The sequence below is a fragment of the Schistocerca gregaria genome, chromosome 1 (genome assembly GCF_023897955.1).
Source record: "Schistocerca gregaria isolate iqSchGreg1 chromosome 1, iqSchGreg1.2, whole genome shotgun sequence".
Classification (NCBI taxonomy): domain Eukaryota; kingdom Metazoa; phylum Arthropoda; class Insecta; order Orthoptera; family Acrididae; genus Schistocerca; species Schistocerca gregaria.
The window spans coordinates 870,230,203-870,518,560 of NC_064920.1; the positions used below are offsets into that span (position 1 = coordinate 870,230,203).

Consider the following 288,358-nt stretch of genomic DNA (forward strand, 5'->3'; position numbering starts at 1 on the left):
CTCATCAAGGTAACCACCATCTGCACCATCAGAATGGAACCCCATCTAAAGTGCTCATTTAGATATGCCTTTTTGCTTCTCCAACCACAATAAGCTGCACCCCTACCTGAATTTATCCAGATCGCTCTCTACTTTTTCTGCTTGCAGCTTTTCATTCCAATATCAATACATTATTCCAGTGCAACCATCTTCAGTCTATCTGCCAGTAGGTAACATGACTGTCATGAGTTCCAGCCACACCTAAACAACCTTCCATGGTTTATTTACTCAACAGGTACATTGAAATTGTATGTTCTAATTCAGATTTGGTGCCAAAATCATGTTGTTCAGCATTTCTTATGCTTTTGATACTTAGAATTATTATTACCATGTTTTACTTATGAAAGGGGTAAGTCGTTTTTTGGAGACTTAGAAAAGCAGAAAAGAAAGTTGTGGTGGACTAAAATGGACAATGAATATTGAATGAGTATGGTCACTGATTCAGGAGTAGCTCTGACATAAAGACTAAATTTATCTTTGAACTGGACAATGTGACTTGCTTTTGTATATTCTTTGGTAATTACTATGGTGTTAAGATTTCTGTTTCACGTGCTGGATGAGTATTCTATGTGTAGTGAGTAAATACAATAAAGTGTTTACTACTATCACAGTCATGTGTATTACAAGTGGATGCAGAGTACCTCAAAGTAGTGACCTCATACAGTTCAATACGGAACATTCTCTTCAACTGGATGTGTAACACAGTGGATCCCAACACAATGGCTGTGAAGACAAGAGTGCCCACCATATGCCAGCAACACTATGCCACAAACAAATGCTCCAAGTATCAGCACAGGCTCAAGCAATGGCAATTAGAAATACAACATAAAAGTTGCACTTTTCTGACCTATCAGGGTGAAACTTTGATTAACACAAGTGAAGATCATTTTTCAATTAGATGGATTTGTATCTGATATGGAACAGTTTACACTGATTATCTCACAGTTGGAACTAAACTTGATTGAACAGTCAGATGATGTTTTACATCAACAGTCTTATGCTGTGTTTAAAAAATCTGTACTCCAGCGTTTTGTGCCACCACCACAACAAAGTTACAAGGAAGTATTGAGAGTAACGCATGTGCCATTGATTCCCAATCCCAAGTGCTTCACTCATTACATGCAGTGGTGGTTAATGAGCTGCTATCAAAACATTTTTGAAAAATTTTTGGGCTTCATAAATTGCCACAAAATGTGAGGGTCATTCTTTGTGCTTTTACACGTCTCTCCCTTGATGAACTGGCACACAAAATAGATGTGGCTGCAATTGATGCATGGATAATTCAGTCTGTCCCTCTGTGAATGGTGTTATGGCAGGAGGCCCCAGGCCATGCATTGTGACCATAACTATAAAAGGGAGTCCCAGTGCATGCATTGCAACTACACAGATGCAAGGTCCACAGGCAAAGCCATCTATGGGGCAGCTGATACAAACTAACCAAACTAAACACTCAGATAGAGAGGCATACCAAGCTCATTGGGGTTCAAAGTGAGATCAACCAGTGACGTGAAAACTGATGTCAGAACCACAGGTGTTTTGCTGATGCAATGAGTGCAGAAGCTCCTGCACACACCCAAACAGGAGCAATGGCTGTCAGTAGATACATACACTCATCAGATTTTTTCACTGTGCCTAAAAGGCAGAAAGAATGCAGTGGTTTCAGCTGTTACAGACTCCATTCAATCGTTTATCAAAAACTGAAAGTGTAGTGCACTTTTCCTAGTTGATACTGGTTCAGAAATCACTGTTTATCCAAAAATGCCAAATGATTCTAGTAGCAAAAATGAAGAGATTCCTTTTCTCAAAGCTAGCAACAATTATACAGTCGGAACATACACAAAGAAAACACTAACTCTAGAACTAGATAACATCTTCTTCCCTACACATTGAGCCAGTTTTAGGAGCTGATTGTCTTCAACATTTTCCAGTTGTGCCAGATTTAGTGCGTTGAAGGTTGGTGCAAATATCTCTCTGTCTCAAAATTACTACTGCATCAGAACATCCACTGAGTGACTCCGCCGCTTTCAGTTGCATGAAGATTTCCATGCTACCTGCATTGGTTGTACAGCAGTCAGGATCACCATTGTATCAATGCAGACCCCAAATGTGTGCATTATGTGGGAAGACACCAGACACTTATTCACACAAAACAACTGAGCATTCAGGGTTAAGAGAGACCTATAAGGTATTTGAAGCACAAACTTCTGAAGCACAAGGACTGTGTTCTGCAAAAAGATCGACTGCTTCTGAATTACAAGACAAAAATGCTAAACTGTGAAGGAATATTCCTGTACCGCAAAAAGAGTTGGATAGTGCACGTGAACGACCATGGCTCCTGCTCTGTGCTGCTATGATGCCAGAGGGTGGCCAAGCTTCTTCTCTCTCTTCCTTCTCCAAGGCCGCTCTGCATAGGGTTTTGGCCAACAGCTGCTGCATGAGATTCCTGCACAAATGGAGCCTGTGTTGGCCAGGAGAAACAGAAGTCCTTCCACTCAATATTTTATTAGGACAACACCAGGTCAACCAGTAGCTTTCAGATCTTGATGCTTACCCCCCCCCCCCCCCCTAATACATTTGTTGTTGTTGTTGCAGTCTTCCGTCCTGAGACTGCTTTGATGCAGCTCTCCATGCTACTCTATACTGTGCAAGCTTCTTCATCTCACACTACCTACTACAACTAACATCCTTCTGAATCTGCTTAGTGTATTCAACTACTCGTCTCCCTCTACAATTTTTACCCTCCACATTGCCCTCCAGTACTAAATTGGTGATCCATTGATGCCTCAGAACATGTCCTACCAACTGATCCCTTCTTCTAGTCATGTTGTACCACAAACTCCTCTTCTCCCCAATTCTATTCAATACCTTTGTTAATGTGGTCTCCCCATCTAATCTTCAGCATTCTTCTGTAGCACCACATTTCAAAAGCTTCTATTCTCTTCTTGTTCAAACTATTTATCATCCATGTTCCACTTCCGTACATGGCTACACTCCATACACATACTTTCAGAAATGACACTTAAATCTGTTCTCAATGTTAACAAATTTCTCTTCTTCAGAAACGCTTTCCTTGCCATTGCCAGTCTACATTTTATATCTTCTCTACTTCGACCATCGTCAGTTATTTTGCTCCTCAAATAGTAAAACTTCTTTACTAATTTAAGTGTCTCCTTTCCTAATCTAATTCCCTCAGCATCACCTGATTTAATTAAACTACATTTCATTATCCTAGTTTAGCTTTTGTTGATGTTCATCTTATATCCTCCTTTCAAGACACTGTCCATTCCGTTCAACTGATCTTCCAGTTCCTTTGCTGTGTTGGACATAATTACAATGTCATAGGTGAACCTCAAAATTTTTAATTTCTTCTCCATGGGGTTTAATTCCTACTCCGAATTTTTCTTTTGTTTCCTTTACTGCTTGCTCGATATACAGATTGAATAACGATCGGAGAGAGGCTACAAACCTGTCTCACTCCCTTCCCAACCACTGCTTCCCTTTCATGCCCCTCGACTCTTATAACTGCCAGCTGGTTTCTGTACAAATTGTAAATAGCCCTTCGCTCCCTGAATTTTATCCCTGCCACCTTCAGAATTTGAAAGACAGTATTCCATTATCCACAGCAAAACAGGAATTTGATAATATGATTGCTGCTAGATATGTATCAAGATCAAATGGTGTGTGGGTAGCCCCATTGCAAATAGTAAAGAAGAAAAATGGATCACAGAGAATCTGGGTAAAATAAAAGTATTTAAATAGCTGCACTATTCCAGACCAGTACACATGGATACTTTAACGATGACCTAGAAGGTGCTTGCTATTTCAGTGTTGTTAACTGTGCTAAGCAATTCTCATGCATATCTATGGTTCCAAAAGAAAAAAAAATAGACTGCTCTGATTATACCCTTTGGTCTTTTTGGCCTCCAAAATGCAGCACAAACCTGGCCGTGTTTCATGCATGAGGTCCAGCATGGCCTTCCATTTGTGTTCTGCTACTTGGAGAAATGTTTGTGTTCTCAAAAACCAAAGAGGGGCACATTAAGCATCTGTATACTTTGTTCAAAATATTATATTGCTACAGTGTTATGATTAATAAGGACAAATGTAACTTTTTCTAAAGAAGTTGCAAAGTTTCTCACTACACTATATCATGTCAATGTATCTAACCATTTCCTGAAAAAGTGACAGATATTGTAAACATGCCAACTCCTTCTACATTTAAAGGCCTTCAACATTTCTTGGATGTGTTAAATTGTTGCAGAAGACTCTTGCCACATTGACAGAGTTGCAGGAGCCACTTAACAAACTGCTCACCGATAAAAGCACATACAGCAGCAGGATGGTTCCATGGACTCCTGAAGCTACATTTGCACATAGTGATGACCTATAAACAGCACTGGTGAATGCTATGTGGCAGACTAAAGTGGATGATCAACATGGAACAAGTGGAATCATTGATTGATGAACAGTTGTGATATAAAAACTAAATTTATCTTTGCATTTGTACAATATGAGGTCTGTTTTAATGTTCTTTGGTAATTACTAAGATGTTGAGATTTCTATTGTGTGCACTGGATGAGTATTCTACATATAGTAAGTAAATATAATAATGTATTTCCTACTATCACAGTCATGTGTATTGTAAGTGTATTCACAGTACCCCTAAAACTTCACCAAATGAAATCAACCGAAAAGAATATCATGTGAAGAACCATCATGAAAAAAAGTATCATTAAAGAATTCTCAGTCCTTCAGCAATGATTCTACAGATGAAAATGATAAAACAAATGAGATATCAATTGTGTGTATTCTAATGATGTATTTTCAAACTCAGAAGATGGAGAAGGTTGGATTCAATGCATAAATTCAGATATGACTGTAAAGAATATGGAAAGGATAAACTGCTACTCACCACATAGTTGAGTTGCAGACAGGCTCAAAGAAAAAGACTACTGAACATATAGCCATTTGGACAAAAAAAGTCCTTCTTCTGAAGTAGAAAACACACACACATTCCCACAAGCATAACACACACACACACACACACAAACACACACACACACACACACACACACACACACACACACACACACACACACACACATCTAACACAGGAGCTTGTGTGTAACTCAGTGACTGTTCTATGTGGTGAGTAGTAATCTATCCTTTTCATATAGCTGTTATCCAATTGTTAGATGAGTGACAATAAAAAGACACATTTGTGATGAGTACTGAAGTTGGTGCACTATTGATTTTCAGTGCTTCCACAGACAATGAATATATTAACATATAAGTTGTTTAGGGACTAACTCATGGATTACAGCCAGACATGAGTAATTTGAAATGCAGATCCTTCAAGAAATAATAATAAAAACTTTTAAAAACTCAAGCATTCTTGATAACTTCACTAACAGGAATAGTGTCTTATTTGTACCAAATACTGAGACATTAACACCACAAGTAATTTGCAAGGAGATTAAAAATATCCAAAATATTAAAGACATACAATGTGTGAACTGGATAATCAAAATAAATAAACAGTAACAATAAGCAGTGAAATACAACCACATTTGTGTTTCAGGGTAATATTCATAAAAATTATAATAAACATGTAAGTTTGTTTGAAAAAAGAATCTTCATAATATTCTACATAGAGGGAAAAACATTTTCCTCACATTTCTATTGTGTGTCAGTATTATAACCATATACTGTTTAATATTTGCAAAAATAGACCTTCTGATGTGAACAGGAGTTTTTCAGTTTCATGAAGTAGCCTGGATAACACATTCTACATTTAGTGCTCTTCTTTGCAAACAAGATAATTCATCTGTAGCTGCTAGGTGGAGATACTCAATTTACAATATCTGAGGACAGTTGATGATTACCACTGAACATTCACATCAATTTATCTATTAGAGTTCATCTATTTTGTGTTCTTTTTTGATCAGCATTTGTGGTTCCAAAATTCCTAAGGAATCCCAGAACTCTCGGTTCCCAAGATCATAACTTGTTGCTGCTGCAATGTCACTGTATCCAGAAATTTGCAGATAGTCAATATCCTTAGCATTTCCTCTCACAGTTGGCCAAGTGATGTTTCTCTTTTTTGATGCTGGATCCCTATAACATATACAATGAAAGAGATTTATTAATATTGTAACTTTTTTATGAAATGTTAACTAACTCTGGATCTTTCAATATCTAATAAAATATAGAGCTTAATAGATGGTGGTGGTAGTGGTAAGTTCCTGTGGGACCAAATTGCTGAGGTCATCAGTGCCCAGGCTTGCACACTACTTAATCTAGTTTAAATTAACTTATGTTAAGGATAAAATACCCACTCATGCCCGAGAGAGGACTCGAACCTCCGACAGGGGAAGCCGTGTGAACTGTGGCAAGGTGCCCAAAACCATGTGGTTACCCTGCATGGCCAGCTTAATAGTATTTTGGAAAGTATAGAGTAGTTATTCAGTTAATTAGAAATTACAGTTCCATTTCTTATTGAAACTAAATTCCATTCCACTAACTTGTACCTGTTCATTCACAGCTGAAGTGTAGGTACATCTCTATGTGATCCATATTTGCCTAATTTTATCTCTATAGGCTCCATGGGGTAGATGTCTTTGGGGCTAAAGAATATCTATTGCTTCAGCCCAGAAAGATGGTTCTTGGAGGTTTTGAAGCAGGTTCTTATGACATCTAGAGTGTCTTTCTTCAAGTGTCTGTCAGTTAAGATTTTTCAACTATTCTGTTACACCCTCAATAATTTGTAGCCTACATTTGCTTCACCTGTAACTGAACCAATGTTCTTGTTATACTTTATGTCTCTACAAAGTTTTCTGGCCAAACAATTATATGACATGACTGACTCTAGTGTCACTCAGTACTTTGTAGTCAAAGGATACCACACCTCTAACTTATGTCCCACAAAGAGTAAATTATTTGCATTTCTCTATATTAAAAGCTAGTAGCCAGTCTGTTATAGGCTGACATTTTGTAATGAGCTACAGCAATTTTTTTGTGATTAGAATTTCTTCAAAGATATGACATAAGTTGCAAAACTCCTGAGATTGTAAGTAAAAGTAAGTTGTATACAACATGAAGAGCAATTTATTTATTGTGTAACCGAAGTTTAACGAGTTCCTTTTAGCACTCATGTGGATGACCTCACACTTTTCATTATTTAGGGTCAACTGCCACTTCTTGCACCATTCAGATATTTTTTCTAAATCATTTTGCAGTTTGTTTTGATCTTCTGATGACTTTATTAGTCCATAAATGACAGCGTCATCTGCAAACAACCAAAGACGTCTGTTCAGATTGTCTCCCAAATCATTTATATAGGAAACAAACAGCAAAGGACCTCTAACACTATCTTGGGGAACGCCAGAAGTCACTTCTGTTTTACTCAGTGATTTTCCAGCAATTACTACAAACTGTGACCTCTCTGACAGGAAATCACAAATCCACTCACAAAACTGAGATGATATTCCATAAGCACACAATTTCACTATGCGCCACTTGTGTGGTACCATGTCAAAAGCCTTCTGGAAATCAGAAATATTGAATCGATCTGAAATCCCTTGTCAATAGCACTCAACACTTCATGTGAATAAAGAGCTAGTTGTGTTTCCCTTATTATCCGTTTAATTTTCTTCCAATGCTGGAATTTGTCAGTGAGACATTATGCTTTCTGTTGTAAAGGTGACACATAATCCACTCAATATTATAGCTCGCTCTTCTAAAAAGTCTTGGTAAACTCACAGAAAATAACAGAAAAGTCATTTGTGTTGGCTCAGTCTGAGTTTTGCTTGTACATCTATTTATTGCAAGAGAAAGAGAACATAACAGAAGAGACAAGAAGAGAATTGGTTCACTGTAAATAATGGTATATGGATGGTAAACTAAGAGATATTTAACAAGTTCTGATCATAAAAGTAATTTTGTGTTCTACTGCAGCCTGCTCTCTCAAGAAAATTTCAAACTATTAGACATCATGAGTAATGGTTGTAGGTTGGTGAGTTGCTCTTAAAGCTACATATCCCACAAGAATTTTCTTGTTTTATTGTCTCGTGTTCTTTTTCCCTTGTATGAATATTTTTGCCACACAGCATCACCTAAATGAAGCCAAAATATTTTATTTTGTATCATTAACTTTGTTTTGCACCAATGTTTTCCTCACAATATATAAAACTGTAACACACAAGACAAGCTATCATAACATAAATTAGTCATTAGCATAACATGCAGCAGAAAATATTAGCAACTGCTGCTCTTGACAAATATATTTGTCTACTCATTTCACAGCATGATTATTGAATCTCATTCTGTGACATATAGAATATAGAATGTCAACAAGGAGTAGAATGAATGAGAGTTTTGAGGCAGTAAAATGTTTCATCATGTGTCCTAAACACCAGTATTCTAACATCTTATCGATGAACCATTCAGGAAAACATATATAGAAGGGTCTTGTAAAACAGATTTTAAAATAAATAATGTAAGGAGCTCAGATGTTTAGTTGGAAAAAGGCACACAAAAAAGACTAAGAATGTTGCTAACTTTTGGACAGAACTGTATTCAGAGCTATAGAGTATACATATACACACATAAATATAGGCATATACACATGTAAGGCTACACTATTCCAGCTGACTACACTGTGCCAGCATTGAAAAATATTGGTTAAGAGAGTTAAAATGTCATTAACATTACCTTAGTGTCAGTTGATGAGTGATACTTACCCACTATTAACAAAATGGAGTGTTATGTCAACCATTAGCTCCACTACTTTTCTGTCTTCCTCTGCTTCAAGAACTTTCAAGCCATGTTTTTCATCCATCCTCATAATATAGCCCATGTCATCAACATGACTGACACCTGTTTGGAAATCATAATCAAGATTATTCTATCTTGTGTATCACTGTTAATGTAACAATGTTTAACAATTTCTACTTAATATAATACATAACATTGTTAAGACTTATTTGTGCAATTTCCATTTGCATACAGCCAAACATGCATTCCTTACAAACATTATATATTCTTTGAAGTCACATACTGCCAAATACTCCAGGTTCTATTACAGTTAGTTCTCATTCTAAAAGAATTTGACCATGAGTGGGAAGTTTCTGAGCTCTCATAGGGTAGTCATTATGATAATTTGTTGTCAGTCTTGTAGAAAATACATTCAATGGCTGATATCAAATGGGACAAACACTGAGAAAGATAAAGAGACTCTTTCTTGGAATTAGATAGTATAAAGCAGGAGCTTTTTGATGGAGAGACAGGAAGCAAAGATGAAACTGATTAATGAAATGAAATGTCATGTGGCTAGGGCCTCCTGACGGGATCAAGGGAGACAATGAGTACTCGAGCAGTTGGGAACTGTCAGGAGAAGAGCCTCTCATAGGACTCAGAGCAGGCAATGCACAGCACAATTAAACTGCAATCAGGAAGCTTAGGAGTGAACAAGAGTTAGTAAGACGAACAAGCAGCTGTTAAGTAGTAATAAGAGGTGAGATGTTGGACCTCAGTTACAGGAAAGTTTAGGGACAGTATATCAGGCTGCCAGCATATTTAAATAAAGTACTTGCCTCAGTCAGTACAGGAAATTTAATGTATACATGTAAAAATTATCAAAAGTGATAGCTGGTGGGACATTAAGAGGTTTGTACAGAGACAGCCACATAACATCAAAGGTGACCTGAACAACTTCACCTCTTTGACTCATGGCATCCAAGTGTACTGCATCCAGATGTTACAGTTTTATGATCAGCCATGCCTTGATGTTGCTGTAGGACAGATGAATGTGGAAGGATGAAATGGCTCTGGTTCCCAATGACTTTGGACATGCTATGCCGCTACCATTTTGGACTATGGGTTTCACAAGCATAGCCTGCATGCAAATGGTGTGAGAAAGGAATGACTGATACTGTAAATTAGTGAAAGCACAAGGGGTTGGTCTTGAGCCATATATGGTCAAATATAAATTGCTACTCACCATATAGAGGAGATGTTGACTCGCAAATGAGTCACAAGAAAAAGACTATTATATGTCTGAGCATTCTATTATGAAAAGGATAGGTTGCTACTCAAACAAGTAAGCTTTCAGCCAAAAAGGCATTCATCACAACTAAACAACATATACACACACTCACACAAATGCAACTCACAAAAACATGACCACATTCCTTTCTGCCAAGACCAGACTGCCAGCATCAGCTCATGATGGAGAAGCATTCTGGGTGATGGGGGGTAAGGAAGAATGTTGGGAGGGTAGAGGGGGGGTGGGGGTATCAGGGTAAGTGTGGGGTGTGGTAAAGTGCTGGCTTGTGGGGGGATACTGGGATGAGGTGGATAGAGAATGGAGCAGCTAGGAGCAGTCAGCAGTCAGGAGGGTAGACAAAGGGGGAGGGGAGGGACAGAAAAGGAGAGAAGTAAAAAGAAAAAGACTGTGGGTGGATTTGTGGAATAGAGGGTTCTGTAGCACTGGAGTGGGAACAGGGCAGGGGATAGGTGGGTATAGTACAATGACTAATGAAGGTTCAGGCCAGGAGGGTTACGGGAACATAGGATATACCGCGCACAGAGTTCCCACCTGTGTAGTTCATAAAAGCTGGTGTTGACATGAAGGATCCAGATGCCAAAGGCTGTGAAGCAGTCATTAAAATGAAGAACATTGTGTTGGGCAGCATGATCAGCAACTGGGTGGTACAGCTGTTTCTTGGTCACAGTCTGTCAGTGGCTGTTCATACAGACAGACAGCTTATTGGTAGTCATGCCCACATAGAATGCAACACAGTGCTTGCAGCTTAGCTTGTAGATAACATGGCTTGTTTCATGGGTAGCAGATTATGCTTGTGACAGGACTGGAGTAGATGGTGGTGGGACTAAGTATGGAATAGGTATTGCATCTAGGTCTACTACAGGGATACAAGTCATGAAGTGAAGCGATTGAAAGCAGGGGTTGTGTGTGGATGCATGAGAATATTGTGTAGATTTGGCAGGCAGCAGATACCACTGTGGGAGGTCAAAGGATAATACATAGGACATTCCTCATTTCAGGGCACAACAAGAGGTAGTCGAAACCCTGAAACCCTGGATCATAATGTGATTCAGTCACTCCAATCCTGGGTGGTAATGAGTCATGAGGGGAATGCTCCTGTGGCTGGATGGTGGAACTTTGGGTGGTGGGGGGGGGGGGGGGTGACTGGAGAGAAAGGCGAGGAAATCTGTTTCTGCACAAGGTTTGGAGGGTAATTATGGCCTGTGAAGGCTTCAGTGACACCCTTGGTATATTTCAAAAGGGACTGCTCATCACTACAGATGTGATGACCATGGGTGGCTAGGCTGTACGGAAGGGAATTTTTGGTATGGAATGAGGGTGCTAGCTGTTGAAATGGAAGTGTTGCTGGTGGTTGGTAGCTTTGGCATGGATGGTTCCACCACTGTTGTTTTGAACTAAAAGGCTTACCTGGTAGAAGGATTCTACAAGCTATCAGATTTATACACCTACAAACCCAGCCACAGTGAACCCATTCCAGAAATCCAGCAAGATGTCCAGTCTCTAATTAAATCCTTAGGCTCATCCCACAACCTCTCCCCAGACTGAGTCTCACTCCTCACCCCTACCACTCTATGTACTCCTACCTTCCATGGGCTTCCTAAGTCCATAAACTCAACTATCCATGATGACCCATTGTGGCCATTTACTGTGGCTCCATGGATAGAATCTCTGTTCTCGTAGACCAACACTTTCAACATATTCTTGCAACCTACCATCCTTTATAAACGATACAAATCATTTCCTCCACTGACTCTCCACAATTCTTGTTTATTTACCTCATGGTGCCCTGCTCATCACTGCTGATGCCCCTCCCTTTACACTAACATCCCTAATGCCCACAGCCTTTCTGGTACTGAAAACTACCTTTCTCAGCACCCATTGGTTTCCAAACCTAAAACCTCCTCCCTAGTGACCATGGCCAAGTATATCATCACCTACAATTACTTCTCCTTTGAAGGCATCACCTACAAATCTGGCGTATGGCAATGGCCACCTGCATGGCACTATCCTATGCTATAATATTCACAGATCATCTAAAGGAATCCTTCATAACCACCCAGAATCCCAAAAGCCTCACCTGGTTCAATTCACTGATGACATTTTAATGATCTGGACTGAGGTTGAGGATGTCCTATCCACATTCCCCCAGAACCTCAACAACTTCTCCTCCATTCACAACTGGTCCTCCTCAACCCAACAAGTCACTTTCTTCAATGTTGACCTCCACTTCAAACATGGCTACATCAGTACCCCCATCCATATAAAACCTACCAAGCATCAGCAATACCTCCACCTCAATAGCTGCCACCCATTCCATGCCAAGAAGTCGCTTCCAAACAGCCTAGCTGCCCAGGACTGTCACAGTTGTAGTGACAAGCTGTCCCTCTCGAAATATACCAAGGGTCTCATTGAGACCTTCACAGATTGTAATTACCCTCACAACCATGTGCAGAAACAGATCTCCTGTATGTTATCCCTCCAGTCCCTCCCTCCCCCCCCCCCTTCCCAAAGTCCTATCATCTGGCCACAGAGGAGCATTTCCTCATGACTACCTGGTCTGGGGAAACTGAATCACATTCTCTGCCAGGGTTTGGGGGGGGGGGGGGGGGGGAGGGCGGAGGGGGGGAGAAGGATTTGAAGGCATATTTAGAGGTAGTTGGAACTTTAATAGGGACTGTGATTTGGTTGCTCCAGTCCTGGGTGGGAATGAGTCATGAGGGGAGTGCTGTCCCTTTTTTCGCCAGACAGTGGGAATGTGGAAGTTAGTAGATGAATGGCAGGACAAGGCACAAGAGATGTGCTCCTGCTTAAGGCTGGTAGCATAATTATGGCATGTGAAGGCCTCAGTAAGACTTATGGTATATTTAGAAAGGCGATGCTTGTCACTACAAATACAACAGCCTCTGGTGGCTGTGTTGTGTGAAAGGGAATTCTTTGTATGTAATAGGTGGCAACTGTGCTTGATAAGTTTGATATGGACAGAGGAACTGATGCAGCGCTGTCTTTCATGTAGAGATCAACATTTAGGAAGCTGACTTGTTAGGTTGAGGAAGAACAGGTGAAACAAAAAGAGGAACATATGTTGAGATTTTGAAGGAACATGGGTAGGGTGTCCTCTCTCTCAGTCCATATCATGAATATGTCATCAATGAATCTGAACCAGGCAAGGGATCTGGGTTTCTGTGTGGCTAGGATGGTCATGGGTGCCCATAGCTGTACCATGTATTTCTTTGCAGGCGATTCCTTATAAAGTAATGTAATTGTAGGTGAGGGTATAGTTGGTGGAGGAAACTATTAGTATCTTTTATATAGGAAGGTAGGTACATATAATAGGTTGGTCCATGATAACACATATTCCCTAAATGGGGGTGCAGTAACTGGCCACAATGAGGCATCCCAGGTGGTTGGATTTGTGGGCTTTAGAAACTCTTTAGATGATAGAAATATGGGGCATAATAGGGATAAGGGGAAGAGAGGTTCAGGGGAGAGCTTCTGGGATGGGCCCAAGGATCTGAGGAGGGACTGGAGATCCTGTTGGATTTATGGAATAGTGTCACTGTGGTCACTATGCTATCCCTCCTCCTACCTGCCCCCCCAGGCTCCTTGTTATCTCCACCAACCACAGCCTACTTCTCCTATCAAACACAGTTGCTCACTGTCCCACTTCAGTGGCCAGAGATAGTTGTCATGTGTGTGTAAGTTGTGCTTGTGTACACGTTTCCTACTTTAGAAGAAGGTATTATGGCTGAAAGCTCCAATGTATAACTGTTCTTATTGCACCTGTCTGTGACACCATATTTCCTCTACACAGCAAGTAGCAATCTATCCTTTTGATAATATTGTCATTATTCCATCCTGGACTTTCCATTTTTTGATACTGGCAAATAAGTGTTTTCATAGAAAGGTCTAAATGTCTCTTAAAGAAAAAATCTGGACAAATGGTTCCTTATACAAAGAATGTCTCAATCACTTTAAAAACCTCTTTAACAAGCACTCATTGGATAGATTCTGACGTAGTAAGAAGCTCATTAGCTGTCATGAACAAAAGTATATCCTTGGTATAAGTAGCACTGGAAATTTAAGAGACTTCATATGCCATCTTCAAAACATGCAATCAATAAAAAATAAATTACAGCAAATGAAGTTGCTCTCCAGTCTACAAACTGCACAGTAGTCTGTATCACAGAAAATTGGTTTGGGGACACTGAAATTTAACCTGCAGAACTGTCATTGTATGATGGGGTAAACTCCTTCTGTAGTGGATCAGGGTGGAGGATAATTTTCTTATGTCAGAAAAGGAACACAATTTAAATTTAGATATGACCTCAATACAATTAGGAAGATGAATATTTTAATACATCAGTTATGGAACTAGGAGGGAATGTTTTGACATTAAAAAAAACTAAGTACAAGAAATACATTTTATTATATACATCTGAAAGAGTGCCTGACACTACTTTTCCACATAGTCATCAAACACATTGAGGCACTTATCATAGTGGTGTACAAGCTTTGAGAGACATTCGTCATAAAATTTTGCCGCCTGAGACTTCAACCAGTGTGTCACACTCGCCAGGACTCCCACATCAGCATCAAAACGCTGCATTGCAAGCCAGTTCTTCATCTTGGGAAACAAGTGGAAGTCGCATGGTGCCAGATTGTGGCTGTAGGGGGTACGAGGGAAAATTTCCCATTTGAATGAATTAAAGAGTTCTTTACTGTGGTTTGTCGAGTGAGGTCGGGCATAGTCATGCAAAAACAGAATTTTGAACATCAGCTTTGCTTGGCATATGTTTTGAACTGCTCTTCTAAGGCTGTGCAAAGTTTGACAGTAGGCAGAATTTATGTTTGCTCCACATTTGAGAAAATCAATAACAAGCACACCTTGCCTATCCCAAAACACTGTTGCCATAAACTTTCTTGCTGACAAGGTTTGCAAACATTTTCTTGGTTTTGGGGGGAAACTTGTGCACCCCCATTCCATAGACTATAATTTTGTCTCGCATTTGATGTGTTTCACCCAAGTCTCATCACTGGTTACGATTCAATTCAATAATTAATCACCGTTTTTAACGCATGTGATTCCCAGCAAATAATAAAAGTGAAATCATGTAGGGAAAGAGCCCTTAATTGCAGGCTTACGAAATACTTTTATCAAAAGATGGAGTGAAAATTTTTGAAGAGAATTAGCAAACCAAAGTTGGAACAGACAAAATATGAAATTTTGTAAAAGACATCTTTAAAAGTGGTACCTACTTCAGCAGCAATGTCCTACAAAAAGAAATGGATAACACAGATAGTAGAAAGTCATTCCAGACTTTAAGTACCTCAGTTTCATGAAAAAAATGTCTTACTGAGCTCAAATTTTTAATTTTTTTTCTACTGGCATATAAAGTACCACAAGAGCACAGGGAAAAGTGTTGTACTTAGTACATTTTTCTGATTTTAGTCTTCAGCCAGCCCTGTAACCGAACTTTAATATATTATCTTAGTCCATTTTTAAATGTTGGCATTCATGTTTTATGTGTTGCAGTATGTTCAAATGTAAAAACATTCTTGAAAGAACAACATGCTCATGTACCAAGGAACAAATATCTGTCTGAAATTTAAAAGCATTACAATCAAGAAGATCTTCTCAATAATGTGTTTAACAGTCTAATTTCTACTTTATTACTGTATCCCATAACAGTAATCAGTAAGTGAAACCAAATTAAGTAGAAGTATTATTAAAAATAATAACAACTTAAATAAATTCTGAAATAGAAACTATTGGAAACTAATACAAATTTCCCTTTTCAAGGCAGGTAAAATTGTTAAGACAAAGAAACTCAGTTCATTTGCAAGTATCACATTTTCCATGGTAAAAGACCTACTGTTTCAAGATAAAAGGCATTCCACAAACAAAAATTATGGCTTAATTGTCCATAATAGTTCTAAAATATATAGCATTTTACTCATCATAAAATTCTGTACCTGAAGAATTAACAATACATTCAAAATTTCTTAATATATTGTACAGCACTTAAACATGTAGAATGTGAAATATTGACAAATGTTCTGCAAACTCAACTTCATGACTAACAACACAAAATTCTGTAGAAAATTTTGGAAACTGCTCATGGCAGTGTCTAGTGTGCATTACTTCATGTTATTCTGAAACCAGTCACCAGGTTGAGCTACTGATAGAAAAATACTGTGTGTTCCTGAGTACACTATTCCCTAGGAACAACACTCTCCTTTAATGAATACTGCAAAGTATCATCTACTGACAAAATAATATATAAAACAGAAAATGAAAGCGAAACAGTATGTGATGTTATGAAACAGATAATAGGGATAGACAAACAGAAGCATGATGATGCAGGCTACAGATATTAGACAGTGACAATAAGTGATCCACACCATCTAGCAAAAATTTGTGAATGAGCATATTTCAAATGTTTCAAAAGCAGATATTGCACACATTGCCAATGGGACACTTGATTTGAACCTTTCCTTTCTTCTGTTCTTCCAACTATAACAATGGAATTTCATCTTATATTAGATGCATCAAGCTAAGGTTCAGGGGTAGAATTTGAGCATTAATATAAATAGTGACAGGAGTGAACAGAAACACCAGTGATCCTGCAGGTACATAAGAACTAAAGAGAGATATGAATTTCCAGTACTTAGAAAATCAAATTAATTTTATTCCTCAGCAGTGCAAAATTTGCACAGAAGGCAAAATAAATCATTCATCAGATAAGAGGTAGGCATATCTCTGCTACATAGTTTATGTGAACCATATGTAGTAACAAAAAATACATGATAAAGGAAAAGAGATGAAATGTATTGGGTGTAAGTATATTTGATATGTTTCTCCCTTAACAGTACATAATTTGTATATCAAACAAGAGAAATGATTCATCAGATAGGCAGTAGGCATATCTCTGATATACTGATTATGTGAACCATAAGTAATAAGGAAAAGTACTCACATGATAAGGGAAAAGAGAAGAAATGTGTTGGGTATATTTTATTTAGTGGACTCATCTTCTTACTGAAGATTGTTTGTCCTTAGAGAGTACGTAATTTCAGTTATTAAGGACACCCATGTATGAGGAAATACTGTTATTTCAAAGGGATGATACAGAAATTATTAAAATTTTGTGAGCATTGAACTGAGTATCAGGATCAAATGGAAAACCTAAGAAACGTGGAATCAGTGCCATGCAATAACAGTTGACAAAATATGAGATATCTACCAAACATTTGTACAGATGCCTATCAGAAAAATCTGAAGTGATAAAATACCTGCTCATTTCACTTTATGTTTGTCTAAATTACTGAAAATCTTTCAGGTAGTTAAAGCCTTCATCAAAACTCTGGTACAAGGACTGAAAAATAAATATTTTTGCAAAGTTCAGAAATCATTTAGACTACTGTTTAACAAAGGTCTCTAATTTGCTACTCTCATTTTTAAGGAATTTTTGAAGAAAGTGTGTGTCATACAAGATTTGATTTCAAGATTTCACAATCAGAGAGTTTTGAGGAGCTGGGTAGATTATTTCAGACATGACACAATGCAAAAAACAATCAGTTAATGTACTGGACAAAAGGTAATAGATGTAGAGTGAAGTGGCAAATGAAAATTTTTACTAAGACTGGGATTCAAACACATGTTACCTGCTCACTAGGCACATGTGCTAACCACTATGCCACTCTGGCACAGTGGCTTTGCACAACTGCAGAGACTACCTAGCATCCATACCCCAATTCAAATTCACATTTGCACTTTGGTCCACTTGGTGCTCCCCCCCCCCCCCCCCCCCCCTCCAAATAGAAACTCTAACAGCATTGCTAGAGCTGTCCAACTGTATTAGGACAGCACTTCACCATCAAACAAAACAGAGGATACTTCCTGAAGTCCAGACATATGTGATTTATTGAAATGAAACTTTATGTTTCAAGAGACTTTCTCAATTCTCAAACATCTTTGATATATAATTTGTGGGCTGAGGCATGAATGGGAATTTGGATTGAGGACGGAGGTGTACTAGGGTAGCCCACGAAGTTGTGTAAAGCCATTATGCTAGGGTGGCATAATGGTTAGTGCATCTGCCTAGTGAACAGGAGACCCAGGTTCAAATTCTGGACATGGTAAAATTTTCATTCATTGCTTCAGTCCACATTTACAAATCATAGATGGTTGAGACTTGAAAAGGTCTTAGTGTGATCCCTCTAATTAGTGGTAAAAGTAATTACAGTGACATGTGCTTAACAAAGAATATTTATCACAAGGACTGTACTGTTAAGACTGCAGATTAATGAATCCTGAAGTGAGGTAATAACAACATAATTATAGCTGTGAGTTAAGGAGTTGCCATAGAGGTTTATCAGAAGGTTCCTAACAAGGTGTAGTATGCCAACAAAGGGGGACATTTCCAAAAGTTTTGTCCAACAAATCCATTACTGTGGGTTGATTACTGAACAGGATTAATGAAAAACATGGCCAAGATTGAAAGAAGAGCTGTCTGTTCCATTACATCTATATTTTGTATCACAGAAATGTTCAATATATACCAATGGGGCATGCTACAAGAAACATCATGTGCACTTTTTGGAACATTACTTTCAAAATTTGTAGTACCAATGTTCTAAGTCAAATCAAGAACCATTTTACTATATCCAACTTGAATGTTATATAATGATCACAGGACAAAAATTAGAGGAATTTATGAATATATTTAGCAGTAATGACAGTTAGTTTACTTGCACACCACCTGAAAATAAATTAGTAAGGGATAAACAATTGTTTTACATGATGAATGCCCACAAACTGTACAGTTGCTTGCAGAACATGTACACAGATACTATGTAGATGTTGTATTACCAAAATATGAATAAGTGAAGACCAACAGTATATATTAAATGTACAAAATGTTACTATTTATATACTAATATGTACAAATATTTTAGAAATAACATAATCTAAAAATATGCCTAAGTAAAGAGTGCTCCTTCACAAATTTTTATAAAGACTATTTTTTTTAATACATACCCAGGTCAACATCATTTCCTGACATTACTTCAGAAAAACTGTGTTTTCCTCTGTAGCTAAAAACATAAAAGTATACTGGAGCAGTGCTGACAGCAGCTTGCATCCGTGCTGCACGCTCAACATCTACCACAAACATCCGGTCACTAAACAGCTGCAATGGTACAGAGTCAAGAATAAGTCAAGCAAATAAAATATGCAGGCCATAGTAGATATGTTTATTACAATTTGAATATACCAATGTTGTTCTTATAATTCAGTGTGACTGACAAATATTGATAATAACATATCAGCACACAGCTTGTAGAGATTATCTTAATCATAACCTCTTGTTCATTTCCAAAACAAAACCTTCATTCTGCAATTTGCATAGTTTGTACATCCAGTGTCATCTGGTCTATCAGCTGAATCATGGCTGTCAAGGGAGTTCCACATTGGCCACCACAGTCCCTAAGTTTTTGTGTGTAATTGTGAATTGTGCCTGTCACAGAGTTTTGCATTTGGCTGCCAAGGGTGCTGGTTTTTTTTCATGTCTGCTTGTGCCTCCTCCAAGCTTGATGTCTATTCCTCTGTTTTTATGTCCCATGTTTTCTATGTTTTGTACTATCAGTCTGAGTTAGTTCAATTAGTCTCCTGCTCTCAGTGAATAAAAAGTCTTCTGTTAACCGTAATCCTCTGGTGTTGGATCAGTCAGTATTATTAAGTTGATCAGTTTCAATTACACTGATCCTAACATGATCCTTAAGTTGAAGGAATTGAACCATAGCAGTTTTCTCTATTGAGCTCAGGAGATATCTGAAGAACACATCATATCGATACTAGCAGTCCATTTGCCGCTGTTTTGGCCCAACAACCCCATCTTATGGCTTGCATAGGTGGAAGTAAGTGTCTGTTGTGCTGGAATTATGACCAATACCATAAAGTTCACACTTGTAAGTCAGTTGGTCAACTGTTTTGCAGTTCAGGTGCACACCATCATTGCACTCCCTAGCAGAGGACGCCTATGAGAAACTCAAGTTGGAACTAATATGCAGCTTTGCTGCTTTGCAGGAAGATTGTATTTGTCAATTTCTTACCCAATAAGTCTGGTGATCATAAACTATCACAATATCTGAGGTATCTGTGCAGTAAAGTGTATGCCATCACAGTGCCAGACACTGTGGAGAAGTAGATTACTGCTACAAATTAGGGCAATAGTAGCATTACAAACCAACAAACCACTGCATTCCATGGCAGTGTTGGCAGACCACATACAGGAAACCAGCAGACCTGCCCATATTAGTGTGGTTGTGGCACAAAGCAGCAGTGCAACAGCCTCAGCTATGATTGCAGGTGCTAGTTATGACTCACTCACAGCAAAGTAGACATGTTACATGTGAAGGTTATAGCATTATTGTCAAAAGGTGGCACTGGAAACAACACAGGGCATTAGTGTAGACGTTCAGGATCTAGTCTTCAAGCAATACTATGTCTTCTTAAGGTGAGCAACCTCTGTGTTGATAACATGGCAGATTTGGTGAGAGCTTGTGAAGATTTATGTTACCGGGCTTCCACCAAAATGCTGGTGGAGGTTGATCACAGGTGCAACTGCCAGTCACCATCCAGACACCTATCCATGAGTGACAAGAGGTGTGTCCTTGTGGACACTGATTTGGATCTCAGTATCCTGCCACAACATTTGTTGCATTGGTGTAGGCTACCAACTGCCTTCTGTCTAATGGCTGCCAATAATTTGTCTATGGTGACCTATGAAACTCAGTGAATGGAGCTGAATACATGCCTATGTAATCCATTCTCATGAAATATCACTGTTGCAGGTGCCATAGAACTGATCATCAGTGGCAAAGAGGACATTCTAAAGACTGCAATTACAACACCGTTTGGCATGTTTGAGAGTGTGTGTATGACTTTCAGGACTACAAAATGCAGTGCAAACATGGCAAAGACTCATTGACTCTGTCCTTCAAGGCCTCCTGTTCTATTTTTCCTACCTGAATGGCATGCTCATGTTCTTGGAGACTGAGGAACGACACTGGAAACATCTACAGGAAGTGTTCTGACGTGTGGAACATTACAGAGTCATGCTGACAGTCATCAAGTGCATTTTTAGACAATCTGAAGTGACCTTCTTGGTGCATAGAATTTCTCCTGCAGGTTCCCTACCTTTGACAGAGAAGGTTTACATGATTTTACAGTAACCCAGGCCAGCTAAAATCAAGGAATTGCACTGATTCCTTAGTATGCTGAATTTTTATTGACACCACCTGCTTCATGCACTAGAATTGCAGAAACCACTGACTGCAATGGTTACTGGTTCTAAGATGAAAGGCAGCTCCCTAGTGCCTTCCCATTCGAGAACATGAAACAGAGAAAGACTAATGCAGTCTTCTAGCTCATCTCAAGCTCAACATACCTCTTGCATTATATTTGGATGCAAGCCAGGCAGTTATTGGTGCAGCATTACAGCAGTGGTCAGAAGGTTCATGGTAACCATTGGCATACTTTTACGAAAATTGTCACCATCTCAGAGAAAATGGACTACCTATGACTGCAAGCTACTGGCAGTATATATAAAGCAGTGAAATTCTTCTTTCATGTGTCAGCAGCAGGACAAATCCTACTGACTTTTCTGTACTTAACTGAACACAACAAGAACACAAGGGTGCCCAGATGTTCGTCGATGATGACGCGTCAGGATTACAATTGCAACTCGTTGACATTATGGGAGAAGGTGTAAAGGTCTACTGTGATATCTCTCGCAGACAACCTTGTCCATTTCTTTCACCAGCATTCAGAAGACGAGCTTATGGCTGCAGTCATAAATTATGCCACCCAGGAGTACATCCAACATTTCCACTCCTATCCCAATATTTTGTGTGGGTTGGGAAAGGTCTGTCAAGAATGGACAGGGACATTTTTGCAATATGAAAGGTGTAAAGTGTCTCACCATGTAGATGCCCCAATTGGTGACTTTCCAGATGCAACTGTACATTTTGTGTATGTACATGTGCATGTTGTGGGTCTGTTTCCTCCATGAAACAGTCAGCACTACCTTTTCATGATGACTGAATATGCCCACAGGCAGTGTCAATTGATAATATTACTGCCAAAATGTTAGCCTCCACCTTTGCGTCAATGTAGTTGGCAACATTCGTGTGCCTGCACTACATCACCACCTACTGTGGATGGCAGTTTGAGTCAGATCTGTTCATGCAGCTTGCCAAGTTTTGCGGATATGACCATCAGGTATGATTCTGCTGGCAATAACATGGTTGAATGCTGACATCTTTCCTTGAAGAAGGTGCTTATGTGCCAGGAACTCAAATGGACATCAGCTCTTCCTATGGTTCTACTTGGCCTACAAACAACTTATAAATCCAACATTGATTCTTTGGCCACAGGGTTGGTCTGTGGAGAGACAGTGCATCTTCCTGGCAAACTTGTTGGTGCTGATACACTGAAAACTTTCTTGCAGGACCAGCCAGGTTGTTTACATTGCCTTTGGAACCATGTCACCCAGGTCTGTCCTCCGAAGGTATCTGGTCATGACACATACTTTTGTTATTGGCATCAAGGACCTGGATCACTGCTCACATGTCATACTCTGCACCAAAGGTATACATGCACTGGCCCATACTGCGTGTTACAGAGAGAAGTATGCAGACCATGGACATATTGGTGAACACCAAATCAACAGCCACTTCCCTGAACATTTTCAAGAGGCATCACAGCCCGCCGCCAAACAGAGACCTCAGAACCTGCCTGAACAAGATGTGGGTGTCAGGGGCGCTGGTGTTTTTTTGCAGGCATTTGTGCTTTCTCAGCGCACAGTGTTTATTTCTGTGTTTATTTATGTTCAATATTTTTTTATGCTTTGTACTGTCACTCTGGGTTGGTACAATTAGTCTCCTGCAGTCATTGAATAAAGAGTTTCCTGCCAGGCATAATTCTTTGGTGTTGGGTCAATGAATATTTCAGTTGGAATTACACTGATCTAGAGAGTATATTTTGACTGTATGATGGGCTATAGGATATGCTGCTTTAGGAAGGGAGTTGCTTGTTGTAAGGTACAAGGAATTAGGAAAATTCCAGATTATGATGCATAAAACACCAGACATTAAATTCTTCAACTGATATACTTATGTTTTAACAGTTCATGATTCATTTGGCCACAAATATCATTTAAAACTGACACTGACTGGCATAATCATTTCTTTTGGTATTGTTCTGTGCATTGCATGGGTATTTTTGTTCCAGAAAAGCTTCATAATCTCATTATATTTTAATTTTGAATAGAGAAGGATAATGAGGATACAATCTTGAAGACAACTGTTTGTTTAAGCCAAATAATTTCCTATTATTCGATGTATTTGCGAACATAATGAATGACACACAAACTTATAAAATTATAAATCTTTCACTTGAGTTGATTCAATTGAAATTTATTAATCAGTAGCTGTTCATTTTTCTCTCTGGTTTTAAAACATAGTTTTGTAAAAAAAAAAATATTTAAAGAAAAATTGCGGAAATCACTATGTAAACAAATGAGTCTAAGTCTGGAGTTTCAGAAGTTTTAGTAATAAATTTGAAATTAATAGAAAGAATAATTGCCATCATTTTGCTGCACTAAAATTGTAAATTTCAAAAAATTATAATTTTGTGTATATCAAGGTTTCAGTTAGAAAAAGAATGTAATAAAAAAACTACAATTTTCCAGAACCCCTGTATGCCAAACAATAAACTATCAAAGACACACTGCATGCCACCTAGTGTGTCAGCTCTTGCTCATCACACTTATCAGTTCTATATTCTGTGATGTCTTTTTAGAAATAATTATTGGAAGAAAAGCAAATGTTGACAGAACCAATGAAAAATTGTGTTTTTGTTATCACAGCCAAAGACATAAGACCATGAAGCCAAACACTTTTAGCAAACAAGATGTCAAGAAAACATTGCATTAACGAAAAAGCTATGGAAGTATAAAATAAACGTTATTTGTAATTTCTACTTCCCACAGGGAAACACTAAGTGCTCAAATGTTTCTTATTTCTGCTAAAGATGCTCTTAACTCCTGAGTGGGCGCATGGTAAATTTTGTGTGCATTTAAAAAATAGCTGTCTTTCATGTTATTAAGGTAAACATGCATGAGTAAAATCACAGTTTAATCTTAGTTTGATTAAACAACAGTAAAATTAACTTAGTTCATATGAGATAAATCAATATTTAATTAAAAAATAAGAAAATACACTTTCATTGCATCACTTGATGCCTTGCACAAATCTTACCCCACAGTAATGACACATTTGAAGTCTTAAACAGCCAACCACTTACTATATTGTTAATTATCTCGTATACAACTGCCTCATTGTGGTATTGTGCTGCTAATCCAGAATCTGGGCCATTTTCTTGCACGGGTTGTACATTTTTTCTCACTAGCATGCATTTTATTTTATATTAGTGCTGCTCACTTGGACACAGACAATATAACTTAGCACTGGATTAGCTGAAGCAATAATGAAGGAATATGTGTGGGCTTGTGGTTATAAAGCAACAATGGAAAACCTATAAGACAATGTTATTTGTGGTTGCCGCATGTTATGCAAAGGCGCTCCCAGTCAAAGATTAAAACTGCTTTCATTCATAAAGTTTAACTGCATGAGTACTTTTTAAAGTTATGCAGAAGTAAACATTATAATGTATGTATCTAATATGGGAAGTAATGTTATGCTGTGAAAGGCAAAGATCCAAAATTGACTTTTGGGAAAGCATATAGTTATTCTCTGTCAGAAAGAATCCAGAACATTAAAAATGAAGACAGTCCAACAAACTTCAGAACCCTTTCTGTAAAATTAGTAGCATTTTTTCACCACTTACTAGCTCATCTACTCACTGATGGTATTTGTGACTAAGCATGAGAAACAAATTTAACATGAACTTCTAATAATAAAAAAAAAAGATTAAAATGATTTCCCTGTAGAGCTACATTCTATAAGCTGTCAAAAGATCACAAACAATCTGTCTGCCTCTTGGCATAGGTTATGGAATTGGAAATCCATGCACACTAAAAACAAAAGTAAAATTATATTTTATTAGCCACTTATACAAATTGTCTCACTATCCACTTACTTTAGATTGAACATTCCTCAAATTTACAATTGAGTCAATATGGCCTCAACCAGAAACCTGATTTTGATATCACAGTGGCCTCTTAAATTTTGTTGTATTGGAAGTGGTATGGCCTTGAATGTAGACAGAAATTTACCAAAGAGGGGTAAGACTATAAAACTGTCATCTTCACACAACTGACTTGTTGAGTTTGAAGAAGTGTCATGCCACAATAACTAAGTCTGACAAAAGTTACATAAAACTTGCTGTATTTCAAAAGACTGGTAGAGATCCCCTCAATATATTTTTCAAGGTGAATTACTTTGATAGTTAAAAGCACAACATATTTCATTATTAATGCAAAATAAATATTTTATATTACCCAATGTGATTACAAAAGCCACTTTATTGAGTTCATGGCCTGAAATTACACTCTCATACTATAAAATCCATAGTGTCAAGTTCAACAGTAAACCATGTTAGAAAATATTCACAAAAATGTTTTTCACAAATGATATCTGTAGACTGTGCTGAATATTAAAAGTATAAAGAAAAGAAAGGTATGTCTGAAAAAATGCTATTGTATATTAACAAAACTTACCAGCAAAGCATTCCATCTATTCAAAGTTGATGAAACAGTACATATACATACACATATCAATTAGACCATTGCACCTAACGATAGTAGCCACATTTATGTGAGTTGTGTGAATGTTTGTATATGTTTCTCCATCTGCTTCATCTGATGAAGGACTTTGTTTGACAGCTAAAATAATTCAGCAGTGCACTTTTAAATGGGCCTGTCTGCTGTTCAGGCCTCCTCTATGCAATTAAAATGTGTTTATGTACATCCAGGATCTCCTTTAGCCCTTGGATCACTTTCAACCAAATTTGGCATTTCATGATTATCAGTACTGTGGGATTCAAAGCTGCGTAGCCCCAATATGAGTGGAGATATGGAAAAAAAAATGTATTTTACAGTCTCTGCCATTTAGGCTTTCCTCCTTGACAGGTGTATTATATGGGAAGAGTATAGTCCTGCCTTATTGACTTGCTTTGCAGGGTAGCGTCCATGTCAGGAGCAATAAATGGTTTCCCAGCCTGACAAGCTTGGTGTGGGACTAAAAGCAGCCGCTTTATTCACATCTGTCTCAGTGGCTATACATTTGGCTGGACATAGCTGAAGGAAAGTTAAGATGGATAAAGAGAGGAGGCAGTAGGGAATGGGTTGGGAGAGAGTGTCAGGAGGAGATGGATAGGGGAGAGGGAGAGAAGAGGGAGTGGACACGGAGAGAGGCAGGAGGAAATGGAGAGGGGGGGGGGATAATTTTGACAGAGCAGGCAAGAGGAAATGGATAGAGAGAGTGTGGAGGAGGAGAGGGGCAGAGAGAGTGTGGAGAAGGATTAGATAGACAGACTGAGGTGGCAGAGGAATTGAACAGAGAGAGGGGCAAGGAGGGGATGGATGGAGAGAGGGGGAAGAGTTGATGTACAGAGATAGAGAGGAGGAGGAATGGATAGAGAGAGGAGGGAGGTGGGAGGAATGCAGGAGATGAGTGGAAGTTGTAGAGGGCTGGTGGATAAGTGGAAAAGGAAGAGGAGGAGGAGAAGGAGAGTGGAGAGTGATAGCGAAGGGGAATGGAGAATATGAACAGACGGAGGAAGCAGAAGAGATATATATAAAGCAGGGTGCATGTACATATGTTTATATGTATATATCTCTGGGACCTCCTCTCAAACCCCTGGATCGATCTCAACTAAGTTTGGCACACAAACAGCTGACTTCAAGCCTATCAGCACTGGAACACATACAAGGGCAAAACTGAGGATTAAAATAATGGAAAGTCTGGAATGGAATAACAACAATGGGGGAAGGAAGGACCATTTCAAGGAGGCATTGAATCACAGACAAGCACAATGAAGAAGAATGTTAAAGATATCTAAGCTTGCAAACAAAACCTTTCCTCCAAAGTAGAAAACACACAAATATTCATACAAGCACTATGGCCTGACTACAACATGAGCAGCTATCTAGCAGAGGTGTGTTGTTGGGATAGAGAAGAGGCATGAGGAGAAGAGGGGAAGGGATAGCAAGCTATGGATAGGGGAAGATATTAGTGTTGCTTTGGTAGTTTTCAAGGAGGTGACAGGGACAAGGTAGGTCTGCTAGGTGCAACATTGGGAGGGTATGGTGGGCAGAGGCCAGAGGAATGTGGAACGGAGAGATGACAGTGTGAAAGCAGAGAAGGTTAAGGGCTATATAAGTGTGTTGGTAGGATAAAAGGCATGTGTAGTCCTAGAGTTGGAGCAGAAGAGGAGAAAGGCAAGTAGAGGACAGTGACTAGCCAAGGTTGAGGGTAGGGGAGGTATGGAAATGAAGGACATATTGTAGGGAGCATTCCCACCTGTGGATTTCGGAAAAGCATGTGTTGATAGGGAGAATCCAGATTGTGTGGAATATAAAGTAGCCTTTAAAGTGAAGCACATCATGTAGAATGATATTTTCAGCAGTTGAGTGGTCTAGCAGCCTCTTTTGTGTGGTGAGTAGCAATTTGACCTTATATAGAGTTTCGTTTCTGCAATGTATAGCTGTAGTCACCCCAAACAAATACTGCTCATCACATCTTTCATGCAATTCCCAGTGCTGATGGAAAGCATTGGTTTGTTCCCTTTTACAACAAAGTGATTTTTAATAACCAGTACTCCAGTAGTAATGGCACCACCCTGGCCTGCGCAGTCTGCTACTGCCCCGCAATAGTGGTGTTCAGTCACTGCCAGAGTACTGGTTATTTCTCATGTTTTTCCATCCCTGTTAATAAATATCAATAAACCCAATATCCACTATACTAATTTGGGACCACTCTATCAAATGGGCATGTAAAGATCCTGCTTCAAAAATAATTTCATTTGTAATGGGTAACAAACTGATGCTTTCTGTAAACACTGGCCATTGCATGAAAAATGTTATGAGCAGTATTTGTTTGGGCTGACACCAGCTATGCATAACAAAAACTAAATCACAAAAATCTGCTGAAACACCAGAGAAGATGCGCCTGCTGACTCTCAGATATTACTACTATTCAACTTTGATGTCTGTAATATGTATGGAAAAAAGGTAAACTATGGCTGTAACAAAGTTGTACACTGGAGGGAAGGGATGTCCTTGTGGAAATTAAGGGTGAATGTTGGCCAGGTGTACTACAGTTATGATTATGTTATAATGGTGAGGGAGTTGGTGAGTGTACACGAAACATACAACTCAAGAATTAAGAATATTTGTTCACCATAAATCATTTCACAATGATATGGGTTTTGTCAATTTGTTCCTGCATACCAGAATGTTGGACCTATCATTTTCCTGCATATGGAGAAGGGCAGATTTGAGGAAGTTATGGAGAAAAGATGTTTCACACAAGTTCACAGTGTAGAAACCACAAGCATGTACACACATATGTACATTAATCCTGGTTCCATAGATCATGAGTATGACATTTCGTAATGACGTGGCATGCATCACTTTAAAATAAGTATCCTTTACACAAAATAATTAATTTTTTTAACAATTCTGAAGGTGGCAGGGGTAAAATACAGGGAGCGAAAGGCTATTTCCAATTTGTACAGAAACCAGATGGCAGTTATAAGAGTCTAGGGACATGAAAGGGAAGCAGTGGTTGGAAAGGGAGTGAGACAGGGTTATAGCCTCTCTCCAATGCTGTTCAATCTGTATATTGAGCAAGCAGTAAAGGAAACAAAAGAAAAGTTTGGAGTAGGCATTAAAATCCCTGGAGAAGAAATAAAAAAAGCTTTGAGGTTTGCCGATGACATTGTAATTCTGTCAGAGACAGCAAAGAACTTGCAAGAGCAGTTGAACAGAATGGACAATGTCTTGAAAGGAGGGTATAAGATGAACATCAACAAAAGCAAAACGAGGATAATGGAATGCAGTTTAATTAAGTTGGGTGATGCTGAGGGAATTACATTAGAAAATGAGACACTTAAAGTAGTAAAGGAGTGAGCAAAATAACTGATGATGGTCGAAGTAGAGACAATATAAAATGTAGATTGGCAATGACAAGGAATGCTTTTCTGAAGAAAAGAAATTTGTTAACATCAAGTATTGTTTTAAGTGTCAGGAAGTTGTTTCTGAAAGTATTTGTATGGAGTGTAACCATGTATGGAAGTGAAACATGGACGATTAATAGTTTAGACAAGAAGAGAATAGAAGCTTGCGAAATGTGCTGCTCCAGAAGAATGCTGAAGATTAGATGGGTAGACCACATAACTAATGAGGAGGTATTGAATAGAATTGGGGAGGAGAGGAGTTTGTCGTACAACTTGACTAGAAGAAGGGATTGGTTTGTAGGACATGTTCTGAGGCATCAAGGGATCACCAATTTAGTACTGGAGGGCAGTGTGGAGGGTAAAAATTGTAGAGGGAGACCAAGAGATGAATACACTAAGCAGATTCAGAAGGATGTAGGCTGCAGTTGGTACTAGGAGATGAAGAAGCTTGCATAGTACAGAGTAGCATGGAGAGCTGCATCAAACCAGTCTCAGGACTGAAGACCACAACAACAACAACAACAACAATTACTACTTCATATCTAAAAATTCATTTGTTGAGTAGAAGGAGTTGTCACTCAGAAATTCTTGTAATTTGCTTTTAAATGTTAGTTGGCTTGCTTCAGATTTTTAATGCTATTTAGCAAATGACCACAGATTTTTGTGGCAGTATAATTCTGTGCAAAAGTGGATTTAATCCAGAATAGTGAAGATCATCTTTTCTTCTAGTGTTGTGGCTATGCATTATTCTGCTATTTTTAATTGGTATGGGATATTGATAATAAATTATGTAAGTCAGTATAAGTATTGCAAAGGTAGTGTGAATATCCTGAATTCCTTAAATAAACGTCTGCAAGGTGATTGTGGGTGGGCTCCAGCTATTATCCTGACTACACACTTTTGTGCAATGAGTACTTTTTCACTTAATGATGAATTGTCCCAAAATATGATGCCACAGGAAAGCAGTAAATGAAAATAGGCATACTAGATTCATCTACTAATATGTTTATCACCAAAATTTGCAATAACCCTAATAGTGTAAGTAGCTGAAACTAACCATTTCAGCAGATCATAGATGTGTTTCTCCCAGTTCAATTTCTCATCAGTGCACACACCCAGAAATTTTGAATATTCTGCCTTAGCAACAGACTTCTGTTTATAGTCTATATTTATCAATGGTGTTACATTATATATGTACAGAATTGTATAAACTCTGTTTTCTTCAAATTTAGTAAGAGTCCATTTACAGAGAACCACTTAATAATTTTCTGAAAGATATTATTTTCAATTTCCTCAGATGATTGTTGCTTGTTGGTTGTGATTACTGGTCTTGTATCATCAGCAAAAAGAGCTAGCTCAGCGTCTTCATGAAAAGTAAGAACAAAAAGGGACCCAAGACTGAACCCTGTAGGACACCATTCTTGATACCTACCCAGTTTGAGGACTTTCCTGTTTTTTGCAGACTATCTGTACCTTTAATTTTAACCTTCTACATTCTTCCAGTTAAATACGAATTAAACTATTTGTGCACTGTCCCACTCATATCACAATACTTAAGCCTACCTAAAAGAATTTCATGATGCGCACAATCAAAAGCCTTTGAGAGACCACAAAATGCCCCAATGGATGATGTTTGGTTATTCAATGCATTTAATATTTGATCAGCGAAAGAATAGTGCATTTCAGTCTATCTAAAAAAAAAAGCCCTCTTTCAGTGAGATACTACATATGTGGCTGAGAATCCTACTTATTTGTTGGGCACAAGCCTTTAGTATTCTGTTGAAAATGCCGTCAATTCCATGTGAGCCTTTACTTTTGAGTGAATTTATTATTTTCCTCATTTCAGTAGGAGAGGTGGGTTGAATTTTAGTTTTATCACATTGCATAGGTATTATCTCTTCCATATACAGCCTTATAATTTCCAATGAATAGCTGGATCCCTTTTTTCTCTACAGCACTTAAAAATGATTATTAAAAATGTTTTATACTTCTGACTTCTTGTTAACAAACTTTTCATTGGCAGTGTGGTTTTACCTGCCTGAGATGCAGTCATGTGTGGGAGTTGCGTATGCGCTCGCGCGCGCACGTGTGTGTGTGTGTGTGTGTGTGTGTGTGTGTGTGTGTGTGTGTGTGTGTGTGTGTGTGTGTCTGTCATCTATTGTTGACAGAGGCCTTGATGTCAGAAAGCTTTAGTTGTGAGAGTCTCTTTGTTGTGCATATCTGTGACTCAGCATCTCTGGTGAGTAGCAGCTTTCCTTTTCATGATTCTGAAACTTTTCACTGAGTTTGATAGAAATTCAGTCTTCCTGTGTTCTTGATTCCCCTGATTCCCTTCTAACAATATTCCAAATTGTTTTAATTTCATTACCAGAAGTGCTAATCTCAGACACAATGCACATTCTTCGGAACTTTTTAAAACCTTTTCTTAATACAGTGCATTTGCTTTTATAATAATTCACTGTTTTGCAATCATTACTCCTCCTAGCTATAAGATACAGTTCCATTTTCTGTTTACAAGATATTTTTATCCTTTTAGTTAGCCATGGCATTTTATATGGTTTCTTACAATTACATTTCACTGTTTTCATAGGGAAACTGTTTTCAAATATATTCACAAAGGTATCATGAAATAGGTTAAATTTTAAATTAGCATTAGGTTCCCTGTACACCTTATCCCAGTCTACCTGTTGCAAACTTTCCCTAAAATTTTCAGTTGTTCAATGATTAATAGAACACATAGTTTTGGAGGACTGTTTTGCATTACTGAACAGAGCTATGTCATATACTGTAACTAGCTGTGCATCATGATCAGAGAGACCATTCTTAACAGGAAAAGTCTTCATTTGATTAAATTTATCTTGGGTCTATGAAAAGCTTTCTATAGGACTCTTTCATAAATGTACATTTAAATCCCCAGAAGCAATAATTTGCTTCCCTCTGTCTGACAGATAGCACAGCAAAGAATCCTAATTTTTCAAAAATAGTTGAAAATTTCCCAATTGGGACCTATACACAGCTACAATTATAAAAGTGCCATTATTCAGTTTAAGCTCACATGCACATGCTTCTGTATGTTGCTCTACACAAAATTTTTTAGTTTCCATAATTTTCACACTATGACAGATTTTAACACATATGGCAACTCCTTTTCTCTCCGCAGAGCCGCTACTTACATGTGCTGAAAGCTGATATCCACCTACGTTTACCATTTCCATACCTGTGATTATATGATGTTCAGACAGGCATAGTACATCTGTTCCACCCTCAGTTTCTAAAACTCCTAAACAAACAAAAAGCTCCTAATCCCCTGATCCAATATAATAACATTATTTTCCACTGTACTGTTATGAGAATCTTGTGATGTTTTAACATCTCTAGCACTGCCTCTCTGAGCTTCTCATTAATCTTAATTTCAATTACTGTTGGATGACTGGGCACTGATCTTAGCCTAAACTCCTAACTCCCATGAGTTTCAGTGCCCCCCCCCCCCCCCCCCCCCGAAGATTTTGCTATCAACCCAGTCAGTTTACCCTTTACTTTCCTATTGAGATGCAGGCCATGTCTTGTGAAGTCCCACCTACTAATACAATACAGGAATCAAACATACACGTGACAAAGTAGCAGCCTGAAGCAGGTGATCTAGCTCCATATTGACCCTCCTGACAGAGCTGTTCAATTGGGGCCAATCATACCACATGAAGGCAGGAACCAAGCCAACATTTGTGTGGTTCATTGAAGATGCTATTTTTACCATGTCACACTCAATGTTGTAGCCCTCATCCCTATCAATACTGTTTCCCACACCACCCCCTACTGCTACATGTAAAACCCTTGCACAATGATCCTACATTCTTTATCACTTGGCTAACACATGCACTGGGCTTGAAAATACTGGTACCTGTCACTTAATTTTTCCTGCAAGGTCTGGCCCACACTTCTTCCATAGCTAATACCTAACAGCAGAACATTCCTCCTACTTCCTACTTTTTTGAAACAGTTGGATTCCTCGTGAAAGTCTGTTGAGTGCTGACTTTGCTTAAATCTACTTGAGACTCTTCCTTAGTTGATTGAGGTAGCAAGGCAAATTTACTGTCTGTTTCGATGATGAAACTGTCAGATACTGTTCTTTTTCTGTGGGCCCTGTTCCTTGCTGCCATTTCCCACTTGTCTTCACACTTCTCCCCCCTTAACCTCATCAGTTCCTCCCTAGCACTATCCACTTCAGCCTTAAGGGCTCTAATCTTCCCTTCCTGTTTCACTATGTTAAGGAAGTAGCTTAATTTCCCATGAATGACTGTATGGTCATGGATAAAGCCACAGTATTTCCAAACAATTTATTTGTAGGAAGGTGTCAGAATTCTGCAGTGAATAAAACGTGTTCACCCAACAAGAATACAGAAGGAAACCGGTGGGTGTCTTGCCCCCCCCCCTCCTTTCCCTCTTTGCTGATGCTTATTGGTACACAACAGCGTTCCTCTGACCTACATTGCAACGTACTCATCCAATTATAGAAGACATGTAACTTAACATAGATCCAAACAACACCACAACTTTGAACTTTTGCCTGCACAAAGATTTGTCAGAAGTGAAAAAAGCAATTAAAAAGGTGGGGCAACTGGGCACTAAACCCCTAACCATTGGTTGTTAGTTTTGTAATTTAACATTAATCCCCGCAGCAAATAGAGGATGATATATTCAATGTAAATAGGCTTCCATTTTTACTGCATCCTGAACAATCTAACCCTATGACATTATATGTGTAAATTGGTAAATATTAAGCAAGCAGATGCAGACAATATGCAGCTGTTAGTGCACAGGAATCACTCTGTACCTTGAGCAACTTTCTTGTGTATTACAAAAAACTGAAGCCAAACAGCTGTGAATGAGGAAAGTTTTTAGGAAGTTTATTTATAATTAAATAATAGAAAGCATTTCTTTATCCAGAAAAGAATTGCAGTAATTGTGAAACTAAAAAGACAACAAGTCAGCTGGGTTCCCACAACATCATCATGCATCCAGACAATATATTTGCAAACTACTGAAAATCATTTACTGGAAACAACTGAATCAAAATAATTTTTATGTAGAGATTTTAAAACCACCAAACTTAGATTTGTATTAAGAAATGTGAATATATGTGTTGTGAAAGGTGCCTTAATTTTCAGGTGTTGGAGACTTCTCATCTATTACACACATGATGATTCAGTAAAAATTACGAGAATACGAAAAAAGTTATTACTTAAAGGAATGGAAGTATTTATTTTTACTGTTAAAGAAACATAAACACCACTCATAGATTAAACTTTAGCAATGCTCCCACTGGCCAAATGATGCCTACAAGGCAATAAATGCAGCAGTCTACTATTGACGGACTGACAAAAGAGGAAGAAAATTTGCTAGCTTTCAGAATAAAGTCTTTGTTGAATAAGAGTACAAATGCACACACACCAGTGCCCATTCATTGTGCCAGCTGGACACACAAGCGGCTGACACAATGCAGAGGCACAGTGGTGCATGTGTGTGTGTGTGTGTGTGTGTGTGTGTGTGTTTGTGCTATAGCTCAACAAAGGATTTATTCAGAAAGCTAATGAGCTTTTTTTTTCTTTTTTTGTGTGTGCCAGAACAACTTTGAATAAGAACACCTTCAGTCCCAGTATCTTTCTGTATTTTTTTTTTTAAATTGCACAATGTATTTCAGACATTGTGGGCCCATCTTCAGTTGAAAATCATCTAACAAATATTGTGTATGCATCATGTAATTTAATAAAACATTAAAGAAAATGTGACAGATGGCACTTTTACTCAAACTTCCTTTAAGTAAGTACACTGAATAAGTAGAGTAAACTATGGCACAAGCAGAAAAAGGAGCTTTTAATGAAGCTTTCTTGTTCAGGTACAGACTTAAATAGGTCATTAGATACTGAATTTGAGCAAGTTTATGAATAAACTAAATCCTGCAGGGCAGTACTGTACAGCCTAAATCACTCATACAACACCTAGTATCATTATAAAAATTAAGTAACTGCTTGCCTGACTACCTCTGAACTGGTATATCAGTAAGTACCTGTATGCCATTAGGTACACTGACAAGTGGTAGTGGTGGTGGTTAGTGTTTAACGTCCCGTCGACAACGAGGTCATTAGAGACGGAGCGCAAGCTCGGGTTAGGGAAGGATTGGGAAGGAAATCGGCTGTGCCCTTTTCAAAGGAACCATCCCGGCATTGGCCTGAAAAAATTTAGGGAAATCACAGAAAAACTAAATCAGGATGGCCAGAGACAGGATTGAACCATCATCCTCCCGAATGCGAGTCCAGTGTGCTAACCACTGCGCCACCTCGCTCGGTACACTGACAAGTAACTAACCGTCAATGATTATTGGGAACTTTACCGTGGGAGTCAAATCACAGCATGGTAATAACAATTATCAGTGTCCTCAATCAGAACTATCTAACAGAAAATCAAGATTGAAATATTCACAAATGATGACTCTTAAGTGAATTCTACACAGTTGTACACCAACTGCCTCATGAACTCAACAGCTCTCACTGAACATAATTTACCTGAGAATTAAGTTAGAAGCAACTTCAAACAGAAGAGACATGTTTGACAGGAGCCTGTAAACAATCACATACACAAAGAGCAAAATATAGAACATTAGTGAATCTTTCAAAATCTTAATGAGATGTTTCTGTAGGTTTTTTAAATAAATTGTCTATGTGACCTGTACTATCTCATCAGCAGTATTTGTTGATAAGGGCTGTTCACCAACATAGAACTGTAGCACTTCTCTTCCAATTTTTTGGTGTAACATCTGTGGTGCTGTATAATTGTAGTCCAGAAGAAAAGGTGAAAGCTCCACAAAATGCTTGTTGAGCTCTTCCATAAGATCTTCATTAGTTACAAAATCTGTAAATAGAAAATATATCTTTTAATTCATGTGAAATTATTGAAACAGTTCAGTAACTTTATAGTTGTCTTATTAAAATACAGATTATAAAAAATGTATAATTATTATGATAGACAAACCATATTTTTGAATTTCTACACAGCAATCTCAGCCAGAAGTGACTGAATGACATGAAGAGTGTGACAAATTTCCTCCTTCATATCCCCCATTGTAAAGCATTAATTAAACAAAAAGTTGTAAAGCAAAAAGTTTCAATGCCTAGACAGCAATTTTCCTGTTCCAATTCAGCTGAATAAGAATATTGTTGTTTGGCATTAAAATGTTTTTGTTTTAAAAAGTTTGTTTAATAAACTATATTAAGATCATCATCTCCTTCCTGACAATGTCAGGTTTTACTAATGTAAATCATTTATTTTTTAACTAATATACAGAGGTGGAGATCTCTATCGATGTATCAGTTTATGGATCTCTAATTTCAAGCATAGTTTCTGAAAAAAATTATTGGTTATCATGGTCATTATATGAAGCTTCTTGAGTGATGTGTTTACAAACACAAAAATTTATATCCTGGTGCTGAATACTTTCTATCAACATATCAGTTAGATGCTAGGTTGTAACCACATTCTAAACCTGGGATATACCGAAAATGTTCTACAGATGGTTAAGCAGTTGTAATGAGTGAAATTAAAACTTTCCTGGCATGCAGATAGTTCCATGAAATTTTCTGCCAGGTGTCCATAACTTACAGACACAATATTTTGTGCAGAGTCTTTTTCAGTTGTATACTGGCAGAACATGCTGAGCTATCCATTTAAAGCCTCACTGGCACATGCACGTCTTCCTCAGCTGTCACTGCACATGTGCTGCTAGATCTTGTGTGTGTCAGCTACTTGTCAGCACATTGCTATGAGGGCAAACACAGTTTTAAATAGGAGAATTCAGCATACTTTTGCCACTGTACACCTAAAGATGGCCAGAAGAATGTGCACTAAAATATCATGGCAGTGAATTATTGAAATCTGGCATTTCACCCAAAATTTCAAGGAATATTTGGAACTCTGACAACCGATAAATATGGTGCATTGTTAACACATGGATTACTTTCAACTGGTTAAAATTTCTCATTATTTATAAGAAGTGTGATGGAATGTTCCTAATTAACTGTCATGCAGTTTCCTCAATGTCATATTTTCCCAAGATGTTTGAGAAAGTTACGTACGTCAGATTTGGTTTGTTTATATAAAAACAAGTTGTAGTTCAACATTTCTACCAAAAATCTTGAAAAGTTCTTTAACAATTTACTTCAAATTTTTACTAAAGGAAAGGTTTAGTTAGCAAACATCTTAGAAAGTTCTAGTCCAATTTACTTCAAGTCCATACATGATAATGTAATAAATGTTCAGGCACACATAGACTATATATTTTTAAATACATACAGTATATAAAAATATACACAAAATCTATACATCTATATGAAGACAAGTTGTAGTTGAATGACATTACCAAAAACATTGAAAAGTTTGTGACAATTTACTTCAAACTTTTATATGATATAAATGTTTGAGTGATTATTGCTGTAGGCTTCTTTTAAATTTTTTTATTGTTGTAGGTTTGTTAAACAGGTGGCTCTCCCTTTGATAGCACATGCTTTTTTTCCAATTACAGTGCTGGTATAGGTGGTGGTAGGAGGTTGTATAGGATAAGTCTCTATCCCTGCTTTAAGACATGCCCTATGCATCCTCCTATCACCACCTATTCCAACCCTGTAAATAGCAAAACATATCCTATCAAATGGAGAGCCACCTGTGAAACAATGCATGTCTTATATTAGCTGTTATGTGAACATTGTTCAGCCTTTTACATCAGCATGTACAATGTTATCAGTTAGGATGTATGGGCGTAGGCAGAAGGGGTATATGCACAACACAAAGTATCCTGTTGCAGAGCATGCTCTACAACATGACAGTCATGACCTCAGTGCCTGTTTCACCATGTGTGCAATATGGGTTCTTCTCGTGGACACCAGTTTCATGTCTGTGGTTGTTTCCACCCCCCCCCCCCCCCCAGCCTTAATTTGTTTAATTTATTCAGTCTCAGCATTACTTCACAGCAACTATTCATTTATTCACTCCCTTTTATCTATCGTGTGTCTATTTTTCACCCCCCCCCCCCCCCCACTCTACCCCTTTTCCTAAACCTAATCATTCCCTTTCCTTCACCCATATTTCTTCTGCTTCAACCCTTCTGCCAGAAGAAGGAGCCACTGCCTCCAAAAGCTTACAAACTTTAATACCTTTTATATGTGTGTTCTTCTGCCACCTAGTGCCACTCAGTGAGCAGATTTTTTATCTGTCCAGTTACATTATATAGGATGAAGAAGAATTTGTACAGTTGGACTTTACAGCACAATTCCACACATACTACCTATACAAAAATGTCTGTCACAAAATTTCATCCTGCGAACATTTTTGGCAGTAAACGAATATTAAAGATTGCCAGTCTGGCAACATTGTTATCACATGTATGTCAACTACCTCTGTCAGCATATAGGAGAAGCACTGTGCAGTTGGTGCAGCGGATAGTGTTATGGGTTAGCCTGCAGGAGGTCAAGGGTTCAATTCTTGGTCGAGGCGTATTTGTTTTCATTTACAACATGTAATATGCATGGTATGATATCTAGTGTTTTAATTGCCGTACAGTATTTACAGTGTGTTTTCTACAAACATTTGTGATTATGTACTACAAACACAGAAATGGAAGTACAATCTATTTATGAAGGTAGTATCTGATTGGTCATCTTTCAAAACAGTCTTTTGCCTGTTGTGGATGTGAACAATTTTACTCCCCTACATCTACTAGATTCCAAACCTGTTTTCTATGTATCCTTCCCCCCATTGGCCACATTGATTAGTCCAACTGTTATTCTTACCTTACCTTACCTTACCTTACATTTCATTGTAGCCTAATGTCATCATTAGGGCTAGCAATTTACTTTGCAAATAATGTCAAAACTCGGTTACCATTTGTATGGATTATCACCATGGAACCACTAACTATGCCTTTCAACAGCGAGTCTGATAAGTGCATGCTCTTCAGTAATTATCTCCATGTACGCTATTGGCCTTTAAAACTGCTACTCCAATAGGAAATGCAGATGATAAATGGTATTCATTGGACAAGTATATTATACTAGAAATGACATGTGATTACATTTTCATGCAATTTGGGTGCATAGATCCTGAGAAATCAGTACCCAGAACAAGCACCTCAGTCCATAATAATGGCCTTGATACGCCTGGGTATTGAGTCAAACAGAGCTCGGATGGCGTGTACAGGTACAGCTGCCCATGCAGCTTCAACACGATAGCACAGTTCATCAAGAGTAGTGACTGGCATATTGTGAGAAGCTAGTTGCTTGGCCACCATTGACCAGACGTTTCCAATTAGTGAGAGATCTGGAGAATATGCTGGCCAGGGCAGCAGTCAAACATTTTCTGTATCTAGAAAGGCCAGTACAGGACCTGCAACATGTGGTCATGCATTATCCTGCTGAAATGTAGGGTTTCACAGGGATTGAATGAAGGGTAGAGCCACAGGTCATAACACATCTGAAATGTAAAATCCACTGTTCAAAGTGCCATCAATGTGAACAAGAGGTGACCGAGACGTGTAACCTATGGCACCACATACTATCACGCTGGGTGATACACCAGTATGGAGATGATGAATACACACTTCTAATGTGTGTTCACTGCGATGTCGTCAAACACGAATGCGACCATCATGATGCTGCAAACAGAACCTCGATGCATCCGAAAAAATGAGGTTTTGTCATTCGTGCTCCCAGGTTCGTCATTGAGTACACCATCTCAGGCACCCCTGTCTGTGATGCAGCATCAAGGGTAACTGCAGCCATGGCCTCTGAGCTGATAGTCCATGCTACTGCATACTTTGTTGAACTGTTCGTGCAGATTTTTGTTGTCTTGCAAAAGTCCCCATCTGTTGACTCATGGATTGAGATGTGTCTGCACAATCCATTACATCAATGCAGATAAGATGCCTGTCATCTTGACTGCTAGTGATATGAGGCCTTTGGGATCCAGCAGGGTATTCTGTATTACCCTCTTGGACCCACCGATCCATATTCTGTTAACAGTCACATGAGCAGCAATGTCACGATACAATAAACCGCGATTGCGATAGGCTACAATCTGACCTTTATCAAAGTCGGAAATGTGATGGTACACATTTCTTCTCCTTACATGAGGCATCACAACAATGTTTCACTAGGCAACGCCGGTCAACTGCTGTTTGTGTATGAGAAATTGGTTGGAAACTTTCCTCATGTCAGCACGTTGTAGGTGTCGCCACTGGCGCCAACCTTGTGTGAATGCTCTGAAAAGTTAATCATTTGCATATCACAGCATCTTCTTTCTGTCAGTTAAATTTAGCATCTGTCACATGTCTTCTTCATGGTATAGCAATTTTAATGGCCAGTACTGTATTCCAAATGCTGTTATATTATTATTGTTATAAATGATGGAGATGTGGAAACATTGTGTCCATTGTCATTAGGGAAGCAGTGTGCTTCAAAAACAAACATTTCAGAATTAGCAGTGTTGGGATAAATCATGCAGAACAAAAGCTATAAGAGAGGTGATGCACACTGGGTGGAACAGACCACTGCCATACAGGGACTAGCTGCTACCAGAGTAAACTGTCTATGACAGACTCCATGTACATTCATACACACATAGTATTTTCTTCTTGCGTTAGTCAAACCCACATGGCAGAGATAATGCCATAAACAAACAATACATGGATATGCTTCTAATCCTTGGTGCAGCTGATAACCAGGCTGATGTTGTCACTCATGAGAGTGCTGTTAGGTATCTTGATCAACATAATCCTGATAAAAATATGTTTTGTCATCTGGAGTTTCACCTTCAGGAACAACTTCTCTCCCACCATTGTGTGATAGAGGTCATCCATGACCTTGCCACACTCCAGCTACTGAGAAGCTATTCTGGAGATCATAAACCAAGGACCCAGTGAAGTACATGTAGAGTAGCAAGGCAACTGTTTGTCTCACAATGCACAGTCGCTGATGTGCTGCAAGAGCATGGGCTGCACCCCTATCATTACTCTTTAACACAACACCTGTGAACAATTCCAACAACAACAGGAAACCAATGACAACTTCATAAACACTGTGATATGGTCAGATAAAGCAGTATTCACTCATGAGGGTTCCTTCAAAATACACAATGTCCACCATTGGTCTGATGTTAATCTATACATCACCCAAGCCTGTTGATATGAAGTTCTTTTTGGCATCAGTGTCTGGGCCAGAATACTGGGAGACAGGAGTTTGGGTTCCTACCTGTTGCCTGACCCGTTGACTACATGAACGTATCATGCATTCCTGTCAAATTATTTGCCTGAAACACTGGAAAATGTTCCACTTCATGCTTAGCAGAGGTTACAGTTCCAACATGATGGTGCACCTCCTCATTTCAGAATTAATGTGCGATGCTATTTAGACAGAAAATTTCGACGGAGATGGCTCAGTTTGGGAGGTCCAGTTATGTGGCCTCTGTGTACATCTGACCTAAATAACCTGGATTTATTCCTGTGGAGACACTTGAAGGAGAATGTGTATTCTACTCCACTGACACATGTGAAAGAACTGACAGCGTGTGTTCATGCTGCTCTTGTATCTGTAGATGCAACCATGTTGTGAAGAGTCTGGAGCTGTGTGATCCAGAGGGTCACAAAATGTTTGGACATGCAGGGGTCACTTTTGAGCACCTGCTCTGAGGTCAATGTATTCTTTTATAAATGTCAGTGGGCATTGATATGGAAATTATTATTGTCACTGGTTGCTAGTGTGTACATTTGAACCGACATACTGAGTGTAGTATAAATGTCTAGTGGATGTTAAGTTATTTAAACATGCAATCCTCTTCAACATCCAAAAATTGATATTGTTTTTTTAGATAATCTGTTCTAAGACAGATTTGTTTCAACTGTACATGTTGGATACGAGAGGCTTCAGAAATGACGTATACTACAGTATTATATGACAGAATGAAACTGGCAAATAAAAACAAATAAGTGTAACTGAGACTCAAACTCTTAGCCTCCTGCATGCTAACCCAAAATGCTGTCCACTGCACCAACTGCACAGCAGTATTCTTATGTGCTGACAGAAGTAGTGAGTATACTTGTGATAACAATGTTGCCAGATTGCCAGCCTTTAATGTCTATTTACTGCTGGAAATATGGGCAGGATGAAATTTTGTGAGGGACATTTTTTTACTGCTAGTATGTGAGGAATCATACTGCGAAGTCTGCGAATGCAAATTTTTCTTCAAAAACTAATTATTCTAGTAACATTCAGATGGACAGGGACTCTCTGTCTCTCTCTCTCTCTCTCTCTCTCTCTCTCTCTCTCCCCCTCCCTATATATATATATATATATATATATATATATATATATATATATATATATAATGTACAGATTTTATCTTAACACTGAGAGAAAATGCTGTGCTGTGGAAATGTGCAGTTTTGTTTTCTTCCTCATAGTCAGTTATAACTTAAGATATCATGACATTTAAACCATTAGACAAATTGTTTCTTCCACATATTTTCTTTTTCCTTGCATCTAATTTTAAAGAGAAATTGTAAGCACAGCAGTGTGCTGTTTTGTTTCCTTCCTTGAACTCAGTTTTAAGAGGAAAGAGGAAAATTGTGTTAATGGCTTACTGACTTACGATTAGACTGCTACTATGGGATCTGAATCATCTGAAACTTCCCTACCCTGGCCATCCATTAAAACTAAGAGAAATAATGTAACTGAAGCTACTATCATCACAGATCCAGTAGCTGCAGAGGTTTCTCCTGTATAACTAATTTATCCATTTGTTTTAAGTGACTTCATTTCCCAATCTTGGTTTTGTTTGCAATAACAATAAACAATGCTCAAGGTCAGAGAGAGAGAGAGAGAGAGAGAGAGAGAGAGAGAGAGAGAGAGAGAGAGAGAGAGAGAGAGAGAGACAGAGAGAGAGAGAGAGGGGGGGGAGCTGGACAGACGAAATTGAGAGAGAGAGGAGGTGAAGGATGAGATGGACAGAGAGATGAGAGGGAATTGTAGAGAGATTTTTTTTTTGGTTGGGGGGGGGGGGGGGGGGGAGATGGATAAAGAGAAGAGGAGGAGGAGGAGGAGGAGATGGTTGACAGACAGAGAGGGGAGAATGAGGTTAGGATGTAAATACAATTCTCCTTCGAATTTACCAATTGCAAAGCATTGCCGCATTTGCTAGCATTCTAATAAAAACAATGAAATATTGACTTAACTAATCAAATACTGATACATTATCATTTACATTACATTATCTGTGATGTATTTAAATCTACTGATGCTCACCATCAAGCAATAATGTTAAACAAAATTATTAAATACCACTTATATTTATATGATGGTATCATCTAAGAGTCTCAGTAATAACTTGTTTGCTGGCCATATTATAGGTTCTGTAAGGTAAACTGTGTGGTTGGCTGCCATCTCTAGATACTGTGACCTATCTGATCCTCTCTTAGGGTTGTCTCCCTAAGAAGGTTGCCTTTGCTATAGCTATGAATCCATGTCTCCAGGAGTTGTCATGCATCCTTCCCCACTTTTCATCACAGTTATCTTCACTAGGACTGTTGATAGAACACACTCTGGACAGTTCCTCATATTTTATCCACATCAGCTAAGTTATTTACTCTATCAGTATCTTCAAAGGAAACAATATTTGTGGCTTTCATGGGCTAGAAGCCAGTTCCCACTGATCAGGAAATAAAAAGTGTGGTGTCACCACCAGACACCACACTTGCTAGGTGGTAGCCTTTAAATCTGCCATGGTCCGGTAGTATACGTCGGACCCGTGTGTCGCCACTATCAGTGATTGCAAACCGAGCGCCGCCACACGGCAGGTCTAGAGAGACTTCCTAGCAGTCGCCCCAGTTGTACAGCCGACTTTGCTAGCGATGGTTCACTGACAAAATATGCTCTCATTTGCCGAGACGAAAGTTAGCATAGCCTTCAACTACGTTATTTGCTACGACCTAGCAAGGCGCCATTATCAGTACTATTGATATTGTGAAATATGTAACGTCAAGAGCGACATTCATCATTAATGGATTAAAATTAAGTATTCCACCAGCTATGTCCTTTTTTCTCAATTCTAATTCCCTTGTCATGTTCCAGACCTCACGCCAGCCTGCGTGAGCTAAAAAGCGTGCACTTCGGCCACCTTTGGTAACATGGTGTTTGCTCTCCTGCCAACCACAACAAAAAGAGTAAACTCATTCAGCTTCTTAGGAGCTACCCATCTCTTTGATGACAGAAATGGACATACAAAAGTAAGTACAAACATTTAATTGCATCAACAGAACGATCTATAGAGCCATCAGAACTATAGTAAGGAAAAACAAACTCTATTCAAGTTCTACAAAACAATGTCAGTGCCAAGCATGAGATATGTAAATGAGTTACTAACTGTAACAAAAGAAATGAACAAAGAGTACAAGAATCAAAATGTGACTGCTAAGGAGAGCAGCTGGGTACATGCTATCCAATAGGAGGAAGATTCCTGACATCAGGAGAAATAAGAATGAAAAACATAAATGAGCAGATTAAGGAATACAGAAGCAGCTGGAAGGACCATATCACAGGAATGCAGGATGACAGAAAACCAAAATTACCATATATACTCAAATAATCCACACCCTCAAATAATCCGCACAGCCCAATTTTGAGGGGGCAAAAAAAAAAAAAAAAAAAAAAAAAAAAAAAAAAAAAAAAAAAAACCACAGAGAGAGAAAAATTGCTTTGATTTGTTTTATTTACAAAAAGGAAAAAAATTGATCCAATGTTATGATATGGTCAAAAGTATGTATAATAACTACTGGTTTGAAGCAACACTGCTGTACACGTTGATACATCGTTAAAATGCAACCGATTCAGCGGTGTGCAGCTGGCCAGCAGTATGCAGCTGTCCGGCTGGCCCATTAGATGGGCGGGTGGCTGGGGAACATTGTCACCACCAGCCAGGACTCTACATATACCTACAGTAGCAAAAAAGGAACTGTGAATTATCTTGTTAAAGAATTCATTAATACGGTATGTGCAATAAAATATTTTGGTCAATACCGGTACATTTCTTCTCTTACCACTCTATTTATCACTTTCATCATCATCACTAGCGGGAGAATCATTATCGTCTTCACCATCTTCCCATAGAGCATCGTCCTCTGTTCCATCCAGTGGATTTGTGATTCCACATTTTTTGAAGGATTTTTCCACCAGTGATTGCGGAATGGAGTCCCATGCACTTTTCACCCATTCACAAATCTGGGACAAATCCGGCTGTTTGATTTTTCCACTGGGTGTGAACTTACGGTTTTCATCAGCCATCCATTGCATATATTGCTGTTTAAGTGCAGCTTTGAATGGCCGATTTATACACACATCTAGTGGTTGTAGGATGGATGTTAGGTCTCCAGGGATAATGACCAAGTCAATTTTCCCTTTTTCTAATTTGTCTCGCATTTCCTTAGTTGTATGTCTGCAGAAGCTGTCCAGGACCAACATGTTGCATAAATTCAGTAACGCACCAGGACGACGTTAGTTTTCCTTTTAAATATCATGTAAGGTGGTAGCTTTCGTCCATCACCAGTTCCACACAACATCACTGTACATCTTTGTTTCTCACTGCTGCCAGTTCATTTCATGATGCTGGATTCTCCTTTCATGTTCACTGTGTTTTCGAGCGGCATCTCAAAATAGACTGGCATTTGATCCGCATTACCAATTTGCGATAAAATATAGGACTGTTTACGGCACAGATTTATAACATAATGATGAAAATTCACTATTTTTTCCTCGTAATCACCTGGAAACCGCTGAGCAATAGTAATTTTCCTCCAGAATCCTAAACCATTTTGGTTGAAAAATCTTGATAGGCAGCCCTGGCTAGCTTTGAAACTGGTAATGCCTAGCTCTTTGGCTAACCACAATGCTTTAAGTTGGCACATTTCACTCATCACCGCGCATCCTTATTGTCGCTTCTCATCTACATAGTTGCAGAGCCTTTTCTTGAGGTACGGATGCTTTCCTTTTTGGCCACGAAATACCCGGTGCTCACTATTAGTTTCTTGAAGCTGCATTTTATTTTTTCACCAGTCGCGAATACAACTCTCACTCACGTCTTACTTTCTCCAATATTCTCAGCTTCTTCAATAATTTTCACTTTTTCTTTAGCAGTGTATGAGTGATAACGAGAACTTTTATCCATAATTAACAAGTTTGAAGACATTAGTACTTCACTCCTAATGTGCTACTGATGCATCGCAGACTGAGGCCACAACAATACAATAGCATAATGGGATGTATTGTTGCAGGTGGAGCAGTACCAACAATGTTTCGAATAATCCGTGCACACCAGTTTTTCGTACTAAAATTTGCGAAAAAACATGCGCAGATTTTTTGAGTAATACGGTAATTATGAGTTATTAGCCAATGGGTAGAAAAACTTAAGAACTTGTGGTAAGTTCCTATGGGACCAAACTGCTGAGGTCATCAATCCCTAGGCTTATACATTACTTTATCTAACTTAAACTAATATACACTAAGGACAACACACACATATGCACCTGACTGAGGACTTGAATCTTGGATGGGGGAGGCCACGTGAACTGTGGCAAGGTGCCTTAGAGTGTGTGGCTACCCCACACAGCAAAAACTTTAGGAAGACTGAGGAAAAGGAAGAAAGGTCTGTAATTTCAACCAAGATTGCTTAACAGGCAAATGCCTCATACATGCAGCAAGAAAAAGAAGAAGACTCACCATCTGGTAAATCTCACCTGGCATGAGCTTCTGGCCAACTTTTCCAAACCTCACCAATCTTCCTAAACATCACCAGTCTTTTTCCTTCAACTGTTTTCCTTCGCCTTCAAACCATCTACCAAAAGAAGGAGCCACTGTCTCTGGAAGCTTGCAAATTTCAGTACCTTTACATAAGTTTCCTCCCACTGCCACTTAGTGAGTAGATTTTTTATCTGTACAGTTACATTATATTTTCAAAATTTAATCACATTAGACAGACAGCAGCAGAAGAAAATGTTACTTATGTTTTTCAAAAAATTTATCAGACTTTTTCTCAAAAATCTAGTCCTATTTGATTACATTATGACAAAGTAAATGTTGTTGTTGTGGTCTTCAGTCCTGAGATTGGTTTGATGCAGCTCTCCATGCTACTCTATCTTGTGCAAGTTTCTTCATCTCCCAGTACCTACTGCAACCTACATCCTTCTGAATCTGCTTGGTGTATTCATCTCTTGGTCCCCCTCTACGATTTTTACCCTCCACGCTGCCCTCTAATACTAAATTGGTGATCCCTTGATGCCTCAGAACATGTCCTACCAACCGATTCCTTCTTGTGGTCAAGTTGTGCCACAAACTTCTCTTCTCCCCAATCCTATTCAACACCTCCTCATTAGTTATGTGATGTACCCATCTAATCTTCAGCATTCTTCTGTAGCACCACATTTCGAAACCTTCTAATATCTTCTTGTCTAAATTTTTATTGTCCATGTTTCACTTCCATACATGGCTACACTCCGTACAAATACTTTTAGAAACGACTTCCTAACACTTAAATCAATACTCGATGTTAACAAATTTCTCTTCTTCAGAAACAGTTTCCTTCCCATTGCCAGTCTACATTTTATATCCTCTCTACTTCAACCATCATCAGTTGCTCCCCCAACAGCAAAACTCCTTTACTACTTTAAGTGTCTCATTTCCTAATCTAATATCCTCGATGTCACCCGACTTAATTCAACTACATTCCATTATCCTCGTTTTGCTTTTGTTGATGTTCATCTTATGTCCTCCCTTCAAGACACTATCCATTCTGTTCAACTGCTCTTGTAAGTCCTATGCTGTCTCTGACAGAATTACAATGTCATCGGCAAACCTCAAAGTTTTTATTTCTTCTCCATGGACTTTAATACCTACTCCGAATTTTTCTTTTGTTTCCTTCACTGCTTGCTCAATATACAGATTGAATAACATCAGGGAGAGGCTACAACCCTGTCTCACTACCTTCCCAACCACTGCTTCCCTTTCATGCCTCTCAACTCTTATAACTGCCATTTGGATTCTATACAAATTGTAAATAGCCTTTCGCTCCCTATATTTTACCCCTGCCACCTTCAGAGTTTGAAAGAGAGTATTCCAGTCAACATTGTCAAAAGCTTTCTCTAAGTCTACAAATGCTAGAGATGTAGGTTTTCCTTTCCTTAATCTAGCTTCTAAGATAAGGCGTAGGGTCAGTATTGCCTCACATGTTCCAATATTTCTATGGAATCCAAACTGATGTTCCCCAAGGTCAGCTTCTACTAGCTTTTCCATTTGTCTGTAAAGAATTCGCGTTAGTATTTTGCAGCCATGACTTATTAAACTGATAGTTCAGTAATTTTCACATTTGTCGACACCTGCTTTCTTTGAGATTGGGACTATTATATTCTTCTTGAAGTCTGAGGGTATTTCACCTGTCTCATACATCTTGCTCACCAGATGGTACAGTTTTGTCAGGACTGGCTCTCCCAAGGCCATCAGTAGTTCCAATGGAATGTTGTCTACTCCCGGGGCCTTGTTTCAACTAAGGTCTTTCAGTGCTCTATCGAACTCTTCACGCAGTATCATATCTCCCATTTCATCTCCATCTACATCCTCTTCCATTTCCATAATATTGTCCTCAAGTACATTGCCCTTGTATAGACCCTCTGTATACTCCTTCCACCTTTCTGCTTTCCCTTATTTGCTTAGAACTGGGTTTCCATCAAAGCTCTTGACATTCATACAAGTGGTTCTCTTTTCTCCAAAGGTCTCTTTAATTTTCCTGTAAGCAGTATCTATCTTACCCCTACTGAGATAAGCCTCTACATACTTGCATTTATCCTCTAGCCATCCCTGCCTAGCCAATTTGCACTTCCTGTCGATCTCATTTTTGAGACGTTTGTATTCTTTTTTGCCTGCTTCATTTACTGCATTTTTTAGCTTAGGGTAGAGTGTGCCAGGTCAGTCAACCATAGGGATGGCCCTTTGCTGGTCTTCACTTATAGGGGCCAGTCTGGCAGCAATGTTATAAGCATTCTGCATAAACTTGTATGCTGTTTCTACATACTTGTTCGAGCTATATTCCGTCTCCAGGGACACAACATTGAGGCGGGATAGAACAGCAGCATGGAACTAGTAGATCGCATGGCAAGCACCACCAGTGGCAAGTTGTGGCACAGCATCGAGGAGGGCACGGGTTTGAGATCGGTCCTGTTCTGGGAGCAGCAGCACCCAAGGATCATGGGTTACCAGTACACCCACCTTCGTTCCATGGTCGGACAGAACAAGCCAAACGGGGCGGAGGGTGGTGAGGACCAGGGACTGTAGCAGTTTCCAGAATCAAAGGCAGCAGTGCGCTGCAAGTTGCAACGCATTGGTGGGCGGCGACTGAGAGAAAAATTTATTTTACCTGTAATACTTGAGGGCACTTAATTTTATAAATGAGGAACAGTAGTGGCCCCAACACTGATCCCTGGGGCACCTCCAACATGACAGTACCCCACTCAGATCCCACATCACAGCCGTTTTCAATAATGTGAATAATGACCTATTGCTGCCTGTTGCTAAAGTAAGAGGTGAACCAATTGTGAGCTACTCCCCGTATTCCGTAATGGTCCAACTTCTGGTGCAATACCTTGTGATCAACACAATAAAATGCCTTAGTTAATTTCAAAAACAAGCCAAATCTTCGAAACTTTTTGTTTAGCCAATCCAGTAACTCACAGAGAAAAGAGAATATAGCACTTCCAGTTGTTAAACGACTTCTAAAGCATAACTGTACATTTGACAGCAAATTGTATGATTTAATATGATCAATTATCCTTACATACACAGCCTTTTCAATAACTTTTGCAAACACTGATGGCATAGAAATAGGTCTAAAATTATCTACATTATCCCTTTCTCCCTTTTTATAACGCGGCTTTACTACTGAGTACTTAAATCACTGAGGAAACTGACCATTTCTAAAGGAAAAATTACAAATATGGCTAAATACTGGGCTAACATGTGAGCACAATAATTTAATATTCTGCCAGACACTCCATCATAACCATGAGAGTCCTTAGTTTTCAGTGATTTAATTATTGACTCAATCTTTTCTGTATCAAAGAGGAGTATTTTAGACATCAGTCTCAGAAAGGCATTTGCCAAGGAATTTGTATGATTTCCTGTAGAAACTAATTTTTTTTTAACTCCCCAGCAATGTTCAGAAAGTGATTGTTAAATACTGTACATATATCAGATTTATCAGTAACATAAATAATTTTACTGTGAACTGACTTTATATCATTGACCTTGTGCTGCTGACCAAATGGTTTTTATTTTATCCTGTGAATTAGCTATTCTATTTGCATACGACATACTCTTTGCCTTCCTAATAACATTTTGAGCACCTTACAATACTGTCTGTAATGGGCTACTGTAGCTTGATTGTGACTACTTCCAACATTTTAATATTAGCTATTCTATTTGCATACGACATACTCTTTGCCTTCCTAATAACATTTTGAGCACTTTACAATACTGTCTGTAATGGGCTACTGTAGCTTGATTGTGACTACTTTCAACATTTTAATATAATTCCCACTTACTTCTACATGATATCTTTATCCCACTAGTCAGCCACTTGGGCTGCTCATTACTGCTAGTACCCCATTTAGAATGTTCTAATGGAAAGAAACTCTCAAAGAGTATGAGAAATGTGTTAAGGAAGGCATTGTATTTATCATCTATGAATGTGGGAAAGTAAAGTGTTGCTTGTAGAAGCATACAGAGACGAGAGAAAGAGGGGGCAGAGCAGCTAGGGGCAATAGGAAGGGTACGGTAATGAAGGGGAGGGGGGGGGGGGGGGGCATGTAGCAGAAAAGAAGAGAAGTAAAAAGTGTGTGTTGGTGGGTTGTCTATTTCTGATGTGTTGTGTCTATCTGCAACTCAGCATCTCTGCTATGTAGTGAGTAGCAACTATCCTTTTCGTAATAAGTGGTTAACATCGCAAGATCACAGGTTAGTGTAAGTGCAAGATAAGGCACTTTAAATGTGAAATACTGCTACATTAATAACTTATGTAACTACCAGAATGATAATGTAAGCATGCAAATGTGTATGATTTGTGTTGTTCAGGTGCCTAATGTCAGTTTGTGGGATGGAGTTCCATGCTTGTTGCAGTTGTTTGGTCAATACAGGGAATGTTAATTCTATTTCTGGATGACATTGGAGTTGTTGTCCGATGATATCCCTATGTTCTCAATTGGAAACAGATCTGGTGATTGTGCAGGTGAGAGCAACATGTTGACCCACTGTAGAATATGTTGGTTTACCTCAGTGGTATGTGGACGAGTGTTATCCTGCCAGAAAACAAACCCTGGACAGCTGTTTGTGAATGTTAGCATGACAGGTTAAATTATCAGACTGACATACAAATTTGCAGTCCGAGTGCATGGGGTAATAGAGAGAGCTCCTGCTGTTGTACAAATTTGCACCCCAGTCCATAATTCCAGGTGTAGGTCCAGTGTCTCCACAGACAGGCTGGTGCCAGGTTCTTGACTGGCCCCCTCCTAACCAACACACAGCCACACTAGCATTGAGGCAGACCCAGCTTTCATCAGAAAACACAACAGATTTCCACTTTCTACATCTACATCTACATCCATACTCCGCAAGCCACCTGACGGTGTGTGGCTGAGGGTACCCTGAGTACCTCTATCGGTTCTCCCTTCTATTCCAGTCTCGGATTGTTCGTGGAAAGAAGGGTTGTTTGTATGCTTCTGTGTGGGCTTTAATCTCTCTGATTTTATCCTCATGGTCTCTTCGTGAGATATATGTAGGAGGGAGAATATACTGCTTGACTCTTCGGCGAAGGTATGTTCTCAAAACTTTAACAAAAGCTCGTACTGAGCTACTGAGCATCTCGCCTGCAGAGTCATCCACTGGAGTTTATCTATCATCTCTGTAACGCTTTCCCTATTACTAAATGATCCTGTAACAAAACTAGCTGCTCTCCGTTGGATCTTCTCTATCTCTTCTATCAACCCTATCTGGTGTGGATCCCACACAGCTGAGCAGTATTCAAGCAGTGGGTGAACAAGCGTACTGTATCCTACTTCCTTTGTTTTCGGATTGCATTTCCTTAGGATTCTTCCAATGAACCTCAGTCTCGCATCTGCTTTACCGACGAACAACTTTATATGATCATTCCATTTTAAATCACTTCTATTGCGTACACCCAGATAATTTATGGAATTAACTGCTTACCCTTCAATGAGATCTCACTTCATACCACTGAAGTCACTGAGTTCTCAATCTGACTCATCAGCAGAAGCAGCATTATCCAGAAGATGGCCCTAGTTGTATCACCAAAATATCAAATCGAGTTGATTTTAGGATCTGGCAGCAAACCTAAAGAGACTTTCAAGACTATTTGGGTTGCTGACCATCACACTTCCATGTTGCTGCTGGTCTAGGCCTTAACCTCCATTCCAGCCTGCACTCGTGCCATGCAGCTACCACAATCACAACAACCAACTGTGAACAAGGCAGTGGATAGCTACTGGCTAACCTATAACCTAATGGTTAGTGTGCTTGATTAGTAATTTATAACTTAATTTCTGCACAATTCCTAAGCATGTTTTCTACATATAACACTTTAATCATGACAATAATCTGATATTACTGAAGTCTGGAAGAAGTAGTCTTGAGTAACCAGCCTAGTAACAAGATGGCAGAATTAAAGGATAAACCACTCTCATTTCCTAGAAGCAGGAGACTGTCTTGAAAGGTAGAAGAACAAGCACCAGCGTGGGGCTGTGAAACACAATGCTGAAACTGCTGCATTAAAGACATGGGAAAGTGTTTCCACTGGAAAAACGGCCTTTAATTCAAAAAGTGTTCTGTTGGTATATGCATTTCTGAAAGATTCAAGATTAGCTCCCAATGAGAAAAAGATTGAAAACTATCAAAAGGGTAACAATCTACTACTCAGAGCATGGAATGTTGGAGGTCTGAATCTGGCAAGGAAGTTAAAAGGTCTAAAAAAGGCACTGCAAATGGTGAAACTACACTATGTGATCAAAAGTATCTGGACACCCCCAAAAACATAGTTTTTTCAAATTAGGTGCATTGTGCTTCCACATACAGCCAGGTACTCCACATCAGCAACTTCATTAGTCAGACATCATGAGAGAGCAGTATGGGGTGCTCCACAGAATTCATGGATTTGAACGTGGTCATGTGATTGGGTGTCACTTGAGTCATTCATATGTACGTGAGATTTCCACACTCCTAAACATCCCTAGGTCCATTGTTTCTGATGTGATAGTGAAGTAGAAACATGAAGGGACACATACAGCACAAAATCGTATAGGTAGACCTCGTCTGTTGACCGACAGAGACTGCCGACAGTTGAAGTGGGTCGTAAAGTGTAATAGGCAGACATTTATCCAGACTCTCACAAATGAATTCTAAACTGCATTAGGATCCACTGTAAGAACTATAACAGTTAGGCAGGAGGTGAGAAAACTTGGATTTCATGGTCAAGCGGTTACTCATAAGCCACACATCACACCTGTAAATGACAAACAATGCTTCACTTGGTGTAAGGAGCATAAACATTGGACAATTGAACAGTGGAAAAAATTTGTGTGAAGTGATGAATCATGGTACACAATGTGGTGATCCAATGGCAAGGTGTGGGTATGGTGAATGCCCAGTGAATGTCATCTGCCAGCATGTGTAGTGCCAACAGTAAAATTCGGAGGTGGTGGTGTTATGGTGTGGTCATGTTTTTCATGGAGGAAGCTTGCACCCCTTGCTGTTTTGCTTGGCACTATCACAGCACAGACCTACATTGATGTTTTAAGCACCTTCTTGCTTCCCACTGTTGAAGAGCAATTCAGGAATGGTGATTGCATCTCAACACGATTTAGCACCTGTTCATAATGCGTAGCTTGCAGTGGAGTGGTTACATGACAATAACATCCCTGTAATGGAATGGCCTGCACAGAGTTCTGATCTGAATCCTATAGAACACCTTTGGAATGTTTTAGAATGCCGACTTCGTACCGGGTCTCACTGACCAATGTTGATACCTCTCCTCAGTGCAGCACTCCATCAAGAATGGTCTGCCATTCCCCAAGAAACTTTCCAGTACCTGACTGAATGTATGTCTGTGAGTGGAAGCTGTCAGCAAGGCTAAGGGTGGACCAACATCATATAGAATTACAGCACTATCATTGGAGGGTGCCACGAACCAGTAAGTCATTTTCAGCTTGGTGTCCAGATACTTTTGATCACATACTGTATGTGTAATGGGGGCCAGTGAAGTGAAATGCCATCATAAATCGTAACAGGAGGAATATTTTGTCATGAACAGAATTATAGGAAACACAATAAGTTACTGTGAACGATTCAGCAATATCTATATTCTCGTTGAAACACCACTAACAGCTGTATTTCAAGTGAACATGCAGAAGACTCTAAATGGAAGCTTTCATGAGCATTTATTATCTTTGAGACTCAATGCAGTGAGTTAGTCAAGAATGCCTTTAAGGCACCAAAGAAACCATTATTAACATGTCACAGAGTCTGAATGAGGTCATGTAGTAGGGCCACGAGAAGCCAGATGTTCCTTCTGTGATATTGCAGAAAGACTTTGCAGGAATGGGGCTACTGTACATGATTGCTACCGGTAGTGGTCAAAAGAATGCAGAGCTGCAAAAAATAGTCTCTGGATGGCCACATGGCAGCAACAAGAGGGAAAACCATCATTTTCAGTGTATGGCTCTGGTGTATGGTCTGCATCTGCAGCAGCAATTTTGGTAGCAGTTGGCACCACATGACACAACAAACAGTCACAAATCAGTTACTTCAAGGACAGCTCTGAAGCAGATGCCCTGTAGCATTCATTCCATTGACCCAAATCACTGATATCTGCAACTTGAGTGGAGGGCAGGATGGAGATTTATTGTGTTTTCGGATGAAAGCTGCCTCAGTGCCAGTGATGGCTGTATGTTGGTTAGAAGGAGGTCAGTTGAGAGCCTGAAATCAACCTATCTGTGTGCCACACACACTGGGCCTACACCTGGTGTAAAGGTTATCAGTATGATTTTGTACGGCAGCAGGAGACTCTGGCAATTACCCCACACACCCTCATTGCAAATGTGTATGTCAGTCTTGTGATTCATGCTGTTGTGCTGTCATTCACAATTAGCATTCCAGGGGGGTTTTCCAACAGGATAACACTAGCCCACTACTGTGTACAATATGCTCTATAGGGTGTCGACATGTTGCCCTAGTGTGCTTGATCACCAGATTTGTCTCTAATCACTAATCAAACACATGTAGGACACCACCAGATGACAACTTGTGTCGTCCAGAAATAGCAGTAACCATCCCTGTATTGACTGACCAAGTGCAACAGATGTGGAACTTCATTCCAAAAACTGTACAACACAATGCATACAGATCTGCATGCTTGCATTCCACATTTTGGTGGTTACACTGGTTACTAATGTACCAAAATTTAATATTTGTAGTGGCATATCTAACACTTTCATTGAGGTGTGATCGTGCAGTGTTAATCACTTACATATGTTACCAAGACAAATGTATTCAAGAAAATTCATTATCCTATATTCATTATTTTTTGTGTTGTGATTTTTTTTCCTGAGGGTGTATGAGGTAATCTTATGGGTAATTTAACACCTAAAGGGTGATGAATGTCTATTAATCAAGACAGACTGAAATACTGCAGTTGGGGAAAAATAATAGCAGTGTGTACTGAACAAAAGGAATATGAGAGGAGAAAGACTCCTTCGGCTGTGTAATAAATTTTGGCTGGTAATAGCAAACATACTGTTAAAAAATCACAAGAGGTTCAAGTATCCTGAAAAGGGCAACAGCATGACATGACATCTGCTACACAATGCCATAGTGAATAGAAATTCCAATATCAGGTACTGTATTGTAAGGCATACCCAGGAGTAAATATAGACTTAGAGCATATCTTAGCAATATTGAAGAATCAGCTTAAGTATAAGAGCATTGAAAAGAAGAATCACCTAGAAGAAAGTAAAAAACTGAAGTTCTGGTGAATAGTTTTATCCACTTAAACTTCACTGAAGCTGTCAATGCTGCAGTAGTGAATGCTATAGTATCTAGATCAGTTCCAGAGGAACTGACATCTAAAAAGTTGGTTATACAAGTTACAGATACAAATATGGGTATAATATGAGTAACAGTACAGAATTTGTATTTAATAGAAGAAGTGACACAATTAATTTACGATAGAAGGGAATATAATGATGGTAAAGAACAAGACTGAAGATAGTGATACAAGCCATTTAGAAATAAAATATCTAGTACATGCAAGAAAGCTAAAGTAAAATGTGTAGTGATTTAAGAATTTCGGTGTAAATTCTACAACCACTCAGCATTCTATCATCTTGTACACACGATTTTCTACATACAAGAGTGAGATGGTAAAATCTTATCTATTGCGCGTCACATATTTGTGTGTGCAGGTTTAAAGTCAGTTGCGAGAAGAAAGTAGATGCAGCAGTCAAACAGCACTGAGAAGTAATTGTTGGGCAGTCCATAGATGTTTTAGAGGAAGAACCATGGAGCTTTTGTGCAGCTGTGTGCCTATTGTGTCATTGACTATTGTTATGTGAAAGAAGAACAGTTGAAAAAGTAATCTTGAAAACTCTTAATCCAGCCTTATTAGAGCCAAAACCTATTTTATGATTCGTTTGAAGTAGAGTCATGGTTATTAAGCCAACTCTTTTATAAATGTAATTAAATTTGTTTGTGACGTTTGACAGAGTGAGTGACTTACTGGAAGTCATATGTGTATGTGAAAAGTAAGAATTTTACTCTGTATGGAGTTCAAATAGACCATTTGGTTAGCAAAAAGTAGAGTTTGCATATCTACTTATTTCACAAGCAAAGAGAGAGGCTTAAATATTCCAGTACCTAGCATCATTCAACAGAGACAAAGTCGAGAGAGTTTTCCAGCAGCCAGCGAGCCAGCAAAGAAGATTGGCTGAGAATCTCAAGTGAGTCACCTTGTGTAAAAAAAAGTGGGAAGTTTGTACATCTACTTCTCACTTTAAATCACTGTCGAAAAGTTAGAAATGGCTGCTAGAAAATGTAAAGAAATCAGAAAAGAAACCACTATTGCAAGGACAGTTGCAGCACACAGAGAAATCAAAGTAACCTTTAGGGAATTTAAAAGAAATGTGCAACATTAAGAGTGAAAAGGAATTTCATTGTTGAATGCAGAACAGGGAGAGAAGATTTATGGCAAGAGTTCATTAATTTCCTGTATTTTGTTCACCTCAGCACCTTGTTAGGAAGGTTAGCATATTCGAAAGTCAACTTTTCTTCTAACAGAGTTGATCCATTATATGTAATTGTGGAATATCTCCTCCCCGTTGAGTGAACTGATGCAATATCTCAGATTTTCTCAGCATGATTAATTAGTGGTGCACTTTTGGGTGTACAGTTAAGTTGCAGATTACTGAGATGAACAAGCTGGAAGAGTACAGCAGAGAGAGGCCGAGGTCAAACCTGGGGATAGTAAATAGCAGTGTGATACCATCTATACTTCACTGTCTGGCTAGGATCCAGACAGTGAATACACATAATAGCACTGTTCACAGGACCTGAATAAGATGACTGACTGAGTAAACAAAATATTGTGCATAGAACAGGATCAAAAGATGGACTGTACAACACCCCCTGCCCCCCATGAAAAAAAAAAACAACTTTAATGGAAAGGTTCTCACTAATTCAATTATGAACATAACAGAAGAACTACTTACTAGAAGAAGAGATAGGCTGATAGGAAGCATTTTAAGACATCTTATGACAACTTCCATGGTACTTGAGGTCATTACATAAAGTAAAAATTGTAAGGGAAGACAGAGTGAGGTCAACAGATGGTGAGGAATTCACGGCAAGCTGCATCAGACCAGTCAGTAAATTGAAGGAAGGTGGGGTCATCAATAAAGGTGTAACTTGTACTACCTTCCAATCCATACTAAGAGTCCAAAAGCAAGTCCTAGTGAGGCATCAGTTATTACTTTTAAACAAAGCCAGTGTCACTGCCTCAGAGCCATCTCCCATTATGTCAGAGCCCTTGGTGGGGATGCCATTATCTCTGACATCCCTACACTGCTAGTGTAAGCTTTACTCAGGGCATTATTACCGCTCCTTCTAGATAAAAGGGGGGAGGGATTCTGTAGCCTAACTTATCAGCAACACAGAGACAGAGGTAACTGAATCCTCAATGGATTGTGACATAGTTAATATTATCTATAGGTAATATTAACAATTCAAAAGCATTGGCCATTATGTCTTACACTAGTCCTGGTTAACCTGTCTGCTCTTTTTACAAACTGTATGTGTGAAACAATTTCTATTATTTTCATGGAGGACTTTATTCTGTATTTTCTACTGTTTGATTTGAGCTCCTTAGCTCATCATGTGTATTTACAATTTTGATGTCGTGTAATTTATGTAACTTCCTTCTGGAGAAGATATCCTTAGTAGTACTGAAACCTGGTCAAGATATATACATTAAACTTATGCAACTTGTTGGCTGTATATTTTATATGCTGAAGTTTTAGCTTCAGTTTTTATTTGATGTGGTATATGTGCTATGTTGTAAGTACTGGTAATTGTCTCAATCCTGCCTATGAACTGACCATGATATTTTTAGTATCAAACAAGTATCAAAAGATTATGAATCAAATTTTATTTTAAAATAGAGGTTGGTATTTTCCCTGACTTAATTTGCACACAACATAAGTTTGTATTGAGAATATAGTCAATAGATACAGAATAAACATCACAAAGAGAAAGTTATAGAAGATTTAACATCAACAGGATCCTTTGCTTCACAAGAATTGGGAATGATTCTATGATAGTAAACAGATACAATATTCACAATTTATGATAGCACTGTGTTGATCCAAAATTTCCATGTTGCTCTTTGGTCACAGTTGGCTTGAAATGTTCATCACAAAAAGTTCCTACAATCAATTGTGTTACATTGTAATTATTCACAACTGTATGTTACTAACCCAGAAGTCATTTTCTGAGTTGTTCAATCTATTGACTTTTGCTGGAATTGATTTTAAATTATCACTTTACCACTGTTTGTTAGTTAGTTTCTTATGTTTACATCAATAATATTTTCTGTAAATTGAGATTTATTTTTTCACACACAAACAATGTTGTTTTCTAACACACGGAAATTCTACAAAAAATCATATAAAATAACTGATAAAATTGTAGATGGAAGCAATCAGTTATACTGCAAAATTACAGACAAGAATTACCCGTAAATAAAACTTTTGAGAAAAAGTAAATTAACTGCGGTGATAACAAACATTCAGTGTCTCCTCTAAGAGCCACCAGGTACACTGTCATTGAAGATTTTGCTTTTATGGCAATTTAAGTAGAATCAGCCCATGTGCTAAAAAGTGCTCAATAGAGCACTGCATCTGTATGGAAAAACCATGCGAGTAGTGTTTGCTGCCCATCAGTTGCTTGCATGTGTTGCAGAAGTACACAGCCTGCAGTTTCTGCTTTCAGTATCATGTGGTTGCATTCAACATCACATGACACTCTCTCACTGGGTGCAGGGCAACAGGTAGGCTTGTGGTTCAGCCATGCAACCAAGGGAACATGGTTTCTACACAAATTCATCACAATACAGTGGCACTAATGAACCTGACAAGCATTGGGATGCATTTAGAATTATAATTTTTCTTTGGCATCTAATTTTTATTTCTTCCTACTGAGATCATGTGTGCTGTGGAGCCTGTATCTGAGTTTCACCAAATATTACCATTGCAGCTGAATATGTTGATGTATGATGAGATGTAAAGTGCTAGTCAAATATTCAGTGATATTGAAGGTCACTGATTTAACCATGAAATGTTTAATTTGTGTAAATGAAAGCAGACGAAATAATGTTCACATTTAGTCTGCACCTAAAAATCATAATGATACTGAGATATATTTTTTACAGAACAAATGAAAAAGATTTATATTGATGAGGATGACAGCTGATTATAATTGTCTCCTTTTCTGATAATTAACAAAGTAACTTCAATCCAGTTACACTGCAGGCTCTCATGACTAACTTCTGCAAATGAGCTAATACGAGTCCTTACAGGTGATAATACTAGCTACAATTAATGGAAGAAGAAAGAAGTGCAAGGTTTCATGAAAAACAGAAATGAGCATTATTTGAATAAATTTCTAAATGAATGTAATAGAGGGAAACATTCCACGTGGGTGTATGTTTGTGTTTGTTTGTGTGTCTATCGACCTGCCAGCACTTTTGTTTAGTAAGTCACATCATCTTTGTTTTTAGATATATTTCTAAATGAATAGTTATATCTAAAAACAAAGATGATGTGAGTTACCAAACGAAAGTGCTGGCATGTCGCTAGACACACGAACAAACATAAACATACACACAAAAATCAAGCTTTCGCAACCAACGGTTGCTTCATCAGGAAAGAAGGAAGGAGAGGGAAAGACAGAAGCATGTGGGTTTTAAGTGAGAGGGTATGGAGTCATTCCAATCCAGGTAGTGGAAAGACTTACCTTAGGGGAAAAAAATGACAGGTATACACTCTCAGACACACACATATCCATCCAAACATACACAGACACAAGCAGACATTTCAAACCCCAAGGAAAGTTAAAAAATGTTATTTAAAATCCGCTTAACCTATGTTATTCAGATATGAAGATAATTCAACCAAATTTATTTGTGAATGAATTATTTGTCACTTAAATAACAAATAAAGTAGAATGAAACTATCTTTTCTTAGTTTCCTACTTCTTCAGAAATCTATAAGTAGTCCATTTTTCCTCCGTTCAGTGCAGTTTCCATTTGAAAAATAACTCATTAATGGTTTGAGCAGAAATGTGGCTCAGTCGATTAAGTTCCAGGTTACAAAACTGAAGGTTTGGGTTTGATCCCCTATTGGTCCTACAATTTTCCTTGTCACTTATCACTTTTTACACCACTAACAATGTGAAAAATGCCAAGTGAAATTGCACTGTATTTTGAAGTACATGCTGAAATGTAGGTCTTCCTCTAACTGCCTTTAAAGTTGGTACAGAGACACACCACCATCCCTAGTTAATTTCTACAATATTCAAACCAACCTTTGGGCTGAGCACAGCTTTACTTGCACCACAGCATTACAAATGCAACGTAAGAAACTTAAAGGCAGATGGCCTTCACAGTTAAACTACCAATACTACCAACTGTCTCTGTATCTGTCATTGTAACCTCCCCCCCCCCCCCCCCCAATCACTCCTACTGCTAACGTGTGCAAGCATTCTATGTTCATGGCCAAAGATCAGAGTGTAGTAGCCAATAGGAATTTTCAATCTGCAACACCTTTATTATACTGCTAACACTATCGAAGATGGGTGCCCTTGATATGCAAGGTTTGCCCAGAAAATAATGCACCACATATTTTTTCTTCAACAATTTTTTATTGAACGTAATGTGAGTTACACACACAAAACAATGGTGTTTTAGCTACATGCCCTATTTTTCCATGTAATCCCCATCCCATTCTATGGCCTTCCTCCAGCGCAAAACAAGGGCATGTATGTCCTGTCAGAACCAATCCTTGTCCTGGTGGTGGAGTCAGTGCTTCACTGTGTGAATTCCCTTTGCTGACTGACAGATGCCAGGCCAGCTGCCGAGTTGTAATGTGTCTGCCCTTGCAAATGACAACATCAGCTCACTGCAGTGTGTGAGGTGTGACAGCTGTGGATGGTCTCACCAATCACTGAAAATCATGGAGCAGTGCCGAACCGTCTTATGATGATCTCGCCCTCAGTGCCCAGCCAGTAACTGTACTTCTGTTGACAGCAGATGCTCCATAGACTTTGCACAAGCATTTGTGAATATTCCCTACAGTCTCTTTCTCTGCAGTGAGAGATTCAATGACAGCACATTGATTGTGACATACATCTCCTACAGATGCCATTTTGAAACTGTCCTGGAGCTATGCTATCTGTCAGATGTGATGGAAACTTGGCATGTACATTCAGCAGACTTCAAATAACGTAACCTTTGCACAAATTTCAGTACTCCACAATGCCCAGCAAGCTCTATGCTAGTATGACGCATCTTATTGTCATGGGAAGATGAAAGTTAAAAAACAACATGGAAGAAAAATTCATACTCATCTTTATTCAATGTTCTCTGCAGAAATAGTCCATCATCATCCAGAGATCATGGATCTTATAATTATGTGAAAGAAAATTTTTGTTATTCCATAACTGATAATTAATTATGTAAAAGAAAATATTTTGCTGTTCCCTAACTTATAATTATTTTTCTTCACATCTTGATCAACATTTGTCACAAATAAACACAAAATGAGTTTTCATTATAAAATCACATGTTGCAAAATAACTGGTGATCAAATTTATGCGAACTTCAAACTTTTTAAACAAACAATACTAATGGTTCTCTTCATAGTATTAAAGCTTTCCTAATTGACTTGAAACAACCTAGCCAGATAAAAGAAGTTGAACTACTATGAGCTCCCTAGAACTAACTAAAGATCTGACTTCTGTGCAAATAGCTAAGTAACATCATTCTGGTGCATTTTTGATAAGTACATATATAATTTATATTTATAGAGCATGACCTTAGAGAAACACCCAGTGTCATTTCAATTATTTTAGTTACATTTAGCGTTTTAGTAAGTACAAATTTAAATAAAAAGAAATTTAACATTATGATTTTGCATTGGACTGTCCCAGAATGTCTAAATCTTAAAAGTTGATTATTATTGTACAAATACATTTTTTAACAAAATAAAATATATACTGACAAGAGAATGATGAGAATCTTATAAACTGGTTGATGACAATCTATTCCTACAACTTTTTGTTTTTGACCAAACTTTCATATGCTTCATTTTCCTTGTGATATAACAGAGTTCCTCATTTTTCTTTTATAGCTCCAACTTCATTTCCATAGTAAAAATGTAAGTATTTAATTAATGAATAACAAATCATGGTACTGCACAACATAAATAAAATTTCATGATATTGAATGTTTACATGATATAATGGGAAACAGTGTTCTCAACATGCATTTCATGTGTTTGTTTTCAAGATCAGGTCCTCACTTATTATTTTATATTTCAAAGTAAAACTAGTAGGATGACAAGCTTTGAACATTATTTTTAGATGTTGAGACTGACAGGAATAAATACCTTAGTGATAAAATTATTCTTCTTGTATAAGCTCTGATGTATCACATGCTTCATCAGAAGCCATTTATTGTAAGTTACAAGATGGAAATGGTATCAGATACTTCAAAACCAAAAGTGGTCTTGATCTTCAATTTAGTAAAGTAGCCTAATTCTTGTTACATTCCAAGAAGATATTGAGCATATACCAAGAAGGATAGTGTAAATGGTCACAGGTTTGTTTGGTCATCAAAGAAATGAAAAATTTTAACTCACAGAGCCTTGAAGATAGACACATTATCCCACAAAAGCCTCTTTACAAATTTTCAAGAACTGCTCTTAAGTGAAGATTCTAGATATGTTTTTCAACCCCTTATATATCACTCTCTTAGGGTTCATGAAGACAAGGGCAGATTAATTTCGCTCTCACAGAACTATTTAACACCCATTCTTCCTTTCTCCATATGTAATTGGAATGGAAAGAAACCATGCCATGTTGTACCCTATGCTATGCACTTTATAATGGTTTGAATTGTATATATGTATATTCAGATGTAGATACTTTGAAGAATACACATCACTGCACATGCCTTCTTCACTCACTTTTGCAAATATCAATTACTCTTTATGTTTTCCTTTCTCTGTGAATATTCTTGAAATCAATATTTCACAATATTAGTATCATGTTATTCCATTATTTGGCACATAAAATTACACCTTGAGCAACTTTCTGTGTTTAATGAGAACAAAAATGCCCCTTTATTGTTGACATTGGGCACCTTACTTTTGAGAACTGATACAGGGAATAGGACTTCCCGAATTCACCAGAAACTGACATAGATTCAAGCAGAGTGATGGGAATAAATTTTGCATACAGCAGAATCTTGAGGCATATATGACAAAAGAAAAATTTCATGAAGAATACATTATAATAGTAATTGAACATCAAGCAGGTGAAGAAAATTGTAACCTTTCATAAATCATTTCAAAGCACTGGATGACGGCAGTTGGGCTCCATCTCCCAGACAGAGTAGCCAAGTGTGTGCGAATTGTGCTTGGTTGAATGTGTCTATGTTTTCTATTTCAAAAGAAGGAATATTTTTGCAGTCTTTTTCATTGTGCTTATGTGCAACCAAATGCTCCCTCTGTGAGTGAAAAGTAATCTACACTATCCTTATTGTTGTTTTCCATCGAAGACTTTCCATTCTTATATACTGCTGGAAACTGTTTTGATCTTTTCTGTCTAAAAAGATGACAAAATCTGGATTATAAAATTAAAGGTGTGTTCACAATGAAACAGTATCTTCATAATGTGGAATAATCACTGCACGTGTACCACAGGTATCAATGTTGGGTCCACTCCTTCTCTTGGAATATATCGTCCATGATCTATTCAAGAATAAGATAAACTTATCTTTGGTAATGATGCATGTCATGCAGTCAAGACTAATGGAGTGATTTCAACACTTTAAAATGTACATTATATTTTCTTTGAAATTAATAACTGGTTGCCGGCAAATGACCTATCACTGTGATTTACATAAAATACAGTATATGCTGTTCAGTACTACACAAGGCCTGAACACATCATTAGAAATAATTAATCAGGGTAAATCAATAAATGAGCACAATGTTCAAAATTCTTAGGTGTTTATACTGATAAGATCCTGAAATGGAGGAGTCATACACTACCGAAATTCTTAAATGTCTAAGTGCCTACCCACTACTGCAAACAGTTCAGCTTGAATTTAGTATTCCCACACAATTTTCAGTGGAATTTCCTGATCACAGACACTGCTGAGCCCATACTGAGAGCAGATTTTCTCCATTGTCAAGACATAACTTTGTTCATACGGGAGGCTGCACTTCACATGAACAATGAAATTGTACATGGACATAGGACCTTTCTAAAAAACACTTCTGGTTCAGTGGCAACCTCAACATCACACAAGAGGACTTGAGCATGTTCAGCAGAATGCCAGCCAGTACAAAACTTTCAAGTAAAATTTAAATCATAACACCATATTCCCAATATGCCTGGGCTGCCAGTTGCTTACAAGGTCAGTCGGTTGGTTCCTGGAATATATGCTGCTGTAAAAAAAAGAGTCTGGAGAATTTTTGGCTATAGCGGTCATCAGACAAACACCTCTTTTGTGTCACCCCTCTATCTTGTTTGAAAAAAATATGGTTCATGGCGTCTGTGTGGGGACTATTGCTCCCTGAATGTGCATACCATGCCAGATCACTATCCTATTCCTCACTTACATGACTTTACAGCCTCTCTGGCAGGCTCACAGATATTTACGACTATCATCAGATTGTGATAGCACCAGAGGATGTATAAAAGACAGTAGTTGTCATTTCTTTTGGTCTGTGTGAATATGTTCAGCCTTAAGAATGCTGCACAAACATTGCAATATTTTGTCAATGAGCTTTTCTGTGGTCAGAATTTCTGCTTTGCATACCTCAACAATGTGTTAACTTTTTGTGCATTTGTTTCTGAGCATGAAACTCATGTGAAGACTATGTTTGAGAGGCTTTCCAATTATTTACTGAAGATAAATGGTGTCAGGAGCATGGTTCGCAAACAGGCAGGAGACTTTTTGGGACATCAGGTGATTCCTGCAGATATTAAGCCATTACATTCCAAGGTGGACTTTTTTCAGGCTGTTCCCCAACCCAAAATATATCAGCAATTATGCCATTTCTTAGGCATGATTAATTTCTAAAAGTGCCAGCTACCATGAGTAGTGGTGGCGCAGGCACTGTTCACAGAAGCCTTTCCGACAACACTTCACAAGGAAAATGCCTCATCATGCAGACACCTGAAATGTTGTCTGCTTTCCACAAAGTTAAATCATCCTTGCAAGAGGTAGTACTTCTTGCTCATCTATTCCCTTCAGCATCACTGGCTGTTGTCATAGATGTTTTCCAGGAGGCAAAAGCCACAATGCTGAAACAGGAGGTAAAAGGACCATGGCAGCCCCTCGATTTTTTTTTTCTTGCAAGTTGTCTGACACAATTACTACATGGAATGGTTACAACCATGAAATGTTAGCGGTCTTTGAAGCATTTAGACATTTATGACCAAAAATTGATGCATGCCACTTTACTGTCTTTACAAACCATAAACCTTTTTCTTTAGTGTTTAACAATCCTCACAATTCCTACTCTCCTCAGCAGTTTCAGCAGTTAGAATTCATCATGCAATTCAGTACATAATTTTTTCACCTGTGATGAGCTGACGATATATTTGGCAACTACTTTTCAGTAATCAGTGTGCTCACTGCAAGACTGGGTCCAACCCAGCTCGCTATGGCACAAGTAATGGATGAGGAGTTATTTGAGTTGCTTTTGAAGCAAATGACAAGAAACAATTATCCATGGACAACTTCATACTCTGGTGTGATGTTTTGCATAGCCAACCGTGACCTTTAATTGTAGGAAGATGGTAACAGAAATATATGCTTGGCTGGGAGTATGATGTGATTGTCATTTGTAGGTTAAGATTTGTTTGCTTTGTCAGTCAGCCAAAGTTGAGATGCCGTGTCCAAAAGCTTCTTGATTCCTTATTTATCCACATAGACCTCATAGAACCACTATCCCCAGCACAAAGACTCAAATATATTCTTATGGCCAGTGATTGATGTACTTGCTGGGTTGAAGCCACACCTGTTATGCACATTTCTGCAGAGACAGTTCCACAAGGTCTTTTGAACATGGATTTTGAGGTTTTGGTGTCTGAAAGATGTGACAACAGATCAAGATTGATTGACAATTTGAGTCTTCTTTGTTCAATCAACTAGCTGCTTTACGTGGATTCACTCGCCATAATTCTACCAGCTACCATCTGACAAGCAACAGCATGATGGAATTCTGGCACAGAGCACTCAAGTTGGCATTAAAGTGTCACAAATCTTGTCAGTTGACAGAACTGCCAGTAGTACCACTTGATCTGTGGACTGTTTTCAAAACCAACCTCACTACTTCAGAAGCGGAAATGGTGTATAGTGAAACCCTGAGACTTCTGTCAGATTTTTTCCACAGAACAAGGACATAATCTTGCATATCCTTACCCATTGGTGCTACAAATTCAGAACAGCATTGTAAATATCTGGCCGTCAATGGCATCTTGCCATATAAAACCACCCATTTTTTTGCATATGGACTTGAATCAATGTACCCCTGTCATGCTCCATTCAGATGCACCAGCCTTGCAACCAGCTTATACTGGCCCCTTTCCAATTTTAGAAAGAGATGCTCACACAATGACACACTTAATTAATGCCAAGCCAAACAGGGTTTCCACTGAACAGGGAAAATCAGTATATCTCCTTCTGTGAGATGACACTGCGTAGTGACAGCCTCTCCATAGGCTGACAGCTACTCCTAGACATTTCCTGCTGACAGAGTCCCCACTTCAACAGCTCCAACTGTCACCCTGCCATCATCATCAATGGAGTCAGCCACTGCAGGCACTCGCACATCAACAAGCACTTTTCCTCTCAATGAGTTCACGCACTCACTTTGTTTGACAGCGGGTGGGAAATTCTTCACATGTATCATTTTGTTCCAGGAGCTCCCCTCTGCAGGAGAGGGGCTGCATGGTGACATAAGTAGCAGAAAGTGTGGATTTTCTTTGTGTCTATGTGATGGATGAATTAACAGTATATTTGTTTATGTGTTCTCCTTGATTTTGTGAGATATCTCTGTTTTCACTCCTGAGTATTTTTTTCCTTGTTTTACATTGCTCATTAAAGCAATAACATTGTAATATTTATGAAGCCAGTATTCAGTTGTGGATTGTAGTCCCCACAGTGCCATGCTTAGTAAAGCACCATAATGTTCAAATTAACTTTTGGGCTGGTTGCAAATTTACTTTTATGATACATATCTGCAAAGTCAATGAAAGAGTGTTTGTCTGAGACCAATAACATTTTAAATTATTTATGTAAGTATCCATATGCCAATGGAAAGTTTTCTGACTGAATAAAGAGTATACATGTTAAGTGCATATGACATTATTGTGATGTGGTGTTATGATAGGAACTGTCCTACCTGAGCTGATCAGTGAATGCACTGCCATTATTTCATAAGCTTTCACTTTGGCCTTGTGCTTAGCTGTCTGAAATGCTAAATGAAGCAATAGTTTTTTCAAACTACCTTACAAGGCTGCTCCTCACTCACCTAGTCTGGCTAAAACCCACACATCACCTGCTGCAATCCAAGGAATGGGCTGGAGCATATGTGGTGATTGCACCCTGTCTTCTAGTATTAATTCCTGGGCTATGCCATACCGAATGCTTGTGCCATACATGAAATACACTGCACATAATTTTAGTTTTAATTCTAGGTCTAGTCCTATTTTCTAACTTAGCCTATTAAGTTCCTACATGTGTTGTTGAACCTCAACTGCGTTGGATGCAAGCAGTATAATGTTACCAGCAGCAAAATGAAAGTGGATGAGGTATGTCCCATTAACGTGAATTAATTCTTCATTTTGCCTATTTTTGATGTGAAAACTCCCTCTTGGTCTGCTAAGAACACTTTTGAAGCTATGCAGTCTCCTTGCCTGAAGAACCTTTCAGTTCTGAATTTCTCACTGTGAAAGCTGTAGCACTCGCTCATTATTAGCTGTTTTTGTACATTTTGTTTAAACTGATTCAGAAACATTCTCAACATATATGATACACAAATGAAATGGAAAATCATTCTCATTTTCTAATTCTATTTATCTATTCATGGGTTGCAAGCAATTCATTTTTACATATGCACCTTTTCAGTCAGCTTATTTCTGTGTTTCATTAAAATTCAATGCTTTTTAAAGTAGCTGATGATGATACTTTTAGCGAATATCTTTTATTATATGGGGAAGTGGCTGATATGTCTGACAACAGGTAGGCACTTGTACAAGAATCTGAAGTTTTCTTTTGAAGCATTTATTATCCAGGAGGTTTATTAGAAACAAAGATAATGACATCTGGAAATAATGATACATTAAGTGTATATAGTCACCTGGAGCTGATTGTGTGTCTGCGGAAACCTTTAGCTGTAGGCAAAGCAGTTTTTTAGAATTTATGCAAAGAATGACAAAACACCACATATCTTCAAACATGCTGTAACTGTTCTACTTCACAAAAAGTGATACGTGAAGACACAAAAAATTGTAAACATACCTGCCTTCTCTCTATATCCTGCTTGCATTTGAATAATTCTGTTATGCGCACTGCAGTGGGAAAACAGTCTAATGGTAAATAAAATCTAGTACTACAGATTTTCCATGGAAGCACTAGTCTCACCTCCTGCTGGATAAACACCTTCTTCTGTTGTAACACTGGTGACCCAAGGCAAATCTTGAATAGAACCTTCAGCCATAAGTTCCGCTGGCTGTTTAGCCAAGAATGGGGTGCTTCCTGCTGTTTCAACAGTTGGTCCAAATGGGGTAAAGGGATTGTATCGCCACATCTAAGAAAAAAGTAAAGTAGACTGTTGTACAACACTTAAAAATTAAGAATATTTATTACCAGTTAGTCCAAGTCTCACTTTCATCAAGTATAAGTACACACACACATGACTTTAAACTCCCCACCTTCAGCAGTACACATCAGCCTAGAAATTAACTTAATACTTTGATGTGAAACTGTGCATATTTACTCATTTGTGATGATTTTTGATTGCTTGCATAGAAAAATAACTTTCAATTTTTTATTGACTGCATGTTCTTCACGACAATTTCACTTAGAATCTGTGGAGGGAACATAAGCATAGCAGGTTCTTTGTAAACATAAATTATGAATTTATCTTTTCCTGTCATATTTCACTGCTTTGAGGATTGCCTCACTATAGGTTTACAGTAGTGTCTGTCCTCCCCAAAACTGAAAACTGTGATTACAGAATGGATAATAACTTTATTTAGTTCTTACAAAAGCTCAAGAAAGGTTGAGTACTCTCAAGAATTCTAAAATAACTGTAGAGAGTAAATACAACTTTTAAAAATAATGAATAAAAAGGATTGTGACTTTATGCGTCATAGACAAGGACAGAAAGTAGATATGAGGTATACTTTAGGGAATGAAGAGCAGCCAGTGGGATTGGTGTAAGTTAGAGAGAAACAAGACAGACATTGTTAAGAATGGTGGAATGAAATAAAGTCCTAGCTTATGTAACAGAGGCACTGAGTAGCTTGTGAGTCTTGATTGTCGGTTGCTTGATGGTAAGTGACTGAAATTAAATGGGTGTAAACTGGCCAAAATACAAATGGAAGTGCAAATACCTGCTTAGCATATAGTGTGTACAGCACCTGGCAAGGTCTGTGTCTGCAGAAATTGAAGCGTCACAATTCACTAAGTGTAAGGATACTAATAACAGATCATGATATCATGGCAGCTGAGAAAGAGTGTCACAGAAATGATGATATTTGCTATAATCTGTGTTAGCCAGTGTTGGATTAATGAAAGTAAAACTCTTATGAACAATCATTTAATTGAATGTCTCTTCCTACAATACATTTTTTAGATGCTTCTCTGTTCTGCAAAGCATAATAGGTAGCCATTTTGAATGCAGAAGACACTATGAATTGAAAAGGTAAAAGTAATTTGGACAATGTTTTGGATGGGACTCTGCAGCTATAAACTTGACACAGACTATTGTAAAGCCACTTACATGATGATTTGTGGTTGCCAACTGCAACAACAAAGATAGGTTACTTGGTTGAGTTAAGCATATTTTTTGCTGCAACTTAACAATTACAGCTGAATTCATGATGGGATGTACAGAACATGACAAATGGATAAATGAGGGAATAAAACATGCATATGTTAGTGATGACAGTATTATGCTGTGGGTGACATTTCACTGCAGTCCACTGAGATATAACAGAGGGTATGGTGATGCTTAGAGACTAGTCCAACATTTTTATAATGAGTTGCATCACCTCATGCCAAACGCTTTCAGTACGAGAAATTATATTTGTTAACTGAACAACTTCAAATACCATAAGACCATAAGTACATGAATATAAGTATAATTCACAGTTGATGTTAGGATCCAAAAAACAATAGCTATCAACCATCTCAAAAACTTAATAATACTACACAATGACACTATGCAAAGGGAAGGTCCTTTCCTCATAAAAACATACAATAATGTTCATATACAGTGAAGATAAAAATTTGCCACTCCAAAGTGTAATTAATGTAGAGTATGAAATTTCAGAATACATTTCTCTAGGTAACATACGAGGGTAATCCCAAAAATAAGGTCTCCTATTTTTTTTATAAGAACATAGATCTGTTTATTTCTACAATGGTTAACATCAGTTTACAGCCAAAAGCAAGGTCTCCTATTTTTTTATAAGTACATAGATCTGTTTATTTCTAAAATGGTTTACATCAGTTTACAGCTTGAACATTTAGCTATTTTTCAACGTAATCACCATTTCTGAAAATGCATTTTTGTAGATGCTGTGGCAGTTTTTGTATCTCCATGTCATACCAGCTCACCTCCATGCTGTTCAGAAAGTTATGAACCTCTTCTTTCACCTCGCACCTCGACGTCGGAACTGAATCGCTTTCCAGCCAAATGTTCTTTTAACCTAGGGAGCACGTGATAGTCACTGGGTACCAAGACAGGACTATAGGGTGGGTGGGTGATGATGCTCCACTGAAACTGTTGCAGGAGAGCAATGGTTTGCTGAGTGATGTGTGGGCAAGCGTTGTCATGGATAATGTGCATGCCCTTGCTCAACATTCGCCATCTCCGGTTCTGAATTGCCCGTTTGAGTTTTTCAGTCTCACAGTACCTGTCAGTGTTAATTGTGGTCCTAGTGATTCAGCTATAACGATGAGGTGAAACAAAAGGTTCATAACTTTCTGAACAGCATGGCGGTGAGCTGGTATGACATGGGCATACAAAAACTGCCACAGCGTCTACAAAAATGCATTGACAGAAATTGTGATTATGTTGAAAAATAGCTAAATGTTCAAGCTGTAAACTGATGTATATCATTGTAGAAATAAAGAGGTCTATGTACTTATAAAAAAAATAGGAGGCCTTACTTTTGGGATTACCCTTGTATTTAAGTGATTAACATTGCAAGTTCACAGTTTAATGTAAGTGTGATATAAACCATTGCAACTATGAAATGCTCATACATTAACAACCAGTAAAATCACCAGAATTTTGAATGCAAGCATGCAAACATTCATGCATTGTGTTGTAAAGGTGACAGATGCCAGTTTGTAGCATGGAGTTCCATGCCTGTTGCACTTTTTTGGTCAATACAGGGACAGTTAATGCTGTTTCTGGATGACACTGGAGTTGTCATCCAATGGTGTTCTGTCTGTGCTAGATTGGAGACAGGTATAGTGATTGAGCAGGCCAAGGCATCATGTTCACTCTCACTAGAGCATAATGGGTTACAACAGTTGTATGTGGGCGAGCGTTATCCTAATGAAAGAAAAGATCTCCTGGATACTGTCAATGAATGGCAGCACAACAGCTCGAATCACCACATTGACACTCAAATTTGCAATCATAATGCATAGGATAATCATGAGAGTGCGCCTCCTGTCATAAAAAGGTGCACCCAAGACCATAACTCCAGATGGAGGTCCAGTGCATCCAACAAGCAGGCAGGTTGGTTCAGGCCCTCAACTGGCCTCCTAGCCAGCACTCAGCCATCACTGGCGCTGAGGTACTACTGGATTTTATCATAAAACGCAAAAGAGCTCCACTCTGGCCTCCAATGGGCTCGTGCTTGACATCACTGAAGTCACAAATGGCGGTGGTTTGGGTTCAGTAGAATGCTCACTGCACGGCTTCTGGCTTGGAGCTGTCCTTGAAGTGAATGAACTCTTACAGTTTGTTGTGTCACCCTGTCACCAAATGCTGCTCACATTACTGCTGCAGATGCAGTAGAGGTTAGCACACTGGACTCGCATTCGGGAGGACGACTGTTCAATCCCGTCTCCAGCAATCCTGATTTAGGTTTTCCGTAATTTCCCTAAACTGTTTCAGGCAAATGCCGGGATGGTTCCTTTAAAAGGACACGGCCGACTTCCTTCCCAATCCTTCCCTACCCCAAGCTTGCGCTCCGTCTCTAATGACCTCGTTGTCGACGAGATGTTAAAACACTAACCACCACCACCACCACTGCAGATGCAGTACAATCTGCCAGAGCCATACACTAAACACAGTAGCATTCCCTCTTAGTAGTGCCATGTGGCCATCCAGAGCCCAGTCTTCTTGCAACCGTAAATTCTAGTGATTACCTGCAACCATACGTTCTTGTGAGCACTGCTGCAAGCAGTCATGTACAATGGCTATATACCTGCTTTCCTGCCAAGACTTTCTGCAGTATTGCAGAAAGAAAATCTAGCTTCTTAAAGCCCTTGTATGTGACATCATTCAAACTGTGTGAATTGTTAATACTGGTGTCTTGTTGCCTTAAAGGCATTCTTGACTAACATCAACTGACCAAGTCCATTCTCAAGAAATAACTAAAGCTCACAATCATTACAGCATGTATTTAAAGCAAACCTGACTTATACCCTCTCATAGTCGTGCTACTAGTGGCACTCTTATTCAAATGGTGCAAAATCTGAATAGACATCATCTATGAGATGTAGAAAAATCTGTACCGACTTTTGTTATGTTGGACAACTACTTCTTGGTGTTGTGATTTTTTTGTCAGTGTATATTGCCAACTTCAAAACTAATTTCACAACAGGCAGAAGATGTTTCTATAGCAATTGATAGCTCAGCATGATATTAGCAAATGTTAAAAAAACACTGACTAATTAATGTAAAAACACTAATACGACTCTGGTTACCACTAGTTTCACAAATAATTTTTAATTCAAGGATGTATTTATGCTTGCTTAGATGGATCATACCTCTGGGTGTAGCACAGTAACTACAATTTCAGGAAGTGTCATTTTTATCAGAAGTACTTGTCCCACAAATGACTTGTCTTGGCTAGACCTACTTTTAAGCAATCAGGCTCTGTCTGTCACATATCGGGATGTGATAGGGAGCTAGATTTATAAATAATGAGGTCTGTCTTGTCTGGCTGATAGTACCTCATATGGGCTGCTTTCCTGGCTTACTGGTGGTTTTGTATGAGGAAGAGGGCTTCATGGTACAATGACCGATAATGTGGGGGAATCGTCTTCAACAAGATAGCAGAACTGCTAAAAGTAGTGAACAAAAGTATTATAGATATAAAAGATGACATCATTGAGGATGCATGGAGAACTGGCAAGACACCATCAGAATGACATTCAGCATGGATCCATCTCCTAGACAAAAAAGGAGGTAAATAAACTTTCAACAAGTGTAGGGGTATACCCCTATGGCCTGATCCATACAGATCCTTGCAAGAATCCTTCAAAAATAAACTAAGATCATCTTGATAAGCAGAGTGGTAAAAACCAGGTTGTTTTGTAAAAATGATGGTATTGTGAAGAACATATTTTCAGTCTGAAGACTGTAAAATGATGCAGGAGGGTACAATTAAGACATTTATATTTGTTCAGTTTTTGAAAATATTGACTCAATAGCATTCTAACCTATAATAAAATTTAATTTTTAGTTTTATGGGCATGATTCAGTGTATCTTTTGTATTTCTCCCCAATTAGTTCATTAATTAGTTTCATGTTTGATGGATCATTTGCACAATGAACCATACTAGTGCAGAATGAGTAATTTTATATTCACAATACAATTTATCTTGTTAATGTGGCTACTGATTTTTTACAAGTTATTTTTGTGAGTTAGTAATTCCTAGCAAAAACCTATTACACAATACAGCTATAGAAATTCTTCTATGGAACATAAGAAGTTTTCAAGAAGAAACTTTTTCAATTTGTTTTCAAATTTTACTTTGCTGTCTGCCAGACATTTAATATCATTGGGTAAGTGATTAATAATTTTGGTTGCAGCAATGAGAAACTTTTTTTTTGCTAAAGACAACCTTAATGTGACATAGTGAAAGTCATTTTATCTTCTAGTATTATAATTATATACATCGTTGTTCCTTTTGAACTGTTGTGGATTATTTACAACTAACTTCATGAAGGAATAAATATACTGTGGAGCAGTAGTCAAAATACCTAGCTCCTAATGCAGGTGTCTACATGGTGATCATGGGTGAACACCACTAATCATTCTTACATCATATTTCTGAGAACTGAAGGCTTTCTTCCTTAAATATGAGTTATGCCAGAACATTATTCAATATGGTCTGCCCCCGTTAGCTGAGTGGCCAATGCGGCGGAATGCCATGCCAAGGGGCTTGGGTTTGATTCCTGGCTGGAGCAGGAGATTTTCTCTGCTCAGGGACTGGGTGTTGTGTTGTCATCATCATCATTTCATCACCATCTCCAACACGCAAGTCACCCAATGTGGCGTTGAATGTAAATAAGTACTTGCCCTTGGCGGCCAAACTTCCCCGAATGGGGGACTCCCGGCCCACAATGCCGTTCGCTCATTTCCATTATTCAATATGCTATTACTGACTGAAAGGATGCAACAAAATTTCTCTGCCACTAGGAAGTCTTCTCATCAGTTTGGACTTCCATTATTTTTTTTTTCTTAAGGTGTAATCAATTTATAGAAGCATCACACAAACAAAAAAGATGGGAGTTCTGTCAAAAGTGTTATTGGTGCATGTTCAAATCATTGTAACATTTTGCAGCTTTCTGTCACTATTGCTAATGACCAGAAAGTTTGAATATTTATCATTGTGACATAGTCACACATCTAGAGTGTTTGTTATCTTTGTTATGAAATACTATTTCCAGTAACAAAATTGCTTGAAAAATGGAGGTGTTAAGAAACATGACATGTTAATCTAGTTTGTTATCTTTGTTATGAAATACTATTTTCAGCAACAAAATTGCTCTGAAAGTGGAGGTGTTAAGAAACATGACATGTTAATCTATCAGTCTTGAGCTTTAGATAAAAATGTATGTTCTGCAGTACCTGAAAATGTTGCGTCATCTCAACTAATTGCCTTGCTGGTCTAGTTCTTAAACACTCCAGTATTTCTTTAGAGGACTGTGTTTTACAGCCCACAAGACTAGCAAGTTTGTCAGCTTTTTCTCGCTGACCTTCTGCAATTGCCCATGGAACAAGGGCTGATCCACTAAATGACATACCCCTCTGAAACAAACCTTTTCAAAATATTTATAAGTAAATTTCATTATTCTATACAGAAATAAAAATTATTTTCTTTAAAAATTACTAAAAGATGGAAGAACCTTCTGAATATGAACACAAAACTAATAAATGGTGTAGGCATTAACTTTATTTTTGACAGAGGATTTGCTGGCTGAAAGCTAACTTTCCGATAGTCTTTTTGTTATGTCTTTCTGCAACTCCGCATCTCTACTGTATGGTGAGCAGCAACTATCCTTTTCATAATATGCTTACAATAATTGGTTAAGATAGGTTTCAAATAAAAATCCTTTCATTTTAGATCTCTCATATCTCATTCATATTATGATTTTAATTAGCTCACAAATAATAAAAATAAACACCATGAACATTAATCATCAATATTGGTATTTGCTTTCTTGGAGTGTAGTGTGATCCTTTACAATTTGTATCAGTGATGAGTATGATCTTCGTACTGATTTTCATTTATTGTTATTTTCTTATAGGGTAAGTGTTGTGCCAATGAATGGTCAACCTTTGGAATCAGTGAATCTTATAATCTGTTATTACAATGTCATTCAAATATCTTGAATTGATGATAACATATAATAACAAACAACATGCTAAGAAACTTAGGTTAACATGGATATTCAATGGCCATATAACATTAAATTGCATTTATGAAATAAGTACCAAATTAGCAAATGACTGATACTGACGTAATATTAATTTTCATTCACTACAAGTAATAACAGTTTAATAATATTTGATAGAAAGTTGTTATAATATGATCTGTGAATTAGCAGTGGGAAAATAAAAGAACACATAAGAATTTTTCTCATAATATACTTTAGCTTATGAGGAAGAGTTCATATATGAGCAATAGGAGGAAATAGACTAAAGTTTACAAAGTGATGCCTCCAAACTATAGCTGTGAGAGACTGGTAATAAGTTCTCTTTTTGAGACACAGCACTACCTTCTCTGAATTCGTTTTCATACTATGAGAAAAGATATTTAACATTGCCTCTTTGAAAAGCACTGATTATCTACCCACTTCATAATATACTCATGCTCCCACACTAACTTTTTCATAACAGGGAATTATCAGTAATCAAATAACATTTTTGCTCTTGAATTATCATTTTTTCTGTAAGTATTCAGAGGTACAAACATCTATGCTATAGTCCCTCTAAACCACTACTGGTATATAGGGATCCTAAAAGTCATTCACACAATAATGGTCACTGATAATCTGCAACCAGCAAGCCAAGCATTTCCCTTATTGAGAACTATCTGTCACATCAATTCTTTCCTTTAATACAACACTTCCACTGAAAGCCATCACTTAAATTATCTTTAGAAATGATCCTTATAATCCACTTTCTTTCCTTGGAAATAAAGCCACTGCTCATATATCAGTCAACCACTTGTCACCATCATTTAAAAAACATATAAAAACTCCAAAATTAGTTGTCTGCTAACAACTAGAACTAATAAAGAACAGCCACACTCAAATTTTTAAAAAATGTTCATGTTCAAATAGTTGTACAAAATGAATAACCACAAGAAAGTTACTTGTCAAATAATCAATGATATCTGCCTAACAGTAACAATGAAACTGCATGTATTATGAGTGGCACATGGAGAAAGAATGTAAACACAACATGTTTGTAATTGGTACAAATATTTCTCTGTATTACAGGTTTGCAAATCAGACCTTACATGACGCATCCTGGATTTTTAGCACAAAGAGGACAATATTACTAAATTTCCTGTTTTATCCCAAGGAACATAAGTTTTGCAATTGCAGAAGTGTCAGGACCAATGATAAATGTGTAATTTCCTTTTCTGCTTTCCTACCCTTTTTAAAAATAGGTTGTATAATATGTTTAGCAAAAGATGATCAACTAAAAAGTCAGATTGTAGATCAATACCAAAGTTCCTTTTTGAGTTAAAGTGATAGAATCTGTAACGAAAAATGAGTTTTTTATCTACCTTGAAGATAGCAGCATATTTCACAACACACAACGTGGGTTTTCAAAAGCACAGTCTGCCACTTCTGCAATATTTGTACTGGTAAGAAAAATAATGTATAACATTAAAAGTTTGTGAAGTTAAGTCATTTGCTGGAACATTACTCCTAGCTGAAGTGGTAGGGTACTAGTGTTATCCTGATACAAACATACCGCCGTTTGAGTACTGTACAGATTCCCATATGGAGGACATAGTCATAGACATCCATGGGGTTGTGAAGCAGCTGAATGGGTTGAAAATAAATAAATCGCCAGGTCCTGATGAGATTCCAATTTGGTTTTACAGAGGGTACTCTACTGCATTGGCTCCTTACTTAGCTTGCATTTATCATGAATCTCTTGCCCAACGTAAAGTCCCGAGTGACTGGAAAAAAGTGCAAGTGACACCTGTATATAAGAAGGGTAAAAGGACGGTTCCTCAAAATTACATACCAATATCCTTAACATCGGTTTGTTGCAGGATTCTTGAACATATTATCAGTTCAAATATAATGAATTTCCTTGAGACAGAAGTTGCTGTCCATGCATCAGCATGGCTTTAGAAAGCATCCCTCCTGTGAAACGCAGCTCGCCCTTTTTTCACATGATGTCTTGTGAACCATGGATGAAGGGTATCAGACGGATGCCATATTCCTTGACTTCCGGAAAGCGTTTGACTTGGTGCCCCACTGCAGACTCCTGACTAAGGTACGAGCATATGGGATTGATTCCCAAGTATGTAAGTGGCTCGAAGACTTCTTAAGTAATAGAACCCAGTTCATTGTCCTCAATGGTGGGTGTTCATTGGAGGTAAGGGTATCATCTAGAATGCACAAGGGAAGTGTGGTAGGTCTGCTGTTGTTTTCTGTCTACATAAATGATCTTTTGGATCGGGTAGATAGCAATGTGCAGCTGTTTGCTGATGATGCTGTGGTGTATGGGAAGGTGTCATCGTTCAGTGACTGTAGGAGGATACAAGATGACTTGGACAGGATTTGTGATTGGTGTAAAGAATGGCAGCTAACTCTAAATATAGATAAATGTAAATTAATGCAGATGAATAGGAAAAAGAATCCCATAACGTTTGAATACTCCATTAGTAGTGTAGCACTTGACACAGTCACATTGATTAAATATTTGGGCATAACATTGCAGAGCAATATGAAGTGGTAGAATTTGGGGAAGATGTGGTTCATCTGTAAAAGAGACCGCTTATAAGACACTAATACAACCTATTCTTGAGTACTGCTTGAGTGTTTGGGATCCCTATCAGATTGGATTGAGGGAGAACATAGAAGCAATTCAGAGGCGGGCTGCTAGATTTGTTACTGGTAGGTTTGATCATCACGCGAGTGTTACGGAAATGCTTCAGGAACTCAGGTGGGAGTCTCTAGAAGAAAGGAGGCGTTCTTTTCATGAATCGCTACTGAGGAAATTTAGAGAACCAGCATTTGAGGCTGACTGCAGTACAATTTTACTGCCGCCAACTTACATTTTGCGGAGAGACCAGAAAGATAAGATAAGAGAAATTAGTGCTTGTACAGAGGCATATAGGCAGTCATTTTTTTCCTCATTCTGTTTGGGAGTTGAACAGGGAGAGAAGAATGCTAGTTGCGGTACAAGGTAACCTCCACCACACACCGTATGGTGGAGTGCAGAGTATGTATGTAGATGTAGATGTAGATGAAGATCTTAGATATAAAACTAGAGACAGGTTGTATCTGCCCAAAAAAATGTCATGGGAATTCAATCTGGAATATTGTGTGCCCAGGGATATGTACTTAGGCTTCTCTTATTTCTAATATTTGTCATTGAACACATGTGTCATGCTCTCAGACCATTGTACCTTGTGTGTGCTGGTGGACTTTCTACTTGTCAGTGCATCTGTCAGAGGAGCTTGAAAAGTTGCAGCGTGAGGGATATGAGGATAGAAAAAGTTCACCATGCTAAGTAACTGTCTGGGATCATAGTAAGTTTTTGGCAGAGGCAGTTCATTAATGAAAGCCATGCTGTCTGATGTTGGATGGACTCAACTACAGGTGAAATTATGGCTAAGGAATGTGATACTACAGTACTGAAGTTGTGATTCATTGTGGTTGAGCTCTACACTGTTTCCTGAAAGAACTTTGGGAATTTGGGATAAGTGTCACTCATGCTCCATCTTAGTAAGCACAGCAAAATGGTAATGAAAACAGTATAGAGTCCATAAACCATTTTCAGGTGTTTGAGCCACATGCTTCAGGCCATCAGGATTAAAGAATTGCTCAAACAGGTCGAATGGTGTGATAATGGCAGTCTTCGGAATATCGTCTTAGCACATTAGACTATGAAGAATTGTGTGCTGTGGAGCTGTTGCACAAAGTATTGAATGTGATTTATTGAATATTTGTCAATAACAGTACATGTGTTGAGACTGCAATAATCTCCACATAACTGAAAGGTATCATTTTTATTAGGAACCAGGTGAACTGGGGATGACCAATTGCTATCAGACGGGTACAGCAGACTTTGCATGACATACTTTCTTAACAGTAAGACTCTAGCTCTGTAACAGATGACAGGATCTCCCACAGTATTTAAGCTGTGGAAGGGTACTATTAGTTATCATGCCAATGTCTGGTTCAGAGATGCTGGATGGGTTAGCACTGTGTCCTACGAGACAGAAGAGAAATGTCACATAAAACACAAGGGAAATTAAAGTCACTGACCTTGTGTGTTGTCAGCAAGGCTGGCAAAGTAGAAGGGCAGGTGAGTTGTCAGGACCCTTGATGGAAGTCGGGCGCAAAGCAGTGATGGCATTGACTGTGCTGAGAGCGACATGCCAAGTTGGCCAGTGTGTTGGTCAGTTGATGGAGGATGCTATTATTAGCACATAATGCATCTACTTCTTGGTACTGAGTCAAGAGATTGGTGAGGGACGTAACAAGAGAAGCAGTCAGGTGGGAACACTTGGAGGAAGCACAGATGAGAAAGACACAGTGAACCACAGGTGAAGCAGGCATGGAGGGGAAGGAATTGGGAATGTGCATGCTCAAAGTGTGGTGAAGTCAGTCAGCTGCATGAAGATCTGGTGGGAGACCGAAATGACTAAGGAAATCAATCACAAGGACTGGGCCATCTGTGCTGACAATGTGGGAACATCCAAGAGAATTGAAGCTCAGGCTGAAGCTGAAACTGAAACTGAAGATCAGTGGCCCCACAGACTGTGATATCGGAGCTCTTAGCTGCTCATAGAAACATCAGGATTGGTAGACGACTAAAGGGGCAATGCAGAGAGGGATGACACTTGAATTGATACCTGTGTCAACAAAGAACAGCATATGAGTAGCTAGATCAGGCATGTAAGGTCTGCCAGAGGTGAAGACACAAGGACTTATGAATGATCTCGGAGGTGACACTCTGTTGCAGTGATGTAGGATGATGCACCTATAATGACCTGCACGGCGACTTTGGGTTGCATGTGCAAGGAGATTAACAATTTCTTGCAGTGCCGTCAAATGTCACATGGAATCAGAATATCATGTCAACAGGGTGTGGTGTGCAAAGGGAATGGCTCATGCCACCTGCCGCACTATGCGTCACTACTAGTGATGGAACAGTCACTAGTAGAGGGGCCAGGAAGGTGGTCCTGAGCTGCTATAGCTAACAACTGCCTCCCTGGTGGCAGCTTGGTGCTGTCTAGTGTTACACACAATCTTGCACACCCGTAGGCATGTGGGGGATGGGGAGGGGTGACTGAAACACTTGCTAACTATGCCTGATGCAGGGCGACTCACTGGGGACAGGAACTGGCAGCGACATATCATGTGCTATGCTTGATCAGCAAGGTAAAGCTGTGCATCTGAAGGCTTACTGACATGGAAAAGAAGTTGTAGTTGAGCTGCCGAGTAACTTCGCTGCCCACAATGTCCATACAGTCCATAGTGCCACTTTTTGAAGCACTTCAATGTCAATGAGGGCATGCAATCTGTGCCAGAGCTATGGTGGTGATTTGTTGCCCAGCTGTTCTTCGTGTACGATATGACAAAATGTGTCCTCTGGTGAAAGAGACAGGTGCTCAATAATAATGTCCCATGTGCTAACATATTTAGATGAGCCAGGTGGTGAGAGTATTAGGTGAAGTGCAGTGTACAGAGTGTAGGAGCAGAGTCCCAGGCATGGCATTGCCAGAGGTCTTAGTGACAGTGCAGGAGGTGGTTTGTCTGCATGACACATACAGTGTGGTTGGCGTAGAAGTTGGGATGACTTGCATGGATGTAATGGCTGTAGCTGGCTGAAAACACAAATGTGAAGGATCTGTGCACTCGACAGAATGACATGGTTCTTGTGTGAAATACAGATCACACACCTGCTGGAATTTGGGAGTGAGAAAGATTCATGTTTGATGTGTGTAAGTCCATATGGTGAAGTGAATGTAAATCTGTAGTTGCCAGAGAAAGTGGCATCTGGAGTCGGCAGCATGGCGTGACATTCCCACATGGTAGTATTATTTCGCAAGGGTTAAGTTCATATGGTGGTGTGTTCGGCAGTAAGACAAGACGATTTTGTAGCTGCAGTTGCACAGAGGAATACGATTGTGTCACACTCATTTCATCGGGCATGGAGAGCATTGACTGAACATTGGTATTAAACCAGCCCATTGTTCATAACTGTTTACGCCAATGGCTCATGAAAGGAAATGGCACTACACTCAATGGAGAATAAAATGATTCCACACTTCTGATTGAAGTACACTTTTACTACACATAACTTAGAACAGAATTAAGTAAGCAACATGGGCACCAACTAAGTTAGAGGCAAAGAAGCTAGCTCGAAGAATGGACACCTATCGACGGGGTGGCTGTCAATAGTCACCACAGGTACTCAGCAACAATTCATAACACTCTTAAGTCTGCAACCTCTACTTTCAGTTAATGATTTTTTTTGACAGTAATGTAGCAAAGTGGATGTGTCAAACAGCTAGAAAATATACATACATTGATGTGTTACATTGTAGGTAATTTCATCATTTTTATTTTAAGCAGCTATTACTTGTAACTAAGTAAACCAGTTAATGCCATGTTGTTAAGCTTCCTTATACTCTTATATGGTTTATCAATGTATTTGTATGGTTTGTGTATGTTTTCATAATTGTATAAACCACTATACAATAAAATTAATACATTACATCCTCTCATGGCTAATGAATGCTTACAATTTATTAATGAAGTTAATAAACCCTAATATAGCTCAGATAAATTACCAAAGTGAGTGGATAACTATTGCTGTAAATGGCATTTTACCTCAACCAATAGGTCTCATCCTAACTACCACCCTAAGATATACGAAATATTCATGTGAAATAGTTAGATATGTTTGTGCAAATTAATTAATTTGTGGCAGTACAAAATCTTTAAGTTATAATTTATTCTGCTAGATGAAAAACAAAAGTTTTTTGCTTCATAAATTCTTGATTGATAGCTCCTTTTTCCATCCAATTAAGGTAACACCATTCCCAGTCTTCAATTAGCTCTGATGGCAATTTGGCAGCTGCATTTTAAAGTGTCATCAATATGTTTATGCTATTATGACTGCAACAACAAATGATTTAACAGTTAGAAAGATCAGGAAACTCAGTTTGAAGCAGTCTTTTTTATCCCATTATATGTAGAATAGATTATACTTTCAGAATTTCTTCTATAAATTCATCTTCTCTATGTGTATTAGAAAATTTTAAAAATAGAAATGTGGTAATTTGTTGCAATTAGGTAATCATGTAATTTGTTTTTGCTGGGGTCTAGTATGTACAAATGTGAGCACCCTACATTGAATAAAAACTGCAACAAATGACACACAAAAATAATAGTGTGTGCAATAACAGAAGCATATTTACAACCTTGCTGACAATCAAAAATATTGCCATTATTCTTAAGAGACAGAGTAACAAATTCATATGCTGATTTTTTATGATTTTATACCATTTTATAAACAAGGGTATCAGAGTAATTAGTAACAGAAGGCCATTTGTGGTTTCCTCATGGTTCAGTTTATTTCTAAGCTGTAGAAAATTAGAGGTCTGCAGTTAACGCAAAACCTATCATTCTCTAATACCAGTTTCTTCACATAGTAGTAATGAAAGTATTATAAGAAAGTACCCAGTATCTGAGCTGAGGTTGGGGGGGGGGGGGGTGGAGGTAATACTAATATTGATGTTGTGAAAGTAAGAGATGTGAAATAAATTCACAGTGCCATGTTTGTGTTGCAGTGGTTCTACCAATATAACAGGTGGGTATGACATTGGTTGTTCACAATAATGCATCAAATTAGCTAAGTGAGTGATTACAGAGTGGTCTATGACCTGTTTTTCCATGTAAACTATGTATGTCAAATGGGTAATTGGTATGGCACTTCACAGTGTGGTGAAAATTTTGTTTTCACTTTTTTGATCACAGGGTTTCACAAAAAGACCCTGTTACCCTGTCAGTTGGGCAGTAACACTGTACGTTTGTGACTTCTCTCAACCAGTCTCAGTATTACTTTTAAATTTCTTCCATATCAACTTCAGTTGTATTGTTAAACTCTTCACTTCACCCAAATAAACACCTAGTAGCAACTTACTTAACTTAAAGGGAGAATTCATTGTGTGTCTGTACACTGCCATATATGGTGTGGGTGTACCACTCACTCATAAATCCTACTTTTAAAAGCAGACAAAATGTGTGGCTGATAGTGATCCCAATCACTATGTGCCTTGTTCACATAGTAAGATAACCTTTTAACAATCATTTTCTGAACCCATTCTAAATGACCATTGGCTTTAAGGTGGAAGGAAGATGTTCTCCACTTTTTAATGATCAAAATTCAACAGACTTTCACAAATAAAGCAGACATGAATTTTGTTCCTTGGTCTATCAGAATCAAAAAGGCAATACAAAGTGACTGAAAAAGGCCTTCACTACTGTCTTCACTGTCATATTGTCAGTTGGTACCAGAACCAGGTATCCAAAAAATAGATGACTAAGGAGTGCAGGCACACTACACTAACATGGATGTAGCATGGATGTTGTATAGATTCGGTGGCCACAGGTTGGCAGCAATGGCACTGAGGAAGAGATGTCTCAGCATCGAAGCCTGACTCTCAAGTGGAGCAGAGAAGTGCACGCACAATGGTCATGTGAATTGAAAGATACCTTCTGCTGTACTCATTGTGAAAATGTAACTGTTCACTGATCATACAGTATGTCAGATCCCACTCCTGACACAGGTTGTACAGGGACTGAGGGTAGGGTAATGAGTGGGCATCCAGTTAGGGGGTTTTCAAGTATTAACAGTAGAATCTTGTAGGTAGAAATCAGAAATCATGATGTACTTTGTGACAAGGGTCACATGAGATGTGTCTAGGGAAGGTGGAGAGGCTGCCAACAGGTGGGAGGAACCATCACGACTCAATTAAGGCAGAGTGACTAGAGCAAAGGAGGACTGCATATTGTATTGTCAGGATGGAGGCTGAAGGGAGACACAGTGAGAAGTCTGGGATCCATTCTCTTCCTGCAACCACCAGAATCACACGTGATATCCTCCCATGCTTTCTACTGCCTGAGTGCTACAGGTGAGGTTTGCAAAGTCCACCTCATCAGCAGTCACCAGCCATCTGAACAATGCTTGGCCTGCAATATGGGCCATTTATGAAGCACTAGTCATGGGAACAGTCCCTCAAATGGACACAACTTGAAATGTGAGAGAAGGATCTGTGCTCATTGAAGATTAAGCTAATTATTTTTAGTAAAAGTTTTCTAAATAAATGTTGGTGACTGCCCATATTTAGGGAAGAGCAATTGTAAACTTATTATTGTTTAACTGCATGTCAGTAGTAACTCAAAAGGTGGAGGACATGTGCAAAGCTAGGTCTGAAGTAAATGCTTTAGTGGGACAGTCAGCATAAAGCAATGCAGAGTTAAATGGCAAGCTAGATGCCACTAAATCTGACTTAAAGCTTGGATTAAATGTGAAAATAGATGCTCAAGGTGTTAAATTTGAATGATCTATTGCTGAGACACATGCTCAGACCACTACTGAGCAAATTGCAAAGAGAGATTTAAGTAATACTAAAATAAAATAAACAGGTTCAGAAATTACATTGTTGATTCACATCAACAAATGTTAAAAATTAGGAATAAAATATCAGCATTATAATCTCCTATTTTAAATTTAAAATGGCTATGACATTCTGAGATAGTTATGTAGTGTGATTTAATGAAAAATGAGATAACAAACAATTCAGAGATAGGAATAATGATATAAAACAGATTGAAGAATTTACTGAATTTACTTATTCAAGTCATGCTTAGTCTCACAAAACAGCAAGGTCAAACTTAACATGGCACTGGTAAAACCGGTTCTGAGAGACATGGATGACTTCACAAACACTTGAAGAGAGCATTTGTGCACTTGAAAGGAAAGTGCTCAGAAAGATCTATGGGCCTACATTCAACAGAGAAAATAGAAGATGGGAAACGAGGCAAAAAGGGGACTTCTACCAACGTTTTGGGAAGGCTGACATTGGTAGGACCATCAGAGTATGATGAATTCCAGTGGTTGGGACATGTCTTAAGAGCTGGAGAATCTATCCCAAACTGAGTGTTCAATATCCAGCTGATTTGAAGATGCCCAAGAGGTCGCCAAAGGAGTAGTTGGAAATATAGGGTGATGAGGACATTGCAGAAAGTAGAACCAAGAGCATCCCTGGAAGATGCAATGGACATAAGAAAGTGGAACATCTGCCAGAAATACCTGCAACTGTGATCACGACAATGCTCCTTTCTGTGTCACTGATTGTGTTATTGATCTTTGTATAGTATGTTATTCTGGATTGTAATATTTCTTTTGCTTTCTGTCATGGGCCTTTAAGGTCTGTTTAAGCTCAAACATTGTTTTCTAGCATATACTGCAGACTCAGAAGCCCAATCTTTTTAGTATTCACACTGTATCAAGAAAGTGATGGATGACATTTCTAGCAGTTATTACTTTAGAAAAATCTAAACTGTGAGATTACTCATCAATAATATTTCAGGTCTCATTTATTTACATTTGAATATTTTCTACATTCACATTTCTGTATTTGAATGTGCAATGCTACTGGAAGCTTTTACAGATTAGTTTCACCTGGTATTTTTGGCTACAAGGTCGGCAGTGTTGATTGATAAAATAGATTTGAGATTTCACAATAAATGGTTCTAACTGCACTAGCTACTGGTCTGTGTACAGTTTGCGATCATAAAATTTTTTGAAGGGGCCAAGGGGTGTTTGGTGCTAACTTTTCTCCCTTGACTCTCACTGCATATGCCCTTGACAGGATAATCTAACCTTAAAGGCACTTCAGAGTCCAAAAATTGGAGTCACAGGAGAACTTTCTGTTTGTTAGTGGCATAATAATGTCAAATTGATGTAATATCCTTTAATTGGGATATGAAAGTCCAAACATCAGCTGTATGTATTACTGAGTCCTTAAGGACAAAATTAATTAATGAAATTCTATCTTTATTAACTTGCAGAAAGCATAACAGCTTATAACTGGGTACAGGATAATGAAGGATATTCATATGTTGTGTTTGAAAATGCTCCACATTTCCACCAAACATTTGAGTTTTCCATTCCTCTTGTTTAGCTCTTGACGCAGCATTAATGTAACTTTCTGCAAGAAGACGTTTATGTATGCCCATATGATATTTTTTAATTAAAATTAAATTGTAAACTGTGCCCCTAAAATTTTGTTATCAGCATGTGGAAATGGCAGTATGTGATGACACTGTAGTTTGAACCATCATTGCACATGCTGTGATGCCATTGTAAGATGCAAGTGAGAAAGACAAACAAACCTATGCATTCACATTTATTGGTATTAGCAGCACACAAATAAATCATCGCCTCTCAATTTAACCCAGCCATCAGACAAGACTAAGGATGTATCTATCACAAGAACTAAGTATTTGCATTCATATTAGTTGACATCCCAATCTCTTAACCTTATGCCATCTTCTAACATGGCCTACACCTTTGGCTACAATACAGGTCAATCGATCATTTCACTGATATAATCAATATTTCATGTTCATATTTGCTGTCATCACTACCTCATAAACACACTATCAAAATGCAAGATAACCTATATCTCAGACTGCACTACAATCTGGTATGTCTCCACAAACAAGTTTATTCATTATTGCTAAGTGGCTTCTGCAACTCACAACAAAAATATCACTACTGATGCTAACCTAGACTTCGGGTTATGCTGTTACTCAGTTGGTCACCAGGACTAAGACTTTGCATTTGCCTTTGTTATCTCAATCACATCAGAACCGAATGTTAATCTATGAACCTAACCTAGATCTTGGGCTATGCTACAGATTAATCTGTCACTAGAACTAACTTCTCGTGTCAACATATGTTCGTCTCAGAAACTCGTAAGTGAACTGCTTCTATCGAACCTAATTTACACTGCTGGCCATTAAAGTTGCACCACCAAGAACGTTATAAAATAATGAAATTTCATATATTGTGCATATGCAGTACAGTATGACAGTTAGAGATACCAGTTTGATTCTTGATGTACTTGACAATAGTCACACACCCCAACTTTGGTTCTGATTTATAATACATATTATAGAATTTGGAAAATCAGTGCTTTAATATGACGTAAAACTGTCCAAAGGATATTGTCACTTAGACTTAAGTACAGAGATGATAAACTATAAGGAATGCTGGATATATATGGTAATGTGTAAATCACCACTAAACTAACCACTCACTATTCTTTAGGTAAATCTAACCTTCAAGTACAGTGGTGGAACAATGTAAATTAACCTAAAAGTGTTTGTGTCACAATCAATAACAAAGACCAAGTTTTTAGCTATAATGGAGATGCAAAAATTTGCCTCTTTACTGAAACTGATCATGAGTTTCAGGTATGTTGATGTGTATTAAACTTAGTATGGAAGCTAGTTCATAAATGTAAATCACACTAACATGTAGCAAGTGAATGACAAGTGGCATACATCTGAAACATCTAATAATAATGTTTGCATGCCAGTTTTTAGGGACTCAGCTTGATGTACAAAATATAAATCATCCTTCCTTTGTTAGCAGTATTATATGTGAACATAAAGGAGGTGAAGACATCTTTTGCTCCTTATAATCCTATCAAACATGGTGGAGTTTGATCCCTTTGCAGTACACTATACTAACTGGAGAACATATTAAATGAGTATGTGGATGTATGGATCATTTTCACAAGTGCCCTAACCAGTGTATAATGCTAAATTGAGGGCAACTAAGAAACTATTTGTATTAATGTTGGTGAAGTATCAAATGTATGCCTGGGCATTTCCCCAACACATTATAATATATATTTGGGCAAATGTAAAAATACCTGCTGTCTGGATTCTGAGGCTATATTGAAATCTGAAGTGAATGACTGCCTAACTTTAACTTATAAATGAAAGAGATTTTTCAAGAACAAGCTGGAAACGTGGTGGAAGAATATTTATTGCTATGAAGAACTCTTTCATAACCTAAAAAATTAGTATGAATTTGCTCGTGAAATAACTTGCATGAAGATAAAAGTTCAAATATGGGTTAAATATTGTTTGGCCTGTTGCTTTTATAGGCCACCTGCCCCATATATTACAGTGACTGAATGAATCAGCAAAAAAGAGAGATGTCTACATTCTGAGGGGTGGGAAAGACCCATCATAGTTCAATAGCTGTGTAAGGAAGTTTCAACAAATATATACTGAGCTTAATCACAGATTTAAGCAAAGTTGAAACACTTGGCTTGGCATTCTGCCATGCTGACCACTCAGCTAATGGGGGCGGACCATGGTCATGGAATTTGAAAACTACTTAAATGGTTCAATAGAAAAAAGTCATTGGATCTGATATAATACAAGTTCAGTTCCATGCAGATTATGTGACAGAATTTGCTCAAGTTTTAACAGAATTTAAACTAGATATCTCATATAAAATTAAATTTTATGTAGAGGAAAGGCAGGTAAGGAAAGGTAGTTCATCCATTGATAATGTAGCTTACAAAATTTTCATTTGATTTGTCTTGAGAATTTCTCACCAATTTGGGCTCTTGGAAGTTATGATTAATAGGGAAAACAGATGACATACAGTGAAAGGATTTGCATTTCGTCACAGGTTGATTTACTCAGTGCCCATGACCTTGCCACAGCGGTAACACCAGTTCCCATCAGATGATGACATTAAGTGCAGTCGAGCTTGGGTAGCATGTGGATGGTTCACTGTCCAGATCTGCTGAGTGCTGTTGGCAAGCAGGGTGCACTCAGCCCTTGTGAGGCCAATTGAGGAGATACTTTAGTGAGAAGTAGCACGACTGGTTATAAAAATTGGCAGTGGATAGGAGACTGGTGTGTGACCACACGCCCCTTCATATCCATATCCAGTGATGTCTAAGGGCTGAGGATGATACAGCAGCCGATCAGTACCGTTGAGCCTTCAAGGCCTCTTCAAATGGTGTTTGTTTTTATTTTTCATTTACTCAGCACACAAGTTTCATTGAAATGCTCATCCAGCTCAAATGTCAGACACATAAGAAAAGCATGCCCATCATAGAGAAGCTATTGCCAAAATTCTGAAGATACACATTCTTAGGACAAAGCAACATATCTCACAAAATGTCCATGATGGTAGGATCATAGAATTTTAGCCCCTACTGAGATGCAAGCCTACTGACAATCATTCTCCTTATGTTCAATCCACAAATAAAACATAGAGGTAGGATTAGGGGTGGGGAGATTCTAGTGGTGCAAGCACACTGAGATAACAGAAGTCATGGGACAGCAAAACGTACATTCTCATATTGTGGTAGTATCATGTACACAAGGTATACAAAGTCAGTGAACTGGTGGAACTGTTATTTCCACTCAGGTGATTCATGTGAAAAGGTTTCTGATGTGATTATGGCAGCACGATGGGAATTAACAGACTCTGAATGCAGAAGGGTAGTTGGAGATAGAGGTATGGCAAATCCATTTCAGAAATCGTTAGGGGATTCAATATTTCAAAATCCACTGAATCAAGAGTGTGCAGAGAATAGCAAATATCAGGCGTTACCTGTCACCACAGGCAATGGAGTGACTGATGGCCTTTAGTTAGCGAACGAGCGCAGCGGCTTTTGCATAGAGTTGTTGATGCTAACAGGCAACCAACACTGAGTGAAATAAGCAAGAAATCAATGTGGGTTGTATGAAAAATGTAACCATTAGAATAGTGAAGCAAAATTTGGCACTAGTATGCTGTGGCAGCAGATGATCAACATGAGTGCCTTTGTTAACAGCACAATATTGCCTGCAGTATCTCTCTTGGGCTACCGACCATATCAGTTCCAACCTAGCTGACTAGAAAACCATGGCCTGGTCAGATGAATCCTGGTTTCAGTTGGTAAGAGCTAAGGGTAGGGTTGAAGTGTGGTCCAGATCACATGAAGCCGTGGACCCATGTTGTCAACTGTGCACTGTGCAAGTAGGTGGTAGCTCCATAATGTTGTGTGATGTGTTTACATGGAACGGACTGTGTCCTTTGCTTTGTCTGAACTGATCATTGACTGGAAATGGTTATGTTTGGCGAGTTGGAGACCATCTGCAACCACTCATGGAATTCATGTTCCCAAAACAATAGCATTTTTTTGGATGACAATGCACTATGTCACAGGGCCACAGTTGTTTGAAATTGATTTGAAGAATATTTTCGGCATTTAAAGTGAATGATTTGTCCATCCAGATCACCTGACAAGAATCCCATAAAATATTTATAAGACATAATCAAAATGACAGTTGATGCAGAAAGCCCTGCACTCGCTACTCTTTCACAATTATGGATGGCTGTAGAGGCAGAATGGCTCCATATTTCTGCAGGGGACTTCCAATGACTTGTTGAGTCCATGCCATGTTGAGCTGATGCACTACACTGGACAAAAAGAGGTCTGACACAATATTAGGAGGCATCACATGACTTTTTTTCCTCCTGCACACACAAGAAAGTTGCTCACAGAATAAAAGTGATGAACATGTATATAGATACAATTCATACCTCTAGACCAGGAAGAAAGATAATGAAAATGCACACTAGCTGCTCCAGCTGAAGAACCTGCTATTGTAACACTAGCTGGATTTCCTCCAAAGGATGCAATATTTGCTTGTATCCAGCGAAAGGCCATGGACTGATCTTTTAGTCCATTGTTTCCTGGTAGTAGTTCATCTTCTGTACTCAGGAAACCTGAAACAATTTATAATTTTAAGAAGGTGGTGCTGCACGGATTTTAAATATTTTAAGATGGTTGTGATTTACTGCCAAGAGCTGTTGATAAATTTTTTACTCTATTACTTTTCTCAGTAATTAGCAGTATGTAGAATGCCTCCATACAATACGGTTAATGCTGAGTGTTAATACTACAAGAATGAGTGCACAGTTTTTTTACTATTTGAGGAAAATGGCGAATTCCTGGCTTTATTATTTGAGTGCACTGATCTTATTGCCTAGAATGATGTTTGCAAAAGTTTTTATAACCTGACAAAGGTCTGTGGATCAAAACTGATTGTACAGAAAAGAAATTTTATCAGCAGCTAATTTACATATATTTTTAGAACTGTTTATAATACACTTGGACAGTTAAGCCATAGTTTGTCAGTCATGCAACATCTTGAGCCTTGAAACAAAGGTCTTTTACCATGGAACATGTGATACTTGCAAATGAACTGAGTTTCTTTAATGTCTCAAGAATTTTATCTGCCTGAAGAATGGAAATATTTTTAGTTTCCAATAGATTCTATTTCAAAATGTATTTAACTTGTGCCTGGTTTTTGATAATACTTTTGATAAATTCAATGACAGGTACTGATTATTCATTTATAGTAGAGTAATAACATAACAAACAGATTTATAGTAGAGTAATAATGTAACACATACATAATTAAATACATTACTGACAGGATTTTCTTGATTTCAGTGCCCCATAGGCTATTACTGACCAGGTTAAGGGGGGAGAAGGGTAAACAGGGGTGGGAAGTGGCAACAGGCATGAGGAACAGGCCAAGAAATTCTTCTGACCGCTTTGTTATTAATGTACAAAATAGGTTTGACCTGTTGCCTCAGTCAGAAACTGATGAGCCTCTCACAGAAGTAGATGTACACAGGGCTCAACAAGCTTTCAGCAGCAAATTGATTAAGAATGTAGGGAAGTCTGCAAAGAGAAAGAAAGTCTTGTTGCTAGGTAGTTCGCATGCTAGGGGTGTGGGCCAACTTCTGCAGGATGAATTAGGGTTGGATTTCCAGGTCACAAGTTTTTTCAAACCTAGTGCTGAACTTGGGCAGGTTACAGAGGATTTAGGTTCACTATGTAAAGGTTTTACTAAGGAAGACACCGTGGTTATTGTGGGTGGGCCGGGCAACAGTATTGACAGAGATCCGGGGTACAGCATAGAGTGTGACCTGGCAAAGATTGCATCGGCATCGAATCATACCAGTGTTGGGTTTGTGTCGGTTCTGGAGCGCCACGATCGACCTCATTTGACCTCTTCTGTCAGGAGAGTTAATTTGGAGTTGGAACGGCTACTTGGATCTGGTGCGGGGTCACACATTGGTGTGGTTCGTGTTGATTCACTCTGTAGGTGGGACTATACTAGACATGGCCTACACCTCAACAGGAAAGGGAAGGGTAAACTGGCTGGGCTGATAGCAGGAAATTTAAAGGGGGGAGGAACTACATCTCATGGTGGAAACTCTTTTTTAGTGTAAGATCAGTGTCCAGTGGGAAACTCAGCCATGCAAGTACTAAAGATGTCAAAAAAGTTCAAGATAGTTGCAAAAGTAAAATGAAAAATGTTAGTATATTTCATCAAAATATTGGGGGATTGAACAATAAAATTGATGAGCTTCTGCTTTGTTTAGAAGATATAGAAACTGAGAATGTAATAGATGTACTATGCCTGTCTGAGCATCACATTGTCACTGATATGCAAAAGGTTAGCATCAATGGGTACAAATTAGCTGCACATGTAAGTAGAGATAATATGATGAGAGGAGGAGTTGCCATATATGTCAAAAGCTTCCACAGTGCAAAAAATTTAGAAACTAAAAAATTTTGTGTAGAGCAACATATGGAAGCATGTGCCACTGAACTTAAACTAAAGGATGGCACTTTCATAATTGTAACAGTGTATAGGTCCCCCTCAGGGAATTTCCAGCTATTTCTGGAAAACTTGGATGCTTTAATGTGCTATCTGTCAGACAGGGGGAAGCAAATTATCATTTGTGGGGATTTCAATGTTGATTCCCTGAAAGAGTGTAATAGGAAGAATGACCTTTTAGTATTACTCAGTTCTTTCAATTTGAGCTCCGTCATTGATTTTCCTACTCGGATAACAAAGAACAGCAGTACATTGATAGATAACTTTTTTATAGACCAAGATAAGTTTAAGGACATAAATGCTTATCCTGTTGAGAATGGTCTTTCAGATCATAGTGCACAGCTTGTTACAGTACATGACATAGCTCCATGCAGTATAATAAATCAGACTTTCAAAGCAGTGCGTTCAATTAACAATATAAATATTGCAAACTTTAGGGAAAGCCTACAGCAGCTAGACTGGGATGAAGTGTATAAGGAACCCGATGCAAACTTGAAATATAACTTATTTCACAATACATTTTTAAGGGTATTTGAAAATTGTTTTCCCAAGAAAATAGTTAAACATAATTCCAAGAAAACATATAAAAAACCTTGGCTAACTAAAGGAATAAGAATATCTTGCAACCGCAAAAGAGAACTGTATCTAACAGCAAGATGGAGTACTGACCCCGAAATTGTTCAATATTATAAAAACTATTGTGCGGTACTAAGAAAAGTTATTAAAAAGTCCAGAAGCATGTGTATCATGTCTGAGATCAGTAACTCTGATAATAAAATTAAAGCAATTTGGAATATTATTGAAAGGGAAACAGGGCAACCAAGAGCACAGGAAGACTTTAGTGCAATAAAATTGAATGACAAGTGCACTAACAAACAATCAGAAATTGAAAATATTTTGAATAATCATTTTTTAAATGTTGTGGAGAAAATAGGATCTAGATCTTCACTAGAAGAGGCAAGGCTATTAATAGAAGAGGCCATACCTGCACAGTTTGAAACAGCTGTAATTCCACCAACCTCTCCCTCTGAAATCAGTAAAATAATAAACTCACTGAAAAGTAAAAGCTCTTACGGAATTGATGGCATTTCCAGCAAAGTACTTAAAGCTTGTTCCCCACAGATAAGTAGAATTCTCAGCCACGTATGTAATAGCTCTTTGGAGCAGGGTGTTTTCCCTGATAGACTGAAATATGCCATTGTAAAACCATTGCATAAAAAGGGGGATATGTCGGATGTCAACAACTACCGCCCAATCTCTCTTCTGACAGCTCTATCAAAAATTTTTGAGAAAGTAATGTATTCAAGAGTAGCCTCCCATATTTGTAAAAATAAAGTACTAACAAAATGTCAGTTTGGTTTTCAGAAAGGCTTTTCAACAGAAAATGCTATATATGCTTTCACTGATCAAATATTAAATGCTCTGAATAACCGGACATCACCCATTGGTATTTTTTGTGATCTCTCAAAGGCCTTTGATTGTGTAAATCATGGAATTCTTTTAGATAAGCTAAATCATTATGGTTTGAGTGGGGCAGTGCACAAATGGTTTAATTCATACTTAACTGGAAGAATGCAGAAAGTTGAAATAAGTGGTTCGTGTAATGTTAAAACAGCTGATTCCTCAAACTGGGGTGCTATCAAGCACGGGGTCCCACAGGGTTCGGTCTTAGGTCCTTTACTGTTCTTGATATACATTAATGACTTACCATTCCACATTGATGAAGATGCAAAGTTAGTTCTTTTTGCTGATGATACAAGTATAGTAATAACATCCAAAAACCAAGAACTAAGTGATGTAATTGTAAATGATGTTTTTCACAAAATTATTAAGTGGTTCTCAGCAAACGGACTCTCTTTAAATTTTGATAAAACACAGTATATACAGTTCCGTACAGTAAATGGCAAAACTCCAGTAATAAATATAGAATTTGAACAGAAGTCTGTAGCTAAGGTAGAATTTTCAAAATTTTTAGGTGTGTCCATTGATGAGAGGTTAAACTGGAAGCAACACATTGATGGTCTGCTGAAACGTCTGAGTTCAGCTACGTATGCTATTAGGGTTATTGCAAATTTTGGTGATAAGAATCTCAGTAAATTAGCTTACTATGCCTACTTTCATTCACTGCTTTCGTATGGCATCATATTCTGGGGTAATTCATCGTTGAGTAGAAAAGTATTCATTGCACAAAAACGTGTAATCAGAATAATTGCTGGAGCCCACCCACGGTCATCCTGCAGACATCTATTTAAGGATCTAGGGATCCTCACAGTAACCTCACAGTATATATATTCCCTTATGAAATTTGTTGATAATAATCCAACCCAATTCAAAAGTAATAGCAGTGTGCATACCTATAACACCAGGAGAAAGGATGATCTTCACTATGCAGGGTTAAATCTGACTTTGGCACAGAAAGGGGTAAATTATGCTGCCACAAAAGTCTTTGGGCACCTACCAAACAGCATCAAAAGCCTGACAGATAGCCAACTAACATTTAAAAATAAATTAAAAGAATTTCTAGATGACAACTCCTTCTACTCATTGGCTGAATTTTTAGATATAAAGTAAGTAAAAAAAAAAAAAAAAAAAAAAAAAAAAAACTTAATCATTAGTGTCATGCAATATTTTGTGTAATGTAATTTCTTGTACAGACATCTTTTATTAACCTGACACGTTCCACATCATTACGAAGTGTCGTATTCATGATCTATGGAACAAGTATTAATCTAATCTAATCTAATCCAGCGATGGCCATGCAGAGTGATGTGTCTGTGCTGAAAACAGTTCAGACCAAGTGACTGTGACTATAAACGGGTTTGTGTATTGTGCTGCGTAAAATAATTTATATGTATTGAGATTCTATATCCTTGTACATCATTGGGTCATTCTTTGTCTAAGCTACAGAGGAAACAATCCATACTGGTGGCCACATCTACAAAAACACCCTCATTACAGTGACATTTAGTGTTGAAGTATTTTTTGAGTGTCTAAAATGCAACCCACAGGCACAACTTCATGCCCACCAGCCATTCCATGAGAGTTGGCAACCCTGACTATGTCAGGTATTAATGCTGCTCAGTATCCACAGCACTTGCAATGACAAACAGCATGCAAATTAGAACATGATGGGAGTGCAGAACACAGTGATTGTGATGCAACAGTGGTCACCTTTAATGGTGAACTCATGCTCCAAACTTAATACAGGAAATTTTGGCGGTCCTGTATGACCTACATGTGTACAGACTAATTTTACATCTTCTGCATCTACTGCACCTACCACATTTCATACATAGATCGTTGGTATGGCAACCAAAACCATTGCGCAACACCAAGGCCATATGCAGAAAAACTACAAATTTAATGTTCACGAGGACAAATAACATTTCAACTGTGGATCCTACACCTACTGCAATATACACACATACTGCATATACCATGCAATGATTACCAACATTTGACATGATCTTTCTGCAGCAACAACCCTGGGACAATAGTACTGCCATGTTTGGTCAGACAACTATGCCTAGTCTGCCAACAGATGCCATGGTAGTGCCTTACTATCTGATCTCTACAGGGCAGAAATTAGTGGATTACACCGTGCAATGACAAGAAGCAATGCAATCAAAAATCATTCCATTCATGCCTGAGCAGGTTTGCAATAACAGTACAAATTTTTACAACATTAGGAATTGTGCATGACAACTCAGAATTTGTCATGCTAATATCACATATCACTGAGCACACAGAATTAATTAGTGACCTAACACTCATGTCACTTGCCAGCATCAAAAGCAACACAGCAATACTCTTGCAACATGTTTCCCATTCACTGGAGCAACAGCTGTGGCGAGTGAAACAAGAGGAATGTTTATCATACAGCTGATTCCCTCAATTACGGTCATTAATAGATCTGATGCTGTCCAAAGCTGGTCCCGGTGGAGGTTCGAGTCCTCCCTCAGGCATGGGTGTGTGTGTTTGTCCTTAGGATAATTTAGGTTAAGTAGTGTGTAAGCTTAGGGACTGATGACCTTAGCAGTCAAGTCCCATAAGATTTCACACACATTTGAACATTTTGAGGTGTCCAAAGATGTGTGAAGCTGACATCACAACACCTGGCCCAAGCGCTGGAGCATGATGCAACACCAGCAGCTGGTGATACTGGTACAGTTGATTCTGCCACCTCTTCGCTTCTGGTACTATGCACATTTCAGTGATGCTGATCTCAACCATCAATAGCCCTGCCTGCACCCAAACTTCATGCATGAGCCAATATAGGTGCACTGGCCCACCTAGCATTGACGAGTCACCTCTCCTCCACAGTGACATTACAAACTGGAGACCACATGCACATATGAGACACATCCACCAATATATATTTCCTGATCAGCACAGACTCAGAAGTAAGGTGTGTACAGTACCAAGACACATACTCAAAATTAACTATGAGGTTCCAAGTTTAAAGCTCCATGTGGCAAATGGAACCAACATCCACATGCATGGCAAAGCTGAATATACCATACAGATGAGTTATGTTGTCCTTGAACGTTCTACCTCACTGACATAGCAGAACCAGTCCTGCAGATTGATTTTCTTAGAAAGTTCTGTCTCCTCCTTGACCTCAACCAGGGTACTCCATTCCATCACATGGCATAATAGTTCATCCAATGGCACTTCACCTCAAATCTGCCACAGGCTGCAAGACAACATTTGTGGCTGCTCACTATTGCCAGTACAAAACTCTAAAATATATTGCTTGAATGTACCGAGGCAACACGTGCTGTCCCCACCATCCAGGCATGTCTCTTCCTGACCTATGATGACTCATGTCCCCTAGATTATGATAACAACAGATGATGTTAGTAAATACATGAGAAGTTGCTCACTCTCACACATGTGCGAGAGCAGCTACAACAACCAACACTCATCACAAAGGCTGCAAATGATGCAGCCACATCCTCAACTGGCAATAACGCCCATCCACAACACACTGAGGATGTGGTGCGGTCTGATCTCCAGTGACTACAAAAAACATGTTGTGGCAGCTATGAATGATGCAGTGATGCCTCTGATGGCCAAACACATTCCTCCACAACTGACCAAGGAGGCCACACAGCCTGACCTGCTACAATGACAACAAGCACATACCCCAGCAGTCATGAATGATGCAGCTATGCCTCTAACAGATGTTCATGCTCTTCTGCTACATGCAGAGATAGCTGTTCCATCTGTACTACTATATCGACCATTCTCTCTGGTCAGTGAAGCACATATTGTGTCACCTTTTATGTTTTCCCAAACCCTCTCTGATCCCATCAATTATGGACTCTCAGTTCTACTTTATCAGTGCACAGTTAAAAATGATATGATGCACTACATAAATATGAAAATAGGACCCTAAGAAAGATGATTCTATTTGACTATGTGGACACTATAGTACACTTAACTCACACATGATTTTCAACAGTTACCCCACAATATACATAAGAGACTTTACCAATGTGCTCAAAGAGGCAAAGGTTTTTCTCAGTAGCTGACTGTGAAAAAGCACACTACCAGATCAATATGCATCCAAATGATGTTCCTAAAGTGGCCGTTACCACACCACTTAGCTTATTCAAGTTTCTGGTGATGCCAAATGGCCTAAAAAAGTGGTATGGACCTGGTAATCATTCACTGACAGGGTATTGTTTAACCTGTACTGCTGCTATGCTTATTTAGATGAGATTCTTGTTTTTTCTCATGATCATCAGAGCCACAAAGTTGACCTTGAAGGCATTCTCATTGCACTCCATGATGCCGGTATGATCATAAGTGAAAATTATGTAAAAACAATGGCACATGTCTCAGACATCTTCAAGCACCATATATGAATGTTCTTCCTAGCCCTCAAACACAATGCAGACATAAACTATTGTAGACATTGGAAATGCTGGCAGCATTTTCCCAGACTGCCTGTTAGATGCTACTGGTGTATTACATGTGGTACTGGACACACAGCTTACAATTATGATGGATGCAAGTGACAAAGCCATAGGTGCCATTCTCCAGCATATGTAGCAGATGATAAACAACCTCTACGATTTCGCCCCAGGAAAGCTTACAGCTCACAAACAAAATGGACAACTTTTAACAGCAAACTATTCACCCATTTTTATGAGGATATTGAGGGCCGTCATGTGATTAATAATACAGATCACGAAACTCTGGCAGATGCCATTCAACAACTTTTCATCTATGGTCAAACTGAGAAAATATCAACCTTTTGGTCTGATTGCACAGTATTCTATGGATGCCCACCATCTTCGTGGGAAAGATAATGTTGTTGTTGATTCTATACAGGGAGACACTGACATTGTTAGCAGAGTCAGTGCTGCCTACTCCTACACCCATCTCATCTGACCTACTGGATGTGGCAGAGAGTGTCAAAAGACATATAGAAATCATGCATACCTTCTCTGTTGACACATATGTTACAGACACTGTCCTTTCATAATGGATGCACTGACTATAAATATGTAGTGATTCAAGATGATAACTGTATGGCCAGCACTGTAGCCACCTTATAACAAACCATTTTAGGTGCTCCAACAGCATAGCCATATGCTTGATGTAGACTTAATTGGCAAGATAACGATAGTGTCTATCAACAAGTAAAGTCCACACAGACCCTTCACTCCTTGAATGACAAATATCATTCCAACAAGATAATACCTCAGGTGAGGCGCTTACCATTAGCTCTCTGCTGGAATGACCAGCCGATATCACCATCAATGTTACAGCTTTTCAGTCCAAAGAAGAAGCAGTAAAACAGATTGGTGTTCACTCCTCTATAGAAGCCATGCACAAGGCACTGGATTCTACAACTACACATGTCAGTAAAAAATGTTATCCACATTTTTTGCTTGTGAAACACAGTGGATTTCATGGCAGAGTCATGATTTCTCTCACAGACAGACCAGTTAATAATCTTCCTCCCAACTACTGGCATGACTGGCAACACAAATGTGACCCTGACAATGAGGTAGCTTTTTCACACATGTCAAAGTCTCTGGCAGCGAAGGAAGTGCCATTAGCCCTCACTACATTGCACTATGGCCGACCGTTGTGTCTTCCACTACGGTTAGCTCCGTATCACATTCAAGCTGTCTCCAATCAACAACTACCAACATGTCAATCAGCATTCTGAAGCACTCCAAGCCACGTGAAACAATCTGACCACAAAAGTGCCATGACATGTTGCAGGCCATGACACGAGCAGTCATTCAATCTTGCACAGCAGCCTGTCAAGAAACAAACTGGTCATGTCTCACAACAGTACTAGGCAGGGCACCGCCAGTCATGTGAACTTGCATGGCACCTACAACTACAAGCACCACACATTGATTGTTGACAACCCTCCTCCCTTGTTCAGCACTCTACACTTGAGGCATGGGCCCATTGGTTGTATAGAATCAGCTCAGTAAGATGAGGCAAGATGCTATCGTGTTTAGATGTGCACATGAATACACCGTAAAAACATGATGTTACACAATATGAGATGGGGGAGATGGTGGAGCAGAGAGGGCTCTTTGGAGACAGTGCCCCAAAGACTTATCACTGATTAGCAATGACAGTGCAGAGTGAAGTATTTGCACTCAAACACTGAGTTTGGATTGAGTGAGTGCATTTGTAAGATATTTGTGTATCAACATTAACAAAACACATTACAAAAAACATTAATTTTTTGGAGTAATTTTTGCAGTTTCAGAAAAGGTGAAGGGCTCCATTTAGAAATGGAATAAGAAAATACATTAAACTTCTGCTACAGAGCTGGATAGAGGTGAAAGTCTGAGAAGTCACCAAAGCACAATACTTTTGGCTGTGTATACTTTCATAAAGTAATTCCCATAATTAACAGTGTGCATAGATTAGCACTAGTCATCATGTATGGTTAGTATACTTTACACAAATAGATTGCTTTTGCATTTTAGTGAATAATATTCCCATTGGCTATACTTGATGGTGGATTTAAATAATACAAAGTGGAAAAGAAGAATGAATGAGACCACTGATCTTGTCTAGGAAACATATTTCATCTAGGGAAGCAAAGTGTCATCACAAATTACAGAACACTGAAAATGAATGATTGCCATTCTGTACAGATAAATGACAACTCACCAAGAATACCTAACCGGTAGTTTATGGTTACTACAATAACTTCATGATCCAGTAAATAATCAGGTCCAAAGTATCTTCCAGAACCACTCATAAAGCCTCCTCCATGAATAAACACAAAAACATCTAATAAGGGAGATACTCCATGTGGTGTAGGCAACTGGAACAGAAAGACATAATTCATACATGAATATACAGTGGGCATAATGGTATCAGTCTTGTCTGGTAATTTATGAGACTAGCTAGTTTCATTAATACAATGCATTCTTGGGACAGTAATTATCTGTCTTTCTTTCCTTTCAAAAGTATGATGCCTATTGTTTGTGCCTCATAGTGTCACATACAATATTAGTTTTATTTTTGAAGTATGAATCAGTTTCCATACTTCATTAAGATGTGAAACTGAAGTAACGCACAAATGAGTTATTGATGACTAAATTAATGAAACATTTTGAATTACTGCTTTAAAAAACATATAACATTAGCCTTTATTCTCATTTTATTACTGATTTTTTTTCCTTAGCATAATAATCTCTATGGAGAAAATGTCAGCCACCCATCTTGAAAGAGCATGCTGCTCACATTAGAATCCTGTAGGTGATGTAGAACTGGTGCTAGATGTCATGTGATTCTCCAGTAGTGATGTTAAGTCATGACAGTGAAAGGGTGTGTATGTGCCCATTGGTTGTATAGAATCAGCTCAGTAAGATGAGGCAAGATGCTATCGTGTTTAGATGTGCACATGAATACACCATAAAAAAATGATGTTACACAATATTTGTGTGCATTAGTGTGGACCATTGAACATGCCCACAAGGAATGGTGTACCACTCACAGCTGTGTAGGATGTAAGGAACCAGAGGAAAATGTCACACCTTGTCAATGATAACTGGTTTCCAACACGGCAAGAGTTGCTACTGCTAGACAATGAACCCATCCCAACCAGTTCTTATGTGTGAAGGTATTGTGTGCAAGGACATTTGGAGTCAGGTATCTCAAAATGGCCATTGTTCACAGTGAAGCATAAAGTTGCACATCTTCAGTTGACCATGCAACACAGCAATTAGACAGTAGCTGACTGGCAGCATGAAGTAAGAGACTTTACCAGTGTGCTCAAAGGGGCAAAGGTTTTTCTCAGTGGCTGACTGTGAAAAGGCACACTACCAGATCAATATGCATCCAAATGATGTTCCTAAAATGGCCATTACCACACCACTTAGCTTATTCAAGTTTCTGGTGATGCCACATGGCTTCAAAAAAGTTGACCTTGAAGGCATTCTCACTGCCCTCCATGATGCAGGTATGATCATAAGTGAAAATTACGTAAAAACAATGGCACATGTCTCAGACATGTTCAAGCACCATATATGAATGCTCTTCCTAGCCCTCGAACACAAGGCAAACATAAAGGTATTGCGTGCAAGGACATGTGGAGTCAGGTATCTCAAAATGGCCATTGTTCACAATGATGCATAAAGTTGCACATCTTCAGTCGACCATACAACACAGCAATTAGACAGTAGCTGACTGGCAGCATGTAGTGCAGCCTGAAGAGTCATATTTTGGGTCTTTCAGAATGAGAAAAAATGTTGAGTTTACCAATGATTCAATGTGTCACTTTAAAGGGAGGGTATAACTCAGGCCAGAGGTACTTCATTCTTCTAAGTCTTCAAGCTTGGCCAACTAAATCACCTGATCTTAATCTCTTAGAAATTGTGTGTGGCTACTGGGAGTATGGTTAAGGTGTAGCTGCAAAAATCCCTACAGTTTGGTAGGTCTACAGGAAATGAACATGAATGAGTGGCTTCAGCTGATTATGGCATACCTAAAAATATTTTTGGAGTTGCTTTCTCACCGGTTTGAGGCCGTTATCAGAGTTTGATGTTCAACTACAGAGCATACCATTTTACATTGCTTTAGATTATGTCTCTTTGGGGTGACTAGTATTTGATCCAGTGTCCTTATTTCAGTGTCAGTGCACCGGTAGTTTGGTTTTTAGGAAAGAAAGTTCTTCATATAAGGCTATTAAAAGAAAAAACTGAAAGCTGATGTTTATTAATTGTTCCAAATGTTGTTGGATATTTTTTATGATAAAAAATGAAATTATCATGTGGCATTGTTGGCAAGGAGGTCCCATCTGAAGAAACTCAGCCACCATGTGGAAGTCTTATTTTAGATGACGCCACACTGGGCAACTTGCACATCGGTGATGAGATGATGAGGATGATAACACAACACCCAGTCCACAATCAGAGAAAATCTCCAACCTAACCAGGAATCGAACCCAGGCCCACAGCATGGTACAACTAAACTGGAAAGCTCTTGAAAATAGAGGTAAACGATCCTGAGAAAGACTATTAACGAAATTTCAAGAGCTGGCTTTAAATGATGACTCTAGGAATATCTTACAATCTCCTATGTATTGCTCACATAGGGATCATGAGGATAAGATTAGAATAATAGCTGCAAGCGCAGAGGCATTCAAACCATCATTCTTCCTGCACTCAAAATGTGAATGGAACAGGAAGAAACCCTTGTAATTGGCACAATGGGACACAGCCTCTGTCATGCACCTCATGCTGGTATGTAGAGTACAGATGTAGATGTGGATGTAGAAGATGCAGCCTGGCTTTAGGGGATGATATAAAAGTGGTGTGAAGAGGTAGTGACTGTTCTCCAAGTTTGGGCAACTACTAAGAGTGCCTGACATCCATGTTAGAGGCATCTGAATATTATTTCACTGACTTGTCTGTCAAGCACAGTGTTTTAAATGACAGTTCTTCTACCATAAATTCCAATGAATTTTCAAATGAATCTGCCACAGCTGAGTAGAGAGAAATAGTCAGAATCGGACACTGATGATTCATCAGTCTGCCTAGTTGATTCTGAAGGAGACAAAAGAAACAAGATTAACCATATACTAAATAAGAAATATGAAACAACTGAAGACATTGAGAGACTAGATCATGAACAGCAAGAGGTTAAATGTGAGATCTTGGTTATCTGTGAGACACAATGACAAGGAGAAATGGCTGAGACCATTCCATCAGGTCATGTCACCTTACAAAATAATGAGGATGTTTCTATGGTTTGTGATTCTCCTACAGTGAGATACATTGCCCTAAAATTGAACAGCAAATTTTCCATACATGTCTTGCAGATTTATGCTCCAGGTAGCAATTCTAATGAAGAGGAGGTAGGACAACTATATAACGATAACACTAAAGCAAAAGATTCTGAGAGGCCACAACTGGATGCCATCACAGAAGATTTCATTGTGAAAGTCAGACCAAAGAAAGATGGTGACCAATAAAGTGTTGCTAATTATGGGTTAGGCTGTAGAAATCAAGGAAATGAACAAATGCTAGAATATCTTATAGCTGAAAATCTCTATTGCACTAATGGACAAACCAAAGTGAAGTAGACTTCATTTATGTTTACAAAAAAACAGTACCACAAAAATGTGTCTGTATACATTAGACTCAATGTGGAAGCAAACATACATTAATTTGCACTACCTTCACATTTGGCCTCAATCTTGAACAATTAAAGGGTGATAGGAAAAACTTGGAAGCTATCATCCAGTTAGTTTGTTATCGCAGCCTTACAAACTCCTGACTATATCTGTAACAAAGTGTGTCAAGTCAAAGATCTTTTATCTCCACCTTCAAGTGGGTGCATCTTGTTTGGAACACATTTCCTCCCCTACGTCCACATCCAACAATGTCTGTGGTTCATGAGGCAGCATATGTCCAAATGTCCTTTTCTACTCCTTATCCTATCACATATTCTTTTCTGAAGTTTGTCCACATTCAACAAAATCTTTTCATGTAGTGAAAAATTTTCCTTTGGATTAAGAAATACGTTATATTGAAATTTTTCTAATCTCTAACTTAGTTAATTCTTTCAAATAGAATTTGAAACAATTGGCTTCAAATCATTGCTTTCAGTGGCTAAAGTTGTCAGATTATACAATTCTTCTTCATAAAGCATTGACCCAAGATATGCTTTTATCAAATAGGTCCACAACACACTGCAGATTTACGAAAACTCTTAGGAGTAAAGTGATTGACAGTCAAGCCCAGGAGCAGAAGATGGTGTTGGCTTTTGTTTTTCTGTGCACACAACACAGCTGTTGTAGCAACAGCTGTTCTTACCATTTTTGACACATTCTCAGAATGCCTGTTACCACACCATACAGAGTTTCCTTAGAGTGGTGGTAGTAGCTTTATCAGTTTTCTGAACAGTTTTCTAATTGGTTTACAAACATCTTGTGGCATAAAATAAATACTCTACAGAGAAAAACACTTTAAACAATGAAAAAAAAAACACAAGTGTTACATTACTGGCCATTAGTGTCATCTGCAACTGACTGCGGCAACTGAGGTAGCAGTTTAATATGGCAATGGCGACAAGAATAAAAGTCTTGGCCTTGCTCTTTCTTTGATGCTGATTGGTTGTTGCTACAGTAATGTCCAGTAAACCAGACCACTGTACAACAAAATATCTGAATTCTCGTAGGTTTCTTACAATACCAGTGACACTGCTTTCTTCAGTGTAACATCTAAGACGATCCAATGCACCTATTCAGCTTTCCCAATAGATGCTGCTCAGAAATTTGTTTTATTCACTTGAGTACAGATGGATCTAACATGGAAATTATCAACACAACTACTCAGAGGTTTTACACTCAGATTGGATATGTGCTCCTTCAAAATATCCCACTGACAGTTAGATGTAAAAGGACTTTGTAATTCACTACACAGAAATGTGCAGTATACTTTCAAATGTGACTGTCATATGGGGAACACCATCTAAGGTACTGGTGTGAGGCAGCAAGCACTGATCTATAATGCATCATGTCTATCATTATACCTGGATAATCAGGCCCATGAACCTTTAGAACATCACAGTTAAATTAATACTTTTTATTTCGCAGAAGACTTATTTCTGATCACAAATGATTTGTACACACAAATTCTTTTCTATTTCTCATATACTTTACACTCTGGCTAATTTTCTAATTCAGACAAGCACATTCTTCCACTCAGCACAATAACCTCAACTCAACTCCGAACATGATGTCAAGAACTCAAACATACAGACACCTTATTACGGTAATCTTCCATTCAAAAAATAAAAAAAAAAAAAAAAAATCTTCTTGCAAATTAAGGAAAAATTTTGGAAAGAAAGAGAAATGAACAAGAAAAGCCCTTCAGGTCAGAAAAATATAAATTCCACAAATTATCACAGTGTTAATGACTTTTCCTACAAACATGTGCCACTATCAGCAATATTATTTTGGCATTAATCCATCACCCACCTAGCCAATTTATCATATAATACCATAAGAACATTATAAATTTACAAATGTGTGAAACAGGTCAACAAAAGTACTTACTAACCAAAGACAAGAATGGTATGAATATTACTTTGATTGTAAGTCAGTTCAATGTGAGAACATCTAACTCATAGTACTGAGGTACTAAGCTGCTGTCTCTTCTGAAATGCATCATACTAAATCCAAATGATCATTAAATTTTCATTTTCACAACTTTTTATCAATCCTGTTGGTTTTTATTTTTCTATTTTTCAGCATGGACTGTTGGCGCCATTTGTGAACAGTCACAGATGTGGGAAGCATGAAGTTTCATCCTGTACCTGGTCACCACTCAGCTCTTTGCTTGGAGGAAGTAGCACTTCTGCTCTGTGCCTTTTGTTTGTCCTTACATTTGCTGTTTTCCAGCATCATTTTCATCATACATGTTCAGATAATCAGTTGAGAGGAAGGTCCAGCAGTTTGAGTTAGTACACAGTGTTCATTTCATGCAGTCTTTGTATTGTGAGAGCTTCTGTCAAGAAATGAATATTATCTGACTGTCTAGTATTTGTTTACACTTACAACTCAAGTATTTATTTCCTGCATTAGCTTCTCTAGCGAAAAGTAACTGCTCATACATGTGTATCCAGTAGTTATTTCTGTCTTCAGATTGAAATGAGCTTCAGTTACATGCCATATTCCTTGATTGGGTTCTTCTGTTTCATCTTTCGTGTTCAGAAGATACACTTTTAAGAAATAGGTGTGAATAATTTGAAAATGTGTCTTTGCTCTGAATCACGCTGTGTTGAATATCTCTCTTACTTGCTTTTTCATGATACATGTTTCACAAAAAGGAATGTCCTCTACCAGCATAATTTTGTACACATCATCACACAGTTACTGTGTTTTCTTAGGGTAACTGAAATTCAGATGTCCTAGTTTTTTGTGGCAATGAATGGTTTTCTTCTCTTTTGTCATTAGTTCTTTCTTTTTACAGTCGCTTCTGATGTCAATGATGTACAGTCCCTCTTCTTACTTATTGCCCTCCAAAACAACATCTCCATCTTTCACAATCTTCACTTTCCTTTTGGCAAATATTATCACTCCTCCTTTTTCAGTAATAGAATTTATGACAATAAGTTCCTTGACAATTCAGGGTGATGGAATACATTTGCCAACAACACCTGTTGTGATTCAACTTCACCAACAAGATTAGAACACACGAAATCTCCATTTCAAATCTTAATTTTAGTATTTTTGTGGCTCTTTGCATTTGACATAATTTCCCTTTCAAGTGACATGTGCTCATTACTTTCAATGTCTACAACAAACTTGGTATATATTTTGTTAGTCTTCTTTTTTTGCTTTTTTGTCACAAATATTTTTGAGAGAAAAACTGTTTTTGGTGCTTTCTTCACCTTCTCATGTTCCACTATGTAATAACATTTTTCTGCTGGATGATTTCTGCTTTTGTGGTACTTACAAGGAGGCAGTTCCTTTATTACCCAACACTCTACCAGATGATATTTACCACATGTATAGCACTGTGTTTCATTCTTGTTACCAATAAATTTCCATTTACACTTGTTTACATAGTGACCTGAACCTTCAGTCCAAAGCAGTTCACTGATTTCTCATTTTTTTCTTTATTTTTTTTATTCTGATCTTTCTTTTTGCAGTCTGTGCCTTTGAATGCAACATGCATTTCTTCTTTATTTCTGTTCATCTTACCTTCTTCTGACTGAAATCTTGGTTTCAGGTTTTCCAATGTTTTTCTCCTCTTTACAGGTCAAGTCCCAAGCATTTCCAAAATTCATCAGGCAGTTTTCTTTTATCCTTGTGATTAGTGCTGTTTCATCAATATTCTATCACAGGAGGTTCAATCTGAATGAAAGGGTTTGCACTTTAGTAATATTTGACATCATATCCAGATTTCTGCCATGTTCAGAGTTGTAGAACTTTCCAAGTAATTGAGTCTTCAGTTGGTCTGTAGCCCTGTGACAGTTTGCCTTCTTTTTTTTCTATCTCAAGATGGCGGCTAGTGACAAGAGTAAATCGTGTCTTAAGTGCAATAAATTAATAAAACCACGGAAATATTCGTGATCTGCGGATTACGGTGTAGAAAACAGTTTCACAGTGATTGTGTTGGTCTGAGCAACAATGAAATACGTCTCGTGAGAAATTCTAAAGAGCGAACTAAGTTTTGTTGTGAAGCATGCGAGTCTGCCTTACATGTTAAGCTGACGAAAGAGGTAGGAACTACAACGGATTGGAAAGCTGTACAATATTAAGGGAATAGTGCAGAAATGAGTAATATTAACGAGACAAAAAGCTACAGCCACGTTGTAAAAAACAGTGTTTCTAATAACGGTAAAGGAGAAATCGAAAAGTTAAATGAACGATTAAAAAGTCTTCAGATGATTGCTGATATACTGAGACGAGATATCACTAAACTTGAGAATAAACCCGTGAGTTAAAAACACTGATTGCGAGCATTAAACGCCAAAAGAGCATAAACAACTTAAACACGCATTCCAGTGAAAGTAATGGTCAAAATTGCGTAAATAGGCCGAACTCAAATGCCAGTGAAAGTAACGGTCAAAACCGCGTAAATAGGCCTAACTGAAATGCACTTCAAAGTGAAAACAGTGGCCTAAAGTGTGTAAACAATTCAAAAACTATTTCTCGTGCAATGCCAAACAAAGTGACAAAAAAGTGCCTTTCTCACAATGAAATACATGGAATAAACCTAATCTCGTGTGCACAAACAAGTTCAGTGTGTTATCAGAAAGCAGCAGCAACTCCATAAACACTGAAAGTGAACAAGCCACCAAACGTGAAGATAAAAACATTGTAAGGAGCTGACAAAACATCACCAACAGACAGAAACAGCCAACAAAGAAACACAATGTGCTTTTTCCAGCGGACAGCCACGGAAGAAAGCTAGTATTGTACAGAATCTGAATACGGATCTTCGTGCAACTGGCATCGTAAAACCTGGTGCGAGGACAGAAAATATTGTTGAAGGCATCTCAGAACACAAGAATACAACAAGGGACAGTGACTCTGTTGTTTGTGTGACTGTTGCAAATGATGTAGCACATAATGAAGCCAAAAAGTGTATAACAGGTTTGAAATTTTTTTTAGATGTAAGTAAGGTGGAAAACACTGTTGTTGTGACGATACCGCATAGACATGACTTGATCTATAATTCATGTGTTAACAAAGAGATTCGTAAAACAAATATTAAAATCAAACAACTATGTTCCATTTATGCTAAACGCAATATAGTGGATATTTGCAGACTTGAAAGAAATTTGCACACTGAACATGGTGAGCATCTACATTACCATGGGAAAACATTTTTGTGTCAGGAGATAAACAAAGTTGTAAATGAAATACGAACATGCAGCAGCCTTGTCATAAAAGACAGTCCCACAGAGCATGACTGTACACCTCCTTTTTTTTCTGTGAAAGTAGGATACCTTTATGCAGCAGTGACAGTTTCCTCCTCCTTCATATAAATGTACAATCTCTTATGTGTAAAATCAATTAATTACAACACTGGCTCGATAAAATCAACTGCAGTGTTCTATGCATCAATGAACACTGGATGAAAGACACTGAAATAGACTTGTGTGTTCCTCTTGAATATTCGTTAGTTACACGCTACTGCAGAAAAAGTATTACACATAGTGGGCTTACAATATATGTCAAAAGTAACATTGAATTGCCTTACTCAGTTATAGACCTTAGTAGAATATGCCTTGAAGCTACAATAGAAGTAGCCAGTGTGGTAATGCACGAACAGAAAACTGTAATTATCTCAATCTATCGAATCTCGGGCTCTGATGAGATAGTATTTATAGAAAAAATTAATACTTTAATATTGTTGTTGTCAAAATATAAACAGCATAGAATTGTAATTATAGGTGATATTAACATAGATTTAAGGGAAAAGAGAAAAAATGTAATTCATATGATTAACACTCTGAGGTCATTAAACTATTACTGTCTCAATGAAAAACTCACTAGACTGAACACATGCCTTGATAACATAATTAGCAATGTACAAAGAGACTCTATGCTATGTGATGTAATAGAATTAGGTATATAAGATCATGCACGGCTATGGCTTCAAATAGAAAAGTCAGCCTTCAGTTCTACAGAGAGAGAAGTGATATATAGAATTCTAGGTGAATCCAGTGTAAACAAAATGATAAACCAGTTAAAAGAAATGGATTGGACTCATGTAATGGAAAACAAGAAAACGATTAATAAATGTTTTTCCATTTTCCTGACAGAGATCAAGCACACAGTAGAAATGACATGCCCCTTGGTAACCAAAAGGTACCAGAGTAATATTACTCACAAGCAACAAAATACTAACAAGTGGTACACCCCACAACTTAACAAACTCAGAATACTACTGATGTTTACAAAAGAGAAATCTCATAATAGGGACAAGGAAAATTACACTAAAATGAGAAACCTTTGCAGATTAGAAATAAAAAACGCTAAGTGCTGTGCAAATGATGAATATATTTTAAATTCTAAAAATAAATGTAAAGCTGCCTGGACTGTCATTAGAAGGGAAATTAATAATACCAATAAATAAAGGAGTATCCCTATTGACTGCAATATTCTCAATGAATATTTTGTAAATAGCATCACCACCACACCCATCAATTCTGCCTCTGATGCAGAAGCATTGCTCACTTGTGCAAAACAGACAAGAAGTGAGAAGTTCACTTGGACCGGAATCACATTGAATGATATTCATAATTCAATAAAGAAAGTAAGTAATTCCAAAACAGAAGATTATTATGGACTCAGTAATCTCATCATTAAATGTATAGCAAAAGAAATTGAAATGCCACTTCTCTCATTGTCAAACAGAGTACTTGATGAAGGAATATTCCCCAACTGTTACTGTGTATAAAAAAAGGTGAAAGAAACCTCCCAAATAACTACAGACCCATTTCAATAGCACCAATCATATCCAAGTTAGTAGAAAATTGTGTGCATAAGCAGATATACAGGTATTTTGAAACCAACAAAATTTTAAATGAACAAAAGTTTGGCTTCAGGTCACACCTGTTAACTGTGAAAGCAGTAGAAGCTTTGCTAAGCAATGTTTATGAAGGGTATGAAAAAAGGGTGTCAATGTCTGGAACACTTATTGACATATGTAAAGCTTTTGACTTTGCGTCACATGACATACTCATCAAAAAGTTAAAATACTTTGGCATTGAAGATGACACACTCTGACTATTCAGATATTATCCAAGCAATAGGTTACAACTTGTATATGCAAATACAGAGGTCAGAAATACTCCCTATAGAAAGAGGAATACCCCAAGGCTGTGTTCTTGGACCTTTTCTGATCATTGTCTATGTTAATGACTTCTCGATTTACATACCGTGTAAGAACATACTATATGCTGACAATATGACATTAACAAGTACAGGAGAGAACTTACAGAGTGTACTGGACAAAAATAGAGAAATGATGCAAATGGCTAATTACTGGTGTCAGGCTAACCAACTGTGCATAAATCAAACAAAAACAGAAGAAATAATATTTAATCTCAAAGTAACTAAAAATGAAAACAAAACAGTGAAATTACTTGGACTAATCATAGACCAAAAGCTCTCATTGGTAAGACATACCAGTTATCTATGTAGTAAACTAGCATGAGTACTTTTCTTATTGCATAAATTAAGAAACAGTGTGAGCAAGCAATTGCTACTCTACTCATGCTATGCTTTTTTCATTCGCAACTACAATATGGACTATTGCTTTGGGGTAACTCACAAGGGCTGAATGTATTTTCAGATGGCAGAAGAAAGCAATCAGATGCATAATAACTATAAGTACTTAAGCATAAAATTTTTCAATAAGTTATCATGTTGAGCTCGCACAGTACCACTAAATAATCACAAGAATACATTGCAAACCTGGCTAAAAGACAATGAATTCTATACAACTGAAGAATTCTTAGAAACTAATCAACAAAATATATGTTTTATCTAAGTTATGAAGAAAATGTTTTGATATTATATAAGCTAGTTATTTACTGTGCTTCTTTTCTTATGTGTGTATTTAATTACTGTATAAAACATTGTTTCACATAATGCTGAAGAAAAGGTCTTTACTTCCTTTTCTCCCCTTTCTGTAACTATCTGAATATCGTACTGAAACTAAAACCCTCTGTAAACTTTGACAAAGCTAATTGTATGAAAAATACTGAAAGGCTAATAAAAATATTCTATTCTATTATTTCTTCATTTGTTGTCCTCGGTGTCGATGTACTGCATTATGATACTGGCTGAAAAATGGGGTGTGGAAGTACAACACTGACTACTTTAAATAATGAAGCCAACAGGTGCACAGTTGCGTTTCACAGTAGTTCGCTTTCACTGTTCACAGTCCCCCAGTAATACACAGTTATATATGCCCAGAGCACTATTTTTTTAACTTTCCATAAGCCTCATTAATAATTTGCAGGCACACCTCCAGATACTGATACAATAGTTTACTATTGAACATCTACGAGCAATAAAAACCTAACCATAAAGATCACAGTTCTTGAAGAACAGAAAGGTATGTATGGAACAGACACTGTCATTGTTTTACCAGACGACTTAATTGTGTTACACTTATTTCACGGATGCATTGTTCTTGATCTAATCAATACAGGTTCCTTGTCTGAAACACAGTTGTGGACTGCCTGTCTCAGGATAAAAAATCGGGCTCTTATATATCCTCACAATAATAGGAGCTGAAACTACACATTGTATGAAGTTGAATTTACAGAAATTACAATTAAATCGTAACTCATAAATTACCTGAATACATCGAAAAACTGGTTCTTTTTAGCAATTTCTTCTACTACAAGGGTTGAGCCAAATTATTTGTTTAAATCATAGAATTAACAGATATTGTTACACAAACAATACTTTTGACAAAACTGTTAATTTCTTTTAAATTAATTAATGGCTGGTTTCGCTAACATGTTTTCGAAGAGAGCCAAGTAGATACTTTTTCGAAGTTACTAATATTTCGTCTTCCAAATGTTTAAAATTAGTACAGAATTTATATTTGTTTATAAGTCCATAACAGAATTTAAGTTACAAAACAACTACTGATTTCACCCTATAATGAAAGATACTTACTAGGAACAGACAAAATAAATTAGAAAATTAATTACATGCATAAAACTAAGCACAAAATTAAATCTGGTGTTACATTCTTTAAGACAAAGGGCCAACCTTTCTCTTTTATGAAAATGCAGATTATACTCATGAATGTCAATGGTAATTAATTCAAAAATGAAAAAAAGTGAATTGTAAGGAGGCACATGGTAAAACAGGAGGGGAAGTAAAAATATCCCAGCTTGCTTCTTCACAACATATTCTTTTGATATATTTTGGTAAGTGTATCATACATTTTCTTAGATGTTTCACAGGTATGGGCGCGGGTTTTTACATTGAAACTAAGGCTCCCAAAATATTGTATTTTGCAAGTGTGTATCTTTGTTCCCATTTGGACTTTCTTTGCATTTTCAAGTTTCTTGATGTTGCTGGTTGTGGTGTCACCGCCAGACACCACACTTGCTAGGTGGTAGCCTTTAAATCGGCCGTAGTCCGTTATATACGTCGGATCCGCGTGTCGCCACTATTTCAGACCGAGCGCCGCCACACGGCAGGTCTAGTCTAGACTCCCTAGCACTCGCCCCAGTTGTACACCTGACTTTGCTAGTGATGGTTCACTGACTACAGATCCTGTCATTTGCAGAGACGACCGTTTAGCATAGCCTTCAGCTACGTCATTTGCTATGACCTAGCAAGGCGCCATATTCAGTTACTATTCTGAACAGATAATATTGTGAATCATGTACCGTCAAGAGCGACGTTCATCATTAACTGATTAAAGTTAAGTATCAAACTAATTATGTCTGTTTTCTGGATTCTCATTCCTTGTCATGTTCCAGACCTTATGTCAGTATAGTTCTTCCCTCCTCACGCCAGTCTGTGTGAGCTAAAACACATGCATTTCGGCCTCCTCTAGTGACACGGTGTTGGTTCTTCAGCCAACACAACACTGGTAACATATCCACCAAGGTTTTTTCCCATGAACATAACATTTATTTTCAAATCCCATAACAGAAAACTTGCAGTGCCTTTTAATTTTGACACTCTGCTTAATGCTGCACATGAAACCATTCTTCGGCATACAATACACAAATCTTCCTTCACCAAAAATACATCCTTTTTACACTCGCTAATTACCATTTTTCAGTTCCCCATATTTCAGCGCTACTAATCCCAAAACCTGTCAAGAAAACTCTGAATTTTTTTTATTTGTATTTTAAAAGCGTACACAAAATCACGAGACTATAAAATAATGACAGTCGTCATCCATTATCATAAATAGAAACCAATAAAGACAATACTTCAATGCCCACTGATTGTTTGGTTACTATGATCTTTATAAATTTCAGCACAATCGTTATTCAATGTGATGACCATCTGTATCCACTACAGCCTGGAACTGCACTAGCAACCCCATTTCACAATTGTCTCTGCAAGCACTTTTTGAATGATGGACCATGGAATGTTCAGCTATTGCAACACATCTCATGTTCTGTTGGACGATTTCTCAGTGCCTTCAGTATTCTCAGCCATGCCAACAGTAACTTGTTCAATAATTTGTGGTGCAACTAACCACTGGACTCTCCCAGGAGCAATTCCCAGATTGTCAGCTAATTTGAAGCTCCCAATCATGTTCTTCAACCCTGGTGTGGAAAGGGGGCCTCTCTGTATTCCTTTAATGAACTGATGCTCATTAGTGCAGGACCACAATTGCTGTTGTTTTGATAAAACAGCTTCACGACTAAAACTCTGCTCACCTTGTCCAGACCTGGGTGTGACATCTGCAGTTGCTGTGTTGCCATCCACGGCAGAGGTAATGACTGCCACAAAGATCCCCCCCTTGGGGAGCGGATTTCGGTAGGCACTAGAAGTGAACATGTTCCATGAGATACCACTCTCTTCCTTCAGGGTCACTCACACGCTGAGCAGTAAGAGTGGGGGGTGCTCCATCCAGGCAGTGTCATGGCACATCAGGGATGCCTTCAGCACCTGTTGGAGTCACTGAACCATGCCATTAGATGTTGGATGGTAGCTTGCCATGCAGTGTAGTCATGCGCCACACAGTCATGTGACATATCTGAACAGCACACAATCGAACTGGCAGACACAGTCTAGACTTAGGTGGCTGGGTCACACGAAACATGCCACCCAGGTGTCAACAGAGGCTATAGTGACCAACTGCTATTGGCATCGCCTCCAGTGGTCCACAATTGTAAGGAGGCAGCACTTGCCTTTGGATGGAGAAAGTGGGCCTACACTATCCAAGTGGAAATGCGTGAAATGGCATGTCACATTATGGAAGGTACTGATGAGCACATGGGTGTGCCTTGATACTTTGGCACGCAGGCAGGCCATGCAGGTATGTCCTCACTGACAGCAGTGTTTTCAAAGTCTGGGTCTGACAAAATATGTGGCCACAAGCAACACTGTGGTGTTTGTGCTGGGGTGTGATAAACCATGGACACAGTCAAAAGGCACTGCTCCAGAATTTCTTCAGGAGGAAGAGGTGATGTGTTCTGTTGTAACATCATACCATGAAGAGCATAGAGCATAAATTGTACAATTGATATTGGACAGGTCAAAGAATAGTTACAATAATACACAGTACTAGGAAAATAGTAGGCAAATTAAAAATAGGTACATATTACAATTAATTTTGTTACATATTCAGAAATTCTCTGACAGAACAGAAACAGTGCTTTATTAGAAATGCCTTTAGTTCAGCTTTAAACATTGGATGAGTATCATTTTTTATTTCTTCTGGTATCTTCTTGCATAGTATCACACCAATATTAATTATGCTCCCCTGATAGGTGGTTGTTCTGTGATATTTTTTATGTATATTTGATTTCCCTCTGGTACTATAGTTGTGTACATTTTTGTTCTGTAGCAGTTTGCCTGTTTTCAGGTGGTTGTCCCAAGTGAACAAGATAGTTCCATGAATGAATTTACTTGGAACATTTAGAACACTAAGCTCAGTAAAACGGTAATTTATAGGACTCCATCTTTTTTAAGGCTACAAATTATTCTTAGAGCCCTTTATTGGATTCTAAAAACTTTTGCACTGTGAGTTGAGTATATCCAGAAAATCATCCCATATCGGACTAGTGAGTGGAAGTGTGCATGGTATGCCTGCAGTACTGTTGTTTTACTTGTTGTAGCCTTTAAAATTCTTAGGCCATAGCACACAGATGACAGTTTTCTAGACAAGTTATTTATATGTGTGTCCCACTTTAAGTCTTGCTGAAACCATATACCCAAAATTTTTGTTACATTTACATTTCCTAGAGGATTATTTTTTAACTGTGCTTGAATTGACATTTTATTAGTTGGAGGAATTGAATGAAAATCGACACACACAGCGTTTTCAGCATTTATAATGAGTTTGTTTTTCGTGAACCACTCAGAAAGTCTTTTCATATAACTTTCTGTTGTGGGCTGCAAAGTTTCTGGACTGGTTCCAGTGAGCAATATGTTGGTGTCATCGGCAATCAGGATAGTTTTTGTGTGACTCATTTATTCAACTAAGTCAACCACATAAATAAAGAAGAGTAGTGGACCTAAGATTGAGCCCTGTGGTACACCATATTTTATTGGTAATTCGCTAGAATTTTGTTGAATTCATACTGAAGTGATACTTTCTGCCTGCGGTTTTTTAGATATGAACACAACTAGCTGTGTGCTACTCCTCTCACTCCTTGTCTTTTCGAGTAGAATGTTATGGTACAGGTCGTCAAAGGCTTTTGATAGATATAGAAAAATACCTGCAGCTAATTTATGTTGATCAAGGGATTTTAAAATACAGTCCAAGAATTCGAAAATTGCTGTCTGTGTATATTTAAACTTTCTAAAACCATGTTGTTGTACTGTAAGAGGTGCATATTTATTCATGAAACTTAAAAACCTGTCATTGAAGAGTTTTTCTAGAATTTTTGAGAAGGAACTTAACTGTGACACTGGTTCAGAAGCACATTTTTTAGCAGTGGTGAAATTTTTGCTATTTTAAAAAATCTGGAAATACACCAGTTTTTAAAGAGAGGTTGAAAATTTTTGCCAAGGAGTTTGCTATGTGTTGAACATATGCTTTTAATATGAAATCAGGTACTTCATTAAGACCACTTGACATTTTATTGCTTAATGATTTAATTTTATAATTTAATTGGGGTTTGTTTCATAAACATACATAGAAACGGTTGAGATCACTGACTTGCTGGACAAACTTGGGACTGGTCCTTGGCAGTGGACTTGAATGAGGTTTTCAGCTAGTGAAGTGAAGTATTCATTGAATTTTTCCACAACTGTATTTGGGTCTGTGACTTTTGAACCTTCTAGTGTTAATGATGCATTATTTTTCTTTAGCACTGAACTACAAGTTTCTTTCTTTATAACTCTTCACGTGGATCTCATTTTGTTAGACGAGTTTCTTATCAAAATGGCATTCCAATAGTTATAAACGCAACATTGGGATAGAATTAAAGATCAACAATGTTCTGTAATATATATTCCAGAACTGAAAACATTCCACAACAAATGACATATTATTATAACTCTAGTTTATGTGCAGCATTATTAAAAGGAAATTGTTAATCTGTTGTATTTTGTAGTAGATTTCACAATCATTAACTAGCTGGTCTGCTGTACAAATATGAAGTGACATGGTAAGAACAAATACACTCCTGGAAATGGAAAAAAGAACACATTGACACCGGTGTGTCAGACCCACCATACTTGCTCCGGACACTGCGAGAGGGCTGTACAAGCAATGGTCACACGCACGGGACAGCGGACACACCAGGAACCGCAGTGTTGGCCGTCGAATGGCGCTAGCTGCGCAGCATTTGTGCACCGCCGCCGTCAGTGTCAGCCAGTTTGCCGTGGCATACGGAGCTCCATCGCAGTCTTTAACACTGGTAGCATGCCGCGGCAGCGTGGACGTGAACCGTATGTGCAGTTGACGGACTTTGAGCGAGGGCGTATAGTGGGCATGCGGGAGGCCGGGTGGACGTACCGCCGAATTGCTCAACACGTGGGGCGTGAGGTCTCCACAGCGACGCACGGATGCACGCCAAGACCGTAGGATCCTACGCAGTGCCGTAGGGGAGCGCACCGCCTCTTCCCAGCAAATTAGGGTCACTGTTGCTCCTGGGGTATCGGCAAGATCCATTCGCAACCGTCTCCATGAAGCTGGGCTATGGTTCCGCACACCGTTAGGCCGTCTTCCGCTCACGCCCCAACATCGTGCAGCCCGCCTCCAGTGGTGTCGCGACAGGCGTGAATGGAGGGACGAATGGAGGCGTGTCGTCTTCAGCGATGAGAGTCGCTTTTGCCTTGGTGCCAATGATGGTCGTATGTGTGTTTGGCGCCGTGCAGGTGAGCGCCACAATCAGGACTGCATACGACCAAGGCACACAGGGACAACACCCGGCATCATGGTGTGGGGAGCGATCTCCTACACTGGCCGTACACGTCTGGTGATCGTCGAGGGGACACTGAATAGTGCACGGTACATCCAAACCATCATCGAACTCATCGTTCTACCATTCCTAGACTGGCAAGGGAACTTGCTGTTCCAACAGGACAATGCACGTCCGCATGTATCCCGTGCCACCCAACGTGCTCTAGAAGGTGTAAGTCAACTACCCTGGCCTGCAAGACCTCCGGATCTGTCCCCCATTGAGCATGTTTGGGACTGGATGAAGTGTCGTCTCACGCGGTCTGCACGTCCAGCACGAACGCTGGTCCAACTGAGGCGCCAGATGGAAATGGAATGGCAAGCCGTTTCACAGGACTACATCCAGCATCTCTGCGATCGTCTCCATGGGAGAATAGCAGCCTGCATTGCTGTGAAAGGTGGATATACACTGTACTAGTGCCGACATTGTGCATGCTCTGTTGCCTGTGTCTATGTGCCTGTGGTTCTGTCAGTGTGATCATGTGATGTATCTGACCCCAGGAATGTGTCAATAAAGTTTCCCCTTCCTGGGACAATGAATTCACGGTGTTCTTATTTCAATTTCCAGGAGTGTATTAATGTTGCCATAGAGCATTCAACAGTTCCTTTTTAGAATTTTCTTGTTACTTTAATACATTGACAATCCAAAAATTAAATGTTGTCCATGAAGTCATGTAGTTTATGCACTACCATGATCTTCTGTTTCCATGCTCGAATAATTCAAAAAATCAATTATCAGTACTAACTCTATTATGCTTAAATAGTCTAATTTAAGTACATTCCTATAGTGTTTATAAGAATCATGACATTATAACATGTAAAACAGACGGACATATGTGAAAATGTAATCAAACTGCATGGGAGAGTAGTGTTTAAACTGGAGTTAGTGCTGCTAAGTGGCAAAATGGGTGTACCCAGATAGAAATCACACTTTCTACCTTCTATACGCTATGATGTTACCTTAGACACTAGACTGATTTTTGTTACCCATACTTCACACTGTATCTCAAAAAGGGGAGGAAAGCTGTAATGTTCATTTTCCTTTCTAAGACCTTCCAGTATGCCTACGGTTCCATAAATACTTCCTTAGTTATAAGGACTGTATTTGTCAACATTTGATGCTGAAACATGAAAGGAAAATTGTAAAGTAAAATAATTGGAATCTACACAAATATTCTGCATGCTAAAAATAATTACTGAATTCTTTTTGGGATTTATACTTTGTATTGTGAGTAGAAATAGTAACACCATCAATGAATTAATTGCTGATCATACTACCATTTTAGTGATTCAAAACAGTCATGTTTGGAGACATAATTATAGGAATGGGTTCAAATTGCTTTTGACTATCACAATATTGTTTCCTCAGATATTTGACAGAAACACTTCTGTGCATTTCTTCCATTCATTACATTTATGAATTAATTTCAAATTTTTGATCACTAACAATGCTGATGGAAAAGTCAGTTTCAATATTTTTGTTGTTACTACTATGGTACCTTTTTACTTTAATTCTTAATTTATATGCTTTGAAGCCCATTAATTCCTTTCGAATAGGTAGCATGTTGTCTATAATGACATAACTTTTTAGGAAGATGTATGAAAATTTTCTAAATTTACTTGAACTGTACATTGTATGATAATTTTTTAATTTTCAAAAGTCCCCAGGCAATGCACCTTTGGGTTTTTGTTGAAAATTTAATGTTTTGATCCAGCCTGAGCGAAAGTCTTTTGGAGGGGTCATGGCTCAGATCTTCAACAGATTCCCACAATGACTCGCTACTCAGTGTAGTTAATATTTTGTGCCTCACAATTTGCACATAACAAGACTTTAATTGTTTTCAAAGTTAGAATGCAGTTTTACGTTTGCTCAATGTCGTCAGCACTGCTGACATCACTACCTATGGAAGACTAGTTGCTGGCGAACCTCCTCTTCATAATCAAAAACAAGTTATTACAAAAGCCTCACATGTTCATCTATACAGTTAAGTTACTGGCATGTTTCGTAGCTCCTCTACACAATCTACTATAGTATCAGCTTGTGGCTGCCCAAATTTGGGTCTTATGAAACACAACCATGTGGTTTTGCAGCTGCAAAATGTGTCTGCAACAGACAGTTTATCTCTTTGCCTCTGTTGAGAGTTACTTTGATGCTCTTTTCATTTTGAGCCATTCTGTTCACAGCTGAATACAGCTGTTGAATGAATATTGATGCATATTGCATTTTCTATTTTCTCATCTTTTCCATTTGACTTTCACTTCTTTTTCTCCAGATGTTCTTTAGGAGGCCTCCATTTCAATGGCCCATGGTCATTTTCCTGTTGTCTGAGCCTACAGTGGAGATGGTGCAAGAAGTTCCCTGGCAGCATGCACCAGTGTTGCCAGATTTCATCTGTGAAGTGATAACGACTGCAGCACAATACAGTTGCTGTCTATAGAGGTCTGACAACACTGAGGTATTGCCCTAGAGATGTTTACAAAGTCGTGTTACAGCATTGGTTGAGCTAGTGGGGAGATGCTGCTCTGCCCAGATAACTGAAACTGTCAGGTATGGACTTAGGGAATGTCCATTAAATATGTGAGGCTTTTTTAAAAAGCCTTGGAACCCCTCCCCGCCGACCCCCACATTGGTAGGATTTGGTGAGATATGGTGGGACCACTCCCCTCTCCTCATGTGAGGTTCACCCTGTAATTTTTAAATAATTAAATTTATTTCATGTGTTCATCGTTTTACTTTATACAACTGAAACACCTATTATATTGCTCAGAATTAATTCTATAAAACAGAATGTTAGCTGTAATGTTGACTGTCTGAATTAAAAAGCTGACTTAAGATATTCATTCCAAAATCCCTTCCCCCTCCCCCCCCACCTTTAAATGAGATTTGGTGAGATTTTGCTGGACTGCCCCCCCCCCCCCCCCCCCCGCCTCTTCCCTTTGAACTCACATCATTAATGGATGTCCACTTACTCTGACTTAACTTTAGTGATGCTCCTGCCAGCTACCATCATTCCATTAGCTGATGTTAATCTTTTCTTTGTATGTGCTGGAATGCACTTCAGCTGTCTATCAACCATTCATTGACCTGGCCATGTGTGCTGTCCAACCAAATTTCATTTTAATAATAACTCTAACTTATCCTCCACTGCTCCTCCTGATCATTTCTATGTTTTCCTACCATGCCTACCAATTCCCCTCATTGAGCAAACTTCAGATTTTGAATGATTTTCAGGTTCCTGCACTGGATATACGAGTATGAAGAAGGAATATGTGTTAACACACTACATTTGATCCATCTTCATTTTGCTGACAGCCGTGTACAGTTTCCCTTCTGTACAGTGCTTTATGATGGAAGACAGTGTAGTTTTGAAGTGCTCTGTACATATCCCCCTCCTGCCCCCACCTCCACCGCCCACTAACTAATGGCAGCCAATGAGATTAGTCTTCCACTGGATGTCACTGAAATAGTGTCAGATAGAAAGACTTAGACTACATGGATGGACAACTGCAGTGAATTCTCATGGTCAGCAACACCACACTGCAGTTTTTCAAAGAAAAAAAAAGTGCAAACTAATAATAGAGTCATTAAACCAGTTAATGGGTTGTTATATACTGCATATTAGTTTTTGTATTTATTAAAAAAATTGAATTTAGCATAAAATGAAGAATCACAGTATTAGACAAAAAAGTAGTAAGTGCAGTCTCTAACGTCCTGTTGATTCGAAGGTTGGCCTAACACTGTCATACTTACCTCCACTAAGTATATTTGTCAACTCCCTGGGGTATGAAAGAATGAGTGACGTTTCATGATAAATTGCTGTACACTACAGTTTTGTCGTATATTTGCAAGTAATGGGGAAGATTTCTTTACAGATGTTACTGAAAGCCACCAATAGAGTCCAATAGCAATGTGAATGTTCATCACGTGGGTGTATTGACAGTAATTTGATGCCTTGAATTATCTTACCTTCGGTGTGAAGATGTTGAGGTGCAGACAGTCCTCTTCACCAACCACAGGTGTGTCACTAGAGCTATGCACGAACACATACTGGATGCATGGACTACCATAATGTGTAGCATCCCAGACCCCTGGCCATGGTTTGGGAGGCTCAGGCTCCTGTAATGCAATTATGTCCCTTACTTGCCTGTGGCCTTTATAAAAGGACAGAATAGGTTTCTTTTTTTACATTTACATGCACTGGGTGTCCTGTGAAGCACGAACATTCCAAATGTATTGTAAACAGTTCAAAATGATTTTTGAGAAATAATAAAAAACAAAGGAAAAATCTTTTGTTCATTAGTTAATATGTGCAGCTTCCTTATCTACCGAGACAGAAAAGCAATGATGACAGTGAGGGAAGACTTCATGTTGAATTCGATGAAATTTGATGTTTTCTGTTTTCCATTCCATAATGTGTTTTAGATGCTTCTGAACAATATGGTATATCATACATCAAAAACAGACTATTTTAAGACCTTCAAATAATATGTTTGAATCTGACAAGCAATTAATTATTTTCACCACCCCAAATATCCTGATATAGTTAAACAATTTCATCTTGTTAACCACACAGGCTAGAAGGCTGTAAACTGCCATTTTGATGCCACTGCTACATATCAAATGTGGCAATACGAATAAAAGAATCAATCCTTGTTTGTGGCATTAATTTGTTAGAAAATAATGTTCCAGTCAGCAATTTCAGTAGTGTACTTGTGTATATTGTTCTTTTTTATGTATATTAAATGACTAAGCACAAAACAAATGTTAATTTATGGTTAACAGACAAGATCTGAATTTGTGCCTGAAGTTGTGGGAAACACCTCTGCAAACAATGAAGGAAGTGTAAACAAACAGAATAATGCTTTTCGAAGTGGCCTCATCACAGACTGCTTGGAGTAATTATAGGCAAGCTATATTCTCTGGTTGGGTGCATTTACACATAAAAATTATTTTCATTTAATATTAATGGAGCCAATCAAACCAATATTCAAACATTTTACAGATCCAGATCTACTATACAAATGTTTGCATGAGAAGACCCAAAACATGAACCTCTCATTCAGTAATGTTATGTGGTGTCGTGTACCCAAAAATGTTATTGTTGGCCTCATGATTCTAAAGTTAGCAGTGTCTGGTGGTGTAATAGCATTTAACAGTGAGAACCATAAAAGAATGATGGTTCTGAAGAAGTTGGTGTGATGAGGACTGGATGTGCTTCATGTATGTCAAGTAGAGTTTGCTGCTCAGCAAATACAAAAGAGGCAAGAAAGTAAAAAGGAGACAAGCATTGAGCGATTACAGCTCTGAAGAGAACACAGAATATGGGCCAGAGCAATCTAGTGCATGAAAGAGTCAGAACAGTATGTCTGTATAAAAGTTTATAATTAAAAACTTTGTACGTCAATACCTCAGAACTACTTTCTACTATAAATGACCATTATCTCAAAAAAGCACTGAAGATAAAAATATGAAATTTTCACAGCATGTCAAGAGCAAGATTTAACACATACGGAACTAGAATAATAATAATATCCTATGTTGTTTAGTTCTTATGTTTATTTATTTACAATATTCTGCTATCAAAGTAAGTGCATGAAAAAAAAAATATCATGACAGGTCTCATACTACAATTTTTTCAATAATTCCACTTCAGTATATCAGTAAAAGTACATTAATTAATCATGAAAAACTGGAAGTTTGAGTCTTTAAATCTTTCTATGATAATAGGTGACAAAGTTTGATAATTTAACATTGGCAGCATACAACATAAATAATCTCTCATTAAATGGAAGCACGTAGCATTTAATGGCTTGTGTTTGTTCATAAAACCAGGAGCATAAATATAAATTAAATAAAAATATTAAAGTAAAAAATCAGAGAATGTAGCTGTAAAATGTGCTACTTGTGAGGCCAAAGTCTGTCAGCACCTAGCTGTCCAAGTAAGTCTGTGTAAAAATGCTTTGGCTGTTTGGCTGAATGAGGGAGACAGTGGTGCAACCCCCCCCTCCATCCCCCCCCCCCCCCGCCTGGTTGTGGTGACAGACGGATATGTAGCGTAGAAACAAATATATGTTAGGTTGGAATATGATAATTTGGTTGTGAGTTGGCAAAGCCAATGAATGTGAATATGGATGTGAAATAAAGTTTATGGCACCAGAATGATCTGTAGCACAGCCCAGTTTTGGTTGTATGTGATGCACTTCTTGCTATAAAATCTAGAAGTTTGAAATCAATTTAGAAACCTCAAAAGGAACATCTCGAATGAGCCTTTTGGTCAATGTTGTGTACACATATCATACATTAACCATGAAAACTGCATGACGGGAAGGGGTTATCCAACCTTGACCTTCACTTTTAGGACACTGCCAGATTATTTCTGAGGAAAGTGTTGTACTGAAGCATTCAGTTCCTGATTGCCAGACTGTGTAATTCCAGTCAACAGGTCGTGGTCTAGTGGTTAGTGGTTAGTGGCGTTGCTTCTAGATTGTGGGAGCTTGTGCTCGATTACCATTTGTCTCAGAGATTTTCTTTGCTACGTGACTGGATGTTTATGCTGTCCTAAGCATTTCGTAATATCATTTTCATCTTCATCGATGTGCAACTTGCTGAACTGGAGTCAAATACAACGAATTGTACCAGGAGGCTGGAAAATCTGGATAGGGTTTGTGGACATTAATCGCATACAACAATTTTCTTTCATTTCAAGAGTTACCGAGAGTTATTAATAAGAGCATACTGTAACACAACATTAGAAAAAAATGACAAGCAGCAGATTTCTCGCCATTTTGCATACCTTCCACGCTGTTGATCAGGGTTTAGAGTAGAAAATAAAATGATGTCGCAAAAATACACATATCAAAATTCACATTTGTGCAAAATACACTCCTGGAAATTGAAATAAGAACACCGTGAATTCATTGTCCCAGGAAGGGGAAACTTTATTGACACATTCCTGGGGTCAGATACATCACATGATCACACTGACAGAACCACAGGCACATAGACACAGGCAACAGAGCATGCACAATGTCGGCACTAGTACAGTGTATATCCACCTTTCACAGCAATGCAGGCTGCTATTCTCCCATGGAGACGATCGCAGAGATGCTGGATGTAGTCCTGTGAAACGGCTTGCCATTCCATTTCCACCTGGCGCCTCAGTTGGACCAGCGTTCGTGCTGGACGTGCAGACCGCGTGAGACGACACTTCATCCAGCCCCAAACATGCTCAATGGGGGACAGATCCGGAGGTCTTGCAGGCCAGGGTAGTTGACTTACACCTTCTAGAGCACGTTGGGTGGCACGGGATACATGCGGACTTGCATTGTCCTGTTGGAACAGCAAATTCCCTTGCCGGTCTAGGAATGGTAGAACGATGGGTTCGATGACGGTTTGGATGTACCGTGCGCTATTCAGTGCTCCCTCGACGATCACCAGAGATGTACGGCCAGTGTAGGAGATCGCTCCCCACAGCATGATGCCGGGTGTTGTCCCTGTGTGCCTCTGTCGTATGCAGTCCTGATTGTGGCGCTCACCTGCACGGCGCCAAACACGCATACGACCATCATTGGCACCAAGGCAGAAGCGACTCTCATCGCTGAAGACGGCACGTCTCCATTCGTCCCTCCATTCACGCCTGTCGCGACACCACTGGAGGCGGGCTGCACGATGTTGGGGCGTGAGCGGAAGACGGCCTAACGGTGTGCGGGACCGTAGCCCAGCTTCATGGAGACGGTTGCGAATGGTCCTCGCCGATACCCCAGGAGCAACAGTGTCCCTAATTTGCTGGGAAGCGGCGGTGCGGTCCCCTACGGCACTGCTTAGGATCCTACGGTCTTGGCGTGCATCCGTGCGTCGCTGCGGTCCGGTCCCAGGTCGACGGGCACGTGCACCTTCCGCCGACCACTGGCGACAACATCGATGTACTGTGGAGACCTCATGCCCCACGTGTTGAGCAATTCGGCGGTACGTCCACCCGGCTTCCCGCATGCCCACTATACGCCCTCGCTCAAAGTCCGTCAACTGCACATACGGTTCACGTCCACGCTGTTGCGGCATGCTACCAGTGTTAAAGACTGCGATGGAGCTCCGTATGCCACGGCAAACTGGCTGACACTGACGGCAGCGGTGCACAAATGCTGCGCAGCTAGCGCCATTCGACGGCCAACACCGCGGTTCCTGGTGTGTCCGCTGTGCCGTGCGTGTGATCATTGCTTGTACAGCCCTCTCGCAGTGTCCGGAGCAAGTATGGTGGGTCTGACACACCGGTGTCAATGTGTTCTTTTTTCCATTTCCAGGAGTGTATGAGAAGTTTGTGGTAAATTATGCTAGTAGAAAATTTTATAAATTATGCTATTAATGAGACTTTTAAAAGTGAAATATGTGTATACTGAATTGAAGCTAACACGAATATATAGTGAACAGAAGACGCAGAAGGGCGAGGCGAAACCAGTATCTCCGATTGCCTAATCCAGGCACTTGGGAACAATGCAAGATCTGTTTTGCCGGACCATGATTACATTATAGAGACTGTAAGACCAGACAATGAATGGGAAAACGTGATGTTAACTATTCGGGAAAAATGGGCACCCATAATTATTCCAGAAAGGGCAGTCCCTACAATAGTTAGAATTTTATAAAAATCGTTGTAGAAAATTTTCATTGTTCTTTCAGTTTCTGTACGGGACCCCTAAAACACTTAACTGATTGGTAATAGTGCAACGTAGCATAACAAGTGGTGATCCTACAGGGATTGTGCCCACCGGATTTTGTAAGTACAATTTGTTTAAACTATTGTAAAGAATTTGATTCTTCGCATTATAACGATGTTTGTTTCCTTCTTTGCATGATAGGAGATCATGAAGAAAATGACAATAATGAAATAAAGAAAGGAAACAGAAGCCCAGAAGAAAACTTCAAAGAATAAAGGGAGGAAATATACAACAGAAACGAAAAAAATTATATGTAGACGCAAATGAGCACATCGGAGGAAGTGAAGGAAGGACCATGTGTTATCAACTACAGCGCTCTGTTGCTAGATTAAACAGCAATAGAGCCTTGCTTTCTATCCTTTTAGCAATTTCCAAAAAAAATTTAAACATTTTTTCGTAGCATCATCTGTGCGAAAACTAATATGCAGATAGAGAACGATTTCTGCGACATTTAATTTGAGCTCAAGGTGACAGAAACCATCTTGTTGCGCGCAATTAGTATACTAAAATTTTCGATGATAACTGAACATAACTAGTAATAGTAGAAACAATAGTTAAGGTTGATGAATCCTGTATATTCAACAATATGGAACGAAAAGAAAGCAACGAAATGAATGGAAATGTTTTTCATAAACAGGAACAGGAAATAATGTGAATGAACAAACTAAAATGACCAACGCAGCGAAACAATAAGATGACAACTACGCAGCAACAGCCAAGATATCAGTTTAACACAAGCTACAGATGGAAACCTTTTATTAGGATACATTTCAGTGGAGACAATAGATGAATTGTCAATACAATTGTCAACAGCGAGCACTTTTTCACTTAGGACTTTAGAAAGAAACATGTCGCGAGGACAAAGTATGTTTACGGGCGACAGGGTATCACAGATGACAAGAATCATTACTTCACCTCAACCAAGCGTCATGAACGAGATGATGCAATTTTACAAAAATCTGTTTACAAATATGTCGAATGATTTCGGACAGAAACTTGATCAACATTTTTCCAATATGTCGAACGAGTTTGGTCAGAAATTTTCACAAGTAGGGCCTACTCGAAGAACAAAAGAAAACTACGTTTAGGTTAGACGAGCTGATCGAAAAGCAAAACAATTTGCAAACTGCACAAGACGAATTAGGTCAGACCACATCTATAATTGAGACAGATGTATCAGAACTACAGTCAGTTTGCAACAAACTCCCAGACGCAGTGAAAAAACTGTCGGAAGAGATAGGGTTTATGAAACCGGGACAAAAACTTTGACACAGACAGAAAGTAATTGAGTGACCGCGCGCAAGTGGGGTCGTTCGACAGTGACGCAACATTCGCGAAAAGGTTTATGCTGCAGCATCGAACGTATGTAGATGAAACCGAAAAACTGATGTCTGAAAAGGTAAAGAAAATTGTTACCAAAACAGTGGCGGAAATGAAATATAATTCCTTCTGGACTGGCCACTGGCAGAGTTAGTTCGAACGAAATGGCTACTTCAATACAGGGACCATGCAACAAATCTTAGCTAACGAAAGAGTAAATACCTTTTAATCTCCGCAGATTCACGATGCCGCTGCAAGGTATTTCGGCACTTATAATCAACCGCCGATGTCGACAACGAACCAAGTGAGTAACCCCTGTTGCCACATATGTCAACCTCATGCTCAATGGGCACCGAACACTGTGAGTATTGGTAAATGAAAGCCTCTTAAAGTATCGTCAATTTCGGGTGTTTAATTGTTGTTGTTGTTTTGGTCTTCAGTCCTGAGACTGGTTTGATGCAGCTCTCCATGCTACTCTATCCTGTGCAAACTTCTTCATCTCCCAGTACTTACTGCAACCGACGTCCTTCTGAATTTGATTAGTGTATTCATCTCTTGTGTCCCTCTACGATTTTTACCCTCCACGCTGCCCTCCAAAGCTAAATTTGTGATCCCTCGATGCCTCAGGTATGTCCTACCAACCGGTCCCTTCTCCTTGTCATGATGTGCCACAAACTCCTCTTCTCGCCAATTCTGTTCAATACCTCCTCATTAGTTACGTGATCTACCCATCTAATCTTCAGCATTCATCTGTAGCACCACATTTCTAAAGCTTCTATTCTCTTATTGTCCAAACTATTTATCGTTCATGTTTCACTTCCATACATGGCTACACTCCATACAAATAGTTTCAGAAACGACTTCCTGATACTTAAATTATACTCGATGTTAACAAATTTATCTTCTTCAGAAACGCTTTCCTTGCCATTGCCAGTCTACATTTTATATCCTCTCTACTTCGACCATCATTAGTTATTTTGCTCCCCAAATAGCAAAACTCCTTTACTGCTTTAAGAGTCTCATTTCCTAATCTAATTCCCTCAGCATCACCCAACTTAAATCGACTACATTCCATCATCCTCGTTTTGCTTTTGTTGATGTTCATCTTATGTCCTCCCTTCAAGACACTGTCCATTCCGTTCAACTGCTCTTCCAAGTCCTTTGCTGTCTCTGACAGAATTACAATGTCATCGGCGAACCTCAAAGTTTTTATTTCTTCTCCATGGATTTTAATACCTACTCCGAACATTTCTTTTGTTTCATTTACTGCTTGCTCAAGATACAAATTGAATAACATCGGGGAGAGGCTACAACCCAGTCTCACTCCCTTCCCAACCACTGCTTCCCTTTCATGTCCCTTGACTCTTATAACTGCCATCTGGTTTCTGTACAAATTGTAAATAGCCTTTCGCTCCCTGTATTCTACCCCTGCCACCTTCAGAATATGAAAGAGAGTATTCCAGTCAATATTGTCAAAAGCTTTCTCTAAGTCTACAAATGCTAGAAACGTATGTTTGCCTTTTCTTAATCTTCCTTCTAAGATAAGTCGTAAGGTCAGTATTGCCTCACGTGTTCCGACATTTCTACGGAATCCAAACTGATCTTCCCCGAGGTCGGCCTGTACCAATTTTTCCATTCGTCTCTAAAGAATTCGTGTTAGTACTTTGCAGCTGTGACTTATTAAACTTATAGTTCAGTAATTTTCACATCTGTCAACACCTGCTTTCTTTGGGATTGGAATTATTATATTCTTCTTGAAGTCTGAGGGTATTTCGCCTGTCTCATACATCTTGGTCACCAGATGGTAGATTTTTGTCAGGACTGGCTCTCCCAAGGCCGTCGGTGGTTCTAATGGAATGTTGTCTACTCCCGTGGCCTTGTTTCGACTTAGGTCTTTCAGTGCTCTGTCAGACTCTTCAAGCAGTATCGTATCTCCCATTTCGTCTTCATCTACATTCTCTTCCATTTCCAGAATATTGTCCTCAAGTACATCGCCCTTGTATAGACCCTCTATATACCAAGGATTTATACTAGCCCTCGTCTTTTTACCTATTTGATCCTCTGCTGCCTTCACTACGTCATCCCTCAGAGCTACCCATTGATCTTCTACTGTATTTCTTTGCCCCATGTGCTCTCCTTGTAACTATGTACAATCTTTGGTTCTTTCAGTTTATCCAAGTCCCACCTCTTTAAATTCCCACGTTTTTGCAGTTTTTTTCAGTTTTAATCTATAGTTCATAACCAATAGATTGTGGTCAGAGTCCACATCTGCCCCTGGAAATGTCGTACAATTTAATACCTGGTTCCTAAATCTCTGTCTTACCTTTATATAATCCATCTGATACATTCTAATATCTCCAGGATTCTTCCATGTGTACAGCCTTCTTTTATGATTCTTGAACCAAGTGTTAGCTATGATTAAGTTATGCTGTGTGCAAAATTCTACCAGACGGCTTCCTCTTTAATTTCTTTCCCCCAATCCATATTCACCCACTGTGTTTCCTTCTCTACCTTTCCCTACTCTCGAATTCCAGTCACCCATGACTATTAAATTTTCGTCTCCCTTCACTACTTGAATAATTTCTTTTATCTCATCATACTTTTCATCAATTTCTTCATCATCTGCAGAGCTAGTTGGCATATAAACTTGTACTACTGTAGTAGGTGTGGGCTTCGTATCTATCTTGGCCACAATAATGCATTCACTATGCTGTTTGTAGTAGCTTACCCGCGCTCCTATTTTTTTACTCATTATTAAACCTACTCCTGCATTACCCCTATTTGATTTTGTGTTTATAACCCTGTAGTCACCTGACCAGTAGTCTTGTTCCTCCTGCCACCGAACTTCACTAATTCCCACTATATCTAACTTTAACCTATCCATTTCCCTTTTTAAATTTGCTAACCTACCTGCCCGATTAAGGGATTTGACATTCCAATACAAAGTCGAAAAAGGTTCACCTATCAATTTTTATAACAGCGCTTAGTAACGTACTACTGCGTAGCAGGACTGAATCACAAAAAATACGGTCCGCGGCATGGTTCACCTACGTAGGTCATTGGTCTCGGCCACGGATCTGACAGAACGTTGTTAAACCTGCGATCAATTTGAACAAGCCTTTCTAGACAAATTTTGATCTATTGGTGTTCAGCAACGATTACGATAAGAAGTGTTCGACCAGCAACCATTCAACAGTAAACAAGGTGGACTGCGAAAATATTTCGAGAAGTATATAAACAAAAAATATATAAAAAATATATAAACTATATATAAATATATAAAAAATATATAAAAATATATAAAATATATAAACAAAAAAAGATACTGAAGAATTCCCATCTCACATGTAGATGTGTTAAAAACCTTGAAAAGTACGCTACATCCGAATGCACGAGAGAAATTCGTCACTATTCCTGAGAGAGAACTTCAGTATTTTATCCCAGTGTTGGATTCTATGGATCTCATATACGAGGATGGCTGAGTGTTGTAAGCTATTGTTGGCTGAGAAAGCGCGGCTGGACCAAATGGCGAGCGGCCCGCAAACAAACAAATGAACGGAACGGACGGACGGACAATAAACAACGACGGACTATGGAGAGAGACCTTACGACGACAACACGCAAAACGCAACGGAGTCACAGTGACAACCAAACGAATCAATGATGACCACTAGTAATGAAAACAAAGAACGGAAAACACTCTGTCTGTTGTCGAGGCGATATGTCAAGATTCATGCTACCATTAGACTCGCTGGCTGAGCGAGAGGCAGGGGCTTAAATACACTATCGGGGGCGCCTCTATTGGCCGCTGGAACCATGTGTTCCATTGTGGCGCCCTCACACTAAATGCGGGCCAGGAGGCGCGGGCTGCCACAGCTTACGGCGTGATGGTGCAGAGACCTCTATGGTCTTCGACATCCATGATGTCTGGCGGGGATTCAAATTCCGTGGCGTGCGGTACGAGATCCCTCACCCCTGAAACTTGTGCGTAGGGGCAGAAATGCCCTGGACGGTGCGAGGTGGGCGGCAGTGAGGAGAGGAGCCGGGCTCATCAGCCGCTATTGGCGGGGAGGAAGGGATGCCCAAGGTATCCATGACAGCCGATCCGGAGTCCAGAGCCGGTGTGGAGCCGCCAATCCACCCGGGGGCATAGAGGGCTGGCGGCAGGCCCGCGGGGAAACAGCAACCGGGGTCAGGGATGGTGGCTTGAGGACCGCGTCCACACCCGAAGGAGGTAGGGGAAGAGGTGGCGGCGCGAGTCCTGTGGGGGCACGCAGGTGGAGCTGATTATGATGGCGGCGCTCCAACCTTTTCGATGTCTGAACCGACGTCACACATCGCCTATGGGCCGCGACGACCGTGGCGGTTGTCCATCCCGCCTTGCGCCCGTACTCGCGGGCCCACATGGCCGTGCCAGGGGCCTACTGTTGTGAGGGCCAGGAGTGGGGGCAGGAGGGGGATCACATCAGTAAACGGAGCAGGGTCCGCAGCTGTCGCCCATGAAGGAGCTCTGCCGAACTGCGTCCGTCAATTGGCATAGTGCAATAGGTGCCAAAAACAGGGTGAGGGACGATGCGGTTGGAGAAGTGTCGACCGCCTTTGTCTGCTGGTGTTTAAAAGTGGAGACAAGCCTCTTGTGCCGCGCCATTGGATGAAGGGTGGAAAGGGGGGACTACGGATATGTTTGATACCGATGGCCTGACAGAGGTCATGGAAGGAGGATGCTTTGAATTGGGGACCATTATCGGAGACCAATGTGTGTGGTAGGCCCTCAGTGGCGATAACCTGGGCCAGGGCCGTGAGTGTAGCCATGCGGACAACATATGGGTCTTTGGAGTAGGCATCAACGACGAGTAACCACATGGATCCCAAAAACAGGCCCCCAAAATCGATATGGATGCGATCCCAGTGCCAGCGAGGCACAGGCCAGGGTGGAAACGACTGAGGGGGGCTTGCCTGGTGACGCACACACATTGCACCCACGGTCCAGGCGCTCAATATCGCTATCGATGCCGGGCCAATACACATGCTGGCGAGCCAAAACTTTCATATGGGACAAACCCCAGTGCCCGCGGTGTAACAAACTGAGCACCCAAAGCTGCAATTCTGGAGGGATGACCACCCAATGGGCATCCAACTCTGTGGCCAACAGAAGGACATCAACGACCATGGAAAGCCTGTGGGACAGGTGGCGCCAGGGGCTGAAATTGGACTGCATCCGACGAGTAACATAGGAGGGCTATCCGTGGACCACATAGTGGAGAACCTGCCTCAAGACGGGGTCGTGGCGGGTAGCCACAGCAATGTGAGCAGCCGTAAGAGGCAGACCGCCCAGAGCATCCCGGTGGGCAGAATCAATGTGAAATCAGAGGACCTCCTGTTGGTCAAAGGCAGGATCGGGGCCTGCTGGTAGACTTGACAAAGTGTCCGCACTAGTATGGTGCATGGTGGACTTATACCGGATGGTGTAAGTATAATTACGTAAAAACAATGCCCAGCACAGGGGACGTTGAGCCGTCCGCTCTGCAAGGTGAGAGTGGATTCTGATAAGTGTAACCAAGGGTTTATGGTCCACCAGGAGGCTGAAACATTGCCCCAAAGAGACAGGTGTGAAATTTTTGGACGACAAATACGATCCCCAGGGCCTCCTTTTCAATCTGGCAGTAGCTTTATTGTGCTGGGGTCAACGTCTTAGGGGCATAAGCGATGGGCTGTTCGGAGCCATTGGCATCCCAGTGCATGAGGATGCCCCCAATGCCGTATGCTGACGCATCAGCCGCCACGACCAAGGGGCAGTCCGGAGAGAAGGAAGTAAGACAAGGAGCGGACTTCAGAATCTCCTTTAAATGGAGAAAATCCTAGTCACAGGCAGGAGTACAATCAAAAGGTACCCCTTTGTGGCGCAGGTGATTGAGGGATTGAGCAACGGAGGCAGCCTGGGGCAAGAACTTTAAGTAATAAGTAACCTTGCCCAAAAACACCTGGAGTTCAGGTAAGTCCTTGGGACGAGGAGGGGCCTCAATGGCCACAACCTTATGACCCGAAGGGCGAATGCTATCTTTGCTAAGCCAGTGACAAATATTCCACTTCCGATTGAAAAGAAAGTAACACCTGTCCAGCCGACAGCGTAAACCAGCAGATTGTGGAGTGTGAAATAAGGTGCTGAGATTTTGCAAATGTTCCTGGCGGGAACACCCAGTGACCAAGATATGATTCAGATAATTTACACAGGTGGGGATAGGCTCTGTAAGATGCTCCAGGAATCGCTGGAAATGTCTGGCGCTGAAAAGACACCAAAGGGAAGCCGCTTGTACTTATACAATCCAAGAGGCGTGTTCATAACCATGATGTTCTGAGATTTGGCATCCAAGGGCAACTGGTGGTATGCCTCAGCCAGGTCGATCTTTGAAAAATACTCTCCCCTGGCAAGCTTGGTGAGAAGGTCTTCCTGTCGAGGAATGGGGTAAGTGTTAACGAGGGACTGAGCATTGATTGTAGCGCTGAAGTCCCTACAAAGCTGAAGGGACCCATTGGGTTTCCGGATGACCACCAATGGCATCGCCCAGGCACTAAGTTACAGGCTCCAGAACGCCAGCGGCCTGAAGCCGATCAAGTTCCTGCTTGACCGCGAGCTGTAAGGCCACCGGAAGGGGCTGGTCCCAGAAAAAGCGAGGCTGTGCATCTGGCCGTAGGGTGATGTGCGCCTGAAAACCGGAAGCACATCCGAGATCTGTGCAAACAACGACCCAAAAGCGAAGCACAGATCATTAAAAAAATGGCTCTGAGCTCTATGGAACTTAACAGCTGTGTTCATCAGTCCCCTAGAACTTAGAATTACTTAAACCTAACTAACCTAAGGAGATCACACACGTCCATGCCCAAGGCAGGATTCGAACTTGCAACCGTAGCAGTCACGCGGTTCCAAACTGAAGCGGCTAGACACGCACGGCCACACCGGCCGGCGAGATCATCCAAGTCCTGAAAAGGAACAGCCGTGGAAACGACCCTAACTTCGTCGGAAATTGTAAAGCCAAACAGTTGAAACGCATCCAGACCAAAAGTATTCGAAGCCGGCGGATGATCGACGACAAAGAGGGTAAGGAGCCGGGGAACACGTTTGTACGTCGCCTGGACGACGAACTGCCCACTAAGGGGAACAGAACCGTCTCTGTAGGCGACCAAATGGCGAGAGGGCGGTGACAACTCAGGAGAGCCCAGCCGGTTATATGTCGCCACATTAATCAGGAAGTCGGTGGCCCCAGCGTCGACCTGAAAACTGACATCCTCAGTGAAAAGGCAGAGCGTGAGGAAAAGCTTCCGCGCTGACGGGTCATCCTGTGGGATGACCGACTACATAGCATGGACTGTATATTGAGGCTCAGGACTGGAGCGAGTCGAGCGACAACGACAAACCGATCGGATGTGGCCCTCCTTGTTACACAGTGTGCACGTTTTCCAGCGGAGGGGACAATCAGCCCGGGAATGTGCAGTAAAGCACTGTGGGCAAGATGGAAGTGGGCCGCGCTACCAGCGACGAGGGGCAGCCGGAGGCGCCGATGCCATAGAGACGTCGGACAGCGAGGAGCCCCGACGGCGCTGGCGTCTGTCGGCCGGGCCACGTTGACGTCGCGATGGCGGAACCCGCCGTGACACCGCTATCGCCGCCACCTGTGGTCGCGCCATAAGACTCACGTTAGACGCTTGAGCAATTTCAAAGGAGTGGCCAATGCGGAGAATCTCTTCCAAGGAGGGGTTGTCGAGTTTCAACGCCACAGTATGGACCTCAGGATCGGGGGCCAGCTGAACCACCACATCCCGGATCAGGGAGTCCGCATACGAAGCCTTAGACTGCTGATTGGTGCACGTAAAATCTCATTGACGGCTGAGACCCTGCAAGTCCGTGATCCAGTAATGATACGATTGACCAGGCTGTTTATGGCACTGGTGGAACTCCAGCCAAGAGGCGACCACATGGTAGTGTTGGGAATAATAGTTTGTCAGTAAAAGGCGTATCTCCTGGAAAGAGAGAGCCACAGGATCGGACAACGGTGCCACACTGAGATAGCGCTCCCTGTATTGTTCTAGGCGCTACAGTCTAGAACCGCGCGACCGCTACTGTCGCAGGTTCGAATCCTGCCTCGCGCATGGATGTGTGTGATGTCCTTAGGTTAGTTAGGTTTAAGTTGCTTAAAGTCTAGGGGACTGATGACCTCAGACGTTAAGTCCCATAGTACTCAGAGCCATTTGAACCTTTTGTACAAAACTTCATTTTGACGATGCACTATTGATAACATTGCTTTGTCTATTACGTTTTTCTCACTAAACTGCTGTATTTCATTGTAGCTTCTTAGCTTTCGTGGTGGTCGTTCAGTGAGTATACATTGTCAGAACTTGTTAGTTTGATTCAGTGGTATTGAGAGGTGTGTCACAAATTTTACGGGGATTTGTGTCTACGTATTCAGCATTATCTTAGATAAGTGCAATAGCAAGAACTACTTCAAACAATAATACTGACTGAATAAGTATACACGATAGTACAGGGTGTTTAGAAAAGAATATACTTATTGCAAGGTATTATTTTGTCCAAACTATCGATCGCTGTGCCTCGGCTCAGCTATTGGAGGAACGAATAACATACTCTAGTTTATATTAATAGCCGTTAGAAGTCAATTGTATTCTGTTTTGCTTGGTAATCGTCATATGTTTGAAATGGATATTCCGCAGCAGAAGTCATTTTGTTTTCTCGAGTTTGCGAAGTGCAATTCCGTGATTTCAGTGCAAAGACGTTTCAGTTTGAGGTACCAAATTGATCCTTCGAATGGGTGGAACATTCGCAGATGATACCGACAGTTTCTAGATATAGGATGTGTATGAAAAGGAAAGAGTCCTGACCGTCCTCGTGTTCCTGAAGAAAATGTTGCACAAATTGAAACTGCTTTCCAACGTAGTCCTTCAAAATCAACTCGTTACAACTGCCTACAACAACAATTTGGGGTGTTTTGAGATGTCGGATGGTTATGAAACCGTGCAAGTTACAGCTATTATAAGCTCTGCATCTTGATGTGACGAGATTCTTTATGCTATTGACAAGGATAACAATTTCGCACAATGCATCGTGTTCAGTGATGAAGCGACTTTCCGTGTAAGTGGTCAGGTAAACAAACACAATGTTCGAATTTGGGGCCTACAGAACCCAAATGCAGCCATTGAAATGTACGAGATTTGCCCAAAGTCAATGTGTTTTGTGAGATATCTCGATCATCTGTTTACCGCCCATTATTCTTTGATGGAAACACGGTTAACCATCAGCAGTATCTCGCTATGTTACAAATCTGGTTTCCGAGGCTGCACGGAGACAACTTCATTTTTGAACAAGACGGGCCACCCCCTCACTGGAGTCATCGCCAAATGCGTGAATAGCTGAATGAAACTCTACGGAACCGTTGGATTGGTCGTCATGGAGCTGGCGACTTAGCATGTTGAGCTGGGCTCTACTGTCACCTGATTTGACACCCTCTGACCTCTTCCTGAAGGGTTTCGTTAAAGACAACGTTTATCTAGCACCACTCCCACAGAACCTGGAAGAGTTGAAGAACCGTATCCGTACTGCCATAACATCAGTGACGAAGGACATGCTTCTCCGATTATGCGAGGAATTTTAGTATCGATGTGATATTGTTCGTCTCGCTGATGGAAGGCATATCGAAATCTGTAACACGCACTTGAGAGGTTTGTAAATATGTGTGTAAAGTTTCATATTCGTATGTCCTAAAGTTTAATAAATATATGCATTCGAAATACGTATATTCTTTTTGAAACACCCTGTATAAATTGCATAATGTGTGGCGGCAAGAAATTGAATTTTTATTTTATTTCATGTTAGATGAGTAATCTGTCTGAAGCCGATCCAAATTTTGAAGGGGAGTTTACAAAAATGGTTTAAGAAGAAACAAATGAAAACGGATCTGACAATGATTCTGGTTCCAGCGAAGAAATTGATAATGTAGAGATCGATGAACCGGTAGTGACTGATTCAGGTCGTGAAGAAATCCCAGGGCCAAATACTGACATGAGCCGAAGCAGTCCCAGAGACAATCTTGTGCTTGGACAAACTGGACGGAAATAGTAGCACATTGAATCTGAAAATACTAACGAACCCATGTCTGAATGTGATGAAGACGATCAAGAAATACACATGTTTTATTGCCACCAAGAAAGGTTTTAAAAGGTAAGAACAATTACCGCTGGTCCGCAATATCTGCCTGTCATTCAAGCAAAAAAATTATCCTTTTGGTTCAGCCGCTCATTGAACAGGCTAAGGCAGTGAACACTCATCAGGAGACATTTTCTTCGTTCTTCACGGTTGAGATGGTAAACGCTATAGTGGCACATAGCAATGAATAAATAGATAGGAGGAAATCAAGATACAAAACAACAACACATGCACAAATCAAACCTGCATAGCAGAGATAAAAGCCCCTCTTCGAATCTTCATAATAACTGTAGCTTTGAAAAACAATCTGTCTGTAAGAGAAATGTTCAATACAAATTTATGTGGTTCTCTATACAGAGCTACAATGTGTGCTGAGAGGTTCGAATTTTTAGTCTCACGTTTGAGATTTGATAACAAAGAAACTCGTCAAGCTAGAAGAGACAACGATTATTTCGCACCAGTACGCGAAATTTTGAAACAATTTGTTCATAAGAACCTGTTATAAGGCAAGCCCATTAAAACCCGTAGATGAAAAACTGTTGGATTTTTGTGGACAGTGTCCTTTCCGTATGTATATTCCAAACAAACCAAACAAATATGGGCTTAAAATAGTAATGACCTGAGACACAGAAACAAAGTATATGGTCGACGCTTCTCCTTACTTAGGAAAATGCACAGAGGCAAATGGAATGTCTCTCGGGGAATTTTATATAAGGGAAATGACCAACACTCTTCTCAAATAGAAGCATTACGGTAGGCAACTAGTTTATCTCAGTGAAACTGGCATATGATCTGTTCAAGGAAAAGCTCAGGCTGGTTGGCGCTATTCGCTCCAACAAACCTGAAATGCCGTCTGAAGTACTGTCCACAAAAAACAGAAATGTAAGTATTCTATATTTTGCTTAGATAAAGAAAAAACCCTGGTTTCACACCAAACAAAAACAAATAAATGATTGTGCTGCCGCCAACTGCTCACGATCAGCCCAGTATCAGTGACATCAGTCAGAAACCACACATAATAGAGGACTACAATGCCATCAAATTTCAAGTAGACGAGCTGGACCATATGTGCAGCACCTATTCGTGTAGTCGGGAAAGCAGAATATTGCCTCTATGTGTGTTTTATGGCATCATAAATATTGGGTACGTGAATGCTTGGGTTATCTATACTCACAAACGTCTGAGCAGCATGTTGCAATGCATCCCAGATATGCTCAATAATGTTCATGTCTGAGGAGTTTTGTGGCCAGAGTAAGTGTTAGAAGAGTGTTCCTGGAGCGACGCTGCAGCAATTCGGGACGTGTGGGGTGTCTCATTGTCCTACTGGAATTGCCCTAGGCCGTGAGAATGCGCAATGGACATGAATGGAGGCACGTGATCAGACAGGATGCTTACATACGTGTCACATGTCAGAGTCGTATTTAGGCTTCTTAGGGAGAGCCAACAGATTGCCAAGAAAAGACTACCTTAGACGCCTAGATGAAGAACTCGCTAAACCCTGGATGGCGAAAACGCTAGAAACTCCCAGTCTGCAAACACACCATCGAATAGCCATATAAAATGTCATAACAAAAGTTTCACCATCACAAAGGCAAGAATAACCTTCGACTGGCAAGAGAAGTCTTTGCCACATCTGACCTAAATAAAAAGCAGGACAGGCACATGTTGCAGAGAACATCATCGTGCTTACTGCAAAGTACATCGGGGGAATCTGTGCACAAAATGCTGTAAATGAAGTAATAAAAGCAGGAAATACTTGGAGGGAAGTTTCTGTTTCGAATCACAGTATACAATTTTCATTGTATCTTCAATTTATTGTGGTGTTTTTTATGAAAATAGTAAAACGTCGTAAAAATTTCGACGATTTGTGTTCATGTATTATGGGAATAGGCTTTGTGATCTAGGATTAATGTGTATAAAACGGAGCTGTTGTGTCCACAGCAGTCAATGACCGACATTTTTTTGAAAACAGCTGCATGTACAGGTGTTTGTCGTTATTCAGACTATCCTGTGATCACAAAGCCACACACTCTTTGAAGCCTCCCACCAAAGGAAAATCGCAACAGAAAATATCAGGAAGGGTCGACGACTTCGATAGAAATGCGATACGAAGGAAAATACACATTGTTTTCGTAACTAGTTGCCAACAATTGACGAAGCGCTTGCTGTCGTGAACGAAAATCCAGATTTGGGCTATTTTTGGATAACTACTTTTTATAAATTATTAAAAGAAAGTAATTTTAAATATATTCGGCTTGGACGCGATAGCATACTAACAGATAGGGATGACATCATTTGAATGAGGCGTTGTCATCTATGAACCATTAAATTGTTGAGAGATCAAGGGAGGTCCATATACTATTTGGATGAAACATGGTTGAATGCAGGACATACTTGACGTGAAGTCTGGGTAGATAACGCCATAAAATCCTCGAAACAAGCGTTTTTCTCCGCTTTATCCACAGGAAATAATGGCGCACCGGTTAAAGGAAAATGCTTGATTATCACATGCAATGGAAGTAAACCGGTTTCGTCGAAATCTGTGTATTTTCGAATCCAGAATGAGTGGAAATTATCATGAGGAGATTTGCGTCAATACGTTCGAGAAATTGTTTCAAGATGTTTTTTGTCGGCTTCAGGAAAACGCAGTTAAATGTTCTTGATATCGAGCAGTGTCATTTTCGTCAAAAAGAAAAGATCCTAATGTGAATTCTAATAAGATGTAACAAAATGGCTAAAATCGAAAAATGCCACTTTTAAGGATGGAAAGAAAGAAATAGTTAAAAAAACATAGTAGTGCACAATGAACACGCAGTAAGTGAAACGCCTAAGAACTTAGGGGAAACTGTTCTTTGAATTCCTCCGTAACACTGCAAATTAAACGACCTCGAGTTAATTTCGGCCAGAATCAAAGCCCACGTTGCACCAAAACAGAACATACAAAATGTCCGAAATCAGAGGACTTTTAGAACAACTTGTCAATACAGTAACTGCTGAAGAATGGATTATAGAGCGGGAAGAGGAGCGTTCTGTTATAAATTTGAATTTAAATATTTCAAGTGCGGCGGAATGAATTTAGTTTGATCGACCTTTAACATTATTGCTCCTGGTATGCTTATTAAAATCGTTTGTGTTTGAATCTGCTATGCCGACTGTCAGCTTTTTACGCTTCCTTTCATTACATTGTAGCCCAAGTTCACAACACAGTACAGGCTTTGTCATTAGCGACGCAAGCTCCGCTGTGACGTCAGCCCAGCGGCCAGCAGCACAGAATGTGCGAAGGATTTTCGATAGGCTACCTCTGCTTTCATTGGGACAGCCGGTGGTCAGTAACGTGAAACTCTTTCTGTTTCTTTCCACCTCTAGGTAAAGAGATTTTGAGAAAACTGACAGATAAACTTTATTACCGGTATTTTGTAACAGGTTATGCCAAATTGTACGTAGTCATAGAAGCTAAGAAAACAGAATATCTTTGAAATCATAAATGAAAGCCGAAGATTAGGCTACATTCAATATTTTTGATTAGTTTCTGCTGTTTATGTGAGTCATCGCTGCAGTACGCTGAGCGAGTCTGCCACATTAATGATATGTAAGATAACCTCCAGTTTTAAAGTGAAAATATATGAGTCTTTATGAACGCGAAAGTTATTCAGCTGATTTCTTTATCAACCAGTTATTCAACTAATTTCATCATCAACCCGATAAGAGAAGGGATTTCTAGAGGATAGAAGACGCAGCAGGGTGGGACGAAAAAGTACGACCGGTTGCCAAAACCAGACCACACAGGAACAACGTAAGACTCGTTTTGACCGACCATTATTAAATTACAGAGACTGGACGACCGCACAATAAAAGAGGTAAAATGCCCAAGTTAAAAATCGGCACCCATCATTACTCCAAAGAGGATAAAAGTATATTTTCCTGCGTTAAAATATTTGGTTCGGACTGTTGTTATTCTGATTGAATATAACATTTAAATAGCATTTACGGTTAATATTCTCACTAAATATCTGTTAGTTTTATGTAATTAAAGCTTAAAAATCATTAAGTATCGAGATCTGGTCACGTGGTCGTAAACGCTCTATTATTAGCTGATGCGTAAAACGAAGAAGCTATGCTTGGTTATAGTAGCTTTACCCGAAGTTGCGAGGTTTTTACGCACTTTTACATTTAGTGATGGAAAACGTAGTTATAGCTTTTAAGTAACAATAGAATGGAATTTTGTGAACCCTGACAGCAAAAGCCCTACGAAAACTGATGCGTTTATTTGCCAGCCATTTAGAGCGGCGATATGTGCAACGACGGGCATTTTTTTCTCTACTTCCTGCAACATCGTAAAAACTCGCTCAAAACTAAGGAAATGTAGAACTTTTGGAACTGTGTCCGTGTTTTATAACTAGATTGTCGACTATCTGTCATGAGCTACGCCGCAAAGCACAAATTGTTCTTGGTAAAACTTGAGCTGATTTCCTGTCTAGAAGATATGCAGCAGACACACTCCATCTGTCAGGCGTTTCGTAGCACAACGAACAGTTTACTTCGATGTAGGAGATCATGTGTTCGATTCCTAGAAGGGTAATATATTTTATAAAGTTTTAAACGAAAATGAGAATAGCGTTAACAAGAACTGATTGCAGCAGTTGTTTCGATTGTGGAATGTGTTATAAATAACTTCTCATTGGTGTTAATCATAGAAACGGACAACAGACGAAAAATGCATTTACTTTGGGAATAAATACTTTTTTGAAAAGCATTGATAGTAGTGAAGATATAACCGTACGTCCACAGTACAACGAGGTGTAGGACGATTAGGTTATACGGAGAGGTATAAAGCGTGTACAATATTCAGGTGACACAAACGTAAAAAGGGCTGTTATGTTTTTTAGTGTAAATAAACGTTAGTGGAGACTTAGTTCGTCTTTATGTCAGATGACGAAACTGCAAAAGCTCAAACGATAAGGAATCTAGTTAAACAGTACCAAGATAAAACACATAGTTTCTAATATAGTAAAAAAAAGTGTGGTCACATTAACTAGAAAATATCTTGTTTAACGTGACGAGTGGAACAGCGATTGGAAATGTAAGCGCATGTAAACAGCAAAGAAAACACAATAATATTCTGTTCTACATCTACATCTACATCTACTTCTACATCCATACTCCGCAAGCCACCTGACGGTGTGTGGCGGAGGGTACCTGAGTACCTCTATCGGTTCTCCCTTCTATTCCAGTCTCCTACTGTACGTGGAAAGTAGGATTGTCGGTATGCTTCTGTGTGGGCTCTAATCTCTCTGATTTTATCCTCATGGTCTCTTCGAGAGATATACGTAGGAGGGAGCAATATACTGCTTGACTCTTCGGTGAAGGTATGTTCTCGAAACTTTAACAAAAGCTCGTACCGTGCTACTGAGCGTCTCTCCTGCAGAGTCTTCCACTGGAGTTTATCTATCATCTCCGTAACGCTTTCGCGATTACTAAATGATCCTGTAACGAAGCGAGCTGCTCTCCGTTGGATCTTCTCTATCTCTTCTATCAACCCTATCTGGTGAGGATCCCACACTGCTGAGCAGTATACAAGCAGTGGGCGAACAAGCGTACTGTATCCTACTTCCTTTGTTGTCGGATTGCATTTCCTTAGGATTCTTCCAATGAATCTCTGTCTGGCATCTGCTTTACCGACGATCAACTTTATATGATCATTCCATTTTAAATCACTCCTAATGCGTACGCCCAGATAATTTATGGAATTAACTGCTTCCAGTTGCTGGTCTGCTATTTTGTAGCTAAATGATAAGGGACCTATCGTTCTATGTATTCACATCACATTACACTTGTCTACATTGAGATTCAATTGCCATTCCGTGCACCATGCGTCAATTCGCTGCAGATCCTCCTGCATTTCAGTACAATTTTCCATTGTTGCAACCTCTCGATACACCACAGCATCATCTGCAAAAAGCCTCAGTGAACTTCCGATGTCATCCACCAGGTCATTTATGTATATTGTGAATAGCAACGGTCCTATGACACTCCCCTGCGGCACACCTGAAATCACTCTTACTTCGGAAGACTTCTCTCCATTGAGAATGACATGCTGCGTTCTGTTATCTAGGAACTCCTCAATCCATTCACACAATTGATCTGATAGTCCGTATGCTCTTACTTTGTTCATTAAACGACTGTGAGGAACTGTGTCAAACGCCTTGCGGAAGTCAAGAAACACAGCATCTACATGTGAACCCGTGTCTAAGGCCCTCTGACTCTCGTGTTCCAAAATTCTACAACTGATCGACGTTAGAGATATAGGTCTATAGTTCTGCACATCTGTTCGATGTCCCTTCTTGAAAACGGGGATGACCTGTGCCCTTTTCCAATCCTTTGGAACGCTTCGCTGTTCTAGAGACCTACGGTACACCGCTGCAAGAAGGGGGGCAAGTTCCTTCGCGTACTCTGTGTAAAATCGAACTGGTATCGCAACAGGACCAGCGGCTTTTCCTCTTTTGAGCGATTTTAATTGTTTCTCTATCCCTCTGTCGTCTATTTCGATATCTACCATTTTGTTTGCTGTTTCTGGTCATGTGATGAAGTTTTGTGATTATTATTTGGTTTTCGTATGAGAGGACAGTCGAATCGTTTTACAAATAAATTAAAACGTTCTTTCGTGTTAGATTTGAACTAGCGATCCATGGAATCGCCTTATAAAATTCGACGGTTGGCCGCTCTAACGGCTGAGCTCTCATATATTTGATGTGTAGTTAGGTAAAACGACATTAGGTATTTAATTTCGTTGAATGACGCTATCCTTCATTGTAACAATGGATGTTAACTTCACAGTGTAACATAGTTTTAATTAATTCAGTGAACTTGTGCGTCGACGCGGTGGCAATTTGCCGGTACAGTGTATCCACGTTTTACGCGTCTGCTCACTCTCAGGAACACTTAAAAAAAGTTTTAGGGAGTTTTCGTAGATGTATTTGTACTACACACCACTTGCAACACGTTTTTCGAAAACTAAATTCCAAAACAGCAGGAGCATCTTTGCCAGTGTGCTTGTAAATATTGGCAAATTAGAGCGCTCTTGAAGCGGAGTGGCGAAGCGAGTACCTTGAAGCGCCTCTTGCCGACGGGGGGCCGCGCGTAGGGCACCCCGCGGAAGCCGTAGAAGGGCCGGCCGGACGCCGAGCGCAGGGAGACGCCGCGCAGCGCGCCCTGCTCCACGCGCACCACCGGCAGCTCCGCCGTCGCGACGCCAGACGCCGGCGTCCAGGGAGTCGCCACCAGAAGACACAGCAGCAGCGACAGCATGGCTGGTGGCTGCCGGTTGGACGACGTCTGCGCGGTGGAGCTGCGCCTGGCTGGCTGCTCGGCGCACCTCGCAGGTGTTATCACCAGCTTATCACGGCAGGCAAGGTCGTGTCCTATTGCCCTGCTAATTGGGTACAGACACAGCAGAGGAGGCATTCGGCTGGTCCTGATTATGGAGCAAAAGTCGAAGTCATCAACGTCTTCACTTGAGACAAACGCGATCGGAAAAAAAGAAAAAAACTAAACTCTGGGAGTTAAATTCCCAAATGAGTAGATTAGAGATTAGATTAGAATCTGCCACTTCAGTTTATTGAGCATCTCTGTGACAATCTCCCATGGATCGAACAAACCTGTGGTCGTGCGGTAGCGTTCTCGCTTCCCTCTCTCGGGTTCCCGGGTTCGATTCCCGGCGGGGTCAGGGATTTTCTCTGCCTCGTGATGACTGGGTGTTGTGTGATGTCCTTAGGTTAGTTAGGTTTAATTAGTTCTAAGTTCTAGGGGACTGGTGACCATAGATGTTAAGTCCCATAGTGCTCAGAGCCATTTGAACCATTTGAACAAACCTGTGACCATTTGTGCTGTCCCCTTCTACGTACGTTCAATATCCCGTGCTAGCCTTGTTTGGTACTTGAACAATATTCTAGTATGGATCGCACGAGTGATTTGTAAGCAGCCTCCTCTGTCGAGTGATTGCATTTCCCCAGTATTCTAATATGAAACCAAAGTCAGGTACCTGCTTTAACTAAGACTGCGCCTATGTGATTATTCAATTTAATATTACTGCAATGTGTTACGCCCAGGAGCTGTACTAGTTGACCAATTCAAAGTGTGACTTTTATATTATGCTGATAGGGCGCCGCGTTTATTTCTTTTTGTGAAGTGCACAGTTTTTCACTTCTGAACGTTTCAACCAGGTTGTCAATCTTTGCACCACTTTGAAATCTTGTCAAGAGCTGAATGAATATTTATACAATTTCTTTCAGACAGCATTTCTTTATAGATAACTGCACCATCTGCAAAAAATCTAAGATTGCTATTAATGTTGTACGCGAGATCATTAACATACAACATAAAACAGCAAGGGTCCAAACACACTTCCCTGTGTCACACCGATATCCTCATTCCAATATACCGGACTGAGTCCGTTCTACCAACAAATCCTCAAACAAGTCACAAATTTTGGTTGACACTCCATACCATCGTACTTTTGATAATAAGCGTAGGTGCACTGAGTCTGGGTTACATTCCAGGGCTACCAACTTACTCAGCGCTATCAGGTGACCAACATATTTTGAAATTACAAGTGATGTGTGGTATACACCATTTAAAACTTTTTTTAATGTGCTGGTTGACGACATGCTATCAAAACTAGCTCCAGAACAATATCACTTTCATCATATTTGTAGCGGTTATGTATCCAAATGAAGTCAACAGGAGAAACGTTCCTTCCGTCCGGTCCTCAAAGATTCCCGTGGCATCACACGAAAACACACGCATAGTATCGACTAGAATACACGTACTCTTAGCGGTGTGTGGCACGCGAGAAAAATTATGCTACTCTGTACGTGGCAAATTCAATCAGAAAAAAATTTATTGGCGGTCCCAGATTAAGTCTCCGCTCTGCTACACTATCAGTCATTCTAAACAGGGGTCGCCAGCCTCGATTTGACCCGTAAGCCAGAGTTAAACTGTCGCAACTCCAAAGTCAATGGCTAAGTCTGAGGAAAGATTCCGTGATCATTCTAAACACGGGTCGCCAGCCTCGATTTGACCCATAAGCCAGAGTTAAACTGTCGCAACTCCAAAGTCAATGGCTAAGTCTGAGGAAAGATTCCGTGATCCAACCGCGAGACTGGAACATATTCGCCGCTAACAGTTCAGTACACCGTCCCCATCTGGCTACTAGCAATCCCCGCCGAAGATCACTGCAACGACAAAATACTTCAAAGTCAATGGGGAAAGGGTCGCATAAAAACATCGCTCTCAAATTTTCGTGGAAGCACATCGAATTTATTGGCTTCTATCAAACCTCGCGAAGGCCATCTTGAGCGAAACACCACCGTCCTGCCAGCCACTGGCTGTGCCATATGATGTAAGACGGGGCGCATGCCCACTCACTTAAAGGAAACACTAGACCAGGACACAGGGAAGTTTAAGCCGAAATACACGTTTGACCACTGGAAAGCACGTTCGGAACCTCTCAAAATTTCCACACTGCAAGAAATAGCTCGGTTGATCACGAAGGGCAAACATCTCAAGAATTCTGAAATTATCGATTTCGCGAGCTCTAAATCACCCCAAGGTATTATTTGAAATTTGGACGCTTCAGACAGTTAGAATCAGAAGCAGAATGTAGACATCTTCATTGGTAGTTCCCAGAGACAGCGCTTCTGAAGGGTGCTATTTTATTCGAGGATTCTCTGCAGTCTGTGTTGGCAATAAACGGTCGCGGAAATCGTTTACCTTGAAGTAGTCTCATACATCCAGACCACAACTCATTTTTAGGAATTGGGGAAAGACTAGACAGTTACCTCCAGAATAGGGAAAACCTCTTTCCCTGGCTTATACAACAGCCACAGAAAAGAGCAAAAATGCGTGGATCAGAAATGATATGTTACACATGGATCAGGAGCAAACATCTGGAGGGTAATGCGTTTATTAAATCACAGACGGAACAGCAAATTTCAAAAACACACGTCTACGGTCGCAGGTTCGAATCCTGCCTCGGGCATGGATGTGTGTGATGTCCTTAGGTTAGTTAGGTTTAATTAGTTCTAAGTTCTAGGGGATTGATGACCACAGATATTAAATCCCATAGTGCTCAGAGCCATTTTTGAGAAACACACGTCTCACATAAAATTAGAAGGGGTTTTTATTATTCAGTAATGAGTATCTTTAAAAAACAATAAATGGAGAGTACTTGCGTACGGGATGCCTCCAATTCCAAACGGTTTTGCAGTAAGTACTTTTTCGTATTTCGAAGATCGTCAGGAAAACAGCAAATGATTTACATAACTCCCTCACTTTTATGAATTTCGCAGAAAGGATAAATCTTGATGCTTGACTGAAATGAATGGAAAGAAGTTAAGCCATGGTAAATTTTCATACCGGGATTCTTACGAGCACCTTTCTCGCCTGAAATTTTCGAAACAAGTTTTGGTTACAGGTTACTGTATTACACCGACATTCATGGCAGATGAAAATGTGTCTGTCTTGTATCGGTCTTTCTAGGTCAGTTTCAATTTCCATCCGTTGAAAACGGAACATGGTAAGCAGACGTTCAGTGTAAGGCCAGCAACACTGGCCGACAGGATACGTCGCTAGTCGTACATAATTGACTGTGAACCTCATATTGTGGTCACTAACATCACAATGCACATAAAGAAAGGTCTGATATGAAATTGTTGCCGTAGTGTGGGAAACTTGCTATAGCCTATTTTTTTTATTAACACCCGCTTTCCCTTGACCATCGGCTAGCGTTAATAATCCGGACGCAAATGAGGAAAAACAGCGCATTATATTACAACACCTTTATCGAATTTCGCTGACGCTGACATATCTTGGTACATGCCTCCACTAGACCCTGACATGCTATCTGTGTGCGCATCATGAAACATAACCCATCAATAGGCAAAACCATCTTCCACTGCTCCAGAGATCAATAAATGACGCACGCATTCATCATTGCCTGTGTGTAATAGCACGAGCACGAAAACCGAGCCTTGTTCCAGCAGCATTCATCTTTCTGTCATTGGTCTGTATTCTGGTACTTTAACGACAATCTTCTGCAACAGGTGACAAAGGTCTCTGACCAGAGGTTCGTACAATACGTATTTTATGAAATGCATCAATCGCAGCTGTCTATATGTCCTTTACTATTAACATGGATTTCGGATAACAATCGTCGTCACAGGATAAACTTTTATACTACGTTGACGGCTATTAACCGAAACCAATAGCGATAGTGAACGACATATACAGGATGATGCCGTGATAATGTTACACACTTCCAGCGATGTTGAAGAAGGATAAATTTATCAAAAATGGTTCAAATGGATCTAAGGATCTGAGGTCATCAGTCTCCTAGACTTAGAACCACGTACACCTAACTAACCTAAGGACATCACATACATCCATGCCCGAGGCAGGATTCGAACCTGGGATCGCAGAAGCAGCGTGGTTCCGGACTGAAGCACCTAGAACCGCTCAGCCACCGCGGACGGAGTAACTGTATCAATTTGAGGCAAGTCACCCGGCTAGTGAAGCGACTGAGTCGAAAGTCATAAGCGAAAATCGATCTGATCCGTCTGACAGTTGAATCCATCTACTAGTACCGCCGTAGGGTAGGCAGTCCAAACGAGCCCTTGTTATTCGTCCACGCATGTGGTTCCAAGATTGGACTGAGGGTCCCTGGACACCTGGATCATACACTGCACGGAATGTCTGAAAAAGGCAGTGGATAAAAAGAGGAGGTCCTGTTTCGTGGCCAGAACATTCATTTGATCTCATTCCACATTATTTTTTCTCGTGGCACGATGTGAAAAGTCTTTTCTACGAGAAGCCTGTCGAAACTTAAGAGGACCTTCTGGCAAGAGGTGTGGTTATTCCATACCAACACCGAAGCTGAGGGACCCCATTGTGAACAACTATTGTAAATGCAGCAGCTTGTGCAACTTGTGCAGGTAAATGGAATTAATTATTGCTGCACCATGGACTTAGGATATTCAGTCTCTGTGGCATCAACTTACGTGCGCCGCTATCACTTCACCAACAGGGGAAATTAACAGAGGGCACTGGTGAGTATTCAGCGGTACTCTATGTGTCATTATCAGGGTTCAGAAGTTAGAGCCTCTAGTTTGAGTGCTGTGAGAGGCTGAAGCGGAGCTTGAGAAGATCTTCGCTTATACCTTCCGACTCGGCTGTTTCAGGACTTCAGTCCATTCCTTCAAACTAATACATTTACCCTTCTCCAGGAGCAATGAAAGTTTCTAACATCATCAAAAAGTCACCCGATAGACAACTTTGTGTCACGCATTCCAGAAACTATTGAACAGCTGTTGGCGATTGCTTCAATAAATGTTTAATCGGCCACTATGTTTTTGACTTCGACATTTCAACATTACAGTGAAATCTCTACCAGAGGGTCTGTACCCATGAAGCTCCTGTGAAGCTTTTCCTTCGAAATGAAAGAACCAGTGAGCCGATACGGGTCTGACTCTTTCCAAACATCGCAGTTCTCTTAGTCAGTTAATTTTCGTTATGCATCGACGAACTGTGACTGCATTGAGAAACGAATGGACGTGACGCTTGACGGGAGACACAGAGCGGTAAGAAAGGAGTGCAGAATCTTTTGGCTATGCGGTATACAGGCTGAAGGAAAGATGCCGCACTTGGAGGTCGTCATGCGGTTCTTAACCCAGTTTCAAAACAAACGTTTATCTAGCAAAATTAAATCGGGTGCAATCTGAAAACACATGTATGAAAACGAGAAGCTGACGACACTGCAACATGTGCAACACATCGGAAGGTACAGAGGAACGTGTATCACGTCACACTACCGTACCAGCCGTCGTAGCTCACTGAGTAAACTGCTGGTACACCAAACCTACATCCTCCATGGAGCTATGGATCTGAATCCTCGTCTGGTTCGTCTTTCATTTTTTAGACATCCGTTCCGTAGTTCACGTCGTTTATAAGAAGAACACCATTTTGCCATATGACAGTAGCCTATCACATGACAGTCTGATACATTAATTTGCAAGCGTGTATCTACTAACCGCGCAGTGCCTAGCCATAATTGGACCTATCAAGTTCACGTAGGGCGGCTTCCCGATGGAGTACACAAACTATGAGTACGTCGATATGCTTTTGGTGCTGCGTGTATCCGATGACTAAGCTGCTGCTGCTCCTGCGTATGCTTCACAGAATACCCAAAGACACAATCCCGGTAAGAATGTTTTTCAACGCCTGGAGGAATATCTTCGTGAAATCGATACTCCAGAGGTCCTCCAAGGACTATACGTACTCCACAAACAGAGGAGGCGATTTTTGAAACCGTTCACCAGTAACCTCGGCAAAGTACCCGTGATACTGCAAGGCAGTTCTAAATATCTCCAAGTCTGGTTGTAGAAAGGTTGCACCATAAAAACTACATCCATACTGCTATACGTTAACTCACCACCAGCAGCCAGAAGACCCCATTCGACGTGTACGATTCTGTGAATGGGTTTTGCATCAAGTGGAAGACAGTTAATATTTTATAAATAACATGACATGGAGTAACGAATCTAGCTTCGCTTGTGAAGGTATTCTTAATCTCCACAACAGCTATTATTTGTCGGAACATAATCCACATATCATCCGTGAACGCGGTTTTCAGCCTCGCTTTGGCGTAAGCCTGTGGGTTGGAATCGTGGAAAGAGTGTTTTGGGCCATTGCCTATTGCCGAACGATTTGAATGCACCCCTGTATAGTACGTTTTTTCGCAGCACTTTTCCTGACGCATTATAAAACACTCCACTTCGTATTCGTCGACAGCTATGGTTTCAGCATGATCGTGCACCGCAATTTTGGAATGAACGTAGGTAACAATTTAAATGAAGTGTTAGCTGAAAAGTGGTTTGGTCGTTGAGGTCCAGTGTTCTGTCTCCACGTTCCCATGACCTTAATCCACTAAATTTGTATTTGTGGTGACACTGAAAGGCACAAGTTCATAGTACTTCACCCATGTGTGTACACGACCTAATAGTTCGCGAGTAAGCCGCTTTTCAATGGTGGACGCAAGTATGTTGCGTAGGGTCCAGTAAAGTCTGATCCAGAGAGTGGCAAAGCGTTTGCAAATACAAGGTGGTCGTTTTGAACACCTTCTCTAAAGCGTGCGTGTACATACCGGTTCTGTGGAGATAGCTCTGGATGTCAAACATACAGAACGGAATTAATGTTCGCATCACAATGTGGAATTTATTCTAGCCTACCTATTGTGTTTTTTGTAACTCACTGAATGAAGACAATGTTGCTGCATCCACTATTATTTTCTGTTGGCTTTATTTGTGTCATAGATGAAACAAAGTGGTCGTTTATGTCTGTAAAAAGTTCATGTTATGTCTAATGTTTAAATAAAGGTAACACCAACAGAAAGAAATACACGTGATACTTTATTGTGGTGGTGTAAACTGAATACAGTTCGATGCTTTCACTAAAAAGAAATATGTATATTTGTTGCGAACGCGACGCAAACATCGCCGAGTCTGCATATCGTTGTCCACAGCATTGCCGCGTCTAATGGGACAACTCCGGTACTGTGTAAAGTACATGCTACGTGTTCTTGGCCATGCTGCACGCAGTTACAGCATTGCCATAGCTTCGTTTTTTAAATCACATTTCTGTAACCCTATTGGCGGGACTACGTTTTGCTAGACATTTTTGTCTTGAATTAGAATGAGGAATTACGTGCTGACCGCCAAGTGCGACAGTTATTCTTCACTCTTTATGTAGCAGCTGATGCCGTACTGCCTCCTGAGTAAGTACTATTTACGTGTAGACAGCAGTCTATATCGACACAAAGGTGAATATTTTGCAGACCTGTAGGACAGATAGAGAGAGAGAGAGAGAGAGAGAGAGAGAGAGAGAGAACTACTTCTGCAAGCAACTAAAGATGACACAGACAAGACAAATTTACGAATATGAAACGTGAATTGTATTCTAAGAGCTTTTTTGCCACTGATATCACATATTCTTAAATATACCAGTATGTTTGTTCTTGGTTTCCATTTGTGTAAGTACTTGTTTTACCTGTGAACAATGATACCTCAATTATTTTGCGAAGTTTCGTTCAGACATTGCAAAAAAATGTAAATTATGTTATGTTTAGCAACCAAAAGGGAAAACAGACAGAACTTGTGAAACATTCTTGAATGTTGGTCACACCGCTTCGAAATGTACTCAGTTGACTTGAAATTCCAGCAAATTTATATTCTGGTGAGAAATCTTTCTTATTTTATTGGAACTGTCTTGTCCGATGAATTATACAGATTGAGTCACGTAGGACATAACACCTCTTTATTTCGTGAACGGTTCCAGATATGGAAACAAGATTTTCGAAAAATGATGGTACATCAAGGCACATGGACTTTGGTACGTGATCAAGAGTCTTAACTCTAATATCGATCAGATATTGAGACACTGAAGCAAGTCTGATTTTTTAAAAATACAATGTTATATTTTTTACGGGACCCAAAAGTGCTTGAAAGACGAGTACAGTCATATAATATTTGTAAATGTTGGGGTTGAACCATTCGCAAAAGTAAACGAAATGTATTCGCAATTGCGAATAAGGACAACCATCAGCTGTATAATGAAATGACGACAATTAAAGTTTGTGCCGGACCGAGACTCGAATACACATTTTCCACATATCGCTACCCAACCTTCCATCTGCCGTCAACCATGTATCTACATCCTGTACTCGTGTATCCATTATGTATATTTCCGTACAGAAAAGACATTTGAGTTGGAAATCGCTTGCATGTCCAAGGGAACATCCTATCGTAATTCGGATTAACACAGGGATTGCAATATCGTATTCTCAAAAGAGTCAGAGAAATATTCAATAATTGAAAGGAAAGTCGGCCGGAATCAGCTACTGCGTTGTGAACACGCTCACACCAGCCTATGTCGTTGTGTCAAGCCTTTCTGCAATGCAGAACAAGCACGAACTGTGTCGTCTATCGGCAGATCGTTCCTGCTTCAACATTCAGCGCATGCAGACATTTACACTACGAGGAGAAGTTAGACATGATACATTTTCATGGCGAATGGTGGCATGAGACGTATTGCCAAGGAATGTGGGATCAATCAGAGGAGAGTCATTTGCATCTTGCATCGACATAAATTCAACCCTTACCGTTTGTCACTACATTAGATACTCAGAGCACGTGATTTAGAAAGTCATATACAAATTTGTTGGTTTGCTCTGCATTGCTTGGAAGACGATACTACAGTTTTCAATGTATTCTTTTTATCCATGGAAGCAAAGATTACGAACGACGATAATGTATATTTACGTAACATGGATTACTACTCAGCTGGTTTCGTCAGATACAGCAACAACGACCGTGTAGCGTAAACCTGTCGTGCGGCATCATAGGAACTTTCATTGTGGTGGGACCTTACTTAATCTCAGGGATGTTAAATGGAAATACGAACATTGTATCTGCTTTTCTGAGAGCAGTACCATTGGATACTCGTAGGCGACATTGTATGTGGTGCAACACGACGGTTGCCCAGCTCACTCTTCCAGAGTTGCAACGCAAATATTGAATAATATGCTTCCTGACCGTTGGATAGTACAGTGGCTGACGAGATGTCTTGACTTGACTCCTCCTGATTTCTCTCGTGGGAAGCATTGAAAGATGCTGCGTATCCTGCAGCACCAACTACGCCAGACGATATGCGCCGTTGAATCGCCACAGCACGCAACGGTGTATCATCCAATGTGCTTTCTTCTGTTCATATATCTCACGAACGGCGATTGCAGATGTACCTAACACTCGATGGAAAACAATTTCAGCATATACTTAAATGTAAAACTACGTTTCTTAAAGAGAAGTATATATTTTGTCGGCGATGTGCCTACGTTCCTTCGGGAGAAGGGTGATGTGTCGTCAGTCATTCTGAAGAAACTCTTTACTTTATTCAAAGTGTAGTCTGTCTAATTTCAATTTCGAGTAGTATTTATATGCATATTCGTCCGACAGCAGGTGGTTTACTCTAAGCATTCAGGCGTCTCAAAGCAAAGATTGGTGAAGTATTATTTTCTTTCTCTTTTTCAGATCCAAGGATGTTAATACAGTTGTTTCCTTTCTAGGGCCGTTTCTCAATATGAGGTATGCCTGACCGACGTTTCTGTTTTGCTTTAACAAGTAAGCAGCAACAGGGAGGGTTTAAATGCGAAACTACCTGCCGAAACTGTATTTGTTTCCAAAAAACCTTGGAAGCGTAAAAACACTTGAAATAATTTTCCTAAGCCCCACCAGAAGCGCCAGAAGCTAGCACACATGCCATAGTTCCAAACACAAAAATCGTAACTAACCCTGTAACTACGCTAACGGAAAAGACACCAATAAATAATTAACGTAGAACACATTTACCTACGAAACATATTTAAGAGATTAACGTTGCAAGTTTACTGGTTAATGTAAGAACGAGAAAATCAATTGCAAATGTGAAATTCTGTTACATTAATAACCAGTGAAACCGTCAGAATGTTAAAATACAAGCATGCAAACATGCAAGCATTGTGCCTTACAGGTGCCTTATGTCAGTTTGTGGGATTGAGTTCCATGCCTTTAGTGGTTGGTCGGTCAGTGCAGGGACGGTTCAGCTGATTGTGGATGACGCCAAAGTTGTGGTCCGATGACGCCCATACGGGCTCGACTGAAGACAGATCTGGTGATGGATCAGGCCAAGCCAACATTTCGACGCCCTTTAGAGCATCTTAGATTACGACAGTGGTATGTGGGCGAGTGTTATCCTATTGGAAAACACCCCTTGGAGAGCTGTTCATGAGTGGCAGAACAACAGGTCGAATCACCAGACTGACGTACAAATTTGCAGTCAGGGTGAGTGGGATAACCCCGAGAGTGCTCCTGCAGTCATACGAAATCGCATCCCAGACCATAACTCCAGGTGCAGGTCCAGTGTGTCGAGGCCGCAGACAGGTTGGTTGCAGGCGCTCACCTGGCCTCCTCCTAACCAACCCGTGGCCACCACTGGCACCGAGACATAATCGGATGTAATTAGAAAACGCAGAGCCCCACTCTGCCGCCAAGAGCTAGCGCTTAACACCACTGAAGTCGCAGATGGCGGTGGTTTGGCAGCTGTAGAACGCATCCTACAGGACGTCTGGCTCGGAGCTGTCCTTCAAGCAGCAGGTTTGCAACAGTCCGTTGTGTCACTGCTGTGCCAACTGCTGCTCATATTACTGCTGCAGGCGCAGTGCTGTGCACGACAGTCATACGCACGTATTCAAAGCAAACCTGATCTTGAGGGCATTTTTATTTCTGTCGTTGTAACTACAAAAAGCGTGATTTTTTCACCCACCTGGTCTCCATCCTCATAGTGGTGCTATTGGCTGAACTCTTACGCAGTTGGCACGAAATTTAAATAGATGTCATCTTTCATGCCTACCAACTTCGGTTTATCTCGCACAGCTCCTTCTTGGTGATGGGATTTTTTTCGCACCAGTAAATGTCGTATAGGAAATGAAGTATTGCCTTAATAGCGTAGGCTTTTCTTGTTGCCTATAGCGACGGAGCCTTGCATGAGAGCTCAGCTTGGTGGTGTTTACAACACTCTCCTTCCAGTTTTGGTACACTTCTCGGATTATTTTGCGAGGACTATCAACCTCAACGTTAACAAGAAATATATCAATCACTATGCTCTTCTTTTCAAGCGCTTTCGCATGACTAACAGAAGTATAGCGGTCTATTTTTTAAAAGATAATATTTGCTTCAATATCTCGATGGGCACAGGATTTAAGCTAAGTACATACCCCTCGGCCTACCATCATTTCCCAAAAGCTTCATTTCGGTATCTGGAACCGTTCACCAAATAAAAGGGGAGCTACGTTTTATGTAAGTCACTCTGTATATTGAGTTTCGGTTTTCCAGGCAAAATTACTGGATATATGAAGATTAGTGGATGTTAAACAAACAACTGATTTTGTCATATAGATCAAAATTTTTTCCACATTTGTGCGCTATCGGGAGCGGGTACTCTTTATTCAGTTCTTAATTTTTCTACATTATTGAGTTACTTAGGACACACCGTACATTATTGGATATTGGTAGCTTGCCATAGTTTTAGAAAACCTTTCCCAGCTGAATTTTCACATCTGTTGTAGTGTTTAAGTATGAATCTCAATAACAGATGAGAACGCAGATGGAAAAGGCTTTTCCAAAACTATGACAAGCTACCAATATCCAGTACTGTAGAGAGTGTTTTACAAAATCCACAATGGAGAAAAGTTAAGAACTGAATAAAGAATACCCGCTGACGGTGGCGTCCGCATTCGTTGCTGACTGATCAGCGCGGCTGACTGCCACGTGGAGGATCCGGTTCGATTCCCGGTACAGCAAGGTTTTTTTTACGTGGTGTGAGGACTGAGACGGGGTTCACTCAACCTCCTGAAGCCAAATGAGCAGCTACGTGATCCTGAGATAGCGATTCCAAAGTCAAGAAAACCTCCAGCGATCGATAGAGCGGTGTGCTGACCACGTGCTTCGTCGTACCGCATCCAACGACGCCGTTGACACAGGATGACACAGCGGCCGATAGGGGCCCCGATTGGCTCATCTAGGGTCAAAAGCGTGGAACTCCCCGTTTTACTGGCGATGGCACAACGGTGCTCAACCATGTGTCGTCTTGTATAGAAAAAACATTAATTTGCTTAACGGCTGTGAAATCCGCCAGTCACGGCATAATTTCACGGAATACTTTATCAACTAAAACTTATTTTCAAGCTAAGGGTTATTCACTGACCTGTATAAATAGCAGTGCGGGCTCTCGAATAGATTCACGACGGACTCTTTAGCGCGACATGCCCTAGTTATCCTGTGCCATCGATTCTGATCCGCCACTTTTCGTCGAGACCGGTTTTAAATGTAACACGAATACTATCCACTTGCAATGAAGCAAAAGGGGACAGTCTGTTGACATGTGCGAAGTCTTGTTTCAAAATTTTATGATAAATTTTGAGATTAAAGTTTCTTCTGCCATCTAAAACTCAAAGAAACTCAAAGGAGAATTTCTTTAAAACGTGGTACGTTACAGAAAACATCTTCTGCCTTAGTTTTTGGCACAAATCCAAAAACAAACATAGCTTCTTATAGGCATCGAAACAATGGCGCCCAGTGGTTATCAGTTCTCCACTAATACGGGGTGCGTATATCAAACACTTGGCATGACAAACACAGCAGCTGCACATTCCTTATCTAGTAAACGGCCCAAGAGAAGAAACGGCAGCACACGCTGAAAAATTCAACATACCATTTGTTCTTCGTCGTAAGAGAACGTAATTAATGATTTCCATCTGACGTGAGATAAATTTAATGGTTATACACCAAAACTAAAATAAACAATACATTTAATCACAAAAATTCAGTTGGATTGTGTTGCGTGTTGTTTTTCGGTGTTTGGGTCCATTATCAGGCGTTATTTGCTTCTTACACTATTTATCTTACGAAATTAAGTAATTAAAAAAGAGTTCTTCTTTCACAAAGGACATCTGTCAGCTCTTTGAAAACTGTGCATTAAGGAAAGCGAAGGAAAGGAGATGAAAATTCTCAAGCGTGAGAAACCTACCAGAGAGGTTGGGAGGGATCTTTCTTGATGTTCTAGGTTTTAGTGATGAGATCTGCGCTTCAAATAGAACATAATTACGTTTAGGATGCACTTCAAAACAGTTCATAGACAATTAATATGACTATGGTACCGTGTCATATCGTAAATAACTATCACCATCATTTCACACACGGTTACAATGGTCTTCTTCTGGGTCAGCTTGTATATTTTGTTAACCAGAGTCTCTTGCATTTTTTTATGACTGCTCTACTGAGCAAGACACCACGTCAAAATTAATGAAAAACGTGGATATTTTTGGTCTTTTATGGCGGAAGAATTGGGAGACTTAATTGTAACGGGTTATCAGTACAGTTGCGCTCTACCAGACTACAGAACGGTAGTTTTGGTACACTACATAAATGACGTAATAAATGGCGGGATAGTGGGTAATATCGGAAGCATTGGTGGGAAAAGGAACAAAAATGAACGCGTGAGTGGATCTAGGAGCCAACGACTTCGCTTTGTTTTTTGTTTGTTTCATTTGCATGTAATTAGAACCCCAAATTGTTCACTGTTAGTCCATTGTGTCTCTTATATCTTTACAAAATGTAAATCGCAATTTATAGGTACTAAAAATTAGTTTCTCGCCTAACTTCTGCGTTTTTATGTAAGCAAGGCAATTGCTTTTGATGCAAATACAGTTTATATGCGGAAGCATTAAAAACTATGTAATTATTACTGTTGTACTCAGTAGAACCTTCTTCATCATGATCAAAGGCAAGAGTTCCCAGTTATTATTAAGAAGTGCGAAAGATGATTATAAGTAATAGAAACATTATTTTAGGCACAGTAGGTCTAATCCAAAAGTCCCCTCACAAACTTCTTGGACTTATGCAGGGTGTATCATAATTAATGGCGTAAACGCATACAGTTGAAAGTACACGATACTAGAAGCAAAAAAGTCTCAGTAAACACAGGTGCGAAAATGCGTACCTTAAGAACTACCATAAATTTTTCATCTTCAATACTGTGAAGCAAATGTCTTCTCCTGCAAGCTCTTTGCTTTCCACATTTTGGGAAGTAGTAGTATGGACCAAAACAAAACTAAGAAGTCCAGTAAACACGGGCTCTAAAATGCATACCTTAAGAGCTATGAGCAAGTGCTACTTGGAAACAAAATTCTTCTAATGAACAATTACTCATAACTTTTAAGTTACGGTATGCATGTAGAGGAAATGTTTACTAGACATTTTTTTCTTGTGTTGATCCATACTACTATTTCCCATAATGTGGAAAGCAAAGAGCTTGCAGTAGAGGTGATTTGCTTCCCAGCATCGAAGATGAAAAATCGGTCGTAGCTCTTAAGGTATGCATTTTCGACCCTATGTTTACTTAGACTTTTTTGCTTAGTATCTCGTACTTTCAATTGTATGCGTTTACGCCATTAACTATGATACAACCCGTAGAGGAGATTGAATAGACAATATTTTGAACTGGTACCCATGTCCGGAAAAACATGTTTTCTAGATAAGTATGGAACAGGACAGTAGTGGTGAGGGATGCTTAGGTTGCATCACCTGATGTCATTTGACGTTTATCCTACCTCTCTGACTTAGTTCGAACCTCGTTCACTTATTTGCGAGTGTCAAGCAACACGGTTGCGTACACGTATGCAGAATACACAGACATGATCCTCCTGTATGGCGAAGCTCACGGCATTGGAAGAGCCGCTCGCCGCTTTTGTAAAGGGTCCATTATCCACAACGTCCGACTCTACCGCATTTCCTTTTCGTCACAAGTACGCAGCGGATTCGTGACGGCGGAGGGGGGACGGGGGGTGTATCTTTACCGTCAGCACACGTGACTGTGGTGCTCCAAGAAGACTTCGCACACCCTAATTGAAGGAGGCTGTACGCCATTACGTCGAAGAGAAACTCTCAGCGAGCACACGACCAGTTGCAATGGATACCACATCGAACGTTACGTGTGGAGATCAGAACGCTAAGCCTCCTTCGGAAAGATACTGTAAAAAGGTTTAATTTTAAATGTAAATAAAAGTGTTCGGGAAAACTAATTAAGTTTCCTTTTTGTTTCTTTGGCTATTAATGAGTGGAACCACAAAACAAGTGACGTACAGGGTCACGCCTAATAAATTACCATCTACAAGTGGTCGCGTTAACAACATGTAGCACGGAAAGGACGCATTTCTGGACATGGTTTTCAATTCAAAATATTATCTACCCAGTCGTCTGCACAGGTCCTAGAAGTTTTTAGGGGAATTTTAGAGCACTCTGTATGAGCTAGACGAAGTAAAACAATGTTTGATATATCTTTCTTTTTATGGCATTTTTAAATTTTACGTTTTTTTAGAAAATTGCGTTTTCTAACGCTATATGATAAAACTGTGTTGTTTGTTTTAATATTTACAACCACATCCCCCTGCTTCACGTAATAAATCAACAATTTTTTAATAAAACCTCGATTATTCACTGACAATTTCAAATTTGCTATGAATAATGTTTGTTTGTAAGTAACAAACTGGAAGATTTTGTAGAAAAGAAATGATCCATATGTTACACATCTTTTTTTTATATCAACACTCAGCTTCTAAATGGTTCACCACTTCCGGTTTCTAGGGGAATCTAGTAAGACACCGTTAGCGTTTCCAAACAGATAGATCGAAATGAGGTAATGCCTGATACGTATGCAATACACCTGACCTACAGGTAATATTGTTGCAATATTAACTGAGTAAGACCGCTACGAAAACTGTCCTAGTCTACAATGATTTAGGATAGCCTACGATGGCTTACAGTAGTTTCACAGCTTAGTTACCAGTGACTGAGTGAAGATCTGTTGTCGTCTGTTGCCTCTTACGTCGTGCGTCATGATTGGTAGTCGCCAGCGAATGGGGTGTGAGCTCTTCTGTCTTCCTCAAGTTGGACCGTAGGGCGTGTGGCGGTTATTACTTGCCAGCAATGCTCGCACTCCTGTTGCAGACGCCATATAAGGCATAGTCTTCACTGCAGTCGACAAAAATATTGTCTCTAACGAGGTCGATTTTGAGTTTGACTATGAAATTATCTACACGCGTATGATAGGTCTAGGTGAAATCAAGTTGTTCTTACTGGCCACTCGATCCCGCAGTGACAGTTTTACAGTCATTAAAGGAAATCTACGCTCAGCAGCGCAGAAATACCCGGGTCATGTCATATTACTTTGTGTGAACTTCTATGGATTCATAGCAGGGTGTACAGGCAGTCTTGTGAAGTACTTTTGAAAACGTTTCCAGAAAACTGTGTTGATCAGCTTTAGAAGGTCCACATACAATGGAAATGTTTTAGGCTTTGTAACTACAAAAAGGCTTGATCTTATCGATGGTGTCAATACGTGATGATTATGTGTTTAAGGGACTAAACTACTGGGCCGTCAGTCCTTCCTTATCACGAGAGAAACATGTAAAAACGCCAAATGCGAAAAAAATGGGAACTCGGCTGCTCAACCTACACTCCTGGAAATGGAAAAAAGAACACATTGACACCGGTGTGTCAGACCCACCATACTTGCTCCGGACACTGCGAGAGGGCTGTACAAGCAATGATCACACGCACGGCACAGCGGACACACCAGGAACCGCGGTGTTGGCCGTCGAATGGCGCTAGCTGCGCAGCATTTGTGCACCACCACCGTCAGTGTCAGCCAGTTTGCCGTGGCATACGGAGCTCCATCGCAGTCTTTAACACTGGTAGCATGCCGCGACAGCGTGGACGTGAACCGTATGTGCAGTTGACGGACTTTGAGCGAGGGCGTATAGTGGGCATGCGGGAGCCCGGGTGGACGTACCGCCGAATTGCTCAACACGTGGGGCGTGAGGTCTCCACAGTACATCGATGTTGTCGCCAGTGGTCGGCGGAAGGTGCACGTGCCCGTCGACCTGGGACCGGACCGCAGCGACGCACGGATGCACGCCAAGACCGTAGGATCCTACGCAGTGCCGTAGGGGACCGCACCGCCACTTCGCAGCAAATTAGGGACACTGTTGCTCCTGGGGTATCGGCGAGGACCATTCGCAACCGTCTCAATGAAGCTGGGCTACGGTCCCGCACACCGTTAGGCCGTCTTCCGCTCACGCCCCAACATCGTGCAGCCCGCCTCCAGTGGTGTCGCGACAGGCGTGAATGGAGGGACGAATGGAGACGTGTCGTCTTCAGCGATGAGAGTCGCTTCTGCCTTGGTGCCAATGATGGTCGTATGCGTGTTTGGCGCCGTGCAGGTGAGCGCCACAATCAGGACTGCATACGGCCGAGGCACACAGGGCCAACACCCGGCATCATGGTGTGGGGAGCGATCTCCTACACTGGCCGTACACGTCTGGTGATCGTCGAGGGGACACTGAATAGTGCACGGTACATCCAAATCATCATCGAACCCATCGTTCTACCATTCCTAGACCGGCAAGGGAACTTGCTGTTCCAACAGGACAATGCACGTCCGCATGTATCCCGTGCCACCCAACGTGCTCTAGAAGGTGTAAGTGAACTACCCTGGCCAGCAAGATCTCGGGATCTGTCCCCCATTGAGCATGTTTGGGACTGGATGAAGCGTCGTCTCACGCGGTCTGCAAGTCCAGCACGAACGCTGGTCCAACTGAGGCGCCAGGTGGAAATGGCATGGCAAGCCGTTCCACGGGACTACATCCAGCATTTCTACGATCGTCTCCATGAGAGAATAGCAGCCTGCATTGCTGCGAAAGGTGGATATACACTGTACTAGTGCCGACATTGTGCATGCTCTGTTGCCTGTGTCTATGTGCCTGTGGTTCTGTCAGTGTGATCATGTGATGTATGTGACCCCAGGAATGTGTCAATAAAGTTTCCCCTTCCTGGGACAATGAATTCACAGTGTTCTTATTTCAATTTCCAGGAGTGTATATAAGCAAGTCAAACAGTTTAAAAGGACGTGACAGTAGTTCTAACACGATAGGTAAAAGAAAAGAGATAACCCAGGTAGCATCTTGCATCTTGCCCAAAGGGGTCTAAAGCACACAAGGTGAAAGGAGAAGACACTCGCCGGGGGGGGGGGGGGAGGTGGCGGTACCCACCACAGGGGGAAGCTATCGCTTCCACAACCACCCCTAACCCTGAAAGTGGGAGATAATTACAGGGTAAAGTAAAATCCGCTCTCCCTCAGGAAATGCAACACTTCGGTAGTGTTTCTGACACGTCATCCGCAAGCATCTGAGGTAGTGAGGAAGACAAGCTGAGAGTGTGCCACAGATCGACCAGCTGGGCGCTATCGTCAGTAGACTACCACAGCTGCAGTGAGGAGGATCCTCTTGATGCAGCGGGAACTCAAGGGTGAGTCTAGTGTGGCTAATGCATAGTTAGCACAACACAATGGCTTCTTTCTGAGAAGCCTGGAGAGACGTATGCCACAATGTAGGTGGACTGTTTAATCGCTCTCAACTTGTTTTGGTTCGTAGTAGCTTGCCATTCCAATTCCCAGATCGTCAGAATACTGCGTCGAAGTTGCAATCTTAAGTCTGGGCCGAGTACGCCGACGTCAAGTTCATCTCCTGTAGTAGCGTCTTTAGCTAGATGGTTGACGAGTTTATTTCCTGGAATGCCTATGTGCCTCGGTGTCCAGATGATGGTCACTGTCTTTCCAGAGCTGTAGAGATCAACCAGTAGGTCCTGGATGTTGGCGACCAAAAGATTTTTGGGATAGCACCAGGTTATGCCTTTTAGGCATCTCATGGAATTGCTATAGATCAGAAAGTTCGCTACATCCTGGAGTTGGACGTACCACAAAGCCTGAGAGATGGCAAGCAACTCTGCAATTTATACACTGCAGGCACTAAGCAGAGAGTGCCTCTTATGTCCCCTTGGATATGCAAAAGCGTAACCGACCACGTCATTGGCCTTCGATTCATGTGTGTAGGTGGATATCGAATTAGAATAATCGTGGAGGACTGAAAGAAACAGGTGTCGGAGGAGAATAGGATGAGCATCCTTCTTGGGGCCACAAAAGAGGCCTATCCATATCACAGGACAGGGTACAGCCCATGGAGTATGCTGAGAGGGAGCTGTAGGAACACGGACTAACAGAGGCTATTGTGGGTCCTTCAGTAGAATATCGAGTCGGACACCTGCCAGTCTTCTTAGTTTTGGCGACGCGAAAGCAGTCTGAACTGCTGGTTGTGGAACAGAGTTCAGTGACATGGATGGTTGGCATCTGCCTAACTTGCCAGAAGCTGCTGTCATGCAGCCCACAGCAGTAGGACACCAGCTTCCACCACGAGGCTGTCAACAGGGCTCACACGGAAGGACCCATCGGCAACCACAGAGCAGTGTGGTGAACAAGATCCAGCAGATTCAGTACGCACGGCGCTGCTGACTCATAGGCAACATTTCCATTGTCCAAGCGGGATAAAATCAGCGTTTTGTAAAATCTCATAAGAACTGCGTAGTCCGCATCCCATGCGTAGTGACTAAGAAAACAGAGAGCATTCAGTTTTTTCATGCAAGTTGCCCTGAGTCAGCGGACATGCGGCAGCCAAGTTAGCTTGTGGTCAAATAAAATACCTAAGAATGGGAAAGTTTCAGCGACTTTAAGTAACAGATCACCAAGGTAAATTTCTGAGTACAGGTGCACAATACAGAGTGGTCAAAAATGCATAACTCGTGATTTTGCTGGTGAAAATTGATGGCCATGATTTAGGGCCCAGTCATGGACTCTCCGGATAGCCCCCTGAACTTGGCCCTCAGTCGTGAGCAGTGATGGAGAGGCTTATTACAGGCAAAATGGTTCAAGTGGCTTAGAACACTATGGGACTTAACATCTAAGGTCATCAGTCCCCTAGAACGTAGAACTACTTAAACCTAACTAACCTAAGGACATCACACACAGCCATGCCCGAGGCGGTACCAGACTAAAGCGCCTAGAACCGCTCGCCCACTCCGGCCAGCTATTACAGGCAAAGATCATCCATGTACAGTGACGAAAGACTGTGGGACCCACTGCATTTACGATACCATTGATGTAATAGCAAACAGCGTTATGTTCAGGATCGATCCATGAGGGACTCAAGTTTCCTGTACATATTGGTTGCTGAGAGTCGTATCTATCATGACCTGAAAAAATCGGAGAGGTAGGAAATTCTGGATAAAAATTGGTAAACTGCCTAAGGAACACCACTCATGCAGTGTAGAGAGGATGTGACGTCACCAGGTTGTGTCATATGTTTTCTGTAGGTCAAAGAACACAGCAGTCAGATGTTGGTGATGCCCGAAAGCATTGGGCAATGCGGACTCTAAATGATTCATGTGATATGTGTTGAACAGGAAAGCCCAAAAGATACTTTTGAATCGGCAATTGACCATTCGTTCAAATAGCTTCCACAGTCCATTCTTTAGAGAGATTGGCCAGTAGGTAGTTAAGATATGTGGGTCATTTCCTGGTTTTGTGTGGCTCCAATACCGGTTTCAGGACAGGAATAACAATACCTTCCCGCCATTGAGAGGGAAATGCTCCCTCCCGCCAAATGTGATTAAAAAGCCTGAGGACATTTTTCATATTGTTGGCATGAAGATGTTTGAGCATTTGGTTGTGAATTCTGTCAGATCCAGGGGGCGTGAAGCGACACTCTGCCAAAGCACTGTGAAGCCCCCATTCACTAAAAGGGACATTGTGTGATAGAGTGTCGTGTGCATGGAAAGATTGCGGGCGGCGCTCAGGAAGGTGTTTTCGGGTCAGGAAATGAGGATGATAATTACCGCAAGCGGACACTTCAGTGAAGTGTGCCGCAAAACATTCGGCATGTACCATGGGATCAGTGCAGATGTTACCATTGACAACGATGCCAGGAACCGCCGTGGATGGTAGATAGCCGAAAATGCGGCGGAGTTTAGTTCATACTTGGGATGATGGGGTGTGGGATCGCGTAGTAGAGATATGTTGCTCCCAACACTCGTGCTTCCTTTTCTTTACTAAAAGCTACACTTTCGCCTGGAGTCTCTTGAAGGCTATTAAATTATCCATAGAGGGATGGCGCTTGTACCATTGAAGCGCCCTGTGGCGTTCGCTAATAGCTGTGCGTACATCTTCAGACAACCATGGCACCGGCGGTCGTTGGGATGAGCCAAAGGAGTAGGGTATAATTGCTGCTGTATCATGAGCAATAATATCAATAGTATCCTATATAAATTTGTTGATATCTGTCACACAACTGACGCCAAAAGTAACTGCAGAGGAGAAAGAGTGCCAATCAGCTTTCTGAAGCGACAAATGTGGAGCGTGTTCTAGATGTTTGTGAGTGGAGAAGGGGAGAACTATAGGAAAATGGTCATTGTCACAAAGATCGGCATGGACACTCCACTGAATGAGGGGTAAAATACTCGGGCTGTAAACTGCGAGATCAATAGCTGAAAACGCTCCGTGGGCCACACTCAAATGGGTTGCAGCTCCAGTGTTGAGTGGGCAGACGTCCAGTTCTGAAAGGAGGTGTTTTAGTGTTCAGCCTCTGTGAGACAGTCACCATACCACAGAGTATTTTCGGAGTTAAAGTACTCCGATAAGAGGAAGGGGGCACAGAGCCGTGCCACTGACTATAACAACTCGTGATAATGGAAAGGTCTGTCTGGAGGAAGATAAACATTACATAATGACATCCGAACTGACAGGTAAACACTAATGGTCACGGCCCCTTGTTCAGTGGTAAGAGGCACCTGCCCACTGAAAATATCGGAGACTGTGACGGTACAGACCCTACCGGACTCTCTCGATATTAACGTTATTGGGGAAGTAAGGTGGATAGTTTTTCAGAGCAGGATGTGTGTTGCCGTAAACTGTGTTTCCTGAAGCGCTATGCCAATTACGGAGTAAGTAGCCATTAAATGACGGAGTTTAGTCAAATGGCGATAGAAGCCATTACAGTTACATTGAAGGAGCATTGATGTCAGGTCTGAGAAAGTGGCGCATGGAAAATACAGGTGTGATTACTTTTGCTACCAGGTCGTGGTCCCCTGATCATGCAGTCCGTCGTCCATGTGCATAGGCTTGACGGCTGCAGGAGTGGGGAGTGGAACATCTAATGTCTCAGAAAGTAGTTTACCTTTCTTTTTATCCTTCTTATCTTCTGAGACTTCAATTTCTGGAAAGATTTCTCCATTTTATCTTCTGGGAGCATATAAGACCATACTTTTCTATGGCCCACAGCCTGTGGATGCTGTTTCTTGTCTTGAAAGGGGGGCACCTTGAATGGCGTCCTCATCCCTGATGCCAGAGGATCACTAGGCATCTCTGGTTTCACCGATCGTGTGGGATGAAGGAGCTGAGGTTCTCTTCTCCAGCTGTAAGACAGGCCCTGGAATATGAACAGGGCCTGGAGGTGTTGTGCAGGACATTGCCATCATGTGAGATGTGGATTGTGACGCAACAGTCGCAAAAATGGAGACCATGTTAATCTGATGAAGTTTTCCAAACTTTTTCCTTGCATCTTGGTAAGACACGTAGTCAAGCATTTTGTACTCTTGAATTTTCCTCTCCCTCTTGAACGCTGAGCACTGTGGTGAATGAGGAGGGTGCAATTACAGACAGTTGACACACTGAGGGGATTGGTCACAAGGGGTGCCTTCGTGTGATGCCCCTCCACATACCCTACAGATAGCCTCATGAGAACAGTGGGAGGACGTGTTGCCGTGAAAGGCTACGATAAAACCTCCAGTGTCCACTATATTATCCTTGGATCACTACTTAATGCGGTAAACAAAATAGGCTCCTCACCACGCCAGATTAGTACACAGTTCTTCATCAGTATGTAGCGTTAGTTCCCAATGGAAGGTTCAAATGGTTCAAATGGCTCTGAGCACTATGGGACTTAACTTCTGATGTCATCAGTCCCTTAAAACTTACCACTACTTAAACTTAACTAACCTAAGGACATCACACACATCCATGCCCGAGGCAGGATTCGAACCTGCGATCGTAGCGGTATCGCGGTTCCAGACTGTAGCGCCTAGAACCACTCGGCTACCCCGGCCGGCCCCAATGGAAGGTAACACCTTGAATTCTGTTGGGCTTGTTATGAGGATAAATGGTGACTGGAATATCTCCTAACTTGGCACAGGTATGAAGTGCCCAAGATTGGTTGGCATGTTTTTATCAGCAAAGATCCATTTCTCATCTTCCTTATTGCCACAAACCGATTTCAATACTGTCAACGAAAAACATTGGCTTTGTTGAAATGAAAGACCCGCAGTCAGTGCGGGAACAAACTAAGAAGTCCGCATACTGTCCACTTCCATTTCTGCTTGCCTGGCTCTCGTCTTGCATCATGGTCAATGACGGAAATACCGTAGCATTGTAAACTTCTGCATTAAAACCACTGTTCCCGATTGATGAGACAGCCGTGTTGGGACGACCACCACTGAGTCTGATCCGTTTCACTGCGGATCATCTGCCCCGCTGCGACTCACTTCGATCGGAGGGTCCCCCTTGGGCGCCACCCCACCAAGGCAAAGGCCACTTGGCACAGTAGCCGTTGCCCAGAGTCCCGCTACCCCGAATGGACAGGCACCTACTCCTTGGCTGACGTGAGGAGATCACAGCTCAGGCTACCACTGAGGGGGCTACCACTGAGAGGATACATGACGACCCCACCACGACGGACTGGCTACCGCGGTGGATTTCGAGGGCAGAGGTAGTACACTTGATTCGTAGGAGAAAAAGGTAACAGAGCAGAGTGGTGAGGTAATACACCAGAGTAAAGCGTCGTTCCCCAAACGGCCCGCACTTCGGTAAAATCTGGAAAGTGGAGGTCAATCCCAAAAAGGGGACCAGAATGCAAAGAGGCAAAAGAAATGCCAGGGAAAACGCGAGCAAAAACCTTTGAAAGACCTAAGAACAGTCACAAGACCAAGGTAAAAAACTTGACCCAATAAAAAGACTCGTATTAGTCGCCTCTTACGACAGGCAAGGAAGGGCCGCGGGTCTATTCTAGCCCCTGACACCGCAGTGGGGGGTGTCAGTATATGGAATGGAATTAGTGATCACGATGTCATCATAGCGACGATGGCTGTTAATGTTAATAAACCAATCAAGAAAGCTAGGAAATACTTTTGCTAGAAAGAGCTGACAAGTAGTTGCTAGCATCCCACTTAGACAATGAATGGACATCATTTGGTTCCATTATGATGAAAAAACGGGAATTATAGGCTTGTAAATCGCACTTTAGAGGAGTATGCGCAGAGTAAGTGCAACCCCAGAATACTAAAGAGGGGGAAAGTTACATTGTTACTAAACTGTCGTTAAGTTTTACTACTCCATATTTTATCCAAATGAAGTCATAATTTATAGTTTGTGCACTAACTAATTACAATTATAAGGTCCTCAATGGTACGTCACATACAAAATAAGTAGAAAACGTCCTGTTTTACACCATACACTGACAATACCAGATTGATGAGTACTGCGAATTGGTATCAACTGAAATCGTAATTTTTACGAGGGTTTAGTAATTTAGGGTTAAGGAGGGAAAATGCCGACAGGAAAAAGTTGTGCCTGTAAAAAGATCGATCGCGAAGCATACAACAACTGCCACCGTCTTACCTGAACAAAAGATATAGCCGTGAACCCGAGAAAATTCTGGTCCTCTTTTAAATCACTAAGAGGTTGGAAGGCTTCTATTTAGTCATTCGTTGATCAATCTGGTGTGGCAATAGAAGACAGCAAAAGGAAAGCTGGAGTTTTAAATTTCGGAGGTAAGAAGTCGTTCATGCAGGAGGTTCGTATAAATATATCGTCGTTCTACCATTGCACAGACTCTCGGATAGAAGGCATAGTAACAGACATCCCTGGGGTAGAGAAGTAACTGAAAGTTGAAAACAAATAAATCGCCGGCCCGGTGGAACTGCAATTCTGTTTTACAAAGAGAATTCTACGGCATTCGCCCCCCCCCCCCCCCCATTCTCTTTACATTTACCGTGATTTTCTCAGTCAGCAGGAAGCCGCAACCGACTGGAAAAAAGGGCAGGTGAGTCCTGTATATAAGAACAGTAAAGAATGGACCCGCAAAAGTAGAGACCAATATACTTAACATAGATTTGCTGCAAAATTCTTGAACGATTTCTCTGTTCGAATATAATGAATCTGTTGAAACGGAAAAGCTTCTCTGCGAATCAGTACGGTATCAGAAAGGATCGCTCGTGCGAAAATTGGCTTGCCCATTTTTCACATGACATTCGTTCCTAAGTATGTGAGTGGCCCGAAGACTTCTTAAGTCCTTGGCGGCGAGTGTTCATGAGAGACGAGTACATCGTCAGGACTGCCCCAGTGCCGAGTAGTAGGATCGCTACTGGTCTCTGTATACATAAATGATCTGACGGATACAGTGGCCAGTGATCTCTACCTATTTACTTACGATGCTGTGGATTATGGGAAGGTGTCGTCGTTGAGTAACTGTGGAAGGGTACGAGGTGATCAGACAAAATTTGAAGTTGGTGTGACGAATGGCAGCTTCCTATTGATGTATAAAAATATAAGTTAATGCAAATGAGTCGGGAAAACAATCTCGTAACGTTCAAATAGAGCATAAGTAGTGTGACATCGTAAAGGTCGAGTAAATGCCTAGGCGTAATGTTGTAAAGGGATATGAAATGGAACGAGCATGTAAGGGCTGCACTGGGGAAGGCAAATGATCGACTTTGGTTCATTGGGAGAGTTTTAGGAAAGTGTGGTTCATCTGTAAAGAAGGGAAAAACAGAGAACACTAGTGAGACATTGTTCCAGTGTCTGGGGTCCCCACCAGAAAGGATTAGGGGAAGACATCAAAGCATTCCTGAGGCGTGGCTGATAGACTTGTTACTGGTAGGTTCGAGTAACATGCAGGTACTACAGAGATGCTTCAGGAAGTCAAATAGGAATCCCTGGAAGTAAGGCGTCTTGTTTTCGAGGAAGGTTATTGAGAATATTTAGAGAAACTACATTTGAAGCTGACTGCCGCCAACGTGCATTTCGCTAAAGATTGCGAACATAAGATAAATCAGAACTAGTAAGGGAGCATATAGACAGGCAAACAAAAATGTAACACTTATGCTAGTAGAGTTGAACAGAAAACAGCAAATGTCCCGTAAAGTCAGTTACTATCAGAAAATTTCAGGAAATATCTTCTGAGACTGCAGCTGTCCTGGTTGTTGTCAAATTGTGAGTACACATGAAAATGTCTACAGAAAATTGTCGTGATTAGAACGCCCATTTACAATCTGAAAAAAAACCTGACCCATGGACAATTTTATTTTATACTAACACACTTCATTTAAGAGCAAATTAACACAGTGATCATTTGCTATGTGCAACAGTTACTCAGTGGGCTTAAATGAATATTTAAATACGCCTTAATGATCTCCTCTCATATCTCTGGAATAACTACTTGGCCTACAAAGTGTATAAATGCTCCATCTTATAGATGAAATATGTGCCATGAGTATGCTTAGCTCACAATTGTAGCGTACATATTTTTCTACGTAAGGACTGAAAATACTGAATGAGAAAATAAAGACTGACAGGGTCCTGCGAAAACGTTGGCTGCTTCGTAGGTCTCGAGGTAAACTTACCTTCTGCAACCAGAATGAATCATACTAGAAAACGCTACCAGCAATATGAATTAATGTGCAAGCAACTGTAATACATAAGTACGTGTGCTGAATGCTACTGATGATGTTAGAATTGTCACTACCTTTTCATTTATAAAGTCCATGAATACGTGGCATATTAAACAGAATAATTAAATGCAAGCTGTCGATTTAATAATGACAAAAAGGGCAAATAAATTAAGAGAGATGATGTGTAAACTACTGAGTTTTTTCAGCTTTAAAGACATGGAAGAACATAGTTAAAGTTACACGAACCCAAAGAGATAGAATATTCATAGGTTGAGGCACGTTATTTAGCCACACTGTAGTTTCGTGCGCCATATTTTCGGAAGTCATTCTATGGCTTTTTTGAAAGTGAAATAGTAAGTGTGCGAACTTGAAAGATAAACTATTGTCGAATTTCTATTCGAAATCATGCCTAACGTTTGCGCTTTGTATAACTACATGAATAAAATTAATAAAACTGAGAATATATCTTATTTCTGGTGAGTACCGTTTAAAAATGTTATCCGTTAGTGGGTTTGTGCATTTGTGTTGTACACCAGCACATTCACGTCTTTATCTGAGTACATGAATTTATCATTTTACCCGAGGTTTTGTCATTTCCTTAGATACTATCACTTACCATACGACTATATTTTGGTTTCCAAAAACATGGCGCGGAGTTGTTCAGTTTGGTCCACCCTGGTTGCGGTGTTGCCTCTTCCTGGTATTCTATCTCTCTGCATGAATCATGTGTCATTGTATAGCCCTGCCTAAAAAGACATTACTCACAAAATATTTGCGAAAGAAGAATCTCTAGATGAATCACAAAGTTATTTATATAGTTCACCTACAATTCAAATGCGTAATGTAAAGAAAACGAATTCTGACCCACATGAATCGAGACTGGATGTTCCACAAAAAAAAAAAAAAAACATGTTCATAGTTTCACTTGTAATGGTTTCGTACAACAGTAAATTCCTTTGCACTAATATACCACACCAAGTTGGGCTTTGCAATACGTTACCAGTACCTTCTAAATAGTAGCTCGTAACCAAAGAAGGAAGGAAGCAAATCACATTGTAAGTTTTCAAATACATTACCAACCTCTAACAGCCAGCCAGTCTCTCACTGTATATACATTAGATCAGCAACAGCTACAAACCAGTCAAGATTCTCCGTGTCCCATTCGAATAACGAACACGTTGACCTGGCTGCCTGCTGTTTTCATATTGGACGAGACATACAGCTATCCAAACAGCGTCATTTAGAGTCCCCATCTCGAATGAGTAAAGGCTACCTCCACCTCAGACTTAAGTTAGTGGGCATAAATTCCCGCAGCAAAACTGTTCGCGAGTTGCAGGTGTGAAAATTACGAGACACTGAAAGCTGACAAACGTTTCAGGCAACTTTCAAGTTTCTCAGAAGTTATTGTGAATACTATCTCTTACCCATTTTAATCTCAATAATGCTGGTCTCCATTGCAAGACTGGCGACTAGTTCTTAATGTCTCGTGTACATTAAATCCTCGCACATTGCGGGAATCTATCAAACTCAATATGAGTATTCTCTGCAATTTGTGGATATCCTAAAACTTAGCACACAATAAATTTTTGCTACTTACTGGTATAAATAAAGGAATTCTAAAATTTTATACAGATTTGTGCATTTTTCAGCGCTGAGTTTTTGTTTCGGCAGTATCACTTTATGTACGAGCCCCAGGCTAGGAATATTTTTTTGCAGCTAAAATAGTGACTTTTAGATACTAATTAAAATTTTCAGTGAATAAATATCAGATAGTAGGAAGATACTTCCAGAATTAATGCAAGCTTAACGGTACGGTAGTTATGATCTCTACAATCCTTTCTGAACGCGTAGTCACTATGTCATAGGTGTAATGAAGCCAGAATACTGGCACTAGGATAGAGTTGAGCTGAAGTTAGGGAAATCCAGTGATATAAGCGACCCTGAAATGGCGAAGCTGGTCGGCTGTTCACGTGCTGTTGTCATGAATATCTGTGGACAGTAGTTGAAGGACGGTGAAAAAACCAGGAGTAGAGGACAATGTGTTGGACAGTAGTGCCTCAATACAGAACGTGTAGGTGCGTGGGTTCCCATTCTGCAATGAAAGATAGTGGTCGTGGCCAGACACGATCTTATCTACTTGAAGCGCTGCTAGAAATATGCACTGTTCTGCAAATGCAGGCCGGTGGGGGGGCAGTATAATAAGGCGCTACTCCCATGATGCGGCTGGCGGCTGAGGCCATCTCAGTGCAGCTGACGCTCATGGCAGACACGTAACGCTAAGTGGAAATTGAGACATGTATAGCACTTGTCATGTGGCACGAGACAACAGTGCTATGGGCACTTTCAGCACATGCCGTGCTGGTGGTCCGCATATTGAGACGCTACACATTCTTTGCACATGCCAGCTGGTGACACTGCGCTGACAGAATCGAAGCGCGCCCACCCTGTAATTTTCCTCAAACGATATACAAGAACTAATCAGTAAAAATATTTGATTTTTGAGTTACTTGTAGCGTTATATGTCATCTTCGTAATGAAGTACCCATCATCTCGCTAATGGTCATACTTAATTGTGATATACCAATTTAAGTAAGACACTACACAAAATTCGAATAGTTTGCAATGAAATATAGTGGTGGCTATGATTTTGCGTTTGGTGCTTTTATACATATGTCACTGTGTATGAAATATAGCTAACATATTGAATTTTTCTTTGTACTTGGAAGGAGACCCCTATCTGCATTCAATCACGAGAAAAAGGATCGTACATAGTGCGTTCACAGCAGAAAGCACACAATCGAGAATGAAATATTCATAACATTCCTCTTATCTCCTATTTTGCTTAAGACATCAAAACGAAATTTGGTGAATTATATAGCCGGACGCTGTGGCCGAGCGGTTCTAGGCGCTGCAGTCCGGAACCATACTGCTGCTACGGTCGCAGGCTCGAATTCTGCCTCGGGCATGGATGTGTGTGATGACGTTAGGTTTAAGTAGTCTAGGGGACTGATGACCTCAGATGCTAAGTCCCATAGTGCTTAGAGCCATTTGAACCATCTGAATGACAGCACCGAAGATGGAGAGCATTTTGCCATATTGTTAACACACAGAACTTTCTTATTTATGGCGATATATCAGAAGTTATAGTTTTTACTTTATTTTTGTTTTCACTCTCAATTGACTAATATTTTAAGAGTCATCGATAGCTAGTACGAGAATTTTTTAGTATGGAAATAGACGTGAAATTTCTTCTCTTCTCTTTTCTCTGCAATCCAACACAAAGAGGTTTTCTGATAGCTATTGATGTCTCTAGTCGGCAGTTTCTTGTTTAACAAGACACACTGTTTCAGAATTCTGTCGCAATAGCTACTGCAAGGTGAGTTTCTGCAGATTATACTGTGTTTTGGCAATAGAAGTACAATTTAACCTATCAACAAGAGAAATGTAGCCGTTATTCGATAATGAATACACTAAGCAGATTCAGAAGGATGTAGGTTGCAGTAGGTACTGGAAGATGAAGAGGCTTGCACAGGATAGAGTAGCATGGAGAGCTGCATCAAACCAGTCTCAGGACTGAAGACCACAACAAGAACATTCGATAATGGTGATGCTTCTTCGAATGAGAAAAGGCTGATGATTTACACGAAAATAAGTCGTCAATTCTGTTGCAATTCTGGTTGAGTCACCGTAATGAAACGTATTTTTAACACTGAACGACTGGAATGGAACAGTTGAGAATATTACACATGACAGGAATACGGATGCTAGCCAGGTGTGCCTTGTGTGGGAATGAGTGCATGTCACTCGAAAAAATGTTGTCAAGAATGTAGGCCTTACTTGTCAGCAATAAAATTCAGTAAGTTAAACATACGCGGGGTAGGCGTGCGGTCTTGGGCGCTATGTCACGGTTCGTGCGGCAACCATCATTGGCACCAAGGCAGAAGCGACTCTCATCGCTGAAGACGACACGTCTCCATTCGTCCCTCCATTCACGCCTGTCGCGACACCACTGGAGGCGGGCTGCACGATGTTGGGGCGTGAGCGGAAGACGGCCTAACGGTGTGCGGGACCGTAGCCCAGCTTCATGGAGACGGTTGCGAATGGTCCTTGCCGATACCCCAGGAGCAACAGTGTCCCTAATTTGCTGGGAAGTGGCGGTGCGGTCCCCTACGGCACTGCGTAGGATCCTACGATCTTGGCGTGCATCCGTGCGTCGCTGCGGTCCGATCCCAGGTCGACGGGCACGTGCACCTTCCGCCGACCACTGGCGGCAACATCGATGTACTGTGGAGACCTCACGCCCCACGTGTTGAGCGATTCGGCGGTACGTCCAGCCGGCCTCCCGCATGCCCACTATACGCCCTCGCTCAAAGTCCGTCAACTGCACATACGGTTCACGTCCACGCTGTCGCGGCATGCTACCAGTGTTAAAGACTGCGATGGAGCTCCGTATACCACGGCAAACTGTCTGACACTGACGGCGGCGGTGCACAAATGCTGCGCAGCTAGCGCCATTCGACGGCCAACACCGCGGTTCCTGGTGTGTCCGCTGTGCCGTGCGTGTGATCATTGCTTGTACAGCCCTCTCGCAGTGTCCGGAGCAAGTATGGTGGATCTGACACACCGGTGTCAATGTTTTCTTTTTTCCATTTCCAGGATTATATAATTTAATAAAATGAATGTATTTTTTTGCGCGAGAATGAGCAACAGGAGCAAGACGCGTTTTGGAGATAGTACCATCAGACATCACTAGATTGCGAGATGAGTGATATTACATTACATTAATATTTTTTCCATAGGTCTTGAATACGACATTTCGTAATGATGTGGAATGTTTTCTTTACACAATATAATAATTTTTTAACAGTTACTTCTTCATATCTAATAATTCATCTATTGAGTAGAAGGAGCTGTCTTTCAGAAATTCTATTCATTTGTTTTTAAATGTTTGTTGGCTATCTGTCAGGTTTAATGCTATTTGGCAAGCGACTAAGGATTTTTATGGCAGCATAATTCATCCCTTTCTGTGCCAAAGTCACATTTACCCAGAATAATAAAGATCATCCTTTATTCTAATGTTGTAGCTATGCATTTCACTATATTTTTGAACTGGGCTGGGTTATTAATAACAAATTCCTTAAGTGAATATATGTATTGTGAAGCTACTGTGAGTGTTCCAAGTCCCTAAATAAATGTCTCCAATGTGATCTTGGATGATCTCCAGCTGTTATTCTAATTACAAGCTTTTGTGCAATGAATACTTTTTCTCTTAATCATAAATTACCCCAAAATATGATGCCATATGATAGCAGTGGATGAAAACAGGCATAGTAGGCTAATTTATTGATATATTTATGACCAAACTTTTCGATTATACTAATAGCGTAAGTAGCTAAAGCTAACTGTTTCAGCAGATCATCAATGTGTTTTCTCCAAATCGACATAGTGAGGTTATCTGTAAGCTAGTGATCTCTCTGGTCGGCAATTGCTTGTTTAATGAGACACTGTTTCAGAATTCTGTCGCAACAGGTGCTACAAGGTGAGTTTGTGTAAATTGTACTGTGTTTTGGCAAAAGAAGCTTAGTTAAACCCGTCACTAAGTAAAATGTAGCCGTTACTTGTAAATAGTGAAAAGGTTAACAATTTATACAAACGTAAGTCACCAATTGCGTTGCCAATTTGGTTGAATTCCCATAACCCATTGTGTTTTTAACACCGAATGAGTGGAATGGAAACATACCAAAGAGTTTCATACCTGTTCTCCATCTGGGCAATATTAAAATAATAACTAGCATACCCTTCAGGCTGAGTGACGTGTACGTGACAGACACTAGTTTCTCACCTATGGCTTGCAAACTGACAATAGAACAGTTATTATTGAGAAAAGTAAACGATTGTTCTATTGCAAAACACAATGGTCAGTGTACTCCATATCCAAGGAATCACAATGAAATTTATGTACTTCAGATCTTGGACGCTTCTTAGCAGGAGCACAAAGGGGATACATCTATGGAAATTCCCACTTTCGGATTTTTGTAACAGATAGTAGAGAGATTTCAGCATAGGCAGCGTGTAGAAAAACTTGTTTCACTGTGTAATACTTAACAGGTATGACCCCTTTGTGCTTCTGGTAAAAAGCGTCCAAGATCTGAAGTACGTAAGTTTCGCTATCATTACTTGGATATGGATGTAATAAGAGACATATACTACATACGTTTGGACATCACATTTACACTGCAAGACAGAAGTAGATGGGAAGCCCTCATAAATACATTGTGTTAATTGGCCCCGTCGTGACGGGAAAAAGCATTTCAGTGGTTGCATACACGCTACCAGCATTAATAAACTAATTATACAAAGGGCCACAGAAGTGAAGGAGTGGTCCGTATTACTCCAAAAGTATGAGTACCCTGAATGAGTGTGGTGATCTGGTGTATTTTGATTTTTGACATGTACTGCTGACAAAGACCGATCTACTGTCATGACTAATGTTTATCGAACGACGTGAACTCTTCCTCTCACACATCAGGCTTGCTTCCCTCATTTCTGTCACACGCATTATTCTCAGCTTCTGACAATATACTGACGATAGTGTTGCGCGATAGATCAATTGTTTACTTTTTCTGTAACAATTATTTTATTAATGAATCACACATTGTCAGTTTGGCAAACTGTACGTGAGTAACCAGCATCTGGCACGTGGATGCTGAGCGAGGTGACGCAGTGGTTACCACACTGGACTCGCATTCGGGAGGACGAGGGTTCAAACATATGTCCGTCCATCCTGATTTCGGTTTTCCGTGATTTCAATAAATTGCTTCAGGAAAATGCAACGGTGCTTCCTTTTAAAGGGCACCGCCGACTTCCTCCCCATCCTTGCCAACCATCCTTGTGCATATCAATGTGCCTGAAGGGTACGCTCGTCATTGTTTTAATACTTCTCTGATGAAGAGGAACAATAAAAACCTTTGATAAGTTTCAATTACAGTCGTTCAGTGTTAAAAATATGATGGGTCACGGTGATTCAACCAAAATTCAAAAAGAACTGGCGATTTATTTTTGTGTGAACTGTTGACCTTTCCTCCTTCGAAGAAGCATCACGATTTATAAGTAACTGCCACATTTCTCTTGTTGACCGGTTTAATTATACTTTTTTGCCAAAACACAGTATAATTTACACAAACTCATCTTGCAGAATCAATTGAGACAGAATTCTGAAACAGAGAATCTCATTAAAAAAGTAACTGGCGACCAGAGAGCTCAACAGCTTACAAAAAACCTCATTGTGTCTGTTTCCAGTAATATAAGAGAAGAATTTCCGTGTTTATTTTTGTACTACGAAACGCATGTTTCACTAGCTGTCGATAATTCAGTGGAGTGAAAAAAAATAGAAAGTACAATTTATGATATATCGTCATAGATAAGAAAGTTGCACTGTGTGGCTGGTCCTAGCGGAGGTTCGAGTCCTCCCTCGGGCATGAGTATGTGTGTTTGTCCTTAGGATAACTTAGGTTAAGTAGTGTGTAAGTTTAGGAACTGAATGACCGTAGCAGTTAATTCCCATAATATTTCACACACATCTGAACATTTTGAAGAAAGTTCCATGTGTTTACAAATCGGCAAAATACTCTCCTCCTTGTGTGCTATCACTCGCCAAAATTTCGTTTCGATGTCTTCAGTGGTTTAGGAGATATGAGGGATGTTGCGAATATTTCATTCTCGCGGGAGTGAGATCAAGGGTGAACGCACTACTTCGGATACATTTTCTCAAAGTCGGAGGTAGATTGAGACATCCTCCGAAGTCAAGAAAAGTTCAATATGTTAGCTATATTTCATACGTTGCAACTACTGGTGTAATTCGCACCAAACGCAAACTTATAGCGATCTATATTTTACATTGCAGACTTTTCGAATTTTCCTCAGTGTTTTACTAAAATGCGTATATCATAATAAGTATGAGCAATAGCGAGATTATTGGCACCCCGGCACGAAGCTGACATACGACGCTACAAGTGAGACAAAAATCAAATATTTTTACTGAACAGTTTGTGTAAAATAGTTTGAGAAAGATTACAGAATGGACGCCCTTCGATTGTCAGGGTAGAGCGTCGCCAACCGGCGTGTGTTTACGTTATGTGTATGCGTCTCAACATGCCAACATGCGCACGCACGACCAGCGCTGTGCTTGCGAAATGTGCGCGACGAGTAGTAGAGTCGCGTCACGTCACATGGGCTATACATCTCATTTTGCGCTTAGCCTTACGAGCAGTTCCCATGAAGCGGCTATCGCTTTTGGCTAAGCGCACCTGCACGAGAAAAATGAGTGTTTCGGTTTTCTTGGTGTAGAAAATATTGTATTTGAATTAAGACAAAGCTGCATCAGCTCCCGGAGTTAGATTTTTGGTTCAGGTTCTATTTTTCGATTAAAAAACTAACAAATTCGAACCTGAGGAATCTAATTGGCATTTCACATCTCAATTCCAAGTTGAAGTGCGTATGTTTTCGATATAGGCCACAACTACTTCGATTCTTAATTTCCAAGTAAGATATTGTATAGAATTTGCAGTGAAAAATGTCGTTATTGGTTACTTTATGTTAAGTTAATTTTAGGTGGTACTCTGCTAAGTACTAAATGCTGCGAACACATCGAAATTGTTTTAAACGACGGATTGCAAGCCATATCTCACTACAGCATGAAGAAAATGGAAGTTGTAGTATTCTGCTTGAGAGAGCTGTCTCTGAGTGCGCCTAAATGTAAGTAGCCTGCAGCTCAGTTCATGCAAGCAGACGCACATCTCTCAAAATGAGTGATGGTGATTTATTGTTATACTATGCTGGAAGAAAATGCTGAAGGAGAAATCATTCTACGCCAACAGTTACTTAACGGAAAAACTGAAGCTTTCTTTATGACTCTTATTAATCGTCATTTATGAAACGACGACTGAAAGTGTATTGAGTTCAGCAGATTAAATATTGCCTGGCTTAACTACGTCCTAGATCTGTTCAAAGAAGGTTTCTACAAGGGTTCGTGCAATAGATGTCTGTATCCAAGAACACCTGACGAAAAATTAGCTGTATCGCTAAGGTAAGAAAAAGCACAATATTTTAAAGGCTACAGTGGTTTATCTAAGATTCATTTTGTTGCGCAACAGTGAAAACTGAACGAATTGAAATTTGTTACCCTACCATTTTGTGAATTACTAGTTATGTTCAGTTGTATTGTTTTTTTATAAAATCTAAATTTGGTGGTGATAATGGTGTGGCAATATTAATAGATGGGGATGCTGAACATGCTGATTGTTCGTTAAGATTTTATAAATGGGAAACTATCTGCAATGAGACCATTTTCCATCTTTGACTAAGTCTTGCCTCAATTTTTTGTTCGAAAATAGTATATTTCTGAGAAATAAATCGGCATCCTTATCAGGCATCTGTTTAAAGTTCTGTTTTCCCTTTTGATGCTACTTGCTTCCAAACGTTCTAAAATTTTATAATTTCGTTTCTGCCTTTTACTAGTCTATGGAAGGAATTGAACAAATGAATCTTCATTCTCTGTCGGAGGAAGCTCTAGTACAACGGTTTTATCATCAGCTCCCTGAGTACTGATAGCAGCAGAACGCTGAATGTTTCATACACCTCTGTGAGGTAACAATTTAATTTCTAGTGAATTTAACTACAATTTCATGACTATGAATGTATGTATGTATGTGTCAGCATTAATTATTAGGGAATAATTGCATCTTATTCTAAATCAGGCAGGGCAGTTATCTATAACTTTCAATTCTCACATGCGTCTCGCTTTTATCTTCCGAATTTCAAATTGATTTAAGCGTGTTTTAAGTACATTGCAACAAGCCTTTCCATTCGGAATATAGTGGAGCTACATCAGCAGAATAGCACGATCCACGTTGTTAGTAATTAAGAAGAAATTAACGCCTCTATTTTTGCAGCCACCCTCTTGATTTGAAGAAGAAATCTGAGGACTTTGAACCTAATGGAATTTTCCAAATTGTGGTAGAACCATCGATGGAAATCATGTGCAAAATTTTCCCGTACCCATACTGTTACACTGTTTTATAGTTACAAATATGTTTTATGCGTTGTGTTACATTTATCGTCGATTTTAATTGCAAGTTTATGTTCACTGATTTTGACTCACGTGGAAATGAAAGTGACAATTGCATTTTTGACAAGAGTAATACAGGACAACATTTTACTATGTTATCACCACCTTGCAAACTGCCCAATTATGACATCGTTTTGCCACATATTCGTCTAAGTGCAAACATGGCGAAATTCTATTCTCAGCCAGCTGCAAGTGTCGTCAGCAAGGAAGCAGTTTTAATTACCACCACTGCCGAATTCATGGAGACTCATAAAACGGCTTTGTGTTATTAAGTGAGGTATTTCACATATTTATATGTTGATTCCTGTAAATTCTGATACAACAGTGGATTTAATCATTGTAATATGTCTGCACAATCCACTTAGGAACGCTTTCCTGGAAAGCAGCAACAAACCACTTAGTAAAGAAGCTATTCTGAACACCATGAGCTGCACCTGAAATGTATATATGCCAAATCGATATTCGAGTGTATAACCGAAAGTCAGTGGAATGTGATACAGAGGAACAAACAACTGTATGTACATAAATTCCTACAACATGACAACAACAACATAAATCTGCTTACATTAAGTATCTCTATAGCAATGACGTTCATATCAGTTAATACGATAGGATATGAAATCTATCCTGTCATGTAGCACACTGGTCTTCACATATGTCATTGTTCTCGAATCTTCGGCAGTGACAATTCTTGATCTGACATAACAGTCATATAGTGAAAACATGGGACTGACAGGTCAAAGGGATCATGTTTATATACGTCTATGACATGCATTCATATCTTTGAAATACAATCTTTGAGCAATTGGTATACAAAGGTAGAATATGCAAAAGGTATGAAATTGCAAAATTATCTTACATAAAACGTCAAATTAGATTACTTTACATGTAGGATATGGAGAGAATTCACACCCAGCTTAATCGGTTGAAACACTGTTAAAATTTTGTATATACATCTTTATTAATTAAATATGTCGTCAGGCTGTTTCGTCATATGGATGTATGTTTCAGTTCCTTCTAAAATATTTAATAATCTGCCTTTTTATGCCCTCGGAAAAAATGGTAATATTTTTATTAATGTCATTAGCAGAATTGTTGTAATCTCTTAAACGAGCACTGAATACTGAGGGACTGGCTACACTAACATTAATATGTCCTGTGGAACCCTTTCTGAAGTTTTTCCCTGTTTTCCCGACGTAAAAATATTCTGGAAGAAACTGAAATATACAAATGCACAAAGAAACAATCGGGAAACAAACTTAATGAACAAACAGAGTTACAGAATTAAATATATATACAAGCAAGTTCGGTTTGGTAAATAGAAGAGACAATACCTATGTAATTGGATAAAACTGAAATTCAACCCACCTCTCTTACAGAAATTAGGAAAATAATAAATTCACTCATAAGTAAAAGCTCACATGGAATTAATGGAATTCCCAACACAGCGCTGAAAGCTTATGCCCAGCAGATAAATAGGGTTCTCAGCCACATACCTAGGAGCCCACTGATACAGGGCATTGTTTCAAGGTAGACTGAAATAAGCTACTGTTAAACATTTGCATAAAAAGGGGACAGGTCTGATGCTAAGAACTACCACCGAATCTCACTTCTGACAGCTTCATCCAAAATTCCCGAAAAAGTGTTGTATTCAAGAGTAGGATGACATATTTGTAAAAATGCTCCACTAACACTCTAACAAAACGTTACTTTGGTTTTCAGAAAGGTTTGTCAACAGAAAATCCTACATATGCTTTCACTGATCAAATATTAAATGAATTGAATAACCAAACATCATCCATTGGGACATTTTGTGATCTCTCAAAGGCTTTTGATTGTGTGAATCATGAAATTCCTTTAGATAAGCTTAAGTATTGTGGTATGAGTGGGATAGTGCACAAATAGTTTAATTCATATTTAACTGGAAGAATGAAGAAGGTTGGAATTAACAGTACAGATAGTCTGCAAAAATCAGCAGAATCTTCTAACTTGAGAAGTATCAAGAATGTTGTCCCACAAAGTTCAATCTTGGGGCCCTTATTCTTTTTAATATATATTAATGACTTGCCACTCTGTATTCATGAAGATGCAAAGCTAGTTCTTTTTGCTGATGATACAAGTATAGTAATCACACCCAACAAGCAAGAATCAGCTGAGGAAATCGTAAATAATAATGTTCAGAAAATTATTAAGTGGTTCTCTACAAACGGATTCTCACTCAATTTTGAGATAACACAGTATATGCAATTCTGTACAGTAAATGGCATAACACTTTTTTTTAAATAAATATAGACTTTGAACAGAAATCTGTTGCTAAGGCAGAATATTCAAATTTTCTGGGTGTGTGCATTGATGAGAAATTGAATTGGAGAAAACACATTGATGATCTGCTGAAACAGTTAGCTTTAGCTACTTACGCTATTAGTATAATCGAAAAGTTTGGTCATAAATATATCAATAAATTAGCCTACTATGCCTGTTTTCATCCACTGCTATCATATGGCATCATATTTTGGGGTAATTTATGATTAAGAGAAAAAGTATTCATTGCACAAAAGCTTGTAATCAGAATAACAGCTGGAGCTCATCCAAGATCACATTGCAGACGTTTATTTAGGGACTTGGAACACTCACAGTAGCTTCACAATACATATATTCACTTACGGAATTTGTTATTAATAACCCATCCCAGTTCAAAAATATAGTGGAATGCATAGCTGCAACATTAGAATAAAGGATGATCTTTATTATTCTGGGTAAATGTGACTTTGGCACAGAAAGGGATGAATTATGCTGCCATAAAAATCCTTAGTCGCTTGCCAAATAGCATTAAACCTGACAGATAGCCAACAAACATTTAAAAACAAATGAATAGAATTTCTGAAAGACAACTCCTTCTACTCAATAGATGAATTATTAGATATGAAGTAGTAACTGTTAAAAAATTATTATATTGTGTAAAGAAAACATTCCACATCATTACGAAATGTCGTATTCAAGACCTATGGAAAAAATATTAATGTAATGTAATATCACTCATCTCGCAATCTAGTGATGTCTGATGGTACTATCTCCAAGACGCGTCTTGCTGCTGTTGCTCATTCTCGCGCAAAAAAATACATTCCTTTTATTAAAATATATTTTGATTATGCAGCATTTAATTCTTGATTTTCCTGACTGTTTAAGTTGAATTTTGCCATCTACTTGGAAAACTTTTTAAAATTGGGTACATTTTGTACTGGGAACTTCTGCCACCGAATATATCAGGATGACGAAATGTAGTGGTAAGAGGAAGAAGGCGCGGTATTAAGACTCGTCCAAACTTTCTAAGTGATTTATTGTTTCCAACTACAGTGCCATGTTCCCCTTGGTCTGCGTCACTGGGTCCAGCAATGCTGAGGTCTCCACTTCGCTGTCTGCGAAATGGCCTGGCACGTAATATCTGCCTCAGTGACCCGTGCATGCACTGTGTGTTGGTCTTGTATGCCAGCATAATGCGGAGTCATCAGGATGCCGGCAGTTGACTCGGCAGTTTGTGTCCCTGCCAACTCAGTGCCACTCGGTGTGAGCTGCACACGGCCAGCTGTGGCCTTCTCGCCGGTGTGGTTGAGATCGCGGCGGCAACAAGTGCCCCCAATCTGGCATCTGAATCTGCGGCCCTTGTCTCGGGATGCCTCTGGCGTGTGTTGGAAGCCAGGACGACTGCCCGCGGTTGTGAGCCATGGAATGGCCTGCCGCTGGCTGGCTACGGATCCCACGTTAGCCACAGAAGGTCGAACCAGTGACCCGCCGTGGACTGGAACGCTGGCGCTCCATCTGCTTCTGCATGTAGCTGGTGGTGTGACACGCCCCACTGTCCAGGAGAGCTGCCAAACGTGAATCAATCTCGTTAGAAACTCGCACCTATTTATATGTGACTTTGTGCGTCTGTTTTGCCATATGTGCCACTTCGCGTCACATACTCATAATACGCTAGGTTAGCCCGTGGGCCCCTTCTGCCTGTGATTTGCGACATGGAAACCGCTCTTTCACCAATTTGACGGCCCTGTGGCCTCTATTCTACTTCACAACTGTTGGTATGCGTAACTCACTGCAATCCGGCTCGCACCTGGCTGTAACTAGTGCTCAGAATATTGCAAAAAACTAACTTTCCCTATCGTAAACGATGGTGCCGCTACAATTTTTATCTGTAATTTTAATGTGTGAATAGGGATTGAATTGATCCTTTCCTGCCTATTTGGTAAATCACTAACGCCGCTCACAAACAAATAATATATTATACTGGGTCCAAACAAGCAGTATTTCTTGGAGGACAATATTTTTGTCTTCGTCCTTTACCTTCATTTAAAATTCAGTGTAAATATTTATATATCCATACATACCAGTAACGAATGAGAACTTGTAAATTAGTTTAAACGCTATAGGAGTGTGTACAATGGTAGAATTTAAGTCTACTTCCTTCTGTATTACACAAAATTGTCGAACTTTAAGCAGAACCATAGCTTATCACTGTGATTAGATCATAGTTGTTTGCGTATCCATTACTCTCGCGCTGCACGAGTCAGATGTCACATGACTATTTGAACAAGCTCGATACCATATCGAACTCTGCAGCGCATTGGGAAATATCGAGCTTGCTCGAACGCGAATATCATCTGCTCAGCCCTACTTTGGCCTGTCAGTTCCATGTTTACACGGTAAGACGGTTATGCTAGACGTGATCAAACATTACGACTGCCTAAGATTTGACAACAGCAGCATACACGACAATATGTGTACTATCTGACTGGATGGACTTCATAAAGTCTTAGTAAATTGAGCATGTTAATAACGCGTTGGTCCACCTTTAGCCTTTACACAAGCAGTTATTCGGCTTGGCATTGACTTATAGACTTGTTGGAAATCTTCATGAGGGATATCTTGCGAAATTATGTCCAATTGGCGTGTTAAATGGTAAAAATCCAGAGCTGACTGGAAGGCTCTGGCTATAATGCTCCAGACGTTTTCAACTGGAGAGAAATCTGGCGACCTAGATGGGCTAGCTAGAGTCTGGAAAGCACGAAGACAAGCAGTAGAAACTCTGACCGTGTGCGGAAGGGCATAATCTTCCGGAATCGTGAGCCCAGGATGGCTAGACATGGAGAGCAACAAAATGGGGTGTAGAACATCGTCAACGTACTGCTATACTGTAAGGCTGTCAACGATAACACCTAAAGGGAGCCTGCTGTGGAATGAAATTGCAACCAAAAATGGTTCAAAGGCTCTAAGCACTATGGGACTTAACATCTGAGGTCATCAGTCCCCTAGACTTAGAACTACCTAAACCTAACTAACCTAAGGACATCACACACATCCATGCCCGAGACAGAATTCGAACCTAGGATCATAGCAGCAGCGTGGTTCCGGACTGAAGCGCTTAGAACTGCTCGGTCACAGTGGCCGGAAAATTGCAACCCAGTACAACTTTTCTGGTTGTTGGGCCTTGTGGTGGGTGAGAGGTCGGTATCCCGCTCCTGCCCAGGGTCTTTGCTGGCCATCATGACTCAGTTTTAAGCGGAACTCATCACTGAAGACAACTGTTCTCCAGCCAATGAGATTCCAGGCCGCGATCACCAGCAAAGACGTGTCTGGAGACACCCTGGACAGCGGTGGGATACCAACCTCACTGTCACCCGCCAAATGTCATGACAAACAGGAGAGGTGATCCGGGGTGCCGTTTCTTTTCATAGCAGAACCAACTTGGTTGCCATCCGATGCACTATTAAACAGCACAGTACGTCGATCTGGATAATTCCTTCATGGTGTGTGTGTGCTTTATCTTTTTTTGTCTTAGAGTGTTTATGCAGTTGTCATGATGCAGAAATTGATGTACATACAGTTGTTTGTTCCTGTGTACGAGATGCCACTGGCTTTGGGTTATACATCGAAAAACCGGTTTGGGAAGTAAACTTTTCCAGTGCAGCTCATGGTGTTTAGAACAAGTCCTTTGATACTTTAATAAATATTTTAATGCCGTCTAGTCTAAACATTCAAGATTTTTGCAACAAAACGCATTATGACAAAGAGAAAACTGGGCTACTACCATCTGAATTCTATTGTATTGTATGTAAACCGGGGGCCTAGAAACGACCGAGAGGCTCCGTCCCCGCCGCAGCCGCAGTGGTCCTCAACTCTACGACGACTACCGCAGACCACTTCACCCCACCGCCGCCCCACACCATCCACAGACTGGTCGGTTTACCGGACCTCGTCACAAGTCCGCCGGGCGGATTCGTGCCGGTGACCTGGCGCTTCTTCCCAGTCCGGAAAGCCGTGCGTTAGACCGACGGCTAACCGGGTGGGCTACCACCATCTAAAAGTCGTATACCACTTATTGAGGATGGGGATGTCAATATAAGTTTCCCCGCTCTACATTAATGCATGAAGTGTTTCAAAAGCGTCGCAGGGGCAGTAGCCTGGCTAAAACATCCGATTACTGTTGCCCATTATTGTGAGCAGCAGTTGAGGCAGGACTGCTTTCCGAGCAGTGTTGCTGCACGCCTGATGGGGCCCAGTCGGCCGGCGTGGCCGAGATGTTCTAGGCGCTGCAGTCCGGAACCGCGCGACCACCACGGTCGCAGGTTCGAATGCTACCTCGGGCATGGATGTGTGTGATGTCCTTAGGTTAGTTAGGTTTAAGTAGTTTTAAGTTCTAGGGGACTGATGACCTCAGATGTTAAGTCCCATAGTGCTCAGAGCCATTTTGATATGGCCCACCTGTCGCTACAGGTCGCAGGTGCTGCTAAGGAACCAGTACCTTCCAATCGGGCAGTAGGCTGTGTCATCTGCTGCAGCCGCCAGTCGTATGATAGGAAACACACCATTATGCTATTTTGAACATGCAGCTGGGCTTTCGTGAGGTCTATTGAAGCAATCTAGGGTACTGTCTGTGCACTACGTGAACATTATGAAGGATCGCATGCATCCGTTATGACAGATATATTCCCAGATAGTGATGTCATCTACCAACAGAATAACTTTTTGTGTCACAAGTTCAGAATCGTGCTGCAGGGGTTTGAGGAGCACGGTCGTGTGTCCCTGTTGATAAGTTGAAGACGAAATTCACCTGATTTCAACCAGTTGGAACGCATCTGGGGCATCATCGACCACTAGCTCGATGTCCACAGTCCATTGGTTTGTATTTCACAAAAATTATTAACATGTCCGTAAATAACCGGTGCCACAAAGCTTCGGAAACTACCAAGAACTTGTCGAATCCGTGTTACGAAAGATCGCAAAGGTGAACCAGCTCGCTATTAAACAAGTGGTTATAATGTTTTGGCTCAATGGCGTAGAATCATTGTGTGTTACAATATCAAAATACGATGCTATGATATATACGAAAATTCGTTAATGACTATTGTGTACGACCAAATTAAATTTACTGATCGTCACTATCGTCTATTACAGTTGGTGACGGATTTTTGTAACAGATTACCACATCGAGAGAGACCGAGAATTGAACTCGGGCCTTTCACAAAATATTCTCTCACTGATGGATCAGCTCAGTCATGACACATCCCTGCTCGAGGTATCAGTTTACCAGCAGCTCTCGTCTGCTTTCTAAGCTCAGCCGACCTTTTCGTCATAAACAACGAGGTGGACGTCCGAGGGGATAGGGCTTTTTTCCAATTCCTAGTCCTGAATGCAGTTTTGATGTGTCTGAAAATTCCATAACCATGTGCATTCCGCTGCAGAGTGAAATATTCAATATGGATACAAATCGTGTTGTTTGTGCATAACGACAGATTTAGTTATGTCACACACTTTGGACAGTAGAGATGTTTTGGATAGTTTGGACATATTGAAGAAATGTCAGAAGTTTCTGCAAAACATACTCATATACTTCATTCTGAAATTTTTGTTTGCGAATAAGCTTCAGAAGGTAAAGATCAATTTTATCACGGATAGAGGTGAAACATATGTATCTAAGTAGTACAAAAAACACATTTTTGTTAACTTTGATGTGTATGTGTAGTAATTAGAATACTTCTGTGTTTATCTTGCAAGTATGCAATTAATTTTAATAACGCAATACATTACCTTTCTTTGCACCTATCGAATGACATCTACGAGTCCAGTTTATTGAATAATACGGTACTTTGGTATTTTATGCAGTCTGTTGAATTTCCAAAACAGGAATCAATTGAGTACTACATCTGTATCAGGGTTACCAGACGTCCGGAAATTCCCGAACATGCCCTACATTTTAACCGTTTGTCCGGCGTCCGGGGGGAATTTTTGAAAAGTCTCTAATGTCCTACATTTTCAGAAACAAAACAGTGATCGTTAGAAATGAACTGGCAGCTGTGAAAAGAGAAACGAATAATTGGTTATTAGCGGCAACTGCAGGTCGCTATGGCAACACAGCTACAGTGAGCAATGAGCTTCGATGTCGGCGGTGTCTGCGTGCTGTGCAGATGTTGGTAACGGTGCGATGAATGACAGGAAATCGAGACAACGAATCATAATACAGATGTGAAGAGCCAATGACTTGGATTTTCTCTCTCTTCCATTTGCAGTTTGGTTATCGAAGATTAAGTTTGTTGAAAGTCAACAGTTAATTCACAGTGCTTTTTTTACAAGCCAAATGCCGAACGAAAATGCTAATTCAGTGACGCATTGTCGTTAAAGTATAAGTGTTTCAAGTCCGGAAGAAGCGAATACGAAGCACAATGCCTTAGTTGTGCTCGAGGAACATATGTTTCTGTTGTACACAAAGGTAAGGTTATCAAATAGTTTTTTTATCTTTCATTTGACTTTGATCGGCATATTGCTATGGCTATTATTTAAAGAGTTTTAATTTATAATTTCCAAGTTTGGTATATTATCACTGTATTAAGACGGAAACAGCTTCCTTTTAGGTGCACAAGATTTGGAAGAAACATAAAACACCTCAAAACTTTGCAGGTACTTCAGATATTGAAAGTTCCTCTGCTCAACCGACACAGGCAGCATATCGTGTTAGTGCTGCAGAGGCAACACTTGCATTTCACATTGTTAATGACCACGCATCATACAAATCCATGGACTGCACGCCGAAACTAAACGTAAAACTATACAGTATTTCTCAAATTGCGAAGAAAGTTTCGTGAGCAAGAACAAAGGCCGAAGTGATTATTACCAAAGTCCTTGCACCACATTATGTTGACGTGCTGATACATCGTCTAGAAGAAATTTCTTTTTTTGGTGTTAGTACCGACAGCAGTAATCATGGTTCCCAGAAAGTATTCCCTATTTTAATACAATATTTTGGCCTTAAAGCTGGCGGTACGCAGACAAACGTAATCGAAATTAAAACTACATCAAATGAAAGTGCAGAAACAATATCATCATACGTTCGAGACGCTTTAGTAGGGGCAGGAATGGAAAAGAAATGTGTCGCATTTGTTGCTGACAATACGAAAATAAATTTTGGTGGTATAAGTCGACCAGAAGGCAAAAATGTATTCAACAAACTAAAGTCTTATATAAATGAAAATTTAGTTAGAGCGGGTTGCCCAGGTCACATTCTTAACAATGTCATTCAGCATGGGTCGGATATTTTAAGTGTACATTATAGTTTTCAAGCTGTACACTTACTTTTCTACATATACTGAGGAACTCAAGCATTATTGTTTGTAGAAATTAGTTAAAAGCAGCTTCTTAGTCACAGTAAAACCAGGTGGTTATCTCTGTTCCCTGCACTTGACAGAATAATTTAAATGTATGATGCTTTAAAATCTAACTTTTTGTCTATATTCAATGCTGCTAAAGTTCTAAAGATTTTCTTTGAAAACATTTTGTGTAAGGTCTATTTATATCACTTACATTCATTTACGCCTGTGTTCCACCATGGGATACAACAACTCGAAAGTGAACAAACATCCATTGTTGAGATGATCGCAATTTTAGATAATGTGTGTTGTCTTCTTAAGAATAGATTATAGAGTAATTTCATGTTACTAAAGACGAAAAAGGTGTTGATAAGTGCTATGGAGGGGAGCCTTGATAAAGAAGCTGACAATTTTGAGCAGGAGGCTGTTTCGTTGTATGGCGAATGTCTGGGCTGTTTAGATAAATGGTGTGTGTCCTTTTCAGAAATCAGTTGTTTTAGGTGGTTAAATTTAAATTATGAATTATGCATGGATGATGTGCAAAAGTGTGTATAGTTGTTGAGTGATGAAGGCATTGTAATAGAGGATGTCAAGTGTTGTGATGAGATATGTAATGTGAACCAGTTTTTGCAGCATCATAGCTCTGAACTTGAGAAATTGACCTGTAATGATAAGTGGTGTAATGATTAGTGGTACCAAGCATGAGGACTGTCATTCTGAAGTGTTCAAACTAATTCAGTAGTTTTTCGCTATTCCTACACATAATGCTAATGTTGAAAGAGTATTTTCACTAATAAGATCAGAGAGAACAGATGAAAGGAACAGATTATCTGTTGATTCGGTCAAAGGTATTGTTTTTGTGAAATATAATATAAAAACTTCAGTTGTTTCGAATTTTTTGATTTTATTTCAAACGAGCTAAATGTTTTGCACAGGATTAGTTTTTCAGAGAAATATAACTGACTGCTGTTGATTATCATATTTAAAATTGTATGTGTCAGAATTTAAAAAATATATATATATGCCTGTGAGTATTATAAATAGCATTTAAATTGAAATTTACATTTTTTTTCATTGCACGGTAATGCCCTACATATTTGACAAATGCCCTACATTTTTTACCAATGTGTCCTACATTTTCATTAGTTAATCTGGTAACCTAAATCTATATTCTTCGCCTAGAAACGAAAGCAGTGGTTAATTCTTACACCACTCGACATGAATAACTGTAATTTAATTATGTGTTTCCAAGGAATACTACACAAGTAGCGCCTTAATTGGCATTTCAAAAACATTTTTCTAGCTTACGCACTGTCCGATTTAGTGTTTCCGTTGAAAACAGTTCGTCCGAACTTCGAAGTTGTGTTCAACAGAACTATAGGTGACCTGAATCAGCTTGTATACGTACTAAGGGAAGAGCAAACAGGGCTACAATATATGTCTGGAATGTTTATTTGCAGCAACACAGATACTGATGTCGGTTATTCCGTTAGTGTACACCAATCCATCACTGGGGAAATGATAATGTCCTGAAGGCGTATCCTCAGATACAAAACTTGTCTTGGCGCAAACAAGCTTTAATGTGCGTTAAAACTGCTGAACTATACCAATGAATTAAATGTGTAATTCAGATTGCTGAGATCGTTCCAAATGTTACGGAGGTCGAAACAGCACAAAATACGTAAAAAAAAATTAAATTTTTCTGTAAGTCACTCACACAACAGAACTCCCGTTGTACATTCCACACGAAACAAATATTGAACAAAATATTAAAACAACTGAAGTCTAACTGTGAACATAGCCAAATCGGAACTGGGTGACATACACAGAACCAAGAATGTTGTTAGAAGCACACTCACCCATCACTTGCTCCCGTGGCCCATGCTGCTGAGTCCACTCCGTATCCCTGCTGAGCTGTCTCATTCGTTCACTGACTCAGTAGCTGATGTGCACTCGTTTCTTGTTTAGTTCACTAGACTGTCTTCAAAATTACGAGATAAGCCTCCCCAGTGAACTTCCTTTGGACCATTTATTCCAAAACAACGTTTTATATCCAGAATGAGATTTTCACTCTGCAGCGGAGTGTGCGCTGATATGAAACTTCCTGGCAGATTAAAACTGTGTGCCCGAACGAGACTCGAACTCGGGAACTTTGCCTTTCGCGGGCAAGTGCTCTACCAACTGAGCTACCGAAGCACGACTCACGCCCGGTACTCACAGCTTTACTTCTGCCAGTATCCATCTCCTACCTTCCAAACTTTACAGAAGCTCTTCTGTGAAACATGCAGAACTAGCACTCCTGAGAGAAAGGATACTGTGGAGACATGGCTTAGCCACAGCCTGGGGGATGTTTCCAGAATGAGATTTTCACTCTGCAGCGGAGTGTGCGCTGATATGAAACTTCCTGGCAGATTAAAACTGTGCGACCGACCGAGACTCGAACTCGGGACCTTTGCCCTTCGCGGGCAATTGCTCTACCAACTGAGCTACCGAAGCACGACTCACGCACGGTACTCACAGCTTTACTTCTGCCAGTATCCGTTTCCTACCTTCCAAACTTTACAGAAGCTCTTCTGCTAACCTAGCAGAACTAGCACTCCTGAAAGAAAGGATACTGTGGAGACATGGCTTAGCCAGAGCCTGGGGGATGTTTCCAGAATGAGATTTTCACTCTGCAGCGGAGTGTCCGCTGATATGAAACTTCCTGGCAGATTAAAACTGTGCGACCGACAGAGACTCGAGCTCGGGACCTTTGCCTTTGGCGGGCAATTGCTCTACCAACTGAGCTACCGAAGCACGACTCACGCCCGGTACTCACAGCTTTACTTCTGCCAGTATCCGTCTCCTACCTTCCAAACTTTAGAGAAGCTCTTCTGCGAAACATGCAGAACTAGCACTCCTGAAAGAAAGGAAACTGTGGAGACATGGCTTAGCCAGAGCCTGGGGGATGTTTCCAGAATGAGATTTTCACTCTGCAGCGGAGTGTGCGCTGATATGAAACTTCCTGGCAGATTAAAACTGTGCAACCGACCGAGACTCGAACTCGGGACCTTTGCCATTCGCGGGCAAGTGCTCTACCAACTGAGCTACCGAAGCACGACTCACGCCCGGTACTCACAGCTTTACTTCTGCCAGTATCCGTCTCCTACCTTCCGAACTTTACAGAAGCTCTTCTGCGAAACATGCAGAACTAGCACTCCTGAAAGAAAGGATACTGTTGCATGTTTCGCAGAAGAGCTTCTCTAAAATTTGGAAGGTAGGAGACGGATACTGGCAGAAGTACAGCTGTGAGTATCGGGCGTGAGTCGTGCTTTGGTAGCTCAGTTGGTAGAGCACTAGCCCGCGAAAGGCAAAGGTCCCGAGTTCGAGTCTCGGTCGGTTGCACAGTTTTAATCTGCCAGGAAGTTTCATATCAGCGCACACTCCGCTGCAGAGTGAAAATCTCATTCTGGAAACATCCCCCAGGCTGTGGCTAAGCCATGTCTCCACAGTATCCTTTCTTTCAGGAGCGCTAGTTCTGCATGTTTCGCAGAAGAGCTTCAGTAAAGTTTGGAAGGTAGGAGACGGATACTGGCAGAAGTAAAGCTGTGAGTACCGGGCGTGTGTCGTTCTTCGGTAGCTCAGTTGGTAGAGCACTTGCCCGCGAAAGGCAAAGGTCCCGAGTTCGAGTCTCGGTCGGGCACACAGTTTTATTCTGCCAGGAAGTTTCAATGTTTTATATGATTGAATGTTTTCAGGGAATTTTCACAAAAATTTAAGTATGTTTTTCCTTTTCTTGATAAAGTTTGAACCTTAGATTCTGTACTTACTAGTAGTTTTAGAGACTTCAAGAACAAAGTGATCAGAGTGTGTTGCAGTATCGCATGGCTACGCAGTTTGCTCATCTGCATCTGCCAGCAGGCTCTGTCAGAAACAAATGCTCGTGTTTGTAAATTGGATGAAATTTTAATTCTTATTCTCGAATTTTAAAACAAAATTATTGTTGTCCACTGTTAGAGCTAAAGATGCAATGACAAAATGTGTGAAACAGAAATCAGTCAGCATGTATAGAGTTCAGGCAATTCAGCAGCTAAATATGTCAACCGGAAGAACGTGACTATATTTGCAGCGGGTACAAAAGTAAATCAAAACGATTTTAGGGCTTATGATAAATGTGTATTATCTTTTTCCTGCGTAATACAGTCTTACATTCTTAAAACAGAAGGAACAAAAAATCTTGTTTTGTAATTTATCTCCCGTCGGGTACCTTTATTTTATTCTCCATCGAAAACTGGAGTGACGATTTATGCAGCTTATCTGAAATTGAAGAAAATAAGCGTATAAGTTTACGTTTGACGTGAAACAAAACCATATAACTTGCTTGATTATTATAATTTAAAGAAATTTTTTAAATAGATATTTGAAATACTGTCTAAAGAACGAAAACCGGTATCTTTCTTCTGGCCTTGAAACGGTTTCACATCCAACCTCGCTAACGTTTGCGTTGAAATATTAACCAGAATTGAATGCTGTGTGTAGTGTACACTTACAAATCAGTATTGCCTTAGCCTGAAAATCAGACTAAACGACGTTAGTGAAGCACGTACCGACAACCCTGGATTGATTGAAATAGGAAGTCTTGCCTAGGCGTTTACGCCATCGACTGCTTCAGGGGAAAACAGATTCATTATAATGCTTCCTATTTGCCGATCAATAGTTATTAGCATCCTTATCTACAATGAAAGGTTAAAATATAGCTTTTAAACGGTCCATTTTCAGCAAAATGAACTCCGTTTGCTTTCGCCACCTAAGAAAATACATGCCTCTATGTTGTCGTGGCCTTCAGTCCGAAGACTAGTTTGATACAACTCCCCACGCTATTATATCCTGTGTAAGCCTCTGTATCTCCGAATAACTGCCGTAACCTACATCCTTCTGAATCTGTTTACTGTATTCATCTCCAATACAAAATTTGTAGTACCTTGATGTCCCAGAAAGTGTCTTATCAGCCTATCTCCTATTCTAGTTAGGTTGTGCCACAGATTTCTTGCCTCTCCAATTCTGTTCAGTGCCCCCTCATTCGTTACGTGATCTACCCATCTAATCTTTAGCATTCTTCTGTAGCACCACATTTGAAAAGCTTCTGTTCTCTTCTTGCCTAAACTATCTATCGTCCGTATTTCATTTCCATACATTGCAGCACTCCATAGAAATGCCTTCAGTAAAGCCTCCCTAATACTTAAATTTATAGTCAATGTTTTTCTTCAGAAACGCTTTTCTTACCATTACCAGTCTCCTTTTTATGCCCTCTCTACGTCGGCCATCATCAGTTATTTTGCTTCCCAAATAGCAAAACTCATCTATACCCCGTTTCCAAATATGACTCCCTCAGCATCAACTGACTTTATTCAACTACATTCCACCATCTTTATTTTACTCTTGTTGATGTTCGTCTTATATCTTCCTTTCAAGACATTTCCCATTCCGTTCCACTGCTCTTCCAAGTCGTTCGCTGTTTCTGTCAGAATTACAATATCATCGGCAAATCCCAAAGTTATTATTTCTTAACCCTAATCATTAATTCCCACTCCAAATTTTCCTTTTGTTTGCTTTATTGCTTGCTCAATGTACAGACTGAATAACATTGGGGATAGGCTACAACCCTGTCTCACTCCCTTAGCAACTACTGCTTGCCTTTCAAGCCCATCGACACTTATAACTGCTATCTGTTTTCTGCACGAGCTGTAAATAGCCTTTCGGACACCGTATTTTACTCATGCCACTTTTAGAATTTGAAACAGAGTATTCCAGTCAACATTGCCAATAGCTTTTTTCTAAATCTACAAATCTTATAAACGTGGGTTTCACTATCCGTAACCTATGTTTTACGATAAGTCGTAAGGTCATTGTAATTTCCCGTGTTCCTTCATTTCTCCGGAATCCAGACTGGTCTTCCCCTAGTTCGGTCTCTACCAGTTTTTCCATTCTTCCATAAAGAATTCGTGTTAGCATGCTTCTAATGCTACAGTATTACGTATGTTTTTCTATAGTACTAATGACTGTTTAAGGGAGGCCAATGTTCCCTTCTTTAAACTACGAGTTGCTTTCTCTTAAAGTAGTGACAAGTATGCATCTGTGCCAAGTTGATTTCTTCTCATGACCAACTAATTTTCTATCGATAAGAAACAATGCAGCGAAGTGGAAGTGACAACACACAGTCTGGAGAACGGCAATTCATACTAACGTCCAGCCGTTTAGATTCAGGATTCTCCAAATTTCTCTACATCTCTTACACTGAGCTGATATTAGTCGTGGGATAGCGATAGACACATACACAAATAGCGGTAGTATCGCATACACAAGGTATAAAAGGGCAATGTATGGGTGGAGCTGTCATTTGTACTCAGGTGATAAATGTGAAAAGTTTCTGGCTTGATTATGGCTGAACGGCGGGAATTAACAGACTTTGAATGCGGAATGGTAGTTGGAGCTAGACGCATTCCATTTTGGAGATCGTTAGGGAAGTTAATATTCAGAGATCTACAGAGGTGTCAAGAAGTACCGAGAATACTAAATTTGAGGCATTGCCTCTCAACATGGACAACGCAGTGACCGATGGCCTTCACTTAACGACCGAGAGCAGTCGCGTGGGACGTACGACGAACGTATCCATTAGGACAGTGCGGCGAAATTTGGCGTTAATGGGCTATGGCAGCAGACGACCGACGCGAGTGCCTTTGCTAAGAGCACGACATCGCCTTCAACGCCTCTGCTGGGCTCGTGACGATATCAGTTGGACCCTAGACGAGAGGGAAAAAAGTCCTGGTCAGTTGAGTCCCGATTTCAGTTATGGTTCAAATGGCTCTGAGCACTATGGGACTTAACATCTGTGATCATCAGTCCCCTAGAACTTAGAACTACTTAAACCTAACTAACCTAAGGACATCACACACATCCATGCCCGAGGCAGGATTCGAACCCGCGACCGTAGCGGTCTCGCGGTTCCAGACTGAAGCTCCCAGAACCGCACGGCCACACCGGCCGGCCGATTTCAGTTAGTAAGAGCTGATGGTACGTTTCGAGTGTGGCGCAGACACCCACGAAACCATGGACCCATATTATTACAAGGCCCCGCACATTCTGCGGTGGCTCCATAACGGTGTGAGCTGGGTTTGTATGGAATGGACTGGGTCCGCTGGTCCAAGTGAACCCATCATTGACCGTTTGCAGCCGTTCATTGACTTCATGTTTTCAGACAACGATGGAATTTTTTTGGATGACAATTCGCCACGTCACCAGACCACAGTTGTTTGCGTTTGTTTTGGAGAATGATTTCGCCACGCGCATCGCCCGACGTGAATCCCATCGGACAATTATAGAAGCAGTCGAGAGGTCACTTCGTATAAAAAATCCTGCATCGGCAACACTCTCGCAGTTATAGACGGCTTTAGAGGCAGCATGGCGCAATTACTTCCGTAGGGTACTTCCAACGAATTGTTGAGTCCGTGCCAACTCGAATTGCTACACTACGCCCGTCAGAAGGAGGTCTGACACGATATTGAGAGGTAGCCCATGACTTTTCTCACTTCAGTTTGTGGCAAATGCCAGAATGGCTTCGTAATAAGGGTACAGTCGATTTCCTTTCCCATTTTACCACGCTATAAGCTCCTACTAAGTTTGTAATAACCTTGTCGTCGACGGGGCATTAGAGGCCTACAGCGATGAGCCAAAACATTATGACCATCTGCTTAATAATGTGTTCGTCCACTTTTAGAACTCAGTAAAGCGGTGATTCTGCGGACACGGATTCAAGTCGTTGGTAGTTTTCCGGCGGTATGTGGCACCAGCTGCCTACGCACATTTACCGCAGTTCGCGTAAATTAAGGGCCGGCGTTATTTCGATGCGGAGCTGGCGCTCGATAGCGTCTTGCATGTGTTCCATAATGTTCAGATCAGGCTAATTTGGTGGCAAAGCCATCAATGTCATTTTATTATCATTTTCATCAAACCACGGACAACTATCCTGCTGGAAAATGCCATGATTGTCGGGGAAGACATCAACCGTGGCGGAATACAGTTGGCAGCCATAACGTTCATGTGGCCCACAGCTGTAATGTTGCCGTAGATTACTACCAGAGGTCGCATGAAACCCTAAGTGAATATCTCTAACATAATATTGGAGGTGTATTCAAACGCGACGATCTACCTGGTTTAACAAGAAACGTGATTCATCACAACAGGCGACATGTTTTCATTGAACCACATCCCAGATTAAATGATCCCATGGTCCCTGCAATCCTAATTGACGATGCCGTTTGATCAACGCGGAAACACATAGGACCCATCTACTGCGGAGCCACATATCCAACACTGTGCTCCGAAACACACGTGTCTGCAACCGCATTGTATTCCGTAGTCAGATCTGCTATCCCGCCTTACAGCTCCACGTACTGTGATGAAGTATGGAAGTCGAACACCATGGCGCATAGTCGGTGTTTCATCAACCTTCAACCGGTTCCCATAGATGTTGACGACTGTAGCATGTGAACAGTTGACCAACTTCCTCTCTTCCGAGATCCTCGTTTCCAATCTCGGGGCCATAAGAATCTGCTCTTTGTGAAAGTCGCTTTTGTCAGTGTATTTCCCAAACAGACCCCGTATCGTCGTTAGAATCATTTCCTAATCTTCTCCGGTCTCGTACTTCCCTTACCACGTCGTGTCCCCAACCCCAGCAGATGAAATTCGATCTCGCAGTGGGCAGTGGTCATAATTTTTTGGCTCAGCGGTTAGCTTGCTTCATTGTGTTCTACAACAGTTATTGTTTGTAGAACGTCGGCAGATCGTGGTCTAGTGCTCAGCGTCGCTGCCTCTACATTGCAGGATCCCACATTCGATACCCGGACAGATCGGAGATTTTCTTCGCTTGGAAACTAGGTATATGCGTTGGTTTCATCATTTCATCTCATCTTAATCGACACGCAAGTCGCCGAAGTGGTGTAAAACAGAAAAACTTGCACCAGGCGCTGAACAACCTCAGATGGGATCTCTCGGCCAATACGATTATTTCATTTTTTCATTTACTTATTAAATTCAACGTTTTTCCTTCATCTGATGCATTTAGGATGGATTAGGAGAACTGATTTAGGAAGTAAAGAGCACTCCTAGTTTACGTTTTAAACTGTATTTCTCTAACATTATTCATGGTCTTGTAAGTATGAAACTGATATAAATCAAAACCAATATGAATTATGGCCCCAGATACTTTCTCAAGGCGAGGACGCCGTCTTTCAGAAATTCTGCTTTGGCGTTTACACTTGTTAGTAAGGTCGTATTTTATCTTTTGAATGTTCATGGTGTGGGTTCCTGTTGTCATGTCCTAGTTCATGAACCACGGGCAACGTATGAGTGGCCAAGTAAGTGGTCCCGACAGTCGGGATACCAGTTACTTTGGAATAAGGCTGGACATCTCGGACATATACTGAGTCGTGGTCACCATTGTGCGCATACGGCAAAGACTACCAAATCCACCGGTTAGTCCCTCAACCGTTAGGGGTAAAACTCAATGGGACTCGGGGCAAGTAAGGCTAGCAACCTGCTCGCCTGGTACTTTAAATACGATGCTGGCAACAATCAGAGCAAAATGCCTCGTACCGTTGGAGGTGACGGAGTCCAACCTCTAACTGACAAACCAGGGACTTGGCAAACAAATGGCAATGAGATGGGGAGCTATTAATATCAATGGGGGCTACTCTGGGAAGAAGGTAGAGCTGGCAGAGGCTGCAAGTAAGATGGGGCTGGACGTTTTAGCTCTTAGTGACATTCGGGTAAGGGGTGAGAAAGAAGAGGAAGTGGGAGAATACAAGGTCTACCTGTCAGGAGTCAAAGCAGGAATAGCACAATGAGGTGTAAGGGTTGACATCAGGAAATAAATGGAACCCAGTGTAGTTGCAATAAGGTATGTAAACGAACGACTGATGTGGGTAGATTTGACAGTGTCTAGCAAGAAAATTAGGATTGTGAGAGTATATTCGCATTGTGAAGGGAGAGATCAAGATAAGATGGATAGTTTTTATGATGCACTTAGTGATGTAGATGTTAGAGTAAAGGACAAGGACAGTGGTCTGCTCATGGGTGATTTTAATGCCAGGATTGGAAATCGAACAGAAGGTTATGAAAAGGTTATGGGTAAATTTGGAGAGGATGTGGAGGCCAACAGGAATGGGAAACAACTCTTGGATTTCTGTGCCACTATGGGCTTAGTAATCACAAACTCCTTTTTTTAAACATAAGAACATTCACCGGTATTCTTGGGAAGGCAGGGGAACCAGATCTGTCATTGACTATATAATAACAGGTCAGGAATTCAGGAAGGCTGTGAGGGACACGCGTGTATTCAGGGGATTCTTTGATGACACTGATCATTATTTAATCTGCAGTGAAATTTGTATTGTGAGGCCGAAATAGCAGGAGGTCAGGTCCATATGTAGGAGGATAAGACTGGAGAAACTTCACGATAAGGAAAACAGGCACAAATACATAACAGCGATCTCAGAAAGGTACCGGTTAGTTGAATGTAGTCAATTACAGTCATTGGAAAAGGAATGGACAAGGTACAGGGACACAGTACTAGAAGTGGCTAAAGAATGTCTTGGAACAGTAGTGTGAAAAAGTAGGACGAAGCAAAAAGCTTGGTGGAATGACACAGTCAAGGCAGCCTGTAAAAGGAAAAAGAAGGCGTATCAAAAATGGCTACATACTAGAACTCAGGTAGACAGAGAAAGTTATGATGAAGAAAGAAACAAAGCCAAACAGATAATTGCAGCATCCAAGAAGAAATCTTGGGAAGACTTTGGAAACAGGTTGGAGACTATGGATCAAGCTGCTGGAAAACCATTCTGGAGTGTAATTAGCAGTCTTCGAAAGGGAGGTAAGAAGGAAATGACAAGTATTTTGGACAGGTCAGGAAAACTGCTGGTGAATCCTGTGGATTCCTTGGGCAGATGGAGAGAATATTTTGAAGAGTTGCTCAATGTAGGTGAAAATACGATCAGTAATGTTTCAGATATCGATGTACAATGGGACAGGAACGATGATGGAAATAGGATCACATTTGAGGAAGTGGAGAAAATGGTCAATAGATTGCAGTTCAATGAAGCAGCTGGTGTGGATGAAATTAAGTCACAACTCATCAAATACAGTGGAACGTCAGGTCTTAAATGGCTACACAGGATAATTGAAATGGCCTGGGAGGCGGGACACGTTCCATCACACTGGACAAAAGCAGTAATCGCACCAATCTTTAAACATGAAAACAGAAAAGATTGTAACAACTACAGAGGTATCTCTTTAATCAGCGTTGTGGGTAAAATCTTCTCAGGTATTGTTGAAAGTAAAGTGTGAGTATTAGTTGAGGACCAGTTGGATGAAAATCAGTGTGGGTTGAGGCCTCTTAGAGGTTTTCAGGACCAGATCTTTAGCTTACGGCAAATAATGGAGAAATGGTATGAGTGGAACAGGGAATTGTATCTATGCTTTATAGATCTAGAAAAGGCATGAGACCGGGTTGCTAGGAGGAAGTTATTGTCTGTTCTACGAGATTACGGAATAGGAGGCAAACTTTTGCAAGCAGTTAAAGGTCTTTACATGGATAGTCAGGCAGGTAGTTAGAGTTGACGGTAAATTGAGTTCATGGTTCAGAGTAGTTTCAGGGGTAAGATAAGGCTGCAACCTGTCTCCACTGTTGTTCGTATTATTTATTGATCATATGTTGAAAACAATAGACTGACTGGGTGAGATTAAGATATGTGAACACAAAATAAGCAGTCTTGTATATGCGGATGACTTAGTTGTGATGGCAGATTCGATTGAAAGTTTGTAAAGTAATATTTCAGAGCTAGATCAGAAATGTAAGGACCATGGTATGAAGATTAGAATCTCCAAAACGAAAGTAATGTCAGTGGGAAAGAGATATAAACGGATTGAGTGCCAAATAGTAGGAACAAAGTTAGAACAGGTGGACGATTTCAAGTACTTAGGATGTATATTCTCACAGGATGGCAACATAGTGAAAGAACTGGAAGCGAGGTGTAGCAAAGCAAATGCAGTGAGCGCTCAGCTACGATCTACTCTCTTCTGCAAGAAGGAAGTCAGTACCAAGACTATGTTATCTGTGCACCGTTCAATCTTTCGACCAACTCTATTGTATGGGAGCGAAAGCTGGGTGGATTCAGGTTACCTTATCAACAAGGTTGAGGTTACGGATATGAAAGTAGCTAGGATGATTGCAGGTACTAGTAGATGGGAACAATGGCAGGAGGGTGTCCATAATGAGGAAATCAAAGAAAAACTGGGAATGAACTCTACAGATGTAGCAGTCAGGGCGAACAGGCTTAGATGGTGGGGTCATGTTACATGCATGGGAGAAGCAAGGTTACCCAAGAGACTCATGGGTTCAACAGCAGAGGGTAGGAAGAGTCGGGGCAGACCAAGGAGAATGTACCTGGATTCGGTTAATAATCGCTTAACATCAGAAGAGGCACCAATGATAGCAATGAATAGGGGATCATGGAGGAATTTTATAAGGGGGACTATGCTCCAGACTGAATGCTGAAAGGCATAATCAGTCTTAAATGATGATGATGATGAATGTTACATATCTGTCTACAGTTGTATATATTCCCCGGAAGACATACGTCGCATGATAGATACCGTACGATATCGTTAGTCCCCATTTTAATTCCTCTCACATACTTTATAGGATGAATGAATGTCTATTCATTTCTGTGCGTTCTTAATGCATTAATTTTGTCATCGAGGTTATTAAATAATACTTCTGTTCGAGGTAATAGTGGTAGAAACACGTCTCTCGGAACTTGGCCGTTTTGAAATTTTACCGAGAAAGTGGTGCAGTCGTTACAGCATTTCCGGGAGAAGTTCAAATAGTCATCCCACCATTCACATTTAGGGTTTTTGTGGCGTACCTAAATCGATAATAGGAGATACTGGAATAGTTTTGTTGAAACAGAAACGATCGTTTTCTCTTCCCATCCTTGTTCTATCCTACCTCGTCTTCCGTTTCGAATGACTTCGTCACCATTAGACTTAAATCTCTTAATCTACATTACTTCATTAAGATTTTAAGAACGATACATTTCACTATTCACAACGCCTCATTTTAGTACCTTTCACTATATGTTTTGACGATATAGCTGAGAGTGAATAATCCCGTAACGAATAGTACAGTTATTAACTGAACTTATTTTACCTTACCTGTTAAGCCTGCTCTAGAAAGAGATCTGACACTTAAGGCTGGATAATAGGTTAGTTAAATTTTATAATATTTGTTCCAATTACTCTTATTGTAATATATGGGTACCATTAAAAACGATTTATGTGTTTGTCCATCAACAATCTGTACATCCGGTAACATAAAAAGTTTAGCTGTTCTGAGAAATGACTCATCACGTCTACCATAATATAGCCTAACTATATTTGATATTTTGTAAATTCAGACACGTTACTCAAGCCGGGCTGTCAGTTTATGTGGTCATATTCATACCTGCACAATAAAAATTAGGTAATAACTTAAGCGACAACCAGGTCAAATCTCTGTGTTAGATGTATATTCAAAATCACACAATCATGTTTAAAATTTACTCTTGTTAGCCCAGACGACAGGTTTGCAGGAGCATCCACATACGGTATTTTGAGAACATAGCGGTTATATTCGTAATTATTACGGAAAAAAACTAACAGCTCAAGTGAGAAAGAGTCTTTCTCAAGCATAGAATTTCGTAGACACTCCATCACCCAATATTTTTAAAAATACAGAAGATGGTCCGACTAGAAAGAAAGGCAAAGGAAGGCTAAGCGATCAGGTTCACAGGTCCCCGAATCAGCTGCCTCAGCTGGTGTCGCGGTACTGAACTCTCCTCTTCGTTCCGGTCTCCCTATCAATTATGCAAAAACAAGCGGGTTGGCCCCTTGTGGTCTTTCGGTGGCGCTCTCGCTTTACGCCACATGGGGTCCCGGGTCCGATTCTCGGCGGGGTCAGGGATTTTCATCTGCCTCGAGATGACTGGGTGTTTGTATTGTCCTTCTCATTTTATCATCATTCATGGCGTGATTGGACTGAGCAAAGGTTGGGAATTTGTACGGGCGCTGATAACCGCGCAGTTGAGCGCACCACAAACCAAACAAAACAAACTCAGCTACGGACGGGGAAAAGAAATTTATATGTTTCACAAGAATTAAGAGATTTTAAGTGACAGATACGGCAGCGAAGTCTGCGCATGTATATCCTGTTGTAAAAGATATTGGCAGATTACGATGCATAGTTAGTTATATTACGTAACTTGTATCTATGTTCAGTTCAGAAACACACTAAGAAAACAGCGAGGCTCATTAATAACAAAAATATGGATATGCAAGCTACATTTTCAACATATTTCTTGCTGAGTTTGTATCCATTTTTTAAACTACTTTTCCTAAAATAAATGAAGTCAGTAAGGAAACTTTCGAGCAGTCTTATCACACCGAAAAGAAGGATGTGTGCAAAATATCCAGAACAAATAATAATCCACATAAACTTTCATGTTGTAAACAGGAGTGTAACATATTAAGAAAAGTAAGAAATCTAGGCGTATGCACATTTTATCTGAAACTGGTAGACCAGACAATAAAATCAGATCAATATGGAATATTGTTAAAAGAATTAAGAATGACGACGAAGGGAACAATAGATAATGGTGGTATTTCTGCTAAAGAGAACGGAATTGTTGTGAAAGACAGTCCCTGTGAAACAGATATTTTTATTAATTCCTTTTTTAAAAATAGGAGAGGAAATTACTGCAAACTGTTCAGAAGGGAAAGCAAAACCGTACACCGAAGAAGGAATACAGGGGACATTTAGTGAAATAAAAATTAATCTTATATCCCTAAGTGAAATTGGGAAGATCACGACGACTCTAAAAACTCAAAAGTTTTTTAGAAAAAGAATACGGAATGTTACCCGAGGCTGTTCGGAAAAATACAAAGATAAACGGCACACCATATGCGTGGGGAGAAATTACATTGGGAGTCCGACAGGATTCGATCGATGATGCACAACGGTTTTTACTATATGTTAACAACATGCAGCTTTTTCGAATCACGAGTCATTATTAGTCCTGTTTGCTGGTGATATAAGTCTTACTGGTTGTGAAGCCGAGCAAGTAAGTATCAGTACAGAAAATAGTAAATGATATTATTGTGAAAGTTAGTGAATGGTTTTGCACAAAAGTGGTTAGCTTTAAACTTTGAAAATGACGCAGTTCATCCACTTTTGTACTGTCAGAAATATCCCACCTTCTGTTAACCTAGTACACATAAACGGAATAATAAACCGGGTAGAACACTGTAAATTCTTAGGTGAGATTTTAGATGAGAACTTAAACTGGAAAAACTATACAGCAGACCTGCTAAAACGTTTAGTTTCCTCTAATTTTGCCATAAGAGTAACTGCAACATTGGGGATACAGAAGACAGTAAGTTAACGTTTTTGCATGTTATCATTCAGTGACGTCTTATGGGACAGTATCCTGGGGTAACTCCTCATTTGGGCAAAAAGTATTTACCGCAAAAAATAAAAAAGTTATAATTATGTGTGACGTACACGCACGTACATCTTGCAGGCATCTTTTTTAAGCAGTTGGGTCTATTAACCACAGACTCACAGTACGTTTATCCATTCAGGAAATTTATTATCAACAACCGTTCTCAGTTCGAGAGCAGTAGAGATAATCACAAGCACACCACCAGAAGGAAACTCCATCTGCATTATCCATTAACGAATATGCCATTGCCGGAAAAAGACTAGAAAAAATGCCTCTCAACAGCCACAAAAATAAGACGCTAAAAACAGTTAAACACCCAGAAATAACATATGCAAGTGAAACAATTTTCAAAATAGCTAACACTGCGATACAGACAGACAAGTCAATATAGAAAGAAGAAGAATCGGAACGTGCATAAACAAAAATTACCTCGAACGACACTGAAGACTAGCCACTAACGAAACAGTCTATCATGAAATGGAACTGGTTACGAGAACGGTTAGGAAGACACGCATTTCATTCTTAGTATACCTGATAAGGATACCAGAAAACTGCATCATCAGGAGAATAATTATGGAACAATAACAGAAACATTAAATGGCCGATGGAAATCAAGAAAGATCAGAAGGAACTTGATATTAGAACAGACTATTTCAAAAATAAAACTGACATAAGCAATAAACTGAAAGATAAACAAATCAGGCTGCAGACTAATATCAACAAACTACGGAAGTGTAATTTCATAGGAAGAAAGGAAACTGGGGTCCGAGGGAATAACAAGGTACGGGGCAAATTGAATGCTGAAAACGTGTTTGTACAAAATTAACAAATTTGTCCGAAGAAGACCACAAAATGCGAATGAAGATATCTGGGCTGCTACTATGCTAACGCATTGTCTATTGGCAAGTCCTGACGATTACTGAAACAGGCACAGAATCTGACTGGTGTTTTTCCTATTTAATCTAATTGTGGATTAGGGATGTTACATTTCAGTTGTGCAGGTCCGTATGTAAGTGTGCAAAGCAGAAAATCTTGGAGTTACAATAGTGCAAACTGAGCAGTTTAAAGTGACCTTTCTGTAGCCCTCTCAGTTTTACAAACTAACGGATTTGTTGTCTTGCCAATTCTTGAGAAAAAACTCCTTTGACTAGCGTGTATCTGAAGATTTCCCTTCAGCCTGGTAAGATGGGTACATCTACATCATACTAAGCAAGCCACTTAATGGTGTGTGGCGGAGGGTAGTTTCGGTACCATTATCTGATCCCTCCAGCCCTGTTCCACTCGCGAGTAGTGCGTGGGAGGAACGATTGTCGGTGAGTCTCTGTAATGGCTCCAATTTATCGAATTGTCTCCTCGTGGTCAATACGCGAGATGTATGTTGGTGGGAGTAATATGTTGTCCGGCTTCTCCTGAAAAGTGCTGTCCCGTAATTTCATTAATAAGTCTCTCCGTGATGCACAACGCCTCTTTGTAAAGTCTGCCAATGGAATTTGTTTAGCATCTCCGTAACGCTCTCTCGCCAGCTAAACGACCCCGTGACGAAACGCGCCGTTCTTCGTTGGATCTTCTCTATCTCCTCTTTCAGTCCTACCTCATAGAGATCCCAGATGGATGAACAATACTCAGGAATTGATCGAACAAGCGCCGTATAAGCCAATTCTTCCGTGGATGAATTTCATTTCCTTAAGATTCTTCCGATGAATCTGAGTCTGGTGTCTGCTTTTCAAACTATCTTTCTTATGTGGCCATTCCACTTAAGGTCGGGCCGGATAGTTACGCCTACATATTTTACGGCAGACACAGTCTGCAGCTGTTTGTCATCAACAGTGTAGCTGTACAGCAGTGGATTTCTTTCTCTATGTGTGCGCAATATGTTACATATATTTACGTTCAGATTCAACTGCCAGGGCCTGCACCAATCATCAAATCTCTGCAGGTCGTTCTGCAAATTCTTACTATCGTCTGGCGTTGCTACTTTGGTACAGACAACTGCACCATCTGCGAATAAAGAGCATCCGACGCTTTCTACTACATCGTTTATATATACAGTAAAGAGCAACGGTCCCGTCACACTTCCCTGCGGTCCTCCGGATATTATCTTTACATCTGTCGATATACACTCCTGGAAATTGAAATAAGAACACCGTGAATTCATTGTCCCAGGAAGGGGAAACTTTATTGACACATTCCTGGGGTCAGATACATCACATGATCACACTGACAGAACCACAGGCACATAGACACAGGCAACACAGCATGCACAATGTCGGCACTAGTACAGTGTATATCCACCTTTCGCAGCAATGCAGGCATCTATTCTCCCATGGAGACGATCGTAGAGATGCTGGATGTAGTCCTGTGGAACGGCTTGCCATGCCATTTCCACCTGGCGCCTCAGTTGGACCAGCGTTCGTGCTGGACGTGCAGACCGCGTGAGACGACGCTTCATCCAGTCCCAAACATGCTCAATGGGGGACAGATCCGGAGATCTTGCTGGCCAGGGTAGTTCACTTACACCTTCTAGAGCACGTTGGGTGGCACGGGATACATGCGGACGTGCATTGTCCTGTTGGAACAGCAAGTTCCTTTGCCTGTCTAGGAATGGTAGAACGATGGGTTCGATGACGGTTTGGATGTACCTTGCACTATTCAGTGTCCCCTCACCAGAGGTGTACGGCCAGTGTAGGAGATCGCTCCCCACACCATGATGCTGGGTGTTGGCCCTGTGTGCCTCGGTCGTGTGCAGTCCTGATTGTGGCGCTCACCTGCACGGCGCCAAACAAGCATACGACCATCATTGGCACCAAGGCACAAGCGACTCTCATCGCTGAAGACGACACGTCTCCATTCGTCACTCCATTCACGCCTGTCGCGACACCACTGGAGGCGGGCTGCACGATGTTGGGGCGTGAGCGGAAGACGGCCTAACGGTGGCGGGACCGTAGCCCATCTTCATGGAGACGGTTGCGAATAGTCCTCGCCGATACCCCAGGAGCAACAGTGTCCCTAATTTGCTGGGAAGTGGCGGTGCGGTCCCCTACGGCACTGCGTAGGATCCTACGGTCTTGGCGTGCATCCGTGAGTCGCTGCGGTCCGGTCCCAGGTCGACGGGCACGTGCACCTTCCGCCGACCACTGGCGACAACATCGATGTACTGTGGAGACCTCACGCCCCACGTGTTGAGCAATTCGGCGGTACGTCCAGCCGGCCTCCCGCATGCTCACTATACGCCCTCACTCAAAGTCCGTCAACTGCACATACGGTTCACGTCCACGCTGTCGCGGCATGCTACCAGTGTTAAAGACTGCGATGGAGCTCCGTATGCCACGGCAAACTGGCTGACACTGACGACGGCGGTGCACAAATGCTCTGCAGCTAGCGCCATTCGACGGCCAACACCGCGGTTCCTGGTGTGTCCGCTGTGCCGTGCGTGTGATCATTGCTTGTACAGCCCTCTCGCAGTGTCCGGAGCAAGTATGGTGGGTCTGACACACCGGTGTCAATGTGTTCTTTTTTCCATTTCCAGGAGTGTAGTTCCGTTAAGAACGACGTGTTGAGTTCTATCTGCAAGAAAGTCTTGAGTCCAATTGCAGGTCTGCTCCGATACTCCGCAAGTTAAATAGCAATGCGGGACGATGTCAAGTGCCTTACTGAAACCGAAGAATACGGCATCAACCTGAGCGCCGTTGTCCATGGCGCTGTGGATCTCATGGGGTAACAGAGCGTGCTGAGTTTCGCAGTATCTCTGTTTGCGGAATCCATATTGATTTTTATAGAGAAGATGTTCATTTTCCAAAAACGTAGTAATTCTTGAGTATAAAGTATGTTCCACAATTCTATAACAAATCAACGTCAACGATATAGGTGTATAATTGTGTGGATCTGTCTTATGGCCTTTCTCAAAAACAGGAATAACCTGCGCTTTTTACCAATTGTTAGGTACCTTTCGTTGCTCAAGCGATCTATGGTAAGTTACTGCTAAAAGGGGAGCAAGTTCTTTCGCATAACACGAGTATTTTTAGAATCTTATAGGTATCTCATCTGGTCCTGAAGCCTTTCCGCTACAAAGTAATTATAGCTGCTTCTTAATTCCGCGATCGGTTATCTCAATATCTGCCATTTCGATGTACGTACGACGATTGAATGGAGGGACAATGTTGCTCTCTTGCGCTCATTTTCGCTTCGTTCAGCTTTTATTTGTCAGCTAGATTTTTACTTCTCTTGAATCTGAGATGAAGTGCTCTTTGTTTACGTAGCTCTTTTCTAACATGGTTATTAAACCATGCTGGATATTTCCCATCCCCTAAGACGTTACTCGAACATACTTGTCCAGGGCATATTGAACGAAGCCTTCGGATTTTTTTCCATTTGTTTTCCACATCTTCGTCCTCATCACCGAATATTTGACCCGGCTGCTGAGGTATTCTGAAATTTGTATCCTGTCACCCTTGCTGAGCAAATATATCTTCCTACCTTTCTTAACATTCATTGTAGGACCCGTCGTCATATATGCTGCCAGAGTCTTATGATCACTGCTTACCTTCCTCTATGTTAACTGATTCGATAAGTTCAGGTGTATTTGTTACCCTCACGAGTTGGTTCTCCAGTTATATGCTCAAGGTAATTTTCGGACAAGACACGCAGAACAATACCACACGATTCCCTGTCTCTGGCACCAGTTTTGATGGCATAAGTCTACCAGTCTGTACTTGGCAAGTTGAAGTCACCCCATGTTACAACGGAACAGGAAAATGATCAGGAAAATCACGCAAATGGTCGAAATATTTTGTGGAATGCATAATATTCTCTAGCTGAAGACCATAAAGGATTTCATCCAGCTTATACTCAGAGGAAATACAAGAATCACATCAATTTAAACTCTTCCTCCCTACGGTGCTCATTGTCGTTCCAATAATTACGCACTGGGACTTGTAGATCATAATATTGGTTAACTGCGGTTTCTCTACTGTATTGGTCAGCAACTAGTATGACCACAGCTAGTCTCCATTAAATACGCGAGGAAGGTTGCGTTTCATTATATGCCCTTATTTAGTTTTCCTACCTTTCTACTCACGAATGGACTTTGGGAGGAATGATTAATTACACAACGACTGCAAAAAGTAGGTTACTCCTGTCGTCCCACGCTGGAACTATAACGCAACGAGAACATCGCAGTGTCAGGATAGAGTATGTGTGCCGGACCTCCTAGAGACACAGTGGTGCTGTAGTTCAGATAACAGGAGCATTGCAGTTTGGTTGTGAAATGGCGTGGCAACTGGAAACGTACTGCGGAGTTAAAGTACGCACAACACTACGATTCTTATGGGCAAAACGTCTGAATGGCACACTAGTTCACCGTGCAATTTGATGATATATATGGGCCACATGCAATGTCGCGCCACAGCTGTAGTGAAATGCTGCAACAGTTTGAAACCTAACCTAACCAACCTAACCTAACCTCCAAGGTCGCGCAGACGTGAATGATACTTATCAGGAACGAAGGTCATCGAGATCGATCACAAACGCAATGTCTGGGCAGTCGAGAAATTGATTCGCAGCAATATCTGATTTTCCGATGAAGAGGACGTTCACACAGTGGTTCTTTAATATCTCCTGACCAAGAAGCAGGCTGTTGTCGTCGAGGAACTGAACTTCTGGCAGAACGTCCTGACCGTTGTTTACGGAGATTTTGACACTTTCTGTGTCACTTTCAAATCAATCCTAAAACATTAACAACAGATTTCGCCGCTCTATCCTAAAGCACACTTTCGTCGTTCGTCCCAAATTGTTCCCCGCGGTTATTTCGCACAGTGTTGCTTGTCTCTTTGCACTCACAAATCTACACAAACATCGTTGCTCTGGGTCGTTAAGTGAAGGCCGTTAGTCATTGCGTTGTCCGTGGTGAGAGGCAATGGCTGAAATTTTGTATTCTCGGCAAATCTTTAACACTGTGAATCTCAGAATACTGAATTCCTAACGTTTCTGAAATGGAACATCCCATGCGTTTTGCTCTAGTTACCATCCCGCTTTCAAAGTCTATTAATTTCCGACGTGCGGTCAGAATCACGTCGGAAAGCTTTACACACGAATCACCAGAGTACAAATGACAGTTCTGCCAACGCACTGCCCTCTTACAACTTGTATACGCGGTACTGCCGCCATCTGCGTATTTGTATATCGCTACCACATGACTTTTGTCACTTCAATGCATATCTCGTTTCAAGCTGTTATTCGGCTTCTTTCTGCATACAGGTCTCTACATGAACGGCATGGGAGAGTGTTTCTGGAATCAGCCCTAGATACACGATTGTATTTTCAAAATTTTGCAAGATATTTGAACCAATATCTCTCAGTTCACATTTTGCATCATTCCTGTTATCCCCTCTCGCTTGTTACCACTCACGCTACTCCTGTTAATAAAGCAGCATTTGCATCAGAGTAGTATTTAATATACAGCTAAAAAGTCTTTTATAAACAATCTCTGTCATATACAGTTGTAATTTCTGCAACACCTTAGGTATGAATAAAATCTCCAATTATTTCACCCGAAACAGACCAAACGATCGTTTCGTTTCATATTCACATATATTTTTACTCCCAGGTATTTGAATGTGATATGTGAAAACGTTTATAGCTCATTAATCTTGACTTTGCGTTTCGTTAAAACTGTAACCTTACATTTCTCAACGCTAGAAACCAGTCGTTCTGTTTTTCAGAATAAAATTTAATTCTCAGTTGCAGAATTAGTTTAATTTCGCTTCACGCTTTCAGCAGATCAATCTGTCCTCTTCAGAAGCCCACAAAATTCCATGAATTATACAGCGTTAGATCTTGGCCATACATTTATGTGAAGTATAAGAATAGCATTATAAAAAGTTACCTAGTATTGGTTTAGCAGATGTCAATACCTTTTTCAGAAAAGCATAATGCCACGAACGTCAAAAAATGTGATAATTATAAACGCAGTTTGACAGATTGACAATTTACAGTAAATGAATTTATGTACAGAGTGAAGTTGTTTTAGCAGCAAGGGACACATATAATAACAAATGACAGTACGACAGACGTATATAAAGAAAGTTATGTATAATAAATGCAAAAAAATGGCATAGCTTGTTCCAGACAAGCAACTACTGACACTAGTATCTGAAAGGAATCGGCTGACTTTCACAATTTGATAATATATACTATACACTGAGTGACAAAAGTCAAAGGATGCCACGTAACATTGTGTCGGACCTCCTTCCGCACTGCGTAGTTCAGAAACTCGACGTGGTATGGACTCATCTTGGCAATACAAGCCTTCTGCAGAAATACTGAGTCATGCTACCTCTATAACGGTCTACAAATTACTGAAGTGTAGCCGATGAAGGACTTTCCACGCCAACTGACTTCTCGATTACTCCCCATAAATGTATTATGGAATTCATGTCGGGCGATCTGAGCAGCCAAATCATTCGTTCCCCCAGTTGTCCAGAATGTTCCTCAAACCAATCTCGAACATCTGTGGCCCAGTGACATGGCGTGTTGTCACCCATGAAAATGAAGACTCAGAAAGGCTGCAAATGGTCTTCAAGTAGGCGAACATAACCATTTCCAGTCAATGATCGCTTCAGTTCGCACAGAGGTGCCAGTGCATTCCATGTTAACACAGCCCACATCATTAGCGAGCAACCTCCAGCTTGCACAGTGCCTTGTTGACAACTTGGCTCCATGGTTTCGTGGCGCCTGCGCCACTCCCGAATCCTACCATCAGGGCTTACCAACTGAAATCGGGACTCATCTTACCAGGCCACAGTTTTTCAGTGGTCTAGGGATCTACCATATGGTCAAAAGCACAGGAGACGCGCTCCAAGCGATGTCGTGTTGTGTGCTGCCAGTGCCCATTAACGGCAGATTTCACTCTCTGTCCTAATGGATGCGTTCGTCGCACTCCCACATTGATCTCTACGGCTATTTAACGAAGGGTTGGTGGTCTGTCAGCACTGACAACTCTACGTAAACGTCGTTAGTATCGATCATTAAGTGATGGCCGTCAGTCACTGCGTCGTCCGAGGTGAGAGGTAACGGCTGAAATCTGGCATTCTTAATACACTGCTGATCTCGGAATATTTTATATACCCCAGATTTGAGAAACATGACACAAGGAGGCCTCTCATTATGTATAAAGAGCAACGTGGTTTCACATAAATGAATGACTAAGGTCTAATGATTAATAGTATCTCAGATTTTGTAGTCTTCTGAAGCGGACAAATTAATCTATTGAATCCGGTAAAGCGAAATAAAACTAAGTGTGCAGGCTGATATTTTGTCCAGCTGTAAGGCTGTTCCATTAAACTCCCGGAATTCAACCATTAACAGACTTTGTCTTTTGCTAATACTTGGGCTGTAGGCCGTTCAGGCATTTTCAGAGCGAGCAGTAATATACTGAGAGCAAATGCTCATCTGCCCTCGTGTGTCCGTTTGCATGTGCATCCACCTTATTCTCGAACACTGGATCAATTGGTGGACTTCGTAAGTAGCTGGAAATCGTCCTGACTGCTATGAAACGAATGGCAGCTGGTGCGAATCGGTGCGTTGGAAGAGCTCCCGAGAATCGTGTACCTGTAATGTCAGTAGCAAAAGTATCTCAAATACTATCCTCTCCAGTGGATCTTGTTTCCTCAGCATAAAGTATAGGGTCGATGGTACATGTAAGCATCCTGTACAGTGTAGATGTAGACCAGCGAGTACAGGGTGTTGTAATGATCCTTATAACCAACAATTTTGAGGTTATCTCTCTCACTGAAACCGAAAGTGAGGCAGTGGGACTCACTTTACTTGTTTTGGGGAAACCTGTTTTGTCCAGTGTCAAGAGGAGCCAAATGCAAAAGGGTAGTGGTCTACATTACTGGCCATTAAATTTGCTACACCACTAAGATGACGTGCTACAGACGCGAAATTTAACCGACAGGAAGAAGATGCTGTGATATGCAAATGATTAGCTTTTCAGGGCATTCACACAAGGTTGGCGCCGGTGGCGACACCTACAACGTGCTGCCATGAGGAAAGTTTCCAACGGATTTCTCATACTCAAACAGCAGTTGACCAGCGTTGCCTGGTGAAACATTGTTGTGATGCCTCGTGAGTGTAGTCTATCCCGATTGCGGTTTATCATATGGCCACATTGCTGCTCGCGTTGGACGAGATCCAATGACTGTTAGCAGAATATGGAATCGGTAGGTTCAGGTGGGTAATACGGAACGCCGTGATGGATCCCAACGGCCTCGGATCACTAGCAGTTGAGATGACAGGCATCTTCTCCTCATGGCTGTAGCGGATCCCTGAGTCAACAGATGGGGACGTTTTCTAGACAACAACCATATGCACGAACAGTTCGACGACGTTTGCAGCAGTATGGACTATCAGCTCGGAGACCATGACTATGGTTACCCTTGACTCTGCATCACAGACAAGAGCGCCTGCGATGGTGTACTCAACGACGAACGTGTGTGCTTGAATGGCAAAACGTCATTTTTTCGGATGAATCCAGGTCCTGTTTACAGCATCATGATGGTCGCTTCCGTGTTTAAAGACATCGCGATGAACGCACATTGGAAGCGTGTATTCGTCATCGCCATACTGGTGTATTACCGGGCGTGATGGTATGGGGTGCCATTGGTTACACGTCTCGGTCACCTCTTGTTCGCATTGACGGCACTTTAAACAGTGAACGTTACATTTCAAATGTGTTACGACCTGTGGCTCTACCCTTCATTCTATCCCTGCGAAACCCTTTATTTCAACAGGATAATGCACGACCGCATGTTGCAGGTCCTGTACGGGCCTTTCTGGATACAGAAAATGTTCGACTGCTGCTCTGGCCAGCATATTCTCCAGATCACTCACCAATTGAAAACGCCTGATCAATGGTGGTCGAGCAACTGGCTCGTCACAATACCCCAATCCCTACTCTTGATCAACTGTAATATAGTGTTGAAGCTGCATGGGTAGGTGTACCTGTACACGCCATCCAAGCTCTGTTTGACTCAATGCCCAGGTGTATCAAGGCCGTTATTACGGCCAGAGGTGGTTGTTCTGGGTACTGATTTCTCAGGATCTATGCACCCAAAGTGCGTGAAAATGTAATCACATGTCAGTTCTAGTATAATATATTTGTCCAAAGAAATCATCTGCATTTCGTCTTGGTGTAGCAATTTTAATGGCCATCAGTGTATTAATCGTCGGCAGTTCAAACGTATGCGAATGGTGGTACCCTTTATGGGAACGGCAGCAGGGGACAGGTGCACTCAGTGTGTATGCCTGGGGCCTCTTTCAGCATGTTGAAGATGCTATTCCAGCAGCCGCTGAGGAAACAGGGTGCAGACAACTGCAGATTGTGGCACACGTTGACACAAATGATGCCTGTCGTCTCGGCTCCAGGGTCTTACTTCGGCTATTCCAGCGATGGGCAGAGAAGGTTGTGGAGACCAGCGCTGCGCATGGAGTTTCAACGAAGCTCACAATTCGCAACATTGTCCCCAGAACTGATCGTGATCCTTTCGTTCTCAGTGGAGTGGAAGGACTGAAAAGAGACTTCAAAGGTTCTGTAACACGCTACGCTGCGACTTCCTGCACTTGCGCCATAGAATTGAGAACTTTAAGGAGACCCTAAGTTGGTCAGGTGTGCACTACACATTAGAGGCTGTTACTTAGGTAGCTTATTGTGTGTGGGGTGCACACAACGGTGTTTTAGATTAGGCGACTCTTCATTCAATCCAGATAGCGATAGCTGTGGGAAACACGGAAGTATCAGTGTAAGATCGAAAGAAGTGCCTCCCACCAGTGAGAGTATTAAAAATTCTGCTGCTAAACTGTCAAAGTATTCACTAAAAGGAGCCAGAATTTGAAGCGGTCACGAAAAGCAATGAAGCTCACTTAATAACAAGCACAGAAAGCTGGTTGAAACCTGACATTGATAAGAGTGATATTTTTGGGGAAAATTTAAGTGTATATAGGAAGGATAGGCAAAGGGGAAATGGAGGTGGTGTATGTGTCGCAGTAGATAAGAAACTTTATTCCACCGAAATAGTAACTGAAGCTGCTTGTGAGACTGTTTGGGCAAGACACAGTATCAGGGGTGGGCGTAAAATGATAACTAGATTCTTCTGTTGCCCACCGAACGCGTCTCCTGATGTATCCGAAAACCTCAATTCATTTGTACGTAAGTTCTCCAATCATACCGTCATCGTTGGTGGAGACTTTCATCAAGCCAACAGTTAATTGGGAAAATTACTGTTTTGTTAGTGGTGGGCGTGACAAGACGTGCGGTGGAGCTTTACTAAATCCATTCTCTGAAAAATACCTGTAACAGGTTGTTAGGAAGCCCACTCATGATGTAAATACGTATATTGGATTTAATGGCAAAAAATCGACTTGACCTCTTTGAAGATATCCTCACCGAAACTGGTATCTGTGACTAGGACGCAGTTATGGCAACACCGCTTGCTAAGACATAAAGGACAACGAAACAAGCAGAGCCGGTCGCTGTAACCGAGCGGTTCTAAGCGCTTCAGTCCGGAACCGCGCTGTTGCTACGGTCGCAGTTTCGAATCCTGCCTCGTACATGGCTTTGTATGATGTCCTTAGGTTAATTAGGTTTAAGTAGTTCTATGTCTAGGTGACTGATGACCTCAGATGTTAAATCCCATAGTGCTGAGAGCCGTTTTTTTTTAAAAAAAAAAAAAAAACAAGCAGAAATATATGTACGTTCAATAAACTAGATAAAAAAGACGGTAATGTCATGTCTTAGTGAGGAAGTTCAGACTTTCAGCAAAGGGCAGAAGTATGTAGAGGAACTACGGCTCAAGTTTAAAAGAATAGTTGACCACACACTGGATATATATGAACCCAGTAAACAGTCCAAAGTGGAGGTACCTCTGTGGTATACAGTTACTATGAAGAAACCTTTAGAGAAACAGAGATTACTGCATCACAGGTGTGAAACAAAGAGTAGGGCTACAGAGAGAGAAATGCTGAATTAAACGTATTTGACTGTCAAGAGAGCCAAATATGATGCCTTCAATGACTATCATAGCAGAATATCGTCAAATGATCTTTCACAGAACCCAAAGAAATTCTGGTAATTTATAAAGCCTGATAGTGGCACCAAAGTTAGTGTCCATTCCCTAGCGAATAAGATAGGAACTGAAATTGAGGGCAGCAAAGCAAAAGCTGAAATGCTTATCTTTGTTTTCAAATGCTCTCGTATAAAGGAAAACCCAGGAGAATTTCTCCAATTTAATCCTAGTACCACTGACAAGATGAATGAAATACGTATTAGTGGTGTTGAGAAACAGATAAAATCGTTAAAATAAAGCATAGGCGTCGACTACCGGTATGCTCGGTCACTCAAGAAAACATCAAAATTTGAGTGGGTGTGCACAGTAAAGCTCTTTGAAAAATGTAGTATAGTTTTTTCTTTACATTACTATTCTATAAATGGAAATATTTATATTACGAAATACGAATTTAATTAGCAGTTTCTTTTGAGATAACCTTTTGACACAACCACATACATTACGAGTGAGACAACATACCAGCTGCGAGGAGTGCCCCATCACTCATAGCTAAAATATTCAATAAATGGCAGTACGAATAACAACTTGTCGCAGTTATTTGTGCTTTCAAGCCTAGTTTACCTGACGACACTGGGTTGCAGGCAACTGCGCTACCGCCCATGCGCGCCGCGGGTTTGCGCAACTCGTCGGTGCAATTAAACACTTTCGTCGTATTCCAACTTCGGCGACACTAGTTGCATGGGTTTTGAGGTTATATGTGTTCGTAGAGTATAGACAAACATAAATATGAAGTGGGGAACGGAGAATAATGTTCGATTTTTGGATATCTATGCCTTGCATAGGTGTTTGTGGGATTTCAGTGATGCTGATTACAAAAATAAGCAACATATTGCTGCTCCTGAGACAGTCACGTGCGATCAGGACATAGATAGTTGGCAATATTTGCTCTGCAGGGCAAAATTTATTGAATTAGGAGCACGTACACAACTGAATTAAGAAAAATGCAAGCAAATGCAATTCTAACTGTAGAAATTTTAGAAATGAACCATGGACCTTGCCGTTGGTGGAGAGGCTTGCGTGCCTCAGCGGTACAGATAGCTGTACCGTAGATGCAACCACAACGGAGGGGTATCTGTTGAGAGGTCAGACAAACGTGTGGTTCCTGAAGAGGGGCAGCAGCTTTTTCAGTAGTTGCAGCGGCAACAGTCTGGATGAATGACTGATCTGGCCTTGTAACATTAACTAAAACGGCCTTGCTGTGCTGGTACTGCGAACGGCTGAAAGCAAGGGGAAACTACAGCCATAACTTTCCTGAGGGCACACAACTGCTCCGTTCTCTGCCACCACCTACCATTGTGGTATGAAATCGGAAGAGGATCAGTTATATTTATTATTATTCTTTATTATTTATTTATCGTATGGCAATACACGGCTGAAAGCAAACGGAAACTACGGTCGTAATTTTTCCCGAGGGCATGCAGCTTTACTGTATGGTTAAATGATGATGGCGTCCTCTTGGGTAAAATATTCCAGAGGTAAAATAGTCCCCCATTTGGATCTCCGGGCGGTGACTACTCAAGAGGATGTCGTTATCAGAAGAAAGAAAACTGGCGTTCTACTGTTCGAGGTATAGAATGTCAGATCCCTTAATCGGGCAGGTAGGTTAGGAAATTTAAAAAGGGAAATGGATAGGTTAAAGCTAGATATAGTGGGAATTAGTAAAGTTAGGTGGCAGGAGGAACAAGACTTCTGGTCAGGTGACTACAGGGTTATAAACACAAAATCAAATAGGGGTAAGGCAGGAGTAGTTTTAATAATGAATAAAAAATATGAGTGCGGATAAGCTACTACAAACAGCATAGTGAACGCATTATTGTGGCCAAGATAGACACGAAACCCACGCTTACTACAGTAGTACAAGTTTATATGCCAACCAGATCTGCAGAGGATGAAGAAATTGATGAAATGTATGATGAGATAAAAGAAATTATTCAAGTAGTGATGGGAGGCGGAAATTTAATAGTCATGGGTGACTGGAATTCGACAGTAGGAAAAGGGAGAGAAGGAAACATAGGAGGTGAATATGGATTGGGGGTAAGAAATGAAAGAGGAAGCCGTCTGGTAGAATTTTGCACAGAGCACAAGTTAATCATAGCTAACACCTGGTTCAAGAATCATAAAAGAAGGTTGAACACATGGAAGAATCCTGGAGATACTAGAAGATATCAGATAGATTATATAATGGTAAGACAGATTTAGGAACAAGGTTTTAAATTGTAAGACATTTCCAGGGGAAGATGTGGACTCTGGCCACAATCTATTGGTTATGAACTGTAGATTAAAACTGTAGAAATGCAAAAAGGTGGGAATTTAAGGAGATGGGACCAGGACCAACTGACTAAACCAGAGGTTGTACAGAGTTTCAGGGAGAGCATGAACGAACAGTTGTCACGAATGGGGGAAGGAAATACAGTAGAAGAAGAATGATAGGCTCTGACGGATGAAGTAGTGAAGGCAACAGAGGATCAAGTAGGTAGAAAGACGAGGGCTAGTAGAAATCCTTGGGTGACAGAAGAATTGATGAAAGGAGAAAATATAAAAATGCAGTAAATGAAGCAGGCAAAAAGGAATACAAGCGTCTCAAAAATGAGATCGACAGGACGTGCAAAATGGCTAAGCAGGGATGGCTAAAGGACAAATGTAAGGCTGTAGAGGTTTATCCCACTAGGGGTAAGGTAGATACTGCCTACAGGAAAATTAAAGAGATCTTTGGAGAAAAGAGAACCACTTGTATGAATATCAAGAGCTCAGATGGAAACCCAGTTCTAAGCAAAGAAGGGAAAGCAGAAAGGTGGAAGGAGTGTATTGAGGGTCTATACAAAGACGATGTACTTGAGGACAATATTATGGAAATGGAAGAGGATGTAGATGAAGATGAAGTGGGAGATACGATACTGCGTGAAGAGTTTGTCAGAGCACTAAAAGACATGAGCCGAAACAAGGCCTCTGGAGTAGACAACATTCTATTAGAACTACTCACGGCCTTAGGAGGGCCAGTCTTGACAAAACTCTACCATCTGGTGAGCAAGATGTATAAGACAGGCCAAATGCCCTCAAACTTCAAGAAGAATATTATAATTCCAATCCCAAAGAAAGCAGATGTTGACAGATGTGAAAATTACCGAACTATCAGTTTAATAAGTCACAGCTGCAAAATACCAACGCGAATTCCTTACAAACGAATGGGAAAACTGGTAGAAGCAAACCTCGGTGAAGATCAGTTTCGATTCTATAGAAATGTTGGAACACGTGAGGCAATACTGACCCTACGACTTGTCTTAGAAGGTAGATTAAGAAAAGGCAAACCTACGTATCTAGCGTTTGTAGACTTACAGAAAGCTTTTAACAATGTTGACAGGAATACTCTCTCTCAAATTCTAAAGGTGGCACGGATACAATACAGAGAGCGAAAGGCTATTTACAATTTTTACAGAAATAAGAGTCGAGGGACATGAAAGGGAAGCAGTGGTTGCGAAGGGGGGGAGACAAGGTTGTAGCTGCTTCCCGATGTTATTCAATCTGTATATTGAGCAAGAAGTAAAGGAAACAAAAGAAAAATTCGGAGTAGGTATTAAAATCCATGGAGAAGAAATAAAAACTTTAAGAATCGCCGATGACATTATAATTCTGTCAGAGATAGCAAAGGACTTGGAAGAGCAGTTGAACGGAATTTACAGTGTCTTGAAAGGAGGATATAAGATGAACATAAAAAAAGCAAAACGAGAATAATCGATTGTAGCCGAGTTAAATCGGGTGATGCTGAGGGAATTAGATTAGAGAATGAGACACTTAAAGTGTTAAAGGAGTTTTGCGATATGGGGAGGAAAATAACTGATGATGGTCGAAGTAGAGAGGATATAAATTGTAGACTGGGAATCGCAAGGAAAGCGTTTCTGAAGAAGAAAAATTTGTTAGTATCGAGTATTGATTTAAGTGTCAGGAAGTCATTTCTAAAAGTATTTGTATGGAGTGTAGTCATGTATGGAAGTGAAACATGGACGATAAATAGTTTGGACAAGAAGATAATAGAAGCTTTCGAAATGTGGTGCTACAGAAGAATGCTGAAGATTAGATGGGTAGATCACATAACTAATGAGGAAGTGTTGAATAGGATTGGGGAGAAGAGAAGTTTGTGGCAGAACTTGACTGGAAGAAGGGATCGGTTGATAGGTCATGTTCTGAGGCATCAAGAGATCACTAATTTAGTATTGGAGGGCAGCGTGGAGGGTAAAAATCCTAGAGGGAGACCAAGAGATGAATACACTAAGCAGATTCAGATGGATGTAGGTTGCAGTAGGTACTGGAAGATGAAGAAGCTTACACGGGATAGAGTAGCATGGAGAGCTGCATCAAACCAGTCTCCGGACTGAAGACCACAACAACAACGACCCAGGAACGCACAAAACGACGAAACTGAAGTATATACTGATTTTCTTCGTGTCTACGGTCAGATATGAAACCATTTGCGTGCAACTCATTCCACACAACTAGTGGCCCAAACCAATGTCGTCGTGTAAACTAGGCTTTTAATTGGCATCTCTGCAACAATCACGAAACGCAACAGTGAGCGAGAGATTTTTTTCTTGTTAAATCATGTGGTATATAGTGTAACATATACTGAATTTGAATTTTCAGTCTTCAACAATTGAAATAACAACGAAGAAGTCAGAAGATAGAACGTGTAGATTGGTAGACGTTAGTTTGTGTTCTGTTTGACCTGTGTCACCTGTGCTTGGAATTAGACAGGGTGTATCAAAAAGAATCATCCGATCTGGCACTTCTGTATTTCAGAAACTAATAAACATTTACAACGACTTTTGTTTTTTGAGGAAAGGTAAACTCAAAAAGTTTTTTCATATCTTTTCATAGGTGTTCGGCCCCCCTTGAGATGCACAGCTTATGTGAATGTAATTTTCAAATTGTTGCAGCGAGCGTATCTTGAGTTACAGCTTCCACAGCTGCTGTCATATGAAGTCTCATTTCACTCACAGACAGTCAGGTCCGGTGACCTTGGAGGCCAGTAATATAAGGTTGAATCATGTGGTCCAGTGGGACCGATCTATCTTTCAATAATAATTTGAATTAAAAATTCCCACACTTCCAGATAACAGTGTGGCGGTGCCCCATCCCGTTGGTAAACGAGGTCGTTCGAATCAGTCTCCAACTGTGGGAAAATAATGTTCTCACGCTTATCGAAATAATATGTGCTTCTGTAACAGTGTTCTCGGCAAAGAAAATCGGACCATACACTCTTTCCCGTGAAACTGTACAAAACACATTAAATTTTGGAGAGTGCCTCTCATATTGTACAACTTCATGTGGTTGCTGAAATTTCATGGGTAAACGTCGTCGCAACACGCGCCAGACGGACATCGGAGGCATGTTGAGCTGTCGAGCTGCACGGCGAACGGATTTCTGCGGACTCCTTGTGAAACTATGGCGGATGCGTTCGACGTCTGTGTCTGACACTCGGGTACGGCCCGGCGATTTACCTTTACACAAACAACCTGTTGCTCGGAATTGTTCATGCCATCGTCTAATGCTCTGTGCTGTTGGAGGATCCACACCACATCTAGTACGCAAGTTACGTTGAATAGTTAATTATCACTGACAAGCACTGCGCGAAACGCAGAACACAATGCTTTCTGTTGTGACGAGACTATGTTTGCTAGAAACTGAAGTGGGCCCACACCGCTGTAAAACCATGTAAAACTCGAGATTTTGCGCTTTCCAATACTACATTGTTCACTCACATATCTCAGATAACACAATAGTCACGATTTTTTAAAATCGGATGAGTCTTTTTGATACACCCTGTACTATGCCTTCACGTCTTTCGTGTCAAACCCTTCAAATGGGCAAGTATATAGTGAAATACAAAAGGATTTCGACTGGTGATAGTGATGGTGATGGTGATTTTGAATCGACAACATGTAGCAGTAAAAGTGATCCATCTTCGGCAGCTTGTGACAACGAAATCTCTGTTACTATTTCTGATAATTCCACGAAAAGTGATACCGGTACTAAAAGCGGCAGCCACAGGGGCAGGTCTTTTCAAAAACATTGGGTAAAAGCATACGTATGGATTCAGTATGACGAAAAAGATGATAAGAGTTTGTTGTTTCTTGTGTAGGTCTATCTGTGGAAAGAGGAGATTGCCTTTAAAAACTATTACTGTTAACAAGAATTCCTATAACGGTTTCGTTAAGTACGACTTTAAGAAATGATACTTTGCTCTAAAACGATTCAAATCTCATGAAAAATGTAATGTGCATCTGCGTTCAGTTTCTGCAAATAATTGTATGGAAGAAAGGAGTAAATATTCTGGCATGTTAGCCATTCCAAAGCAAAAAGGAATGCAGGCCGCTACTGTTTGTTCAAGGGAAATTTTTGCTTCAGTATTATTCTTGGTCTGTCAAAGATTGGCCTTCCGTGGTCATGCTGACGAGTCTTCAAATTTTGTCAGTCTTCTGAAATTATGTTCCGAAAACATAAATCAGACTTCTTACAGGTGGCTATCTCATGACATAATACATGAAATTATAATGTTGATAAGCATGTCTCTTCAGAGAATTTTGATTCAACAAATAGAAGAATATGATTTATATGCATTAATGCTGAAGGAGACATCCGATACATCAATTAGAGAGCAGATTTCTCTTTGTTTACGTACTGTTGACGAAAATTTTACTGTTCACGAATTGTTTTGTGGTTTTTATGAGCTCCCATTAACTGATTCATATACCCTGTTTGAATCTGCGAAGGATATATTATTAATAAATAAAGGAGATGGACAAACTGATGAATGAACAGTCTGAATTTAAAAACAATTTTTCTGCTCTTTTTAAATTCATTCATGATTTACTAAAGCTGTTAGTTCGTGACATATCAGTAACTAAGAAAACAGTGTGTCAATGTCTGAGACCTTCATCAATACAACATCTGTATATTTAATTGTAACATTATGATCTCTGTAAGACAAAACACATGCACACATAATAAGCAACTGAATGCACTTGTAAAATTTATGAACAGCTAAAGACGCAGATCGAATTTTGAATGTCTCAAGACAATAATAATTCAGTCATGTAACATATTATGCTCAGTTGTAGTGCAATATGTCACTTTGATGAAGTGATGTGTTCCCAAGTATTTTTCGAGCCAACGAATGACAATCGACACTGTAAAAGGTTTATTTTTGTAATGTATTACATAATCTACTGCTTTGATGAATGTTTTATTTATTTGGATTTATGATGCCGGGATAACGATGAAAATCATTGTACGTTTGCAGTACCTGCTGGTATTCCGTATCGTGAGTTTCGGTCTTTGAGATATGGCGCATGTCACAGGGGAAGAGTTTCAGTGACAGTGCCCATGACGTCACAGGAACAAAAGAAATTTTGTTACAGAGATACATACAAAAGACATGTGATAATTAAGACAGAACGTTTCTGAGCTTTGTCCTTATCAATGTTTTTGCGATGTTCCACGTAATGTAAATACTTTGTAATGCAGAACTATTGTATACAAGAGTACAATATTATACGAGACGTTTTTAATGAGAAGCCTCCCCGTTATTTCGAGAATTGGATTTGTGTTTGTACTCTTAACCTCCATCAGTAACTGCAGCACTTCGAGGATAGGGGATCGCTCAGAAGAGGTTGGTGAGTAGGCCGAAATAATGTGACCAAAATGAAATAACAGGAAGTCTTAGCTTCCGAACAGACTTTACTTCACCACCCGATATCACAGTAAGGAACCAGCGGAATATTGTATGTGGCAACTGTCGACAACAGCCCAGAACAAATACATCTTGGAGTAAATGAATATTACGAAAAATAAATAGCAAACATAAGTCTGAAATTTTAAAGAGAACTGGAGCTTTTTGAGCACGCAGATTTGCAGGACTTGATGTCTGTTGTCGGTGGTAAGGAAGATAAACAGCTAAGTTTACATTACAGTGCAAAACCAGTTGTTAGTAACGCGCAGAATTTTGAGGAGGTTTGGATGGCTGATGAACGATTATTATATCCATCGATTACAATTACGACAGATAACAAATTAACTAGTCCGCTACTCGGAAGATTTCGACTACGAATACGACGGCTTCGGTTGCATAAAAATCATGTGACCAGTCAAAACAGCAGTCGCGGATTCAAGCTGCGGCATTAATCCTACAGTCTCTAAAGCGCACTCACTTTCGGCGAGCCTGCACGACCTCTCACACCGAAGCAGCTTCACGTCGCCATGTACTCTTAGTTATGTTGAGATTTTGGTGGAATGTAAGTATTCTGGGCTGATTAGTTTCCAAAAGCTTCGTTATGATGTTTGTGTTGTGGGGTAAACTGCAAGTGGTTTCGCAACCAGAGTTTACGTATGTGTTATAGTGGTGTAGACAGCCTTGTTACAATATTAGGCTGAGACTAATTAAACATGTGTTATTGTACACATTGCCTGGTTTTCGTCACGAGAAAAATGACCACAGGCTGGTTCACGACATCTACTAAGCAACTGACTAATAATATCAAAGTTTTATCTACCACACTAGAGAATAGAAAAACCGAATTAAAAAATGAAGTAAAAAAAAAAAGCGGCACGAAGAAAAGCACATACCTGAGTCACATAGGGAAAAGCAGGAAATAAAGAATAACATCTCGGAGTTACAGATGAAACTTTCCATCTTACCAGATAAATAAATAAGGAAATATTGAATCATTATAGTTTAATTCGAAAGAAAGTAAATGAGCAATTTAAAGGGATGAACAAGGATTTTAAGGAATTAACAGATTTTAATGAACAGGAATTTAAAACAGTATACGAACAAATCTCAGACACTCAAGTAAGATTGAGGGCGTTGGAGTAAGGAAATATTCGGATACAGCCGCATTTTCAGGCACTACCCTTGCTACTTGGGAGAAACATATTGTTGACACAGACGATAATAAAGTACAAGAAAGATTTGAGTCGTCTGTAGATGCACCTCATTCTAATGCGGAAGCAGATAGAACAGAAAATTTGGGGTGGATGAACTAAAACTAAGGAGGTAGACTTTCATCAAATATTTAACGGTTCTGGGGCGCCCACTAAAGTGTGTTATGTTTGGAAACGTAGCTCTGAATAGTACTGAAACTATAATGATTACACTAATGGAGATTTAAGACTTTAGCACTGTCTATGCCAGGGGAGGGCGGTTATACACTGAACCGCCAAAGAAACTGACATAGGCACCCGTATTCAAATACAGAGATAGGTAGGCATGCAGAGTACGGCGCTATGGTGGGGAACGCCTATATAAGACAACAAGTGTCTGGCGCAGTTGTTAGATCGGTTACTGCTACTACAATGGCAGGTTATCAAGACTTTAGTGAGTTTGAACTTGGTTTTATAGTCGGCGCACAAGAGATAGGACGGAGCATCTCTGAGGTAGCGATGAAGCGACGATTTTCCATCACGACCATTTCACGAGTGTACCGTGAATATCAGGAATCCGGCAAAACATCAGATCTCCGACGTCTCTGCGGTCGGAACAAAAAACCTGCCAGAACGGGACCAACGACGACTGAAGAGAATCGTTCAACGTGACAGAAGTGTAACACTTCGACAAACCGCTGCAGATTTCAATGCTGGGCCATCAACAAGTGTCTGCCTGCAAACCATCCAAGGGAACATCATCGATATGGGCTTTCGTAGCCGAAGGCCCACTAGTGTACTCTTGATGACTGCACGACACAAAGCTTTACGCCTCGCCTGGGCCCATCAATAGCGACACTGGACTGTTGATGACTAGAAACATGATGGCTGGTCAGACGAGCCTCGTTTTAAATTGTGTCTTGGAGTGAGATGGAAACTATGGCTATTTTTGAATTTCCCGCCTGTATTTTTCTAATTTGCCACCATTTTATACATGAAGCAATTGGCCTATGTGAGGAGGGTGGAGGAGGGAATGAGGTAATCTGATGACTCATTGATGATTTCATTGGTGTCATTATCAGTGACATTATAAGTGGCATCATAGGTGACAGAAAAATGCCAGAACTAGCAGTACACACCTACTGCCATCAGTGGTCAAACGCAACGGAGCGACCTGCAGGGCTGGTTAGCATCTGTGCTATGTTCAAGCAAGCATTTCTTGTGGTGTTTACATAATTTTGACCAACCATTGAATCTCTACCGCCCACGTGGTATATCTTCCATGTACACATGCACATTGGACTCTCTCCGAGAGCACGTGGTGGGCAGGAACAATTTGTACTCAGACTACACCTACATCTACATCCACACTCCTCAAGCCATCTGACGGTGTGTGGCGGAGGGTACTTTCAGTATCTCTATCGGTTCTCCCTCCTATTCCAGTCTCGTATTGTTCGTGAAAGAAAGATTGTCGGTATGCCTCTGTGTGGGCTCTAAGCTCTCTGATTTTATCCTCATGGTCTCTTCACGAGAGAAACATAGGAGGGAGCAATATAGTGCTTGACTCTTCGGTGAAGATATGTTCTCGAAACTTCAACAAAAGCCCGTACCGTGCTACTGAGCGTCTCTCCTGCAGAGTCGTCCAATGGAGTTTATCTATCATCTCCGTAACGCTTTCGCGATTACTAAATGCTCCTGTAACGATGCGCGCTGCTCTCCGTTGCATCTTCTCTATCAACCATATCTGGTACAGATCCCACACTGCTGAGTAGTATTCAAGCAGTGGGCGAACAAGCGTACTGTAACGTACTTCCTTTGTTTTCGGATTGCATTTCCTTAGGATTCTTCCAATGAATCTCAGTCTGGCTTCTGCTTTACCGACGATCAACTTTATATGATCATTCCATTTTAAATCAATCCTAATGCGTACTCCCAGATAATTTATGGCATTAACTGCTTCCAGTTGCCGACCTGCTATATTGTAGCTAAATGATAAAGGATCTTTCTTTCTATGTATTCGCAGCACATTACACTTGTCTACATTGAGATTCAGTTGCCATTCCCTGCACCATGCGTTAATTCGCTGCAGATCCTCCTGCATTTAAGTACAATTTTCCATTGTTAGAACCTCTCAATATACCACAGCATCATCTGCAAAAAGCCTCAGTGAACTTCCGATGTCATCCACAAGGTCATTTATGTATACTGTGAATAGCAACGGTCCTGCGACACTTCCCTGCGGCACACCCGAAATCACTCTTATTTCGGAAGACTTCTCTCCACTGCGAATGACATGCTGCGTTCTGTTATCTAGGAACTCTTCAATCCAATCACACGATTTGTCTGGTAGTCCATATGCTCTCTCTTTGTTCATTAAACAACTGTGGGGAACGGTATCGAACGCCTTGCGGAAGTCAAGAAACACGTCATCTACCTGGGAACCCGTGTCTATGGCCCTCTGAGTCTCGTAGATGGATAGCGCGAGTTGGGTTTCACACGATCGTCTTTATTGAAACCCATGCTGATTCCTACAGAGTAGATTGCTAGTCTCCAGGAAAGTCATTATACTCGAACATAATACGTGTTGCGAAATTCTACAACTGATAGACGTTAGCGATACAGGTCTATAGTTCTGCACATCTATTCGACGTCCCTTCTTGAAAACGGGGATGCCGTGTGCCCTTTCCCAATCCTTTGGAACGCTACGCTCTTCTAGAGACCTACGGTACACCGCTGCAAGAAGGGGGGCAAGTTCCTTCGCGTACTCTGTGTAAAATCGAACTGGTATGCCATCAGTCTTTACAGGGACGCTCCGTAGTTGGTTGAAATATTAGCACATGACAAAGCTGAAATCCAGCTGTTTTTGGGCTCGATAATACTGCGTGAGACAGTGAAGTAACACGTTCGCCGCCTGTGTGTGCTGACCGTAAGTGAGCAGCGAATCGTCTTCTTTGGAGGAGACCCTGTGGGCAACCACGCAGCCGAGGTCGTCGGTGCGCAGCGGCCCCAGTTGGAACTCGTCGTGCAGCAGGTGCAGCAGCGCCCCGCGCAGCACGTGCGCCACCACGGCGCGCGGCGTCTCCGCGCAGCTGCGGGCCTGCAGGGCCGCGCGCTCTGCCGCCGGCATGCGGAACTGCGCGTAGCGGCGCGGTCGCTCGCCGCCGCGGATCGCGTCCAGCGCCGCCGACAGCCGCTTGCTGTGCACCACCTTCCTGCAACACGGGGCCTCTCGCGTCATTGGCCAGTACTGGAGCGACGAAACTCTGGGAAAATTCGTAGACACTTCTTTTCCATTATTGGATTTCGATTCCCGCCTTAGGGGGCAGGCTGGCAGCAGCTTAGTACGCTGCTCGTCAGGCTACAGAATTTTTAAAACATAAGAAGATAAGAAACAATAAAAACTGACGATAAAACGGTGACGCAAAATGTAAAACGGCGGAAAACTGAGGAAAGTCAAAACATAAAACAAATGGTGGGCGATGATAATAATATACACAGGAAGCAGACTGGTAAAATAGTAGACAGACAATTAAAAAACATGGTGACAGTATGGATTCAGTTCCCAAAAAGATATAAAAATCGCACCCTGCGACATCATCCGTTTGTAACACTTCGGAAAAGACGTACGACATTTAACAATCACTGGGAACACTGCACTAAAAAATCGGCAAGAAGATGACACACCATAGGCAAGGGCAGATCGGAGGGGGGACCTGAACAGATAAGGGGGAAGAAGAGGAAAGTTTTTTCTGAAAGTATTTCTATGGAGTGTAGCCATGTATGGAAGTGAAACGTAGACAAGAAGAGAATAGAAGCTTTCGAATGTGGTGCTACAGAAGAATGCTGAAGATTAGATGGGTAGATCACATAACTAATGAGGAGGTATTGAATAGAATTGGGGAGAAGAGAAATTTGTGGCAGAACTTGACTACAAGAAGGGACCGGTTGGTAGGACATGTTCTGAGGCACCGAGAGACCACCAATTTAGTATTGGAGGGCAGCATGGAGGGTAAAAATCGTAGAGGGAGACCAAGAGATGAATACAATAAGCCGATTCAGAAGGATGTAGGCTGCAGTAAGATGAAGAAGCTTGCGGAGGATAGAGTAGCATGGAGAGCTGCATCAATCCAGTCTCAGGACTGAAGACCACAACAACAACATAAATGACCTTGTGAATGACATCGGACGTTCACTGAGGCTTTTTGCAGATGATGCTGTGGTGTATCGAGAGGTTGTAACAATGGAAAATTCTACTGAAATGCAGGAGGATCTGCAGCAAATTGACGCATGGTGCAGGGAATGGCTATTGAATCTCAATGTAGACAAGTGTAATGCGCTGCGAATACATAAAAAGATAGATCCCTTATCATTTAGCTCCATAATTGCAGGTCAGCAACTGGAAGCAGTTGATTCTATAAATTATCTGGGAGTACGCATTAGGAGTGATTTAAAATGGAATGATCATATGAAGTTGATCGTCGGTAAAGCAGAAGCCAGACTGAGATTCATTGGAAGAATCCTAAGGAAATGCAATCCGAAAACAAAGGAAGTAGGTTACAGTACACTTGTTCACCCACTGCTTGAATACTGCTCACCGATGTGGGATCCGTACCAGGCAGGGTTGATAGGAGAGATAGAGAAGATCCAACGGAGAGCAGCGCGCTTCGTTACAGGATCATTTAGTAATCGGGAAAGCGTAACGGGGATGATAGATAAACTGCAGTTGAAGACTCTGCAAGGGAGACGCTCAGTAGCTAGGTACGGGCTTTTGTTGAAGTTTCGACAAAATACCTTCACTGAGGAGTCAGGCAGTATATTGGTCCCTCCTACGTATATCTCGTGAAGAGACCATGAGGATAAAATCAGAGAGATTAGAGCGCACACACAGGCATACCGACAATCTTTCTTTCACGAACAATACGAGACTGAAATAGAAGGGAGATCCGATAGAGGTACTCAAGGTACCCTCCGCCACACGTCATCAGGTGTCTTGCGGAGTATAGATATAGATGTAGAATATGAGCCACAATGATCCGCTACTGCTAGCGACGTGTTAACCACAGAACTGCTCAGCTAAGACTTCTTGCCCGTCACAAGGGACGAGTTGCCACTTACGCGCCAACCACAACTTTTCTACTCCACGAGACTACTTCAGTAGCTGCGGGGATCCTCCACATCATTTACATTCAACACTACGTTCCCTAACTATGGACCAAGTCATTTACAGTAGATTATATAACAATCGTTTCATTAGTTATTTAAATTCACAAGCACATTTTAAACATCACTCAAAAGTTTCACATAACCGAAACATGTATACATAGTCAAAGAATTTCCGTGACAGATACAACATTTTATATAAGCAACACTACAAAATGACACAGAACTATCGATATAGTTACGAAAAGGTCGAAAATAGGCGTTACAGCTGGAACTGCCAGCTCCGCTTGTATAATTTTCTTACCGCGTCACTTGCCTGCGACGCCACCAGAAGGAATATATTTGTGAGGAGGGCAATGGTCGTAATGTTTTGGCTCATCGACGTTTATGTCTAATTGGGAGCAGCTACATAAGAGGACTAAAATGTACGTGGCGGGAAAGAACTAGTTCTTGTGCGCTCAGCCACACACGCCATCATCCTTATGAGCATCGTTATCATCACCGTCGTCGACAGAGGAAGGATCCAATAGGAGTGGCGAACACAATGAGCACCTTGCACGGAGGATGATTCACATTTCTGTCGACCAGTCCTAATTATGTTTTCCATGGCCTCATTAATCGCTTTACAAGAGTGCTGGTTTGGTTTCTTTAATAAATCCACAGAAGATTTCCTTCCATATCCTTATCGAATTAAGAGCAAATGATACATTCCTGTACTGGTGTGCATGTATGAACGCTGGTGGTGGATTAATATGAAATGGCAAAGAGCAGTGTACTATATGACATCCAGCAAGTAGTATTCTGCCGCGCTCTTCTGCATTTGTGAGCTTTACGGTGTGATAAAACATTCAACTTTGATTCTCGTGTTTGTTCAGGTATTATGAAGGTAGGGGAACATGGCGCCGGGAGAAACAAATAATATAAATTCAGCTGTGAGTAAACATTCATTTATTACAAAAACATTGTAATACAAGGGATAAATAGATAATTGTTGGCACATTGTAGAGGATAACTTTCAGAAATGAGAAATTTTTCTATCACCTTTAGTTATAATTTGAACTCAACCTTACATTTGTTTCACTGTGCCCCATGTATGTGGTACACTGAAACAGTTGATGGAGCACAATGATACAAATATGTTTAACATTTCAACACGTATCATTTATCCGGTTTTATCCAAAACACATCAGCGTAATAGTTAATGGACATCATCACTTTAAACAGGGCCAATGGCCTTGCCACAATGGTCAGATCACCGAAGTTAAGGACAGTCGGGCTGGGTTTGGATGGGAGACCATCCGGTCTGCCGAGCGCTGTTAGTAAGCGGGATGCACTCAGCCCTTGTGAGGCAAACTGAGGAGGTACTTGATTGAGAAACAGCGGCTCCGGTCTCGTAAACTGACATACGGCTGAGAGGGAGGTGTACTGACCACATGCCCTTCCCTGTCCGCATCCAGCGACGCCTGTGCGCTGAGGATGAAACGGCGGCCGCTCAGTACCGTTGGACCTTCATGCCCTGTTAGGTGGGAGTTTAATTTCATCGCTTTAAAAACTACATTCTTAACCCTTAAATGGTACAGGCTACTTAATCTCTGAATATAATACGTAGAATGATTCACAATAGTAGAACAAAAATGTCCACAACCACAAAACAAATACGAAGATTTAATAATTTTGAGGAACTGTTCAGTGAGATTTATCCCATACTATAGAAGAAAGGTCAATTCCAAATGATAAGGAAACTCCCCCACTGAACAGGTTTCGGGAGAATCGTTGTTGTTTGGCTACGGCACACTGATGCTACATCTTTGACTGGTGGTTTCAGAAATGAATTGTCCTTTCCTGTGCTGGTTCTAAAAAGCATTCTTCGTAGTCTCCCTGAGAGTCTTTTACCTTTGGTTACGACACCAATGTAAAATTTCTTCCTGCCGGAGGTTTCAAATTGCACCAAAACATAAACATCTTTGGCATCCCTCTCCAGATCCCTAAACCCATCTGACTTTAATGATGACGTTAGTTCTTCATGCATTTCTTCATCGTTGTCAGAATCATCTCGAATAATAGCACTGACGTTGTCATTGCTAGATTCTGATTCATCCCGTTTTCTCTTTACAAAAAGTAATGTCTTTACTAGCGATGTTTCCTTTTTGTACATTAAATTTTCTTGCTGTGCTTTCATTTTTGGTGTGCTGGTAGCAATGAAACTTTTGCCTTTCGTTTTTCCTCTTACTAGCTTTCGGGCGAGCACGGACATTTTCAGGAGAATATTTGAACACTTGCGAATTTCCTTTTGATGAGTTAGATTTATTCACACATCAAGCCTTCTGTTGAGGGATCGTTTTCCATGAACAATGACTCCTGTTCAGCCGTAGCTTCAAAAGGGCAATTAGTGATACAGCTCCCCAGGATATCTGCTTCTGTGAGGACACTTTTATCGAAAGGAACAATTCCTCTTTTAAAAATGCTGCTAAAAGTTGGTTGGTGTCATTGCTTCCTGGTATGCTATATTTACGCAGCTCAGAACATAATAAATGAATGTCTGAACAGGGTGTTCCGTACGCCAATTGTCAACAGCAGCATTATAAAATGTCTTAATTGGCTTACAAATACCAACATCTAGACGCTGCATCTTATTGGTGAAAAAGTTAGAACTGTGACACCACTGTTCTTCGCTGTTTCTAGCACTTCGTTAGATAAATGGCTTTCGTGATTATCACAAAGAAGTAAAGCTGGATCCTATTTGGAACTTTTAGAACGTTTAATAAAGTGCTTCATCACCTGTACGAACAGCATGGCTGTCGTCCAGCCAGATTTGTCAGTTAGTCCTAGAGTTCAATTACTTTTGGAGGTTTTTGGGGTGCACTAGAGTAGTTGCATCTAAATTAAGTACGCTCATCCCAGTTGCAAACTCAGGTCAATCTCTACAAAGTGACTGCAACTTACTGAAAAATATCTCAGCATTTGATTTGTGAAATGAAATGGCCCTTGATAGACTGCATCCTACTGGTCAGTGAATACTTCATTTTGGATTCCTTGCCAAAAGTCCCATAAACCACTCAAGACCTATTGTCTTCTGCCCATCTGAATTTGAAGAGAAGTGAATTTCATTAAGAAATAGCACTTCAAAGACTAGCTTCCTACATTGTTCAGTTGAAAGACCAGGAAACGTTTCTGAACAGTATAAAATGTAATCACTTAATTTCTTCTCCTGTTCCACAGAAAACACCTTTCTGCATTCATAATTAGGCCGAAACTTCTCTCCCTGTTCGTCGGCATGCATTTTTGAATTACATACATATCTGAATAGAGATGGATACTTCACACCTTTCATTTCAGCAGCTGCACGAATACTCTTTCCGTTCTTAACAAGTTTGACAGCTTCTTTCATCGAATCTTAAGAAAATGAAATCATGTTTGTAGTTCTTTTGTGTTTACGAAACATTTTCCACTCCTAAATAAATAAAGAAAGATTTTTTTTGGTATCGAAGATCAAAGTAAACGTATATACATATTTTAACTTGCCAAAAGTATTTTAAAAATTAGAAGTTTTACGACAATATTTGTATTTTTGAATCATATGTGGGACACTGAAACGTTTCACTGTGCCCCACACACTTGGATAACTAAACCCAGGTTGTGAAATAAAGTCTGACTGAAGGAGGTTATGTCACTTACCTGCGTCTTTACTTCAGTGGATGTTGTTCTCAAATATTGAACACAATATTCTGTAAACATCAGTAAAATTACATATCTGTCTCGACCTGTGCGCAGCACATCGTGCACCTCCACCACTCTTCCTTCTTACGCATCTCTATAATAACTTCGACGTTGACGTAGTGTTAAACCATACCCCTTCCTACTTTCGCTTCCCCCCATACGTATCTGGATTGCAACGTAGTGTACCTAGTAGACGTGACTCACCAGAGGATCCTCTCTAGAACAAAGGCGACAGCAGGCACAGCGTCGGCGCTCAGCTTGGTGTCCGGAGCACATTCAGGAAAAGGATCAGTGTCACAGCCGGTGGCGGTGACCGTCCCCAAGCCCAACTGTGGCGCGGTTCGCAGCTGCTCACGCAGGCTTAGCTTGGCGTCGATGTCTGCTGTGGCCTCGGTGCACATCTCAATGCCCAGCACGACGTGCAGCGGCTCTGGGACCGGGTCCACCTTCACGTCCGCCTCCTGCAACGTAGCAAACAGCCTCTAGCCTGAAGCCTGCTACAGCTTTATCAAAACATTAAAGAGCACCTTTATATTTATTGCTAGTATGAATCCGCGTCTTCTACCCACAAACAACAGCAGACCAAATTTTTTCATTCTTAATTATAATGATTCTTAATTATAATGATGTGCTACAGACGCGAAATTAAACCGAAAGGAAGAAGCTTTTCACAGCATTCACACAGGGTTGGCGCCGGTCGCGACAACTACAACGTGCTGACGTGAGGAACGTTTCCAACCGGTTTCTAATACACAAACAGCAGTTAATCAGCGTCGCCAGGTGAAACGTTGCCGTGATGCCTCGTGTAAGGAGGAGAAATGCGTACCATCACGTTTCCGACTTTGATAAAGGTCGGATTGTAGTCTATCGCATCTCGGTTTCCCATATCTCGACATTCCTGCTAGCGTTGGTCGATATCCTACGACTGTTAGCAGAATATGGAATCGGTGGGTTCAGGAGGGTAGTATGGAACGCCGTGCTGGATCCCAACGGCCTCGTATCACTAGCGGTCCACATGACAGGCATCGTAACCGCATGGCTGTAACGGATCGTGCAGCCATGTCTCGATCCCCGAGTTAACAGATGGGGACGTTTGCAAGACAACAACAATGTGCACGAACAGTTCGACGACGTTTGCAGCGGCATGGACTATCAGCTTGGAGACCGTGGCTGCGGTTACCTTTGGCGCTGCAACACAGACAGGAGCGCCTGGGATGGTGTACTCAACGACGAACCTGGGTGCACAAATGACAAAACGCTATTTTCTCGGATGAATCCAGACTCTGTTTACAGAATCATGATGGTCGCATCCGTGTTTGGCGACATCACGGGGAACGTACATTGGAAGCGTGTATTCGTCATCGCCATACTGGCGTATCACCCGGCGTGATGGTACGGGGTGCCACTGGTTACACATCTGGGTCACCTCTTGTTCGCCTTGACGGCACTTTGAACAGTTGACGTTACATTTCAGATGTGTTACGACCCGTGGCTCTACCTTTCATTCGATCCCAGCGAAGCCCTACATTTCAGCAGGATAACGCACGACAGTTTGTTGCAGGCCCTGTACGGGCCTTTCTGAATACAGAAAATGTTCGACTGCTGCCCTGGCCAGCACATTCTCCAGATCTATCACCAATTGAAAACGTCTAGTCAATGGCGACCGAGCAACTGGCTCGTCACAATACGCCTGTCACTACTCTTCATGAACTGTACTATTGTGTTGAAGCTACATGGGACGCTGTACCTGTACACGCCATCCAAGCTCTGTTTGCCTCAATACCCAGACGTATCAAGGCCGTTATTACGGCCAGAGGTGGCTGTTCTGGGTACTGATTTCTCAGGATCTATGCACCCAAATTGCGTGAAAATGTAATCACATGTCAGTTCAAGTATTAAATATATTTCCGATGAATACCCGTTTGTCATGTGCATTTCTTCTTGGCGTAGCAATTGTAATGGCCAGTAGTGTATTTAATACCTGATTCCAGATAAATGATATTCCCACTTATTTCCTAATGACTGTAACACCATCAAGTCACATACTGTAACCACCCGTCAATAGCCTGAATAACCACCTTTTGCAGTGCGGACTGCTGCGAGACATCCAGGAAGAGAGGCAGTGAAGTTCTGAAACCAGACGTAAACAGTAATGAAATCCTAAACTCTGATTGGAATGTATACCGCAGAGATAGGCTGGACAGTGAAGGGGGAGGCGTGTTTATAGCGATAAGAAGTGCAATAGTATCGAAGGAAATTGACGGAAATTCGAATTGTGAAATGATTTGGGTGAAGGTCACGGTTAAAGCAGGCTCAGACATGGTAATTGGATGTCTCTATAGGCCCCCGGGCTCAGCAGCTGTTGTGGCTCAGCACCTGAAGAATAATTTGGAAAATATTTCGAGTAGATTTCCCCACCATGTTATAGTTCTGGGTGGAGATTTTAATTTGCCGGATATAGACTGGGAGACTCAAACGTTCATAACGGGTGGCAGGGACAAAGAATCCAGTGAAATATTTTTAAGTGCTTTATCTGAAAACTACCTTGAGCAGTTAAACAGAAAACCGACTCGTGGCGATAATATATTAGACCTTCTGGTGACAAACAGACCCGAACTATTTGAATCAGTTAATGCAGAACAGGGAATCAGCGATCATAAAGCGGTTACTGCGTCGATGATTTCAGCCGTAAATAGAAATATTAAAAAAGGTAGGAAGATTTTTCTGTTTAGCAAAAGTGACAAAAAGCAGATTACAGAGTACCTGACGGCTCAACACAAAAGTTTTATCTCAAGTGCAGATAGTGTTGAGGATCAGTGGACAAAGTTCAAAACCATGGTACAATATGCGTTAGATGAGTATGTGCCAAGCAAGATCGTAAGAGATGGAAAAGAGCCACCGTGGTACAACAACCGAGTTAGAAAACTGCTGCGGAAGCAAAGGGAACTTCACAGCAAACATAAACATAGCCAAAGCCTTGCAGACAAACAAAAATTACGCGAAGCGAAATGTAGTGTGAGGAGGGCTATGCGAGAGGCTTTCAATGAATTCGAAAGTAACGTTCTATGTACTGACTTGGCAGAAAATCCTAAGAAATTTTGGTCCTATGTCAAAGCGGTAGGTGGATCAAAACAAAATGTCCAGACACTCTGTGACCAAAATGGTACTGAAACAGAGGATGACAGACTAAAGGCCGAATTACTAAATGTCTTCTTCCAAAGCTGTTTCACAGAGGAAGACTGCACTGTGCTTCCTTCTCTAGATTGTCGCACAGTTGACAAAATGGTAGATATCGAAGTAGACGACAGAGGGATAGAGAAACAATTAAAATCGCTCAAAAGAGGAAAGGCCGCTGGTCCTGATGGGATACCAGTTCGATTTTACACAGAGTACGCGAAGGAACTTGCCCCCCTTCTTGCAGCGGTGTACCGTAGGTCTCTAGAAGAGCGAAGCGTTCCAAAGGATTGGAAAAGGGCACAGGTCATCCCCGTTCTCAAGAAGGGACGTCGAACAGATGTGCAGAACTATAGACCTATATCTCTAACGTCGATCAGTTGTAGAATTTTGGAACACGTATTATGTTCGAGTATAATGTCTTTTCTGGAGACTAGAAATCTACTCTGTAGGAATCAGCATGGGTTTCGAAAAAGACGGTCGTGTGAAACCCAGCTCGCGCTATTCGTTCACGAGACTCAGACGGCCTTAGACACGGGTTCACAGGTAGATGCCGTGTTTCTTGACTTCCGCAAGGCGTTTGACACAGTTCCCCACAGTCGTTTAATGAACAAAGTAAGAGCATACGGACTATCAGATCAATTGTGTGACTGGATAGAGGAGTTCTTAGATAACAGAACGCAGCATGTCATTCTCAATGGAGAGAAGTCTTCCGAAGTAAGAGTGATTTCAGGTGTGCCGCAGGGGAGTGTCATAGGACCGTTGCTATTCACAATATACATAAATGACCTGGTGGATGACATCGGAAGTTCACTGAGGCTTTTTGCAGATGATGCTGTGGTGTATCGAGAGGTTGCAACAATGGAAAATTGTACTGAAATGCAGGAGGATCTGCAGCGAATTGACGCATGGTGCACGGAATGGCAATTGAATCTCAATGTAGAGAAGTGTAATGTGATGCGAATACATAGAAAGATAGGTCCCTTATCATTTAGCTACAAAATAGCAGGTCAGCAACTGGAAGCAGTTAATTCCATAAATTATCTGGGAGTACGCATTAGGAGTGATTTAAAATGGAATGATCATATAAAGTTGATCGTCGGTAAAGCAGATGCCAGACTGAGATTCATTGGAAGAATCCTAAGGAAATGCAATCCGACAACAAAGGAAGTAGGTTACAGTACGCTTGTTCGCCCAATGCTTGAATACTGCTCAGCAGTGTGGGATCCGCACCAGGTAGGGTTGATAGAAGAGATAGAGAAGATCCAACGGAGAGCAGCGCGCTTCGTTACAGGATCATTTAGTAATTGCGAAAGCGTTACGGAGATGATAGATAAACTCCAGTGGAAGACTCTGCAGGAGAGACGCTCAGTAGCTCGGTACGGGCTTTTGTTGAAGTTTCGAGAACATACCTTCACCGAAGAGTCAAGCAGTATATTGCTCCCTCCTACGTATATCTCGCGAAGAGACCATGAGGATAAAATCAGAGAGATTAGAGCCCACACAGAAGCATACCGACAATCCTTCTTTCCACGTACAATACGAGACTGGAATAGAAGGGAGAACCGATAGAGGTACTCAGGGTACCCTCCGCCACACACCGTCAGGTGGCTTGCGGAGTACGGATGTAGATGTAGATGTAGATGTAGAAGGTACCGAAAGAGAGGAGGAGCCATGCCAATCATTGCCATGGCAAGCTGTGCTAGGTTTCCCTGTCGAGGATCCATTGTGCGAACAGCCTAATTGAAGAGGTCCCACACATTATCAATTGGGTTTATGTCTGGGAAGTTTTGTGGCTGGGGAATACTGCGAGCTGTATGACATGTGTTATTGTCCAGCTGGTGCCGAGGGAAAAGCCTCTAAGAATGGTAAGAGCACCCAGGGAATGCCATGAAAACATTCCCCAGACCATTATCTTACCTGCTCGGGCCTGGAGCCTTCTGTTTGCTTTCAGAACCCAATACATTGTCCTCGACGGTGAGTGTTCATCGGAGGTGAGGGTATCATCTGGAGTGCCGCAGGGAAGTGTGGTAGGTCCGCTGTTGTTTTCTGTCTACATAAATGATCTTTTGGATTGGGTGGATAGCAATGTGCGGCTGTTTGCTGATGACGCTGTGGTGTACGTGAAGGTGTCGTCGTTGAGTGACTGTAGGAGGATACAAGATGACTTGGAGAGGATTTGTGATTGGTGTAAAGAATGGCAGCTAACTCTAAATAAAGATACATGTAAATTAATGCAGATGAATAGGAAAAAGAGTCCTGTAATGTTTGAATACTCCATTAGTAGTGTAGCGCTTGACACAGTCACGTCGATTAAATATTTGGGCGTAACATTGCAGAGAGATATGAAGTGGAACAAGCATATAATGGCAATTGTGAGGAAGGCGGATAGTCGTCTTCGGTACATTGGTAGAGTTTTTGGAAGATGTGGTTCATCTGTAAAGGAGACCGCTTAAAAAACACAAATACGACCTATTCTTGAGTACTGCTCGAGCGTTTGGGATTCCTATCAGGTGGGATTGGGGGAGGACATAGAAGCTGCTAGATTTGTTACTGGTAGTTTTTATCGCCACGCGAGTGTTACGGAAATGCTTCAGGAACTCGGGTGGGAGTCTCTAGAGGAAAGGAGGCGTTCTTTTCGTGAACCGCTACTGAGGAAATTTAGAGAACCAGCATTTGAATCTGACTGCAGTACAATTTTACTGCCGCCAACTTAGATTTCGCGGGAAGACCACAAAGATAAGATAAGAAAGATTAGGGCTCGTTCTGTTTGGGAGTGGAACAGGGAGAGAAGATGCTAGTTGTGGTACGAGGTACCCTCCGCCGTGCACCCTATGGTGGATTGCGGAGTATATATGTAGATGCTTCACGCCGTACACAACAACGACCATCTGTCGTCTCAAAAGGCCACCTCCCGCCATTCAGTGGACGTCCAGTTGCGGTATTGGCGTGGAAATTCCAGTCTTCGTCGTCAATTACTGGCAGTCAGCTTGGGTGCATGAACCAGGTGCCTTATGCGGAGGACCGTATGCAGCAACGTTAGCCGAACGGTTATTGAGGAGGCGCTGATACTAGTCTCTAGCCTCATCTTGGCATTCAGTTGAACAACACCTACACTTCTGTTCGCCCATACACAGCTGCACAGCCATCGTTCACCCCCGCCATCTAAAGCCTCTGGTGCACCAGAGTTGCATTGCGACGAGATGTGGATAGCACCACTTTGCCGTGCACGGTTTAGTGTAACCATGACGTCACGCGAACAGTTTACAGACTTATCCGTTTCGGAAATGCTTCCACTCTTGGTCCGAAAGCCTTATGGACGTCGGAGAAATCGCTCCGTTTCCGCATTACGACAACAATCGCACTGTTTTCCGCGTCCCCCGATACACTATATATACGCTCCACCATTACTGCTACCACCTGCCATCTGTGAGTGATCATTGCACGTTGACGAGTACGTAGTCAGTGTCACATTGACGTAACTGGACCGTGTATAACAGTACTTACTTGGCACTTATTTATTTATTGCTGGTATATATACCGTTCTGCTACCTACAATGCTGAAAAAAAAAGCAACATCCCGTAGGACCGATTTCAGTGGCACTGGGATATAAAATGTACATATTGAGGGCTTGTAGTGTTAGTGATTGATTTGACACCGTCATCGGCGATCAAATGGCGCTAGGAGACCAATCTGTGCGCCCTCTGTTTTGATTCTGGAGGCACTAACTCTGCTGAGGTTAGATGTGAACGGAGCGGTTCTAGGCGCTTCAGTCCGGAACAGCGCTGCTGCTACGGTCGCAGGTTCGAATCCTGCCTCGGGCATGGATGTGTGTGATGTCCTTAGGTTAGTTAGGTTTAAGTAGCTTAAAGTCTAGGGCACTGATGACCGCAGATGTTAAGTCCCATAGTGCTTAGAGCCATTCGAACCATTGTTAGATGTGAACAGTGTTCGCAACATTCATTCTAGGGTACAACCATGCCCCAGTGACGAGAAAGTACTCCTGTTGAGTAACTTCTTCCATTTGAATGGGATCACATTGTGGGTCTACGGGAAGGTGAACGGACGCATCGAAGGATTGCTGTACATGTTAAGCACAATGCATCGTTGATGCTTTGCTACTTTCAGCAGAGGTCAGTGGAACTTTCCCACACCTGTAGACATAGCTCTGGGCATTTGTGTATTACATACACATGCCAAGATTGGTGCATTGTGCGAGGAGCCGTGGCTGACTGAACATCATCCAGGGCCCAAATCCCGGTACTTATTGCACTTGCTCTCTCGTTACGTACTATCTGCTTGAAGTCATCACGTGCGCCACTGGCCAGGCTACCAGTAACACCATGACATCGCCAAGTATGGTTACTCCGGTGTCGTGAAAGGGTTCATTGAGGGCTGGAATGATGCTCTGTGCCGCGCGGGATTAGCCGAGCGGTGTAAGACGCTTCAGTCGTAGACTGTGCGGCTGGTCCCGACGGAGGTTCGAGTCCTCCCTCGGGCATGGGTGTGTGTGTTTGTCCTTAGGGTAATTTAGGTAAAGTGGTGTGTAAGCTTAGGGACTGATGACCCTAGCAGTTAAGTCCCATAAGATTTCACACACATTTGAACAATTTGCACCAGATTTTGTCCTTGTGCTCTTGCCATTTCATCGATAGGAAGGTGACGTGCTTTTTCAGCAAGACAATGTACGTCGATATACGGCTGCTGCGATGCAACGTGCTCTTCAAGGTGTCCTGGGCAGGAAGATCACCAGATTTCTCTCCAATTGAACACGAATGCGACATGATGAAGCAGGAACTTTCTCGTTCCCCAGAACTTGCAAGAACGATTGCCGAATTGCAACGAACGGCGCAAGACGCTTGGGCCACTCTATTGCAGGATGCCATTCGGCACGCTTGTGATCGTTTGCATGCGAGAATACAAGCCTGCGCTGTCGTTGGGAAGGGGTGCACTGTGTTGAAGCGACTGTTTGGAAATACTTTACAAGCACACGTTTGTTTATTTGTTCTGTATTTTTTATCATATACTCCCACAACGCAGAACTACCTGTCCCCTCACTTGCCAATAGAATGACCTTTCCTTGAGCGAGATGTACTTTTTTCCGGCAGTGTAGAAACATCAGCAGACTGTAACGTTTCATCCTTTATTATAACTAATATTCTACGATTTTATTTAATAATGCAGTTCAGAGAAATATCACAAGTTTATTACTTAATGACTATTAAAACACAAATTACTTACAAAATTTAACTACACACTGCCATAACTATTTACCAATTAAGATATTGGTCCTTCATTTAGCGTACTTCTTAAGTTACACATTACTTCAAAAACAGATTCCGACAATTTTGCGGCCTCCAGCACTTGACTAGTGTTCCTGACATCCGGAAGACTTTGTACAGGCTAAATAGTCCAAATCTGGTGGGTTCAACTTTTTCTTAAAAGTTTCCACTGAATGGCAATGATTTACAATTTGGTTGACATTCTAACAGCCGTTGACCGATTCCTATGTATCTGCAGTGAGGCAACACCTTCGGTACTTCTCATATTACACAGGTCCGCAAGTAGTAGGCTCTAGCGCACCAGTGTAGCGTCACTCAGCCGAAGGTGGTCACAGGGGTTGTTTACCTGCAGCTGCCTACGAATTGGTGATGGGCTGTCTCTGTACAAGTACATTTTTAAAATACTCAGCAAAGGTGAATAGGCGTCACTGAGGGTGTCGCTCAACTATGGTGTCTTAGAGGGACGTTTGCCATTTTATTTATGCGTGTGCCAATGTCGCACTGTCCCATGATCACGCCACAGTGGGGCACAAAGCAGGACAACTGAAAAAGTATACATTCCAGTTCCTGCTTTGGATGACGTTCAAATTTCGTCGAATGGTTTTGAATGGTACCTAGTATTACAGAGCAAAAACTGAGGTCGTACCACACTCAGATCATGTTCAGAAGGATTGCAGACCCTAGACGTCTTTGCAGACGGGATGAATCATTCATGGGTGTCGGAAGTGTGAAAAGTTGTCAAGAAAGTCGTCCTGTTGGACATCGCAATGCAAACTGCGTTTTCGACTTCTAAATTTGTGTAAATGAATGCCCCAAGTGAAAGGGTGCTTTCATTTACGCTCTTTATGCAACTTCCTGACGCTTTTTCGTGTCGATTGTGATCTCCGGTGTGTGTGAAATGCTAGCTATTAGAAAGTCGAGTGATTTCCACGCTGAGATTCGTGATTCTGACCGCTAATGCAGAGGCGTCATGAGAAGGGACAATAAGTGGTTAAGGGGGTCTGTGAGCTCTTTCTATCGTGTGACAGGTCCGCGGTGAAGTGTGGTAAAACCTGGTTCAAATGTGACATCGTTGATCCACCTTACACCAGACATGGACTTCTGGACTCTGACATTTTGTTGGGCATGTGTCGACACCTTTCTGTCTGAAGCGTCGCAGACAACGAGGTTGCAACATTACAGATGAAGGTTATAGCCACTTTTGAGCCATTTTTACAATTTTGCGTCGCAGTTGGGGAAAGCGTTGCGGTTTCAAGAAAGTGACCCTTGTATGCTTTCTCGCAGTGTGTATTAGTATACCCGCTTATCATATCCGGTATGAATCAAACGTTTTATCGAGCACTCCTTCACAACACATTTTTTTTATCCGCAGGCATTTTCAACGAATACAAACCAAAATATGAGCCGGTGGGTTTCTGGCACCAAGCGATATCGATTCTTACTTCCATATTTGATCATTGTCACTGTGCCTTGTTCTCTTTGTGTCTTTTAGGCAAGCTATTTATGGTGGCACGCCTGAGCAAGTCGAGGAGAGTGGGTCCGCGCATGAGCCGAGACAGTCTGTGACGTGACGTGCTTTCTATGTTGTCGTTGTGGGGATTTGGCGACACTGTGTCACGTGTCACGGTCGTATGCCGTGACGACCAGTTGAGTTGGAGCAATGGAGAAGCATGGGCGGCTGCCGGAAAGTGTTAAAGTTGTATTGACACGGCTGGCCAGTGGCGACCAGGATTTGCTACTACCTCGAGAGCTATGTGGATGGATGGCGTGTGAATTTCACATGAAGAAAAAAAATTAAACGCCAAACTTTCGTGGTGGTTTCCTACTTATATATATAGTGAATATTACTGTGTACTTAAGGACTGTTTACTATTGCAGTTGCAGTGGCGAGACGAGTTATGTTCTGGAACGGCCATGAAATTATGTTACTAAAGTGGGTAGAAATAGCGCCTCGCATTTGTAAGTTTGGATCTAGTGCTTAGTGGCACGCTTAAGGTAGCTGGTTCACTGGAACATCATTTCTTAATTTAGTTATAGATTTAGAATTTTCTGGTTTTGCGAATTAGTGATGTTGTTTCTTAACAATTTCTTGTGTGTATGTAAGGCAAGTGGCCATTATAAATATAGGCCACATTGTGTTATATGTTCGGGTAGAGGCCGCGTGTATTTTGGTATGTGGCCATAGGGGCCGTGCTTATTGCATTAGTGATCTATTGAAGTGACATTAGTTTTCTATTGCAATTTCAAATGCCTATCTGTAGGTTGATTGTCATGTTAGGTACTGCACGTTTGATTGATATGGTGTCAGCCATTCAGCAAAGACAGATTATCCTTTAAGGTGGACCTTAAGTCATTGGGTGTAGACTGGCACATCTTTTCACGTAGTATCTAGATCTCCTTTTTTTGGATAAAAGGAAACTAAGCTCCTTAATTCTGTTCATTGGTTAACTTGTAATATGTTTATAATAAGGTACTGCTTATATATATATATATATATATATATATATATATATATATATATATATATATATATATATGGGGGGGGGGTGTTTGTAACTTGTATATACTACAGCGTGTCTGCCGCTTATGTTTTCCTGTTTTCAGAAACGTGTACAGTGGTCGACGCGAGCAAACCTCGCTCCAAAAGCTTGCAGTGTGACGGAAATCTCAGAATTTCAACTCAGGACCGTCGGGGCCCCGTTAACGCGCGATTTCTCTGTTCTATTCAACGAGATGATTGTTTTAGACAGAAGATTTCCTACTACCCAAAGTTGAGTATAAGTTCACCCTTTGGATCCTGTGTATATGAAATCGTAATAGATTAACGTTTGCTCGCGTCCATCACATGTTCATCAAATTGACGTTTTGCCTTAAGCTTGCATAAAGTCTACATCTTCCGGACGTTGAGTGTAGCAGAATGCTAAGTGTAAACAGAACAATTAATAGTACCCTTCAGGTCAGGTAGTATCAAAATAATTTAACCTTTTCAGTAAGTGTAAAACTAAGTGAGAAAGGCGATAGCCGACATTGTAAACGTTTGGTTATCTATTTCAACTATTATTTTGGTTGTTGTTACCGGCACGTAAAGGGGCCGTTTTCACAAGTGTGACGGTTAATATTGAAAATACTAATAGTGGAGAGGGCCTTGATATGAAAATGTTGTTAATTGATTATTACTGCTGATGGACTCATGTGTATGTGTAATGAAGACGTGTTGCAACTACAAACTGGTTGTGTTACTGGTATACAAGGTTAGAGTGTTCAATCGCCACTCCACAACATACCATTATAAGGAAGACTGATACACTTCTAACAACAACTGTACTTGACATTACGTACATATGACAGACACAACTTGAAAATGTTTCAGTTACACGAAAAATGCCCAGTGTCTTAAAATTGTTGACAAGACGCACGAGACAGTGTAAACTGCACATACAGGGTGAAAAGTATTTAAACCGACAAACTCTGGGAGTTTGTAGGGGTCATCAAAATAAATATTTTTCCATAATGTTATTTTTTCCCATAAGGATTATTTAAACCGGTAGAGGCCGTATTACGCTCTTCAGTTGTAGGCAACTGCTGTCCACCAGTGTAGTAGTGCATTGTCTCTGTTTACTAATGGAGCGATTCACCTGGAGTGAGTACAAAGATACGGTTGGTGCGTACTACGTAGCGCACCACAACGGACGAGCTGCACAGCGGGTTTATCAACAACAATATACTAAACGTCGTATCCCGCATCACACGACCTTTGCTGCTGTGTACCACCGTCTGCGTGAGACCAGGTCATTTTGCAGATTACCTGGACAGGGACGCCGTCGCACGGTAAGTTGAGGAAGCTGTCTTGCAGCACGTGGAGCGGAATTCTTCATTCAGCACTCGTGCAATTGCGCGTAACATGGGGAGGAATCAGACAAATGAAAGAACAGTCTTTCGAGAGCAATTGTTATGTCCATTTCACATACAGCATGTCCACAACCTGGAACCAGTTGATTGTCCACCCAGAGCACAGTTTTCGCAGTGGTACCTGGAACAGTGTGAAATGTGTGGTGTCACCGCCAGACACCACACTTGTTAGGTGGTAGCCTTTAAATCTGCCGCGGTCCGTTAGTATAGGTCGGACCCGTGTGTAACCACTATCAGTGATTGCAGACCGAGCGCCGCCACACGGCAGGTCTAATCTAGAGAGACTCCCTAGCACTCGTCCCAGTTGTACAGCCGACTTTGCTAGCGATGGTTCACTGCCTACATACGCTCTCACTTGCAGAGATGATAGTTTAGCGTAGCCTTCAGCTACGTTTTTTCTACGACTTAGCAAGGCGCCACATTCTTCAAGAATGTATTCTGAATTGATAATATTGTGAATCATGTACGGTCAAGAGCGACGTTCATCATTAATGGATTAAAGTTAAGTATGAAACTAATTACGTCCGCTTTCTGAATTCTCATTCCTTGTCATGTTCCAGAACTCACGTCAGTATAGTTCTTCCCTCTTCACGCCAGCCTGCGAGAGCTAAAACGCGTGCATTTCGGCCTCCTGTAGTAACACGGTTTTGGCTCTTCTGCCAACCCAACAAAATGCACCCTAGATTTCCATCCTGTGTGTTGTTTACCGAGGAAGCAACGTTCGGGCGTGATGGAGTCTTCAACATGACAATTCGCATGTTTGGAGTGAGGATAACCCACATGCCACAGTTACTAGCGCTCATCAAGTGCGGTTCTTCGTTAACGTGTTGTTGGGGACTGTTTAATTGGGCCGTATCTGCTACCTAAGCCGTTAAATGGCAGGCACTATTACAGTTTTCTTGCCAGAGCATTGCCAGAATTGCTGGAAGACGTCCTGCTCCCTACAAGACAATATATGTGGTTCTAACATGACGGGGCGCCGGCACATTTCAGTCGTCATGTGCGTCGATTACTGGACCGACGGTTCCCAGAAACGTGGATTGACAGAGGTGGTCCTGTACCATGGCTTGTTCGATTCCCAGACATGTCCCCTCCGGAGATTTTTGTGTGGGGAGAGATGCGCTACCTTGTTAACGCAACTTGTGTTGCATCAGAAGAGGGATGTGTTGCCTGGATAGTAGCAGCAGCAGGAACAATTCAGGGTACTCCTGGGGTTTTGCCCGTGTCAGACAGATCATGATCCCACGCTGTAACCTTTATTTACGTGTCAATGGAGGCATTTTTGAAAATCCACTGTAATTGAAATTGGGTGTGTTAATGTGTTGTCTCTTGATAATAAAGAAATGGAAAAGTGTTCGTTGGTATAATTAATTTGTCGCTAAAGAAATCTTCCTCTACCGGTTTAAACACTCCTCATATGGAAAAATGACATTGTTGTTGTTGTTGTTGTTCTCTTCAGTCCTGAGACTGGTCTGATGCAGCTCTCCATGCTACTCTATCCTGTGCAAGCTTCTTCATCTCCCAGTACTTACTGCAACCTACATCCTTCTGAATCTGCTTAGTGTATTCATCTCTTGGTCTCCCTCTACGATTTTTACCCTCCACACTGCCCTCGAATGCTAAATTTGTGATACCTTGATGCCTCATAACATGTCCTACCAACCGGTCCCTTCTTCTAATCAAGTTGTGCCACAAACTCCTCTTCTCCCCAATTCTATTCAATACCTCCTCATTAATTATGTGATCTACCCACCTAATCTTCAGCATTCTTCTGCAGCAACACATTTCGAAAGCTTCTATTCTCTTCTTGTACAAACTATTTATAGTCCATGTTTCATTTTCATACATGGCTACACTCCATACAAATACTTTCAGAAACGATTTCCTGACACTTAAATCTACACTCGATGTTAATAAATTTTTCTTCTTCAGAAACGCTTTCCTTGCCATTGCCAGTCTACATTTTAGATCCTCTCTACTTCCACAACCATCAGTTTCTTTGCTCCCCAAATAGCAAAACTCCTTTCCTACTTTAAGTGTCTAGTTTTCTAATCTAATTCCATCAGCATCACCCGACTTAATTCGACTACATTCCATTATCCTCGTTTTGCTTTTGTTGACGTTCATCTTATACCCTCCTTTCAAGACACTGTCCATTCCGTTCAACTGCTCCTGCAAGTCTTTCGCTGTCTCTGACAGAATTACAATGTCATCGGCGAACCTCAAAGTTTTTATTTCTTCTCCATGGATTTTAATACCTCCTCCGAACTTTTCTTTGTTTCCTTTATTTATTTATTTATTTATTTATGCATTTATTTTACCTGGCAAGATTAGGGCCTTCAGGCCCTCTCTTACACCTAACCAGGCATACTCAGATTGAACGAGTTACAGTTACTAAATAACATTAAGAACATTTAACGTATTATGCAGTATTGATGTCAAACGAAAAAAATTTGAGATTATAACAGTAGTACAATGATAGTTATAACAATAAAAATAATTATAACAATCAACGATAATAATGATAATAATAATGATAATAATAATAATAATAATAATAATAATAATAATAATAATAATAATAATAGTGACTAAGTATATGAAAGTAAACATACATTTCTTTTGTGAATGTCAGTTAGTTGGGAATTTTCTCGTTATATTCTTGCAGCTTGTGAGTTATTCTCATCGAGCAGAGACATAAGACGATAGAATGGGGTGAAAGAGATATATAAGAGGTAGATAGGTTTGAGGAAGAGAAAAAGAATGGTAAAATTCGAAGCTGTGATGGAGAGAAGAAAGAAAGAGATGTTAGGGGCACAACAGTGGTGGCTATACCGTCCCTAATATGTAAGTTTTGAGTTCCCTCTTGAATGTTGAGTAGTTCTGGATAAGACGCAGATCACAGGGGAGTGCGTTCCATAGTCGTATGGCTGAGATGGAGAATGACACGGAGAAAGATTTTGTGTTATGTAAAGGTACAGCCAAGATGATAGACGTATCCGATCTGGTATTGCGATTGTGGAATGATGATAGATGTTTAATGTGAGAAGATAAGTATTGAGGGGACCAGTGGCTAAGAAATCGATGAAGTAACACATCGTGTGGAGATCGCGTGCCTTATGTAGGCGTATCCAACCTAGCTGGGAGTATGAAGGACTGATATGATCATACAACCGAATATTGCACACGTATCTGACGCAAGCATTCATCACTAGCTCGAGGCATCTAGAATTTTCACTATTTGTGCCGTGTTGAACTACATCGCAGTAGTAAAGATTAGGCAAGACTAGTGTTTGGACTAATTTTTGTTTAACATGGGTTGGAAATATTTTTCTAAATTTTTGAATTGCATGTAGGGAGGAGAGCGATTTCCGGCAAGCTGTGACTGTTTGTTCTTCCCAGTTTAGGTGTTCATCCAAGATTATTCCAAGGTCTTTTACTGTTTTTTGGTATGGTAGTTGGGTACCATTGAGGAGTATTTTAGGGACCGTTTCGCGAAAGTACCGGCTGATTAACTTTGGATGAGATTTAAGTGTGACCTGGGATTTCTTGGGGTTTAGTTTCAGACCTAGGTTCTGTGCCCATCGAGAAACAGAGCAAAGATCTGCGTTCATACTCGCTACTGCGCCAGCAATGTTTTTGGGGCTTGCACTTATGTACAGTTGGATGTCGTCAGCATATAGATGGTAGCTGCAGGAGTGAATCACTGAAGAAATATCATTAATATACAGTGAGAAGAGTAGTGGACCAAGGACGGAGCCTTGGGGAACTCCAGAGTGCACGCTTTTCCATGATGACTTTTCCGACCCACAAACGACTTGTTGACTTCTGTTTTTGAGGTAGCTGTCGAACCAGTGTATTGCGCTGATTGAGAAATTCAGCTGTTTCATTTTAATTTGTAATATATCGAAGTCAACTGTGTCAAAAGCCTTGCTAAAGTCAAGCAGTGTTAGGATAGTAGCTTCACGTCTGTCCATAGCATGTTTAATGTCATCAGTTACTTTGATTAATGCAGTTGCTGTACTATGGTGCTTTCGAAAGCCTGACTGATATTCGTCATGGATGTTATGAGTTTTGAGGTAATCCGTCAGCTGTTCATGGACGATGTATTCTAGGGCTTTAGATATTGCAGGTAGTATGCTGATCGGCCTGTAGTCACCTGGCGACTTAGGGTTGTCAGTCTTGGGTATAGGCTGGATTAAACTTTGCTGCCACTCACTAGGATATATACTGCTGACAAGAGACAGGTTGAAGATGTCTGTGATAACTGGAATAATAGTGGCTACGACGTTTTTAATCATGCCAATGCTCACTCCATCATTTCCTACTGCCTCGGAAGAGATTCTCATAATTGCCTTGTGTACTGTGCCGGTAGTGACATGTTTTAGGAAAAACTTGTCTCTCAAGAGATTGATATCTTGGGGCTGGTAATTTGTCGCTGCGTGGCAGATTACAGCTGTTGAGAAGAAATCGTTTAATTCTTCTGCAGACGCTTGATAAACAGCGTCATATCTTCGCTTCCCTATACCGAAACTGCGCAGCTTTTTCCACAGTGCAGCAGGTTTTGATATGCCGCATACGACAGAGCGAGCATGTCTGATTTTGGCATTTCTCACGCTTTGCTTCGTTCTGTTTCGGAGTTTCCTATAAGCTTCGTACACCTCGGGAGTTGGGTTACGCTTGAAGGCCCTGTGTGCAGCATCACGTTTATTCATTAACTGGCGTAATGCAGTGGTGAGCCATGGAGCAGGAGCTCTCTTTACCTTGACAGTGCGTTGAGGAGCATGTTTATCATACAGTGCAATAATTTTGCTACATAATTGCCGAATTTTTCCGTCTAAAGTCGGTTCATTGCTTATATCATGCCAAGAGATGTCTGAGCAATCCTTTTGAAGAGCGTCATGGTTAACATTTTTTAAGTTTCTGTAGGTTACCAGGTGAGATTTTTCTTTGGTATTATGCACTGAGTAATTTAAGAATATCACGTCATGAGCAGAGAGTCCCGGAGCGGATGTCTGATTGGCGCGGATTATTTTATCTGGTCGCTTTGTTGCTATTATATCTATGAGTGTGTGGCTGTGTGACGTGTGGTGAGTTGGGTCCAGCGGTGTTAAACTCATATCATTGGAGTGGAACAGTCGCCTTAGTTTTTCGGCAGAGGGAGATTTTAACTGTAAGTCGATGTTTGTGTCGCCCATAATAATTATGTGTTCATACTGTGTCACGAGTGAGGACAGGGCAGACTGAAAGGAGGACATGGCACCGACGTTTGGAGGTTTATAGATTACTCCAATTAGCAGTTTCTGATTTGATGTATTTATTTCGAAAAACAAGAACTCTGCTTCTCCTTCGCCCTTTGCATCGGATGTGCATAGTACAGTAGGTGTCAGATCAGAGCGAACATAGGCACCCACACCACCCCCGCGTCGTGTTTCACGATCTGCCCTTAGGAGAGAGTAACCAGCGATTCGGATAGCGTCGGAAGAAATGTTTGGTTTCAACCAAGTTTCAGAGACGAGGATAATGTGGAACAGCGATTGGCAGAACAGGTCACAGAACTCGTCGAAGTGAGCCGTTAGCGACTGCGCGTTCGCGTGGGCCACAAAGAGCCCGCCGCCGGAACCGGTCCGTCCCATTGTGGCCGCCTGTAGGACCGAGCGCGCTCCGTTTACCTGCTGGCCGGAAGAGGGACAAAAGCTGGATTTTGTGGGGGAAGACATGTTTACAGGTGTCCAAGGTCGTGACTGACTCAAGCGTCTGTAAACTAAAGGTGAAAAACACGCTGGAAGTATCGGAGAAGGGAGCGAAAAGAAAGATGCAAAGTGGCAGTAGTGGTTACGAAAAAGATAATAGTAGTAGTAGTGGTAGTGGCGAAGATGAAAATAACAGATATAGAAAGGCGGTTGTAAGGAGATTCCTGTTAATGGAGAATTTTAATTCCCATTTAACTGACAATATGAGTATACATGAGCACTTATGATAGACAAATAAAGACTGCTTGCTCAATATACAGATTGAATAACTTCGGTGAGAGGCTACAACCCTGTTTCACTCCCTTCCCAAAAACAGCTTCCCTTTCATGTCCCTCGACTCTTATAACTGCCATCTGCTTCCTCTACCGGTTTAAATACTCTTCATAGGGAAAAATGACATTAGGGAAAAATATTTGTTTCAATGTCCCGTACAACCTCCCAGAGTTTGTCGGTCTAAATACTTTTCACCCTGTAGCGAGGATAAGTGCGCGGCCGCACCGGGTAGTGTATGCCGTCCTCGGTGATGGTGAAGTGCCCCTGCAGCAGGCGCTGCGTCTCGGTGAGCACGACGAGCGACTTCTCGTGATGGCAGCGCGCCGTCTCGTTGAGCAGGCGGCAGGGCACGGGCAGCGTGAGGCGGCACGCCAGGCCCAGGCTGCGAACCCGGAGCCGCAGGCAGTGCGACGCGCCCGCCGCCAGCCGGCCCTCCGCCGGCTCCACCGCCACCTCCGCCACACCCTCCAGCCGCAGCGGCCTGCCGGCCGAGCGCGCTCTCTACTCCCACTCCCAGCAAGCACGCAGCACAAGTCGAAATGAATACAGCCGATAGAAATAGCTCTGACACATTGTGATACATCAATAAGAATTGTAGAGACTGAAAGAGTAAGTTTAACATTTCGATCATTTCACAAGCCCAGTGAATAAGAAACCGGCGCGTGCATAGGCGAAAAGTTTGTGTCACAAGCAGAGTTGTAAACTACCGTAGGCTACCGCAGACCACAAGTAAGCCTAGTTTTCTTAGTAGCTTTGGTCAATTAAGGTCCTACGTACGTTACCTGTACTTTAGATGTATTGCATGCCTGTCTGGCGTTACCTCATAACGATCGCTTTCTTTACGTGTGTGATCAGTGTCTTACTAAATGGTTCAAATGGCTCTGAGTACTATGGGACTCAACATCGCCGGCCGTTGTGGCCGTGCGGTTCTAGGCGCTTCAGTCTGGAATCGCGTGACCGCTACGGTCGCAGGTTCGAATCCTGCCTCGGGCATGGATGTGTGTGATGTCCTTAGGTTAGTTAGGTTTAAGTAGTTCTAAGTTCTAGGGGACTAATGACCTCAGAAGTTGAGTCCCATAGTGCTAAGAGCCATTTGAACCATTTTGAACCAGACACCGGACGGCGGTGTCTTACTACATTCCCCTAAAAAACGGAAGCGGTGAAGCGTCCAGAATTTGAGTGAGGATACGTAAAGGGCCGCGTAACCTAACGAATACTTCTGTTCTACATATTTATACTCCTGCCTTTTACTTAAGAATAAACAGTATCTGTAGCAAAACCGAAACTGGAAGTGTCAATGTTTAATTCCAGTTTTATTTGCAAATTGTTGATTTCTAATGTGAAACTGGGGGATTTTGTAGTAAAAATACACATTTCTCACATGGTGCTAGAAAACGTAATTTCTTAAAAAGAAAAAGAAAAAACCCGCAGAAGAAAACTATATCAAACATCGCTTCAATACTTTGTCAAACTTATATAAAACATGTTTCTAGCCAGCTTCTGTGGCCGAGCGGTTCTAGGCGCTTCAGTCCGGGACCGCGCTGCTGCTACGGTCGCAGGTTCGAATCCTGCCTCGGGCACGGATGTGTGTTATGTTCTTAGGTTAGTTAGGTTTACGTAGTTCTAAGTTCTAGGTGACTGATGACCTCAGAAGTTGAGTCCCATAGCGCCTAGAGCTATATGAACCTTCTGAACATGTTTCTATTACATAAACAGCTTTCGCATTTATCAGTAATAACACACTCTTGAAACTTCCTAGCAGATTAAATCTGTGTGCCGGACTGAGACTCGAACTCGGGACCTTTGCCTTTCGCGGGCAAGTGCTCTACCATCTGAGTTACCCAAGTACGACTCACGCCCCGTCCTCACAGCTTTATTTCTGCCAGTACCTCATCTCCTGCTTTACAAACTTTACAGAAGCTCCAAAAATATGGAAATCACATGGTAACAGATCGGGACTGTATGGAAGGTGCATAAGTTATTCTCAGCAAATCTTCTGCAGCGTAATCGAAACAGCAGGCACGCCAGCTTCGTGGTGGTGGTGGTGGTGCTTAGTGTTTAACGTCCCGTCGACAACGAGGTCATTAGAGACGGAGCGCAAGCTCGGGTTATGGAAGGATTGGGAAGGAAATCGGCCGTACCCTTTCAAAGGAACAATCCCGGCATTTGCCTGAAACGATTTAGGGAAATCACGGAAAACCTAAATCAGGATGGCCGGAGACGGTATTGAACCGTCGTCCTCCCGAATGCGAGCCCAGTGTGCTAACCAATGCGCCACCTCGCTCGGTACGCCAGCTTCGGGAAAATTATAATGACCTTCTGTGACTGCAAGGACTCACTGCTCATTGAGTTACTGGGACTCGAGGCCACAACGCACAGCGGTGCGTGAACGCTTTGCAAAAACTGGAGCGCCCCGTCAAGTCCAAACGACCAGAAATATTAACAGGCGGCACAATTTCCTTGCAGACGTATTCCCGCTCACATGTTGCCAAGGTAGTTTTGACTACGCTGGAGAAATTTCGCTGGTATCCCTTACACATCCTGCATACAATCTCGATCTCTCTCTATGCGATTTACACGTTTTTGGAGCCGTAAAGAAAGACATTCGCGGGCGTGGATTTGCTTCGGACGAAGAGGTGCACGCCTGAGTACAATCATGGTTCCGTAAGCAACCGCAAACATTTTTCCATGGAGGCGTTGACCCTCCTGTCCCACAGAGGGCTAAATTTATAATCACTTACGGTGATTATTTTTGAAATAATAAAAAGGTCACTTCTTTCCATCTGTCTCGTTTTCATTTGGCGGGGCCTTATACATCCTGTTTTGACCCGTTACAGAATTGAAACTACATGTATTTTGTTTGTAACGTCTGTAGTTGTTGTTAGAGAATTGGTAGAAGGATTTGTCTTGGATATAGGTATTGTCCCCCCCCCCCCCCCCCCTGCGGGTTCGGGGGTTAGAATAGGCCCGCGGTATTCCTGCCTGTCGTAAGAGGCGACTAAAAGGAGTCTCAAACTTTTCGGCCTTATATGATGGTCCCCTGTTGGGTTTGACCTCCATCTCTCAAAATTTTCCGAAGAGCGAGCCGATTGGGGAAGGGCTCCTTACTTGGTGCATTGTGTCCATCTTGCGATCAGACCTTTCGCCAGCTTATACACCGTTGAATTGCAGTCCTGTCCGCTCTCCATCTCTTGGGCATGACTCTGTTTGTGCGTGCAGATAGCACCTTGCGCTGTGCAGTGCCTCTTTCTGCACTGACGGCGACCATGGACCACATGTTACCTAACATCCAGCACGGTAGCCAGTCCGTTGTGGTGGGGCCGCCATGTACCCTGTTGGTTGTAGCCCCCTGACAACACAGGGATCGCTCTACTGATGCCTGCGCCGTTAACTCCCCACGTATGCCAAGGAGTAGATGACTATCCTCCTGGGGTATCGGGACTCCCGGCAACGGCCATCCTGCCAGGTGGCTCTTGCCGTGGCTGGGTGGCACCCGTGGGGAGGGCTCGTGGTCGGAGTAGGTGGCATCAGGGCGGATGACCCGCAATGAAGTGTGCTACATTGTCTCTCGCTGGTGGCCAGCCGCCAGCAGACTCCAAGCGTTCTCGGGCTCAGTTTAACGCTCAGAAGTACGATCCGAAAACGTTCCCCTCCCTGGCCACACCGTGGGAGGAACGTAAGTCTCAGGATGGCAGTAGCAGTTATTCGCCCCGCTTCTTAGTTTGTACGAGGGTTGATGGGGAGTCTTTTCTCTCCACAAAGCCTCAGTTCTTCGTCGAGCATTTAGAGGACAAGTTTGGGGAGGTGGAGGGCTTGTCAAAAATGCGCTCTGGGTCAGTCCAGATACAAACGGCATCCTCTGCCCAATCACGACGGATACTCGCTTGTGACAAGTTGGGGGATGTTGCCGTTACGATCACACCCCATAAGAGTTTGAATATGGTCCAGGGAGTTATTTACCATAGGGATCTTCTTTTGCAGTCTGATGAAGAGCTGCGCGCCAATTTAGAGCGCCGAGGTGTACATTTCGTCCGGCGCGTTCATCGGGGTCCGAAGAAAAATCAGATTGCTACCGGTGCCTTCATCTTGGCCTTCGAAGGGGATACATTACCGGAAAAGGTCAAGGTGATGGTCTACCAATGTGACGTTAAGCCCTATATCCCTCCCCCGATGCGGTGCTTTAAGTGCTGGAAGTTCGGCCATATGTCTTCTCGCTGCACTTCCAGCCTCACATGTCGAGATTGCGGACGCCCATCACATCCCAATACTCCATGTGCCCCGCCTCCCGTCTGTGTCAACTGCGGGGAGCACCATTCACCTTGCTCGCCAGACTGCCGAATTTTCCAGAAAGAGCGTAAAATCATGGAGTACAAGACCCTGGACCGACTAACCTATACTGAGGCCAAAAGGAAATACGACCGACTCCATCCTGTGAGAATGACATCTTCCTACGCTGCTGCTACAACACCTGTGATAGCCCCGTCTGTTTCTCCAGTTGTGGCCGGATCGACGAGTAGTACAATTCCTCCTGCCCCCTTGCCAGTGGGGGGGCTCTACCTACTGGGTTGCTCCTGCGCCACCTACCTCAGGAGCAACACCATCCCACCCATCGGGGACGTCTGTCCCCACTTCTAAGCCGGAGAAGTGTCCAACTTCTTCGGCTTCTCACGCTCGCAAGGGGTCCCTTGGCTGACGACCGACTGTGGCGTAAGTGCCTGCAATCGGCTGGTCGTAGGGCTTCACGATCCTCCTCAGTCCCGGAGACTGAATCGGTGAAGCCCTCCCAGTCGGTGCGACCCAAGGAACGGCGTGAGAAACCCAAGAAGAGCTCTCAGCCCAAGGAACTCGCGGTGGCAGCCATCTCACCGCAACCTTCCAGCTCTGCGTCTGAGGATGCGGTGGAGATTCTGGCGTCCGCTGAGGACCTCGATCTCGCCAGTCCATCAGACGCCATGGAAAGAGCTATTACAGTTGCTAAATCGGAGGCAGCAGGTGACCCAGCGGCGTAATCTCCCTTCCCAGTCCCGTCACGCCTTTCTCAGCCATGGACAACACAATCCTCCAGTGGAACTGCAGCGGTTTCTTCCACCATCTAGCTGAGCTCCGCCAACTTATCAGCCTTCACCCTTTCCTCTGCATTGCTCTGCACGAAACTTGGTTTCCGGCAATGCGAAACCCCGCCCTCCGTGGCTACCGGGGTTATTATAAGAACCGGGCAGCTTATGAAAGGGTGTCTGGTGGCGTCTCCATATATATCCTGAACTCTCTTCACAGTGAGTCTGTAACTCTCCAAACACCTTTAGAGGCTGTCGCTGTTCGAGTGTGGACGCCACAGGCTGTTACCGTCTGCAGTCTTTACCTTCCACCGGATGGTGATGTCGCGCAGCATGTCCTGGCTGCTCTGATAGCCCAATTGCCGCCACCTTTCTTGTTACTGGGCGACTTTAACGCCCATAACCATCTGTGGGGTGGGTCGGTGGCAACAGGTCGAGGCGCCATCGTTGAGCATTTATTGGCGCAGCTCGATCTCTCGATATTAAATGATGGTGCCTTCACACACTTCAGTGTGGCGCATGGCACATACTCCGCCATTGACCTTTCGATCTGTAGCCCTAGCCTCTTACCGTCTGTCCAATGGAGAGTGCATGACGACCTTTGTGGTAGTGACCACTTTCCGATCTTTCTGTCACTACCACAGCGTCAGTCTTCTGGGCGCCCTAGCAGATGGGCTCTGAATAAGGCTCACTGGGACTTGTTCTCCTCCACTGCCGCTATTGAGCCTCTCTCTAACGATGACATTGATGCAGTGGTTCAATCGGTCAGCACCGGCATCGTTACTGCCGCCGAATCTGCCATTCCCCGTTCTTCTGTGTCCTCTCGGCGGCGGACTGTGCCTTGGTGGTCGCCTGAGATCGCTGAAGCGATTAAAGCTCGCCGGCGGGCGCTCCAGCGTTACAAGCGACATCCCTCAATCGAACACCTTATCGCCTTCAAACGGCTGCGTGTGCGAGCCCGCCGCATTATCCGCCAACGCAAGCAGGAGTGCTGGGAGCGGTATGTGTCCACCATTGGCCTCCATGTTACTCCATCGCAGGTTTGGGCCAAAATTCGCCGCCTCTATGGCTATCGGACCCCTGTCAGCGTCCCTGCGCTCTCACTAAATGGAGCAGTTTGTACTGACTCCGACGTCATTTCAAACCACTTGGCAGAGCACTTTGCTAAGACTTCCGCTTCTGCCAACTACCTCTTGGGCTTCCGCTCCATTAAGGAGCGGATAGAACGTCGGAGTCTTTCTTTTCGCACCCTCCATCCTGAATTGTACAATGTTCCATTCAATGAGTGGGAATTCCGCAGTGCCCTCGCCGCTTGTCCTGATACCGCTCCTGGGCCAGATAGCATCCACTCTCAGATGCTGAAACACCTTTCAGTGGACTGCCAGCGACGCCTCCTCGACCTTTACAATCGCATTTGGGTCGAGGGTGAGTTTCCGTCGCAATGGCGGGAAAGTCTTGTTATCCCCATTCTGAAACCGGGGAAGAACCCTTTGGAGGTGGACAGCTACCGTCCCATTAGCCTCACCGACGTTCTTTGCAAGTTGCTTGAACGGATGGTGAGCCGGCGCTTGAATTGGGTCCTGGAGTCTCGGGGCCTTCTGGCTCTGTCTCAGGGTGGGTTCCGTAAAGGCCGCTCCGCCGCCGACAATCTGGTGAGCCTGGAGTCAGCCATCCGTACTGCCTTTGCCCGCCGTCAGCATCTGGTCGCTGTCTTTTTCGACATGCGGAAGGCGTATGATACGACATGGCGTCATCACATTCTTTGTACGCTTTATGGATGGGGCCTTCAGGGCCCTCTGCCGATCTATATCCGCAATTTTCTGTCGTATCGTACCTTCCGCGTGCACGTCGCGGCCTCATATAGTTCCTCCCAAGTCCAGGAGAACGGTGTGCCACAGGGTTCTGCTCTGTTTGTCCGTTTTTAATAGCCATTAACGGGCTCGCTGCGGCCGTGGGAAATTCTGTCTCCGCTGCCCTGTATGCTGACGACTTTTGCCTTTACTACAGCTCTAATGGCATTGCAGCTGCTGAACGTCAACTACAGGGCGCAATCCGCAAGGCGCAGTCTTGGGCTGTAGCGCATGGTTTTCAGTTTTCGGCAGCGTTATGCATTTCTGCCGGCGGCGCACTGTTCACCCGGAGCCGCGGCTTTATCTTGACGGCGAGCTTCTTACAGTGGTGGAGTTACATAGGTTTTTGGGGGTGGTTTTTGATGCCCGGTTGACTTGGCTGCCTCATATTCGGCAGCTTAAACAGGCGTGTTGGCGGCATCCAAATGCTCTGCGATGCCTGAGTCACACCAGGTGGGGCGCCGACCAATCTACTCTCCTACGGCTTTACCAGGCGTTAATCCAGTCCCGTCTGGACCATGGGAGTCTGGCTTATGGCTCAGCATCCCCATCTGCGTTGCGGGTGCTGGACCCAATACTACACAGCGGGATACGCCTTGCCACTGGTGCCTTCCGGACCAGCCCTGTGGACAGCATACTTGTGGAGGCAGGTGTCCCTCCACTGCGGTTACGACGCCAACAATTACTGACTGCTTATGCTGCCCATGTTTTTAGCTTGCCCGGGCATCCAAATTATCGTGTCCTGTTCCCGCAGTCAGTCGTCCGTCTGCCAGAACGTCGGCCCCGGTCGGATTGTCCGATCGCCGTACGCGTCAAACAGCTTCTCTACGGGCTTGGGTGTTTCCCTGTACCACCTCCTTTCCGGGCTCCTCTGCGTACAGCCCCATGGTGTGTGCCTCGCCCTTGCCTTCGGCTCGACTTGGCACAGGGCCCGAAGTCCCTCCGGTGGCCTTGCGACGCCGCTTTTATTCCATCCTGGCCACGTATCAGGGCTCTGGCGTTGTCTATACCGACGGTTCGATGGTTGCTGGTCGTGTCGGTTATGCACTAACTCTAGGGGACCATTCTGAACAACGTTCGTAGCCGGCTGGCTGCAGTGTTTACACTGCTGAGCTGGGCGCCATCTTTCGTGCCCTAGAGTACATCGGCTCCTTCTCAGGTGAGTCCTTCGTTATCTGTAGCGATTCCCTGAGCGGTTTACGAGCTCTCGACCAGTGTTTCCCTCGTTCTCGTCTGGTGATGGCTATCCACGAGTCCCTGCATACTCTTGCCCGTTGCGGCAGATCTGTGGTCTTCGTTTGGACCCCGGCCCATGTTGGGATAGCCGGAAATGAAACTGTTGACCGCCTGGCGAAAGAGGCCACTAGCGCACCATCTCTGGAGATTGGCCTCCCGGCGACTGATTTGCGGGCACTATTACGCCGCAAAGTTTTCGATTTATGGGCCACTGATTGGCGCAACCTGCCCGTGCCAAACAAACTCCGCCGTATCAAGGAGACGACTACTGTGTGGCAGTCATCCATGCGAGCCAACCGCAGGGAATCAGTCGTCCTTTGTCGGCTCCGCATTGGCCACACCCGACTCATGCACAGTTATTTACTGTGTCGTGAGGATCCCCCTCTTGGTAGTTGTAGGGCGTCCTTGACGGTGGTCCATATTCTGTTGGGGTGCGCCCTTTTAACTGTGCTCAGGCAGACTTTTGCGCTGCCTGATACGCTCTCTGCGCTTTTATCTGACGACTCTTCCATAGCGGACATAGTTCTGCGTTTTATTCGGGCAGGGGGATTTTAACGCTTAATGTAAGTGTGTGAGTTTTTGTATTGATTCTGGCCTATGGCCTACGATTTGTCTGATTTTTCTCATGTTTCTCAGTGGTTGGCTTTTCCCTTTTTGTTTGTATGGTCGGCCAACCACCGTCACACTCTGTGTGATTTTAGTTCCTCTTGTCTGGTCTTTGTCTACGTTTCTCTTGTTCTGTGTCGTCTGTCTTATCGTCTGTTGATCGTTTTTATTCTCTGTGGGTGTTTTTAGTATTTGGAAAAAGGGACCGATGACCGTAGCAGTCTGGTCCCTTTAACCCCCACAAACCAACCAACCAACCATAGGTATTGTCCAAGTAATAAGCACCCTTAGATAAGCTCCCTTCCTTTCATTTCCATGATCATCCGTAACAAGACAAACACAATACTTCACAGCACAATATTTACAATGAACACTCATTAATATGCGTCACAAGGTTTGTGTTCGAACAAGTGACTGGTAAACATCATGTTATTTTGCCCACAGAGAATAAAAGCCATATGATGAACATGGACATACTCTAGATAATCGTATACCGTATTCAACTACCTAATAATACCTAGAGATGTCGCACATACTCTATATACTCACCAACAGAAAAGACAACTACGCTCCTGATATCAAAAAGTCATGATTACATTGTTATAGTGAGGCTTCGTAATGAATTCCAGACAGGCACGTCATACCCCTACCATAAACTGTGAGAACAATTCATGGTCCCGTGTGTATACTGGCAACGTTGCGCTTTTCTCCGAAACCTTTCCTTTTATGCTGTATACATAGTACTGATGCGTTATGGATACTTTATAAGGGAAGGGTTATTCAAAACTATAAACTATCTGATAAAGCGGCATTAGAATTTTACTCTGGACGGACGTAAATGTATACGAGGCCACAGTGGTATGTTTCTCAAGTTTTTATCAGATATGAGACTAGACGAGACGATCCTCTGGAAACCCCTGTTACGATTACCACACAGGAGACTGGACGTTATAAATTATATCGTAGTGAAGTGTAGCTAGCTACAATTTATTTTGAGATGACTGTAGTATTTGAGATCGGGAAAGCACGCTGAGCTGGAAAGGTTTCTAGTGGTTTGGCATAACGACATAGTGCTTTCTTGTGGAATGCATTTACTTAGTCCCCAGATCTTCTAACAGAGATCAGTTGGCACTGGCTTCCATCATAGATTTCCTGATGATCTTTTGCATAACTTTGTGGAATTTATCCACTGCCAAGATGATGGCACCTTCCACCAAAATAAGGCATCTGTTCGTAGGCAAGAAATATAGAACCTTGGTTAATGAGAATTGTGGATAATTTCTAACAGCGCTCATTTCATCACGTTTAAGTGTTATAAATGACACGATCGCATAGGAATACAGTAGTAGGTAGAATTATATGTCTGCGACCATGTTCTCCCAACCGAAAATACCGGAAAGAATCGGTAGTTGCGAAAATGGAGTGGATCGATATTTCTCCAAACAGCGTCCAATTATTTATTTATTTAGTGCAGTACTCCGTCATTTAGTGGGGTATTCTAACATCTGTTGCAATCTGTCATTTCCTATGCACGACTGTGTGCTCTACCTGTGATTTCCAACTAGATCGCCAGTTTTCTGTACCTGGAGAGATGTAGGCTTTATCCATCATGGGGACGATAGGCCATTCTTTCCCGCACCTTTCTATATGGGTTGTGGTTGAAGTTGACATGGATGATTTAAAGGTTTGTGACTTCGCATGATGGCAGGTATTTTCCAGCACTTGGCCGGCCGTGGTGGCTGTGCGGTTCAAGACGCTGCAGTCCGGAACCGCGGGACTTCTACGGTCGCAGGTTCGAATCCTGCCTCGGGCATGGATGTGTGTGATGTCCGTAGGTTAGTTAGGTTTAAGTAGTTCTAAGTTCTCGGGGACTGATGACCTAAGATGTTAAGTCCCATAACGCTCAGAGCCACTTTTTTCCAGCACTTGTTGGAATCAAACTCCTGCAAGTTCTGACAGGAAGCGGCACCTAAAGCTATTAAGGGCAACAGGAAATGGTTAATTTAGATGCCAACGTTCAGCTGCTGAAGTTAATTGCAAAGAAACCTGGGTGCAAGTAACTAAGTGGGGCGTTTTGGGAGTTCGCTGAGAGCAGGGAGCCGGCGGGCAGCTCTCGTGGGGTAGAGAAGTAATGTGACTCCTGGGACAGAGATAGTGTTTTCATAGTGCGTTTCTGAAGTCGGGAATATGATCCTTTGAGATCAACGAAGCTATTTCTTTCCGTACGTACAGCTGACAGATTCCGAAAGTGCGTTCCCATGCACGAGCCCCCTTTTCTAGTTGAGTCAAGTCACATATTTGAGGCCGCTGTTGCTATTTAGTGAGAGTGCACCTAATCATTATGCCGAGCCCTCGAACTTGGTATGGATCCACGTAGGTGGCAGGACAGCGGCGTTCAGTGAACGAGACCAACATGGTGAGGTTTCATTGAAGCCAACGAATTATATTTGTGAAATGAATACCCTTAGCTGCATACAGGCGTTGATATAAGTCAACGGGGACAGTTGAAAACGTGTGCCCCGACCGAGACTCGAACCCGGGATCTCCTGCTTACATGGCAGACGCTCTATCCATCTGAGCCACCGAAGACACAGAGGACAGTGCAACTGAAGGGACTTATCTCTGGCACGCCTCCCGTGAGACTCACATTCTCAACTTATTGTCCCGCACTACTTTCGTAGCGCCCCCGACCATTATACTCATTACTCCTCTGTGTCCTCGATGGCTCAGATGGCTAGATGGCTCGGTAACACAGTGTGTCTGGTCAGAGGGCTAGCTGCTCACAGTAATAAGAAAACTGAGTTAATGGTTCAACAACGAACTGAAATGGGTGTCTTTCGACGTCCGCCCCGAGCAGATACAACGAACGAAAACGAACAAAATGAGATTAAAAAAAAAAAAGACAGATATAGCGTCTGCCATGTAAGCAGGAGAACCCGGGTTCGAGTCCCGGTCGGGGCACGCATTTTCATTTGTCCTCGTTGACGTATGTCAACGCCTGTAAGCAGCTAAGGGTGTTCATTTCATTGTAATTTTATTCTAACGAGCTGCATGGTCACCTTCTTCATATATATATGTATATATATATATATATATATATATATATATATATATATATATATATATATATATATATATATATATTTGTGTCTGTGGAAATTGGAATATGGTGTTTTGTGTGACATTTTCCCTGTTGACTTTAAGCCGTATTTCTGTTTTGTTCCTGTGGAGGTTAGATGCGGAATTTGCTAGGAGCCAGTTGGTGCCGTTATATGAACTGTTAGCGATGTATGACGGCATGCTGAAAAGTGGTGCTTCCGAATAGTTTGTATAAAAATTCTTAAATCTTTTTAAGTAAAACAGATTTATTAGCATTGTTATCTTTATTCTTGATGTATACATACACTCTTCGAAATGGAAAAAAGAACACATTGACACCGGTGTGTCAGACCCACCATACTTGCTCCGGACACTGCGAGAGGGCTGTACAAGCAATGATCACACGCACGGCACAGCGGACACACCAGGAACCGCGGTGTTGGCCGTCGAATGGCGCTAGCTGCGCAGCATTTGTGCACCGCCGCCGTCAGTGTCAGCCAGTTTGCCGTGGCATACGGAGCTCCATCGCAGTCTTTAACACTGGTAGCATGCCGCGACAGCGTGGACGTGAACCGTATGTGCAATTGACGGACTTTGAGCGAGGGCGTATAGTGGGCATGCGGGAGGCCGGGTGGACGTACCGCCGAATTGCTCAACACGTGGGGCGTGAGGTCTCCACAGTACATCGATGTTGTCGCCAATGGTCGGCGGAAGGTGCACGTGCCCGTCGACCTGGAACCGGACCGCAGCGACGCACGGATGAACGCCAAGACCGTAGGATCCTACGTAGTGCCGTAGGGGACCGCACCGTCACTTCCCTGCAAATTAGGGACACTGTTGCTCCTGGGGTATCGGCGAGGACCATTCGCAACCGTCTCCATGAAGCTGGGCTACGGTCCCGCACACCGTTAGGCCGTCTTCCGCTCACGCCCCAACATCGTGCAGCCCGCCTCCAGTGGTGTCGCGATAGGCGTGAGTGGAGGGACGAATGGAGACGTGTCGTCTTCAGCGATGAGAGTCGCTTGTGCCTTGGTGCCAATGATGGTCGTACACGTGTTTGGCGCCGTGCAGGTGAGCGCCACAATCAAGACTGCATATGACCGAGTCACACAAGGCGATCTCCTACACTGGCCGTACACCTCTGGTGATCGTCGAGGGGACACTGAATAGTGCACGGTACATCCAAACCGTCATCGAACCCATCGTTCTACCATTCCTAGACCGGCAAGGGAACTTGCTGTTCCAACAGGACAATGCACGTCCGCATGTATCCAGTGCCACCCAACGTGCTCTAGAAGGTGTAAGTCAACTACCCTGGCCAGCAAGATCTCCGGATCTGTCCCCCATTGAGCATGTTTGGGACTGGATGAAGCGTCGTCTCACGCGGTCTGCACGTCCAGCACGAACGCTGGTCCAACTGAGGCGCCAGGTGGAAATGGCATGGCAAGCCGTTCCACAGGACTGCATCCAGCATCTCTACAATCGTCTCCATGGGAGAATAGCAGCCTGCATTTCTGCGAAAGGTGGATATACACTGTACTGGTGCCGACATTGTGCATGCTGTGTTGCCTGTGTCTATGTGCCTGTGGGTCTGTCAATGTGATCATGTGATGTATCTGACCCCAGGAATGTGTCAATAAAGTTTCCCCTTCCTGGGACAATGAATTCACGGTGTTCTTATTTCAATTTCCAGGAGTGTATTTCCAGTAAATATGAGAAGCAATACGTCGAGGGTGTGTGTGTTTGGGGGGGGGGGGGGGGGAAGGGGGGAGGGGGCTAATGGGCGCTCAATGTTGATGTCACCAGGCTATAATACGTCCCGTTTCCCGTTCCATAATGCGCTGTTTTGAAGACTTCCTGGCAGATTAAATTTGTGTGGCAGGCCGGGACGCGAACTGTAAACTCTGTCTTTCGCGAGCAAATGGCGTACCGACTGAGCTATCCAGGCCAGACTGACGACCCTCCCTGACAGCTTTACTTCCGCCAGTACCTCATGTCCTACCTTTCAAACTTCACAGGAGCTCTTCTGCATACCTTATAGGACCAGCATTCCCAGAAGAAAGGATATTACCCAGCGATTCCTCCGCAACACCCTTTCTTTCGAGATTACTAGACCCCGCAACGTATGCGTGAGAGCCTCTATGAGTTTGGAAGCTTGGAGAAAGCTAATGGCGGAAGTAAAGATTCGAGGGCAAAAGTTACCTGTAGAGAATTATTAGTGCACTTGAAAGGCAAAGGTTCTGCGTTCGAATGCCAGTCCTGTGAGTACTGCGAGGAACCCTCAGATTCGCCGTGTAATGGTGTAGCGTGCAGCAGCGCCGAGGTCGCGAATGAACGTAGCCTGACGGGATGGAAGCTGTGTGTGTGGCCGGGTGGACGGGTCGGTGGGCGTGCGCGTCATTTACGGCCGCTCAGCGGCGAGTTAGTCTATCAGTCACCTTACGAATATTTGTAAGAATGATTTAATCTGTCATAATATTTTTTATACGATGAGATCGTGTTGTACATAGATCCGGCTGTCTCATGCTGTGGGCCTGAAAGCTGTGCAGGCCCTTGGTTGGTAAAAGGCAGTGTGGGGGGAAGGACGAGTCTCAGACAGCCTCTCCTTCTCAAGTGCCCTTGCCTGCCTTCTTGAGGTGGAGCTGTTAAGCCTTCGGGCGACTGAAGGGTAGGGGCGCGACGGTATGCCGAACAACTTGCACACAGGTTCTGATGGCTGCATTTGCCGTGGTGGGATCCTGCCCCAAGTCAGCTAGGGCCACTCGCCTTGTCTTGGGTTCCAAGGCATGCTCTGCCGGCCAAGCATTTGGAAACGATCAGCTGTTAATTCGATTGTTTCCAGATATGTTTCGGAAAAGCAGGTGAACTTCACAAATGAAGTGCGGTGGTGACCCATCGTGTATGAAAACTGTTGAGTTTAATGCGTCTCTCTCCTGCAGGGTGGATACGACATGCTGGCGAAGCATATCACAGTAACACTGGCCGGTCACACTGCACGTCTTTGGTCCTTGAGCGCCAATCTGTCCAAAAAAGAATGGGCCAATGATGAATGTAGCTGTGAAGCCACACCATACGGTTACACTTCATGCACAGAGACTGGAGGTGAATATCCCCACACTCGGCAGTCCTGTGTGTTCACCTGACCCGTTAGAAAAAATCAGCTTTGTGTGTCCGTAGGAGGTCTACGGTCTTCAACTTCAATCTTTGTGAGAAGGTAAAGAGCGAAGTCAACAGGTCGTTTTGCGTCCAGTGGTGCAAGCTGCTGTAGGAAATGAATCATGTACGGAAATTATTTGAGAATGGTTCGAAGCATCTTCCGTACAATGGACCACGGGATGTTCAACTATCGTGTCACAACACGCGCACACCCTGACGATCGGCAATTGCGCGCATTGTTGTCTGCCATAGCAACAGCGATTTCATCTACCACCTGTGGTGCAACCGGTCATTGGCCTCTTCCCGGAGTGACGCCCAGTTCTCCAGTTGGTTCGAACTTCATCATGCTCCGTACAGGAGGTGGAGAAAGAAGACACTTCCGTAATCCTTTCAGCCGACGATATTTTCGAAGTGCAGCTGCAGCATTACTGTTGTTTTGATAATAGAGTTTCACCAATAATGTCGTGAACCTTGTGTCCAAGCTCATGTTCACATGTCAACAAGTGCACTGCGACTGGTCAGGTCTGTGAGACTATGAATCACGATGACTGATCGAGGCACCTGGTGGCCATAGTTGGAAGTGGACGGTGACGCTGCGACACATTTAAATCATGTACCCCATACTCTGGACATTAACGTTATCAAGTTTGGTACTCGTACGGTAGTTAATTTCCGTATTGTAACGTGTTAAATAGGGAAAGTTTAAATACAGGGTGATTCAAAACGAATACCACAACTTTAAAAATGTGTTTTTAATGAAAGAAACATAATATAACCTTCTGTTATACATCATTACAAAGAGTATTTAAAAAGGTTTTTTTTTACTCTAAAACAAGTTCAGAGATGTTCAATATGGCCCCCTCCAGACACTCGAGCAATATCAACCCGATACTCCAACTCGTTCCACACTCTCTGTAGCATATCAGGCGTAACAGTTTGGATAGCTGCTGTTATTTCTCGTTTCAAATCATCAATGGTGGCTGGGAGAGGTGACTGAAACACCATATCCTTAACATACCCCCATAAGAAAAAACGGAGGGGGTGTCTGCGAGTCGATTTTCCTGGGCTGAGAACAAATGCTTGCTGGATTCGTGCTACATTTTCATCACTCGTTCTCGGCCGTCCAGAACTTTTCCCTTTGTACAAACACCCATTCTCTGTAAACTGTTTATACCAACGTTTAATACACCACCTATCAGGAGGTTTAACACCATACTTCGTTCGAAATGCACGATGAACAACTGTCGTCGATTCACTTCTCCTGTACTCAATAACACAAAAAGCTTTCTGTTGAGCGGTCGCCATCTTAGCATCAACTGACGCTGACGCCTAGTCAACAGCGCCTCAAGCGGACAAATGTACAACTAAATGAAACTTTATAGCTCCCTTAATTCGCCGACAGATAGTGCTTAGCTCTGTCTTTTGTCGTTTCAGTGTTTTAAATTCCTAAAGTTGTGGTATTCTTTTTGAATCACCCTGTATAACCACCCAGTATAAGGGACGATCAAAAACTTACGTTTGAGGGCGTTGGTGCAGCGTATATGCAAATTAGTGTGACGCCAATGCGAATACATAAGCACAGACATCTAGGCAAGAGATTAGTGTGGCATTCGTGTCTTTCCGATGTGAGTGCGGTAAATGGAGAAGGACAACGTGAGTGTCAAATGCGTCCAAACAGGACCAACGTGCTGTTACTCTTTTCTTGGCTGCTGAAGGTCAAACACCGGTAGACATCCATCGCAGAACGAAGATGTGCATGGGGAAACATCTGTGACAAGAGGTACTGCTGCTTAATGATAACGCACGTCTCCACATCGCAAGTGTCGTAACACAGAAGTTACGCCAACTCAACTGGGGGACACTAAATCACCCGCCCTGTAGTCCTGATCTCTCCCCATGCGGTTGTCACCCCTTCGGTGTCTTATAAAAGGCCCTGAAAGGTCGGCGATTGCAGTCGGATGAGGATGTGCAGCAGTCAGCTACGGACTTTCCCACACAGCAGGACATGGTGTTTTACCAAACGGGTATCTTCAAGCCGGTGAGTGTCAGGCGATTGCCTCAATGCTCACGGCGATTTTGTCTGATTGGCATGCCGATTCTGGACCGTACGCTCTTCAAACGGAAACTTTTTGACCGCCCCTTGTACTAAAATTTCCAGCAGCTAAAACATGCTGTTTGTGAACATCCACTATCATACAAGACGTCTTTTTTGCGTGCATTTTTAAACCACACTCCTCATATTCTTCAAACAGCTTCTTCAGCATCAGTATCCTTGGCAGTTACTACCTAGTTATTGATGGTAAGTGAGAGTATGGTTTGTCATCTCGCACTGAAATTCCCTCCGGAATAATTTAGTTCTCTCTAATAAATTTACGAGTGAAATCACAAGCTAAATGAGAAGAAAACACTGAGAGGGTGAAGAATGGACGTATGTACAGAATTTTATGAAACATACATAACCCACTGTCTGACACTTTTGAGTTGATGTATTAAGACTAACTAACTCTGCTATTAGTTCTACAGAAGTGGTTTATTAATGCATGCACACACTCTATTTAATAAGCAACATTGTGCTATATATGAATGATCGGCCTCTTAGCCTCTCTGGGATCCGCCCATAGAGTTGCCCGACCCTAGCCACGTGGAGGCAGGGCGCTACAACTACAAGAAACCACTCCATTTATACTACTCTTTTGTTCCCCCCACCACCATACTAAGCTAACTACAACTACTAGCTACTACAAGTCAAATACTTAAACAAACATAGTATTTACATATTTACAGTTGCGCATTAGATCTGAAGCGCTTTTACCCTCTCCCAAGGTAGGCTCGCTGGGCCTCCCTTGAGAATTTATTTATCAATTTTGCGAAATTGCTGAACAGTTCACCATTTATCAATATTTCATTCACATTCCTTGTTTGCAGAAGCTGTCTCTCAACTGAGACAGCCTGTTCGTATATTGGGCACTCAAACACTGTGTGTTCTGGCGATCCTATGTGGGCACCACAGTCACACTCCGGTGTTGGCCTTTCCCCTATTTTATGCAGGTACGTGGGATAGGGACCGTGACCTATAAGGAAGTGAACTAGGCCCTGTGAAGGATTAATTATCTTGGTCTTTAATCTTCCCCTTACTGTGGGTAGAAACCCGTGGACTCTACGGCCTGTACTGGACCCATCCCATTCGTCCTGCCAAATGTCAAGCATTTTTTCTCGGATGGCTTTAACGCTTATCAGAGGACTGCCCATTATACTGGGTGTCCCAGCTATCTTGTACACCCAAAATATCTCTGGAACAATGACAGCTAAGGGAAAACGACTTTCACCGGTATCAATGTAGGGCTGGGGCCCATGAATGTACATATTTGGAAACATTCTAAAACGAAAACATATGTGTTTTTTAACACAAACTTATGTTTTCTTAAATGGACCTCCTATATTTTTCTTCAGCAATCCATAGCATGACAAAGCACATACACAATGGCGTTGACTGTATCGCAAGGTTCCCATTACATCCCGAGATATTGAGACGCGAAGTTGACGCTTGAAACATCCGACATGCGCTGCTAGCGCACGCCCTGAGGCTCAGGCGTGAACCCCATGCTGCAGGATGGCAGCAGACCGTATTATTCGTTTCCGACCTCTTGATAAGTATGTTGTGAAGTGTGATTACGCATGTCAATCACATCGCGATTACGGGCAGCATGGGGTTCACGCCTGAGCCTCAGGACGTGCGCTAGCAGCGCATGTCGGGTGTTTCAAGCATCAACTTCGCGTCTTCTTATCTCGGGATGTAATGGGAATATTGTGATGCAATCAACGCCATTGTGTATGTGCTTTGTCATGCCATTGATTTCTGAAGAGAAAATATAGGATGTCCATTTAAAAAAAAACATAAGTTTGTGTTAAAAAAACACATATGCTTTAGTTGTAGAATGTTTCCAAATATGTACATTCATGGGCCCCAGCCCTACATTGATACCGGTGAAAATCGTTTTCCAATAGCTGTTATTGTTCCAGAGATATTTTGGGTGGACAAGATAGCTGGGACACCCTGTATTTTGCACCTTGTCGATGTCCTGCTTGTGCAGCCAGTAGAAGGCTGCGTGCTGCCTTATTATCACGTCTAGTGGACATAGACCCATGCTTACCAACAGCGCGTCTGTGGGACTTGTGTTGAATGCTCCAATGCATCTCAACAAAACGTTCCTCTGTATTCGCCTGATAGCAGCGGCAGGCCGCACTAGAGCTAACTTGTGGGCCCACACATTGGCTGCGTGCCCTACTATTGGTGCCAATATACTGTTATGGTAGATATTTATTGCTTTTGACGGCAAATGAAATCTTCTTTGTGCATCTCACTTTATCTTGTTGAACAGAGCTAAGGACTTTGTCGTTATTTGCTCAATATGCGGAATGAAACTCCAACTCTCATCTAGATATACTCCTAAGCAACGGGCATATCTCTGTCGCGACACTATCTGGCCATTAATTCTGATTATTGGGTCCCTATTTAACCTACCTTTTAAGAGCATATATAGAGATTTTTTGGCGCAAGAGACATTTTAGTCTTCTCACACCAGTCTGTTAACAGACCAAAAGCCAATCGCGAGCGATCTTCGATCACATTGCGAGTGTCACCTTTCACTAGAATTAATAGATCATCCGCATAAGCAACGACACCCAGAACTGCAGTATCTCCCTGCAGGACGTTCAACAGTGATTCCATGTTGATATCCCAGAAAATGGGACCACACACCGATCCCTGATGACAGCCACGAGATATTATTTTAGTTACCACGGCTCCAGGAGCCGTTATTTTAGCAGTTCTTCCATCACAGTAGGCGTCCATACAGCCATATAGCAGCTACGGGCGCCCAATCTCTCTAAGGCGAGAGAAGAATGCCGCCCACCACAGGTTATCGAAGGCCCCTGAGATGTCTATCATTATGCCAAGAACATACCTTGATGTAGCTGAGTGAACAAACCGGCAAACCTCATTGATCGCATCCTGAGTGGAGCGACCCTTTCGGAATCCGAACTGCCTATTACTCATACCGTGCAGAGTTCGGTGACTCAAGAGTCGGTCAGCCAGCAACTTCTCAAATTCCTTGCCCATCACATCCAGCAGGCAGATAGGCCGATAGGATTTCGACATCGTTGGATCCTTGTCAGGGCCTTTCCTGATAATTACAACTTCTGCCGTTTTCCACTTCAGTGGATAATAGCCCTTCTGTAGACATATGTTGTAAGTACGACTTAGTGCTGGGGCGACCAAGTGTGCGAGTCCCTGTAAGATCTCCACAGGAATCCCATCAGGACCAGGTGCCTTCTTCCACGCAAAGGTGTATATGGGTGCTTCTACGTCTTATGCAGAGAAAGGTTAAACGTTTGTATCATTAACGTACGGATTCGAGAGCGCCTGACGTATTTCCCGTCTTCGATGTCATCTGGCAGTAGTGTGTCCAACAGCAGTCTTGCTGTTTCTTCCCAATTGTTGGTCGTGCCACCATCCTCAGCACGTATTGTAGACAACATCATTGGCGATCTAATTTTCTCTCGAACGATTTTGTAAGGAACTCACCAAGAGTCTGTTCCTAACTGATCGTTCACAAATCTTTTCCAGGACTGGCACCTTATACTATCCAACTGTTCCTTGTATCTCTGCTTCAGACGACGATAAATACGCAGGTGGTATTGTCGTTCTTTGATAATTGCTTCGCGCCCTTCTGACCGACCGTTTAAGCACAGTCAATTCAGGGGTCCACGTGGTGGACTCTCTACAGACGTACCTCGCTATTCGAGGTACAGCCAGTGTGATGGCTATTTGCACAGAGCTCGCAAGCTCCTCCACAGCTTCATCAGTGTTACCTGTGTCCTCCCCGAACTCTGGAGGACTCAACACCTGCACGAGGCGGTCCCAGTCTGTCCGAGCATAATTAAACCGTTCCACCCACTCGCCTGGCACATCCGCTAAGGTTGTCGCTGTTTCAAATGTTATACAGTTATGATCACTGACAGTTAACTGTTCTCTTACTTGCCGGCTATCGACATGGGGTGATGCCCTCTCGCTTGCAAGTGTGACATCAATATTGGACGTTGCACCCGCCCTCCCTGAGTAGGTTGGGGGGTATCCAGGCAAGTTTAGCACATGCATGTGCATTTCCATGATCAAATCAACAAGCTCCGCACCCCTACCGTCCTGTATATCACTGTGCCAGAGTGGGGATTTAGCATTCGCATCCAGAGCTACAATTATAGCCTGCCCGGCTAAAACTCTTAGTATCCAATGCAACTGACCAACATAGATCTTGATGTCATGTCTGAATTGGCAGTAGACGTTGACAACGTACATACTGTAAGACAACAAATTGAGTTGAACAACTGTAATATGCTCGGTACAGAATTGACTTAATATCTTAGTTTTTATAGTTTTGTTCAATATTATAATTGCACTCATGGGGTTCCCACCCGAGGAACCCACTTGTGCTGTTGCAGGAAAGCCTGGGACTCGAGCCGCACAGGAGTTCGGTTCTTGTATCAGTAGAACATCTATTCGTTCTTGTTCCGCTAGTTTCCTTAGCTCATGTGCAATCATCTGGTTTACTTGTTCCATTTTAAACATCGCTGTAATCTGTTCTTTGTATAAGTCTATCTAAGAACATTTTGTGGGTTGGACAATCTTTAGGTCCACCACACTTACGGCCTCTTTTTCTGCATGGTACACATACTGCTGATTTGTCCTTATTAGGACAGTCTTTCTTAGTATGTCCAGACAGGCCACAACGGGAGCATATGATAACGGGTTCCGCACAGTACTTGTTAGTGAGATTTGTATCCTGGCACTTAGTACAACGTGGTACCGCCAGGTAATCATTTAAGTTTAATGCAGAGTAGCCAACATACAAGCGTCCCACTTTCGTTATTAGGTCCCATAAATTAGGCGAGACTTCCACAACGTGGTGAACTGGTAAATTCTCACGAGGACCTACTTTGAAGCGTAACTTGAACTGTTCGTCAAATTCTCCTCTTGTCATGGTTACATCAAAATTTTGCGTGTATATTGCGTCAACCAGATTGTCTGTTGTCATGAATGTAGTTACATCATACAGACACATCAAAGGTCGACGCTTGCTTGGAGGTTCACATTTCACTTTGTTACTTAATTGTTCATTACTAATCTTTTGACAGTCCTCTTGTGAGGACTACTATCAGAACGTTCTTCGCAGGGCAAACAATGTTGATATTTATTTTATCCTTCTTAGGATCAACGCACTTCTCAAATGCTGACTTAAACGCACTTCTCAAATGCTGACTTAACAGCCTTAATGTCATCGCCAGGTTTAGCTTTTATGAATATTATAGGAGTAACTTTTTTAATGTCCTCTTGTATAGTTCCTTTCTCTGTCGGTGTCTTGGCCACTGGGGCTCTTGCAAGTGCAGCACAAGTCCGGGCCGGTTGACCTCTGAGTCTTACATTTTCTTTTTCTAATTCTGTTACCCTACCCTCTAACTGAGAGTGGGCGATTGCCCAGTTGGCCACAAAATCTGATATGACTGATAGCATAATTGCTAATCTTTCCATTTTTGATACTCGAGTCCAAAAGTCTTAGGAACTTCGAGTGACTCTCAGCGACAGAGATGTTCGCGTCGTTCGAAACCTCACCATTATTTAATGCATTATCACTCTCTTGATTCTCAACCATTATAGTATAATGAGAAAGTGAAAAAATGGAGGCCCGTCTCTTGCCCCGGACCGGCCTCTCTGGCATGGGGGGAGACTATTGGCAGCTCGCTCACCGGTCCCGCCCCTTGACCAAGAGCTATCAGTAATTGAGCTGCTGCGTTTAGCACGCCGTGGGTACAGCGCACTAGTCCTCTTCAACAGCCGCATCACCGAAGTTTTCTCCCGCTCCCTTATCGGCGAATGTCACCCGCATTCCGGGAGAGCGGATTCACTCTCCGTCCTTCGTCCCCTACTAGGCCAAGTTCCGACCAATGAGTAAAGACCTGGTCCTACTCAGGTGCCGGGCCGGGCCGGTCCTCCAGACGTTCGGAGGTCTGGACCCATCTAACCTGACCGAGAACATGTCACCACGCCCCGGCTCGATCACCTGATCTCAGTCCCTGGTATTTCTGAAGGATAGGGTTTACCGGGGGGGGGGGGGGGGGAATTGACACATATGCTGATCTGAAGCGAAGCATATCAAAAGAGGAAGGCAGCATTCTTTCGGACATTGTTCATTCTGCCGTGTAAAACGCAATCCTGCACTTGGAGACTCTTCTGGACATGGGAGCCATATTGAGCTCCTTTCGTAGCAGTAATGGTACTGGTATGTAATGTAATGATGTATCGTAGCAGCACATGAAAATTGTTTCAGTTGAATTGATTCTACATTATTTGTCTTCCCCATGTCCTTGACATTAATGCTACCAACTTTCGTCCTCGTACAGTAAATAGTTTCCGTGTTATAACGTGTTAAATAGGGAAAGTTTAATTACAACCACCCGGTATTAAACGCAGACATCTTGAGTTCCCGGATGTTGTGCCCGATATCAATGTCATCCGTGCACAAAATTTCAACTACATGAGTCGTTGTCTTCATTCGGTGCTACCTGAGACCTGGCTGATTCCACACGAGTGGCGGTTTGAGGTAGCAACTGATAAAGGCAACAAGTCATGTTGTCGGAATATTGTATACAAACGACACAGGTATCCGGTAGAACACCTGACACCACAAGATGTCAACGGAACGCCGGGAGAGCCCGACGTATTAAACGTAGTTCATCTTTTAAACGCCTTATTAGTGAATAGGAGTAGTACAGAAAATACTGAAAATAAGATTTGAGAATTAAACTCAATCGTTTTGCGTTATAAGATCACATCAGAATGAAGAAATATTATATAGAACATAAAACGTACTGAATATACGCGTCAGAAGTATGAGACATGCGAGAAGAGAGGAAACGATCAGTTGCTGTCCAAAGCGAAGGCTGGCATCTGAAAATCATAAATGAACAAATCCGAAAAATGGTACAAGAAAAAGAGAGCATAACGGACGCTGCTGAGATGAAGGTATTACTATTGTATGGTCATTTAGAAAGAATAGATGATAATAGATTATCAAAACAGGTGGATCCCATAGGGGAACAGGAATAGGAGGTCGACCGCCTAGAAGATGGGTGACATGTGTCAATAAAGATATAAACACTAATACTCTCTTAGAGGAGAGCTGGCAAGACTGTTAAGTGTAGAGGCTGAGAAGCGAGAAACGGCATTAGCTTAAACAAGCCAGACAACGTACACAGCCTGTGCCCCAGTTCCGTTAGGAATGAGGATATGAAAATTAACGACCACGGATTACGCTCAAAAAATCACTGCATTCATTAAAAATAGTCTTCCCCTGAATCAATACACAGCTGAAATTGTTTTAAAACTGTTTTTACATAGTGAAGTACTTTTTTGGAACAGGATTTAGTACTGGAGTACAATTTTCCTCGATGTCCTAAACTGCGTCGCAACGGTGTCCTTCCTGTACCAACTTCACTTTGGGAATAACCTAAATTTGGTTGGGGCCAAATCCGACGAATGCGGTGGTGGTCTAAGACAGTGATCCGTTTTCTGGGCAAAAAATCGCCCACGATCTTCGCTTTGTGGGCTGGGGTGTTGTCATCGAGGAGACCATGAACTTGCCTCTCAGTATGTGGGTCAAATTCGACGAATTCTCGCCTAAAAACACAAAACTGATCGTGTTGTGCTGCTGCTCCAACGCCATTTTTCGACGAGTGTCAGACATGTACTGTTACATCAGCGGCCAGGTCGCCTGCTTCACGGCTGTTGTTGCAGCTTCAAGGATCGTAATGCCGGAACTAGCCCGAAGGTAGCATTGCAGTTTGGAATTTCACACGAGCTGCCCTAACGGGGCTGGGAAACGCTGTGTATATTTTACTGGGAAACATAGGCCTCCTACTGCAAATGAAGCTCGACACGCAACGTGTAGGTGGCGGATTGAGACGCTTACTGTTGCCACTTGTAAGAGTAGATGGTGTCGGAGGTGGTGTTGTTGATGAAGAAGATGCGGTGGGCGGTGGCGTAGGTGGGGAGGGCGTGCAGCGTGATGAGGTCCGCGGACAGGCGCACTGGCGGCGCGGGCGCTGCCGGTGGCAGAGCATGGGGCGAGGGCGGCGGCGAGGGCGCAGCCTCCCGCTGGTCGAAGAGGTAGCAGGCGGGCGCCAGGCTGTGAGGGCGGCCGCCACCGAGCGTCACCACGCCCTCCCCGCTCGCCGTCAGCAGGCACCGTCTCGCGTCTTCTCCGCTCCCCAGCATCACCTCCACTGTCTCCTGCAACCCGACACACACGTGACACTAGTCTATCAGTAATCTGAAGAGCGAGCAGGCGAGTTCCCACTCTCTCTACTCCACTACGCCCCAAGGAGCACCGACACGGAGGTAACAAAAGTCACGGGATGGCGATATATAAATACACAGATGGCGGAAGTAATGCGTACACAAGGTACAAAAGGGCGCTGCGTTGATGGATCTGTCGTTTGAACTCAGGTAACTCACGTGAAAAGGTTTCCCACGTCATTATGGCCACAGAGGGGACTTAACAGATTTTCAATGAGGTATTGCAGTTGTAGCCAGATGCACAGGACACTCCATTTTTTAAATCGTTACTTACTTACTTACTTTCTCACTGGTCATATCGGACTCGATAGTCCATTACCGCAGCAACGTATTTTCGCCATCTGTCCTTGTCTTGGGCTATTTCCTTCCATTCCCCTTCGACACCTCGGCTCCTCAAATCAGCCTTCACATTGTCCTCCCATCTACGCCTCGGTCTCCCCACAGGACGTTTTCCCTCTAGGTGTCCTACCAGTACTCTGCGCGCTGCCCTGCCCTTATCCATTCGAGCTACGTGACCCGCCCATCGCAGCCTACGTGATTTAATACTACTGATTATGTCAGGGCTTGAATACAGTTCGTGAACCTCTTCGTTATGCAGTTTTCGCCACTCTCCGCTAATGTCATCCCTTTTTGCTCCGAAAATTTTCCTCAAAATTTTGTTTTCAAATACTCGAAACGGCTTTTCATTTTGCACAGTGAGAGACCAAGTCTCACACCCATACAGCATAACTGGTAGAATAATAGTTTTGTATATTCTAAACTTTAAATTCCTAGACAATATCCGTGATGAAAGTTATCTATTGAGTGAGAAGTAGCACGCATTTCCCGCCCGTAATCTTTTCTTCAGTTTAGATTCAATCTCACTTCTCGAGGTGATAGCCACGCCTAGATACTTAAATGTGGTCACTTTTTCAAACTGCATGTCTCCAACTCTTAACATTTCCTGATCTACTGCTGTTGGCATTTTAGTAGTAACCAGGTATTTAGTTTTGTCTTCACTAATCTTTAGACCTACATCTTCACTAGCCTTGATTAACGCATTCGCATTTGCTGTTACAGATTCTTTCCTATCGCTAATGATGTTTCGATCATCTGCATACCCTAATATTGCAACACCACTAATATGACGTGCTACATGGCTGGCTCTGAGCACTATGGGACTTAACATCTGAGGTCATCAGTCCCCTAGAACTTAGAACTACTTAAACCTAACTAACCTAAGGACATCACACGCATCCATGCCCGAGGCAGGATTCGAACCTGCAACCGTAGCAGTCGCGCGGTTCCGGACTTAAGCGCCTAGAACCGCTTGGCCACCACGGCCGGCGTGTTGTTGCACCACGCGGCGCAAAAGGAGGTCCGACACGGTATCTGGAGGTATACCATGAGTTCTGTCATCTCAGTAGACAGCTGGAGTTCCAAACTCGCGACCCTGAAGCGCGTGTGGCCCTGATAGCTTACTTGTGCGTCCCCAACCGCCAATGTAACGATATGTAAATATTGTGTCAGCTTATACGCAGGCGCACAAAGCACGAATAGCCACGAATATTTTGGTAAGCGGCTACCACATGACATATGTGAAGAGAATAAAAGGAGATGCGACTCAGCTGTTTTTCAGACTTCTCCCTTTAAAATGCGCTGCAGTGGATCCCATGAGTCAACGGCGATTGCTTTGAAAAACAGAAGAGACCTGTACTGCGCATTCAAGCACAAACAACAGATCGATCTCCATCACAGTTAGTGCAGGCTGTCATCATCGCTGCGTCGCTTTGCTGCCTAGATCTGCTCGACGTTTATGACTATGACGTCACGATGCTTTTCACCGGCGGTGTATTGTGTCGGAGGACTCCTTAGCGTACCCCTAAGATGCCGTGAAGTCCTATCTCCAGTGTCCTACTGGCAAACATTTTTCCTTTAAGAATGCTCAGTTTCCTGGACGATAAAAGTACTCAGTAGTAAAGAAGCTTTATAAAAAGGGAGAAACGGATACTGTAGACAATTTTAGACCTGTTTCTATACTATCAGCGTTTGCTAAAGTTATTGAAAAGTCTATGTATATAAGGATAATTAATCATTTTATTTCATATACTTTGCTATAAAATGTTCAGTTTGCTTTTAGAAGTGGTGTAACAACTGAAAATGCTATATTCTCTTTCCTCTGTGAGGTACTGGATGGGTTAAACAAAAGTTTTCGAACGCTACGCATCTTTTTTTATTTAACTAACGCGTTTGACGTGTTGATAGCAAAATATTGCTCCAGAAGTTGGACCATTATGGAATACATGGAATACAGGAAGTAGCCCACAGTTGGTTCGCCTCTTACTTTAATAACAGATAGCAAAAGGTCATTCTCGACAGTGCTGAGATTGGATATGATGTGGAGTCTCAGTGGGCGTGGGGTGGCGGGGTGGGGAGGGGACGGGGGGGGGGGGGGGCGCTAGGGATCAGTGCTGATACTACTCCTGTTTCTTGTATATATATATATATACCCTCTAATATTATAGGTGATTCTACAATGCTTCTGTTTGCTGATGACACTCTGCTTGCTAGTACAGGATGTTGAGTGCAACGTTGGCACTGTTTCAAATAGTGCAGTTCAAGACATAAGTTCATGGCCTGTAGAAAATAAACTAACGCTAAATCACAGTAAGACTGAGGTTTTACAGTTTCTAACACACATTTCAACAAAACCCGACTTTTATTTTCGCAGAGTAGGCACATGATTAGTGAAACTGAACAGTTCAAATTTGTAGGTGTTCAGGTAAATAGTAAATTGTCATGGAAAGCCCACGTTCACAATCTTGTTCAAAGACTTGATGTTGGCATTTTTACTATCCGTACGGTACCTGAAGTAAGTGATAGTTCAACCCGAAAAGTAGTCTACTTTCGTTATTTTCATTCGCTTATGGCGTACGGTATCGTATTTTCAAGGGACATTTTCGGCTCAGAAACGGGCGGTTCACGAAGTTCGCGAACTCTTGTCGGCCCTGTTCATTAGTTTGGGTATTCTGACATTGGCATCAATATATATACATATTATTTGCTGACGTTTCTTGTTAACAATATCAGCTCATTCCCAAGAATTAGTAGCTTTCACTCAGTTAATACTAGGCCGAAATCCAATCTGCATTTTGATCGCATTTCCTTGACTCTTGCGCAGAAAAGCGTGCAGTATACGCTGCATCCATTTTCAGTAAGCTACCACAAAAATTCAAAAGTCTTAGCAGTAATCCACGCGCTTTAAAATCGGAGCTGAAGAGGTTCCTCATGGGTCACTCCTATTCTGTCGAGGAGTTCCTTGCGAAAATATGCTTATTCCATGCGTATATTACTGATTTCGTTTACATAAACTTATGGATTGTCTTTTCTGGGTTCATTAACATTTTATTTTATCTGTTATTATATTTAGGTTGTAATTTCATGTACTGACATGTTCCATGACCTTACACATTTGCTCCTTAATTTGGTTCTACAGAACTAGATGTGTAAGGTAAAAGAAAGGGAAACTCTCCTAAGATCCTGCAGATTTAAGGGAAACAACGTCGTGCAACGGAAACGCCTTGTTGAAGGAAATCTATTGGGTGTGCTGCAATTAAGCATGAAAGAATGGGTGCCACATTTCAAATGGATATACTAATGAAGGGCCATGTCTGACTACAAAGGAAAGTAGCGTTCACAATAAAAATT

General features: G+C 41.4%; 1 protein-coding gene across 1 annotated transcript; it reads right to left on the reverse strand.

The window, feature by feature from the left end:
* Window positions 1-5,431: 5,431 nt before the first annotated feature.
* LOC126273244 (venom carboxylesterase-6-like) lies at window positions 5,432-148,673 on the reverse strand. The gene is made up of 10 exons (XM_049976792.1): window positions 148,429-148,673; window positions 125,047-125,196; window positions 103,153-103,309; window positions 92,897-93,082; window positions 76,622-76,812; window positions 69,936-70,101; window positions 36,031-36,215; window positions 19,146-19,296; window positions 8,781-8,916; window positions 5,432-6,156 (listed from the first exon to the last, which is right to left on the reverse strand). Exons 1-10 carry the CDS (start codon window positions 148,627-148,629, stop codon window positions 5,952-5,954), a joined length of 1,728 nt encoding a protein of 575 aa, XP_049832749.1. The 5' UTR covers window positions 148,630-148,673; the 3' UTR covers window positions 5,432-5,951.
* Between the last annotated feature and the right edge of the window lie 139,685 nt (window positions 148,674-288,358).

Excerpts from the sequence above, each read along its gene's own strand:
- LOC126273244 (XM_049976792.1), bottom strand. The coding sequence starts at position 148,629 with ATGCTGTCGCTGCTGCTGTGTCTTCTGGTGGCGACTCCCTGGACGCCG. Across the intron at positions 70,102-76,621 it reads AGATGACGCAACATTTTCAG|ATGTGGCGATACAATCCCTT; the intron begins GTACTGCAGAAC and ends CTTTTTTCTTAG. Across the intron at positions 36,216-69,935 it reads AGGTGTTTATCCAGCAGGAG|ATTTTGTAACTAATGAAGAT; the intron begins GTGAGACTAGTG and ends TTCTATTTACAG.